We start from the raw sequence: 288358 nt of genomic DNA, 5'->3' as shown, positions 1-288358 counted from the left end.
AAAATCTACTTTATGAGAATATCCTTCCAAAACCAAAAGATGACACTACCCTTTTGAAATAAAGAGTTTATTTACTTACACTATCATATCATACTAATAATGCAAAACTAAGAAATGTAATTCTTACATTACTCTATATTGTAGAAATCCTAGTATAATTTTTCATTTTAAAGAATCTTCATATAAAAGTTTAACTTTTTAATAACTTTAATAAATAAAAATCATTTAAATCCATGGATAAACTATATATGTGTGTGCATGTGTGTACGTATGTACATACCTATGTACGCACATATGTATGTATATATATAAGGTCCATGGATTAGATTAATTTACCATGAGAGTCCTCTAAAATCTCCAAGACTTAATAACGGTGTTGCTAAACACCTTTTAGAGTTTTGAAACTCTAAAATCTCCAAGAGTTGATAACGGTGCCAATAAACACCATTCAGAGTTTCAAAAAGCAAAAATGGTATAATCTTAAATAACTTTATAATGGTGCCAATAAACACCTTGCAATAGTTACAAAGATTTTTTAAGCAAACACCTTCAAATGACATATCTTGATGGAGGGAGAAAGAGAGGGAAATTTTTTTAATTAAAATTAAAATTTTTATTTTATTTTGTTTTGTTTTGTTTTGTTTTGTTTTATTTTAGTTTATTTTGTTTTGTTTTGTTTTATTTTATTTTTATCATCGCCTCTGCGCTACCGATCTCTTGGACAAGGGAGGGAGGAAGGAGAGGAGAAGGGAAGAGAGAGAGAGAGAAGGCATGAGAATGGGAAGAGAGAGGGAGAGAAGGGAGGAGAAAGGGAAGAAAGAGGGAGATGGGGAATGGAGCGCAACGCGAGGAAGACGGAGAAGGAGAGGGAGGAAGGGAGGGGACCACGATGGGAGGAGAGTAAAAGGAAGAGGGAGAGAGGAAGGGAACAGTAGAGGAGGGAGAAATACATTTTTAAAAATAAATTTAATTAGATAGATGGGTGATGAGGAGGAAGGGAAGAGAATGGAGAGGGAAAGAGAGGAAAGAAGAGGGGGAAGGAATGAAGTAAGGGAAGAATGAGGGAAGGAGAGAGAGAGAGAGAGAGAGAGAGAGAGAGAGAGAGAGAGAGAGTCGCACTGCCATGGCACACAAAAAAATATGGTTTGCATGCAGCCATAGCTTTATGATGTCTTTGGAGTGATGTATGTTGCATTATACCAATACACATTCTTCTTTTGCAAGAAGGCCAACTTCTCCCCTGCATGCATTTTCTTACCTAAATCCTCATGATACGCACAGTGAACTTGCCTATGAATGACTCAACTTGTTCCTACTCCTCGAAGTCCGAAGGGAAAACATCTGCCATGAATAAGAGCTCTTAGAAACCAAACACAAAATTTCCAAATGGACTCATTACACTTACAAGTGAAAAAGGTACATAGATAGAAAGGCTCATAGTGTGATGGTATCTTAGATTGATTGAATGATGGAGGAAGCTGCATATCTTTATCCTTGTAGACATGTTGCACACTTGGGGGGTGCACTACTAGAAAATCTAGGTATCACATGCGTTCAAGGGATATTAAAAAACCCCTCAACTAAAATTTCCCCTCCAATAAAACCTCCCCTCTTTACTTATAAACTAACGATTTTTTTTCTAAAGTTGAATTAAAAAACCTCTCCTATTATTGTAATCCTGTTAAATTTTCCCTAAAAGTGGGATTAAAATACCCCTTCTTTTGAATGCACATGGTACACAAAATTTTATGAGGTGAATCCCCCAAGGTTGCACTTTTCAAGCCATCCTTTCTTCCCAAGCTTGAAATTCAAGATGCGCCCCTTCCAGTCATGCAAGATATCACCTCTCTTGCCCTTGGGAAGCTTATATGGACCTTTGGCTGATCCTTTCATCACTATCCAGTCATTCAAGCTACAGGTGCAAGGGATCCACTCATCCAATGCATTTCTAGTGTTGTGGAAGACTCAAGAGGTTACAATGTTGCATGGTCTAGTAGCCTTGCTCCTCACCATGCTTCCAGAGTTTGCAACAACAAGAATGGGACTCCTACATATGGCAATGCAGCTCCAACCAAGGCATAAAAGAGGGAGAAGGAGAGGGACAGAGCAGCACCAATAGTGGCATAGGAGAGAGAGAGGGGGGAGAGGGGGAGAGAGAGAGAGAGAAAGGGAGAGAGGGGAGGCACAGGGAGGTACACAGTAGATGGGAGAGAGAGAGAGAGAGATAGAGAGAGAGAGAGAGAGAGAGGGAGAGCGAGATAGAGAGAGAGAGAGAGATGAGTTGTAGCAAGTAGGTGAGACCAAGAGGGAGTAGAGAAAGAGGGGGAAGAAGGCAAATGCAAGGGAGGCTAGCCTCACATTTCAAAAATGGAGGGAATGGCAAGCTGGACCAGAACAGTGGGGGGCAAAGGCCCTAGAAAGAGGGATGGGGGAAGAACAAATCAACACAAGGGGCTTACCATGTCATTGAAGGTGGATTTGGGCTCATGTGGGAGAGTTGCACCTGGGAGGAGGGTCAAACATGGGTAAAGGGGGGGGATGTTTTGGGTGGTCCCTACTGTAAGAAGGGAAACAACCAATAGGGGCTCTCTGTAGACCCTCCCACCCTCCACCTCAACATACCATTGCCCCACACCTTCTAGCACTCTCATTGGTACACCTAAATTATAAATGTTGTCTTATGTGAGGACTCTACTCTAGGGTAATATCCCTCACCACCCTTCTTGAAACACATCATGTAATAATACACTTACATATGGATTTTCCCAAGATTGGTAGTCACAAAAGAAAGGCCAAGAAGCATATCCAAAGCACACCAAGAGATGGGTACAAAGAAGCATCCACATGACAAAGAAGGGTTTGTTTACTAGCACTCATCACCCATCGATAGGCTCCAAACCATATGCAATAGTAAGGCACCCCCAAGTTGGAGACCAAGAACCTTGCAAATCCACTGAAATATTGCACCCTCAAGGCATGCCTATCTCATTTCATTTATCCCTATTCCTCAATATTATCACTAGTATGGATAACCATAAGCTACATTTCTTGGAAGGCTTCTCTCGTTGAGATATTGAACTTAACTAGTGTGGACATTGATCACCGGCTTGGATGATAGCTAGCATGGTTGGTGAGATTATGATTGATATGCTGCAGTTGGTGGATGATAATCTCTCTAGCACCCACATTTGGATAGGTAGATTCTGTCATAGTTATTATGCAAGCTCATATAGTCGACTTCACACTATGGATTAACATTATATATTTTAATAGGAGAGCCCTTTTCCTTATAGTATGTTTTCTTATCTTTTATGTAGTCAATTGTAAGAAACAAATAGAAGAAAATTCAACCATCCAACTCTCTCTTATGTCTTGCTATCTCTTTATATGGTTCTGTGAAAAGAAGACTTACAAATATCATACTCTCCTACTAATTTTCTTTATAGTATTAGAGTGGTTTGTGTAAGAGCTTAGGAGGAAAGGAAGTAATACACTGATAAGGATAATTCCTAAACTCACAATAAACGTAATCATAATGAACAACAATGTGTTTGCTTTTACTATGTTGCACACAATCATTTTGCAAGATTGATAGCACTACTTCAATGAGAAACTCCACCTTGTCTGCTCTCCTCTCCATCACTTTCTCTCCACTCCTGGGTGGGCTGAAATCCATGGCCCATCCCAGGGGGTTAGACCTCAGCTTGGAGTTCTTTGCAAAGTGACCTCACTCAGTTTGATCTCTAGGCGGCTCTACTTTGGTTGTCGTTCTGCTCTAGATCAAAGTTTTTGCTCCTACAGACTGGTTTCTACACAGTCAAAGAATTGACCATAACTTTTTGAGGTTTGCTTAGATCACTTCAAAGTTAAAAGAAAGTTTATGCTTTGAAAGATAAGCTATATTTTTTCCTTCTGGGACAAAGATAGAATCTCTACTATTTGGCCATGATGAAAGTTGCAAGTAGAGGGGGTACTGGCAAACTATTTTTTCTTTTATCGCGGATGAAAAACAAGAGAAGTAGCCTTCGTATGCTGCAACAATAGCTTCACCCTTGCCTAACACTAGGCAAAATTAGGTAAATATTCTTCTATAATAGCAAGTTATCCTTCTCAAAAAGGAGAACAATGAGATGAAGCAAAAGTTCCAGGAGTTAGAAGAGAGAGTAAAAGTGGCTAAGAGCAAACTTGAAAAGGCAAGCCCCATTATAGCTCATGATGAAGCTGTCTTTAGTCAAATGGAAGAGATGCATGAGAAGCTAAAGGAAGAGATCCAAGAGAATCTCAAAGGATAAGTAAAGAGTTCCTTAGATACACAAATGTCTACTCGACTACAAAAGGAAGTTAAAGAGCAAGCCAACAGACTGTGCAACTCAAGAATGCTCAAGATTGGAGGTGTACTAGACAGTTGGTTCATAGCGGAAGACTCTTATGAAGAGACTCGTGAGAAAATTAGCAAATCTTGAGCACAAAATCTGTCTCCCAAAGTACGCTTAAGCAAAATCTGTCTCCAAAAGAGACATTCTCCAAAAATGCCAAAATAGTGGATGAGGTCTACTACTCTGCATTACTATCTAAGGTACTTTCCTCCTCGGAGCCACTAAGCAGGTGACTTGGGACCTCATCTTCCACTTCTTTGAATATGAGGTGATACTCTTCAAGGATTACGTACTAACTCTCCATGAAGGCCTCTACACCACCCATTATGTCCTTTATAGATTCATCTTTGGTGCTCTGGAGGTCGTGGCGGTCTCTCCAAAACCTACGAGGATCCCGTAGGTTGTGTTGTGCATTCCTCAATCGTCCCTTCTCCATGCGTCTTTGATGAGGACCCCACCCAAGCGTATGCACTTGGATGTTGTACTTCACCCAGTCTAAGTCATGCATAATCTTCTTTGCTAAATATAATAGCAAAGAAGAGATGTCCCAAATCACTCCAGCATGGGTACTTAGGTTGGGGTTTTGGGAGGACAACCGTGGGTGAGGGCGTGGTTGTTCCATTTAGAATCTATTTGGGAAAAAAAAAAGAACCAAATATGGCTAAGGAGCAAAAGAAAAAATAGGACAAGGTTCTTGAGAAAAGAGAGGAAAAGACACGGGAAAAGACAGGGGGAAAAAGAAGAAAAGAGAGAGGGGAAAAGAAAGAAGGAAGAGGGGAAAGCAAAGACAAAAGAGAGGGGAAAAGAGAGGGAAAAAGAAGAGAAGGAAGAGGGGAAAAGAGAAGGAAAAGAAAGAGGGGAAACTAAAAAAATGAAAAAAGAGAGGAAAAGAGCATAAGCATATAAATATAAGCATATGAGCATATGCTTATGAGCTCATGCATAAGAATAAGCATGAGCATAAGCATATGCTTATGAGGACAAAAAAAGTGAGAAAAGAGGATGAAAAGAGAGGGGAAAAAGAGAAGAAGGAAGAGGGGAAGAGAGAAGGAAGAGGCGAAGAGAGAGAAAAAAAGAGAGGGGAAAAGAAGAAAAGAGAGGAGAAAAGAGAGAAGAGGAGATGAAAGAGTAGAAGGAAAAGAGAGGAGAAAAGAGAAGGAAGAGATTGAAAGAGAGGGGGAAAAGAGAAGAAGAGAGAAAGCATATGCTTATGCTTATGCATGAGCATATGAGCATATGCTCATGCATAAGCATAAGCATCTACTTTAGCATATGCTTATGAAAAGAGAGAAAAGAGGGTGAAAGAGAGGGGAAAAGAGAGGGAAAAAGAAGAGAAGGAAGAGGGGAAAAGAGAAGGAAAAGAGAGAGGGGAAAAGAAAAAAAGAGAGGAAAAGAGAGAGGGGAAAAGAAGAGAAGGAAGAGGGGAAAAGAGAACGAAAAGAGAGCCTTTAAAGAAGAAAAGAGAGGAAAAGAGCATAAGCAAAAAGAAGAGACAAAAGAGATTGAAAGAGGGGAAAAAGAGAAGAAGAGAGAAAGCGTATGCTTATGCTTATGCATGAGCATAGGCTAATGCATAAGCATAAGCATAAGCATAAGCATCTACTTCAGCATATGCTTATGAAAAGAGAGAAAAGAGGATGAAAGAGAGGATGAAAGAGCATAAGCATAAGCATATGAGCATATGCTTATGAGCTCATGCATAAGCATGAGCGTATGACCATATGCTCATGCATAAGCATAAGCGGGTGCGTCAATTTTACGAGCAAAAACCTATGAGCAAGTTTATCCGAGCATGTTTTCCAAGAGATTTAAAAAATTGTATTTCCTTAGGAAACATGGTTTTTATGTTGGGGTAAGTATGATCAAGGGCTTGCTCTATGGTGCATGTGTGCATCTAGGGGAGTCACATGTGTGTTTGTGTGTGTTGTAAAGGCACATCAAGTGCTATGATGTGTCTAGTGTGTGACCTGAGTGATGATGTAAGACAAAGGCAATCCCACTGATGTAGGGATTGATTCCCACTGATGTAGGGGCTGATTGCCACTTATGTAGGGAAGGTATTACCTTCTCCCCCTTTTTATAAGACAGAGTCCTCTCTCTCACAATCATAATAAAGATCTACCATCTTTCTTTCATTGTGCTCTCACACCTCTTGCAAGATGTATCTATTCTATCCTACAGGATCCTACAAATGGTATCAGAGCTTTAGGTTCTAGATCTAGCCTAGCCTAGCATTAGATGCTATCTCTAGCATAAACTACTAGTTTCTCATCTTCTCCATTTTCCTCCTTCTTCCCCAAATATTTGAGAGCTGAGTTCACCACCCACAAGTAACCATTCCTAGAGTCCTTGTGGCTGGAGAGACCCTTCATATGGGCAAACTTCCACGTCAGAGGAATTAGAGAATGCTGCCCACGAAACTGCACAACAGTCGTTTTTATCCTGACGCCTTTTCTTGCAATGCGACTTGTTGGAGCAGCCATTCCAAAAATCCTCTAAGCCAAGCTTGTACAACAGTATGAGCTAGCTCCTATTCAGATTTGAAGGGAAATGGTGCACCAGGGAGGGAGAAACAACAAAAAAACCAATTGACTTTCAAGCTGCTGGCTATGGCGACGTGACGTGGCATTTCGCCTCTCCTCCTCAGTGGCTCTTCTCTAGTATACCAACTTTGTTTCTACCTAGAAATCCCTCTTTTCTTTGCTTTGAAGAGCGAGATACAAGCCCTCCAAGTTTAGGCCTCTGTTTTGGATAGTTTTGACAAGGTTGAGTTTGATGCTACATTAGATGCTAATTTAGCATTTCTGATGTTTTAAAGTGTTGACTAGCTTCAGTACAACTATGGCTACAGCTTTGCTTTAAGTTGCTACCTAGATTTGCTTGGAATACTTTCATTTAGCCACCTCTATGAAGCATGCAAGTGGAAGCATCATTTCCATTATGTTTTGTAGTATGGAGTTTGGTTACAAGTCTTTGCTACTCTAAATGCTTGTATTTTGAAGCTCTTCAACTCTTTCTAGCCTTGTAAGAGAATAGACACTGCCCATTTTTTGTTAGACCCTCTCATGGCTACCATCTTGAATATGGATAAGTTCAATGGTAAAGGCTTTCACACATGGCAGATGAAGATTAAGTTTGCATTGATGAGGGAAAACCTCTGGGAGCTTGTCAAACCTGCTTCAACTTCTTCTTCAACAGCCTCTGATGCTGGAGAATCCTCAGCTCCGACACTCCCGGCAAGAGATCTTGCTAGAGAGGAGAAAGCCTATGGCATCATTGCTCTTGGCTTAGGAGATGATTATATCCATCATATCTCTGACTTAGAATCTCCTTCTGAAGCTTGGCAGACATTATTTTTGGTGCTAGCTCTCACATCTCAAAATTGTCACTTAAAATTGCTTTCTTTGAACTAAAGATGGCTAGTGGCACTCCCTTGGCTGCCCATGTTAATTACATGCGGAGTCTCATGACTCAACTTGCTTCTATCAACTCTCCAATCACTACAGATGATGCAATGGTAGTATTGCTCAAAAGTATGCCTAAAGATTGTGAAGATAGTGGGAGAGAGGGAAGGAGTCTCACTTGTGGCTTTCTCACATACACAATGGGGGAATACACACACAAGTGGAGGCTGAAAATAGTTTTCGTCTTCTTAGTTTTGAAAGCCAAAAGAACTCTAGTACAAAGAAACAGAAGAACCCTATATGTGGGTCTCAAACCAAACTCAACTAACTAAGGTGGCATACTAACTGAGCCACAAACTAGAGTAGATAAGGATAGCTGTCATCTAGCTATTATTCGTGGGCGGTGTACCAACCCCATCTACAGCTAACAAGTCGGTGCAACAAGTCGGTGACATAAATGCACAATGATCACCCTGGCATATCACGAGTGGAGCTCGATATCTCAACAAAGATTATGATCATGTTGTTATCACTTTGAAAAATCTTCCTAATCCTACTCTTGAAGGTCTTATTACTACTTTTCAAGAAGAAGTAAGGCACATGGAACTCCGAAGAGGCAATGACACAGCCTACTAGAGAGGCAATGACACAGCCTATGCCATAAAAATTCAGAAGGGCAAGTTTTCACCTTGCAAACATTGTGGGAAGACTAATCACTGCTCAAAAGATTGCTTTAAGATCATACCATGCAAAGATTGTGGCAAAAACAATCACCATGAAAAGTATTGTAAAGCCAAAAAGGAAGAAACTACAAAGTCAAAAACTGCCAATCTACTTTCATTTGATGAGTCTCCACATGATGAAGACTATGCTTTTTAGGCACTTTGTCTTTTTTGTTTATCATCACTTGGTCAAATTTTGAGGTTCTCTGCCTGGAGTAGTACTCCAAAAAGAATATGTTATGTAAATCACCTCTGGTCACCATATGATGTAGGCCATGTGATATGTGTTTTGACTATCCCATTTCTGTGAACCTCACATGCTTGGGAACCCTTGCTAGCATGAGATCCTAGCCATAGATTAATCCTTGACCACCATGAGATGGCATGAGAAACTATGAGACTAGATGTATCCTTGACACTGCAAGAGGCAATCCCTTGAAGGGGGGTTTGTTGGGGTAAGTATGATCAAGGGCTTGCTCTATGATGCATGTGTGCATCTAGGGGAGTCACCTGTGTGTTGTAAAGGCACATCAAGTGCTATGATGTGTCTAGTGTGTGACCTAAGTGATGATGTAAGACAAAGGCAATCCCACTGATGTAGGGATTGATTTTAACTGATGTAGGGGCTAATTGCCACTTATGTAGGGAAGGTATTACCTTCTCCCCCTTTCTATGAGAGAGAGTCCTCTCTCTCACAATCATAATAGAGATCTACCATCTTTCTTTCATTGTGCTCTCACACCTCTTGCAAGATGCATCTATTCTATCCTACGGGATCCTACATTTTACACTTTTATTTTCACTAGAACTAGATCCCTTTATCGTAAAAATATACAGAATTGTCACTCATTCAATTTTACATAACATAAATTTTCTTCTTCATAGACATCCTTTGTACCCCTGTTATTACCTTTAAAAAGTGTTGAAAAATAATTCCTTTAAGAAACATCCCTCATAATCACTCTCAATGTAATAATATTATACATATATAATCACTTATTAAACACATTTATATCAATATGATAAGAGCTTTCTAGTGTTTTAATAGCATAAATAACAAGATATTTATGGATATGTTTCTAAAGAAGTTTAAATTACTATAAATAAGTATTAACTTGGGCTTATATATCACTCTTATAAAATATATTTAATATTTAATACTATATATGCAATATTTTCCAAAATATAACCCCATAGATGTTCTCAAATGGGGTTTTTTTATCAATTTGAGTGGCTGAATGACTATATTTGTGCATTCGATGTGAAAGTTATGCCACTTTTAAAAGTGATGTCCATGGTAGTCTCACCAGCAAAACTACCTTGGAAGACCTACTTTAAAGGGGTTTCGCTGGCGAAACTACCTTGATGGCTTCCTTCAATGAGGTTTTTTTGGATAAACCCTTTCATAAGAGGGTTTTCAATGTCACCCCCTATTAAGTAAAAGTTGTAAGAAGGATCATAAGGGAATTTTCATAAAGAAGTCTACTCTACATGTGGGTTTCTTCAAAAGTCATCCCATTATGTTACTCAACGTTCCCAAAGATTCATGTAAAGATTTTTGTATAAAATGGGCATTGCTATAATACTTTGCATATTTCTAAGGGAAACTATGTTTTGTTTGGATCTATTTTTGCCATATTTTTATATAGTTGGAAGCTTTTTTTTTCCTTCACTCGGACGCTCGAAAGATTTTGCTCGAAAAATGCTCGTCCCCAAGCATAAGCATATGAGCATATGCTTATGAGTTCATTAGCATACACAAAAGAGAGGAAAAGAGAGGGGAGGACAAAGAGGAAATAAGAGAGGGAGGGAAAGAGGGGGGAAAGAGGGAGGAAAATAGGGAAAGAGGAGAAGAAGAAGAAATAAGAGAAGATAGGGGAAGAGAGGGTTCCTACGCCCATCACTGCAACTAGCGCTTCTGCAGGCCAATGCAAATCACAAAAATAAAATTAGGAAAAGAGAGGAAGCAGTTTCTTACTTGGAAAAATCTCGCTCGGTGTTTTGTGGACTGGCCCTACAAAAGAGAGGAAACATACCATTTTTCAAAAAGCTAATTAGTGAAAGGAGGAGTTTGGAGAAGTAAATTTCCAAAGGGATTGGATTGAGGGGACAAGCATAAGCCTATAAACAAGGAGAAATCACAAAAGGAAGGGGGAGAGGAGGAAGAGAAATACCAAAAAAAGAAGAGGTGAGTCTTCTTTCTTTCATCAAATTTCAATGAAAATGGGCTTAGCAATGCAAGGAGAAACATGCTTCAACACTCACAAAACAAAATCTCACAAAAAATGAGCCTACATTGCTTAAAGAGACACACCTTCTTGAAAAAAGCCCTTTCACACAAGCAGAGAGGGAGAAGGGTGGAGAGGGAGCACAAGTGTTGGGAGAGGGCTGGGTAGGGGTGAGGAGTGTGGAGAAGTGGTTGGAGGAAAGTGACGTCGGCAAATATAAGGTTGTAGGAGAGATTTTTGCTTTGCCCATAATAGAGTTGTGAAAGACAGCATCGTGCTGGGTTTCAGGTTTTAGCCCCCAGCATTGCTATATAGCAACACTAGTCACTCACTATATAGCAACTTTTATATCCTAAAGCATTGCTATATATAGCGATGGAATGGGGCATAACGTCACACAAAACAAGACATAACGTTGCTATATAGTGACGATTCAGGGCACTAAATTTAAGAGAGAAGGAAAGAGCTCATGGGTGGCTATTTTTTGAGTATTAATGGATTTCCTTGCATTTTGTGTTGTGATTTTGGAGGTGTGTAGATAAAAGGGATGAGTGGAAGCTCGTTAGATGATGCGCCAATGCCTGGGAGTGCAGAGTGGCTTACGGAGAGGTTGTATTGTTATTACACTCATTGCAAGTGAGAAGTATGACATCAACGCCATATTATCATGTGCCACTTGCGGATATATGGGGAGGAGCCTGCACCAGTACCCACCGAGGATCCTGCACTAGTACCCACCATTGGTGGTGCATGTGGTGATGGATCATTGGTAAGTCAATGCTTTTTAATTTTATAATTAATATTATATGTGTACACGACACGAAACCTTGAGACAAGATCTTATATTTACACAAAACCTTGAGACAGGATGAGGAGGGTGGTGAGGGTGTGCATATACCTTCACACTTTGAGCAAGAGGATAGTCTCTCGGATGAGCCAGATGATGACGAGGGTATGGTGGACATGATGGATTCTATTTTTAGGGGCACTACATCACATGTATGCGTGATGTCCGATTCTGAGGCCAATATGTGAGAGTTGCAATCAACATAGTTGTACGAGGGTGCTAGGGTGTCAAAACTATGGGCTTGTCTCTCAATCTTGAATCTAAAAGCAAAGTATGGGTAGTCAGATACAAGTGTCTCGGCCTTAATGAGGTTAGCTCATGCATTAATTTATCCCATTATTTGGATATTGTTTGTTTTGAGAATCATCATAGTTTCTCATTATTCGAAGCCTCTGTATGTTTGAATTGCGATAGGTTACTCGAGAACATGTTGCCTGCACCAAATACCATGCCCGCATCAAGAGATAAAGCGAAGAGGATGCTAACAAAACAGTGGGTATGGATTATGATACCATCCATGCTTGCCGTAATGATTGTATTCTCTTTCATCATAAGCATGGAGATTTGGATAGTTGTCCAGAGTGTGGCGAACAATGATATAGAGATGACTTGCAGGGTGAGCAAATCTCAGTAAAGGTCTTGAGACACTTAAGTTTCCCATCATTGCTAGAATATAGCACATGTTTCGATGCAAATACATAGCAGAGTTGATGACTTGGCATTCTACACATTGTACCATTGATGACACATTGAGGATTTCCGCACATTGTGCAGTTTGAAGCACATAGACAATCAGTGGATAGACTTTGCGAGGGAGACACGCAACTTACATCTTGGGCTCACCACCATGGACGGCGTGAACCCTTTCAGATTATGCTCGACATCTTGGTCGACATGGCCCATAATCTTGGTGAATTACAATATCCCACCATGGCTAATAATAAAGAAGGGACACCTCATGCTTGCAATGCTTGTGCTAGGCAAGTACAAGGCCAAAAATATGGATGTGTACATGGCACCTTTAATAGAGGAGTTATAGATCTTATGGAGAGGAGTGTGGGCCTTTGATATTTCCAGAGCTCCTAGACATACCAATGACATTTTGGTCAAGGGAATCTTGATGTGGACCATGCATGACTACCCAGGATACATGGTTGTGTCTTTACATGTATAATATATTATACTTTTATGACTCTCTTTCTAGCGCGTGTCTTATACTAACACATTCATGCACGCATGCAGGAGTTGCAACAAGTGGGTACCATGCTTGTCCTATTTATGGGCCGGGTTTGAAACCGCTTGCACGATGCTCCAAACATATGAGGAAAAATATTTATGGTCATGCTCAATACCTTGTGCTCGACCATCTCGTGCGTCAAGGCCAACTTGATCCACCACCACCATATTTTAAGGCAAGTGATTGGATTCAGGCTTGGAGGGTGAATGGAGGGGAGCCTCCTCTTGGTATGGAGAGGCTATCCATCTTTCACGAGCTTCCTTATTGGGGTCACTTACAAATCAATCATCTCTTGGATCCCATGCATACCTTCAAGAATGTGTGGGCTACTATTTGGGCACACTTGGTTGGTGCCAAAGACTCAAGAGGAGTGCAAGAAGACTTGCGCGCTATGAATAGGATGCCTCGTTTGTGGCCCCAAGTGCGTGCTTGTAAAGTTGTCCTCCCAAAAGCAACATGGATCCTCTCCAACGTAATTAATTAATTATTTGTGGCAATATATGATATAAAATAGATGCATCATCATTGTTTTAATGATGATCTTTTGTAGTACAAAAAGTACAGTGCATTATGGTTATATGGATGACATTTTTGGGTGGAACGCATCGATTGAAAGAGAGTCATGTATGATTGTGGAGTCATGGCTAACTTCACACAAGATAGCTAGGCAAGTGCTTCAGATACCAATCTTCTCTCCTCTCAGTTGGATTATTGTGGGACCATACGCGAAATCTATGAAATTGATTCCAGACCAATTAGTATTTTCATTCTTGATGTGAAATTATTTAGAACGATTTACAATGGTCCCCATGTGACAGTGAGGAAAGACAGTAGTGGTTTCTTTGCCATAGACTCCACCAAAACTTTGGACCGATGAAAGTGATACTTTTTAGCATTGTGAGCAGGTGCATACTAATGATTTAATTAATCAAAGCTTTCATCTTTAAAGATCAATTGGTACGTGTACTTAAGCATAATTTCATATAATTGATGGCATTTGGCACCCATCTTCGATTAGGTAGTTTTTCATCCGGATCATTCTGATCCAAGATGGTGGTACATGATCCAAGTTGCACCACGAAGTAAAAAAATTTTTGAAGATAGAGATGTGGACATGGAGATGACACTACCAATGCCGGATCCAATTGATCCAAACCGATCTAGCAAAGAAGATGAAGATCACAATATGAGCCAAGAGGAAGATGCGCATAATGACATCGTATTGGAGGAAGATGGAGATAATAATATTGATGAAGAAGATGATGATCATCAAGAATCACCCGACTTTATTGAAGAAGATGATCAAGTCTTAGGTGAACATACGATGCCAGAGTACAATGATGATATAGGAGATCAACTTAGTATAGAGCTGGACTTGAAGCCGTTGGTGTAAATGCTCTTTATTTATTTTTTTCATCTCAAACTTGGACATGAATATATAAGCTTCAAACTTGATGTACATGCTCTTATCCTTTTATTCTTTCAAAGGATCAAACATGTATGAAAAGAAACTTTTTTTGTCATTGGGAAAAACTATCTTTAAAGGTCAGTATGGGAAAAAACACTCTCCGTAAAATGTCGCTATAGAAAAGTGTCTCAAAGTCACTATATAATGACCTTTTACAAATCTGGCAAATGTCGCTATATACTAACGTTTTATAAACGTCGCCATATAATGACTTTTATAAAACGTTGCTATATAGCGACACATTTTAAACCCGCTTTGCTTACCAATGATTAGCACCTTGCACGCGCTAAATGTCAGTGCTTAATCATCAAAATAAGGCTCGCGTGTAGTAGTGTGAAAATTTCCTAGATAAGGGACTTTTGAATTAGTCCTTGAACTCACGTGATATAGAGGATATAAATCTAGTGAACCCCTCAAGCTCTTGAGAAGGATTTGTGTGATAAGGAGATTATTGGCAAATTCCTAAACATGGTTGAGGGCTCAAAGGGTACATTTGAATCAAAAGAAATACAAGAAACAATGATGATAGACATTTCAGATTGCAAAATACAAATGTATTGAGTTCAATCAGTGGTGGGTGAACAAAAAGAGGAGGACAATGTTCCAAAAGAATCACTCATTGAAGTGGTTTCACAAATAGAAATTTCAGATTTGAAGGATTATATTATCCACACACAAATTTGATGCTTTGACTAAGTTTGAAGATGAATATTTTGATGAAAATGATGATGCTATGCAATCAAATCCCAGTTTTGGCAAAGTTCCAGTTGTTTGGGAGGACTTGAGCGCAAAAGCACAAACTAGAAAGTCACAGACAAATACAACAAAAAAAAATGCAAACAAGATGTTTATGCTAATGTTTATGCAATGCAATGAATGAAAGATGAGGGTAAATGGAGGAGCATAATACTGAGCCTGTAGAGCCCAAAAAGGAGTTGGAAGAGCCCAAATGACTTTCCTAATCACCTCTACTTCATACCACAAATGTTTTGACACTTGGTAAGTGATCAAGGTCAAATTACACAGTAAATGAAATCTTGAGAGAAGGAAAAACTTAAAATTTCAGCAAGTAATCCAGAACTAATCTGACAATTCTGAGCAATTTGATAGAAGTCGAAAGCACTCTGGCAATTTTGAGCAGTTTGATAGAAGTCAGATTTAGGCCAAAGGTCAAATATGTTGGGATAAGTGTGATCAAGGGCTTGCTCTATGGTGCATGTGTGCATCTAGGGGAGTCACATGTGTGTTTGTGTGTGTTGTAAAGGCACATCAAGTGCTATGATGTGTCTAGTGTGTGACCTAAGTGATGATGTAAGCCAAAGGCCCCCACATGGGATGTTCCTTTGATTTAGGCCAGTCCCACTAATGTAGGGGCTGATTCCCACTAATGTAGGGGCTCACTGCCACTTATGTAGGGAAGGTGCTACCTTCTCCCCTTTCTATAAGAGAGAGTCCTCTCTCTCACAATCCATAATAGAGAACTACATTTTGGTTTCATTGTGCGCTCACTCCTCTTCCAAGATGCATCTATTCTATCCTACAGGATTCTACACTTGGTATCAGAGCTTTAGGTTCTAGATCTAGCTTAGCCTAGCATTAGATGCTCTCTCTAGCATAAACTACTAGTTTTTCAAAGCTTCTTCATCATCTCCATTTTCCTCTTTCTTCCCCAAATTTTGTGAGAGCCTGTTCTCTACCCACAAGCAACTATTCTCCAAGTCCTCTGAGCTGTAGACTCCTCGTGTATGGGCAACCTTCCAGCTACAAGCAATTAGAGAAATATTACCTGTACGCGCAATGCCAACACGAAGATTGTCTGCTGATGAATTGTAAAATTTTGCCTTTGTGGTTACCTATCTGCAAATCCCTCTGAGCTCAAGCTGGACGACATTACAAGCAAGCTGCTGATGAAATCCGAGCCCATTTGGTCAAGAATTGGAGGAGAAAAAGTGAAAAAACCAGTCGACTTTGTCTATGGCAACCTGGCGCAACATTTCGCTCTTCCTTGGTGGAGGACCTTCTCTGGTATAAGGCCTTTCTTCTTGCATAAAAATCCCCTTAATTAGAGCTATGAACTATGATAATTGCACCCTCCAATCTACTCTAGTCTCTGTTGATAGAATTCTGCATATTTTGGTCAAAAGGTGTTGAGCAATCACCATAAGTGTGGGGCTTTCATTATTTACTACAGACTTTCATTGCTTTGATTGTACTTGAGTAGTAGAACTCAGTCATGGAGCTCATAAGTGTCCTTATACTTTGCATTTAGAATGATGACTATGTGATTCTCTCTTGATGAGTACTTTTATAAAGATGACTAAGCCCAAGCAAATAGAGAAGTTTGTTGGAACTAGTTTCCATACTTGGCAAACAAAAGCTGAGTGCTCATGAAAAAGAAGATATGGTATGTTGTGAATGGAAAGAAAAAGAAGTCTACAAAAGAAGAAGCTAATTGGTTGATCAAAGACAAGAAGGCTCTTGCTATCATTGCTTTGGGATTAAGTGACTCATACATTCACCACATTGATGGCTTTGAAACCTCACACGAAGCTCGGGATCATCTTCACACACAGTATTTGGTGCACAAGGGAAATGCTTCAAATATATCTTGCTCCTTTGGCTACAATTGAAAAAGGGAATGTGTTATTCCATGAAGAACTTCAAAGAGAATCAAGCACTTCTTGTGAAGAAGGACTACTTCAACAACAAAGCAAATCTGGCTAAAGGAAGAACTCCATCAGCAAATGAAGAATCAAACTTTGAAAATAAAGACTATGCTTTTTAAGCACTTTGTCTTTTGAATTTTTGTTTATCATCACTTGGTCAAATTTTAAGGTTCTCTTCCTGGAGTAGTACTCCAAAAAGAATATCATATATTTTGTCTTTTGTAAATCACCTTTGGTCACCATATGATGTAGACCATGTGATATGTGTTTTGTCTATCCCATTTCTGTGAACCTCACACCCTTGGGAACCCTTGCTAGCATGAGATCCTAGCCATGGATTTATCCTTGACCACCATGAGATGGCATGAGAACCTATGAGACTAGATGTATCCTTGACACTGCAAGAGGCAACCCCTTGAGGGAGGGTATGTTGGGATAAGTGTGATCAAGGGCTTGCTCTATGGTGCATGTGTGCATCTAGGGGAGTCACATGTGTGTTTGTGTGTGTTGTAAAGGCACATCAAGTGCTATGATGTGTCTAGTGTGTGACCTAAGTGATGATGTAAGCCAAAGGCCCCCACATGGGAGGTTCCTTTGATTTAGGCCAATCCCACTGATGTAGGGGCTGATTCCCACTGATGTAGGGGCTGATTGCCACTTATGTAGGGAAGGTGCTACCTTCTCCTCTTTCTATAAGAGAGAATCCTCTCTCTCACAATCCATAATAGAGAACTACATTTTGGTTTCATTGTGCTCTCACTCCTCTTCCAAGATGCATCTATTCTATCCTACGGGATTCTACAAAATAGATTCCAAAAGTTGGATTGTTAGTATAATCTTTGTACAAGAAAGTTTTAAATGTGTGACAATATTTGTTGTGATCTTTAATTCAGCATTTGGTGATTAGATAGTTGGCATCATGTGGACAAACGATTCGACAGTCCAACTATGATTCAATGATAGTCCGACTATCTATTCTACTATTTTTCATTTTTCAAAATTCAACGGGACATAATATTTATGAATATTATTAGCTTTCTCACTGTGTTTCCAAACTCTATTATTGGAAATATTTTGACAATCAGATTGGAGTCTGACAATAGTTCGATCTTGATCTTACTGTGGCAAGTTCTAGACAGAAATCAGATTTCAACCAAGGGATTAAAGCTTATTCATAATTCAGTATTCCAATGGTTTGATCAAAGGAAAATGTAGATGGTTCAAAGACAAATGAAGGATTTCTTTGAGAACTCAACACCAACATTATGTTGTAGATGTTAGAGCTTCATTGACATATTCCTATTTGCTTGATTGGAGCAATGTTTCCATTCCGTGCCAGTGGAATGTCAACATGTTGATTCATGTATGGTTCTACTTTTTTATTTTGTATGAACTAGCATGGATGATTCCACCTTGAACACCTAGTAAATAGATCAAAGAGGGGTGCCATGTGGCACTATCCTCTGAGTGCCACATGTCACACTCCTAGCTCCCCCTCCACCTACCACATGGAAACTCTTGTAGCCTTGTATTCCATGCATCAGATTGTTCCACTTGTAGCTCATCTAACCCCAACCCCCTCTCTACTCCACCTCCTCCTGTCATGTGTTTTCTCCCATCTCCCTCTCCACTCCACATCATCTTGCCATGTGGTTTTCTCCTAGCCTTCCCTCCATGCCACCTCCTCTTTCCACATGATAAATCTTCCTTAAGAAGTATAATAGGTAAGATATAATAGATATAACGGCTTAACTAGATGTACCAAAGGGAGAGAGTACTTGTTTATAATTTGTTTAATTCAAAATAGATCTAACTTTTGCAATCAAAGAGGGACACGTGAGAAAAACAGGTACCTCTATTGCATAATCAATTACTCCCATCCCTAATGCACAAAAAAACAAAGACCTCATACCTATTGCTCCCTCCCCATAAACAAAAACACCCAAGGCATGCTTTCGAGTCAATTCTTACAATCTTGCTATTGGAGAGAGAGAGAGAGAGAGAGAGAGAGAGTTTCATTCCTAAAATTGGGGGTAATAGTTTATTCTGTCAAGGAGAGATGCAAAACACTTTTTGATGGCACCTTTTGAACCATCAAATTTGTCATAACTGAGAAGACTTCGTTGGAGGCATGTGGAGACAATTTTGGAGTGTGGAGGCAAATAGGGTGCATACAAAGATAATGGTTGAGTACTTTGAGAATGCACAATATGTAAGATTTTTGCTTGATATAGTTGATGAGGCTACATCAAGCATTATACATGCGGACCTTGAGCTCATTTGGCATATATATGATGAAATACGTCATCTGGCTTATGGTGAGATAGACACAAGTCCCACCAAGTTATCAAGAACCTAAGATTGGGAGAGTTTGGATGGATTTAGCTACAACTAGCAGAGGGATGGGTTTTTTAGTGGAGGAGCCATCTCAAAGGAGGAAGATGAACCTAGATTTCATTTTATATTTATTTCTTTGTTGTTATAGTTTTTGTTAGACATTAATGTTTTGGCACCATTCTAAAGAGCTAAGAGGGAGGAATCCATACATTAATGGTAGGAAATAGGTGGTTGGACTACATCAACATGGAAACATCCATACCACATCTAGCTATATATAGACATTTATTGACTTTGAATAAGGGGGACAACGCCAAGTATACAAACATGCATTGCAGTTGAAGGAAACTTGAATTTTACATTGAAAATACATTGAATAAATATTATAGTCATGAGTTTTGAAACATAGGTAGATCCATATCTATAGAAGGTAGCCCCATGATAAAATCCATATCTAGGTGTTAGAAATGAATGTGTCACTCTCATATAATGATGTGACAGTTGCTTGGATCTACTTATAAGATGCCCTTCATGAGAAAAACATGTTGAGTAGCATGATTTCCTAGTGACTCTTGGTTATATTCTTTAGACACCGATTGGAGGTGAGTGTGGCTCAATGGCTATAGATAGCTTAGTAGATAGTTGGCACTCTACTAGCTGGGCTACATGCAAGTGTGAGAAGGTATGCCATATCTTACCACACTAAGGACTAAGGGATCATTTCAAAAAGCAAGCCTAATCTTTGGTCACATGGATAATTTGAGGGCCCATATGATACCAAATGTCTCTAAAATTAAAAGCAATCATACGTCAACTTTTTTGAACTATTCTCTCTAGTTGTGGGCTACTTGTGACTAGTTTTGTCATTTACCTCCAATAGGTTGATTTGTATCGACTAGGTTGGGCACAAACTAACTCCCATTTCGAAGTTGCTATATAAGGAAATTTATGAGTTCTATATCACCCTTACTTACATGCAACATTCATCCTCCATATTCCCAATAGGCCATGAGAGCTTCTCCACTAGGGTACACGACTGGGAAGCATCTCTCATATTATATCGAGAATTGCAATAATAAAGTTTTTATTCTCCATGATTTCTATCTTTATCTCTTGTTTACAAAAATCCTCTTATTTCCATTACAAAAAATTTGTAGTATTTATTACATTGTATCAAGTCTAAATAAGAAGTGTTGGTAGTTCATGTGTATTTATGAGTAGATTTGACACTAGAGTGTAGCCCCCAAATTTTGGCATTGAAGTTGGATGACACTAACTACACACTCTCTAAAAGTTTAAGATGAAGGCAATCTTGATCTTGGATGAGCTTGAGAGATGTATATCGAAGTGCACATGATGTCAGGATGATTGTACCCATGGATGCTGAGATCCTGGCACAGAAAAGAAGGGATGCAAATACTATGTGTTCTATTGTTACTAGTGTTAGCAATTTGAGAGATGGCTATTGGAGTGCACATGATGTCAGTTAGAAGACTTGATATTGTTGGTGCAACAAGGGTGATTATGCCCTTGTGTTCCATTGCTACATGTGTTGTGTTAGAAATTTGGTCATGACGCTTATTCAACATGTGGACATCATAGTGAAAAGACCAAATGCCTACTATGATTAAAATCATAGTCACAAGTGAAAGATCATGCATGCAACTTCATTTGTATTTCTCTCCCAAACTATAACAATCTTGTCATGATATTGATTACACAACCAAGAGTACCTCTGCTCACTTTTGAGGAGGTCAGCACTATGCATTTGGAGAAGGAGTTGTGTCATAAGATGAGGCAAAGAGAGGATTTAACCTTCTGCACCATATGATATAAGAAAGGCAAAAGTAAGGAATCTAGTAACGTGTCTTCGTAAAAGGATAGAAAGAAGAAGATGATGAAATGCTTCTATTGCAACAACAAGGCTGGCCACATTCAAAATGAGTGAAGGATCTAGAATTTGGAGAATCTACTTGCATGGAGGACCTAGGTGTAAGCACATTAACATGCACTAAAAATGTGGTCCACGATACTGTTAGATGTAAGTGAAACCATTCAACACTCTTCTTTTTTAAATTCAAATTCCTGCCAAGAGAATCATATGAAACCATAATAAAAAATGTGTGCAACTCTCTATGCAATACAGACATCCTAGAGGCCAGATGTCAACAATAGCTTTTGTCTGTAAAGCGATCATTCAAATAAAATGTAACAAACATGTTTCTTTCTCACACGATATTATAACACTCATCACACATCATCTCATCTTTGGCGTTTGTTTAATTATACTCTCAACTCCCGACAATATTAAATAAAGTTTAAGATGAAGGAAATCTTGATCTTGGATGAGCTCGAGAGATGTTTATTGGAGTGCACATGATGTCAGTTATAATACTTGATCTTGTTGGTGCAAGAAGAATGATTGTGCCCATGGATGTTGAGATCTTGGCATGGAAAAGAAGGGATGCAAATTCTATGTGTTCCATTGTTACTAGTGTTAGCAATTTGGGAGATGGCTATTGGAGTGCACATGATGTCAGTTAGAAGACTTAATATTGTTGGTGCAGCAAGGATAATTATGCCCTTGTGTTCCATTGCTACATGTGTTGCGTTAGCAATTTGCTCATGATGCTTATTCAACATGTCACCACAGCTGCAGAGGCATGGACAACCCTTAAGAATAAGTATGAGACCATGCATAAGACAAGGATCTAGGTCCAAGCATGGTTAGGTGACATGATTTTTGTGCTTTATGAAAGCACATAGCACATTACAAGTGGTTGCAAGCTAAGGGTGTCCACCTTTTGGCCACTGCCCGAACTTTTCAGGGGTGAAAAACAGGCCATTTTGCATAGTAAATGGGTAATCTCACCTAGTTCCCTAAGGATTCACTCTTTCAAGTCTTCTAACACAACATCACACATGTATTTGTGCACACAATGATATAGTCTGATCAAAAATTGAAGATATATAGCTCTGCTTTTACAGTGGTGTCATTGTAGGGCATAGGGTTGGTCACACTTTTTAGCAAATATACAGTGTGACATTAAACCATTAATACCTTACTCATTCTACATGAAATGGTGCTACAAATTGATAGGAAGACACATCACATATTTTAGATCTTAACTTGATTTTTTGAGATTTTTTTGAAAGCTTTATCTAATTAAAATAGATTTTTTATGTTTAATAATTAAGGGATCATGTATTTTTTGGTGCACCATAGCTTGTTTGGCCAAGTTTGAATTTTTTTTGACATTTAATTTGATAGGGGGTTAATGGACACATAAGGGTATGTGTAGCAAGTGTTAAATCTAAAATCCAACAGTTAGATTTTATGGGATCTACATTTGAAATTTATTTCAACTTGTTAGAGGATTGGTAAAGGAAATTAGAAAAAAATATAGTAATTTGTAGAAGTTTTTAATACACCCAAAATAACACATATATTATTCTTTGACTTGATAAAGCTATTAAAAAAATTTTGGTGAAGTTTGCATAAGGGAAGGGTCAATTTTGCCTTCCCCAAGTGAAAACCCCTTCATGTATGTAAAAGGGGTCACACTAGCCAAATACCAAGGCTAGACAGGATTGGTGTTAGGCATGGAAGTGTAGGTTTGGGGAGTTACCAAGCCCAGTGGCAACATTTTTGGTGGGGTATCTTGTCCATGTGGAAGGTTGGCACATCATCATCCTCAAGAGTGGTCTTGCCACCTCAACATGCCACATGGGCATTGAGAACACATTAGCAGGTCACTTAGTGCCACTTGGGGCTCACATGCCACATCATCATACCACATTAGCCCCTACATTCCACCTCATTATGCCACCTCATTCTGCCACCTCATAATTGCCACCTCATACTACCACCTCATACTTGCCACCTCATACTTGCCACCTTTTTCTACCACCTCATACTTGCCACCTCATACTGCCACCTCATACAAGAATCACACATCATCATCTTGGTAGGTTCCACGTCATGAGCATGTATGATGCCAGGTCATTTGTGATTTGCCACATCAACATTTCCCTCCATGCATGTACAAAACATCCTGCCACATCATCATGCGCTCTCATGCATGCAGCAAGGCATGGAAGGTGGATGGTGTAATGCATGATGTAGTGTACATGCACGCATGTGGGATGCACATGGCATGCATGCATGCATGATGTTGTAACATGAAAAATGATGTATTATATTGTCACGTATTAAAATCTTATGCCCACTTAATTTACATTAGAATAGTCATATAGTCAAATCCTCTTCTCCCGTGGTAAGCCAGTTTAATTAAATTAAAATCAAATAATTAAACTTATATTTAATCATATATTGTATAGTTGTATGTATAGAATAAAATCGCCCCAAATTATAAGGAGCAATCACATTAGCATTTTTTCCATCATATACTCAATTGATTCAAATTATCAAAAATTAAGGGAACCACCCAATCCATTCAAATTACTAGATTATGTCAAATTAGGACAACCACTTATTTCATTGATATTACAAGAATAAATCAAATATATCTGATCAAATCAAATGTAATCCAATCAAATCTAAGTAGGGGTGTCTAACTTTCCTATAAGAGGGCATATTGTTTAGGCTCATTTCATTCATTCTTAGTTTGTAGCCTTGCCCTTACTACCTAAGCTTGACACCTCCTTCTACCTTCTTAGTTTGAAGCCTTGCTCTTATTTTCTCTCCATAATCTTCACACCTCCTTCTACTTTGAAGGCTTTCCCTTATTGCCTTCCCCTACCGATTCCTAGCTTCATTGAGAATGGTTTCTCAAAGCCGTAGAGCTAATAGAGCCAATAGGATAAGGAAACCCCATGCTGTTGCTGTTGATGTTGTGGAGAAAGAACGATAGAGGAAGGCTCATGAGCGAAAGAGAGCATCGAGAGCTAGAATCTATGCTGCCAATGAGCCAACCCCCCTCCTCTTGCCCCCCTTCTCTTGCCCCCCCTCCTCCCCCCCTCCTCTCACCCCCCCTCTTCCCTCATCTCCTCCTCCTCCACCACCACTCATGCCATCTAATCCCCTTCCCCCACCTCACACTAGTGATGCATTGAGAGCACACGTCTTACCAATGACAACCATTTGTAATCGTGTCAATAGGATCATAGAGTCTTTCTTTGTTAATCTTACTCCTGCTTCTCAGTCTACTCTTCTCACTTGCTTGATTGATCATCCTAAGTTGGTAGAGTGTAGAAAGCTTTCTAGGATTGGTGCATGTAGAGACAGGATAGCATGTAGTGAGGTCCTTAGTAGTGTTCATCATTCTTATGCATCTATCAAGAAAAGGAACACTACAGATGCCTTGGTAGCATGTTGTGCTATTGTAGCTACTATGGGGTACAAAGTTTGAATCCAATCTAACACATGGACATGCAAATTCTAATGATCCATTTCATATGTTGCCCCTTCACATATGAAACTAGGTGCACATGGTGAAAATGGGCCATCTCACCTCCGAGTGCCCACCGTTCGGTGTCGGATGAAATTAAAAATTTTCAAGAACATGGATAACATCTAGGAAAAGACCCGTACAAAGTTTTCCGACACTCGCACATATCCAAATATTTCACAATTTGACAATTTTCCTTTAAATTTGGCCCACATGGCATGTGAAATTGGGCATTTCCCCTTCCTGTGTGCACAATCTACCTCTGATACATCTAAAAATTTGTAGGAACATGGAAAACACCTATGATAAGACCTATGCAAATTTTTGTACCCATCCGACACTCACACGTCCAAATCTTTCACGATTTGACAATTTTCCTTCACATTTGGCCCACATGGCATGTGAAATTGGACATTTCCCCTTCCCGTGTGCACATTACACCTCTGATTCATATATAACTTTATAGAAACATGCAAACCAACTAGGATAATACCCCTAAAAAGTTTGGTACCCATCCGACACTCGCACATATCCAAATCTTTCAAAATTTGATAATTTTCCTTCACATTTGGGTCACATGGCATGTGAAATTGGGCCTTTCCCCTCCTATGTGCACATTCCACGTCTGATACATATGAAACTTTTTAGTAACATGGGAACCACCTAGGATAAGATCCGCGCAAAGTTTGGTATGCCAAAATTTGATATTTTTTATCTGGCATTGGTATTGTTTTTCTCTATGTTTGATAAGAGTTTGAGTATCAAGTGATAGCCTAGCGGCTCACTTATTTCTATTTTCTAAGATATTGTATGGGATTGAAAGGATGAGTGGAATGGATCATTGTAAATACCATGTGTATGAATAATAAATACCTGGAATAAGGAGGATGTGGACATATGGAAAAGAGAGGGTCCCTATGGGCTCCATGTGGGGAGACTCTTGACTTTCTCAATATTTTAAGAGCCTTGAGCATCTTTTGATGGGACACATGGCAAGAGTAGCCAAAAAGGACATGGATGGTGACATACAGGCTTATGTGATTGATGGGGAAAAGAATCTACAGGCAACAATTGTAAATGGGTGAAGGAGGGTGACAAAATATTTATAAAAGGAGCCCTCCTCTCCCTTGTTCAACATCTCTTCCACCATTAGGCCTCATGTTGTTGTAGCTCTAGTCTCCTCAAGCCTCTTTCATGAGCCTTCTCTCCCTCTTGTAGATATTCTCTTATGTAGACTCTTGAGTCCATCTCTCTCTAGTTTATTCTCTCTCTATGAGTAGTCTTGGAGCTTCCGCTCCCTCTTGTACATATGAAACCTCTTCTTCTCCCTTGTGTTTATAGTATTTTGAGTTGCATTAGAGTAGAGTCTCATTCTATTGGTAATGAAGGTTACTTCAGGTTCTCTCTCTTAAGTGTCTCTTCCCTTTTTTCATTGCTTTCTCTTCCAAAGTGCTCAAAAGTGTTTTCTATTCGGCCATTCATTGCACATACATGGTTTATCTATTTCCCAAGCCACAAAGGGGGATCTTTCTTCCCTCCTAGGCGACCTCTATGGGACTTGGATCGTTGTTGGAGTTTAAGCATGGAGGTAGTATTGTCCCAAGTCGGCACCAGTAGAAGGAGTAGGTGTTTTTCATGATAGTTTGACCCCCTGTTAGTATTTTGCTCATAACTTTTCAGTCGGTGGTCCGATTTGGAAGAAACTTATATCAATGTGAAGCTCTCTTCAAGAAGCATCATCTTATGTCTTCAATTATTGTATTAGATATCAAATCAAAAATCTATGACTCTCTGTGTGTGACTAATTTGTTTTAAGATAGTTTTTACCCCCGTCCTAGTAAACTGCCCATATCTTTCCGACCACTTCTGTGTTTCTTACGAAACTTATATCAAAGTGCAGCCCATTTCAAGATGCATCTCAATATGTGTTTGAATATTTGATATTTTTGTCTTTGCTAAAACTTATGGGTCTTTGTGTCTTATGATATTTTGGAGAGTGTTTTAAGCTAATTGTAAAGGTATCTATGAAGGAGGTGCAATGTTTCCCCGAAACCTACCCATCTAACCCAATCAACTCCTTCAAACTCCTCAATATATATCAGTTCATGTCATGTTAAGCCACAAGATCTTCTTTCAACAACGTATCACTCTTCTCTTTGGCACATACTGACTTGCTGAGATTATGGCCTCTGCAGATCTTTTCCTTCTCCCTATGCTTAAGTACAACATCACTTGGGATGTTACCATCTTCATTCTCATCTAAGGGAGGAAAGTATGGTGTGGTATCTTGGCATAAAAGCTTCTTTTGAATGTTCATTTCCCAGTGATAAATATCTTTGTCACTCAGTTTGAAAGCAGTAGGAAGTGAAGAGGTGCGTGAAGTTTATTACCCCCAACTCCATGTCACATCTTTTGGTGGAGACACTGGGTACGTTTGGTATTGGATTCATCCCACCTTACTAAATGGTCTCGGTTGTATGTTATGCCTAGTATAAGCATGTGTTTTCTAATGTGATAAAGAAGATGCTTGGAAGAACTCCATTAGAAGAGATTGCAGCCCATTTAAGAGAACTAGAAGATTGTGAAGGTGATGCTTAAGCTATTCGCACGGTCATCATGATCATATCCTTTATGTTTGCACTCTTGAATATGTTGGTGAATCAACAATGCCACTGCATAGGCACAATAATAGATTGGGGATTGTTTCATGCACTGGCAGCTTAATGTGAAGAAGAATTGAGTCTTTGGGTAGTTTTTGACTATAACAGTGGAGTGGTGATTCTCAATGCTTTCAACTTCTTTTGCTATGCAAATGATGAAGAGTACAATATCTTAAAGCTGTTATCTACACTTCCAATTGTGACAAGGGTGATTCTTGAATGCATGTATACACAATGTTTTCATGGTGCTAGTTGGTCAATTATTTTTGAAGATTTTGTTGAGGATCACATTGTGGAGGGTTTTCAACAAGTGGTTATGCATAATAAGTTGGTCTTGGTATACTAAAGCTCTGTGGGATCTTGTTTGGATCTTATTTGGGATATTATTCGGATCTTGGTGTTTTCTTTTTGTGTTTCATCATGGTGAAGATTCCACTGTTTCAAAAGACCTAAGGGGAAGACCCAGAGTCTTGTCTTTGGGACTTTGTTCGAGGATGCTAGCTTTTTGGATGGTTCATGAAGGATCGGGTGGAGATTTTGCCTTATTTTCTTGAAGGTGTAGCCTTGAGTTGGCATGAGGCCTTACCGAACTCTACCAAGGAGGACTAGGACCAAGTGGTGGCTGCAATGAAGCAGAGATTTGGGGTAGTGGAGTTGCCAAATGTTTTGATGTTGCAGTTGAACCGGTTCTATCAAGGAGAGGGTGAGATGGTCTCTGCGTTGGTAATCTGATATGAAACTTTATGGAGAAAGTATGAAAGGGCAGCTTTGCAAGTTGTGGCATCTACATCATCGGCCCCTCAAAGTCTCGTAGGGATGGATCACTTAAAGATGAGCAAATTTGTTATGTCTTTGGAGCCTCATCTTTGCTCAAAAGTAATGAGTAAAGATCCAACAACATACATGGAGGCACTTCACATTGCGACCAAGAAAGAAGCTTCTCTAAAGATTGAATCCTCTTTTGTGTCTTCAATAGCTTCAACTTCTAACGTGGAGGTAATGGGCACTCCTCAGGTACCAAAATCCTTTGAGTTAGATCATAATATCTCCCAATTGATGGCAGAGTTTGTTGATTTGAAATTGCATTTGGTTAATGCATGACAACCTAGAGCACCAAAGAGTGAAGATAGGCCTCAAGATAAGAATGGGGTCACTTGCTATGAATGTAATGAAAAAGGTCACTATCACCCTAAGTGTCCTAGATTGAGAAAGAAAGAAGAAAAACAAGTATCCTTGTTAGAAGCTTCTTCAGGTGATGAGGAAAGAGAGGTAATGATGGCTAAACGGGGGCACGGTAAGGCAAAAGAAGAAGAGGAAAGCAAGGAAGAAGTAGATGAGGAACATCAGGAAGAGGAACACCGTATTAAGAAAAAGAGGGCATCTAGAAGGAGAATTAGCCAGTCATACTTTCCTTTAGGACAAGGCATTGGAAGCTATCACTTGTCGTCTGACCTTAAAGAAAAGGAAGCTCATATCACCTTTGGTCAATTACTTGCTTTGTCTCCAAAACTACAGAAATAATGGGGAAAGCTAGCAAACACAAGAGTGTCAAAGAAGGAAAAGAAGAAAAGTGCCATTCCTATTGTTCAAAAGGTAGATATAGATGTTGATGATGATGTACCTATGGTTGATGTGATCATTGATGGTCAAGTGATTTCTAATGTTTACATTGATGAAGGTGCATCGATTAATGTCATGAGTGAGAAGACCATGATAGATGCTGATTTAAAATACTTTAGTACTACCTCTCCTTATCACATCAAATTGGCTGACAACACTAGGGTAAAAACCTTGAGAGTTGTGAAGAAGAAGTGGATGTATGTGGAAATTCTGTGCCGACGACTACTTTTCAAGTGATCCCTACCAAGCCAGATGGACATGCCTATCCATTGATTTTCGAAAGGCCTTGGCTATGCAAGGTGAAGGCTGTTCAAAGGCTGTTAAAAAGTGGGATACTGGAGAATTGATTTTGCAGGGAAATGATAAGAAGGTGTGCTACAACATCAGAAGCCGCAAAAAGGAAGTTTTCAAGGAGGAGTCTTCTACATCAGAGAGTTCCAGCTCTGACTTTTAACTGATGAAGAAGAAGAGACAGGGTGTAGCACTGAGGAGACCAACTCAGAGGGTGAGGTGGAAGGAGTGGCCTTTGGTCTTTGTCTTGGTGTTGATCGGGATGGGAACAAGGTGGTGGTATAAGAAGATCCTATAGAGACACTTCATGTGGAGGATGTGGAGCACACTAAACAATGCCAATGCACTGAAGAGCTTCTTCGTGATTCTCTATCAAGGTAGTGAGAAGCTCCAGTACTTGGATATGTTAGATGATTTTCCATATCTCTTTGCAACAAGCTATTCACAGGTTCTACCAGTCTCTCTTGTGGAGCACAAGATTGAGTTGAAGCCAGAAAGCAAGCCAGTTGTGCAATGCTTAAGGTGATTGGGGGTGATCCAAACTGAGGCACTAAAGAAAGAGGTAACACAACTACTTGACGCGGGATTCATCTTTCCTATTGATGATTCAGAATGGATATCTTTTGTAGTTGTCACACCAAAGAAAGGAAATAAGTGGCTGGTTTGTGTGGACTTTCGTCCTTTGAATGCATGCACTAAGAGGCATCATTTTCCTTTGCCATTCCAAGATGATATACTAGACCAAGTAGCAGGGCATGAAATGTATTATGTATGTGATGGGTATTCTAGGTACTTTCAAATTTGTATTTGGGAGGAAGATCAAAAGAAAACATCATTTGTCACACCTTGGGGAGTTTTTGCTTATAGAGTCATGCCTTTCAGTTGACCAATGCACCAGCTATCTTTCAAAGGTTCATGAGTCAAGTGCTCGAGCCTTACTTGGGAAAGTTCATAAGGGTGTTTTTGGATGATTTTTGCATTTATTCTCGTGCATGGATCACATGGAGAAGTTAAAGATGGCCTTAGCTAGGATTGATGAAGCAAAAGGGTGTCTGAATCCTGGCAAGTGTCATTTCACTCAAACAAAAGTAGTCTTGTTGGGGCATATTGTGTTTGAAGAAGGCCTGCAAACAGATCCTGACAAAGTTCATGCAATTATGGCATTGCCAAGTCCTGAGAGTGTCACTCGTGTTCATAGAATTCTAGGAAAAAGTAAGTATTATCAACACTTTTGTGATGATTTCACAGAGATAGTGCATCCCATGAACTTGTTGACAAGAAAAGGAGTTTCTTTCCAATGGGGTGTGGAGCAACAAGAGTCTTTTCAGCAACTTAAGGAGGCCATCATGGATTTTTTTTTCCTATTAGTTTTGTTAAGAAGCAAAACTTTTATATTGGTGTTGAAAGTTTGTATGCCTTGATAAAAATAAAGGCTTGTTCCTATACTATTGTTGATGACATTATTTATAAATTGGGAAAAGATAAGGTGCTCTATTCGGTGGTCCATCCCATGGAGACTAGGAGAATCCTAGAAATGTGTCATAAATGCTCTGGTCATTTTGCTTCAGCAAGCACAACTAGGAGAATTCTGAATGCAGGTTACTTTTGGCCACGCCTCCATAAGGATGTATATGAATGGTGTCGAAGTTATAAAGTATGCCAAAAGTTTGGAAGGAGACAGTTGATTCCTGGGCCCTTGAAGCCTATTCCAGCATATGCACCATTTGAGAGGTGGGGGTTGGACTTTGTGGGACCACTCCCTCGCTCATCTTAGGGCAAACATTATTTATTGGTGGCGATAGATTATGCAACTCAGTGGGCAGAGGCCAAGGCCACAATCCATAGCAAGGCAGGCATAGTTGCAAAATTTCTCTTTGATCAAATTTGTTCACGCTTTGGTTGTCCTTTGGAAATTCTGACTAATGGAGGAACCTCTTTTAGAAATGAACTAATTGAAGATGTGGTGCATAAGCTAAAGAATGTCCATGCCATACTATCCCCAATGTAATGGCTTGGCTATGAAAACAAATGGATTGTTGCACAATTCAATGGATGGGAAACCTTGTAGACACCAAGAAAAGTCATTGGGATAGGCACTTGGAAGAAGTTTTATGGGCTTACAGAACCACACATAGGCTAGCTATTGGGTTTACACCATCCCAACTAGTGTATAAAATAGAAGCCATCTTGCCATTGAATTGGAGATAGATAGTCTTCGCACTACTATTACAAGCATAGAAGGATAGGAGGATGCCTATGCTCAACACTTGGTACAGCTAGAAGCCTTGGATGAATGTAGATTATAGGCCTTACAAAACTTGGAAGCTTCTCAAAAAGGCGCAAGGCCCGTTTTGACACCAAATTACGCAAGAAGAAAGATATTGCAGAAGGAGATTTGGTCTCATGAGATTTGATAGCCGTTTGGACAAGTGGCTAGACAAAAAGTTTATTGGCTGATGGGAGGGACCATATCGAGTCAAGAAGAAGTTTACCAATGGAACCTATCAGCTTGAGGATGTTGATGGCATGGTGATACCCAGACGCACCAATGAGTATCGCCTTAAATTCTTCTATGATCGACCACCTTGAGGGCCAGCAGACCCTCTTTGTCACTAGAGAGGATCTGCTGGGGGGGAAAGATGTGACGCCCAAATTTGATATTTTTTATTTGGCATTGGTATTGTTTTGTTCTATGTTTGATAAGAGTTTGAGTATCAAGTGATAGCCTAGCGGCTCTCACTTATTTCTATTTTTTAAGATATTGTATGGGATTGAGAGGATGACTGGAATGGATCATTGTAAATACCATGTGTATGAATGATAAATACCTTGGTATGGGGTGAGAGTTATTTGTGTATGGGATACTATGGGGTTTTTAGAAAATAGGAAGAGTGAGTCATATAAAGAGGTGGGCTCATGTCCATGTGTTCCAATAATATAACAGAGGCCACATGCCAAGCGTGTGGAAGGCATGTGGAGGAGTCTGGAGTCAAGAGGAATCCTTCTAGAATTCCTATGTGGAATAAGGAGAATGCGGACATATGGAAAAGAGAGGGTCCCTATGGGCTCCATGTGGGGAGACTCTTGACTTTCTCCATATTTTAAGAGTCTTGAGCATCTTTCGATGGGATACATGCAAGAGTAGCCAAAAAGGACATGGATGGTGACATATGGGCTTATGTGATTGATGGGGAAAAGAATCTATAGGCAGCAATTGTAAATGGGTGAAGGAGGGTGACAAAATCTCTATAAAAGGAGCTCTCCTCTCCCTTGTTCAACATCTCTTCCACCATTGGGCCTCATGTTGCTGTAGCTCTAGTCTCCTCAAGCCTCTTCCATGAGCCTTCTCTCCCTCTTGTAGATATTCTCTTATGTAGCCTCTTGAGTCCATCTCTCTCTAGTTCATTCTCTCTCTATGAGTAGTCTTGGAGCTTCCACTCCCTCTTGTATGTATGAAACCTCTTCTTCTCCCTTGTGTTTATAGTATTTTGAGTTGCATTAGAGTGGAGTCTCACTCTATTGGTAATGAAGGTGCTTTTTGTGTCACCTTCCCATGCTAAGACCCATCTAGAATTTGAGAATAATCTTGCATCAGAGCACCTGTCTAAGTCTAAAGCAATGGAGATTATAGTGAAAGATCAAATGCCTGTTGTGATCAAAATCATAGTCACAAGTGAAAGATCATGCATGCAACTACATTTGTATTTCTTTCCCAAACTACAACAATCTTGTCATGACATTGATTACACAAGAAAGAGTACCTCTGCTCACTTTTGATGAGGTTAGCACTATCCTTTTGGAGAAGAAGATGTGTCATAAGAGGAGACAAACAGAGGATTTAACCTTGAATCTCCACCATAGGATATAAGAAAGGCAAAGGTAAGGAATCTAGTAACCTATCTTCTTCTAAGGATTGAAAGAAGAAGAAGATGAAATGCTTCTCTTGCAACAAGGCTGGCAACATTCAAAATGAGTGAAGGATCTAGAATTTAGAGAGCCAGCTTGGATGGAGGACCTAGGTGTAAGCACATTAACATGCACTAAAAATGTGGTCCACAATACTGTTAGATGTAAGTTAAATCATTCAACACTCTACATTTTGAAATTCAAATGTATTTGCTCCCTCCTTTCAAATTTTAAAATATTGTCTTTTAGTTACGTAAAAAAGTCGACACATATGATGATCTCTCTCTCTCTCTCTCTCTCTCTCTCTCTCTCTCTCTCTCTCTCTCTCTCTCTCTCTCTCTCTCTCTCTCTCTCTCTCTCTCTCTCTGCCCCCCCCAAGATACAACTTACTCCTCTCGTACCATATCCGTCCCACTACGAGGACAAATGAAACAAGAGAACTTTCAGGAACAAGAGTCCTCCGCCCAGCAATCTACCATGCAAACCCTCTAGAAGCAAAGAATTTAGGACACGCAGAAGTACACAACCTCTTGGAACATGGAGTATAGGTGACAAGGTTTTCACCAATGGGACAAGAGTGGCTATGGCAGCTAACTAGGAATAGTCTTGCACTCACAGTTCTAGTACAATGTCAAGGATTACAAGTTATATTACCACAATGCAACAACATGCATGGCCCTCAAAAACCCTGAAGGGGTGGCACACATCAGTGCAGTCGGTGGCAACGAAGTTCCCCTACCACCTCAATCTCCGATAGGATGTGGAGTTCATAGCCAACTACAAAACCTCCCCAACTTCCTACTACGCTTTATATAGGGAGCCTGCCAAATGGGTGAAATTCTTTTATCGAGATGCCAATGCCCTAGCATTAATCATAGGGACTACATCAGACTCTGTGCTTCCTCACATCTAGATGGCTGAGACGTCAGTAGAGGTGTGGGTCACTCTGAAGGATCTATACAAGACAGACAACACATCTCGGATCTTGCTTCTTCAGCATCAGCTCTACATTCTTGATATGGATGAGGGAGATTCGGTACATAGCCACTTGATGAAGGTCAAGGTGGTGAGGGATCCACTAGCATCAGTTGGTCAGAAGGTGAACTCCTTCCATTTGACCTTGGCCTTCATTCCAATTATTGACCACCTCTCATGATTCACCCCCCCTTTTTCTTTATCTTTGTTCCCCTTTGTAGTGATTCACTTGTGTAAGCTCCCCACCCTCAGTCATCAAACATCATCCACCTAGGGTGGTAGCTATTTGTAAGTTGGATACCAATAGGTCCTCTAGAAGCTTTGTTCCTCCCTCCAATAAGAGCCTTCTATGTATTTCTTATTGAGGTGCAAGGAGAGTGAACATCACATCTACGTATGATAGCATGGATGAACCCTCGTCTTCACTAGAGATGCCTTGGTGCAACAACCTAGAGTGACCCGCTCGATTGACACATGTCAAAGAAATTCTAGGAAGGCAGTTAACAAGCCTAGCCTCCCTCAATTGAGATCTTGATTCATTGCTTTCTCTAATATGAGATTGGTCTCAAGGTCCTAACCCCATAAAGCTACTAGGAGGAAGTTTGAGTCAAAGGAGGACCTAATCAAAATCCCCACCCATTAGAAATAGATATAATAAGAATAGGTAGTCAAAGACGACCTTCTTCAATGACAACTTTCATATGAGCATTGGAGGAATTCCATAGATGAGGAGATGGATGCTCTTGCTTCTAGTCACAGACTTGAGATTTGGTAGAGTTACCTGAAGATAAGTGGGTTTTCAAAGCAAAATGCAAGTCTGATGGGTCTATGCAAAGGTATAAATCAAGGCTAGGTTTGCTAAAGGCTACACACAATAGTATAGTCTGGATTATGAAGAGATTTTTAGTCTTATTGCTAATATGAAACTATGAGTACTATTATTGCATTGGTTGCAGCAAATGGATGTTAAAAATGCCATCCTAAATGGTGACTTGTTGGAGGAGGTTTACATGGTACAACCTGAAGGGTATGTAATGCCATGGCTATCCCAACTATATTTGCAAGTTGAAGAAAGCTCTTTATGGACTGAAGCAAGCACCTAGATCCTAGAATGAGAGGATAAGTAGATACCCATAGGAGCTTGTCTTAACACGGGAGATGGAAACAGATGTGGGACATTGGGACATTGATACTATCCACAAACTCTCATGGATTACAATGTCACTCTCTATGAGAATGGCACTGGTGCCAATCTCCCACATCTCTTTCCTTGGACCCCAGGAGCCAGCCTAGTCCATGAGAGTTTGTGGAGATTGGCACTGGTGCAATTCTCCACAATCTCAATTAGTTTGCCACTCTCATTCTCATTTGTTCCAGTCACAAAGAGAATCAGATCAGTTCCCATTGCGGTATGATTGTAGAGAATTCTCCATGTGAGTTTGTACAGAATGGCACTTGTGCCAATCTCATGCAATTCATTTGCCTCCTTCTTATTTTGTCACTAGTCCAATCATTCTAATGGCACTCTCCATCACAATGGCACTCTATCAGGATGGCAATCTCCATCAGAATGACCTTGAGCTTTGGTAATGGGATGCATAGGAATCATTTTACCTTGGACCTTGGGAGCCATCCTAATCCATGAGAGTTTGTGGAGAATGGCAATGGTGCCAATATCCACAATCTCAATTAGTTTGCCAATCTGATTCTATGCCTATGTCAGTGTCAAGTAGATTGGCAGATAGCAATGCCATGCTAACAGGGAAGATGGAAACAGATGTGGGAACATTTATGCATTAATTGTATGAGACATTGGCACTCCTTCCAAGGATAGCACTCTCTGTCAGGATGGCACTGTGACATTCTCTATTAGAATGACCTTGAGCTTTGGTAATGAACCCTGGGAGCCATCCTACTCCATGAGAGTTTGTGGAGAATGGAACTAGTGCCAATCTCCACAATCTTATGGGTTAGAATGTCACTCTATATCAGAATGGCACTGGTGCCAATCTCATTTGTGCCATTCACAAAGAGAATCAGGGAAGATTTATTGTGGGAACATATATGCATTAAAATGTTTGAGACATCTACACTCCCTACCAATATAGCATTCTCCATCAAGATGGCACTCTCCATTAAAATGATCTTGAACTTTCGTAATGGGATGCATAGGAATTATTTTACCTTGGACCCTGGGAGCCATCTTAATCCATGAGAGTTTGTGGAGAATGGCACTGATGCCAATCTCCACAATCTCATGGGTTAAGATGTCACTGTCTATCAGAATGGCATTGATGCCAATCTCATTTGTGCCGGTCACAAAGAGAATCAGATCACTGCCACTAAAGTATGATTGTAAAGAATTGTCTTGGTGAGTTTGTACAGAATGGCACTTGTTCCAATCTCATGCAATTCATGTGCCTCCTTCTTATTTTTTCACTAGTCCATTCATTCTAATGGCACTCTCCATCAGAATGGCACTCTATCAGGATGGCACTCTCCATCAGAATGACCGCTTTGGTAATGGGATGTGTACGAATCATTTTACCTTGGACCCTGGGAGCCATCCTAATCCATGTTAGTCATTTGTTTTAGGATTTACAACATAACTACTAGACCTTAAGCTTTGGTAATGGGAAGCAGTGCCATGTCTATGTCAGTGTCTATGTCAGTGTTGAGTAGATTGCTAGTAGTGCCATGCTGTTAGGGAAGATGGAAACAAATGTGTGACATTTATGCATAACATTTTTGAGACATTGGCATAGTGCCACTATCCACAAACTCTCATGGATTAGAATGGCACTGTCTCTTAGAATGGCACTCTCCATCAGGAATGCACCCTATAAGGATGGGACTCTCCCTTAGAATGGTGCCAATCCCCAGAATCTCATGGGTTAGAATGTCACTCTCTATCAGAATGCCACTGGTGCCAATCTCATTTGTTCCAACCACAAAGAGAATCATATCAGTTCCTATTGAGGTATGATTGTAGAGAATTCTCCAAGTGAGTTTGTACAAAATGGCACTTGTGCCAATCTCATGCAATTCATGTGCCTCCTTATTTTGTCACTAGTCCAATCATTCTGATGGCACTCTCCATCACAATGGCACACTATCAGGATGGCAATCTCCATCAGAATGACCTTGAGCTTTGGTAATAGGATGCATAGGAATCATTTTACCTTGGACCCTGGGAGCCATCCTAATCCATGATAGTTTGTGGAGAATGGGAATGGTGCCAATCTCCACAATCTCAATTAGTTTGCCAATCAGATTCTATGCATATGTCAATGTCAAGTACATTGGCAATAGTGCCATGCTAACAGCGAAGATGGAAACAGATGTGGGAACATTTATGCATTAATTGTATGAGACATTGGCACTCCTTCCAAGGATAGCACTCTCTGTCAGGATGGCACTATGCCATTCTCTATCAGAATGACTTTGAGCTTTGGTAATGGGATGCATAGGAATTATTTTACCTTGGACCTTGGGAGCCATCCTAATCCATGAGACTTTGTGGAGAATGGCACTATGCCATTTTGAACAATTCAATTAGTTTGCCACTCTCATTCTATGTATATGTCAGTGTCAAGTAGATTGGCAGCAATGCCATGCTAACAGGGGAGATGGAAATAGATAAGGGACATTGGCACAATGCTACTATCCACAAACTCTCATGGATTACAATGTCACTCTCTATGAGAATGGCACTAGTGCCAATCTCCCACATCTATTTCCTTGGACCCTGGGAGCCACCCTAGTCCATGAGAGTTTGTGGAGATTGGCACTGGTGCCATTCTCCACAATCTCAATTAGTTTCCTACTCTCATTCTATGTCTATGTTAGTGTCAAGTAGATTGGCAGTAGTGCCATGCTAACAAGGAACATGGAAACAAATGTGGGAACATTTATGCATTAATTGTTTGAGACATTGGCACTCCCTACCAAGATAGCACTCTCCATCAGGATGGCACCCTATAAGGATGGCACTCTCCCTCAGATGACATTGAACTTTGGTAATGGGATGCATAGGAATCATTTTACCGTGGACCTTGGGAGCCATCCTAATCCATGAGAGTTTGTGGAGAATGGCATTGGTGCCAATCTCCACAATCTCATGGGTTAGAATGTTAGTCTCTATCAGAATGGCACTGGTAGCTTTGGAAATCGGATGCATAGGAATTATTTTACCTTGAACCCTGGGAGCCATCCTAATCCATGAGAGTTTGTGGAGAATGGCACTGGTGCCAATCTCCAACATCTGTTTCCTTGGACCCTAGGAGCCTTGGCAGCAGTGCCATGCTAACAGTTCAATTAGTTTGCCACTCTCATTCTATGTATATTTCAGTTTCAAGTAGATTGGCAGTAGTGCCATGCTAACAGGGAGATGGAAACATATGTGGGACATTGGCATAGTGTTACTATCAACAAACTCTCATGGATTACAATGTCACTCTCTATCAGAATGGCACATGTGTTAGTCTCCCACATCTATTTCCTTGGACCCTAGGAGCCACCCTAATCCATGAGAGTTTGTGGAGATTGGCATTGGTGCCATTTTTCACAATCTCAATTAGTATGCCGCTCTCATTCTGTCTATGTAAGTGTCAAGTAGATTGGCAGAGCAGTACAATGTCACTCTCTATCAGAATAGCAATGATGCCAATCTCTCACATCTGTTTCCTTGGACACACACACACACACAGGGGGAGAGAGAGGGAGAGAGAGAGAGAGAGAGAGAGAGAGAGAGTGAGTGAGAGTGAGAGAGAGAGAGAGAGAGAGAGAGAGAGAGAGAGAGAGAGAGAGAGAGAGAGAGAGAGAGAGGGAGAGAGGGTCATTTCTAGTAAAAAGTAGAAAGCTCAATTTGAGGATCATCAAATATTATTGTTTTAGGGTTTCATGGAATAAATTGATTTTGCATCTCTGTCTCTGTTTATCTGTCTCTCTCTTTGTAAGTTCTCTATATGTTCTGTCACTTCTCTATCAGTTCTCTCTCTGCTCTCTCTAGAAATCTTCCTTGAAAAGGGTTTATATACACATTCAAAACTTGGTTTCATCAAATAAAATGATTTGCATCATCCATGTGCAAGTTTGAATAAAATGTTTTGCATATCTTTCTATCTCTTCCCCTCTGTCTCTCTGTGTTTGTCTCTCATATCTTTCCCTCTCTCTCTCTGTATGTGTGTGTGTCAGTTCTCTGTCAATTCTTTCTCTCTCTCTCTCCCTATCTCTATCTATCAGTTCTCTGTTTGTCCCTCTAGCTGTCTGTCCCTCACTTCTCTGGTTGTCAGTTCTCCCTCTTTCATTTCTCTGTCTTTCTGTGACAAAGAGAGAGGGGGGGATCTAGCTAGATCGAGGGAGACAAAGACAGAGGGAGACGGATAGAAAGTGAGGGAGAGGGCGAGGGACAGAGGGGGATCTAGCTGGAGAGGGAGATTGAGAGAGGTAGAGGAAGCGAGAGGGGGGATCTAGCTAGAGGGGGAGATAGAGAGAGAGGGGGGGAGGATCTAGCTACTGAGAAAGATAGAGAGAGGGGGGGACATAGAGAGAGAGGGGGGAAGATCTAGCTACTCAGGAAGATAGAGAGATGGGGGGAGACAGAGAGAGCGAGACAGACAGAGAGGGGGGGGTCTAGCTTTAGAGGGAGACAGAGAGAGAGAAAGGGGGGGAGGTGGAGCTAGAGAAGGAGAGAGAGGGGGGATCTAGCTGCTATAAGTGCACACAGAGAGAGAGAGAGAGAGAGAGAGAGAAAGAGAGAGAGAGAGAGAGAGAGAGAGAGAGAGAGAGGGAAGGAGGGGGGGTGGTGGGGAAAAGAGCTAGAGTGAGAGATGGAGATAGGGGGTGGAGTTTGAGAGAGGAGAGAGTGTACAAAAGAAAGCAATATGGAGGTTAGGAAGTTCCCAACTCTCCTAATCGCTTTTTTTTATACACACTCTGTGTGCACACACATACACACACACACACACACACACACACACACACATATAGAGAGAGAGAGAGAGAGAGAGAGTCCTTGTAAGAGAGAGTGAAGTATATTTTGACCCCTTCTCTATTACGTTAGAGAACTAAAAAGTCTTTGTGGAACTGTAGTTCCATTTCTTCTCTATTACAACTTTAGAAAACACATAAGTCTCTGTGGAATTAAATTTCCATCACTTGACTATTACACCATTAGAGAGAGCATATGTCCTCGAAAGTGCCTACTATGGCATTGGCTTCATGAAAACAAGTGGACTTTAAATTCACAGGCCATGCATAGCCAAGGCTGGCATCGCAAATCTCCTCACAAACTTTCCTCACAACCTATTTCAAATCTTCCACCGACTTGTAAGCATTCAACAACTCCTGTTTTTGCTCCTGGCTTTCCTCATCTTTATTGTTTTGTTCAATACAGCTTCTAGCCGCCACCATATCCTGTATGAAAATTAGCTCGTTAGCATAAGAAGTACGTGATTAAAAGAAGCAAAAAAGAATGCTAGAGATATTCACCTCTTCTGTTGAGTTCAAATCAAGTAGCCATGTGCGTAACATATCCTCCTCAAATGATTTTCCGCTCATGGGTCCATACAAAAGGGATCTAAGATAGAATTTGAGTTCAGTAAATGAAGTGACGTAGTAATTGGCCATTGTCTTGGAGGGAAAGTGAGAGAAGGAAAGTGAGGGAGCGATAGTGAGGGATGCACAATGAGCCACCCCTCCTTCAAGAGTGATAGAAAGTGAGTGAACAGACAATGACGTAAAGTGAAAGAAGCACCCTTTTTGAGGTAGTCTTATCCTCGGACCACTTTTGGTCAATTATTTATTTCACCTTTTGTATACTTTATGTTGTAGATTACTTTCCTTCACCTCTATCACTCGTTTTTCCCAAGATATACCTCCCAATTTGTTATGTAGAGAAATCGAGAGAGAGGAAGAAAGAGAGAGAGAGAGAGAGAGAGAGAGAGAGAGAGAGAGAGAGAGAGAGTGTGTGTGTGTGTGTGTGTGTGTGTGAGAGAGAGAGAGAGAGAGAGAGGATAAGTGTAGGAATCCGGTTCATGAAGTAGAGAGAAAGACATAGAGTGAGAGCCAGAGAGAGGGAGAGAGAGAGGAAGAAGAGGAATCCAGTTCATCTAATCCAATCCATCTCGCTCGCGTGTGATCAAGTTTGGCCTATTGTAGAAGGTTCTCAAGGTGGTGGGAGGCCAAGACAGAGGGAGGGGATCTTGCTGGAGAGCCTAAGAGAGAGAGAGAGAGAGAGAGAGAGAGAGAGAGAGAGAGAGAGAGAGAGAGAGAGAGAGAGAGAGAGAGATGGCACTCTCTATCAGAATGGCACTCTCTATCAGAATGGCATTGGTGCCATTCTCTATTAGAATGGCACTGGTGCCACTCTCATTCTATGTCTATGTATGTAGTACCATGCTAATAGGGAAGATGAGAACATATGTGAAACATTGGCACTCTCTTTCAGGATGTGACTCTCTATCAGAATGGCACTGGTGCCACTCTCATTCTATGTCTATGTCAGTGTCAAGTAGATTGGCAGTAGTGCCATGCTGATAGGGAAGATGGAAACAGATGTGGAACATTGGCACTCTCTATCAGGATGGCACTCTCTATCAGAATGGCACTGGTGCCACTCTCTATCAAAATGGCACTGGTGCCACTCTCTATCGGAATGGCACGGGTGACACTCTCATTCTATGTCTATGTCAGTGTCAAGTAGATTGGCAGCATTGCCATGCTAATAGAGAACATGGAAACATATGTGGGAACATTTATGCATAACATTTTTGAGACATTGTCATTCTCTATCAGGATGGCACTCTCTATCAGAATTGCATTGGTGCCAACTCTCATTTGGGCCAATCACACACAAAATCAGATCAGTGCCCACTGAAGTTAGATTGTAGAGAATTCTCCATGTGAGTTTGTACAGAATGGCACTTGTGCCAATCTCATGCAATTCATGTACCTCCTTATTTTGTCACTAGTCTAGTCCTTTGTTTTAGGATTAATAACATAACTACTAGACCTTGAGCTTTAATAATGTGATGCATAGGAATTATTTGACCTTGGACCATAGGAGCCACCCTAATTCATGAGAGTTTGTGGAGAATGGCACTAGTGCCAATCTCCACAATCTCAATCAATTTGCCATTCTCATTCTATGTCTATGTCAATGCCAAGTAGATTGGCAGTAGTGCCATGCTAGCAGGAAAGGTGAAAACAGAAGTCCCAAGAAACAGATTGTCTTGAGGTTCATCCCGATGGTTCTATAGTGTATCCTTTGGATCCCACTTGCTAGGATGATATCCAATATGGATGACTCGATGGAATCCAAGGGATGGACCATTGACCGTGAGAATTTAAACAACACTCAAATCTTGGACGCATTTTCTGGAGTGTTAAAGACTTTAAAGGAAGATAATTCCATGACTAATAAGAGATCAAAGAAACTCAAGAGAATTGAATAAAAAAGCAAAGAGAAGGCTAAGGAGAAAGAGTCAAGTCCACTATCTAGCACTAGAACGACTAAAGAGAAGGTGTTCAACAAAGATATGACTGGGGATACAAGCACTCTTGGGGACAAAGCCAAATGTATCTGGAATAGAAGACAGAATAGTGCCACATGAGAAAGCAATGAAAAATATTGATTATAAAGCAATCCAAAAGAAAATTCAAAATTTTGAGAAGAAGGATACTAGCTTGTCAGGATTTATGGATTATGTAAAGTATTTCCCCTTTGGGCTTGAGTACGAGGTGTCGATTTTGGTTGTGAATTGCCATAAAGCACCAAGTTAATATGTGTATAGAACCTTGCCTCTTTCCTATGTCAATGAATTGGTACACACATTTGCTACTATGTCAAAACACCCGGCAACATGCACATATCTCATGCCGTTCCACATGCACTCAAACACTCCAATACGTAAGGATGAGGTACAAAAGAAATATTGCGGGAATATAATTATTGGATTCTTGCAGGACAGCACTCAATACTTGCAGCAAAAAATTTCGTGGAAAGTGCACCACAAGCAGAAGTGGTTGCTACAAGGAAGAGCTTCTATACAAGGAGGAAGTCACGCATTGTTGTCAATGCTCCGGTCGGTGTGAGCTACAAGATATCATCAATGGCTAACATGGAGGCTCAAATAGTTCTAAAGAACCAGCCATACATTGACATCTTGCAGCATTTAAGGTCCCAATGGGCTGCGTTTGGACGACCAAATAAGCCCAGCCCCAGGACTTGTGAAAGGTCATGTAGATTGCCAAAATTGGGATGTAAGTATTCCTCTCTTTTATTGCTATATTTGTTCATGAAAATTTAAGTATATTTTTCAATTCAAGTTACAAGTTATTTTGGAGATCGGATCTAGTTATTTCACAAAAGAGAGAGTTGTACTGGTGCCATTTTTCATAGAGAGAATCATGAGAATGGCACTAGTGCCACTCTCTCTTAAGTGAGAATAATCAGATTGTCATCAATTTTGAAAGAATGCTATGGATGTCTGACTCGATCTCATCTATTGTATGTACTTTTTATGATTTTCTTTTCAAAATTTTGTGTCAATTGCAAATGTTGCATGGGTGCCAACTTCGCCACCAAAGACACCCATATGGTGACCACTATGAGGACGACATACATGAAAAATGGATACAATTTTTGAGATCAGTGTAGGAGAGAGGTCGTCAACCGACCATAACAAATATGAGGCACTTGTTGGGATTGGATGATGACAGTGTGAGAAAGATCCAAGAGGAGATAGAGTCGAGCGACATTGTACTCATCAAGTCCAAGCAAGACAACAAGGAAGTTACCAACATGGCTCAAAGGGCATTGGTAATGAAGCAAGACAAAGCACTTAGAGAGGAGCTTGTAGGCATTTATCCTGCATATTTGGATACATCTAAAAATTATCATGCCCATCAGATATGCTTTGGATGGTCGATGTTGCCACAAACCCCATTTTTCACCAAGTAATATGCACAACTGCCAAAAGAAACTATCTGAGGTGTGTCATAAGAATGCGCTCATACTTGATGGGCATGATATTTTACACATGTGAATCCAACCTATGTTGAGGCATGTGCAAATTATCATGCTCATCGTGGTCAAACTCACCACAAACGCCGTTTTTCACCAAGTGTTATGAGAATGGATGTGATGCTAGGAGGACAATACTTATTGATGACTCTCCAGCTTGTATCAATCCTCCATCAAATTGCATATTTTCTCTTACGTTTAATGTGCAAGACAATGAAGATAACATTCTACTAGGTGAGTTGATGCCTTACTTGCTATAACTTGAAGCGGCCAATGATGTGTGCATCGTGATTGAGAGTAATCGGTATGGGCAATTACCGGTGGTGGAGGGCCATAAAGTTTCAACCTCATCTAGGAAGTTCTTGAAGAATGGAGTGATCAAAATCATCAATGGTCAATAACAAAATATAATATAGGAAAGCTTCCTCCTACAGACCGCGAGGGTAAGAGAGAAGGGCGCATTCCATATGCCGTCATGGTGGTGGTGAATACTTTCCTCAACTTAACATGTCACAAATAAATATGCTATGGACTGCTCCACCCATCAATAGTATGAGTGCTTTGCAAGCTTCTCATATGGCTATAGAGCTAGTGTACAAAGGTCGCTATATCAAGAAGCACATTGCTAAGGCCTTTCTAAAGAGACTTCTAAATGCATATTTTCCATGAAGGTACATATGCCAAATTTTCAATTGATTTTGTCTCAAGTTACTGTAATGTTTTTTGGGCTAATTGGGTTATCGTTTACCATGCAGATAGATATACTTTAAAATCTTGCCTAAGTATGTACGTACCAAGACATGATCCACCAAAGTTTCCTATCCCCATTAAGGAAGTCTTTCAAATTAAAAATGTGGATTTTGAGGTGCATCAGTCAACTATTATAGGCGCTGGCCACACCTCATTTGTGCATGATTTCATTAAGAGAGGGAGTACAATTCTCCATTACGGAGGTGACAAATATGTGTATCAAGATTGGAAAGAATTGTGTGAGGTTAGACCAAGGCTAGAGAAGTACTCTATCCAAGAGGACCCTTATGTTTCTATGGAGGATATGGTGTACATTGTTGGCGATGTTCGGCATGGCAATGTGGCTGGGTATATCAACAGCTGTAGAAATACAAATTCAAAGCCAAATGTTTGTTATGTATTTTTGCCTTATTTACCACCTTGGTCCATCTCGAGGAGGAGAGCACATGTTGCAGAATATGGATACATTTGTGTTGAAACCATAGACGATATATGTGCAGGAGAGGAGCTACCTGCGATCTATGATTTTTGATACATCAGATGTACTCATTTGAACATTCAAATACTAGCCAATTCATTTTTTTCTTTAAGTTACAAGTTGTGGACTTTGGGACTTAACTTTTCTGTATGATTTTTGTTAGCACTGCCCCATTAGGGGCAGATCTCTAGCTACTACAAACTTTCTATTTTGAAAGTGGAGCAACTGCAGTTATACTCAGCCTCTTGGGGGCAGTGCTCTAGGCACATGTGCCTCTTGTTTACATAGTGTGTCAACATAGTTAAGGCAATGATACATAGTTCATATTAGCACTATGTGAATATTAAACGCTTTGTCATTGCCTCATATCATTACATCAACTATAATCTTGCATACCTCCACTTAGTCCACGACTTCTTGGGATATGGACACCATTGAAGGTGATGACATGACGGAAGGTTCACATGAATAGGTGTGGTTAAGGTAAGAGATACTAAGGTGTTTATGAACGCCACCAAGGTTCATGAGATGATTCTAACTCCTTAAATTCTATTCATTTGGCTTGTGTTTGCAGCGTTTTTAGTTTGAAGATTGCAAGCCAGTATCCACACCATTAGAGCTTGGTTTTCATTTCTCTTTTGAGGATGGCAGCAGTGCATGTGATGTCACTCTCTATCAGCAGGTAGTTGGTTGTTTGATTTATTTATGCCATACACCAAGGATTCCTTTTAGGAAGATCTTTCACATCAGAAGGCTCTGCTTGCGCGAGCATTCTATAGAGGACAGCCACATGCAATCGAACTTTGGAGGTTCTAAAGCTGAAATCAAGGGCACACCTCCAAGCGATCGAATTTTGATGGAGCTTGGCCTGGACACATGTTTGTGTCCTCACTGCTCGGAAACTTTGAGCATGACACATTGATTGAGGAGTCAAACTCTGATACTGGAGAGGATGAGACCTGTGAAAAATGGCAAGCGTTACCATCTTTATTTAGCCTTGGGTGGAGTCCAAGGCAAATCTTGCAATATTGCACCTCCATTATCAGCTCTGCATCTCGAATATTGGCTGCATGCGTTCTTCTACATGTAATCACAACACGAACCGCCAAATTGCCATTTTCACTCCATTTCGTGGTGCATGTGGCCGCACTCTTAGGCAAGCTCCACCTACTACTCTCATTTTTTGCTTTCGTGTTTCCTGCCTGCCTTTTCTATTAGTGTTCTACCATTGTTTTAACATTTGCAATTTTCCAAAACATAGTTCTCCGGTTGTGGTTTTTGATGAGAGTTGTGGTGCCATGAGCACATGTAGAGCAAAGGTATGAGTAAAGGGCAAGCTGCCACATGGCATGGAGGAGATACCCCACATGTGAGCAAGCAAATGGATGTAAGTACCCTCACCTATAAAAGGGAGGTTCATTTGAAGTAATATCAATCAAGCACTTTGCACTATCTCAAGATTCTCTTTATGAGTCCAAGCTAATCTATCTTGGAACCTAATTGACTTGAGGTACAAGTCATGAGCACTCTCTTCATCATGTTTGCACTTAGGTTGCATCCTCCTTAGATTAGTATTGTATTAGGATGTTGTCTCATGACTAGGAGAGCTCGAACCCCCGATTTCACATGGTATCAGAGCTTAGGTCCTAGCTCTCCTAGATTAGATGTAGATTTTTGATTGAGAGTTCTCTTCTACCTCAAAAAATTTCTGTCATGCATTAGAAATTTCCGTTAGTCTCATTTCCGTCTACCTTCAAGCCAACAGCAATGGAGCTAGCAGCCGCCTCTACATGCAGCTCATCCACATCATCAACTATAGTAGGCAGCTACTCAATCACGCCTCCAAACGACTGCTAATTAGAAGCTTCACACAACGGCTTCACAACGACCCACGCTCCGTGCCTTCAATTCCTTGCAATAGCTTGTCGACCACCGAAGCCTTCAGCGACTTCTACTACAAGTTTCTACGAGCCTCACAACCTTCACAACCACTAAGAGCTCTATCTCCTTGCAACAGAAACTCCGAACTCCAGCCAACAACTATGGACCGCCGACAACCTATAGCGCGAACGCCAGATGGCTCCTTCAAACGATGAATCTCCAACAACAACACGCATCAATGATCTCCAACACACAGGCTGATCTTCCATGGAACTATGAGCAGCTTCTAGCATCTTCAGGAGCTTCAGATCTGCAACAGCATGCCTCTTTCTAAAGCAGCTCCCACGACCTGTAACACAGGCTCTAACTCACATTAGACTTGCAACTACACCTCCTGGTGACTAAGTCATAGATTCTACATCTATGTAGATCTCCACGGTAGCTTCAAAGTCAACCAAACAAACGGGTAGAGCCACGAAACCGCACAGAGGCGGGGGGTGTAAAAAAAGGGCAAATGAAAAATGTAGGCTCTTCATCAACGGGCAGCTGCTACACAATGAAGACTCTCCATGACCCGACTTCATCTACAGCGACCTCTCCACCGCGTCGTCACTTCAGATCTTCCCGGCTCTCCATTGCATCGTCGCTTCAGAGAAGCTACATATCTATTTCCTCTTTCTTCTCTAAGGTTCAACCTTAGGACACGTGGCAACTCTATGGAAGAGCCACGTGGCATGACCAAACCATGGTTAATTCTAGGTTTAGTTTAATGATGTTTGGTCAAAGTTTTGCCACGTGGTAGATAAGACTTAATCATGGTCTGGTTAACTTAACCCACCATGGTTAGAGTTAGGGTTGGTTAACTGCCACACATAAGCATACACAGTCAGCAGTGCCACCTAAGCATATTGCCCCTGCCAAGCACAGTTTGGAATTCAGCATATGAATCCCTGTGCCACATCATCAAGGCCCCCTCTTCTTCACAAAAACTTTGACAAGCCATAACTTCCAATCCAGGAAGAATTTGGACACACTCCAAAAAGGAAAAGGATCGCCTTTTCGAGCTCTATGCGCCTGTCAAATCAAGATCAATGTTAGCAATTAGACACTACCAATATTAAAAGAAATCAATTGGTAAGACCTTTGCAACAAATGGAAAACTGACACATGAACGTAAAAAGCAAGCCGAAAGCACAAGTGCATGAGATGACCATAGCACAAAGCATGGCATCCACACATAAAGCATCAAGGCACATGGAAGAACAAAGCACCTTTGCAAGAAGCTGGGACACAAGGATTGATTTTGTAAATCAAACCTGACCACCTGAGAGTAGCCATGTAAGCACCCAGGGGAGGATTTGATCTTGTAACTCACATCTGACCACCTTGCAGTAGCCAAAGTATCATGGCACCAAGGGGAGGTCTTGAGAGTTGTGGTGCCATGAGCACATGTAGAGCAAAGGTATGAGTAAAGGGCAAGCTGCCACATGGCATGGAGAAGATATCCCACATGTAAGCAAGCATATGGATGTAAGTACCCTCACCTATAAAAGGGAGGTTCATTTGAAGTAATATCAATCAAGCACTTTGCACTATCTTAAGATTCTCTTTATGAGTCCAAGCTAATCTATCTTGGAACCTAATTGACTTGAGGTACATGTCATGAGCACTCTCTTCATCATGTTTGCACTTAGGTTGCATCCTCCTTAGATTAGTGTTGTATTAGGATGTTGTCTCGTACTAGGAGACTTCGATCCCCCGATTTCACAGTTTTGGCTTGCCAAAGGCAAAGCCATAGCTTTTGTTTTGGATTCTCTTATTATGGCAATTGTGCAAGGGCCTTAAATTAATTCTATGATGGTGTAGGGAATCCACCCGAGGAGGTGTTAAAGAGGAGGAAATCGGTAATTCGATCAACTGGCCTTTAGGCCAAGAGGTGGTTTCACCGATTTTTAACCCTTGGAACACCGATCACTGCTGATTCGCGGTCTAGACAGCAGGGGGAGGTGGTTTTGCCATGTGTCATCGCTTTGACGGTGTGTGGAAATCAAGAAGTTTGCATCGAACGACTGTAGTAGATCGCTATTTTGTAGCTACATAGTTCGAACATTTAACCTAACGGCGCATGAGAAGCATTGTTTCTTGGCCGTTTGATCTTGCAATCAATCTAAGGTGAGAGAGTAGTAGTCTTCGATGGCTATTAGATCTAGATTAGATCTAACGGTGGAGGTTGTCGTGGCCATTGGGTCATCATGAACTGGTCAAATATGACAGGATGGCCATTTTCTTGGATAGTTGCCGATAGCAAGCATTACGGTTAAGAAAGACACCCTTGATCTATAGCCAAGATTGAATCTCCGCCAACCCTTGCCATCGATGGAACGATAACGTGAGAGGGGATTTAAGGGTTCTCATGAGCTAAGGGTGAGGTTGTCACATCTTCTTTGAAATGCCTAGTGAAATTTTGAGCTTTTTACTCTTGTTTTTATTCATGCTGCTACACTCCTGCTTCTTCTAGAGCCAAAAACACGAAACAAACACATTAGCATTCCCCAATGAGTAACATGATATGGGACCACTCAACACTTGGTTTGCACTGACACATGTTAGAGTTTGGAATGGCCTTGCATCGCCATCACAACCTAATCTATGTGCCTCATGTGCCATGTCATTTGCTCCACATCATCCTTACATGCACCCTATGTATGTTTGAATTGCAATAGGTTGCTCGAGAAGATGTTGCGTGCACCAGATACCATGCCCGCATTAAGAGATGAAGCGAAGAAGATGCTGACAACCGTGGGTATGGAATATGATACCATCCATGCTTGCCATAATGATTGTATTCTCTTTCATCATGAGCATGGAGATTTGGCTAGTTTCCCAGAATGTGGGGAACAACGATATAGAGAAGGGTGAGCAGATCCCAATAAAGGTCTTGAGACACTTTCCCATCATTGCTAGAATACAACACATGTTTCGATGCAAATCCATAGCGGAGTTAATGATTTGGCATGCTATACATCGGTCCACTGATGACACATTGAGGATTCCTGCAGATTGTGCAGCTGTTGGCTCTTTCCTACGGTTTCCGTAGGAAGAGCAGGGTATTCTCAGTAATATGCAGAGTTTCGAGGTTTTTTGTCACCTACAAATATATAGGGGTTGTCATTTGTAGTATACGCATAGCTTAGGACCTCGAGTTGTATTCCAATGAGAGATGTAGGCTTAAGTATGGTGAGCAAACATAGTGCATGCATGTGTAAAAGGAACGTGTATCATCATGGTTGAGGTAATGAAGGCTTTCGCCTTCATTGGGGGTTACAGGGTTTAGGAGGAGTTTAAGGGTTAGAAGGAGGTTCCAAGGTTTAGAAGAGGTTCCAAGGTTAGAAGGAGGTCCAAGGTTTAGAAGGAGGTTCCAAGGTTTAGAGAGAGGTTCCAGAGTTTAGAAAGAGGTTCCAGAGTTTAGAAGAGGTTCCAAGGTTTAGAAGAGATATGGAGCTAGAGTCGTATGCATGCGGTTGATGAAGTCGATGGCTCCTCTTTCTCGGCCTGTTTGCTCCAACTCAATGACCAACACACTGGATGCACTGCCTCGTACGTAGTCTTGGCTGAGTATTTGCTGTAGATGATTAGTTAGCCCTCAACTAAGGAGTCAGAAGAGTTGGAGAGCCTGCTTGTGGTCGTGGGAGCTCTAGAGCAAGCTGGGCTGGAGCTAGACACTCTCTTTCAAACCTGAAATCTCTCAAAAATCTCTACTGGACAAACTCTCAATGAAATGAAACTCTCTCTCTCGCAGCAAGAAGATCTCTCTCTCTCTAGTGGAATAAGCTGAAAAACTCTCTCTTTCTCTCCCTAAGAAGAAGAGATGAACGAAAATCTCTCATGAAAGTGTAGACGAAAATTCTCTCACGGAAGCGATCACTCGGGAACTCTCAATCTCTCGATTACTCTCTCACACTCTCACAAAGATGGCGCCTCAGCGGAAGGAACAACCATGCTCTGATACCATGACAAAATATGAAGAGGGGAGAGGAGAAGAGTGGAGATGAGGAGAGAGAGCACACCACAAATGACTATCTGTACATTAGATTTAGCTGAAAATGTAGAACATACACAAACCCATTTAGGGTTAGGGTTAGGGCATCTAACCCTTTCCTTTATAGCACTCTATTGGTTGAAAATGTAGAACATATACAAACCCATTTAGGGTTAAGATTAGGGCATCTACCCCTTTCCTTTATAGCACTCTATTGGGTTAGTTCTATGCACATATGATCACATGATGTTGAGCGTGATCTCTCAACAAAAGCTTGATTGAGCTTGATATGTGTACAGGAGAGGAAGCAAGGGAGTTGTTTGTTGTTCTGTGGGGATTGCGAGCAAGAGGGGTGGAGGAACCGAGCATGAACCAGCCAAAAACTGAGCGGATGTGACCAGGGGGCCTCCTTAGGCGAAGAGGCATAAGGAGTAGAACATAAAATGAAAGGATTCGCAGTGTTGCAGCTCTCGAATTGGCATCAGTAACCTCCGAACATGGTGTTATGCTTTGCTATAATTTAAATCTGTGAAATGACCTCTACCGCCTTCATTATATTTATTTAGTTCTACCCTGCTCGTGGCTTGATCTATCCTTAGCGTCTACGAACGGCAAAGGATGTAATGTGAAGGGTAACCACTCCACTTTTGCCAGTCACTGTTGCAGACAGGTTCTGATCCATGCTTTGTTTAGTAGTTTACAACTCCGGCACGAAGAGGGTCTCGAAGGCCAGAAAGAAAAAGCATCATAGAGTTCTCTTGATGCCAAGTTCTCTTGAAAACTATTTGCGAAGAACTTTGCGAACCAGCCGCCCATCAAGCGTACCAACCACAGGCTCATGGAACCCGAATTGATCGCTTGCAAAGACATCATGGTGGGTGATCTGCTCTTCGTGCAAATTGGGCGAGGTAATGTGTCGTTGGGGCTGCATGGAAGTTTGGTGTCGCTATGGACCAGAGCAGTCTGACTCTTAAGGCAATTAGTCCTAGTTATGGTCCTTCAAGTGAGCTGGGAACGTTCCCAGCTTGCGGATACCTAACCAACTTGCACTACAGACTCAGTGCAGAGAGTGGCTTGAACTCCGTAGTACTTGCAAGCAATGACAAAATGGTTGTCCTTGCTCTTAACAAACCAGTGTTTGGAACTTAATGGTTCAAACCTATCTCGAATACAACGAAGGTCTGGGCTTCACCACCTTGCTCTTCTTTGTGAAGATATCATCGCGGATCAGAAAGCTAACATATGTGGCTTTATGCTCAAGGCTTGAAAAGGGCAAACCGCAAACTAACATACGGTCCAATAGATCTAGTTGTCGCTCCTTGAGAACCTAAGCCAAAAGCTAAAAGCTACCTCAAATTTGGAACATGAAAGCAAGAATTTACCAAAACCAATTTGGAAGTGTGTTTGTAGCCCTTGAGTTTATCCAGGATCAAAGGTCTACAATCAAACACTTGGCTCAAGGTCAAGGAACCCGAAATTTGCCCTAGGCTGCCTGCCATAAATATATCATCAGCGAGATTTCTAAGAACGGGAAAGCCGTCAGAGCAAATACTGCATGAAATGGCTCCTGCGACTGCATTTGGACCAGCCGTGGGCAGGCCTCGCCAGGTTCTGGTTAGGCCAGAATTCTCCTAATGGAATCAGAGAACCATGGCAAGACCTAGTTTTGGGTGAGCTCCTGTTAAAATCAAGCAATCAGAAACCTTATCGAAGATGGTGCAGATTTGGAATAAGAGAACAAAAAGGACGCAGCAGGTTTATCTTCTGAGACGGCGTCGCTTGCCATGTTTTAGTAGCTCTCATTAGCCACGTTGCAGGCTGATCGTGTCTTATCCTGAAATCTCGAGCCGAGCATCTATGCATTGGAATCCTAGAGGGCGTCGTGAAGCCTCTAAATCATCTGTAGACTCGAGAATTGGGCTGGTTGGCCACGGAGTGCTGATGCTCTCCAATAGGGTTCTTGCCACTCTTCTTTCTCTGATCGAAAGGTTGAGCCTTTCTGCGATTACTTCCTCCTGCATTCAAGCACGCTTTATGTGCATATCCCTTGTGGGGTTTCGGTGCTGCTTGTTGAAAGAAGCTGGAAAGGGGGTTTTGGATTTTCTTTTGGGATAGAGGTGATGGAGGTCTGTTGAAAGAAGCTGGAAAGGGGGTTTCGGATTTTCCTTTGGGACAGAGGTGGAGGTCAGGAATTCCATGTTATCCCCTAGAGTGCAATTGTGGCGCCAAAATCAGAGGGGGGATAGCATTCCAGATATCTAAAATCAGTGGTCCGGGGTATCTAGTGGATCCTCAAGATGTTCTCAGAAGAGGATCCTTAGATAAGAGTCTATGAAGCAGGCGGTTGGGGTTGAGGTTACAAGGTGAAAGGGTCTGATCTGACCCCGAGTTCTGATAAGGGTTTTTTTGGGAAGCTTTCGTAGAAGGGAAGGGTGGTGTAACAGGGGATGATATCCTAGAAGATTCTATATGGTGGTCTAATGGGATAAAGGCGGAAGGTGAGCCTCGACGTCTACCAGAATTTACGTTCAGGCGTGAGTATTACATAATCAGGGGCTTGCCAAATGGAAATATTTGTGGATTGTTTCAGAGGCAAGGTGGGCACCTTTTGAGGAGATATTTCGACTTAAGCTTTCTGATAGTGTGCTTTTAAACTCAATGTTGCTTAATGCAATCAGTTGGGTCGACTTTCACTGGTTAATTAGGTAATGCAGGCAGGCTCAAAACTTCAACAGCTAAAAGCTGCTCGGGTCTATCAAGGTCTATACCCAAGAAAATAGGCTCAGTACGGTTGGAGAGCGAGGATAGCAAGGATGTAGAGGCCAGTTAATCTGGCCAAATTTCAGCTTTTAGTCACGCTTTCGTCTCTGAGGGAAGCTCTCAAAATTCCGTAATCATTGTATCTTCTGTAGTTGTTGCTTGGAAACCTTTTCTCACATATTTTTGTCTGTTCAGTGGTAAGGAAGATCTGGCTCAAGATGTAGGCCGCCATCAAGAGTGCAAGACCGTGGCATCAATTTTGTCTGCAGTGTCGATTTCACCATTGTCTGCTAGGATACGTAGTTGGGTTTCCCTCATCATTCAAGTTGTCCTCCATTTGCTCTTGTTGCTCTTGTTGAAACTAAATCATTTTTCTGTGCTGCATGAGGGTTTTCTCTCTCTCTCTCTCTCTCGTGACTGTGCCGTCTCTTTGTAGGTGAGGCCTCCCGAAGACGTAGCAACAAGTAACGGTCCTCCCCATCGTGACTGTGCCATCTCCACGGGGCTTCTTGGCTGCGCCATCTCTCTGTAGGTGAGGCCTCCCGAAGACGTAGCAACGGGCAATGATCAACCAAAAGAGCAACTCAGGCAGGTCGGACGGTGGTCGTTGAACCAGTGTGCCAACTGATGCGTACCCCCTACTCTCTCAAGCTCACGCTCACGCTCGTCTCCACGCTCCATCGTTCCACGCTCCATCGCTGGCTCCACGAAGTTGGGGCACATGGAGGGCATTCCTCGTTGCTGCTGACGGCGCTCAAGGCACACGGGCCCTCTCGCAGCTTCCTACTAGCACACGGGGCTTCTTGGCTGCGCCATCTCCACGGGGCTTCTTGGCTGCTGTGACCAAAGAACACGGAGGGGCACAAGGGCTCACCTTTGCAGGTGCCAACGACACCCAGCCCTCTCGCAGCTCCCTGCTCCCACACGGACTTCTTGGCTGCGCCAACGGGGCTCTCCATAACCAGAAGCAGGGTCACGTGCTGCTTACGATGCCCCCGTGGGCTATGCCCTCAGGCCCCCCTTTGACAACGCTTGCCTGCAGAGCCCTACCTTGTTGGTTAGGTTTAGTTACCTTTGGGTCAAGTTAGTTAGTTGGGGCTAGGTTAGGTTAGGTCAACCTAACTAGAGATAGGCTGTGTCATGGTTTGTTTGGTTAGACTTACTACCTGTCCTAACTGTCCTAAAGGTCTTTAGGTCAATGGACTAACTGTCTTAGGTGACTTAGGGACCCCCCACCTGCAAAAAAAAAAAGCAAGAACAATTAGTTCTCTATCCGATGGGAATAGGAGGAAGGGGAAAAGATACTGAGAAGGAAAAGGACAAACAGGTGCAATCGAAGCTTGAGGATGTCAACAGATGCCTCAACCAGAATGGACTTGGAGTGGACAGTGAATCAATTCATAAAGGGTCATCATCATCATCATCATCAGCCACAGTCACATCTGCTTCCACAGGAGTTACCTCACTTACATCTACACAGGACCTACTTCAAGAGGGCTTGCTTCAGGCCTACCACTGAAGTCTACTTCAACTACGCCACGACTTTAGCCACCCCTCCCGTGATAGGCGGCATTTTGTTGTCGTCCTCTTCCTCATTTTGTTGGAGTCCTCTTCCTCCACTGCTTTGGAGACCCCATCCATTCCACCACCCAGGTCACCCCCACAGGAGGTGATGCACGCAGGGCCATTGTTCTTGACCTTCCCATCCCCTCTCCCTCTCAGTCAGCCACTGCTCCCTCATACCACTAGGATTACTTCGCCACTAACTCAATCTTCCATCTCCTATCCGATTGGGACCATTGAGACACCCATATCTGTACATCAGGCATCCGCTCTCATTACTCAACTTGCACGACCACCGTCTACTATCCTACCACACCTTACCACTTTTGTACCTCAGCCCTTTCAGTTTCAGCTCGGACAGGGTCTTTTCGATCCACCGAACAGATGGAAGACTTTACTCGTGGAAGACTTTACTCGTGGAGGTACATAGTATACGAGCTAGGGAAGTGGAGCTGATTCGCCACATACAGGAGCAGGCCAGGTTCACTCAGGACTTGGCTCAGATGGCTCAGGAGTAGGCTCGTCGTATTCAGGAGCGGGCTAGTATCATCCAGGTGCTGAGGCAGGACATGGTTCAGCTCAGGGAGGAGCTCTCCTCTACTTGTACAATTACAGGAGCACACCGGTAGTAGAGGCCCAGATTGCGAGCGTGCAATCGGTGATTGAGGAGATGTCTAGATGGGTCGACGTGGCAAGACGGGAACCCACAAGGGCAACCATTTCGACTACCCTCATGGAGCAGCAGTAGAGAACCAGTAAGGCTCCCAACATCAGAGTTCGTGGGATCCCACGCACTGAGGCTACGCCGATGACAGATGCGATGGCTTTCGTGGCCACTACTCTGGGTGTAGCTCAGCTTAGGATCGGGAGGGCATGGATGGTGGGGAGAGACCTCAACCAAGACCAGCCCCTGGTCATACAGTTCTATGACGCTCAGGCACGACTTTCGACCTTACGATGCATCCTACAAGATCAGCCAGCGATCTCCATGGATGAGGACCTCACCCCACTACAGGTTGAGGAGAGGCGCTCCTTGTTGCAGTAGCGTGATCAGCCCCGTAAGGAGGGGAATTGGGCAGGAGTCTGGGATGGACGACTTCTTACAGGCCCCCGTCGGGTATCATCCCCCCCCCTCCCGCATAGGGAGGTGGGGTCTATGAGACTCAAATCTCCGAGACCCTATCTTGCACCATTTGGAACTGTAATGGTACCTTATGGTCAGAATCAGGGAACTTCTCGGAATCCTATACATACAGGTCGCAACATAGTCTTTTACACAAAGACACCTCAAAGTCCAAAGCACCCACTACCAATAGTTAGCGGCGAGTACACGTGGGGAGATGAGACCAAGGACACAGGGGGGAGTACGTGGATCAAGAGTAGCAGCAGCTCTCTACAGGTCCACCCTTTTGGGGACCATTTCAATAGAGCAGAGATACACATTTCAGGTTTCTTTGGATCTAGATCCCGGCACGAGGACAGCCGGGATCTGTTTGTTGCGGTATGCTACTTCCCTCTGGAGACCTCCCACTTTGTGAGAGATATTCGAGATGAGGCTGAGACATCTACATTTGCAGCACTATATCAGTCCATTGTTGATTTCTCGTGCTGCGGAGAAGTCCTCCTAGTTGGAGACTTCAACGCGAGGACAAGTGCCCGTCAGGTACCACTCCTTGACTTCAGGGATGATTCTCTACTGCTAGACGTTGACCTTGAGGATGCAAGTATGACCGGCTAACAGACGAGGGCCAATCACATCTTATGGGCAGGTCCTATTAGACCTTGGCAAGATGCATGATATCATTATCTATAATGGTCTCGACAGATGGCTTGCCTCAGATGGTTTCACATGCTTCCCACTCGGGGAGGTTCTAGCGTTGTTGATTACATCATGGGATCCCTTGCCTTCACATCACATCACCAATTTCACTGTAGCACCTCTTCCTCCCGGGGCTGATCACACTTACCTTTTCTTTAGCATTTCCACTCCCTGCCGTTGCACAGCACCTCCACCCCACTGAGTTCTTACTCCACCTATCATGATATACGCTTCGACCGTGACCACTCTGTTGGAATATGAAGCCAAAGTGAGTCCAAAAATGAGTCTCCTAAGTGTCTAGGGGATGTTTTATAGTCTAGTGAGTCCTAGACATGCCACGTGTCATATTGGGAGTTATCCCATATACACTATGGCTTTCTAGAGTCTAGTGTCATACTATATAGTGTTGTACTTGTCTTGAGTCATATACATCAGTCAACATCAAGCCTTATATCATGTGAGTATTTTGGTTATCATTGCCTAGCACTCGTTCTTTCATTTGCTTTCCATTTTGCCTTTCCATTATGCTTTCCATATTTCCTTTCTCTAAACCTATCAAAGCCAATACATGGCTCCCACAGTACATCCCCTCCTGGGTCCAACATGTGGTATCAGCACAAATTGGGACAGGAAAGTGGCACGCTTTTGGGGCAGATATGCAGCAAGAAATGGGACAGGAAAGTAGCGCACTTTTGGAGAGAAGAATGGCGCAGCTCTTGGGTAAGTTATGGCGGGCTGAAAATGAAGACGATGGATAAGGTAGCGACAAGGTAGATCAGCTCCAATGCCGGTCGTGAGGCTTGGGAAGAAGAGGGAGTGCTCAAGGAAGGATAGGAAGAGAGGCTAGCCCTCCAAGTGGAAGAGAGGACCTTCCAATGAGGAGGGAAGACAGCTTCATGGCTACTCTCTTACCTCAACCTCTTAGAGGTGGCTGTGATACCAAATGAAGAGACATGGAGGTAAGAGAATGCCAAGCTAACTAGGCGTAGAGCTATGACCAGGAGGCGTCACAGGACCGCACCCTGAAGTGGTCAACAGCACTGTATCACTGACTTCATGCTTCCAGTGCCTCATCCACCCCTGATGTTTTGATGATGATGATGATGTGACTGATATGTAGTCGACCACCGACATGACTGTTGTACTCAGTACTTAGTACTACCATTTTGCATTGGTGTGGATGCTCGTTTAGTAGCTCCACCCTCACAGCCCGCTTGTATCAGGATTTTCAGTCTCATAGACCCATCGGTCTTCCAAAGACTTAAATAAACTTTCTTTCAGCATAGAAAGAGGTGATTTTGTCAATGATTAGATAGGTTTATGGAGCTGTACACTGGCAGTGGTAGGAAAATTCAAAAAGTACGTTTCTGATTATTGAGGCTTTGGAATAAGGTCTGGAATTCTCACTTTGACAGCACCCCCTATTTTCTTTACACACACACACACAAATAGTTAGTCATAGTATTTTTGCTTTTTTAAGGAACCTTTTTACGCCAACCTATGAAAGAATGACACATGGCACAATGAGAGGCCAAGGATCCCTTTGATTCCTCGAGGCTACGTGATTATACTCAGCACATACTTCAATCGATCCAGAGCAAGGTGAAATTTCCATCGCTTCAAGGCATCTAGATTGCCAAATGAGATCATTATCAATTCCAAATTGTGCTACCAATCCTATGCCCAAGCCGGCTTGTTGTAATTAATCCAATGTCTCAACAAGAATCCAATGTCCAAAAAAAAAGAATGAATAAAATTGGCGAGTACATGGACACCAAGATAAGCATCTTCATAGAGAACATCATTAATGGTCAAGATAGACAATGTGGGGCATCTGTACCTGACACCTCTCTCCACGAGGATTGTTTCAGAGATGATATCCCCAACCTCTACCAGCACTTGGGTGTTCACTCACATAGACCCTCTTCGGAAGGCCATGGCCCTCCCATCTACTGCCATTGCACTTACGAAACAAGGCTTTGTGGGGACTAGATAATATCCACAAACAAGGGTTTTGCAATATTCCCACTTTTACCTTCATTGTGCATATGGACCACGAATTTTTGATGGATGACAACATTCCCCAAGCATTCACCCTTACTCCTAAATTCAGCTTAACTTGAAGACATGAACATGGTTTGCATCCCAAAAAGTGCTGCTCTTCCCACATTATGCATCTTTGTTTGCATCACCAGATTAGTTTCATATCCAAGCTCGGGTTCCCCGCATGATTCGGACTCGGGTTATAACGTGAACTGGGGTAAAACGCTCGCCATGACAGACAATGCACACCTGGGACATATGCTTCCTCGCCTCTTGGCTTCATGAAGCCTAACGCTCCTTGGATGGGTCAGCTTCATGGTGCCATAAGGTCCTTAACCTGGGAGAACAGTTTTCTGGCTTTCTAGGTATATCTTTGCTTTGGGAATATCCTGTATCCCCCACCATGATGGAATGCACAATCCCATAAACTTCAGTCCAAACTCTGTTCTGGCTTCTTCTGCAGCCACTCGTTGCTTTGTCTCATCCTCCAGCATGGATGTTAGACATCAAGACATAAGCTGCAGAATCCTTTTCATCCAATCGCACAGCATGTTCAAAGGCCTGTCTTGCAAGCTCTACATTGCCCCACTTTCCATAAGCACCCAGCAACGTATTCCACACCGCAACATCATGTTTGAAGGTCATCTTCTCCACCATTGCTGCTGCCTCATCTAATTGGCCTGCACGCCCAAGGAGGTCAATCATGCAAGTGTGGTGCGCACTAGTTGGAGTGATACCATAGTCTTTGCTCATGGCTTCAAAGTAATTCTGGCCCTTATTCACTAGACCCATGTGACTGCATACATTAAGAACACTAAGAAAAGTGACCCCATTTGGCTTTACATCATCTCCTCTCATCCTCTCAAGCATGTGGAAGACAACTTTGCTCTCTCCTAGCTGTGCATATCCTGCAATTAGTGCATTCCACGAGATTACATTTGGCGAGACATCCTCCAGGTGCATCTGTTGGAAACAGTTGAGAGCTTCCTCAGCAAGCCCGTTTTGGGCATACCCTGCAATTAGTGCATTCCACAAGACTACATCTCGAACTGGAAGCTTGTCAAACACTTCCTGTGCTTTCACAAGCCAACCCCATCTCGCATACATATTGACCAGAGTGCTGCCAACAAAAGGATCTCTTTCCAACCCATTTCTGCCAATCTCCAGGTGTATTTCTTCACCCTTGTCTATGGCTCCTACATCACCACAAGCTTTCACAATGCTTACAAATGTGACAGCATTCGCAGGCATACCTTCCATTTGCATCTGTTCAAAACATATCAGCGCTTCCACACAAAGCCCATGTTCAGTGTATCCTGCAATTAGTGCAGTCCATGAGACTACATCTCGTACTGGAAGCTTATCAAACACTTCCCGTGCTTTTGGAAGTGACCCACATTTGGCATACATATCAACCAAGGTATTGCCAACACGAGGATCTGTTTCCAACCCTATTCTGCCAATCTCATCGTGTATTTCTTGGCCTTTGTCTATGGCTCCTATGTTGCCACAAGCTTTCAAGATGCAAACAAACGTGGCAGCATCTGGAGACAAACCCTCCAACTGCATCTGTTGGAAACAATTCAGCGCTTCCTCACCAGACCCGTGTTGAGCATACCCTGCAATTAGTATATTCCACGAGACTACATCTCTAACTGGAAGGTTGTTGAAGGCTTCTCTCGCTTTCTCAAGGGAGCCACATTTAGCATACATACTGACCAGGGTGCTGCCAATGAAAGGGTGTCTGTCCAACCGCTTTTTGGCAATCTCAGCGTGCAATTGTCGGCCCTTGTCTATGGCTCCTATGTTGCCACAAGCTTTCAAGATGCAAACAAACGTGACAGCATCTGGAGAGACACCCAAGAATTGCATCCGTTGGAAACAGTTCAGTGCTTCGTCACCAAGTCCATGTTCGGTATAGCCTGCCATTAATGTATTCCAAGGGATAGCATCTCGTACTGGAAGCTTGTCAAACACATCTCGTGCTTTTGCCAGCGAGCCACATTTCGCATACATATCAACCAAGGTGTTCCCCACATAAGTGTCTCTTTCCCAGCCCTTTTTAGCAATCTCAAAGTGTAATTCTCGGCCTCTATCAACATCTTTCAGCCTAGCACAAGCCTTTAGTAGGGCCACAAATGTATACTTGCTAGGATGTGCACTACCTTCTTGCATTTTCTGGTAAAGGTTGAAGGCGTGCTGTAACTCGCCACAGTCAACATAACCCGTGATGAGGGAAGTCCAAGAGTACTCGTTCGCATCAGGCAAGTTCTTGAAAACCTGCAGAGCTTCGCACATGCTTCCACAATCCACCAACGTTGGGACAAGGTAGTTCCCGAGAGATCTATGAACGTCCAGCCCACGTTTGGACATGTAAGCGTGCAAGCGCTTAGCATAAACTACATTCTTCTCTTTCCGGCACTTCTGCACAATCCAAACAAGGTCCTCAATCGAAGGCAGCTGTGACATCCGTTCTAACGACGTGAGTGCCTCCCCTAAGCTCAGCGTCCCCGAGCCATTGGTCTCTCGCAGCGTTCGTGCTGTAGATGCGTTCACCTGCATTTCAGACCTGAAGCTGGCGTGCAATCCCTTTCTTCCAGACTCCTTTATCTGAAGCATATCGTCAATCCATCCGGGGACGTACCAGCCGTCGACCCATAACGACTTCTTGGTAGATTTATGATTGAAATCTGGAGCCATTGGATTTGCCTGTGAGAACTCACAACAAGCTCCGTCAAGACTAACCAATTAAACCCAGGACCTCCTTGCAAATCATTTTGTGGCAACTTACTATGCACAGGTTTGATGATAGTAAAACCATCACCATGGCACACGATCGCTGCAGTGCCTCCAAGCAACAAAACTGCTCTGGCAGAAATGACTGTTTGCCTTATCCCAAACTTGCCGGGGTACTCTTGGACTAGGAGAGAAACTTGAAGGGGGACTATTTGACTCCAAGAGAAGGAAATTGTACGTCCACCCGAGATAGAATCCCCGAGATAGAATCCACATGCATGTAAGAGGAAGATCAAGGTAGTTAGACTAGCTTCACACGTGTTGCCTCCCAGGCCAGGAAGGATCCAAGAGAGCCATTTAAGTGATTGACACATGGCAGATAGCTTGGAAGAACGCCCGCCTCCGTAATCACAAAATGCGGATGAACACCCACCTCTGTATTCAGCATCACCGATCTAGAAAACCTCGTGCTTGGGGGCCTTAAGGATCCCAGGTTGAGTTGGCGTCCCCCTCGACTATTTGTGTAGCTCTTAGGCTACTTCTTACTACATGGCAGCCGCGCTCATGCTTCTCCTCAGCTACGAGAGGGCGTGAACATCACAGACGAGCTGCGATTCCCAGCGTTGGTTCCTAGTCCCTTGGAAGAATGTGGTCCACCCTCTCCGCGTTATGGAGCTCGAGCCAATCCTCGCAGTGAGAGAGGAGGAGGAAGAGGAGCAGCTGTGCGTCCCTCTTATGCGCATGCAGCTCAGAAGCCACGGGGGGGCTTCTTCAGTCTTCCCCCAGGAGCGTGTCTTACTCTTAGCACTTCCAATGTAGATGGGCCCCTAGCCTCCAGAGAGCTACACAAAGTCTACTCAACTCTGTCTCCCCGGCGTAGAGGTGGGAGTGGAAGCAACGGTGAAAGTCGAGCTTCTACAGGAGCCTCCAGTAGTCCTACCACCACGCATGCAAACACTTCAAGTGGTGAAGGAGGAGGCAATCGAACTGACAAAAGTAGAGCCAATGGAAGTGGAGCAGATGCGTCCAGAGTCGAACTGTCCTCAACTAGTGGCATGCAAAGACAAGCGAGGAGATAGTCACAATCCTAGGCAAAGACTCCGGGAGAGTCAAGGTTCCCCACATCCAGCAAGGAGGAAGCTGAAGGTCTCCCACCACTATCAATCCCAGAACCCAAGCATGCTACACAACAAGATGCTGGTGGAGCACAACAGTCTGATGGAGAGAATCAAGCTGCTAGAACAGGTAAAATAGTAATGGTCTTCCTGGATGACACATTGTTGCATGACTCTGTAGTTTGGTTGAGAACTCATGCATCAGAGGGTTTTTTGCATGGGGTCAGACCTCCTCTTACCTTTATTGAGTCTTGGATCAGAATGATCTATGGACTATTAGGAACCAACCCCTGAATTTGGAATGGTGGTCCAAGGATTTTTCCCCCGATGCCCCTAGGTCTACCAAGATCCATGTTTGGGTGGAACTCCCTGATCTACCTCTGTATCTGTGTAACCAATTTCCCTTTTTATGTTGTGGGCTGGGAGAAGTACTGGGTGTAGAGCAAGAGAATTTTATTAATCCTAGAGGCAACCCTCAGATCTGCATTAAGATGGATATAGATGAGGAGGTGCCCAAGACACTCACTATTCTCAACAGAAATGGTAGTGTGTTTAGAGAACAGCCTCTGACTTATAAAAATCTTTCCCACTCTTGCTTTTTGTGTGGGCTGTCCACCCATGTGGTTAACAACTGCCCTTTGAAGAGAGGCAAAGTCAAAGAAACAGAACCCTCTGCTGCTAAATAGGCTACTCCTGCTGAAAGGTGGGTTCCCAAAGCTCAAAATCCTCCTGTTAACAACCAAACCAATGTTCAAAATGTCACTAGAGTTAATGATAAAGACAAGGATCTCGGTCTGCTAGAAACAGTACAAAAACTCCTTTGAACCTCTCAGGGATCAAGAAGAGAGCCTGGAGAACAGTCACACGATCGGTCAAGAAGATAACATGGTTGTAGAGGCTAGATGGTCCAAAGAGTTTCAAGAAGATGTTAACAGAGAGGATGCCATGGAAGAGGTAGAAGGGAGTGAGGAAGAATCAGAGGAAGAGCAAGGGAAGGGTACTCCAGTCACTTCAACAACTCAAGAGGACATTAGTCAAGGTAAGGCCTTCACTGTAGTTCAACACAAAAGGAGGCAATCTAAGGATGCTACAGTCCAAGTGAACAGCCCCAACCCCAGGGCTAAAAGGGGCAAAAGAAGAATGTTATATAAAGTATTTACTTTCTTGACTCTCAATGTTAGAGGGTTGATGGACCCTGGTAGGAGTGAGAAGCTAGCTTTCTGGTTGAGAGCTAACTCTTTATCACCTCTTTTTCTAGCATTGCAAGAAATCAAGGCTTGTAGGGATACTCTAGAAAATAGACTTTAAGTGATAGATGGAAGAAGAACTTGGTACCATACTTCACATGAGGAGGGTAAAGGGGACACAGCTATTGGAATTTTATCTCATTTTACAAGGATAGCATCTCATAAGTCATAGTAGATGACCACAATAGATGGGTAATGCTGAAATGTTGTATGAAGGAGATTAATTTCTAGTTCTCTCTCTGTATGCCCCTAACTCAGCTTTGGAGAGGAAGGAATTATGGGAATCCTTACAGTGTGCAGATGGTAACTGCATTGCAATGGGGGATTTTAATATGGTGGAGAGCAAGGCAGACAGATGGATGGGAAAGGGAATATGCATCAGAGGTTCTGAATTGCTTTCTTGGGAAGAGTGCAAGGATCACTGGCAGTTGGTGGATGTGCGAACATGTAGGGATTTTATTTGTGCAACAGTCAACTTGGGGACAATAGAAGGGATGCTAGATTGGACAGGTTCTATGTCTCTCAAGGTTTACTAAATAGTCATCTTTCTTTGAGAATAGAAACATTCTCCTCTTTAAGTTTGTCAAATCATAAACCTGTCTCTTTTAGATGTGATTTTGGCTCTGGTGAGAGAAGCTCTTCTTGGTTCAAACATGGCCCTAAACTCTTCCATTTAAAGAGTGTGCAAACTCTAATTGGCAAGGCTTGGCATAATGCTTTCTCTAAGCACACCACAGCTTCAAAAGAATAGCTAGAAAGAAAAGAGCTCAAAGAATGGATAGGATTCAAAATAGCATCTGTACCTTAGAACAAAAAGCTAGAACTGGAGATGTGGAGGCCCAAGGTAGGTGCTATAAAAGATCTCAGGAAACAAGAAGTGATTCCAAAATATATTTCAGGGATTGGTGGGAGGCAAGATTGATAGGCCCACCAAAGAAACATTCAGAATAATCAGAAGAAAAAGATTGCAAGAGGAGATCCCCCTTCTTAAAAGAACAAATGGCTCCCACTCTATAAACACAGAGAAAATGTTGAATTCATCCAGCAACATTTTCAAAGATTACTGTCCAGTACAAGTCCTCTTAATGAGGATACTCAGAGAGCTAGATAGTTGTGTCAAATCATAAGGGAGCAGGCTATCAAACGTTTTGATCTACCCTACTTGGAGAGACCTTTCAGTTTGGAAGAGTTGAAGGAAGCTGTGTCAGTCATGGCAGATGGTAAGACACCTAGTGAAGATGGGTTCTATAAGTCTTTCTGGGAACTAGTTGGCCCATATTTACTATTGCTATGGCAAGAAAGTTTAATGAAAGGTGCTCTCCCCCTTCACATTAATGGGGGCATTATCAAATTGATCCCTAAAGAGGGCCCCAAAGAACTTGAGACCCTTGACAATGTTAAACTGCAATTACGAAATTTTTGCAAAAGCTTTAGCTCTTAGGATACAAGGCAAAATGAAAGAGTGGATTCTCTCATAGCAAAAGGGGTTTATCAAGGGACGTCACCTTCTTGAAGCCATTATTGATATATGGGAAGGATGTGAGTATGCTAAAGAAACTAAACAGGATATAAGCTTTCTTAAAGTTGACTTTGATAAGGCTTATGGCAGGCTGGAATGGGATTTTATAATTCAATCCTTACAAGATATGGGTATGGGTCCTTCTTTTGTGTCAAGTGTCAAACTTCTTCTCACTAATGCTACAGCCAAGGTTAACATCAATGGGAAGATGAGTGACCCCTTTTTTCTGAAGAGATCAATCAAACAAGAGTGTCTATTAGCTCTTCTTTTGTTTGCTATAGTAGCAGATTCCCTTGGGTGGCTTCTTAGAAGTCAAATCCAAGAGGGAAGCCTTAAAGGCATTGAATTGATTAATGGTAAACAAATGGTCTGTCAGCAGTTTGTTGATGACATCATTTTGACCCATAGAAACATTGATTAGGATGTTAGGTGTGTGATGGATTGTCTTGAAGTTTTTTGTCAAGTCTCAGGATCCTCTATCAACCACTCTAAAACAAGGTATGACACTCTCAGTGGTGGCAAGGATCAAGGGATTCTCCAACAACTAGGATGCCTCAAAATACAAAAAGGGACAATTTTCAGACTTTTGGGCATTCCAATGGGATTTGAGGTTACAATGAAGCAAAGGTGGGACTGGGTACTGGATAGATTTTAGAAGAAGCTAAAAAAATGGAGAAGCTTCCAAGCAAATCTGGCTGGAAGAAAACTGGTTCTTAACCACTGCCTTTACCCCATTGGTATTTTTTATCTTTCCTATTGGTCTCCTTCCAAAACAGGTCTTGACAGATTCATCAAATTGTGTAGATTATTCTTATGGGGAGGGAACAATAAAATATCTAAAGTAAGGTGGGACTACCATATCAAGCCCAAAGAAGAAGGGGGACTAGGGGTGATAGACATCTCTTCTGCTGCCAAAATTCTTTCTACCACGGATTATCAAAGCGTCATTGCAGGGTCACTGCATCCAGAGGAGGATTGGGCTAAACTACTAATGAGACACATTAGACCCTGTAAGGCTCCAAAGTGGAAAAATACCCTTTTATCTCTGCTCTCTTTAACCCATAACCCTGTAAGTCCAAGGGGAGTCCTCTGTGGAAGTCTATCTGGGATGCATTTGAAGAAAAGCTTTCCTTAAATTCTCTGGTAAAGGAGCATTTATGGCCATTGACTCAGTTTGGGTGTCCTCAATATTCAGAACCTATACTTCAATTTACAGTGGTAGCCATCTTATTCAAGAAGGGTATCCAATCAGCTGTGGAATAAAGAACTTTTTAGAAGGAAATATTGGCATGAAATCAGAAGGGAATTTTCCCTAACTAACCAACACCAGAGATTGGTCATGGGAAGATTGGACCTATGGAAGGGAGAGGTGAGTTGGAAGGGAGGTTTAGTCCTTTGCATACACAAAGAGTTCAGCTAGGTAGGGTGCTCCTCACCCCCACATCAGCCTCTACTGAAGCTGCCCATGTTCAGTGCCCACCGAGATGTTGTTGGCCCTTCTCTCTATTCTCCTATGGTTAGCCTCTCCAACAACCAATCCCCCTCTATGAATGTGGACACTTCAGATCAACTACCTTTTGCTTCTCCTGGATCCTACACCCAAATTCCTGGTGTTGGTTTCTCTACTCAATTACGCTCTGCCCTTTCCCATCAGATTTAGGGACTTGCTATGGTTTTACCTATTTCAAGGTAGGATTTGTGCTGCTACTCCTAGTCATTCTACTGATACTACTGCTATTGTTGCTTCAGATTCCCTTTACAGTGACTCCAAAGAGGAAACCTCTAGCTTCTCCTTCCACCTATGAGAAGGTCCTCTTAGTCTTTTTTGAGGATGTTACTTTCTATGTTTTTGTTTCTATGATTCCAAGATGTAAGTGCTTATGTGATCATCACTGCTAGTTTAGTTGAACCCTTATGATGTGCAAAATGTTATAAAGTAATAAAGTCACTCTCTTTTTCTGCCCAAAAAAAAAAAAAGAGATCAAACATTGCCGTATAAAGCAGAGGTAGGTAGCCTTACTCCTACGTGGCGATAGGTTTGACACCAGATCCTTAGCACTGGATCACCATCTATGGTAGGGGAGTTTTTATCCTACAGTTGCACTCATCGGAGACCACCTTGACCCTCATGGAGGAAAGCCCGATCTTCCTTGGCCTATACTTGGTGTACCTTTTCCCTTCGTACTGTGGATTCACCGTGGAGGACATGGACACAACACACCGTGTAGCCCCCTTTTCGATGATGCTCTGCTTCTTGGCTCCCTGAGAGAGTATAGGGCTAGTCTTTCGTCCATAGGTCACGCATTTGGCACTGCACTAGAGTCCCCACTGATGGACATAGCAGCTTCGACTGCAGCGGATGACAGGGTCCCTAGACTACGACTAGTGGTGGAGTGCCCGGAGTCTCTTCTAGAGGATATCTACCTTGAAACACTAGACAAAGGGGAGCACTAGAGGGTGGAGATCTCAAGGCTACCCGACCAGTGCCTCTAGTGTACATGGCACGGGATTGCCCTAGAGGTTAGTGACAACAAGCCCCTCCCCCTCCCCCACTGGTGCATCTGCTACAGCGGAGTGTGCCACAAGTAGAGAGACCCCAATATATGCACACAAACATCAGCATCAACAACAGAAGTAGCATCACAGCAGCAGCACCAGTATTAGCGGCAGCAGCAGCAGGAGTCCCAAACCCGTTGGGTGGAACCATCTGAAGGAATAGAGTTGGAAAGAAAAAGAAAAAAGGAAGAAAGCAAGGTTAGAGGAAGGAGAAGCGACATTCAGAGAGCAAGGTGCTCAGGGAGTGCCCCCTCTGCATGCACACAAATGCCAGAGAACGAGGCCTTCTTTGACCTTTTAAGGAATCCACAGGTGACGGGAGTAAAGGGAATGGACCCACTGTCCCATCAGCAAGATGTGGGGTCCCTCAAAGCTGCAGTGTTAGCTACCCCACCTACCATACCTCCTCGGCCCCCGAGGTAAGGGCCTAAGGATTGTACCCACCGGTGCAGCATAGGAGCACAGGAGGTGTAGTGGACCCAAAGATATGTTCTTCTTCGGCTCGTCCTCCCCCCCACCAATCCATCGCCCCCCTCCCCCGCCCTTCCATCTTTTACACCCTCCCTCCCCCTGCCTCCCTCGCCTGTGATATAGCCACCATCACCACCCGCACCCCCCTTCCCCACCCCATCCTCTCTTGTTCCCCCCCCCCCCCCCCCCGCTACATCATGTCCTTCCCCCTCATCTGCTTCCTCCTCCCCTAGTTCCTCATCCAGGCCAAAGACAGCCCCTACGCCCATGGGCAAGAGGGAAGTAGAAGTCTCTCCCCCACTCCTCCTTCCTAGGCTGAGGCCGCTATGCTTAGCAACAACAAACTAGCTCTCTGCATGACATAGCCTCCTTGACCACATTTGGGGCAGGCGATCGGTTTGTTTAGCTACTGCATCCTAGGCAATCCTGGAGGCTAGGACCCTGGAACTATCTCAAGGTCCCTGATGAGTATCCTTTGACTATGGAGATGACCATCTTGATTTTACAGCCCCTCAAATGGGGCACCATCAGCATGTTTGGCTCCCATACGTACCCTTTCTTGGGACTTCACTTTGCTTCGACCACGCAGAGCAGCAACAGAGCTCATCCTTGTTGGATTACATGTTGAGGGAGTAGATGGATCACATGATGGAGCAGTGGATGGGGGCTCGTAGGGGATTGAGTTGTGGCTTAACCATGCTTGGCTTTTTAGTAGCATGGCTGGGAGAGGGCTTTGTTGGAGCATGATGGAGACACAAGATGATGGAAAAGAGAGTTGTTTATCCAAGAGTAGAAGGCCTAATATATAGGCATCAAGATACATCCAAGTGATCTCATAGATGATGTCAACTAGAACCCACCTAGCTCCTTGATTCTCTTAATCAGATCCTAGAATCTCTCAATCACACCTACTAGACCTAATCTAGTCACACAAACCACACACACACACAATGTGGTCACACACTAACTCACATGATCACACTCTACCATAGCTATCCTTGACTTTGTAAACCATACAATGATAAATGGCATGGAACATATGTTGTCCTAATAGTCCCCCCTACAAACAAATTTCTAATGCCTAGAGAATGATACATCCCAGACTCTTAGATGCTCACACTATGGATACATATCTAAATACAATAGGGATTCAAATCTCCTTCGTCCTAATACAAATCTGATTGGAAGATGCCTTTCAAATGTTGGGCTAAGAGGTCCTGGATGCAATAGTAGCCTAGAAATCAATGTCTAGAAAACAAAGTTAGCCTCAAGTGAGGCATCTACTTGGTCTTGGATGCAATAGCAGCCTAGAAATCAATGTCTAGAGAAGAAAGTTAGTCTCAAGTGAGGCATCTGCTTCTTCTTTAACTTCTTCAAGATTGTCTTCAACTTGTCTTTTTCCTCAAGTAACAATCCTCTTCCTTATGATTCTTCTTGCCACAAAATCTGCATCCAATAGTGCCTTTGAAGTTCTTGTTGGTGAAGCCCTCCTTGTTCTTCATGAAATATGCTTCCTCTTCTTTGTAAATGGTGTTGGATTTCCTTTGCTTGATCTTCCTCTCCTCTTCCAAAAGAGAAGCTCCAATATCCACCAATTTGGATGTTGGTAGATTGGTAAGAGTGGTAACAATGTTGCCTTACTCTTCATCTGGAAGACTCTTAAGTAAGACTACAATAGTAATGTCTTCATACATATTAAACTTGATAATTGCTAATTGTGTTAGCATGCTTTTCATGGTAATCAAATGTGAAGAGAGCGATTCTCCCTTTTTCAATTTTAGCCCAAAAAACGTAATCAGCAAACTATACTTAGAACGACCCTTGTGCACCAAACACAGTATCAAGGTGTACCCAAGCTTCATGTGAAGTCTCAAATCCATCAATGTGATGAATGTAGGAATCACTTAATCCCAAAGCAATGATAGCAAGGGCCTTCTTATCTTTGACCAACCAAGCAGCTTATCCTTCTCGAGTTCTTGGCTTCTTTTCCTTACCATTAGCAACATCCCATATGCCCTTCTTCATAAGCATGAATTTCACTTTGGTTTGCCAAGTGTGAAAGCCTTTGCCTTCAAAGTTGTTATCAATATTTGGAGTTGCCATGAGAGGTTCTTACCCACAAGTAGGGCAAGGTCTACTCTCTTACAAGGGCTAAATCAGATAGAAAACTATGCAAAGAAACTGAAAAAGTGAAAATTGCCGAGGTGACCATTCAAGCATGACGAACAAAAGACTGTCAAAAGTAGCTTATAGAGACAAGAGCAACTTGGAGGACTGAATTTGCATAGCTGGAAGATCAATTGAAGGGGCTCTTTATGAAACAATGAAGTACATATACTAGAGAGTATCCTCAGCCAAGGATGGGCAAAATTGTGTGTTAGGTCATTGATACAAACTGCTTCAATCTCGACTAGTTTTTTTATGATTTCTCCTCATACCTAAAATGGCTAGCACAAATTTGAACAACAAGCATCTCATACCTTTTCCCAATAGCACCTAAAATGGCTTGGCAGAATTGTGTTAGAGTGGGCTGTATGAATCAAATTTTCACCGTACAGTAATTCGTGGTGCTAGCACAAGCAAATAGAGGGGAGATCTCTCTAATTTCTTTGAGGTGAAATTGCACCTACACGAGGGAAATATGCCCAAGTTTGGTGGGCAATGGCTAAAAGATAGGGAGAACTAGCACTCATAACTTTGGGGAAGAAAGGATGAAAAATGGAGAAGAAGGGGAAAGTGGAGAAGAAGATGAAGATGTGGCATAATGGAGGTTTAGAGGTTCAAGGAGGGTGAAGAGGCTCAAGGAGGGGAAGTGGAGAAGAAGATGAAGACATGGCATAATGGTGGTCTAGAGGCTCAAGGAGGGTGAAGAGGCTCAAGGATGGTGAAGAGGCTTAATGGAGGGTGAAGAGGCTCAAGGAGGGTGAAGAGGCTCAATGGATGTGGCATAATGGAGGTCTAGAGGCTCAAGGAGGGTGAAGAGGCTCTGATACCAAATGTTGGAGCATGATGGAGACACAAGATGACGAAAAAAGAGTTGTTTATGTAAGAGTACAAGGCCCAATATATAGGCATCAAGATACATCCAAGTGATCTCGTAGATGATGTCAACTAGAAGCCACCTAGCTCCTTGATTCTCTCAATCAGATCCTAGAATCTCTCAATTGCACCTACTAGAACCTTCTACCACCCACACACACACACAATGTGGTCACACACTAACTCACATGTTCACACACTACCATAGCTATCCTTGACTCTGTAACCCATATAATGATAAATGGCATGGAACATATGTTGCCCCAACAATTGGAAGTGGCCATGATCCGTCTACCCCCAGAGGTGGAGATCATGCATCCAACTTACCGGTCGATTCAATAGTGTGTTGACATGTTTGGGGTGGATGTGTCTATGATGCAGTGGGAACGAAAGGTTGTCATTGAGCTGGTCATTCCCCTGGTGTGCAAGCATACAGATACAGACTATGCCCCATCCAAACCTCCCCCCTAGAAATCACAGAAGTCCGAGCTGTGGCATAGAATCCCACACTTACACCAGCCTTGTTCACTCTCTCCTCGTCCCCATGACCTGGACTTTGGTGAGGTGGGACATGCATGGACTCCACAACCATGCACGCATTCAACCACAACCCTTGCTTCTTCAGTAGGAGTTGTAGAGGGTAGTGGTAGGATGAGTACTGGACTTCCTCTTGGTTCAGGAGTCACAACCCTTGCTTCTTTAGTAGTAGTAGTAGTGGTAGGATGAGTAGTGGACTTCCTCTTGGTTTAGGAGCAGGGTGACATAAGAGTGGTCAACTTAAGGCCAACCTCCATCGGGGTAGGAAGAGGATAGGTATTTGCCATATAGAATATCCAAGATGTATTGTTGTTGGTAAATTATGATGGCACCAATAGCTAGGTCTCTTTGAATTTGAATGCCAAGTATATATTCAGTCGGACTCATATTTGTCATTTCAAATTCTAGGGATGACTACACCTTAAAGAGATGAGTAGTCATTGTTGCATGCAAGCAAAATATCATCCACATACAAACCAATGATACAATAGGTGTCTTTATTTTTCTTAATATAAACATTGTTGTCACTCAAGATGCAAAGAAATCTAATGCTTTGAAGAAAATCATATAGACAATCACAAGGAGGAGGCACATCTTGTATATGTCACTAGGGACCTCCTAGCTGGGAAACTATGACATTTTTTTGGTAAAACACCATTAAGGGAAGCACCTTTGACATCCATTTGATGACAATGAAGGCCTTGGGGGGAAGCAAGAGCAATAATTACATGGAGACTCTGCATCTTCATGATGGGAGCTTAAAATTCCATGTAATCGATGCCATAGATTTGTTCAAACCCTCAAGCAACAAGATAGCAATGTAGCGAGCCAAGGTACCATCTCCATTCTTGAGTTTTCACTTGGAGTTGATGACATGCCACTTTTGATGGTTGGGCATGAGTATCCAAACTCGACTCTTTTGAAGGGAATCTTATTAAGCATCCATGGCGACACGAGCTTTGGGACCAGCCATTGTGATTTTAAGAGGCATGTTGATTGGGAGTATTTAGTTTAGTCAAATCTAGCATTTTTGTCGCGCAACTGATGCATGTGTGCTCACTGTTCCATAGTAATGCACGTGTGCTCCTACATGGCTAGATATACTGTTGCGGGCTATATGAGTGTGTAGCACCACTTACGCGATGATGGTATGTGTAGCATGTGTGCACCATCCATACAATTTTATTCATGTGTAGCATCAGGTGCACCATGAGATGATATGTGTCACATGTATGCACCATTCATCTGTGATTTATTGATTTCGTGTTGCTATAATACTGAAAGGTTGATTGATTGTGGTGATTAATTCCAAGGTTATCGTATGCTTGAAATATTTCATTACTATTAATTGTGTGAATCCAAGAAAAGAGTAATTGATCGGGCGAAGGCATCTGGCAAGCATGATCCGCTATATTTTGGGCGTGTAGGTGCAGCTCCAGTGATGCAGGGATGAATAAGGCTTATGCTTAATTTTTGATATTACAAAAGCTTATGTACATATTTGAATTTTGGAATATTAGTGGCTTGGCTAAGTAAATAAACGAAAGTTAGAAAAAGCTTTATTTTTAGAAAAAACCAACTATTCTAGAAGGTGGATGGGCCTTTTGTAAACGGGTGCATGGAGGAAAGCGCAGAGGCTTTTGTATGATTTTTGCTCGGAAGCTTTTAGAGAAATATACATAAATACATAGGAGGTGGAAGGAGAGCACCACTCCTATGGGGGGAGATTGTACCCAGAATGCTTGTTTTGTCTCTTCCGTTTGTGAGTTTTGAGAGTTTGTGCATATTTTTGAAGAGTGTTGCTATGTTTTTCAAGGACTTACAAGTTCTATGAGCGTTTCCCGTTGCAGTGGTATCAGAGCCAAGGTTTTGTCATCCATAGCATAGGAAGCACACGCACCCCACGTCCTCGAACAAGAAACTGCAGCATGCATCAAATTACGGACACCGCGTACAAGAGTGCAATGAAGTTCAAAGCAGCAGAAGCGAACAGTGCAGAACGGGAGCAGAGGCAGGAAAATGTGCGGCGAAGAAAAAAAAATCGTAGCAAAAGGAGTCGACCGTATGGAGACAGGTCGAAGCTTTTAGAGAAATATACATAAATACATATGAGGTGGAAGGAGCGCACCACTTCTATGGGGGGAGATTGCACCCAGCACGCTTGTTCTGTCTCTTCCGTTTGTGAGTTTTGAGAGTTTGTGCATATTTTTGAAGAGTATTGTTGTGTTTTTCAAGGACTTGCACGTTCCGCGAGCGTTTCCCATCGCAGTGGTATCGGAGCCAAGGTTTTGTCATCCATAGCACCAAAAGCACACGCACCTCGCGTCCTTGAACAAGAAGTCGGCCATGCGCAAGGTCGAAGCTTTTAGAGAAATATACATAAATACATAGGAGGTGGAAGGAGAGCACCACTCCTATGGGGGAAGATTGTACCCAGCACGCTTGTTCTGTCTCTTCCATTTGTGAGTTTTGAGAGTTTGTGCATATTTTCAAAGAGTGTTGCTATGTTTTTCAAGGACTTGCAGGTTCCGCGAGCGTTTCCCATCGTAGTGGAATCAAGGTTTTGTCATCCATAGCACGGGAAGCACACACACCCCGCATCCTCGAACAAGAAATCTTAGCATGCATTAGATTGCGGACACCGCGTACAAGAGCGCAACGAAGCTCAAAGCAGAACACACCCCATGTCCATAGCATGGAAAGCACACGCACCCTGCATCCTCAAACAAGAAGTCAGCCGTATGCAGATAGGACGAAGCTTTTAGGGAAATATACATAAATACATAGGAGGTGGAAGGAGAGCACCACTCCTATGGGGGAGATTATACCTAGCACGCTTGTTTTTGTCTCTTCCATTTGTGAGTTTTGAGAGTTTGTGCATATTTTTGAAGAGTGTTGCTATGTTTTTCAAGTACTTGCAGGTTTCATGAGCGTTTCCCGTCGTAGTGGTATCAGAGCTAAGGTCTTGTCATCCATAGCACGAGAAGCACACGCACCCCGTGTCCTTGAATAAGAAACTGCAGCATGCATCAAATGTGTACAAGAGCACAACGAAGTTTGAAGCAGCAAAAGCGAACAGCGCAGAATAGATCAGAGGCAGAAAAACATGCAGCGAAGAAAAAAATTGCAGCAAAAGAAGTCGATCGTACACACGCAGACAAGTCGAAGCTTTAGAGAAATATACATAAATACATAGGAGGTGGAAGGAGAGCACCACTCCTATGGGGGAAGATTGTACCCAGCACGCCTGTTCTGTCTCTTCCATTTGTGAGTTTTGAGAGTTTATGAATAGTTTCGAAGAGTGTTGATGTGTTTTTCAAGGACTTGCAGGTTCCGTGAGCGTTTCCTGTCGCAGTGGTATCAGAGCCAAGGTTTTATCGTCCATAGCAGGGGAAGCACACGCACCCCGTGTCCTCGAACAAGAAACCATAGCACGCATCAGATTGCACACACTGCATACAAGAGCGCAACGAAGTTCGGGGGGAGATTGTACCCAGCATGCTTGTTCTCTCTTCCATTTGTGAGTTTTGAGAGTTTGTGCATATTTTCGAAGAGTGTTGCTGTGTTTTTCAAGGACTTGCAAGTTTTGTGAGCATTTCTCATTGCATTGGTATCAGAGCCAAGGTTTTATCATCCATAGCATGGGAAGCACACGCACCTCGCATCCTCGAACAGAAATTGCAGCACGCATCAGATTGCGGACACTGCGTACAAGAGCGCAACAAAGTTCGAAGTAGCAAAAGCGAATAGGGCAGAACGGATCAGAGGCAGGAAAACATGCGGTGAAGAGCCAAGGTTTTGTCATCCATAGCACGGGAAGCACACGCACCCCGCGTCCTCGAACAAGAAACTGCAACACGCATCAGATTGCGAACACCACGTACAAGAGCGCAACGAAGTTCGAAGGAGAGCACCACTCCTATGGGGGGAGATTGTACCTAGCACGCTTGTTCTGTCTCTTCCGTTTGTGAGTTTTGAGAGTTTGTGCATATTTTCGAAGAGTGTTGTTGTGTTTTTCAAGGACTTGCAGGTTTCGTGAGCGTTTCCCATTGCAGTGGTATCAGAGCCAAGGTTTTGTCATCCATAGCATGAGAAGCACACGCACCCCATGTCCTCAAACAAGAAACCGCAGCACGCATCAAATTGCGGACACCGCGTACAAGAGCACAATGAAGTTCGAAGCAGCAAAAGTGAACAGCGCAGAACAGATCAGAGGCAGAAAAACGTGCAACGAAAAAAAAAAATCGCAGCAAAAGAGCACCACTCCTATGGGGGGAGATTGCACCCAGCACACTTGTTCTGTCTCTTCCGTTTGTGAGTTTTGAGAGTTTGTGCATATTTTTGAAGAGTGTTGCTGTGTTTTTTAAGGACTTGCACGTTCCGTGAGGATCCTGCCATTGCCCGAGCTCAAGCAGAATGGGAGAAGAAAGACAAGTATGCCTATCACCTGATCAAGGAGAATGTGCAAGATGTCATGCTAGGAGAGCTCAACACAGTCAAGACATCAAAAGAAGCATGGGATATGTTCACAGCTCTCTACGAGTCCAAGAATACATCTAGGATTCTCACCCTGAGAAACCAGATAAACCAGAGTTTCCACAACAGCAGTGAAACCGGTCATGCTTATGTACTCTGCATAAAAGACTACAACAAACAACTTGCAGCAGGAGGAGAGACTATGAACCCCGTAGAAATGGTTCAAGTCATTCTGAATGGACTAGGAGAGGGATACGAAAATCTAGTCCAGAGTATTGCCATCCAACGGTAAATTTCGACACTGGAAGAACTTCAGTCAGTCCTACTTGGTGAAGAACTCAGGACTCAGGCCATTCAAGCACGTAAAGGTCATTCTAATGATCAGGCATTCACAGCTTCATACAGAAGCAGAGACAGAGGTAGAGACAGAGGCAAAGGCAGATGTAGATCATATCAAAAAAGTGGTCATCATCAACAACAAAATCAAAGTCAGCATCATCCTCAGCAACATCAGAATTAGCAAAGAGGAAATCATTCCAACCGAGGAAGATTCCAAGGACGAGGGAATGCATCCACCAATGTGTCAAACATTCAGTGCAACTACTATCACAAGTTTGGACACTATGAAAGAGATTGCCACAAGAAGCAGTACGACCAAGGCGGTCAATCTAGCAGTAATCGAGGGAATTCTCGAGGCAGAGGAAATCATCGTGGTGGACATTCTAGTCACAGTCATTTTGCAAATGAACATGGAAATATGTTTCTTGCAAGTGAGGAGATGCATCAGACTGATACAGTGTACTTAGACAACACTGATTTCAATCCCAAAGAGGATTACAACTATCAAGTCGACCAAGTGGAACAGGATCCTTGGTACATCGACAGCGGTGCATCATCTCACATGACAAATCATCAAGAATGGTTCACAGAGATGAAACCATTAGAAGGTTAAAAAAATTTCATCTACACAGCAGACAATACACCGAATCCAGTTCAAGGGACAGGCGTTATCCCTATGAAGAATTTCACTGGTATAAAAGGATTAGTGAAAGATGTGCTCTATGTTCCAAAGCTCAACAAAAACCTTTTGTCAGTAGGTCAAATGACGGAACACAATTACAAAGTCATCTTCGACGGTGATGAATGCACTATCAGAGATAAACCCAAAAGATGTCAGCTAGTAGCAAAAGGTGTTCAGGAAGGACGCTTATACAGAATGCTAGCTACAGTACGAGATAAGCATGCCATGTCAGCTCAACTGCAATAGATGCCACTATCTGCAAAATGGCACAAGAGATATGGTCATGTCAACTTCAAGTACTTGTTAGATCTCAGGAATTAGAATATGGCAATTGGGATTCCGAAGCTACAGTTCCTTGGAAAAGTTTGCGAAGCATGCTGCTTCGGCAAACAAAAGCGAACCAACTTTGTTAGAAGTACCTCTCGTGCATGAGGTATTCTTGATTTGATTCATACAGATGTATGGGGTTATACCCAGACCCGCAGCATCAATGGTTCACTTTACTACTTGACTTTCATCGACGACTACAGCAGATATTGTTGGGTCTACTTTCTGAAAGAGAAATCTGAAGTGTTTTCCAGATTTCAAGAATTCAAAGCCATGGTAGAAAACCAGACAGGCAAAAAGATCAAAGTCATGAGATCAAATAGAGGAGGTGAATACATGTCTTCATCATTCATGAACTTTTGCAAAAATCAGGGCATTCGAAGACAATTCACATAAGACAATTCACATGTGCAGATACTCCTCATCAAAATGCAAGAGCTGAAAGGAAGAATGGGACTTTAGCAGACAGTGCTAGAGCAATGCTTAGTGAAAAGCATCTTCCAAATCAGTATTGGGCAAAAGCAATAGCTACAGCAAACTACTTGCTTAATTCGCTTCCTACCGAACCGATACAGGGTATGACTCCTTATGAAGCATTCACTGGACACAAGCCACACATTGGGCATCTCCGCATATTTGGTTGCATAGCATATGCTCACATACCTGATGATCATCGCAGGAAATTGGATGCAAAGTCATGCAAATGCATCATGGTTGGCTACAGTGAAGAAAGCAAAGCATACAAATTGTATGATCCCATCAACCGCAAAGTCATTATCTCCAGAGATGTAATCTTTGATGAGGAGTCAGAATGGAAAACCTCACCTAAACAGGAGATAGAAGCATCGACTTCACAGTCATCTACAGAACAGGTTGATGAAGAAGAGCAAGAATTGCCAGCAACACCCCAAGCAGAGCCTCAGCAGCTCAGACGGTCTACTAGGGAAAGCAAACCTCCAGCCAGATTGACATATGCTCAGAAAGGCAAAGCAATTCAAGTTGAAACCACCAATTATGCTCTTATGACTACCATCATGGCTACAGAAGAGCCAGTGTACTTCGAAGATGTAGTAGACAAGCCAAAATGGCAAACTGCTATGAATGAAGAAATGGATGCTTTGTATAAGACTAATACTTGGAAATTATGTGACCTTCTGCCAGGAAAGAAGGCCATAGCAAACAAATGGGTATACAAAGTGAAGTACAATCCAAATGGCAGTATTTAGAGATACAAAGCCAGACTAGTTGCAAAAGGATTTGCACAACAATAGGGTCAGGACTATGATGAGACTTATGCTCCAGTAGCAAAGATGGATTCCATATGATTCTTGATATCACTAGCGACACTTAGCAAATGGAATGTGTATCAGCTCGATGTCAAGAATGCATTTCTGAATGGTTATCTAGACGAGGAAGTCTACATGCAACAACCAACAGGTTATGTTGAACCAGGAAAAGAGAATAAGGTTTGCCATCTCAAGAAAAGTCTCTACGGCTTAAAAGAAGCACCCAGAAGTTGGTACAGTAGAATCGACAAGTATTTTGCTGATTTAGGATACATGAAGTCCAATGCAGATCATACTCTCTACTACAAAGTTCAAGGGGAAGACATTACTATTACACTTTTGTACGTAGATGATCTGATTGTGACAGGATGCAAGGATAGCTTCATCAGAAAACTGAAACAAGACTTATCTACAGAGTTTAACATGAAAGATCTTGGACTTATGCACTATTGTCTTGGAATTGAATTCTGGAGAGATTCACATAGCACATTCATGAGTCAGCTCAAGTATGTTGACAGTCTCCTGAAGAAGTTTCATATGGTAGATTGTAAGATTGCAGCCACTCCCATGGAACAAAGTTTGAAACTTAATAAAGATTCAAAAAAGCCTACAATCAATGACAGATACTACAGGCAGCTCATCGGATCTCTTATATATCTGACAATCACATGGCCAGATATTTGTTATGTAGTAAGCTCACTAGCACAGTTTATGGCAAAGTCTCACTGGAATGCAGCCAAAAGAGTCTTGAGATACATAAGAGGTACAAGACAGTTTGGGATAGAATAGAGAGGAAGTCATCCACGGTTGCATGGATACTGTGATAGTGACTATGCCAGAGATCATGAGACCAGGAGATCGACACAGGGATATGCATTTTTCCTTGGTCAAGGTGCTATATCATGGTTGTCAAACAAACAACCAGCTATTTCTTTGTCTTCGACTGAAGCAAAATATAGAGCACTACATGTGCACGTGAGGCTATATGGCTTAGAAGACTATTGTCAGAAACATATTACTTTGATGAGTCTAAGCCAACAACAATATACTGTGATAATCAATCGGCTCAAGCATTGGCCAAAAATCTAGTATATCACTCCAGGACAAAGCACATTGATGTCAAAGAGCACTTCATTAGAGAAAGAGTGTTACTTGGTGACATCACACTGCAACATTGTGATAGCAAAGAAAATGTTGCATACATCTTTGCCAAACCACTCGATAAAGAGCTATTCGAGAAACACCGACTAGCTCTTGGTTTGACGCAGAGGAAGGACATTCCCATTAAAGGGGTGTGATGGAATGTAATGCTCAGTCCTTCTTCGATTCCCCAGAATCATCATCTTGAGGGAAGGCCTACTTCATGATGTTGATCTTGAGGGAAGGTGTTGAGAGTTCACGCTCAACATCATGTGATCATGTGTGCATAGCACCATCACATGATCATATGTGCAGAGCACTAACCTTGTAGAGTGCTATAAAGGAAAGGGTTAGATCCCCTAACCCTAACCCTAAATGGGTTTGTATATATTCTATTTTTTCAACTAAATCTAGTGTACAGTTAGTCCATTTGTGATGTGCTCTCTAGCTATGCCCTCTCTCCTCATCTCCACTCTTCTCCTCTCCCCTCTTCATATTTTGTCACACCTTTGCCTGTGGCTGCTTGATCTGCCATATCTGATCAGGAGAGCCAAAGAGAATAGAGGGGTGCTTCGCAACTCTGATGCTAATCGCAATCGCATCAGGAAAGACCTCCTGTCTCGCTTGTTAAGACGGTTCGGTGGTTGGAGACATTGAAGCATGGAGAGGATCAAAGGTCATTGCTAAGGGCTAAAGGTCGCAGTCACGTAGGGCAGGCTCTTCTACTTGCTATAGATAGATCCCTTACAGCTCAGCCTCGAGGTATTCTGCAAGCTCTCATGCTTGCCTCTATTCAAGCTCTTCTTGAGCCTTGTGCACTAGTTAGAAACTCCTTGGCTATAGCTTTGTGGTTGAGTCAGGATCCACCTCTCTCGCTCTTGTTCTCAAAAGAATGGGTTTCTCCTCAAAGAAATAAACAAGAAATCTCTCATAACGGAATGAAGTCTCAAGAAATGAATGGATGGAAATTCAAATAGAATTGATGGAAGTCTATCTATGGAAGTGAACTTGCAAAGAGGATGCTTAAGAGAACTCACAATCACTCGATCCAATCTCTCTCACACAAGGATCTCGATGCCTCAACGGAAGGCAAGGGGGCTCTGATACCATGTAAAAATGAGAGATCAAGGAGGATCAAAGCACCACAAGAGAGACATAGGGTAGCAAACACTCAATACATTGCAATATGTATTCAAGAATACATTATAGGCTTCTTATATAGAGAGAGCCTTTAGAATAGTCAACACTTGTGGGATCCTCTGATCCATATCTCTCCTTCTGGTGGATGTCCTTGATCTAGTCATTGATCTACATCCTCACATCATGTAGTCCACATCCTAGGGTGGCTACTTTAAAACATTCCTATACCATACCTTAGCCTCTAATTATGTGCTCATGGCACCATATCTCAACACACTGCCCAATTCATGTTTGAGTTGTCGATCGTGTTATCCAAGGATTACATATTCATGTAGTCACATAACTTTTGGTATGATTTTCATTTGTGAACACCCTTTTCATGAATTCATGCAGGCAATAATTAAAAAGCCCTATCGGTTAAGAAAAATGAAAAACTGGCTATTTATTGTAGGTACTTTAACATCTACCAATAATACTAGCAAATGATACCACCCGTACAAGGTCAGTAAATAGAATAGAACTAGTTACAAAAGTAATAACTACTGCCATCAAAATTAAGCTTGGATTCCATCAATTGTACTTGTACGTATACTTATGGTACAATATGTTGGTCCGTTGGTAGTGTGACGACTACTACCAGTAGGAGATCTACTACTGGTAGTACAAGCCTATGTACTGGTAGTACTAGTATGGCCTTAGTTATATAAGGATATAGTGAGTTCATTTTGCAATGCTTTTGATTAAAGAGGTATTCTCCTCTCTTATATTAATTCCCATGCCAAGGCTATGGCCTACGAAGTAGTCCCTAGCCCCTGCCTTAAGGTCTAAGCTCTAGCACGTGAGATTTACATTTATGTATATGGCAAGGAGCCTCACTATAGGGATGTCCCGTTATACTTCGCAACAAGGATGTTATATTGGCACTTTGTGCAAGGATGTTGTACAGGCACTTTGTGCAAGGAGGTTATACTTCACAAAGATGTTATATTTGCACTTTGTGCAAGGATGTTGTATTGGCACTTTGTGAAAGGAATCCTTGTTGACTTCTTGTCCTCTAGTGACAAATGTGTGAAGCCTCAAACAAATGTTGCCATTAAACAAGAGATGCTCTCTGATCCATTAGTGGGAGCACAAAATACTATGGAAGAGCAGCTCCAAAGACTTCATTAAAAAAAAAAGGATCTCATTTTGAGAAAAACCAGTGCTTGAAAAGTGAAATGGTAGATGAAGTGGCCCACGATGCTGTGATGGCTCTCTAGGCACAATTGGCAAGCTTAATGTAATTGAACACTTGTTTGCAACAAGAGTGCATGGAGCATAGAGCGGCTTTGCAGTCACATGAAACTAAGATAACAATATATTTCCATCCTTTGAACTGACCATGTGCAACAGAGCCCCTAACTGAAGGCAGTGAAGATGCATTACTATGTCCTATTTGTCATACAATTTTTGATGCATCTACTAGGTTCTATGTTACAAAATGCAACCATAGGTTTCATACTATTTGCTTGTTATAGCCATGCAAGCATATAGGTTGTGTCCACTTTGTTAGACAGAGTTTTTAGCATCTTTGTATATGATTTTTGGGATTGGTGATTTGTGGCTCATGAGTCTTTAGCCTTGTTATTAGCATCTATTTGAATATATGACAACTTCATATTTCAAAATATACTTGAGTTCATTATATTGAAATGTTCTTAATAGTTTGATATAACATATTTTAAGTTGAATAATGGTTGTGAGTACCTGACTCTTTAAAATACTATTTTTAAGTTAAATATGTAATGGTGCATCAAGTGACCCCATTGAAGCAGCCCATTGTAATAGAAGCAAACCCATTAAAGTATGCATGCAAAAAATCATTAACACATACATGCTCACATTAAACCGATTCTAACAAATATGCTAGCAACTCATCAACACATACTGACTAAAAAATCCGTCTATGAATAAGAACTCCTTGCTCTGCATGAAATTCTTGTTAATAAATAAATTTCTTAATAAATACTATTCTTAATAGTTTAATGTAACATATTTCAAGTTGAATATATGTTGTGAGTACTCGACTCTTTAAAATACTATTTTCAAGTTACATATGTAATGGTTCATCAAGCGAACCGATTGAAGCAACCCATTGTAATTGAAACAAACCCATCAAAACACCCCATTAAAGTAAGCATGCAAACAATAATTAACACGTATGTGCTATCATATTAAACCAATGCTAACAAATATGCTAGCAAATAAACATTACCATATATGAACTAACAAATTTATCAGTAAATGACAAAGAAATTATAATCAAACAAATGTGAACTTAACTACGGATAACACTTAAAATAAAAATTTGTTAAAAGTTATTTAAACAAATATGAACTTCATTGTAAATGTTAAGTCTTAACACAAATTATATAAATTCTTAGAATGAATGTGGTGTCATTGATGTGGAATACATGGTGATTCCTGGATTTTAGGTGAAAAATTCATTGGTAAGAGGCAAAATTGATCTTAGCGATGTGTCTGCTAACAACAACTTGTAGTCAAAAGATGTAGTGGCAAGATAGACTCTGCTTCTCACCACTAAATACATTGCCAAAAGTCTAGCATGTATTCTGCACTAGTGACACCATCTTCCTTTCTATGGATCTATCTTCTTTATTAACACTTTAACTTGGCATGATAACCTCTTCAAAATATCTATACCTCCAACTATCTCCTTCGCATCCATCGGCTTGCATTGTGGTTGACCCTTACCCAATATACTAGATATCGAAGCAATTGACAACTTTTGTAAACATAACAAACACTCTCTCTCTTACTCTCTTTCTCTCACAACTCAATTGTGGTTCACCTTACCCCATCATGCTAAGTCCAAGAGCTATGGACTACAATCTTGTCGAATGATGAGTGCTCACATCTCTCATAAAAGTTTGTTATAGGGAAAAAATGGGATGGATAGTCAAAAGTATCACTAGTACATGGAGTGATACCGTCTTATTATACCGACATTATTTATCAATGTACTAGCAATATTGTTAATGAACCCATCGGTATTTGGCCTTTTGCTAATGATTTGTGGTTTACTACTGCTAGCATTATATGTAGTATCCTTTGTATATTTGTTTGGCTCATCGGTGAATGTTTTTAGGTTGCCAATGTATTCACATTATGCTCACATAATTTTGGACCAAAAAAGATGATCATGAATGATGGGTTAATGAAAACATGAAAATGTCAATAAAGTCCCTATCGCTGCCCCATTGAGTTGAGGTGACCACGGAGACCCTTTATTAGAGAGTCTAATGTGATGCATAGGCCATCAACCACTTATTACTCAAGTGTAGTGGTTAGGCCTAGTCTACAAATAACATCTAGCAAGTGAACTATTCTAATAGTTGTTATGCATTGTAGTTTGTCTTATAGCTACTACTATAATGCATCAAAAGCAAAATAATAAGCAAACATAAAGAAAGCCGCTTAGTGCACACTCATAGATTTCTCTCTTACATTCACTACTCTTTGTGCAAATCAAATAACTAGTTACTCTTCCCACTCAAATAATTAGCTACCTACAAGCAAATTATAAATTTGTAGATCGTTATACCTTAAGCAAGTCATTGAGTCATTGATGGTCCATTCTCATGTGCTAATAGCTTGGGTTGTGTAGTTACACTTCGCTGCTGCTGCTGCCATTAACTCACTTGGTACCATTAGTACTTACCTCAATGACTCTTTGTCCCATCCCATCTTAAGAGCGATTTCTTTGGTCCAAGATGAGATTTACAAATCATGACCAACATTAAGTATTTTGTATAATATGTCAATTGTTTCCTACTTTCCTACTCCTCCTTTGAATCACACCATGGAAACCATGCATGCAATGTAACCAGTTAAAGACGCTAGTGTAATGCACATCATGCTAATCATGATTGTACTTGACTTCTCCTCTTAGGCTTGGCACAATAAACTCAAATGGAACCATGACCTCAAATCCAAAAGCAAGTCAAAAGTGTACAATTTTCAATTGTATACAAGTTGAATTTTGAATCAGTGCAATTAGCATTCTCCAACTTTGGTAAAGCCTCTTTATGATTCTTGTACTCGTTAAGTACTACATTCCACTCATGCATAGTTCACAAACAATTGAGAGATGAGCTTATTTGTGGGCAAGTACATTTTCTCACTTTCTCCCAAGGAAAATTGAGCCATGTGGAGAGCGAGGTTGTGATGTTTGGAGCCAAGAGCGTGTTGGAACTCCATGGGGAGAAGAACCCTCAAAAAAGACAAATAAAGGAAAAAATGATGAGAGGAATTATCCAATTAGTGACGTGGGAATCTCCTTTATTGATGCTAATAGCTGATCTTTTATGTCTACCTACAGGTTCACGACTTCATACCTCCTCCCTTTATTAGCCATAAAGGCTTCGTTTTTTATACATGTGTTATTGATTGTTTGTTGTTTGTCGGCAAATGGTTGACTTAGATGTAGTCGATCTAATGTTGTGGATGACTTTATGAGGCCTATACATGCATCCATGGAAGAGACACCCAGCTATTTGCCCGTTATTAGGTAGTATTCAAATACTAAAAGTTGTCTATGTTGTGATCATCACTCACTTTTCACTATAGTTTCTTGATTGCCTCTGATTGTTATTGATTTGTTGTAGCACTTGTTGCAAGTGCCCTATATGAGCTATACTATGTAGACTAAAGGGAGCAACACTTATCCACTCATGTAAATATAGTTTATTTTAATTTGTGATGTAGTGTACAATTAGCTATTCTTTTGTAAACTCCTCTCCTCTCTCCCCATCTCATTTCAACATGGTATTGGTTATGGGTTGGTCTCCCAGAGAGGGTCGAGTCTTTGATTGATGTAGCACTTTGACATGTGTTGAGGATTGACTTGTTCAAATCTTGAGAAGAATACCACTTTCCTTTCTATAAATGTTCCATTGGGAATTCTAGGAGAGATGTGGCTACAAGGTTGATGGGCTCTGACTTTGTAGCTCCCCCCACAACATAAATATAGGTCGAGATGAGAGAATTGCCTTAGTTTATACCAAGTATCCATTTTGATTAAGGAGCCGAATAATATGACCCTTCCTTGTATACCATATCCTAAGTGATCTCACTCTTTAGCTCCCCCCACAACACAAATATAGGTTAAGGTGAGAGAATTACCTTGGTTTGGATCAGGTATCCATTTTGATTGAGGAGCCTAATAACATAAACCTTCCTTGTATATCCTATCTTTAGTGATTGCCTCATGGGATATGATTGCGATTTGAACCAAAGTAGCATAAAAAATAGGGAGCTTAAAAATGGGATATACCCCTCTTGTTGCGATTATTGTAGTGTTTATCATACACTCATATTGATAAATTATTTTTTTGGGCTAGATAAGGGCATATAAATTATTGGTAACTTGTTTATGGAGGCAGGTCCCACGTTCCTCGTACAAGGGCTCTTATAAAGACAAACAAGTAAATCTAGAATCAAAATCTAGAATGTGATTAGGGATCCCACATTCCTTGTACACGGGCTCTTATAAAAACCACGAAGTATCTCTAGAATAAAAAACCAAGGCATGGCTGGTGATGGCGGAGCTTGCCCTTGAGTGGATAAAGCCCTTGACATTGCCCCTTGCCTTGTACATAACTTCTTGGCATAAAGAGGAATGGGCCGAGGATCGGGCCGGGGATCACGGGCCGGGGATCATTATTGAGGATGTTCTCGTCTTCAAACCACATACTCTTGCTCAAGTGTAGGTGAAAGAGATAGCTTAAAATTTAATGCAAAAGGGGGATTTGAACTTGAAACCTTGAGGTTACTTCCAAGGTCTCACCACTAAGCGACATGAAGATAATAAGAAATAAAGTATAAGGGTTATAATTTCACCCTCATAAATAAGAGGGGGAGGGGGGACCCCACTCGTCGAGAGATAGAGCCTCATTACTCTCCCCTTGCCTTTCTGCCTATCCCTTCCTACCTTTTCCATTAATTAGTACATTGTTGAATATATTTCACTTTGGGGGAACCTAACCCCCCTAAGTGGAGTAATTTAGAGCCGCATTACTCTCCCCTTGCCTTTCTACCTATCCCTTCCTACCTTTTCCATTAATTAATACATTGTTGAATACTTTTCAATTTGGGGGAACCTATTTGGAATTTCAACCCCCCTAAGTGGAGTAATTTCTGTAGACACTAGGGAGTAATTTATGGGGACACTTGGAGACAAAATGCGAGCCTTTGAGGAGACTGATGCTCTGAGGGAGGAACATGAGACGGGCAAAACGATCGTTGGAAGTTGTCCTGGGTCCGTGAAAGCAAGCCAGAATTGAATTGGAGGGAAGAGGGTAAAGTGGGATCCTTTTAGTGTACATTAGGAGACTTATGATGTAAGGGAGGAACAAGAGAGACGGGCAAAACGACAGTTGGGAGTTGTCCTGGGTCTGTGAAAGCAAGCAGAAAAGAAAGCAATTGAATTGGAGGGAAGAGAGTAAAATGGGAGCCTGTGAGTCTACAGTAGGAGACTTATGATGGAAGGCAGGACCAAGAGAGACACGAGAGAGACAGGCAAAACGATAGTTGGAACTTGTCCCGGGTCTGTGAAAGCAAGCAGAGAAGCAAGCAGAAAAGCAAGCAATTGAATTGGAGGGAAGAGAGTAAAATATGAGCTTTTGGGAGCCTCTGAGTTTACATTAGGAGACTTATGATGGAAGGGAGGAACAAGAGAGACAGGCAAAATGATCGTTGGAAGTTATCCCGGGTCTGTGAAAGCCAGCAGAAAAGCAAGCAATAGATAGATATAGATAGGCATCGCCACAGCCCAAATGCCTCACCTCCTCCATCCTTACTCCCTCTTTCCTTGCTCCTTCCCCAAGATGTCCATCGATCCCAAGCAAAAGCTCGATGACCTCCCTGCCATCCCTTCCCCCTCCAATCCCCTCCCCCCTCCTCCTCCAGCTTGCTTTTCTTTCAGCTTCCTTGCCAAAGTTCGTATCCTCCATCGCCTCCTTGCAATCTCCCATCTTGGGTTGTTCGCTGCTTCCATTTGGGCCGCCGCATCTGCTTTACGCGACTGCCTTGGCCAGCCCGTCGTAGCATCTCTTATCACTGCTGCAGCTTCAGCTATCCGCATTTTGTGGATGGTGGGCAGTGCTGTAACTCAGGCGGCTGTGGCTTCGACAATGATCTCTGGAGAATTCGATTCCTCTGCTTCTTCCTTAACCATTGCAGGCAAGCGGACATCATCAACAAGAAGAGATCGTCGAGTAAGTTATCGAACACCGCACGAATCAATTGAGTTTTTCTTTGAAATGCAGAACTCCGACTTTCACTTTCACTTGGTTGTATAGCCCTCCACACTACCTGCACCTGAGTCATGGCCAGGATTCTCCTTCAGCGCTCCACTGACAGCTGACTCTTTATATGTTTTTCAAAGCGTTTAATAGATGGTACTTTCTTGCGTACCACTTATCATGCAAAGTTTTACATAGTTTGCAAGAAGTTGCAACCTTCAAATGAGACTTTTTAATCCAGAGGCTATAAGAGTATTCACCAAGAGCACCGCATAAGGAATGTTTGGCAAGCACATAGTCACAAACAAGATCATTGTCAACTCCCATTTTTACAATCTAATCTTCGCTCTTTAGATGAAGGTTCTACGTACGCCAAGTACAGATCCTAGACATGCCACCGCTTGTTACAAGTATTGCCTCTTCTTCAGGCTGACCTTTCCTCCACCGTTCTAGTGATCTTGTTCTTAGAGTTTCTATGTTGTGCTATCTCAGATGTACCCTCACTTGCGGACTGGTCAGTTGTAGTAGGGGTAAGAGATGCCTTTCACATATTTAGGTGACAAGCATTTAGGCTCTGCCTTGCCGTTTTCCTATACTGTAATAACTACATAATAATCTATGCGCAAATGTAGCACATTGCTATTTCAAAGGCATGCCTATATTGACCCAAATGTAATTTCACCATCAAAGCTGTTGGGTAGAAGCGTCTTGGTGGCTTTGTGTTCGCTCTTTGACAGGACTTACCTATGGCCAAAGGTTGAGTCTTGTGGGTACTTCTTGATTGTCCATGCAACAAAGCTTGCTGTCATTGGCGGTTTAATGCGGAATCACGGGGCACTTCTTGATTGGACCATGAACTGACAGCCAGTGCATGACTTGCACTGGGCATTGCATGGCAAGGCGGCAATTACAGTTCATGGATTCGTGGCTTCTACACAGCTGCTGGGCTATGTCGAATTCTTTCCTTTGTCCTGCTGTGAGCCAATTGTGGTTTGATGAGGGTCGGTTGAAGCTGTGAGGTCTTATAGATGTAGAGAAGCTGCTCATAGATTAGAGTCGTCCTTAGTTTTGTCAGAAAACTTATGTAAGTGGCAATAAGGCTGGTCTGCCTGAGCTGCTAGGTATTCAAGTCTGCCAATGAAAGTGTTGTTTGCTTCATTCTCTGCATCATCTTCAATAGTGTCGCCTTTTCTTTTCGGGGTTTAGTTCTAAGTTTTGAAGCAATCTACTTCTTGTGATCAGAGTGGCTGCAGCAGTCCATACTGCGTGTGTGTGGAATCCTTACGTCGTGGGTTACTGAAGCGATTCGCCTTAAAGGAATTCTGTCATTTTATGCAGTGTGTTCATTTGACCGTGATCTCTTCTCAAATTTGCTGTGTTTATGAGTGACTTGTGTATACAATTAAGGTTCAAAATCCTACAAAAGCTTTCCAGAAGTGCCTAGAAATTTAGCTTGCTGTTGTCCAAGTTCTCAACATGAGGTTATAGCCATTTTCTTTTTTTGGGTCATAGGCATATTACTCATTTGTGTATACAATTAAGGTTCAAAATCCTACAAAAGCTTTCCAGAAGTGCCTAGAAATTTAGCTTGCTGTTGTCCAAGTTCTCAACATGAGGTTATAGCCATTTTCTTTTTTTGGGTCATAGGCATATTACTCATTCCTAGTGTGATTTTGGAGGCTTAATTAGGGATGTGTAAGTATATTCAATAACCCCTTGTCTGTCTCTTTAAAAAAATAATGGAAACCTTCGTCCGTTGTCAAAATAGAGGTGCTACCTATAACTCATGCCTTGCATGCTCTTAAATATCCCAAAGGTAGTCCCTTTTTTATTGCTCTGTGTGTCTTTCTCATGATTCTTTTTTGGTATCCCTTGTGTACTATCCATGCTGAAGGTGTCAGCAATATAGAATCTTTTCAATTCCTGACATGATTGTGGATTGTCTAGTCTCATCTTCCCTGCTCAATTAATGTTATGTAAGGACCCATCAGGATCAAGAGACACATAACAATCCAACTACACCTTAAAGTTGCAAGGATAAGTGGGAGTGGAGATGGAGATGCAGTGGAGATGGCACAAGAGCAGGCACATGGTACACAAATTCAAGGGAAGACACTTGTACACTGAATGAGCTGGAATAAAATTTTCGCTTCTATCCCAAACAAGATGAGGACCACATCATATTATCTGATATACATTTGTAGGACTATGCCCATACGTGGCAGTGCCACATGTGAGACTCCCCCCATACCCCCACCACATGGGAGCAATTTAAGGGGTTATGGTCACCACTCTTGTGTCCTCACTCATCTTGAAGAAATATCTGTCTGATTTTTATGAGTCCAAGAGTATTTACAGCAGTTCTGGAGGCTCTCTCTCTTCGTGCATAACATATGCGAGAAGGGAAAGCTGTTGTTCATTCAAGGAGTTCACCCTTCCCTGGCTTCCGATGTGAAGGCCCATGAGCCCTAGACCATCGAGCAAGCTGCCAATCTTGCGGAGGTATTGAAGCCAAGATACAAGTAGACTGTGGGCAGAGTGGCATGACATAAAGGCTGTAGCAGCCCCATTTGCAGGTACCCAACAGTAACTAGAAGCAAAATGCCTTAAGCGAGGCTTTACCGGCACCGAGATGTGAAATGGAAGGAAAGTCTAATGCTACAGCAGAAACTAGAGCCATCATGGACAGCAGGAAGTGTGGGGGAAGAGGGAGCACTCAGGAAGGGATAAGGAGACACCAAAAGTGGTGGAGCAAAAGCTACTCCAGCTTATTCCTCTATCATATATATATATGAGTATACATGGGCATTGTACAAGTGGGTGGGCACACTGCCCTTTACCCCAACAACCTCCCACTTAAAGGCAGTGTGCCTTTAAGGGAGTATAGTACACATAATACAATCAGCCATAGGCTGAAAAACAAGATAACCAGACCGTCATCCTATGCCCATCGGCACTTTACAATGTGCAAAGTGCATAGAGGATAAGCTGCTAGCAGACGTCAGGTTTGCAGGATAGAAAATGACAAGCTGTAGATGCCTGTCAACCAAGATCTCATGCCAAATCTCACTGGGAGAGTGAACTCTCACCACCACGTGCTCCTGTGCTAAGTCCATAGCACCCGAACTATCACTGTGCAGAGAAAATGTCTCTGTACCACCTGTGACCATAAGCACATAACCTATAATAGACCTTTGCTGGTCTACCCAACCTGCATCACCTACATGCTGCTCCTGGAAGCATAAGGACCTGATGTCCACAACCGCTTCCCTATTGCGAAAATCTACCATAATCATGCTACCAACTCCCACTGCAACGGAAGCAAGAATCGGAAGTGTAGCCCCAATGGCAAACATGTGAGAACCAAGTCTCAACACAGTCATGGATGCATGAAGTACTATGGCTGCCATATCAACCATAACTTGCTGCTCAACTGATCTGTGATCGTCAAACCTGCTGTGTTTCAAGTATGGAGCCAATACAGGCAATGGAGTACTCAGTAACTTCCCCCTCTCCATACTGAAACAACCAAGTATCTGACAAACATCATCAAGATCATGCAGCTCCCACTGCAAAGCATCCCTGTCCATAAGGAACCATATGGCAAGTAACCTCAGAAGGATAGCAACCTCCTGAATACTGAGACCATAACCTGTCTCACTGCGCATCACATCCTAAGCTCTCATAACGGTATCAAACCTATGAAACCAAGCTCGAGGGGATTGCTTCTGGCCATGAAGGCACTTACGAAGCAAACATATCAATGATTCCTGCCCATGCGCAATATGACCCGAGTCAATAACTGCAGAAACCACATCTGTCCTGGCATAACCAGCCAATGGATCATACCGGGCATCATTAGCCAAGGTATCCTCCTCACCATGCATAGCCTCATCCTCATCTGCAAGAGGCACTCCGCATTCTGGGAGTAAACTGTAATTGTGCTCCACCTCGAGTGTATATAGACGCTCCGTCTAGATCCCTTCCACCTTGCTGTCTGCAAACCAGCCTAGGTGTGCTGCCAATGAGTGAGCTAAGTCTGCAGGTCTCCAGCCAAGTTCACCTCTAGGATGAGGCCCAACTGTTGCTGCTGGTGCTGCTCCTTTCTGCACCTCAAAGGCTGCTCCAAGAAGATGTGTTATGAGGGCACAGAGGCCCTCCTTTAGGCCCCCAAGGGGCTGCCAAAATACCGACCCAGTCCGCCCTAATGGGCCGACTGGCTTGCTACTTGCTGGCTGACTTGGTTGGCTGGCCCAACCAACTTGGTTGGCTCAGGCCAACCAGCCCTATATAAGGGCAAGGGGCCCGCCCCCCTTTGCTCTTTTCTTGTGCTGCTGCCAGGGCCTTTTTGCAGCCCTTCTTACAGGTCGTATCCCTGCCCATGGATCCCGTGATGCTGCCGTACTGCAGTCATACCTGCTCGCCTTTGTCCGCCTTTGTCTGGAGCTCCAAACAGCCGTGAACTAGCACCTAGTGCTACTCTAACCAGGCGCCTCTGATCTCGCCCTTTGCTGCACCTATTCGTGTCTCTCCAAGGCCCTACGGACCTTCCAAGAGAGCCGTACAGGCTGCTGCTTATGGAGGATCTGTTCCGTGCTGTTCTAGGTTCCTAGAAGGCTCTTTTCTTTCTCTGATCCTTGCCCACATGGCAACTATGATGCTGCCTTCCATCATTTCCCAGGTCCACCCCCCGGATGTTCTCCTCATATGGGGGCTTACGGATGGGGAGGTGACCTTTCCAACACCCCCTCTCACCGACACATCTCGGCCCAATGCCAACACGTCGATGACGATGCTCGAGTACCTTCCTGGTCGTAGTCCTTTGGAACATTTTGATGTCGAAATCTTTTCCTAGCTTTTCATCCAGTGGCTCCTGCTCCACTAGGTCCGCTTCTGCTTCTGCTTCCGCACACCATCTTGGTACACAGGTCCATCTCGGGTAGCACCTCTTGGCACCACCACCTTCAATTACATTCCCGCCTTCGAACTTAAGCAATCCAAACACAACAATCTTCCAGTTGTCCCGCTCATAATGAGTGAACAACCTAGAGTCTTCCAGGCACCATGCTCTAAGGGTCTGTTTCAACCCGTCCTTCCTTTGGTAAGGTCCGTAATAAAAGAACCATCTCGAGAAATGAAATCCCAAGAATATATCCAGATAAGTACACCTTGTGAATCACCTTCCAGCAATTTGTGTCTGAGATTTGAAGAAGCACCCATAGTTCCCCTTCTGCCTTTGAAGAAGGCTCATTCCGTCCAATCTTACATTACCTGAGACATATGAAGAGAAGATTCTCTCCAAAGCATGCTATAAAGGCTCAAATTAAGAACATCAAGTACATACTAGATCGTCGTACTGCCTATGTGTAGCAAACCATGCACCTCATCGAGGCATGTACCAATAACCTGTGCAATCCTGTACTATCCCCTTCTGAATTACAGCAACCATCTAAACATGAAACCCTAGAACAATCCATGGAATCCACCCTCGTGTCAGTATCAACAGCCATGCACTTGGAAGATTCCAAGCACTCCATGCTGTCCTTCACCTTCACAAAGGTTTCTGACTCCCCATCGGCCCACATCTCAATGTCAGGCATCTTCACTATGGTTTCTAGGTCGGCATATCTGACCTCAATAACACACGGAGATGTCACTAGAAACAGTTCTTCGATTACCACATTAGCTTTCGATTTTGTTTCACCATCTGTATTTGAGTCATACTTTTTCTTCTTGTTTTTATGATCCATTTTCTTCTTTCTGCAATCCTTCGCAAAATGGCTTGGTGTGTCACAATAGAAGCACTTCTTCTTCTGCTTCCTTTTCTTGGAAGTGTCCTCGTCATCAGAGTCATCCTTCTTGGACTTGCTACCATTAGGCTTGCCCTTCCCTTTGCCAGTGTAATCCTTTGCTAGCAACGCCTTGTCATTATTGTCGTTGTTGTATAGCTTCTCCCTAGCTTCTTCTTGGAGCAGTAATGGACCCAACTCCTCAAAAGTCAGAGGTTTGGTTCTCTGTCCTGCTGTCACAGTCGTGACGAAGCTTTGAAACTCTGAGGTAGCCTCCTCAATACCATCAAGGCTAAATGGTACGAGTCCACCTTCTGACCAACCGATGCTAGTTGATCCCTCACCACCTTGACCTTCGTCAAGTAGTCATGTACCGAATCTCCCTCATGCACATCCAAGTTATAGAGCTGATGCTGAAGAAGCAAGATCCGGGATGTGTTATCTGTCTCGTACAGATCCTTCAGAATGGCCCACGTCTCTACTGATGTGTCGGTCATTTGGATGTGAGGAAGCACAGAGTCCGCCATAGTCCCTATGATCAATGCCAGGGCGTGGGCATCTCTGTCTTCTCAAGCTTCGAGCTCCTCTCCATCTACTAGTATGAGTATCTTCACCTTGTTGTCCACCATATCCTCCGGCTTTGCCTCGGCTCTTGCCGTTGTCAGTTTCCATAGCTTTCGAGCCACTAAATGACTCCGGATCTTCACCTTCCAGATAGGGTAATTTGTCCCATCCAGTTTCCCAGACTCTCCAAAGTTAGGGATGGTGAAAGAAAGAAATCTGGGAGAGGAGGAAGGGAGAGAATGGCCTGAAGAGGCTTCTGAAATCGACACCTCTGTTGCTAAACCACACAGCAAAGTCGAACAAACTCAAGCTTTTGTAGACCAAAACTCTGAGCACACCTGATTGAACCTGAGTCACCCTCCTTCTCGCAAGGGCACTGTCCTCCAGTCATGAAAGTCGATTTCCTAGAGCTTCTGAATCAGGGTCGTCCTTCAACAAGATCCCTGGCTTCAGGCTCCCACACTTGTGAACGAGGTAGTCAATAGAGCGAGCGAGAAAAAGCGAGCGACAATTAGTTGAGGTGATTGGAAAATCAAGCAAGCAAAGAAAGAATCTAAGTTTTTAATAGAATAATTGCTTGAAGTATAAAGTATTCAAAAGAGTGGTTATGTGTCACATTTCTTGAAATTGAGTAGTCTAAAGTTAAGGACTATTGTAACATGACCCCATTTGGGTTTGGCAATTATCATGGGGGGTCACTCATAAACATGTAACATACCACTTTTGTGCATTGAGGGGTATTTTTTAGTGGGGGGACTTACATGTTTGTGTGCATGAGGGGATTTATAAAATAGCAACTTAATGTAATTTATATATGTAGATATTTTAAAATGTAAACACATACATGGGTTCAACCATTTACATGACATAATGTAAATTGCAAGAATAGGGGTAATTTTTAATACATGCTTGCTTGCACATGCTTTATGGGTTTATGAAGTGATCCCCAGAGTGCAATTAAAAGGTAGAGGATGTTAAATTTTGGTTTTTTTTTGGGCCAAAATAGACAGTGTCTTCTCGCTCCCCATTATGGGAAACCTTGCTTTAAACTTGGTGCAAAAAATTGGACAGAATCTCACAAAATTCATATTTTGATGCACACAATTTTTTTAGATGGTGCAAAAAGACATGATATTGATCTAAATCATGCCTTGTCATTTGATTTGATATGTAACATTATGCCATTTATATTTGACCTGACAATAAAAAGATGTAGGGATGTTAAAAACTCATCTTTTGGGCCAAAAAAATCATATGTTGACATCTTGCAAAAGTACAGGGATGTGAAAATGTCCTCTTTTGGGCCAAAACAGGGAGCGCGTTAAACAATAAAAAGATGTAGGGATGTTAAAAACTCATCTTTTGGGCCAAAAAAATCATATGTTGACATCTTGCAAAAATACAGGGATGTGAAAATGTCCTCTTTTGGGCCAAAACAGGGAGCGCGGGACATCTTGCAAAAATACAGGGATGTGAAAATGTCCTCTTTTGGGCCAAAACAGGGAGCGCGCTCCCTGTTTTGGCCCAAAAGAGGACATTTTCACATCCTTGTATCTTTTGATTTACAAGTCCAAACAGGGTCATGTTACATATTAAATCAAATGGCAAGGCGTAGTTTAGATGATTATCATGTCTTTGTGTACCATCTAGTAAAATTTAATGCACCAAAATATGAATTTGTGGTTAATTTGTTGCATTGGTTAGATTAGTGGGAGCTAAGAATAAATCATTAGGGAAGGATATTTTTCCAATAACAAAGAAACATGGGTTTCATTTCAAGAGTGAACAGAGTTAAAAAAGCTAAGCATTTACATATGCATGGAATCTAGACTAATCCATGCAAGGAGTCCTTGGAAACACCTCACCTGTGTGGAAGGTTGCATTGATGATCTCAATTACTCTAGTGGAAAGAGAGAACTTGATTGCAGTTACTGTAGGGTTTGTCTTTAATACAAACAATGAATTGAAAATTGAACATATAAACTATCTCATGGATGATGTGAAATTAGTGTTAGTGGCTCAGAAAGTTATATGCATATTTAACCTTCTAGCATTGAGGAAACATATGGACTTTTGAATAAGTTATTATTTTTTGCTACTAAAATGGGGGATTTATAAATCTTTTATTGTTTTTTATTGCTCGCTTTTTTTGGCTCGCTCGCTTTTTGTCGCTCGCCTTTTGGTAATCCTCTTTGTGAACCTCCTACTTGGGCTCTGATACCATGTTATAAATCAACCAAGAGAGGGTACGCACAGAAGACTGATAGAATAGCCCAGAAGCTCACACTACTTAATGTGAATCACTTAGATGTGCAGACTCATCAATAGACAATGATCCAGCTAGATATAGAAGCTACCAAAAGAATATATATTTCCGTCCAAAACTATGGACACAACAAAAGAGAGAGAGATCCAAAGTTCCACCAGAGCGTGCTCCTTTGATCTTACCACAAGGTACTTCTACTATCTGCCGGATATCTCTAGACTTGAGCCCACGTGCTCCACCTCGAGCGTATGTAGACTCTCTGTCTAGATCCCTTCCACCTTGCTGTCTGCAAACGAGCCTAGGTGTGCTGCCAATGAGTGAGCTAAGTCTGCAGGTCTCCAGCCAAGTTCACCTTCAGGATGAGGCCCAACTGTTGCTGCTGGTGCTGCTCCTTTCTGCACCTCAAAAGCTGCTCCAAGAAGATGTGTTATGAGGGCACAAAGGCCCTCCTTCTATAGGCCCCCAAGGGGCTGCCAAAATACCGACCCAGTCAGCCCTAATGGGCCGACTGGCTCGCTGCTTGCTGGCCGACTTGGTTGGCTCAGGCCAACCAGCCCTATATAAGGACAAGGGGCCCTCCCCCCTTCACTCTTTTCTTGTGCTGCTGTCAGGGCGTTTTTGCAGCCCTTCTTTAGGACCTTCTTGCAGGTCTTATCCCTGCCCATGGATCCCGTCATTCTGCCGTACTGCAGTTGTACCTGCTCGCCCCTGTCCGCCTTTGTCTGGAGCTCCAAACAGCCCCGAACTAGCACCTAGTGCTACTGTAACCAGGTGCCTCTGATCTCGCCCTTTGCTGCACTGTTCTTGTCTCTCCAAGGCCCTATAGACCTTCCAAAAGAGCCGTACAGGCTGCTGCTCATGGCGGATCTGTTCCGTACTGTTCCAGGTTCCCAAAAGGCTTTTTTTTTCTCTGATCCTTGCCCACATGGCAACCATGATGCTGCCCATGTGGCCTTCCATTAGTTCCCATGTCCACCCCCCCCATGCTTTCCTCATATGGGGGCTTACAGATGGGGAGGTGACCTTTCCAACAGATCCTCCAATATGTTTCATCCCTTCCAAGCCATTTCATCCCTATTTTGTGCTCCACTCTCTCACCCTGATCCTCCAACACATTTCATCCCTACCAAGACATGATATTAAGCATCTCAGGTCCCCTGGCAATTCTTTGAAGCATCATGGATTTCCTCAGGAGGTTGTTAGGTAAGTGTATGCCAAGTTTTATCGGTCACTTTTGGCAAGAATTGTTAGCATTGAGCAACATACTCACTCCTAGCACAACATACCATCCTGAGTCCGACAGCCAGTGTGAGAGGGTGAACGAATGGATGGAGGAATACTTGAAGCATTTCTACCATGACAATTAGAGGTCTTGGGATAAATGGCTTGGACTTGCTAAACTTTGCTACAATAATACCAAACATTTATCTATTGGGATAAGGATGTTTGAAGCAATATATGGACGCAAAAGTAAGGAAACAATTTTAGACATGGCTATGCAAAATCAGCAAGCACGAGATGATGGAGGTCCTTTTGCAATTAGAGGTCTTGGGATAAATGGCTTGGACTTGCTGAACTTTGCTACAATAATACCAAACATTTATCTATTGGGATAAGGATGTTTGAAGCAATATATGGACGCAAAGTAAGGAAACAATTTTAGACATGGCTAGGCAAAATCAGCAAGCACGAGATGATTTGGAAAGGATGGAGGTTCTTTCGCAATTGGCTAAACAGAACACACAAAAGGACCAAGCCAAGCATAAGAAATGTGCGGATGAACTTAGGAGGTACCTAGTTTTCAAAGAAGGCGATTTTGTGCATCTACGTCTCCACAAAAATCGATATGCCCCTCTAAGGGGTAACACCGATAATAAGGTTGCTCATTGATACTATGGCCCATCTGCAGTGTTGTGGAAGTAGTGTGACAATTGGAGTGACCACCCTCCTCCAGCATGCACAATGTGTTGCACGTATCATTGCTGATATCACATGTGGACCGGAATAAGCATGTCCTCACAGAGTTGCTAGCTATGGATGAGGACGGCCTTATCCTCTTCATGCTGAAGTGCATTGTGGGTTTCAGAGATACAATACTGTGTAACAAGGTATAAATGGAGTACCTCATCAAGTGGAAGGAATTATCGGAAAATGACCAATCATGAAAAGCATTGTGCAGGAGCACCTCCATCTTTTGCTAGGCTTTTTAACAACACACTGCCATTTCGGCACCCTTGTATGACAGCCACATCATAAAATTTTATGGGTGAAATTGTATGGCAAGTGGTGGCTGTAATGATGGGAGAAAAAGAGGCCTAGTTGGGGTTGAGAGGGCTAAAAGAGAGATTTTTTGCGGGGGGTGGACTATATAAGTCGTATTTTCCTCATTGTCTGGTGCATTTTGATGTGGTACTCCTTAATCTCATCTACGACCTCCTTTTACTTCATGCTGCTCTCTTCTCTCAAAGGGTTCAGTACTCAGCAAAGGATCTTAGTGAGCCCTTTGACTTGGCCCATAGCAGCTTGTATGAGCATGTGTCAGTGTGATATTTACTTTTCATAGGCTTGTGAAGCCTCCTGAAGACGTTAATACATTTCTCTGTCTCTCTCTCTGTGGACTGTAAGTAAACATTGCCAAAACAAAAGTCATGCTGAATCAAGACACGAAACAAGCAGATCGCCTTCATGTTTGATGGGGAACCGTTTTGGCACCCCCTATATGACAGCCACATCATAAAATTTTGTGGGCGAAATTGTATGGGAAGGGATGGCTGTAATGAAGGGAGAAAAAGAGGCCTGGTTGGGAATTGAGAGGGCTAAAAAAGAAATATTGGGGGGCGGGGGGAGTATATAAGTCGTATTGCTCTCCTTATCTAATCTACGACCTTTTATTTCTTGTGAAGCTGCGTTTCTACAGAGGTTACTGTCTTCGTATTTCAGAGGAGGGATTCATCACACCACCGGGGTACACTGAGCTTCATATGCCTCACTCACTACGGATCTCCATCGGACAGTTTTGGGTATCATCACACTGCCTCCGCATAGAGAGTGGCAGAGCAGAGGGGATTCCTAGGGAGCATCGCTTATGCATATTGTGTGACTGTCAGGAGGTTGAGTCGGAGGAGCATTTTATTTTCAGGTCCCCAGTGTACTACGAGATCCGAGGTCGCTACCACTGCCTCTTTAGAGACGGCTCCGGACTCCTTTCCAGATTCCTCGCCTACCCAGATCAGAGATGCCTCGCGGCCTTCATTCACGAGGGGGTCCAACATAGAGAGTACTTACTCAGGCGATGGGGCTTGGCCACATCATCAGACACCTGTCAGAGCAGGATCACAGAGTTCTTCCCATCGAGTGACATTGATCGTCCAGTCTCTAGCCGCAAACACGACAGAGACCCCGATCCGACGACCACAGCACGACACACGAGACATCGAGGGGACACACAGATCACTCTGGGGGACCTTCCATCATTGTTTAGATCCGGGATACATCCCACGGGAGTCACGGTGGCTCTGGTCGAGCCTCGTCTCGGAGACCGAGACGCATGGCACCCCTTGACAGGCACCATCATCCCATCACCGGCTATGCACCAGCCAAGGCGACATGACATACGGAGGATTCAGCTCCGCTCCAGTCTTTTTCTTTTCATTGTTACACCCAAATGTATTTGATTATGTATGATCAGACTTAGGATTCAGCACGGGTGATGATGCTTGTTTCAGTAGCTCCACCCTTACTGTGATTTGTATCAGGTTTTCTTCCAGTCTCATAGACCCATCGGTTTTCTGAAGACACTAATAAAATTTCTTTCTTTCTCGCTTTCTCTCTCTCTCTCTCTCTCTCTTTGTGTCACGGGCCACAGACCGTGGCCATGCTGTGATTGCCACACAGACAGCATAGGAGTACACAACCAAACCAGGAGCTGCCACGTGGCAATGCTGATGTTAGCACGTGCAGCAGGCGGCTCAGCAGCAGCAACAGGTCAGTGAGGGAGCAGCCTGGTCGGTGGGGGCAAGCAGCCTACTGGTTGGTCCCTTGGCCTTCACCTCTCGTCCCCACCGCAGGCCTTCCAAGCCTTCAGTGCAGCAGTAGACAGGCTCCCCCACAGCAGACTAGCAGGGTGCCTCAGCCTCTACAGGCATCTAGTGAGAATTCATCTCTAGGTAGTCTAGTTTCTTTCCAGTTTTGCAATTATGGGTTTCAGCCCCTCCATACAGTTGTATTCAGCCCTTTGGGCATTCATACATTTCAGTTATATTCTCTCCCTCAGATTCTCTCACTTGAAAACAAAACTGTTAACCTTCTACACACAGCCCCGAACACGGCCGAACGGAGATGAAAGAAATCTACATAAGCTTCCTACAACCATCTCAGGTACTCCTCATCCCTACGGGGCTTGTTGGCGGACCAAAAGTTTAGTATAGACAAAACACAAAGTAGTGACAACCATCACCAGTTTCAGAGAGAGATTGGCAACAAGCCATGCTGCAGGAGCCTGCAACTATATGAAGAATCGTCACCCTGCATCAAAAGATATATTTACCTGTGCCTTGCGGCGAGAACTACGGCATAGAATAATAGGAGCAATCTTGGGCGAGCATCTCGGAAATGATAGAGACGATGAAAGATGAGACAACCTCCGTTATGCCACCCGCCATGCAATAATGCCACGTGTCTTCTAGTCGCATATGAGAATCACTCGCCATGCAAACCATGCAAGGGCTGATTTCTCAAACATCACTCACATCCATAGCATCACTTTGTGTATTGAGTGCATCATCTTGCAGTTTGCAGTTAGTGAGTAGGAGAGAGAGTGAGCATAGTCTATCTCATGATTTGGAGGTCAACCTTGGCAAGACCAAGGTCATGATCTTTAACACCTCTCGAGAAAACATGCAACGGAAACAGTTCACTTTTGGTGGGTCACCAGTTGAGATCGTATCCTCATGCACTTACTTGGGGGTCATCTTCTTCGGCCCGACCTTCACGATGAGACTAGCGATGCAGGCCAGATCGAGTAGGGGATACGTCTCACTGGCTCGGCTAGAGAGACAATGCTTCCACTCCCACTTCCAGGACCCTCGGACCAAGGCTCTTCTCTTCGACTCCTTGGTCCGACCAGGCGGTATGTATGGCAGCTCTTGTTGGGGGCTTGACATGTCAGAGATAGAGTGGACACGGGTGGAGCGCTTGTAGATCCTCATGCTCTCACGGATGATTCGGGGGAAACCGTTTGTACCACATCACATCATTCAGGTCGAGTTTGGTGCTTCTCCACTCCAGCTAGATGCAGCCTTTTAGACCATCACATATCTACACCGGGTTAGATGCACATCAGGGAGACAGAGGTTGCCATGGTTGGCTCTCGATTCCTCCATGAGGTTGGCAGCAGAGGGAGATGAGCGATGCTGGTATGCACGGACTCACAGATGGTTTGTGAGACTAGGGTTTCACATCAATAGGATACCTCCTTTTTAGTACAGTTTAGATGCCCCTCCAATACTCCCATCCACCATCCCGATCGGGCCACACACCAACCAGGTCATTTGAGGGGATCTCCTGTAGCTACACACCTTTAGGACCTGGTTGGAGCCGAGGGAGCTTCCAGTGAAGCTGAGTTTCTACAGAGATTACTGTCTTTGTATTTCGGAGGAGAGATTTATCACACCACCAGGGTACACTGAGCTTCATATGCCTCACTCACTACGGATCTCCATCGGACAGTTTTGGGTATCATCACACCGCCTCCGCATAGAGAGCGGCAGAGCAGAGGGGATTCCCAGGAAGCATCGCTTATGCATATTGTGCGACTGTCAGGAGGTTCAGTCGGAGGAGCATTTTATTTTCAGGTGCCTATTGTACTACGAGATCCGAGGTCACTACCACTGCCTCTTCAGAGACGGCTCCGGGGTCCTTTCCAGATTCCTCGCCTACCCAAATTAGAGATGCCTCGTGGCCTTCATTCACGAGGGGGTTCGACACAAAGAGTACTTACTCGGGCGACGGGGCTTGGCCACATCATTAGACACCTCTCAGAGCAGGATCACAGAGTTCTTCCCATCAAGTGACATTGATCGTCCAGTCTCTAGCCATAGACGTGACCGAGACCCTGACTCGACCCTGACCCGAAGATCGGAGCACGACACACGAGACATCGAGGGGACACACAGATCACTCTGGGGGACCTCCCATCATTGTTTAGACTCGGGATACGTCCCACGGGAGTCACGGTGGCTTTGGTCTTGCGTTGAGCCTCATCCAGGAGACCGAGACGCACGGCACCCCTTGACGGGTGCCAGCGTCCCATCTTCGGCTATGCACCAGCCAGGGCGACATGACATATGGAGGATTCCACTCCGCTCTAGTCCTTTTCTTTTCATTGTTACATCCAGATGTATTTGATTATGTATGATCAGACTTAGGATTCAGCACGGGTGATGATGCTCGTTTCAGTAGCTCCACCCTTACTGTGATTTGTATCAGGTTTTCTTTCAGTCTCATAGACCCATCGGTCTTCCGAAGACTCTAATATAATTTCTGTCTTTCTTTTTTTCTCTCTCTCCTTCTCTATGGAATGCAAGTTAACATTGCCAAAACAAAAGTCATGGCAAATCAGGACACGAAACATGCGATTGCCTTCATGTTTGATGGGGAACCTTTGGAAGCAATGGCCTCATACAAATATTGAAATTGAGGTGCTTATGCTTTTTCCACCTCACATCATAAGCTTTGCTTGACTCGATAGTTTCTTTTTGGTATGCTGCTGAATATCCACCGTTGGAAGTTTGATGAATCAAAGTTCTCTTCCACATCCACAATTTGATCTTAATAAGATCCTACAAAATAGTCTAAGGATCCATGTTGGTTTGTGTAGGATCGATAGGCAAAGAGAGAGAGAGCAAGGTACAATGAGTCGATAGAGTCTGCCGTCACGTCAAAACTAGGATAATTAAAAAAAAAGGAGTACAAGATACAAGTACCTAGACCTTGGACTAAGTGTCCTAGGTGTCACATAGGACTAAGTGTCCTATGCGGCCTAGAAGGCACTAACACTACAAGTGCCTATATTTATGCCTACAAGGCACATACCATGGCCTATAGGGCATCACTAGAACCACCAGGAGATGGCCTACAAACCCCCTCCATGGGATGGGCTGAAGTATTCCGGAAACGTCTCAGAATACTTGGTATTTTCTGGTCATGGTGGGACATGTTCATCCAAAAGGATATAGCCACCTATGAATGTACAAGGGATGTCAGATCATGTAACAAAGGGAACCAAGTGTAAAGCATGTCAGAAGACTTTGAACTTAGGACGAGGAAGTTCCTTTGTAAACATATCTGCTATGTTGTCCTCTGTGGGAAGATAGGACAACTCTATGTCTCTTGCTGACAACCGCTCCCGAATCATAATGAAAGTGAACTTCAATATGCTTGGTACGCGCATGAAACACTGGGTTACGCGCAATGGCCAAAGCACTCTGGCTGTTAGGCCAGGGTCTACTGGAGTAGAGATTGGCTTGCAATTCTCGAACTGAAAACGATCAAGGAGCTGTCCAATATACTTGGACTGAAACATCATGATACCCCCCTCAACATGAGCAAACTGAATGCCCAAATAATAATGGAGCTGTCCCATGTCTGACATGTCAAAAATCTGCTGCAAATCAGCCTTGAAAGCTGCAATTTGCTGAGTATTTGGGCACGTGATGAGCATATCATCCACATATAAAATCAGCACTAAAAAATCAGATCCACTCCCGCGGACATAAAGAGTGGGTTCTGTAGGGCTATTTTGAAAACCAAGGGATAGTAAGTGTGATCCCCATGAAGAAAAGCAGTCTTGATGTCAAGTTGGTGCACTTGCCAATGATGATGGGCTGCAGTGGCAATGACACATCTAATGGTAGTAATCCTGGATGTGGGAGCAAATGTCTCCTCAAAGTCAATGCCTTGTTTTTGGGCATACCCTTTTGCAACAAGACGGGCTTTGTATCGATCTATGCTGCCATCAGATTTCCTTTTTAATTTGTAGACCCACCGGGTTTCAATGGCATGCTTGCGGGGAGGGAGATCTACTAATTCCCATGTGTCATTTTTAGCAATGGAATGTAACTCAGCCCTCATTGCATCCATCCACTCTTTGCTGTCAAAAGCATCTTTATGGCACAAAGGCTCTTCATTGCAAGCTGTGGCAAGGAGTGCAAACTCAAGAAAGTGACCATGCTGTCTATTCCCTGATCTTGTCCGGGCAGCAAAAGGCTGATCTTGTTTGCTGTCCCTCAATGTATCAAGAAGCCATCTGGGAACTTGCCTTTGCTGTCTATTGACAGCTCTTTCTTCAATGACTGCATCATGAATAGTGGGATCATTTTGTGCCGGAAGAGAAACCTGCAAATCAGCATGAGGTAGTGGCTGATTATTGCTTGGTGGAGGGCCTGCAGGAGGCTCATGTTGCTGGTCAAAGTCCTCTTCTAAGGATGGCAGAGGTAACCAAGATTCAAAGGCATCAAACATGTCAACATCTAGCTTAGCTTTGCAGTCCACAAGAGGAGAAGCTGAATGTTCAGCAAAGATTACATCTCTACTGACAATAATCTTCCCAGTATTTGGTTGGTATAACCGATACCCTCTGCTCTCCTGGTTGTAACCAATAAATATGCATTTGATTGCCTTGTCATCAAGCTTATGTCTCAGCTGAGATGGTACATGAACATATGCAAGAGACCCAAAAACTCTCATGTGTGAAAGTGAAGGCTTCCTGCCTTTCCATGCTTCATAAAGTGTAATAGTCTGCAATGCCCATGTAGGTGATCTATTCAGCACATAGTTGGCACACATCACTGCATCAAGCCAAAATTTATTGGGCAAAGACTTGGCCTTAAGCATGCATCTGGCCATCTCCATTGTGGACCTGGTTTTCCTTTCAAAAATAGGATTCTGCTGAGGAGTGTAAGGAGTAGTACATGAGTGAATAATGCCCCGTGAAGATAGAAATGCATCAAACTCCTTTGACATATACTCTCCCCCCCTATCTGTGTTGAGGGTGACAAGCTTGCATCGTGATTCATTCTCAACCATATTCAGCCATCTCTGAAAGCATAAGAAAACTTCAGATTTGGCTTTTAAAGGATATATCCAGCAATATCTTGTGAAATCATCAATGAGAGTCATGAAATACTTGTATCCCCCAATGGCATTTGTTTTCATTGGGCCACAGACATCACTGTGCACTAGCTGCAATTTCCTTTGTGAGAGTTTTGGACAATTCTTTTGAAAAGGAAATCGATGCATCTTACCTAAAAGACAACCCTCACACACATGTTTGGAAACTGTGCGAGTTTAAGGTACATCATTTGCCATCTGCTGTGAATGTAGCTTTGCAAGAGCTCTATAATTGAGATGGCCCATTGTCTCATGCCAAAGATGAGTTTCAACAAGCTGTGAATCTGAAATAGCCAATGCTTCAATAGAAAGTGCAGCTGAGTGATGATCAAGGTGATAAAGCCCTTTTTGCAAAGTGCCAGTGAGAACTATGGCATTGTCATCACAAAGATCATAAACTAGGCATCTGTAGCCATCAAAAATAACTCTGAAACCTGAGGTGGCAATTGCTGAAATTGAAATCAAGTTGACTTCAATTCCAGGCACAAAAAGAACATTTGTCAGAGTGACAGGATGGCTTGAAATGGATGTGGGCTGCACATCTCCAATTCCTTTTACAGCATATGAAGCATTCTTAGCACATGTGACAGTCCCCCCTCGAGGTGCATCAGCTAAAGAATGAAACAACTGTCTGTAAGATGTGACATGCTTGGAAGCACCACTATCAAAGTACCAGGACTGAGCATCATTAGTAGTAAAGGATGCATCAGCTTTGGAGGGATCAAATGAGCAATGGACAGCCCATGCCCAATCATCCTAAAGAGCATGTGCATGTGAAGCATCTTCTGGCTCATGGGATTCAATAGCATGAGAGGCATTAACTGTCAATCCTGCTTTCTTTTTCTCCAAAGCAATGCGCTGCCTGCATTCTGAAATGTCATGTCCAGGCTTGCGACAATAGTTGCATCTTTTCTTCTTTGACTTATCTGCTGAATTTTTAGATGCATGGGAGGAATTACAGCTGCTATGCGCAGATTTTGGCTTGCCCATAGGTGTGGAAGCCTTGCCTCTTCCTGTCTGCTGTGAAGCAAATGCATGATCAGGAAGAATGGCTTGTCTATTAGCTCTACTTTGCTCTTTCTACAAAAACAAAGTAACTAGCTGATCAAAAGAATAGTGGTCTAGATTACCCATGGCCACTAATCGAAGGGTTGTAGCAAACCCTTGATATGTATCTGGTAGTCCATTCAGTGTGGTACTGACAAGCTGTGAATTTAGCACCACCTCATTAATGTTGGCAAGTTGTTTCATAAGGTCCTTGACCTTTGTCAGGTATGCATCCATAGAGTCACCTTCATTCATACTGACTTAGCCAATTTGTCCCAAGCATCCTTTGCTATCCTGCAAGACCGGATGTGTGGAATATGATTCTCTTGCATGATAAAGCAATACATGAATGTGCATTTGCATCTCTTGCATCCCATCTTGTCTGTTCCCGAGTTGGAAGAGTAGTAGCAAGAGTGCTAGAAGATGAGGTATCAGGTGGAGTACCCCTTGCAGAGGGACCAGCAGTAGAGGCAACCACTGTAGCATTGGCTGGCCTCAGATCAACCTGAGAAACAATATTCCACAAATGCTTTGCAACAAGAATATGTTTCATGAGATAAGACCACATCGGATAGTTGGTGCCATCCAACTTTCATCTTCACGAAGAACGCCAAATAGATCTTGATTGTTCCCAGCCATAGCAAATGTGATACCCTGAAAGAGACCTGAAAACCCAAAAGCCTCAAGGCTATCACTGCAAAAGCTGGCTGTCCAAAAATGACAGCAAATATCTACAAATTTCCAACCCAAATCAAAGGGAAAATGCAAATCTGACCCAAATGTGACTGTGGCAGGCAATGTTCACTGCAAAAACAGCAAATCTGGCAAAAGCCCCAAATTTAATAAGGGCAAATAGGCCAAAAAGAGGGCAAATGCAGAAAAGCCCCAAAATTTGCTGAAATTTTTGCAAATGTGACCCAATGTATGATAATCTAACTCAATGTCCTGCAAAAGTGACTCAATGTATTGCAATCGAAAAGAAATTGCAGACCAAAGCCCAAATCTCTAGTGTTCTTGCAAGAAGTTGCAACTAGAAGAGATGAAAGGTACTGAAAGCCCCAAAATTTTGCAAATGTTCTGCAAAAACCCCAACGCAAGTTCACAACCAATGCCTAAACAAGTACGAAACCTGATGATAGCTTTGCACGTGTAAAACTGTACAAAACTCCCGGGAAAAGTATGATCTGTATGGAATGATGCTGTGTACGGGCAGTACAAGTGTCCAATGTACGGTGTACGTACAACGTACGGAAGCTGTACTGAATGCAAGTACAATTGTACGGAGCACAATATACGAAATCCAAAGCACGGTAGAAGTACAACATACGAAAGCTGTGCGAAGCAAGTACAACTGTACGCAGGTACAAAACATAGTACGGTATGCAGTATAGAGCAGTTACGTGTGCTGTACGGAAGCGTGTACAGGGCAAGTACGGAGCACATCTTATGGTGTACGGTAAGTGTACGATAGCAGTACGGATGCAGGTATGTGGAAAGTACGATATACAGATGCAGGTACAGTGTACGTGGCAAATACAACGCATGTACGTACGGAAGCAAATACAATGTGTGGAACGTAGGTACGTTGTACAGAATGCAGGTACAAAGTACGATGACGTAGGTACGGAATATAGTACTGAGCAGTGCGACGGTGCAGGCATAATGAGTGACCCGGAGCAGGCTGTGCATACGGGCGTCCGTACAGTCGTACGGACTGTACGGATGAAGGAGCAAGTAGGCTGAAGGGAGCTGGTGCAAGTCTAGGAGCAGGAAGCAAGTATTAACGTGGCTCTGATACCACTGTAGGATCGATAGGCAAAGAGAGAGAGAGCAAGGTACAAAGAGTCGATAGAGTTTGCCGTCACGTCAAAACTAGGATAATGAAAAAAAAAGGAGTACAAGGTACGAGTACCTAGACCTAGGACTAAGTGTCCTAGGTGTCACATAGGACTAAGTGTCCTATGTGGCCTAAAAGGCACTAACACTACAAGTGCCTGTATTTATGCCTACAAGGCACATACCATGGCCTATAGGGCATCACTAGAACCACCAGGAGATGGCCTACAGTTTGCAACTATTTAATTAGTCTTGTTGTACTTGTTTTCTTTACTGTTGATAAGTTTGAAATATCGTCGTCATGTTTTTGTTGCGTAAGCTATTTACATGTCCTCATGCTCATAGTATTTCCATTGTGGCGATGTCTATTGGTTTAATTATGTTCAGCTAATAATTTAGATCTTTGCTATGGTTTGGGACCAGATGCGGTATGTTCGTTGGTTATGGTGGGGAAGGTTCGGTCTTGTTGTCACCTTGCTGCAGCTGATAGGGGCAGCATATTGGACTTTTGTTATTTGGAAAAGTATTTCTTCTGATTCAAAGGGCTGCAATTCAGGTTGCTCCATCTTGATCCTTCTGTTTAAAGAAAGCTCTTATAATTTTCCTCTTGTTTTATTGCAAAGGGGACAAATAATTTTTGCCAATTAGTTTCGCTTTAGGTGCTGGGCAGCGGGCTTGGGAAGAAAATGTGTCATTTTTGGGAAGGTTTTAGTGACATGTTCTGCTTGATCAAAGATGCTTGGGTCTTGTTATTTTGGAGATGAGGAAAGCCCACCTATCAAGAGCCCACAATATAGACATTCAAATACTACGCAGGCGCTCATCACCTCATTTTATCAAGAGGATGCAAAGGGAGGAGGGCTATGATGCTTAGGGGGGGTTGACCATCGAGCTGATTTGATGGATCTGTAGCCCCTATGATCAACAAGCATGCATGTACTACTTCATCTACAAGCACACGTACCACCTAAGCAATCATACAAATGTTTCTAAGAATCGTCAATTCACATGCCATCTGACTAGATGGGTCCTAGATGGATGCATCTATAAGCATAGTTACGGGAAACGAAAACGGAAACGGAAACAGCAAGGGGGGAAACGGAAACGTTTCAGGATTTTTTGAAAGGGCTGAAACGGGGAAACGCCACGTCAGCAAGGGGCTTTTACGAGAGGGAAAAGGAGCCACCATTTAGTACTCACATTTGAGAATACATGAAGAAAGACAACATTAAAGTTCAACCAATGATCAATCATCAATGCCAAATTCCAATACATTATAAACTATAGTATATACACCACATGTGTCATGCATTTACAATTTGCATAATGACTCAAGAGTAACAAAATGGCATTGCAAAATTCCAAGTTCCATCTCAGCCTCCAGGACAAAAATGAAAGAGTACATACTACAAAGGTAAAAAGCCCAAAAAGTGTAGGCCCTAAGCCTTGGCCCATAAGACCTATACATCAACATTTGGCGGATCTATGGGATCCTCCTCTTCAACCTCAACCTCCTCCTCTGGCATGGAATCATCATCATCATCATCAGTACCATTGGTCCCATCTGGTCTATGAAAACCAATATACTTGTCATGTGTATACTCCTGTCTCATCTTGTTAAGAAAACGCAAGTTTGCATTAACAAAGACAAGATCATTAGCCCTGTGTACTTGCGAGACGGTTCCTCTTCTTTGTGTGGATGTGGGCAAAGCTACTCCACAAGCGCTCACAAGAAGAGGAGCTACAACCCTGGCTAAGAATCCGAATGGCAAGCCGTTGTAGCTTAGGGGAATCGGCTCCATAATCCTCCCACCGCTGAAGGCTGAGGGCACTTGAGGCTTGAGCCTTGGGCATTCGGGAGGACACGGCTTGAGGCTTGAGGCTTGAGCCTTGGGCACTGGGGAGGACACAAAACGGGCAGTAGTAAGCAAGGAAGGAGCGGCGAACAGGCGGCGACAAAAGTGATGGGCTGCGCAGGAATTTTTTTGTTTTGTCAGGGTTTGCAAGCAGAAACGGTGCATTTCCCAAGGGGAAATGTTTCCCACAGAAACGCTGTTTCTGTTCCAGATCAACCCGGAAACATCGTTTTGCCTATTTTTTTTTCTGAAACGCATGTTTCCCATAACTATGCCTATAAGACTGCTCGCAGCCAAATGCCCCTGAGCTTTCTCTAGATAAAGGGTCACCGGTCAATAGCAACAAATCATGAACATAGCCCGGAGATCAAAAGAGGCCACACCTGCCTCATTTGTCCAGTAGCTATATATTCCTCGTAGATCAGCTAGAGACACATTAACGAGGAAACACCTGAAACTACATGAGTGACAGTGCATCACACATTTGAAGAATTGTACTTTGCACTCTATATAGTGTATTTTATTCAGTGAGTGGGAGAAGTGCGCATGCTTTTCCTTGGGTAACGAGTGGGCCATTTGGACTTTTGAAGATGTGAAATCTCTCCCTCAGTTGTTCATCAGATAGTACAGGTGGAGTTCACCATGACACCCCTCCAGGTTGATGCCATCTTTTAGATAGTGACATTCCTCCATAGAATTTGGGCCCTACCCCACTAGAGATTACCGAGGCTGGCACTAGAGTCATCTAGGTGATTATTAGAGAGTAGGGTTGATATAATATGGTATGCACGCATATCCACTTCGTTTGCCAGACACCGTATCTAGATGGACCGTCTTTCCCCCTTCCAATACAACATGGATGCACCGCTTGAGTCAACCCACGAGATGAGATTAACCGTATTATATGGTTAGATTTCCTCCAACTCCATATGTCTTAGACTTCGGGGGGGGGGGGGGGGGACCAGGAGTTCCCCACTAGGATCCAATTCTATCGCGACCACTTTTCGAGAGTATTGGAGGATGGACTCATCATCAGATCCTAGTACCTTGAGGACATAGGAGTCTCACATGCAATGAGGACCACCATAGGGTAGATGCTAGTTTCATCACACCGGCTGAGGATTGAGGTAGGTAGAGCAGCAGGGATACCCAGAGAGCACCAGATGTGCAGGCTATGCACGTTGGAGGAGGTCGAGATAAAGGAGTAGTTTCTATGCACGTGCTCAGTTTGCTGAGATCGAGATAAAGGAGTAGGTTCTATGCGCCTGCCCAGTTTGCTATGAGATGCGCAAGCGATACCACTGCCTCTTCTAGGAGGGTACGGCTTTTGGTCCACTCTCATGCACTTCCATGACCACGTCTGCATTGGACTCTATCTGATTGAGATGCAACGACATAGAGAGACACTACGATAGATCAGAGAGCAGCGTGAGGTGATGGCACCACAGGTTACTGAGGCGGATCGAGCATAGAGGCATGTCACATATTTCTATGTTTTTGAGTCAGCTTTACAGCACATAGTGGGGTGGAGGATGAGGGTTACCTGATATGAGGGCAGTATAGATCAGTAAAGCAAGCCGACACGATACTGTCGAGCGAGGGATGCAGAGACCAAGAGTAGCTAGAGCACACATGATAAAGGCCAAGTTTTTTGCTCTCCTTAGAGGGGACCGCTAGAGACGAGGCATCACTCTTGATATAGCCCATTGGATCTAGAGATTGAGGAGACCACATCCCCCACCACAACACGAGACAGCTCGATAGATGCAGGTCAAGGATATCCTCGCAGCCCACCAGAGAGCTACTATAGTGCCAGGTTTTGGCTTCCGAGTCTCAGCTTTCAGCTTTAGTTTGTTTTTGAGTTTTGAGCTCTGTTTGAGTTCTTTAGCCTAGCATATACTCAGCAAGGGCCATATTGCGCCCTTTACTTCAGCCCTTTGAGGCTTCTCTCTCTCTCTCTCTCTCTCTCTCTCTCTCTCTCTCGGAGGGACATACATTCTCAATTTCTCTAGACCCAGATTCGACGTACGGCCAATGAGGACTTGTTTGTTGCAATATGCTACTTTCCACCAGAGACATCTCACTTTGCTTGGGATGTTCATGATGAAGCCGACCCGTTGCCATATGCAGCCCAGAGTTGCAGAGAAGGCTTCCTAGTTGGTGACTTCAACGTGAGGACAGGGGTTGGCCACGTATCATTCCTTGAGTTTTGAGATGGTGCCATCCTATTGCCAGATATGGACCTAGATGATGCAGGTTTGTTAGGAGTCTCACTGCTGATAGGTGGGCCCTGGTCACATCACATGGGCATGCTCCAGCGTAGTTAACTACATCATGGGATCCCCTACCTTCACATGCTGTATCACTGACTTTTTTGTTGCACCATGTCCTCTAGGGGCAAACCACACCTACCTCTTCTTTAGCATCTCCACTCTTTGTCTAGCTATACCACCCACACCACTGATTGCTCACACTACCTACCACGGCATACACTTTGACCACAATCTTCACCTTAATATTCAGCCCGCCTGTATATACTGCTTACATACAACGATCACATAGCACTTTTAGAGGACTGTGCCACTCTCACAGCTCCATATCTCTCAGCATTCACTCAGTTCTCTCAGCTCCATATTTCTCAGTTTCTGTCCTCAGTTCACTTCCGTTCACCTCTCTCCCTCACACAGTCCCAGGTTCAAGGTGTCAGCTCCGAGTTGCATTCTGTCTTTCATGAGGAGTGCTTATTTTTTTTGAAATTCTCCAAGTTTAAAGTAAATACTTCCCTATATTGGGGAAGGGGGCCCTCAGTGGTACAGGGACCCAATCGGTTGTCGTCTCGATTTCTCTAACTCTCTCTCTCTCTTCCTCTCTGTGGTGCATAGGCATACACCTTGCATTTAGGTTTAAAGGAGGTCTCGCTACTATTACAGATTATTAACTGTTGCCTGTTACATTGATCTCCTTTTTTCTTCTCAAAGTAGAAGAAGTCATGTTGTACATTGCCTTTGTTCTTTCTATTTCTTTTGAGAACTTTTGGTAGGTGCATGTTAGAATTCCTTTATCTTTATGCCAGGATCTTATAATATTATCATAGAATTCAGCAAAACTCAAGGTATCTTCTAGTGTATTGAACATGTTTTTGTGGACTTCATTCTAGCAATCTTGTGGGAGAGCACTTTAGAAAAGCACACAAAATACTTGCTGATAAAAAATGGAAGATTTTGCTGTAAAGTCTTGAAAGTCTTGAACATAGGAATCAAAACCTTTGGTGCCCCCATCTGCAAACTGTTGAGTTTGCCAAATTGTTTGTATTCATCCATCTTCTAGGTGAATATTTAAGAAAAGCTTTCTGAATATCTTCCCAAGTAGTAAGAAGTGAGGGCTTGGTCTTCAGGTCTTGCCACCAAGCATCTGCCTTGCTCCAAAGATACATCCCCACTGCTGTAATTCAAGAGGGAGCAAGATAGTTTGTCAGAGTGAAACAAGCATTCTAATATTTAGCCATGAGCAAACGCTGTTATTGGTTCCTCCTTTTCTCCTGAATAAATTTCAGGGTTCAATGGAGGGTGTCCCACGGGCTTGGTGCTGTTGTAGAAGCTTTATTTGCTCATGGAGCAGCAGCAGAGAGCCAGTAAGGCTCTCAACATCAGAGTACGTGGGATCCCACGCACTGAGGCTACACCGATGGTAGATGCGACTGCGTTCGTGACCGCTACCCTGGGTGTGGCTGAGCACAGGATAGAGAGGGCATGGCGGGTGGGGAGAGATCCCAACCGAGAGCAACCCCTGATCATACGATTTCATGACACTCAGGCGCGACTTTCAGCTCTACGACGCAGGTCAGTCCTTCGAGATCAGCCAGCGATCTCTATGGATGAGGATCTCACACCTCTACAGGTTGAGGAGAGGCGCTCTTTGCTGCAGCAGCGGGATCAGGCCCGAAAGGAGGGGAAGTGGGCAGTGGTACGAGAGGGACGACTTCTTACAAGCCCCCCCGTAGGACACCTGCCCCCTCCCCTACATAGGGAAGCGGGGCCTATGAGACTCAGATATCTGAGACCCTGTCCTGCACCATTTGGAACTGTAATGGTACCTTATGGTCAGAACCAGGGAACTTCTTGGAATCCTATACAGGCCACGACATAGTCTTCTATACAGAGACACATCAGAGTCTAGAGTGCCCTCTCCCAATAGTTAGGGGATATACATGGGAGTCTGCCTACAGAGATGAGACGAGGGGTACAGGAGGAGTTCGAGGTTCAGGTGGAGTTGTAGTCCTTTTCAGATCCACACTTCGGGGGATCATTTCAGTAGAGCAGAGAGATACACATTCCAGATTTCTTTGGATCCGGATACGACACATGGATAGCCAGGATCTGTTCGTCGCAGTTTGCTACTTCCCCCCGGAGACCTCCCACTGTGCCAGAGATATTCGAGGTGATGATGAGACATCCCCATTTGCTGCCCTTTATCAGTCCATTGTTGACTTTTCTAGCTACAGAGAAGTCCTTCTAGTGGGGGACTTCAACGCGAGGACAAGGACCCGTCAGGTACCACTTCTTGATTTCAAAGATGATTCCACTCTACTGGCAGATGTTGACCTTGAGGAGGTAGGTATGCTACGGGTTTCGGCTGACAGGCGAGGTCCACTTTCATCCTATGGGCAGGCCCTATTAGACCTGGGCAGAATACATGATCTCATTATCTATAATGGTCTTGACAGATGGCCCGCTTCAGGTGGTTTCACATGCTTTCCACATGGGGGGGCTCTAGTGTTGTTGATTACATCATGGGATCCCCTGTCTTCACATCTTGCATTACTGACTTCACTATAGCACCTCTCCCCCCAGGGGCTGATCACACATACCTTTTCTTTCGCATCTCCACCTCCCTTCGCACAGCACCTTCCACCCCACTCAGGGCTTACTCCACCTACCACGATATACACTTTGATCGGGATCACTCACCTGCTTACTCTAGCCGTCTGTACATACTTCTTGCTTATAATGCCATAGAAGAGGATAAAGCTATCCATGGTAGCCTGCTACGTCCCGAGGTATAATCCCCATATTCCCTAACTCGGTACAGATATGTGATGACCTGAAATGTAGCATCTAGCTGTAAAGGGGGTGACCCAAACTCAGCCTAAATGATCTGGTGAGGAACGGATGACTTACCACGAATCATCCGTGATAGCATGAGAACCTGTAGCCGCTCCACACGGGCCCACTCTGTATCCGACAAGTCTGGTCCCCAACAAGGACTGCCGTACATCCCCGCTGGGCGAGCCAAGGAGTCAAAAAGTAACCCCTTGGTGCGTGGATCCTGAAAGTGTGAGCAGAAGCACTACCTCTCTAGCCTGGCCAATGAGGCATATCCTCTACTCAAGCGTGCCTGCATCACGGGTCTCATAGTGAAGCTCGGTCCGGAGAAGATAACCCCAAGATAAGTGTATGATGAAACTATCTCAACAGATGACCCCGCAAATGTGAACTGCTCCTGACGCATGATGGCTCGAGATGTATTGAAGATCATGACCTTGGTTTTACCCAGGTTGACCTTCAAATCATGAGACTCACAAAAGCTTGCAGAGCAGGAGGAGATCAGAGGTGCTGGTATGCATGTACAGAGAGATGGTTTGAGCGACTGGGGCTCCACATGGATAGACTACCTCCCTTCCCGTATAGCATGGATGCTCCGTTCTCTCCCCTCTTATCACACGAGGTCAACCAGGTCATCCGTGAGGATCTACTATAGCTACACACTTTTCGAACCTGGTTGGAACCGAGTGAACTCCCAGTGAAGCTTAGCTTCTACAGAGATCACTTCTTACATATCACAGCAGAGGGTTTCATTGACCCACCAGGATACACACAGATTCACCTACCTCACTTGATGAGGATCTCTCTTGGGAAGTTCCGGGTCTCTTCACACAGACTTCGCATCGAGAGCGGCAGAGCAGAGCGACTACCCAGGGAGCGGCGCATATGCACACTATGTGACATACAGGAGGTTGAGACAGAGGAGCATTTCATCTTTAGGTGTCCTGTGTACTATGAGATCCGAGGACGTTTCCACTGCCTCTTCAGAGATAGTTATGGGATTTTAGCCCATTTCCTCTCCCACCCAGACCAACGGTGTTTGGCAGGTTTCATTCATGAGGCACTTAGACACCGCGAGAGGATACTCAAGCACGGAGACAGGAGCAGACTTCTTCCTCGGTTGATCCCTCTCAGAGCTCTATCACGGAGTTCTTTCAGCTAGATCACATGGATCCCAATGAGATGAGGCCTCGACATGACCGTGACCCGAAACCCGTGACCCGACAGCTCAGACAGAGGGTCGACACACAGATCACACTTGGAGACATCCCCTCCTTGTTTAGAGTTGGAGCCCCCGACCGACGGGGGTCACAGTAGCCCTGGTTAGACGTAGAGCTACGACCAAGAGACGTGCCAGGACCGCACCTCTGAGTGGCCGACAACACTCTATTGCCGACTTCATGCCTCCACTGCCTCATCCATCCTGATATCTTGCTGTTGCTGGGGATGATGATGATATTGATGATGATGCTGAGATTGATATATAGTCGACCACCGACATCACTATGTTGTACTTAGGACTTAGTACTGCCATTCTGCATTTTTGGCATTTTGCATTTTGCATTGGTATGGACGCTCGTTTAGTAGCTCCACTACCACAGCTCGTTGTATCAGGATTTTCACAGTCTCATAGACCCATCGGTCTTCCGAAGACTTTAATAAACTTTCTTTCTTTCTTTCTTTCTTTCTCTGTTGTGCTACTTCATCTTTTCTTTTCCCCTTTGGCTCATTCTTCTTTTCTTTCCCCTTTTGCTCATTGTTGATTTCATGACTGCTCTCACGGTTACTTATGAGGAGTTCTTCAAAAGACCTGATGTAGGAAAGATTGGTAAAGAGAGACTACTTGGAAGGCATTTTCCAATAGAGAGATTCGGGCATAAGCTTGAGGAAAGAAGCTTCGTGAGGAATTAGAGATAAAATGGCTGAGTAATGGGTGCCTCATTATAGTTGAAAGAAGCTGCATGTGCTAGGGTGGAAGGCATGAGAGCTTGTACGGCATGAGAGAGCTTGTGGACAAGGGAGGAGGAAGGGTGAGGGCTGCATGATACTTATAGGTGGCCCTCCCCTTAGAGGTGTGGAGTAGAACTACTCCATTTGGACTGCATGTGAATAAATGCCATACATGTGGCTTGAAAGTGCAGCCAGCCTGGTGGCTGTAAGTAGGAGTTCTAACTGCCATTTGTGCTATGGGTAGTGGGGGTGAACGCACACATGTGTGTCAGATGGCTGAGGGTAGGTGGGTCGTTGATCACTTGGCAAAATCTGCTCTCCCCTACCATGCCACGTGTCCTTGGTAGCTAGATTTCACTCCCATATGGCACAAGCCCCTGCCACTTGGCTGTTTCAAGCCCACAAATATGTTACAATTACATAAGACCAGCATGTGAAGTCTACCGACATGGCAACTCAATTTGTTGCAAATAAACGATGGAAATCTAGCCTCTTGTGTATTGTGAAAGCAAGAAATCTAGTTGCAAGGCATATTCGATGTGCAGTCATCTAGCTCCTTCACCCAATGGCTGTCCCAGAAGGTCTATCCTGTCTTTTCACACCTACGTAACATCCAACGTATCCACAAGCAATAAAGTAACAATTTGCCTGGGAATCTTTCAACAAGACAATTTGTCATAGACAATGACGATCTATTTCTTTCTCGTGCCATTGTGCCCATCTGTTCTGCTGCGCTACCCAATTAATGGGCTGTCTTGAGAACCCAACGTGCATCAAGCATCAATTCGACACACAAGTATATGAATAATAGCTAAAGTGATTGTATGTGTTGATGTTTTGCTTAGACAATCGACAGTGGCAAACGACCGCTTACACCACAGCCAACACTGAACTCTAAAGTTGCACAATCCATGTCAGCAAATAAGCTTGCTTATGCAGCCAATCAGTACTACACATCAAGAGTCCCTGCACACTCTTCTATTTTCCTTTGGTGAGCAAGAGAAGCAATTAGACCCTTCCTTTTAGTATTTCATGCAACTGCATTAACTTTGTCTTGCAAGCCCTTCTAGTGTTTTGTCTTCTGTAGACTGTGCTTAGCCTCAGCTTGCTTAGTTGCAGTTGACAGTGTACACATCAAAATTGTAATGGTCTCTTAACCCATATTGTACCGTTGCTGCTATCTCCACCAAGAATGCATATATTTTGTCTCCATACGTTCCACATGTGTTTTACTCCTGGCATGACATCTATCAATGCAAAAATGTTGTATTGACCAAAGCTGCTGCACTAAGAGTGCTGCTATATACATGGCCACCCATGCAATGACCTATGCTAGCTGTAATTCTTGGTCCATTTTCTAAACCCTCCATAGTAGGAGTTGTACATAAGAAGTTAGGACTACTTGAGCTCTTAGGTCAACTAAAGTTGCTCAATACATGGCTGACTGAATCAGGCTGTTGGATTGCTGGTTTGATGAGTCAGGTCAGGCTGACCACTTTTGGTGAAGCAGACTGAGGCATCAACTTCTTCCCATAGGATTTATGGACTGCATATCAAAGTAAGTTCGATCAAGAGCCTAACATTTGATTCTGTTCAATATGCAGCAGTAGGACGTAGTCCCCCTGTATCTAGTCCTCAACCTCTATATTCTAGCTTGGTGAATGGAAGGAGTCCTTCATTTCTGGGCAGACAATTGTCTATCCTGCAGAGGAACACACTGGAATTGTATTGCCTTTCTTTCTTCTTCTATAGGTATTTGTCTGTTCAGGGCTCTTCTCCTCTTAGCAAGTTTTGTGTTCATTAACTCTTCCCCTGTGCTTTGAGTGCACCCTTCCTCTAGTTCGATGAGCCACAGTCAACTTATTCTGAGATAAGTCAACTTATTGTCTCTCAGTATTGTATAGCATTTTTTTGGGCATGAATGTGGCACATGAATGATTCAGATTATGCCTGCAGATGATGTATACTAATTCCTTTCTCCTTGTCTGACATCCTAACCAATTGGGCCTCAAGGCTTGTTTAGCGCTATGTAGCTATCCCTAGTCTCACTAGGGATGCAAAAAACTTTAAATGTGAAATGCTAAGTTACTTCTGACAAAAGAAGTCTTGAGTGTCATGGGTGTAAGAGTGTTGGACGTTTGGGAGTTTCTAATTTTGACATTACCTTTGTAATATCTCATTGTTGGCGGAATGACTATGAAAATCATAGTACATGATGATGGGTTCCGATCCTGTCTTGTTGTGAAGACAGGGAGTGGAGACAGTTAACTGTCCATGGTATGTGGGGCAGGCAGAGGGCTGGAGACATGGAATCCTTTCACTAGCTTCTCCTGTTGTCTGAACCTTGGGTACTAAATTACAATGATGTATTGTCCCGTATTGTCAGCATGTTGTAGATCTCTAGTTGACATGTAAACAAGGTCTTCCTTGCTATCTATGAGCTATTTTAGACATGTGGCAAACATATACCCTTTTTATCTTATGCCTTTTTTTTTCAATAGATTTGTCCGGGCTGTCACAAAAATAGAAGTAAGCTGGAGTGTTCTGACATGCTGTTTTGCTGTTCTATTGCAGCTTCTGGCTTGAGCCAAAAGACTCCACTTTTGTTTCTTGTTTTGGCACTCGCAGCATGGGTGCTGACTATCATGCAATGCTGCATTGGATCAGACATTTTGGCATGGAGCTCTTTATATGCTAGGCACAGTGAAGCGTGGAGAGCATACTACCACGAAATGTTTGACTATGGGATTCGAGAAGCCCTGTGTTGCCTTGGAAGGGCTCAATATATGTGAGCTGCCTATGTTAACGTATTTGGTGCTTCAAGGATGCAATGCTGTGGTATCTTATGTGATCTCTTTTTTACTTTGCAGAAGTGCAGGCGATGAGGATGAAGTAGATTCTGTTGCAGCAGTGTTAGGTGATCTTGTTTCATATCGGGCTACTGGTGCGAGCCACTTGGAGTTTCTTGCAGGTAGCTCTAGTACCTTGTGACATGGTGATGTGTCTGATACCCTTTCACTCAAAATTGTGGGCAGCCCCCTAATGCAAGACTGCTGTGTTCAATGTGGTACATCTTGGCAAGTATTGAAAGACCCCAGCATTCAAGCCCCTCATTTTGTGAGACTTGCGAATGATTTTTTGTTTCTTCTAGAACAGAGGCTGTTATGCCAAACACAAACACACTTTTTTTCTCCTAGTGAAATCCATTTGTCATTATATTACATAGAGCAGTCCTATGAAAAGGGACAGCCAGTTACAAAGCATTAGAAGATATCATTATACAACAAGAAGGCAGGATAATCTAGATCCTGCGCTCGTAGACAATCATAAAAAGAGCCATCTACTAAAAGCTTCAAAAAAATACAAATTCAGCAATGTGTGAGGTGCTGAAAAGAAGTGCTGACTGTTCTGCAGTGCACGTCTCAGGGTCTCAGCTCATTGCCTATAGTACCACAGAAGCGGGCACCAGCAGCTGGGGGGAGAGAGCCAGCAGGCTTGGTCGGCCAGTATTGGGGCTGGTAGGGCTGGTCAGAGCCAGCCTACCAAGCCTAGAAGATGGCAGGGCCAAGGGGGGCTGAACCCTATATAATATGGAGGGCTTTATGCCCTGGAACAAAGGCCTGGAAGGGCAAGTGAAAGCCCTTAAATAGGGCCCTGGTTGGGCTGGTAGGGGCAGCCAACCAGGTCAGTTTGTTGGGCAGACAAAGTCGGCCATTTAAGCCTGGAAAAATTGGCCATTTCAGAGGGCTCTTGGAGCCTATAAAAGGAGAGGCCCTGGGCCTCATTTTGCATCCAGTTCGTCAGCAAGAGTGGGCAGACAGGAGCAGCCAGCAAGCCTCTCCCTTGGGCCTCAACACTGGAGGTGAAGGTGAGCCAGAGGTGTGCTGCAGACTGAGTTCACAGCAGGGCTGTCTATCAGGGCAGCAAGAAGCTGAGATTTGGACGGAGAGTCTACATACACTCGAGGTGGAGCATGTGGGCTTAGTTTTCTAGAGATATCCGGTAGATAGATAGAAGTACCTTGTGGTAAGATCAAAGGACCACACTTTGGTGGGACTTTGGATCTCTGTCTTTTGTATTCTGTCCATAGCTTTGGACGGAAATATCTTCTTTTGGTGGTTTCTATATCTAGTTGGATCATTGTCTATTTACTAGTCTGCACATCTATTTGATGCACATAAGTTGAAGAAGTTTGTGATTCCACACCCCACACACATTGTGTGAGCTCCTGGGCTATTCTATCAGTCTTCCTCTATGCGTACCCTTTGTTGGTCGATTTCTAACAATCCTACGGCTGGCTAGAGCAGTAGTAATGATGATGATATGGACTATATTAGGAATTTGAAAACTTTCGAATACTTTAGGAATATAAAAACAATCTCATTAATTTTGGGAATCTGGTTACTATGGAACTAGCAGAAATAGTGTATTTGCTAGAATTACAAATGCTATCATGTCTTTTCCCATTTTTCGGGTGGGGTGTGAGGGGTTAGGCCACATGGTCAAATCTCATGACATTGGTATATATAAAACTAGGAATATTTATCCACATGGTATAACATTGATGATATTCATATTGGTGATGTTTATAAAACACCGTTGTAAGGCTTGCATAATCTTGTTACATCACAAAGGTGGCTTTCTCCTTTCCAAAGGACGATCGTAAATTGGCCTTTGTTACATGTCTTGGTGGGATTTTTATATTTTTAGGGAGCTTAGCACTCGTATGCATCTATTTTAAATACAATATTATCGCTCAGGATCCTTTGTGTTGCACATCCAAAGCTTATCTCAATACCCTGAATACATCCTTTATCTGTAGCATTTTGATAAATGCAATTCAATGTTGTAGAAGTATCTTATTGTGGTTATCTGATGTCCTATTTACATGTATATCACTTTGTGCAATTCCAAGCCATATTGGTAAATTGCGTTTAACAATAGAAGAAGCATAAAATCACCATTCTTTACATCTACTATTGGCTTAAATGCATCTTTAGGTCGTTTGCGTGAAGGTATAGTGATCATTTAGCTCCTTCAACTCTTCGATGTCATTCATGTCATCTATTGCAATAGCTAAGCCTGCACCATGTGCCAAATATCTTTGAACGGTTCTTTTTCGTGCATATTGGAGTTTCTAGAGCATCCATTATTTTTTTTTACTACTCAATTATAGAAGCTATGTATAGTGGAACTTAACATCAGGACCTTTCACTATTGATCATCTTTCCTAATACATGAGATAACCTTTGATGCAACTTATCATCTCTCGGTGGTTCCTTATATACTCAAACATGGGGACCAACATTAGGGACCCTGTTGGAAATATGGGCTTCTCAAAATTCTCTCTCTTTCACAATTCAAAGGCTAGCTTTCTTGGGTAGCCACTCAACCAACTTGGGATGCCACTTCTACTACATGTTTGCCATATCCGCTTTCATATAAGACGTAAATTGTAATGTTTTTGAATATCCTGCTAATGCATCGCGATCATCGTACAAAAAGCCATTGATGTTACTCTTAAAATGGGGAAGATGGTTATTAGGAATGGAGTAGGTCTTAAAGTTTGAGACAATTGAAAATGATGCATTAGGTGTGGCCTGTGGGAGAATAAAAGTTATGGTTGTCTTGAGCTTATTAGAGAGTTTGGTAAACATGGCATCGATGTCTTTATGTGTATGATCCACCATGAGGAATCCTAGTTGGATTATCTTGAAGGTTTCTCGTGCTACCAAGAGTGAAAAAAATGCAGATAAGTAGCGATTTTTATTTTTTGATGCACAATCGTGTAGTTGTAGTTGCAAGTCTTTAGGTAATCGTATGAACTCTATTTGACCATCTGATACAACCAACTTATCCACACACATGGTTTGATTTAGTATTGATGCAATGTCTTTCTTGAACTTGGTGCATGTAGCAGTCTATTGCTTACTTTGCTAAATCATAATATTCATGTCTTTCCAACCTCTCTAAGTTTTGTAAACACATTGATAATGATGCAATAATGAAGTTTAATTGATGCGACCATAATCTCAAAGCAAAGTGATCATATTGTCTTTTCTCATATCCATGTATAATCGCACCTGATTCAATGAGTAGATTTGTGTGTCCCTTATCGCACCTAATCTTGTTATTATTGTCTTTTGTTAATTCATCTTATCAAGTATAATGCTTATATTTTTTTCCCGAATTTAATTGTGATACTAAAAGTCATGTACAATAGAGGCTTTTACAGCTTTGTTGCTATAGAGTGTGATATCTGTGTCGCTTTAAGAGTATCACGTTCTTGTATGCATAGCGCTGCTTAAACTCACTTTCTTTTCAAGACTGGCATGCTTAAACTTTGTGATTGAATGTGAGCGTAGACATCTGCTTATATCCTAGCTCTTTCAATGTCGTATTAACTCCATGAATATGTGTGCTTGCTTATATATATTTGGAATTACCAATTGTGTTTCTCTTCACTAATCTTATCATGTTTCGCTTTTGTGTGGCACATTGGCATATGCTCTGCATTCTTCTCTACAAAGTCTCTCATAATTAATTTTGCTATTTGAGTGTGATCCCAAGCTTTTCTTAAAATCCCTTTGTTTCCATGGAGGACTCTTCGCACACTTTGCTCGTATTGTCGTCTGCACCTGTAAAACAAGTTCTTTGGGATCCTGTATATCTTATACCATGTCAATGCACACACATGCTTTCCATTAAACATAAAATTATATCTTCTTGTATCCACACTATCGATGTGATTTGATGAGTTAAAATTATCATAGATATAATTAGTATATGCTTCTAAGTTTAAGCTCCAAAAGTAGTTGCAAAGCGCAAGTATTTCTTCTTGACTAGTGAGCTGACAATATTCTTTACTAAAACAATCAGTTGTTACTTGGAAAACATCATCCATAGATGAGCTCAATTTTAGAAGTGTTTTGTGCAAAAATCCAGGTCTTCCTATTCACCATACAATAAGTTTTATTTTTCACATATTTTAAATTCTTGTCGCAAATGAGATCCTCACAAGAACCATTCATATGTCCCTCCTTTAGCAATGGTTTTTCATCCTTAAATCTCTTGATATGCCATCTTACCGAATTGACACAATTATGTTTCTGGTGATGTGGCCTATCAAGAGGCTTAGCTTTAATGATGGAAGAGGCACATGAATTGTTTCACGTGTGAAGTATTCATAATGGATGGAACACGAGTTTAGTGAGGATTTCATTGCGAGCGAGAATTCAATTTAAACTAGTGAGCTGATAATATTTTTTACAAAAACAATCAGTTGTTGTTGCTTGCAAAACATCATCCATTGATGAGCTTAATTTATAAGTTTTTTGTGAAAAAATCCAGGCCTTCCTACTCACCATACAATAAGTTCTCTTTTTGACATAGATTGTTGCCCCAGATGAGATAAGTCACAAGAACCATTCATATGTCCCTTCTTTAGCAATGGTCTTTCATCCTCAAAAATCTCTCTCTCTTTTTGGGCAAAGAAAAGAACCTTCTATTAATGCTTGAAAAACTTCGTAGCCCCAAAGGTGCTGAGTAGAAGAAAAAACTCCTGCAGGCCAAGCCTTGCAGAAATGTGCACGTCTTGCGACAGTCATCCTAGAGCCCGAGATCCCACGCTCCCAGGTGGAGCGCAGGGTGTAGATGATATCTTGCCAGATGGAGATCAAGGTAGCCGAGGGTGGAACCGGATGCTCATCTATCACCAGACTATAGTGAGCAACCCAAATATTCCACATATTCCGGTAAGTTGGAGAGACCTCATCAATCTAGAACGCTGCATGCGAGACCTCCCTCAATCAACCAGGCCACTATCACCCTTCGAAGGCATTGCATGTGTGTCATAATCCCGAGGGCTCCCATCCAGATCCTCTCTAGGCTGCGATAGCTCCAAAGATACTGAGGATCGTCTCCAAAACACTAGCAGAGCAAAAATGACACTGGCCCTCCACCCACATTTGCTCTAACCACGGCCCATGGACAAGCCTCCGTGGGCGGCCAACCAAAAAAAGTAGGAGATCTCCTTGGCCGCAAAATGGACCATAGGCGCGTCCAAAATCTAGAACAAACCTCCCGGGGCTACCCAATGTCTCTCCCTCGAAGGGGTCCATGTTGAAGAGTCCATCTGAATCCTCCTGTCAATCCGAGTGGTATAGGAAACAAAGGGTATCTCGTCCACCTGCTCGGTGAGGTCGATCTTGGAAGGCCAAAACCACTCTCCCGAATTCCACTGAACCTCCCTCAGGGGCCTACCTTCCCAAAGCCAGAGTTGCCATCTAGGGGCATCTTGCTCTGGGATGCTAGGAGGATCAATGTGCCACTTCTTCTCCAATCGGCTCACAACTCTGATCATCTGCTAATGAATCCCATCCAAACTCCCGTCCATCTTTGGGTCTCTCTCAGTGAATGCTTGATCTAGGCCTCTAGACCTTGCACGGAAGAAATCAGGCTGCTTGTTGCCTCGCTGAGTCGTCATGCTTAAAAGGATCCCTGTCTGAGAAACTGGCCCATACAATTGTTGTCCATCCACATGCAGAGTGCTTCCATCTAGGTCAATCTCCCTCATCCGTTGCCTTGTCACTCGCATATGCGCTATGGCTCCAAGCCTCGCCTCTACCTCCATGGGTAATATGCTCCATCTGCCAAAGGAGCAGGCTGGGCCATTGCCCCACTGTGCCCATCCAATGCGAGCTTGTTGTCCGAGCATATGTCCATCCCGATCCCTGATCTCCGGGTGCTGAATGAGAAGCTTACGCTTGAACTCCTCTCTGCAATGGGGCTGAGCACGCATGAGGCCTTTGCTAATCTCCTCATCATGGGGGAACCCTTCCCCGTAAGGGGGGCTTTGAGAAGATCCATTTTTGTGAATGCCTCACAATAAATAGCCAAGGCTCCCCGGGCTCTCTCCAAGCTCACTGTGATGCCCTCTACATACAAGACTATGCCATTTGCAAACTCGGAATCTAACAACTGCCCTTCCTGTCTGATTGGGAGCCTCAACCCTGTGAGGCCCACCATCTGCGATCTCAAGAAGTAGCCCAATGCCTCCTAAATAAAAAGAAAAAGAAAGGGAGCTAGAGGGCAGTCTTGGCGAACCAAGCAAGAGAGAGAAAAGACCTCACCCGTGTGTCCACCGATAAGCATCTGACTAGAGCTCCCCGCATATAGCGTAGAGACTCCTCTAATCAGTCTGTATGAGAAACCCAACCTCTCCATTGTGCCCTCCAGGAAAGGCCACTCCACCCTGTCGTAAGCCTTCTCAAAGTCCAAGAGAAAAATGTCGAAAGGCCGTGACTCCTCCCTAGTCCAATCCACTGTCTCCCAAAATGTGAAAATATTGTCCAAGATGCTATGCTCTTGTACAAAGCAAGTCTGTGTATCATGGATGATGTCGGTGAGATGAGGCCGTAAACGCAAACTCAATACCTTAGCTAGGATCTTGTATGCGGTGTCCAGTAGGGCGATTGGTCTCCACGGTCGGATGTCTGACCCATCCCTCCCTTTCGGAATCAAACAAATCCACCCCTTGCTCAGGGACTGGGGAAGAGAACCCTTGTGGAAAATCTCCTAGCAGGCTGAGCGGAAAGGGTCGGCAGTGATCTCCCAGAAGTTACAAAAGAATGCCGGAGTCAAATCATCTTCACCAGGATACTTTCGGGTTGGAAGGGCCTTGAGGGCTTCCCAAAGCTCCTCATCCGTGAAAGACTTCTCCAGTCTCTTGCACAACTTTCTCGAGACTACTGTCGGAACATGGTCCCAAACTAACTCATGGGCCACAAGGCAAGCTAGAGTCTTCCTCTCCGCGTGAAAGAGCTGGCTACAGAAATCTGTGGTTAACAATAAAATTCAGTGTGCAAGATACCCTACAGATCCCGTAATCGCTGTAGCTGTGTGCCTGTCGATCGAGGCCCAGTGGTATGAAAAAAATGCTTCGCCATCCTATACCCCTGCTTAACCCAGCGGGCTCGGGTGAATTGGTAGAAAAACTCAGCCCGTCGAACCTCTGTGTCCTGGAGCTCAAGGCTCGCACTCTCAAATCTATCACTAAGCCACTGGGAGCCTGGGTCTTGTTCCCTGAGCCTCTCTATGGAGGCGAGGTCCCGTCTCGCAATGCATGCTCGTGCTCATGAAGAGTCCTCCTCTGTCTAAGGGTGTGAGATGGCAGCTCCTCGTTGCTCCTCTAAATCGCATCTGTCACCCACGAAGGCCAGCCCTCGTAGGGGACTGACTCTGGTTGTTACCAAATCTTTGCAATAACCAGCCGAACCTCCTCATCCTGTAGTAGGTTCTCTGGAATGCGGATCCCCTTTTGGAGAAGACCACGTCGAAGCTGCTCTAGGTGTAATACTGTTGGAGAGTGGTCTGACATTGTGGTGCTTGCTAGAATCCCTATCGAGCCACCTCTGTGGAGTGCCCAGTCCCCAACGTAGAAGCTATCCAACCTCTCAAGCAATCCATCATGTTGCCTTTGGCCGAATGAGAAGAGAAGACTACTGGGGATCCTGCTAAACTCGCGCTCTCCACGTGTCTTTGCCATTGATCGTGAAGATGAATTGCTTCCACGTGCTCCGCTCTGCTGCTGGCATCTCGGAAAAGGAGGCATCCCTTGATTGTCCTCCCCAAACTCCAGATTGTTGAAGTCTCCTCCAACGATCCAGGAGTCTACATCTGGCAGACACTCTGTCAGCCTCCGAAAGGCTGGATGGTGCTGTCTACACGCCGGCACATACACATTCAGGATCCCATTCTTGGACTCTCCCATCCTGACTCCCATCCAAACTGCCCACCCTAGGATAAGCTCACCCTAATCGTAGACCTCTGGGGGCCACCGCCTGGGAGACCGAGATGCAGACCCCGCCTCTCCGTCTTATGACAAGAGACTACCTCCGGATCTCTCTTGGGAAGAATGTGATGACGCCGTCGGATGTTTGATATTGAGAACATGTGCTCCTGTATCCAAATGAAGTTCACTGCTCGCCCTACCACTGCCCTTTGCAACTCCTGTGAAGGATCAGATATTGCGGTTGACTACGTGCACGGTCGTGGAGCCCGTGCACGTTCCAACTCACATAGTCCAACTCATGAGGACGGGAAAGTAGGAAATAAAGCTCGCCTGTGCGTGGGTGCCTGTAAAATTGCCATTTGTGACTTTGAGGGGATTTTGGAAGACGAGTAGTCCGTGTCCGCGTGACGGCGTACCAGTGTGGACACTTGATCTATGCCAATCTTCCGTGCCCATTGCAACATAAAGGATACATCCACTCTGAATATCTCAGCACACTTCTAGAGTGGCCAGTAGTGTGCCCGATCAATCCTTACTTTAGGTGGCAATCCGATAACCCATAGTGTCAAACCAAAAATTGGCTTCTCCCGCATGAAGCTCAACTACAAGTTCACTTCAACACCATGGGCATGCCATAGATCTAGTCTTAGTGGACCCATTCAATCGTCCATCATGTGTGAGATCTGATCCCCCATGATAGCATCAAATACCCTTAGGGTCCACTTCTCCAACCCTATGGAGGTGAACTGGAATTTTAAATTGGATGTGTCTGGGATCCCACTATGCTGATCGAACCCCCTTTTCAAGGCTAGATGACCATGAACGTCACCTCTAGTGGTAGAGGGTAAGAGTCCGAGATCTCCAAGTAATTCCAAGGGCCCAATCTCTAAACGGGAGAGGGCGCCCAAGCTGAAATTTGGGAGCTGCTGATCGGAAGGACTGGTCTCTTCCCTCTAAATCCCCTTTGGAATGGGAGGGCTGAGAAGGGATGGGGACATGCTGTTGAGACGAGGGAGCGGAGGGAGGTGTGGTCGTGCCCTTACCTACCGGCAAGGGAGCTAGGGCAGGTCTGATAGGGGAGTGGGAGGGGGGGGGGGGGGAGCTGAAGAAGCTGCTATGGAGAGGGAGGTTGGGGTGAAGGGAGGCGGGGAGGCAGAGAGAGGGGGGGAGGCGGAGGGAGGGAGGCGGGTGGTGAGGATGACCATTGCAGGAGTGGCGAGGGAAGAAAGAGGGGAAAGGGGGAGCTTGGGAGGAGGGGGAGGGCGTGGAGAGGGAGAGGGGTTCGGAGGGGGAGGGAGGCGAGAGGGAATAGGGGAAGTCACAAGACCGTTCTGCTGATCAGGCGCACGTGGGCTTTGAATCCCCTTCTCATCAACCGCTGCCAGGCTACCCTCTGTAGCAGCTTCTGCCATCGCAACGTTAGGAGCTTCTTAGGCACACTGTTGACGCAAGGGTGACTGTGGTTGCTGAACCTCTACTAATGGAGGATCACCTGGCTAAACCGTGGTCCGTACTGTTGGGGGGGAAGGGTCTCCAACCAAGGCTCCTACGGCTCCTCCTCCATGGGTGCCTCTCGACGTGCTCTCTCTCTCTCCCTTCCTCTCTCTCCTTACATCTAGCCCGTTGCCTCTCTCTCTCTCTCTCTCTCTCTCTCTCTCTCTCTCTATCCGTCTAGCCCATTGCCTGCGGCACTTTTAAGCCAAATTTTCTTTTTTCCCACCTGGGTCCACTCTCCCTCTGAAGGTGTCACCTAGGCTGTCTGGGACTCTTGCTACTCCTGTCTTAAGGGATGCTGGGCTTTGGGATCTTGACTTTGCCTGTCTTGCGGGGGTGGGAGGGAGGAGTTCGTCCCTGACTATGAGGGCAGTTGTGGGCTAGATGGCCCATCTGCATGCAACGAAGATGTTGGCTTGGTAAATTGGAGATCTTCACTCTCTGATGAAGTGTACTTGCCTCGAGGGTCTCAAGGAGGATCAACTCTGGGAGGGACTTTGGGCTCTCAACCACCAATCTGATCTTGGGGACTCCGTTGTCTGCTACCACTAAAGCTATTGAATATGGCAGGAACTCCAGTACTGTGCCAAACGCTCTGCTAATGGAGGGAAGGATGGGTTTTCCTTTGGAAGACCCAAAAAGCGGAGCATCACTAGAAATCGGGGAACATGGTGTGTCGTGTGCATGTTCTTTACCGTGAAGCCATAATATCAAGAGAAAAGGTTCACCAGATGCAGGCCAAGGAGGATGGGGCTCTGCTCCACAAGTGTCAAGGCAGTAGCAGGAGAGTTAGCTGGATGAGAAAAACGCCTCTTCCGTAGATGATGACCTCCTGGATGTGGTCTCCTTCTAGTGCTAGACTCGTCTGAGTCTAGTCTCTCACCTATCTCCTCGTGGGTGTGAGGCCAACTATTTTGCCCACTACTGCCTTGTCCTGAAGTGACGGAAGTGCATGCTTCACCTGTTTCTTGTCGGCTGGGGAAAGAAGAATCTTAACAGTTATTCGAGGGTGCTGCCATAGAGTCCCTCTGGCTAGAGCAAGGGTCACTACCAAGAAATTCTTTCTCCAAGACAAACAAATTGACCACCATTGCCTGGAGGAAAGGAAGGAAAACCCAAGGGCTAGGTGCAGGGGAGCATGAAAACTACTACACATCCCTACAATTGGCTGCGAATGGAGAGGAGAGCCCTCATAGAAGAGCAAGGCGAAGAGGGGGCGGTCGAGAACCGGGGTGGAGGCGGAGAGGAGGCGAGGTGGAGGTGGAGGGTCTGAGGAGGGGAGGGGGTGGAGACAGAGAAAAGACGAGATGGAGGCTAGGTGAAGGCGGAGGAGAGAGACGTGGATGGCGGCGGGGTGAAGGAGACTGTAGGTGGTCGGGTGTCGGGATGGAGGCGGAATGAGGCGCAGGGCGGCAGTTTTGGGAGGTGAGAAAAAGGCGGGATGAAAGTGGGAGGAGGCGGGGGGGGTGGAGGAAGGAGGCGTGGTGGAGGCATATGAAGGCAGGGTGGGCAGAAGGCGGAAGGAGAAGGACGGAGGTGAGGCGAGGCAGAGAAAAGGCGAGAGGGTGTAGGCGGAGGCGTAAAAAGATGGGAGGGAGATGAGGTGGGAGGGGGTTGAGGCAGAATGAGGCTGGAGAAGGCTGAGGCGGGAGCTCAGGAGTAGCCCGTGTTTTTGGTCACCAGTGGAGGTAAGCTAACACAAGAGCAGGTTTAAGAGTGACATGGATCCAAAAACTCAAGATCCTTAAATCTCTTGATATGCCATCTCACCAAATCGACACAATTAGAGCTATTAGTGACGTGGCCTATCAAGAGACTTAGCTTGAAGGACAGAAGAGGCACATGAATTGTTCACATGCAAAGTATTCAGAATGGATGGAATGAGAGTTTTAGTGAGGATTTCATTTCGAGCAAGAATTCAATTTATGTTAAAAAGAGAACTTATTGTATGGCAAATAAGAAAGCCAAGATTTTCATGCAAAAAGCTTCTAAATTGAGGTAATCTATATGTGATATTTTATAAGTAGCAACAACTGATTGTTGTGATAAAAAATATTGTAAGCTTATTAGTCGAGAATAAACCTTGAAGCTTCAACTTGAAAGCATGCACTATGTCTATGATATTTTTGATTCATCAAATCATGTTTATAGCATGGGTACAAGAATATATAATTTTGCCAGTCTTCTAAAGACTAATGAGTTCTCCAAGTGCAGCATTCGTTTAGAGATTAAAGAACAGTTTGGGATAATAATACGTATACTCTTGAGGTGAATTCGATGTTACGTGCTACAACAATAAAGCTGTAGAAATCTCTATTATGCATGGTGTTTCGCATCAAAATTAAATTCTAAAAAAAAACTTGTGCAATAATTGATAAGATGGTTCAGCAAAAGATATCAATACCAAGATTAAGGATGCGATAAAAAGAGAAAAAAGTGATCGGTTTTACTAACATGCTTAATTACATATGGATAAGAGAAAATACATTATGGTTATTTTGCTTTGGAGTTATGACCTCATCACTCAAACTTCATTATTGCATCATTATCAATGCATTTATGAAGTTTTGAGAGGTTGAAAAGACATGAAAAAGGTTCATTTGGGAGAGGATGGCATACTGAGATCAATAGTATACTGCTAAATGCAATAAATTCAAGAAAGACATTGGATCAATAGTCAGCAAGATGAATTTAATCAAACCATATGTTGATAAGTTAATGTTACTGGATGGTTGAATAGAGTTCAGATGATTACTGAAAACCTGCAACTACAATTGGACAATTGTGCATCACAGAACAACAATCGCTACTTGTTTGCATTTTATTGCTACTAATGTCGCTCTTGGTGGCACGAGTGGTCTTCAACATGATCAAACTATGATTTCTCATGATGGATCATGCACATGATGACATCGATGCCATGTTGACCAAACTCTCTGAGAAGCTCAATACAAGCATGACTTTCACGTTTTCATTTCTCATTTATCATTTTTAATTGTGTCAAACTTCAAGACCCGCATCGTTCCTAATAACCCATGTCCTTGATTTCAAGGGTTACATTGATGGCTTCTTATGCAATGGCCAAGATGCATTGGCAAGAAGAAGAAAATGATTACAAGCTAGGTTTTATAGGAAGAGGGCATGCACAAATGCAGTACAAGATGCATCCAAAGTTGATTAAGTGACTACTTGGGAAAGATGGAAGATAGAGTTTTTGAAACCCCATTCTTCCAATAGGGTCCCCAATGGTGGTCTCCATGTATATTAAGGATCACTCAAAGTTGCATCAAAGGTAACCTAAGGTATGAGAAAAGATGATTAATAGTGCAGGTTCCTCATGCAGTATATAGCACTTGCAATTGAGTATTAGAAAAATTGGTGGATGCTCTAGGATCTACGAATTGGTGGATGCTCTAGAAAAATTGGTGGATGCTCTAGGATCACTCAAAGGTGCATCAAAGGTAACCTAAGGTATGAGAAAAGATGATTAATAGTGCAGGTTCCTCATGCAGTATATAGCACTTGCAATTGAGTATTAGAAAAATTGGTGGATGCTCTAGGATCTACAAATATGCAAGAAGAATTGTTCAAAGATTTTTTGCCATGGATACACAGTGTAGTCTTATCTAATGCAGTAAATGACATGAATGACTTCGAAGAGTTGGGAGAAATAAATGATTCAAAGATGCATTTAAGCCAATGATAGATGTGAAAGATAGTGACTTTGTGCTTGTTCAGCTGTCAAACGTATCTATTTAATATGGCTTGGAGTTGCACCAAGTGATATAGATGTAAATAGGAAATCACGGAACTACGAGAACGTACGTATACATTACTAGACACTTGTTTGCATCCGTTGAAATGCTACATATAAAGAAAGGTATTCAAAATGTTTGGATAAATTTTGAACGTGCAACACAAAGGATCGTAAGCGATGGAAAATCATAGATAGAGTATTCACATGGATGCATATGAGTAGTAAACTCTCCGAAAAAGTAAAAATCCCATCATGACATGCGGCAAAGGTCCAAGAAAATCTACGATTATCTTGTGAGGAGACATCTTTGTAATGTACCAAGGTTATGCAAGCCTTACAAATAATATTTTTTAAACACGACCATATGGTATTATCAACCTTATACCATGTGGATGAATATTCCTAGTTTTATAACACCACCATTTGTGAGATTTGACAATGTAGCCTAACCCCTCACACACCACGCGCGAAAAATGGGGGACTGAGATAATAGCATTCGTAATTACAACAAAATATAAAATTTTGACTAGTTTCATAATAACCAAATTTAATGGGATTGTTTTTGGAGAATTCTCAATATGGTGCTAAAAATACTTTAAGGGATGATCTACCTTATCAGAGGATGACTGGGCTACATTGAAATCCTAAAAAAAGCACTTAAGAAAAAACCAGCTAACCTTAGATAGAAATCTTAGGAGGGATTGCAGTGAACTAGTAGAGGTCCGTGTTTGTGGTAGATTCTACTTGTATTCATTGTGTTTCTTGTTGAGGAGACTCTTCGGCATTGCTTATGGGATTGCAAAAAGGCGATGATCAAGTGGTAGAGGATTCCTGATTTATTGAGTGCCTTAATGCCTTATCCATTTTTCATGACCTGCTAGGTAGCGTGGCTTTCTCTTTTGGAGCCTCAGGGGTTTCATGAGAGACATGACTCTTCTTGTTTGAATCGACGACATTTAGTTTGAGTCATGCTCTTTGGAATGACATTCTTGGCGCTCCTTATAAAATGACACATGTCTCTGTGGATATTCTAACGATATTAGCACTTTGGAGAACCATATGTGTAGATGCTTGATTTAGTATTTAGGTCCACCTTGCATCTGCATACACATATTAGCCAGAAGAGGGAGCGAAGAGATGGAGACGTCAAAGAGGACGGGGAATTCTTTATTCAAAGTGAGAGGGAATGAGAGATCAAAGTACAAGAGTGAGGGTGTCGCATCAAGGAATAGCTCCTCCTTTTATAACAAAAAGGAAGGGGCTCTCCTAACACATGTCTCTGTGGATATTCTAACGATATTAGCACTTTGTAGAACCGGATGTGCAGAGGCTTGATTTAGTATTTAGGTCCACCTTGCATCTGCATACACATATTAACCAAAAGAGGGAGTGAAGAGATGGAGACATCAAAGAGGACGGGGGATTCTTTATTCAAAGTGAGAGAGAATGAGAGATCAAAGTACAAGAGTGAGGGTGTCGCATCAAAGAATAGCCCCTTCTTTTATAACAAAAAGGAAGGGGCTATCCTAATAAATGTATCCTCCCACATGCATGATGTGTGTGTAGGCATCTTCCATGTGAGCTAGGTGGGTATGCATTCTCAATAGCATACAACAATTCTTTTCCTAAAAAATCAAACCTTCTTATCCTAAGTCTAAGATGCCCCATGGCTCCTTAATTTTATAATAATTAGAAGGACAAGTGGAGGGCTGGCAGAAAGATTCTTGCCACCTCATCCTACTCTTCTCCTTATTGAAATATCATCTCTTGGACTATACATAATCACTCTACATGGGACCAACCCACATGGAGGAGTTGGTTGAAGACTCTTTGCCACCTTCATCTATTTTATATTATATATCCCATTGACCTTGGCCATATCTCACTTAATGCTTTGCATGGGACTGCCTAGGTGGAGGGGTGGCACAAGGGGTACCCTGCCACCTCGTCATACTATATTATTCTAACACACACCTATGAGTCCTCTTACATGGAAGGGTGGCACATGGGCTTACCCTGCCACCTCAACCTTGGACACTTAGCACAATATATTTTATTTTACTAGTGCCACATACATACACACACATTTATTTATACCATTTTCCTTGGTAAAATTTTTTGCCTATAACAATTTCCTCCCCCCAAGCATGGGATGCGTAGCATCCCCACAACGTGGCTTCTACTTGTTCATCTTCGGTCATCTTCTGCTCCTGTGCCAATCTTAAAGCAGGGATCTCTATCTCCATAGGTAAAACTGCCTCGGTTCCATACACTAATTGGACGCCTGGTGAATGATGTTGTATGCCCAAACCGTTTCAATAACCTTCTGGTCCCACTGACTACGATGTCCGGCTGCCATCTTACCCATGGACTTGCACAGGAGACCATTGGTTTACTTTACTTGTCTCATGGATGCTGGATAATAGATGGTAAAGTGCGGTGGTTGATACCCATACGATCCATGAGCAACTCCACAGCTTTATTTAGGAACGGGCTCTCATGATCTGGCACTATCTCTATGGGTGTTCCAAACCGTGTGCATATGCGCTCAAATATGAAATCAGAGACTACCTTACCATTTGCTGTTGAGAGAGCCACGGCTTTGGTCCACTTGGTGACATACTGCACGGCCACCAAAAGATACTTCTTCTTGTGGGCTATCATTTGCAGAGGTGCTAAAAAGTCAATCCCTCACTTCTGAAATGGATTGATGGACATCACAGGGTGGTGTTGCCCAGGCTGCAAATCCTTTCTAGCAAAAACCTGGCAAGGCTTACATTGACCGTGGTGGTCAATCCAGTGTGGTTAATAATTTCCCAGATCAGTGAGAATCTCATTAAAGAACAAATGTTCTTTATGATTATTTGACATTGATAGTAAAGCCGATCACTTTACTAGAGCCAATGAAGTTCGGATAAGAACTTCAGCTGCTTGATACTGTGTAGTGTCATGGATTGCCGGTCGGCAAGAAGTCTTTAACAAGACATACCTAATGGATTTCAGGGCCCAGGCACATATACACGATGGTTTTGGGTAGTGTGATGAGTAACTTACTAAATAATCATGGCATTTGGTAAGGTTGCCACTATTAACTTTCTCATACTAACTCCATAAGGCTGATTTTGTGGAGGCAGGTCTTGCACTTTTACAGCTTCAGGGGTCCCGCCAGTCCTCTGCAGATCAGTTTCCTCCTGCTCCGGAAGCCCTCATCCGAGAGGCAACGATTCTTCATCCTTATGCTGTGGCTGCATATACGGTATGGTTTGAACTTACCAGTATTTTGACAGTCTTCATAAACTGTTGATGTATCTGTCAATCACATGAAACACTGTTCAGTTTTTGCCCTTTTTGTGTTATAGATCTGCAGATCTCATGAAGCCCTTTGGTAATATTTCAGGGACCTTTGCTAGATGTGGGCAGGAATCCATTGCTTTTCCCATGTGCATGGATGTATCGCCAAGGAGTTTTCACTCCCTGGAATCGGAACAGGTTGATTGACTTCTGACACGTTTTATTTCATTTCGCCATGTTGATATTTAATTGTCCAATGATGATGCTTTTTACATGTATCTTTATTCGTACACATGTGAATAGGGATGGCAGCCTGCAGTCTATGCTACATGAATGTGTGTTAAATTTTGAAGTGTCTGGACATCAATTTACACCATTACAACTGTGCATGTTTGGCATTGAGCTTAGGAGTCAGATGAACCCTGTGAAAATGATGATGTTGCAGGTGGCCACTGTTGGAGGGTGATAATTGGTGGAGGGGTCATGCTGCTGCATTTCTAAGACATCTAAAGCTGCCCCCAGAAGCCCTTCGTAGAGGACGTGTTCATCAGGTATATACATGAGGATACAAGGTCCTTCCATATGATAACGCTTGCTTCTAACTTTTGGACAAGGATCATGAGAATTTGCAACGTCTGCTGCATGTCTCTATTGATTGCGTTCATATAGAATATTGAACATGTCATTCATTAAAACCTATGGAAGCCTTTGGTGCTAGTAGGTTGAAGTCTTGGTTTAACACTGTCACAGTTGCATTAGAGAATAGTATGCCAGAAAAGCATTTATTATATCATAGAGTAAACATATGCAATTCTTTCTATGGGTAAATCAATGCCTTCAACGTTCTCAGAGGGCATGTTCAATGAAACTTCCATGTTTTCCCCAACAGTCCCATGCATCTCTTACGTGTCCTACATGATGGTGCTGGGTTGGGGAGACTGCAGGCCAAACGTGAATCTGCCTATTTTGTAACTGTGGTCCATCAAATTCAATGTGTGGTAGTTGCAGTTCGTGGTACTGAGACTCCTGAAGACCTCTTGACTGATGGGCTTAGTAGAGAATGTATGCTTACAAAGTCAGACTTGCATGGACTGCTAAAGTAAGTGTTGTGGCATTCAAAGAAGAGTTTGGTTATCTCTTTAATATTCTTATTTCAAGATTATTTTTTGAATAATATCTTCAATCTTTCATTTGTGATTATTTATAGGCAGTGACTAGTTACCTGTGGCCTGTAACTAACATACTGCATTTTTTCAGGAGTGAAAACATTCCTGAAAGTGTGAAGCAGCATCTTCTTTCCACAATGCCACACTTTGCACATGAAGGTATAATTGAGGCAGCTAGGGAGCTTGCTTTGCAGCTTGACAACATCTGTGATAAAGAAAATGAGGGCAGCTCATTTCAAGACAGTATCGATGGCCTTAGTACATCCATGAGTATGCACCTTTTCTTTTCTCACTTCTTTTTCCTAAAACGTCCAGAGTTTATGCTTCCTTGTGTAAGCAACATATACTTCAACTCTAAATGCAGTTCACTTTTAGGAGAATTTTAATCATATGAAATAAATATACAGATATTTAAAAAACCAATGCTGTAAATAGCCACAAGAAGACCTAGACCTGGGTTAGGAAAAGAGAACCGTAGCTGAGCAGAGAGGTGAATATGTGATTTGATGGCTTTGAAGAGGTGCAAAGATTCTGAATCTATATGCTAAAGTATTCTTGCTGGAAACTCAATTTGAACCCCAGCTCCGAGTCTCCCTCACTGGTTTTTCTCACCCACTGCTCAGCCCGCAGCGCCCCTCCCCACCACCTCCTCTTACCCAGTTTTGCCATCCACTCGCGCTCCATTTCCGTATCTCCTCCTCCCTCTGCCTTCCTCCTCCCCCCACTTGACTGCTCTTTGCTTCCACTCCCCTCCACAGGTTGTTCTTGCCCAAAGTGGGGATACCCCTCCCCTCTTACAGGGTTTATGCTCTCGCCGGGCCTCCTCCCCCACCATTCTGCGGGCTTCACTTCCTCCCAGTGATGCCACCACCACCCCCTGCACTTCTTTGTCGTGCAAAACCTCCACCTGGTTGGAATGCTTGCTGCCTCCACCTTCTTTCAGCTCCAAGCCCCCCCACTTGTTTTTGTCACCCCACTGCTCAGTCCTCAGTGCACCTTCTCTTACCCAGTCTTGCCATCCACTCTGCTCCATTGCCACATCTCCTCCTCCCCTCTGCCTTCATCATCCCCCCGTTTGACTGCTCTTCCCTTTTGCTCCCCTCCACGGGCTTTACTTTCCCACAGTGGGGGATTCTCCTCCCCTCATATAGGGCCTATGCTCTCGCTGGGGCTTCTCCGCTACCATCTAGGGGCTCTGCTTCCTCCTGTGATTCCACTGCCACCCCCCACACTTCTTTTTTGTGTAAACCTCCGCCTGGTTGGAATGCTGGATCCCTCCAGCTTCTTGCTCCTTTATAAGCCCTTCTTCTTCCCCAAACCCCTCCCTTTGCGGCTACTTCCTCCCCCTGTTCTGCTTCGGTCTCAGCTCCCCTGTAGGCTGTTGCAGAGCCTGCCCCTCCCAAGCTGTGCGACCCTGGTTCTCCTCTCTGCACCAGGTGCCCCGCCCCCCCCCCCCCCCTTTCTTGCGCTGCTTGGGTACTTCCTTGCCCAGGCTGTGCAGAGCCATCTCTGGGCTGTATTGAATATATATATCTTCATAAGACTGGAATATATCCAATATTTCAATTATTTTTGTAATAAAACAAGCGAAATAACAGAGGAAAGAAGGGAGTTTGCAAGCAACTTTAAACAAAACTATCAGCAAATAAGAAAAATCTCTCTCCATTCCTGTTCATTTCCGCTGCACTTCTCACATCTTAATATGTCTTTGCCTTCAAAACTAGTTCCAATCCAGCCACAAAATTAGTCATCTATAAGTGCTCGAATCCCCTCCCATTGGCTCCTTGCCATCCCTAAGAGCAGCCAAAAGGATCAGCCAAACAAGCCCCTATAGTGTTAATCCATGCTAGACACCAATTATCGGCCCTACTGCTTAAACACTTTCGATTGCTGCAATAGATCCTCTGCTGCATTCCGCACACCAAAAGCTTGAACACTTCCATTTGCTACAATAGATCCTCTGTTGCCATCCCACACGTCAAAAGCTTATACCAACACACTTAACAGTTGGGTCCAATCATTCTTCATGTCCTCTGCAAGGGCTGATACAAAGTAAGATCTGGTCTTTCCAAAAAAACTGGCAAGAGATAACACCTTTGATCCAATTGTTATTTGTTCCCTTGCTTACAGTAAAAGACTGGTACTGCCATCAAGAAGACTAAGCTTAAATAATCTTCCTTCAATGAAGCCTATGAGTGGCTTTTCAAGTGACTTCACCGACCTTTGAAGCTAAAATCTCATATACCTTCCTTGAGATTTCACAAATTCCAAAGATATATTCCAATGTAGCTAGCACATCTCAGAGGTTCTCTTCAAGTATGTATCCAAAGATCAAGCATGTAGCTTTCAGAAATTCCAAAGATATATTCCAACGTAGCTAGCACACCTAAGAGGTTCTCTTCACTTACGTATCCAGAGCATATAGCTTTAGCACCTACCCAGTGCAAATGAGAGCATAAGCGCCTATATTTAGTATGATAGAAGAGATCAAGTGCATGTCTTCAACAGATGAGCACTCAAACGCAAATGTCTAGCAGAGGTTTTACAACCGTTGTGTGAAGATTTTTGAAAACCCCAAACTCAACTTGTACATGTACATGAGTGATGTTCCGTATTGTGGTAAAGTCATGGGAGCACTCATTGACTTAGTGTGGGCGTCATGGATGTGTGGATATATGTGGCAATCAAGCTTTAGGCTTTGATGGAAGTGTATGTGCAAGGGAAATGATGAGCCCAAGGTGTGGGAGCACCCGGCTAATCCAGAGCATGGTATCCAAAGGGTGATGGTGTTTTGTTGAGGGATGACATGTACTCTTCATGGTTGTCCTATGCCATATGTGCATAAAAGCATGAGTTTTTTTGTTGAGAATGCCTTGCTTCCAGTGTGTCAGGATTGGCTTCATGGTTGTGTGATAGTCTGCGGGGAACTGAGCATTAAATGCTGGTTAGGAGGTTATGTGCATTGGTATGCCTAAGGTTGGAATATAGGCACTAACAGCCATGGTATAAAGTTTGAAGGAGAGAGTGGGAGAGTGGTAAAAAAGCAAAGGTGACGTGGCTAATTTTAGGAAAAGCATGCATGTGGCTATGTAGAGAAAAAAAGGCAAGTCGACGAGCTGGATGGAGATGGAGATGACAGTTTGCAGGAGAATTCGGAAGACTCCAGTGTGCTGTTTACCATGTGAACAGTTTACTAATTTTTCCTTGCATGTTATCAGGGTTGAGGATAAGGGTTCCTGTATGTCTGTTTGTCATGATTTTAATGTGGAAGAGGCTGCTGGTCATACTGTTAAACAGGCTGAAACTGATTATGAGCATGTTGATTGTACTTCTGACTCTTGGCAGAGAAATTCAGATATGTTGTTTAGAAAGATTATTGATGATGCTGTAGATTGTGAAAGTGATGTTAATGTTGAGGAACCTGATGTGTTTGAATATGGATATGACTTGGATGATCTTTTTGATTCAGAAATGAGAAATGACTTGCATGTGCCTGTACTTCAGCCAGTCAAGGTAGAATGTGATGATCAAAATGTTACTAATGAAGATACTATGGATGAAGTACATATTGACGATCCGGGTGATGAGTTGGATATTGCAGCTTGTGAGAATTTGGATGATGAGCTGAACTGTATTCTTGATAGTGCATTGGATGATCTGTTGGAATAGGCTTCCTTGGAGAAGATAACAAATACTTGCATATCAGTTGTGCAGGAAGGGAGTGATGGTGTGACTGATGATGAGTTAGATGCTATTTTGGATGATGACGTGATAGATTTTGCATGTGTGGTTGCTGATCATAAGGTGTGTGTTTCTTGTCATGCCCAAGAGAATGAGTCAGTTGTTAGTAGTGAGAATGCATGTGAGGTTATTGTTGTTGGTCAGGGGGACCAAGATGCTTTGCCTGGCAGTTTAGGAAGCTTAGACTTGGTAGAGATGCCTTTGCAAGATGTGGAGAATCTTGAAGGATCACCAGTGGTCTTGAAGCTGGAGAAACTACAGGGAAGTGGCAATGATGAGTCTACAGTGCATGAAGTTGCTGTGTTTGATGTTGATGGGCTGAAGGGAAATGAGTTTATGGTGGATACACCTCATGTTGATGCTCAACATATGGATGACTGGTTTGGCTATAGTCTTAGTTTGGCAGTTTGTCCAGAGGAAGAGTTGGAAACCAATGATGTAGGTTGCAAATTGGATGACCATGAGATGGAAGTTGATGATTAGATGTTTGTTAATTCAGTATATGATTATGAGTGGAATTCAAATGTGTCAAAGAAGAGTAGAGGTGAGGAATGGTTGTTTCCATCACAAGATTTTGCGAGCTGGTATGGAGGAGGAAATGCAATAGTATATATTGATGATGCCATATAGAAAGAAACCAGGGGGTTGCTGAAAATGGAAGATCATGACAGAATGTATCAATGGTTATTTGACAGAGGAAAATGCTTGAAGAATTGGAAGGTGTACGCATCGAGATTTATGTTTGATCCAGGAGGATAAATAGTCACTGTTTGTACAGCTGCTGGACATGAATGTCACACATCCTTTCTAGTGGAGGCACTGGGTAGGGCTAGGGAGCTACGCAGGAAGTTATGCCCTTAGTCGCTGGAGGTGTGCATTTCATATGCACTTATGTTTCTGGACTATGTGCTGAAGGCATGTGCTGATGATTCCTGGGGTGCAAATTCGAGGTATGCAGATCATGTCTCGGGATATACGTGGAAGATATACGGTGATGACACGGAAGCGGTATAGCTATATGCGCCTTTATAGCGTGTCACACTCTCACATGCAGAACAAACTCACCCAGAACCAAACACCTAGAGATATCAACAGACTTTATTTCAAGCATGTATACAAAAACTCAGTTTCAGCTTTGACTCTTTACACAAAACTCCACAGGAAAACCCGTCCACAGTGATCCCACACATGAGACTATATTCAACTTACAAATCAGCTCAATTCCAGTCTGATTTCATACACTCTCTGGCATCAAAAGATCACAGATTATCTGCTACAACAAGGCCACATAGTTCCGCTTCAAAACAGTCCACAAAACTTGCATATATTTGACTCCAGACTCCACAAAACTCCTCCTGTTTCACCCCTTCTGCTGTTGTTTTGCTGCAGCCAACTTAGAAATTCAGAAAACACCTCTTTTCCTGTAGCTCTTGGCCCACAACACCTCGAGAACACCTCAAAACAATTACAGCAAACTGTATTTATCAAAATAGAGCTCGAAATCACAAAAAACAGCAACTTTCCTGTCCAAATCTCCTCCTGTGGCTTCTCCCCTGACCCACACAAAATCTGAACTGAAAATTCTTCAAGAACCTGGCAAAACACAGCCCAAAAACAATTGGAAGCAGCTCGTTTTTGGTTAGGGCAGATTTCAGCAGCCTCCTACAGGCTTTTTCTACAGGCCGCCCTCTTTTTCTCCTGTCTTCTCCACTAGGAGCTCTTCCTAACTAAGGCAAATGCAGCTGATTTGCTGCAACCACCTAATCAACTCAGAAAACACATCTTTTTCTTCCTGTTCTACACCACTATTCTTCTGCTCAGCCACGGGATTTTGTTGAGGAGTATAAGGCACCGTGCATCGATGATTAATGCCACAGGAAGCCAAAAAAAACAGCAAACTCCTTCGACATGTATTCACCCCCCCTGTCTGTATTAATGTGAGCAATGTGCAGCCCACTCTCATTCTCAACCAAGGAAATAAAGTGCTTGAAGCATGAAGAAACATTAGACTTGGATTTCAATGCGAAAATCCAAGTGTACCCGGTGAAATCATCAATAAAAGTAAGAAAATAGTAAAACCTCTCAAGAGCTGCAACCCTCATGGGTCCACAAACATCACTATGAACTAGATAAAGCTTACGTGAAGCACCAACTCTCCCATCCTTGGGAAACGCAGCACGGTGCATCTTACCAAGTAAGCATGATTCACAAACATGTTTGGTAGGCATATGCATTTTGGGAAGATCCACAACCATAGCTTCCTTATATAACTTCACCAGGGCTCTAAAATTGAGGTGTTCAGATCTCTCATGCCACAAATGAGTATCTGCCATGGTAGAATCAATAGCAAAGGCATGTGCATCGGCAAGTGCAGCATCATCATCTGAACATATGTCATAAGCATCAAGTCTGTAAAGACGCTAGACAATGTGCCAGTCAAAACCAGGGTAGAAGCATGTGTAACATCATACACTGCACACCTCACACCGTAAAAAATAACTTGAAAGCCACATGTAGCAATGGCTGAAATAGAAATGAGGTTCTTACGAATGCATGGAACATAAAGCACATGCTCTAGAGTGACAATACCACCAGAGACAAAAGTAAGAGCAACTTGCCCAATACCTTTCATCATGGTATATGATGCTCAATGGAAGCACAATGGAGAAAGACGAGATGCTGTAATAGATTGCTGCAAAACTGAAGTGTGGAGCCTCAAGGGAGAGCCAACATAACAAAACCCTAGGGCTAACTGCTCTAATTGGACTAAGTGTCCTAACTGACCTAGATGGTACATAAACTAATTGTACCAATAGTCCTAACTGACTATAACTAGGCCTACAAGGCTCATACCAAGGTATAAGTGGCATCTATGGATAGCCCATGAGATAGCCTACAGTAAGCACGAAGGCTATTCACGAAGCTTTGCAGTGGACAATAGAGGTCCACACCACCACCATCGCAGCAAAGTGCTGGCAATCCAGAGGTGCATAATAGAGAAGTTAGGATTTCTCCTTACACTAAATTGGTGGAAGTTCACCCGCAACATGCGACAGGATCGACCGATGAGTAGGCAGCCGATTAGATTGTGAGCAATGAACTTGAAGACACTGCTCGAGGTGCCAAGTGGAAGGGAAAGGAGGTGGTGATAAATCTTGATGAGTCCAATCAAGTGGCGATGACTCTTGAAAAAGAGGTCATCTGACTCTCGACAGAAGGAATTGAGGAGAGGAGATCAATTTGCCTAGAAGAGAGGTGTCATTTGTGTCCTATCTCATGGCAAGTTAGTCTCAGACAAGGGCACATGATATGGGACACACCTAACAATAGAGAGCAGCCTATATTGGGGAATTCTAGATCCTAGGCTTGCAGGTGGCTCAAAATGACAAGATCTCTCTATGATTGTCTTGGTGATTTATTTTTTGTTTGCAAGTTATATTGCACGTAATATCCCACTTGAAGAATATCAAAGTCTTGGTTAGCTAATGAAGAGGCATGCATGGGTTGCTTCAAGTATATCAAAGCCAACTCAAAGAGGCTGCGAAGCATACACTCTTCACTGCCATCTGGCACCATATACACATGTTTGTGTCACATGGCAGCAGGTTGGTGCATATAAGTGAAGTCCTAGCTGCAATAGTATATTAATTGTATTTATAAAGACAGCGATGCCCCAAGCCATAATGGCCCTATGATTCTAAGATCATCCTCGTCATTTAATTGTTGTCAGTAGATTTTGGTTTGAGGCCCATGTTCTCATCCGTTGATGGGAGGTGCTTTGTGTAACGATATGATAGCTTCTTCTTATACTTTTCATTGTTAGTGCCGGTTTGATAGGAAAATTATGGAGAGCAACTTGAAAACTAGCATTTTGTGAGTCAAAGATGATAAATTTAGAACCCTCATCTTCTTTCCTTAAATTTCTGTTCCCAAGCGTAGGGTTCTTATTATATGACTTGTGACAAGGTTACAACATGAGTACATAACGTTGTCATTTGCAAAATTGGACCTTATCACTCATAATAAACAATGCAGTGCAAAGCTACTATGGCTTTTGGCATGCAAAAGCACTCCTAAGCCTTCGCTATAAAGAGCGCCATCCTTATTAGTTGAATGGAAGCTACATAAGACTTGTTCATGCTACCATAAATCAAAATAATCCTACATGAATGGGAGAATAGTAGACCCAAGAAACTTATTTAGATGCGTTGTGGTATTAACCTCTATTTAAGTGGGCTTATTAGGTCTTAAGTATCCTAGAAGTTGAGTACATTGGGCCTCTATGCGTCATATCGATATTGCAAGGCCTCTTGTAATATGAGGGATGAAGAGGATAACTACATCTTTATGAGGTTTTTGTAGATGGTACTTCAAAATGTAACAACAATGTCCAAGACTTTTCTTTCATCATGGCATCGATCTATTTTCCCGCAGGGCAGGCTTTGGTCCCCTGGCAACATTCCCACTATCGGCCTCCGAATGAGGAGGGAAAAAGTCAACCAGTGTGACGATGGGGGATAAGCTTTCTATGTTTCACGGCCCTTTTTGTCAAATGACTTGGATGAGGCATGCACTATCCTATATATCTTTTAATTGTAGAAAGGCTTTCACCACACCAAGTTACTAACCAATAAAGTTGACTCCTGTGCAAATGTTATGGTAGGATGTTAATGAGCATTTTCATGTTTATATATATAGTAATAGTCCTTTTTTGTATCACAACTGAGCTGAATTCTAATTTTATGGCCAGATTCCAAAATTAGTTTTTCAAAAGAGATGGGTTTGTTGTCTTCTCTTCTTGGACCTGGTGGAGAATGCGAGGGCTATTCTTTGCGATTTGTTGGCCATTCCTTGGGTGGCTCAATTGCTGCCCTAACTGCAATTAGGGTAATGTTGAACTTCTTGCTTTTCTAGCTTTGTGTTGCTGAGCAAAAGTGAATTTGTAAGCCCATAGGTTTGATTCAATTGACCAATGTTAATTGTTAATAGTGTTAGGTTCTTTGAGAAAGGTGTTTTTACATATACAAAAGGGAAGTATTTAATCTCACTAAATAACATGCAGCTTTATGCACGGTACCCACAATTGCACATGTATGGATATGGTGTCTTGCCTTGTGTGGATGCTGCTACTGCAGATGCGTGCGCTAGCTTTGTAACAAGGTATTTTTTTTCTAAACCATAGTTGACGCATGGCCATTTAAAATATACATGCCTATTATGCCCTTCCTAGCAGTTATCTAAAGATTGACAGTATGGTATATGCTAAGAAAATTGTTCCCTTTTCACATTTATTACTTTTTATTTTATAAATGTCTTCATATTTAATCATTCGACATAATTGGAGATAAGAGGTAATAGATCTCTTGATCTTTTTTCTTTATTTCTTTTGTTACATCTACCACAGACTTGGGCTACATAAGTTGTGTAATTTGTAAAACATGCATTGCATGCATTACAAAAAAAAAAAACTCGTTGTTACTAACGTTGGGCTTAAAAAAAGCAAACATTGAATTTCTCGTGGGTGCTTTCTAGGTAAAGCATCTTGTGCCAACTTTTAATGTTGATCGGAGGTTTGTTCCATGTAAGATTTTGATGCTTTATTTATTAAAAAAAAGAATTGATGCTTAGACTGAATATATTGAATGCTACATTTGTATCTCAATCTCCTAGTGTTGATGGGTCAATATTGCGATTACTCAAAAGAAGAAAATCATATTATTTGAAATCATACTTTTCAAATGGACCATTCACAATTGACACAAGTGGGCTACAAATTGACACCTCTATCTGAAGAGGTCCAACATTGTAATTGTGTGTCTCACCTTGTCACTTATGGCTTGCTTTAGTCACCAATGAACAAATGTCTTAATCCCGTACAAGTGGTGGGGAGCTGGGGCTCTATGTAGACCATCCCTCCAAGACTGAGGTATGGCAGCGTCTATCTCTAGCATCCGTGTGCCTATCCCCCTTAGGTGAGATAGGGCTAGCTCACGTGCCTCTGTCTCAATTGGGAGACGACTCCATGCTTTGAAAGATCTCACTGAGCCACCGTCCCAGTGTGCCCATTCAACATGTGTGCGTTGCCCCAACATGAAGCCCTATTGATCCTGAACCTTTCAGTGGCCAGGGAAGGGGCTAGCGCTCAAACTTTTCACAACATCAAGGGCTAGCCTGAATGAGTCCCCCAAACAAATGGTGCCAAACTGCATGTAGGCTCCTTATCAACAATGGGGGACCTCTTAGAAGATCCACTGACTGCTGCCACTAGCCATCTTGGGGGGTGTTCCTGAGGAGCCCTCGTTGAAGCAACAAGTATAGACCATTTGCATGCAAATGGTGGGAGGACACTCATTGGCAAGTTTATTACAAGCATTGTGATGATTAAAAGATTGAAGCTAAGGACCATTTGAACTTTAGATGTCCCATCCATTGCAAGATCAAAGGGTGGTTCCATCATTATAGACACCTAGACAAGAGACACTTTGCCATTTTTCCTTTGAGAGGTTTCTAAGGGGAATTTCTTCATTTATCCAGAAGAAGCTAGGCTTAAAAGAGTTGTACTTAACATTTTCAGTGTCAGCCCTTTGAAGGGAGATCACGTTGATATAGTCTTAGCCTTCAATCTAAGGGAAATTTCTTCTTGTTGCATCAACGGAGAGAGCCTCTCCTTGATTGACATCTATGTGCCCAATGATGACAAAGTGCATTCTTTGTTCTTGAAAGGCAGAAATCAATTGAAAGTGGAGGAATCATTCTCATGGAGGCTGTCACATGACTGAGAATCTCTAGAAGGCCTACCTGAAGGTCAGGAGCTAAGGAGTGGATTAATCTAGTAAAAAATATGGGACTCAAACAGGTCTAGGGGCTTGGGTAAAGAAATTCGGAACAAGAGAAGTAGATAGGTGCTATTCATCTTGGTTCATAGTAGGGTTGTTGTTACTACTGATCTAAGATTCAGCCTCACAAATTACACTTAGTGACGATGGAGGTTGAAGAGAGTCAAGAAAGTCACCTGTTCAAAGAGCAATGCTATCTTCACACTCAATTCTCCGTTCGGAGGGACCCAATTTTGGTGGACTAAGTTTAGCATATCTGGAATGCTTGGGTGAAACTTGGTAGCGGAAAATGGATCATTAAATGGAGGGACGATGACATAGAGGAGGCTAAGAAATTACTTAGATTTGAAGGAATAAAAGAGCTAAGGAAGAAGATATCACATATAAGTTAAGGGCTTTGCTTGTGTACACTCAACTATCTTCTGTAACTCCTTGCCAGTCAGGAGCATTATCATGGTGAAATTCCAAACTGGATAGTTTACGGTGCCATTGAGCTTTTTGGTCTGCCCACGGAGGGGAGGGGAAAGGCTTTGTGTTGATGTTCTCCTTGAAAGGAAATTGCCTCTATTGGTCCACGCAGTTTCGTGTCATGGCTTTGCTATTTAACCTTCCACGACCATTTCGCACTGTTCTCTTGTATACCCCCCAGCAGGCCTACTGAAGCTTCTCTGCTCCAAACCTACAGCAGCCACGAGCACCTATCATCCCCATGCTTCAGGCAGGGAGCTATCTAAGACCGAAGACGCAATGGATTTAATGAGCTCAGTGATCAAGAGTTTGATGATGCTCCCGCTGTGCTTCGCATTGCTCGTTGTGCCTGCCTCTGTAGATTTTACCTCTGTGTGTCATCCGCTGTTGTAGACAGTTGTGGGTGCGCGTCAGGTTGAGCTACTTGTTGAAGTTTGAGTCCAATACCCAGTTCTTTTCGTCAGGCCTCTTGAATGATATATATCATTCACCTTGCTTCTTTGACATGAGGTATGCTGTCCAAGGCCATAACTGCAACGAAATCCTATCCCCCGGCAACTACCACACAAAGAGATGCAAAATGGTGCTTCAGGAAAGGTAAACCCTGATTCAAATCGACAAAATCACCAAGTAGAGACTGATGCAACTGTTTTTTGCCTGGTACTACATGACAACTTGCCAAAAAACAGTAAAATTAGGCTACAAACTCCATGTTTAGCATGCACTCACAATCAAAACTGATGCCCCGAAGCATAAAATGCCCACATTGATAGCCAAAACAGCGAAACCAAGCTGTCTTTTACTATTTTGAATTTTCTGAAATTACCTCATGTGTATGGATGAGCTATTCTCAGATGCTGCAATTGCAAATAGAGCTGAAATAAGGCCACATGAGGTAACTAAAGTGAAAACGACCTATAAGGGACCTGTTTTGCAAGGGTTAATCATACAAATGTAGAGGCCAAAGCAAGTTGGTCCTGATGAGCTGAAGATAAAACGTCCTGATATTTCTATCATTCCACGAAGTCAGGAGAAGGATGATGCCTACAACTTCTTGCTACAAGATATGGTCCGGTTCCCGACACTAGATACCACGAGTACTTGCTGCTGCTGCAGAGGCTAACACATACACCTGCCACGGTGCTGGGATTACTGCAGGCTCCTCTGCCAGTTTGTAGTTATTAGTGTCAAACACAAGGATCACCAACAGGATTGCATGCAGCTGTTCGAGCATCATCCTCACGACATTGAGGCAGAGATGAGACTCACAAGATAGAACTAGAGCAGCCCATAAAGTGAGAGGGTCCACAGAGCAGGCTGACGTGTATGATGGAGGAGGCAGAAATTGCAATCTCGGAAGAGTCAGGTCGTATGTGAGCCAAGGTCTGCTTTGAGGATGATATTTCTCCATCTCTTCAGAGGATACATCATGTGCTGATCACAGTGATGAGGCCCTAGCTCTAGAAGGGTTGGGCCTTGGTGGGGACTCGGGAGCTCTTGGTCCCCCCCCCCCAAGTCCGGGATGTACGAAGCTGGAGGAGGTCTAACCATATGATACGGTTGGATCTCATCTCGTGGGGAGGCACATCCATGCTGTACTGAAAGGGGGAAGCCTGTCCATTTGGATACCGTGCCTTGCAAGCCATGCAGATATGCGTGCATACCATGTGTCTGCCACGCTTGTCATGATGACTTAGGGCCAGCCTCAAAAGTCTCCAGTGAGGTAAGTCCCAGACTCTGTGGATGAATGTCAGTGTCTGAAAGATGGCATCAACCTAGAGAGGGGTCATGGCGAACTCTGCCTGCAGTGTCTCATGTGGGTTGAGGGCTTACACCGAATCATCCTGACCCCATCGTCACCTGTAGCCGCTCGAAAGTCCTCTAGTCTGTCCTCAGGAGATCGCATCCCTAGAAGGGTGCTGCATACATGGCAGTCGGTCGCACCAGTGTGTCGAAAGCTAGCCCTTTGTTTGTGGATCCTGGAAGTGCACCTGGAAGCACTGTCGCTCTAGTCCAGCCAAAGCACTACGCCCTCGTGTGAGCCATGCCTGGGCTGCATGGGTCATCGTGAAAATGGGTCTTGTAAAGACTACTCCCAAATATGTGTACGACCGCACTATCTCCGCTGGCTCGCCACGATAAGTGAAACTAAGTCGGTGAAGCACTGCTCATGAGGTGTTGAAGACCATAACCTTGGTCTTCCCAAGGTTGACCGTTAGGTCTCTCTCTCTGCAGGTCACCTCTAAGGCCTCCAGATCTCTCTGCAGTGCCTCCACTGAAGGAGAGAAAGAAAGAAAGAAAGAAAGAAAGATGTAATAATGTCTTTAGGAGACCTTGCTGGTCTATGAGACAAGGTACAAAATATATGTAGCCCATACAAGCCACTGTGGGCTGAAGCAAAGGGCTCACTAAGGCCCTTCTTGAGTGCTAAGTGCTAAAAATGCAAAAAGCTAAGTACAAAATAGTAGGAAAAGAGCAATCAAGTACCAGAGCTCCAAGTACATGTGCAGGCTCTATATAACCCGACTCCTTGATGGCCCTCTGATGTGATGCATAGCGCTCACATATCTATGTCTACCAGGCTGGCTCCCATGTGGCGGGGGGCGTGCTCTTCTGGATCTCTGTATCCGATGGGCTACATCAAGAGTAATGCCTCGTCTATGGCCGTCCCCTCTAAGGAGGGCTGAGATAGGACGGACGTCAATCATGTGTGCTCTGGTTGCCCCACGTGCCATGTGTGGTCTCCGCGTCTCTCGTCCAGCCACATCCTGGTGACAGGTCTCACTGCTGATCCATAGTGCTCTCGTATCCTCAAGCTCCTCGCCCTCGATCTCATCTGGTGGTGGCTCGGATGCGTAAAAATTAGTGACACATCTCTGCACTCGGTCTAGCTCGGTGTCCTGAGGCATCAACTGTAGCTGATCTCTGGCCTGCCGCACAAGGGAATGTCTGTGTCTCCACATCTCAATCAGGTAGAGCTCAATGCAAACCTGGTCGGGGAAATGTATCAGTCATGTGAGTGGTCCAAAGCCGAGCCCCTCCTAAAAGAGATAGTGGTATCACCCTCGGATCTCATAGTAGCCCGGACAGACACATAGAAAATGCTCCTCCGTCTCGACCTCCCCCATCGTGCATAGTCTACAGACTCACTGCTCTTTAGGTATGCTGGCCACTCTCACTGCCTCAAATCCTCAATTGGTGGGATGAGACTCGTATTTGTTCGATAGCAATCTGCAAGGCGTGTGAGACTCTCCTATCCTCGAGCTATTGGGGCCTGATGATGAGACCATGCTCCGATATCCTCAAAAAGTGGTCATGATAGAACTGACTCTTGGTGGGGAACTCCTGATCTCTCCCCCCCCCCCCCCCCCCAAGCCCGAGATGTGTGGAGTTGGAAAGGTCTAACCATATGATACGATTAATCTCATCATGTGGAATGAGCTCCGGTGGTGCATCCATGCTGTACTGAAAGGGGGGAGCCTATCCATTTGGATACCGTGGTTATCAAACCATGTGAACACCCGCACATACCATGTTGTATCAAAACCTCTCTCTGCTAGTTGTCGGGATGTCTCCAGTGCCAGTCTCGGTAGTCTCCACTAAGGTAGGCCCCAAAGTCTGTGGAGAAAAATCACAGTCTAGAAGAGGGCGTCCACCTGGAGAGGTGTCATGGCAAACTTTGCCTATATGATTTGATGGGGAACTGAAGGCTTACTCCGAATCATCCTAGATCCCATGATCACCTGTAGCCTCTCAAATCCCTTTCAATCAGTAGTTGAAAGATCACTCTCCCAAAAAGGTGTTGCATACATGGCAGTTGGTCTCACGAGAGAGTAAAAAAGCTAGCCCTTCGTTGGTGGGAGAGAGAGAGAGAGAGAGAGAGAGAGAGAATCTAATATCAATGTGTCTGTGTGTACAATGTGTTGCTATGTTTATGTGTGTGTCTACTTGGCATTCTCTCTATGTGTTTGAAAGAGGAAGAGAGAGTCTCTGTGAGTGTGTGTGTATGTGTACATTGTGTGTGATGTGCATGTGGCACGTGTGCGCGTGTGGTGTGTGTGGAGGTGTGGAGGTCGAGAGAGAGGGTCTCTGCTATACAGCCTCGCCAGGATCCGTACAGATTCCCCTCTTGTCCGTACACCTGTACGGTCGCCGTACATTTACCGTACGGCCGTACGAACAGGCCCGCCTCATCCCTGCGCAGCCCCGAGCAATTCCATTCCTGTTTGCATCGCCATCGCCGTACCTTTTCTGAAGCCCCCTCCGCACGTCCGTACACCCCTGTCCTTTTCCGTACAGCCTAGTTTCCCCGTGCCCCGTCAGCATCTCCGCCTAGTTCTTCTTCTTCCGTACAGTCTCTGCGTGCCCTATCAGCATCCCCGTACTGTGCAGTTTCTTCCGTACAGCCTCCTCCGTACAGTCCCGTGCAGTCCGTACAGTCCGACTATTTGCCATGTACTTTTCCGTACTGTTTGCCCTGTACAAACCCTGCCGTACAGTTCTGGTTTTTTCTGCCACCTCATCAATCCTGGTTTTTTTCTGTTGTACAGTTCTGGTTTTTTCTGGTTTTTTCCATGGAGGACCAGCTTAAAAGTTATTCCCGGAAGGATTTGTCCCGGGACTCCAAAAGATAGCAAGTCGATTTCTCTACCGCAGCCTCTGTAGATGCTCACTATGTTTTCGACATGCTCAAGGATGAATTTTACCACAGCCGGAAGGAGTGGGCCAAACCTCCCCCAGTCCTTAAGTATAAGCTGAAGCTGCCCTCATTGGTCGCTCCTCTCCAAAAGTTCTCTCAGCAAGCAGTTATCATTTTCTTCCCAGGGAAGTTACCTTCAGCAAATGATGTAGCTCAATGGGTTCAGGCTTTGTTGGGAGGTTGCTTTGTTAAAGGAGTATACTTTGCTTCTCGAGGTTTTTATGAAGTGCACTTTTTGGATGCCTCATATCGTCAGCAGATATTGGAGATGTCACCTCTATTCTATGGCAGACAAATGGTGCATGTCATGCCATGGTCGCCAAATAAGGATTATCACGGTCTCATTCGACATCACTGCCCTGTATGGGTTGAGGTAATGGATTTTCCGGATTATATGAGGGCTGAGTTACCAAGTCTATCTCCTTGAGACAGAAGAGATGAAGTTTATGGGTTAACTATCCTGGGGAGCTACATAATATACTACAATAATCTGTTGTTGTGTTTTGATTGGTCACATGCAGTTGGGTTTAGTCTGAACCAGTGTTCTTGGCTACACACAAGTACATCAGCAATGGATTCATTAATAGGGACTCAAACTAAGGGCCATGGCTGCCTTATGGTAGCAAGTTTTAAAATGTGCTATGTGGGTAGATCGGACATAGACATTGGCATAGACACGAAGAGGTGACAGTAAATGAATTATTTATGGGCAAGAATGAACTAGACATCAGAAAACAGAGCAATGAATTTCAAATAGGGCTTCAAAATACCAATTTGTTTGGTTTAGCTACTTGTTACATGTAAAAGTTTAGTAGCTTGGATGAACAGATGTAAAAGTAGCATGAGAGCAATCGTCTATTGACTAACAAGGAACTATCACTATCGTGAAGTCTGTGGGTGTAATACTTTTTTGTTGCATAATGTTTTTATCTACATCACCTTGTGGCATTGCATCTTGCCAGTCTAGTAAGAATCCTGGGACACTTCCTCAAGTGGATAATCTAGCAGTATTATCAGAAAAAGGTGCATCAGTTCTGTGTGGAGTAGATGGATAATGGCCCTCATTGATCGGAAGGATAGTTGACTCTGCTTCTTGAGGGGCTGAAACGAAGGTTTTTCAGCATCACATTATCCCTTCGTGAACATTCCCCTTAGCTAACTTTGAGGCCTCCCAAAATGAAAAGCTATTATAAAAAATTCATGGCCATGCACAAAGCCAGTCTATATATTGTGGATTGAATCAAGAAGTAGGGACTGCATCTGCCGGCTTGGCAGCTACTTTGAAGCAAGTTGTATGCCCACCCCGTCCTTCGGGTGATCGAAATCAGTTTTGTGTTCTTTGGGATACAAATCACCCAACCCCTCCTTCCATTGCGGTAGAGGTGGAGGATGTTCCCTTGGGCGAAAAATACTTTGACTTGAAATGCGGAGTATTTGCAGATGCGTGTTTCACATGTCATAAGTTTGGCCACCTAGCCTCACAGTGTCCTGCAGTCCTGCATCAGCTCCCACCTACAGCTATTGCTCCAGAAAATACTTCCCCTCCAACTTATGGTCTGGGGCCTAAGGCTATGCCTAGCAAGTTGGGTGATGTGGCATCTAAATCTGTCCCTCCCAAAGAAAATGTGGTTCAGGTTTCAGCCAAGCAAAAGGATAAGGGAAAGGGCGAAATTTCAGAATCTCATGCCTCTCCCCAGGGTGCCTGGCAGCAACCCAAAAAGGTATTTGCGCTCAAGCCACGACCGTTACAATCTCGCCATTGGGATGCCTTTACTTCCACCCTTGGTCAGGCCTCTACCCCTGCCTCACTTCTCAACTGTGGGTTGACGTGCTCAAGAGGGGCATCCCTGTATGTGACAATGATGAGGATTATAGAGCTAATGATCTAGGAGGCCAGGTGGACGTTGATGTCATGGCTGAGGCCTGACAGCTTATACCTTTACTATGCTTTTTGGTTCGGCTGTACATATCTTCTATGTCTACTTCAATTACTTGCATTACATACAATGTTCAAGGTCTTTGCAATGTCAATAAGTGGAGACTTTTTTGGCACTATGTACATAGAATGCACCCCGATGTAATTTCTTTACAGGAACACAACCAACACTTCTTGGCTGGACAGCAAGGCCACTTTGCTGGTTATGATATCTTTTATGCTGGTACAATGCACTTTTCGGGAGTCTGCATGCTGGTGAAACATGATATGCGGCCCACGGTTGCTTACAATGACCCCCAGGGTCGATGGATGGTGATCAGATGCATTTGTCATGTTGATCTTTATGAAATAGCATCTGTTTATGCCTCTCAAACTTCTGCGACAAGAGCTTGAATGTGGGCCTCCCTCAAACAATATCCATGGCTGTCCAATGTCTTTTTGTGTGGAGACTTTAATAACTCGCCTACCATCCAAGACAACACCACTCATCATTCTCACATGATCCCCACTGAGCTTCGACATTGGGAGGATATGCTTTCTTTCTTGCATGCAGAAGATTTATGGCTGTGAACAAGGGATAGAGATATGGGTTATACATACCGTCACAAAATGCCTTTACTCATTACTGGGCTCGACTTGACAGATGGTATTTGTTGCATGCTCAGCAGTATGCTAGTTTCACATGTGCACTATGGGTTGGTCATTCCCTCTTGCTATTTGATCACTTTCCAGTATGCTTGACATTATCTATAGCACGTTTGACAGATGATATGCCTTTTTTTGGTCGTCACTTACTCCATGTTAATAGTGCTTATTTGCTTCATCAACAATTTCAGAACATGGTGAGAGTGGCTGTCTGCCCCCTCCTCTTACATGTTCAGGAGGACATGGATTTTGCTTGGATCAGTCTTGCCCATCGCTTGCAGGCTGTTATCAAGATTATGGACGGAGTTACATGGAAAACCTCAGGCTTAAGCTGAAATGGGCTCAATCTCACAAGCAACAAATGGATGTAATCAGCTCTTATAGGCAGGTCACCTCCTCTGAACAGGATTCTTGTGCTTATGCGGTTCATATCATCCATCAAAATGATCTTCGCAAATTAAAGAAGTGGCAAATCCGAGCTCACATGAAACCCCTTTTGGATAAGGGCTGCTCCTCCAAAGCCTTCTTTAAAAGCCTACATGCGGATAGGCGAAAGGAGGATATTTGCAGGATCAGGCAAGACGATGGCACCTGGACTACCTCTAAATCACAATTGGAATCGCAATGCTCTAGTCATTTCGAGCATCTCTTTTCTCCTCAGCTTGATCATTCGATGCAAGTGAATGCATCTAGGTCTCAATTTCTTATGCATGTTCAGCCTATATTGTCTCGGGAACAGACTCATGCATTGGAGCAGCCCTTTATGCTTAATGAACTGGATGATGCTTTGAGTCATTTACGTAAAGGCAGCTCTCCTGGTTGGGATGGATTGACTGTTGAATTTTTCCGTGCATTTTGGGGTGATCTCAAGAACACTCTTCTTCTTATGATCAATCATGCTTGGGCAGAACAATCTCTTCCTCCTCCTTGGAAACATGGCCTCGTCAAATTGATCCGCAAAAAAAGGTTGTGTGAGACAATGGCTGATTGGCGGCCCATATCTCTTATGCCAGTCATTTACAAACTCATTGCCAAAATGATTGTCCTCAGGGTTCGATTTATCTTGCAAGCAGGACTTCATCCTAGGCAGTATGGCTTTGTTCCCAGAAGGCAGATTACTGACAATATCTCCAATGCTTTGATTGCAATTGAGTATGCTAAATATTCTAAACAAGATGTTCTCATTCTGCAAGTGGACATTGTGAAAGCATTTGATACTGTCCATTGGGATTTTATTTCTCAGACTATGCATAAATTGGGATTTGGCCCTCGGCTGGTCCATATTATTTACTGGTTCTATTCTCATGCCACTGCGCAGTGTTTGCTTGGTGGTGGGTTGTCAAGAACCTGGACTATGACCCGCTCAAGACAGGGTTGCCCTCTTAGTTCGCTACGGGTTGACTCAGAGATCATACTTGGGGACATCCCCTCCTTGTTTAGGGTCGGAGCCCGACTGACGGGGGTTGCAATGGCCTTGGTTAGACGCAGAGCTACGACCATGAGACGTACCAGGACTGCACCCTTGGGGGGGCGACAGCGCTCTATTGCTGACCTCATGCCTCCACTTCCACAGCCTCATCCATCCTGATGTCCTGCTGCTGCTGCTGATGATGGTTATGATGATGTTGACGATGATGTTGAGATTGATATATATGGTCGAGATATGACTATGTTGTACTTAGCAATTAGTACTGCCATTTTGCATTTTTTTGCATTCTGCATTGGTGTGGATGCTCGTTTAGTAGCTCCACTACCACAGCTCATTGTATCAGGTTTTCCATAGTCTCATAGACCCATCGGTCTTCCGAAGACTTCTCTCTCTCTCTCTCTCTTCTGTTCATTTCCGCTGCACTTCACACATTCAACCACACATGGAAAGTGCAAAAAGCTTATTGCCTTAAGACACGCATGAAAATTTCAAAAACCTTTACTGATGTTTTTGGACATCATCAGAACTCCTCCTGTGGCAGCCCTATAATTGTGAGGGGTACTCCAAAATGAGGAATGTGATGCTTGATCTCCATATCATTCATGCGAAACCGTGATACCAAAGGGCCACAATAATAAATATAATCCAAGTAGACATGCTTTGTTGGAGGAAATGTGCAATCTGAGTGAAGGTAAGCTGAAAGGGGAGAACAAGGATTCTCAATGGGACCATAGTTCAGCTCACATGGAGCTTGGATTATCCATGGATTACACTTGACAGGAATTTGTCCCAACACATGGACTGGATTTTTGTCTCTACTTTAATGACTCTAGAGTCTTAGATTCCCTACCAAGGGTCTTTTGTACTTATGATGTATTTTTTGCTTAGTCTCACAGGCCTCTTTTGCCTTCCATAGATGTTATTAAACCTCTCTCTCTCTCTCTCTCTCCCTCTTTGTTAGATAAATGTGATGGAATTTATATTTCCTCCGTGTAATAGCCTCTTCTCGAAACACAAATTTGATCGGTTTTGATACATAAGAAAGCACAGATACGGTGGAGGCATCCATCAGCAGAGAAAATCACTCCAAGATGGTGATACTATGCTTGCTAGGAGGCAGCTAGTCCACCGCAAAAAGAAATTCTCTAGTACTAAGAATGAAGTTGGATTGGTTCAGCTTTTCTTGAGTACTAGAAGAAGGCATGTGCTAAAGATGGAGGGGGAATAGGGACCACGTGAAGGGGGCTTTAAAGAAGAAGGCACGTACTAAAGGGAGAGGTGGATGAGGGATCATTTATAATATTTTAGTTAGCACCAGGTATGCTCTTCCACTCTATAGTTTAGTGGTAGGGCTCACATGTGGGAAATACAACATTGTGGGTTTGAATCCATCCCTCTTGAATAACGTGCACTCCTCTTAGACAAAAATAAATAAATTAACCAAATAAATGGACAAACATAAGTTAATTAGCCTCCATGGCCCAAAACAAATAGGAATAAAATAAAGTTGAGCGAGTACATACCCATAAGATTGATAAATGTATATATGCCATTCAGTTGTATTGTACCGCTGCCTTTATACCCATAACAGCATTAGGATCGCCTCAAGTTAAAGGATGATGACATTTGCAAAATCTGTGTCATCTCTCAGAGGTCTTGTGAGAAAAGAAAAGAGGTATTGTGAGGCAAGGGCTATCTTGGCTAGTAGCACAAAGGAATCAAGGTGTTGTCTCATCTATAGTTATGTTTGCACAATAAGGATGGCTTTAAGCATTTGTTTGCATTAAGCGTGACTCATATTCATGCTTTTTGGTTTAGCTTACAAAGGTCTCAGTGCAAATTGTGTGGAATAAATGCTTCCTATTACAATGCAATTTCTATGAAAGGAGATTGATTGCTTTGTTTGACCTGTTTTTGTTGCAGTATCGTGTACAATGATGAATTTTCTTCCCGGCTATCAGTGTCTTCTGTTAAGCGCCTCCGTTTGGCTGCCGTAAGGGCCTTGGCTTCAGAGACCAGCTCAGATTCAGGATCCATCACCAGATTAGCAAGGCAGATTTTTGGCTCAGAACAACCTGCTGATTTAATTTCCAGCACTAAAATGAATGATATGCAGTTCACTAAGGAAGTTACTGTCTCTAGTCTAGAGAACAAGCACAAGCATAGGCGCTACAAGTTCAGACTAAAAGGTGGCATCTATGTCTGCTCACATGCTTGGCGTTGCATAGTGTGTATGTCAAGTCATAGTTCTGCAAGACCATTAAATTTTGAGCTGAGGGGCCACACACAGTATAAGTCTCAAACTGATCACTGTCACTTTATTTTGGAAGGAAGTTTTCAACAAGGCATAAATGCCTCATGTGAAATACTTCCATGTGCAGAGGGAGTTCTTATGGCTGCTGATGATCGCAAACAGTGTAATGATGGTCAGGTTGCTGATGGAGAGAGTATTTGTTTGGATGCAGGCAGAGATAGTACTTCTAATCTTGCACCTGAAGAAGCAGTTCTGCTCATGACTGATGAAACAGAAGGGCATGGATGCCTTTCTGACAATTTGCATCTGAGGCCTGAAGTTATCTGTGAGCCACAGCATTTGCTCAACCAAGAAGCATGTGAAATACAGGAAGGTAGACAGCAACAAGGGAGTACCTTCAATACTTTGGATGCAGCAGGTGGTGAGCAAATGAAATCCAGGTCATGTGCAGAATCTGAAGGAGAAAATCACATTGAGATGTTTATGCCAGGATTAATTATACATCTTGTTCCTCTCAACAATGAGAATACTTGGCCTTCGTGGCCAGGATTCAGCAGGAGAAGGGGGCAAAACTGCCAGCACCGAGCTTTCCTTAAGAGCAGAGAAGACTTTCAGGACATAGTTGTTTCTCCATCAATGTTTCTTGATCACATGCCTTGGAGGTTCTCTCTCTCTCTCTCTCTCTCTCTCTCTCTCTCTCGTTGCAAGGCAAACAATGATGCTTTATTGGTAGTGCTTTATAGAATGTTACAATATCAATCATGGCTAGTCAATTCTAATCTTCTACTTTAGAGAAGGAGAGTATAGGTCTGAGATGTCTCCAGCCTCAAAATTAAAAAAACAACTCCTTCTGAGTCTTTGCTAAAGTGGTACTCAAGCATGTCTAGTTAGCTATCATGCTGTCTTGCCATTCATTTTCTTGTTGAGGTGTCCCTGTGGGCTAAATAAAGACACAAGCTGCGACTGGTATATTAGTGAGCCTGCTTTTGATATTCTGGGCTTTCACAATTGTTCATGGTTGCTCCTCGTCCAAAATACCCACCATAGACTCATCGTGAGCTGAAAGGCGAACCCCTCTCTGCACATTAGGGGGGGTTTCTATGCTGCTGCACCTTCCAGCATCCCCCCACACTGGTCTGGTGTACCGCATGGGCTCCTCTCCAGCCCTGCGCCTCTCCTTGACTGTCACGGGATCTCCCTGCAGGCCTACCTGCTGCACTGCTGCAGGCGTGGGGCAGCTCTCAAGCCTCGTATAGGTCCCTAGCCCCTGGAGGCGAAGCTAGGTGCCTGCAAGAAACAGGCCGAGGGGTCTGTTTTCAGCCCCTCCTAGCCCATTGGCCCTCTAGGGCCTGCCACGGGCTGCATCCAGCCTCTACAACACCCCTACATCTGCTCCAGCTCTTGGACCTGCAAGCAACCAGCAAGAAACAACAGAAATCAGGATTCAAATCAAAATGCATTACTGAAAAAACAGGAGAGGAGCACCAATTCAACTGAAGATTATTTGAAGACCACTCCAAGCTGTCAAACCCAGTCAAACTGGAACGGCTTCTCATTGACGACATGCCGTGAATTTGCGCCTACCCTCTAGTGTGGGACTCGTCTGGTAATAGAGCTTCATTACTGTGCTAAAAGCCCTCTGAAAGTCGACCCTATCAGTATGAAATTGAGCCTTCACTTTTCCTCTGTTTTCTGCAAGTTGACAGTTTTGTAATCTTGGTGCTTGAATGGTCAACTCCCATTTGGGGCTTTTAGTGTTGACTGCATCTTTTATCTGTTTTTAGTTGATTACAGCCTTGTAAGAGAGCAGACACTGCCCTGCTTGTGGGTAAGACCCTCTCATTGAAACTCAAGCAAAAATTGTTAAGTTTGAAGGAGAAGGCTCACACTGGGCAAACCAAGGTGAAATTCATTCTTATGAAGAAAGCATATGGAGTGTTGCTAATGGAAAGGAAAGAAGCCTACAACTCAAGAAGGAGAATCTACTTGGTTGGCTAAAGACGAGAAGGCCCTTGCTATCATTGCTTTGGGATTAAGTGACTCATATATTCATCACATTGATGATTTGAGACTTCATATGAAGCTTGGGAATAGCTTCAAACAGTGTTTGGTGCACAAGAGAAGTGCTTCAAATATAGCTTGCTTATTAAGTTCTTTTGGCTACAATTGAAAAAGGGAGTGTGTTATTTCATGAAGAACAAGCAAAAGGGCTACACCTTTACCAAGAAGAAGAGCTACACCAACAACAAGGCAAAGGACAAACAAAAGACTAAGACTTGGATTGTCAAAGATCATCAAGAAGAAGAAACAAAAGATCCAGTGACTTCTCAAGTAGAAGCCAACGTTATTTCAAATCAAGATCGGGCTTTTTAAGCCTAGTGTGTGTGGTCAATAAGAGTTCTCTGCCCTAGGATGTCCCCCTTAAATGATTGTTAGTCTTATGTGTGAGTTTTTCCTTGTCAGACCTTTGGGAACTTCCCATGCATAGTCATTGTTCAGTCTCCCAATTGTAAACCAAGAGACCAAATTCAAAGTGAGATCATGTTGGGTGAGGATGCCCAAATGAGTCTACTGTTGATGTAACTAGAGTTAAGTGCCAGGTTGGGATCATGAGTGTTGTCACTAGAGGTGGGCAAGCCATAAAGTTTCCCATGGACTACTGCCAGGGTTGAGGTCATGAATTTGTGGCGAGGTATATTGGGACAAATTGATGTAGTGCGTCAATACCAAGGTCTATGGTTGTGAGTGTGATCACATGAGTAAGTGTGTGTAGGTGTGCCTGAGTCAAGTGTGGCTGATGATGTGTCAATTAGTAGGTTGTGATTGAGTGAATCTAGGAGTGTGGTGTGATTGAGAAATCAATGGAGAAATTAGTAGAGCTTGGCTATCATGTATGTATCAAGTGCCTATATATTGGCCTTTTCTCATGAATAAAATACAAGCATTGTTTTGGTTGATCCACTCCCATCTTGCTGTGTCCATTGTGCAAGCACACTAAAGAGACATCTGGCACTTATTCTATTTTTCCTTGGCTATTAGGAGGTTGTGGCTTCTGATGGAGGGCGTCATAAGAAAGGTGGGCCTGATGTTCCTGGGTTTCTTGCAAAGGAAACTAGAGAGTAGTATTAATAGGAGACTCCCAAGGGTTTACCTGTACTATTGTGGCTATATTGATGTGCATAAGGACATGCGGGTTTCTTGATTTTTGAGACTGTTAGAAATAAGATGGTTTTTGAGGAGGATGTAGGAAGTGTTTCAACAGTTTTATGGTTTTAAGCCTTGTGAGTGATTGTCATGAGATTGAAACAGCATTGTGTGTTGTGTTTTTTGGAGGATGAGTTTGGGCATGCTCTCGGATTCATCTCTCTCTCTCTCTCCACACACACACACACTTTTTTTTTTGTGAAATCTTATATTTCCTGTGTGGGAAACCTCAAAAAAGAGGTAAACACCCACCAATAAGTACAACGGAAAAATTTACAAGTAAAGCCTCAGAGCAAAAGTCATGAGGCAGCCAAGTAAAAAGTTACATATCAAGTTGTAGGAGGATGAAACACAACATCCTCTAGCTTCAGATTATTGCTTTGTAAAAACTGATGCAGTGTAGAAACCACACCATCAATAAAAACAAGCTGTTTTTTGCCCTTGTGATTCTTCTTAATATAGGCGGGCACCCGAAATTTCTGAATCACAGGGTCAAAAACCTGTTGTAACATGGGATGAAAAGAGTCCAGTGAAAATGGCATATTTGCATCCCAAACAAAAGAAGACTCTGGCACATGCATTAGAGGCAAAGGAGCGAGATCAACATTTGTATCCTCCGACGAAAGAGCTGCATCTGATAAAGCAGGACTTAGCATTTCAGCTTCACTCCGAGGTTCAACCTACGAAGGAGCATGTGCAACATCGTGTATGATCCCCTCTGCAAGGGGCACATCCATATCCTGAGGAGGAGGAGGCTGATGATGCTTAACAGGAGTCGGATCCTGAACTTCTTTAGCAAGAGAAAGATTGGCCTGTGATTTTTCTACCTTCCTCCAGTAATGCTTCGGAGCAGTAAAAGAAGGCTTATCCAGTAAAGCCTTAGTAGAAACCGGAGGAGGAGGAGGAGTAACCTTCACAGTTGAAGAAGGACCAGGAGGAGTGGTCATGGAAGCAGAAGGGCAAGCACGTGTGAAATGACCAACCTGACGACACCGATAACAAGCTGTAGGAAAAGAAGCAAAATGTAGCTTGATGCGCATTGGGATGAGCAAATCCCAGATCAAGATCCAGAGTAGATGGCACGGGCTGCATCATATCCCATATAATACAGAGCCTAACATCACGGGTAGCCTGCAAGAAATCCTGTCTCGAAACATGGAGAGGCTTGCCCAAAAAAGCAGCAAGAGTAGGAAGATGCTGAAGAAGAGGCACAGGCAACGCTTTGAGGGTAATCCAAACCGGAGAGTGGGTTAGAAGAGAGGCAGACTGATCAAATAAGGGATCCCAGGGCATCACATAAGCAAAAAAGCTAGCTCCAGGAACACTAGCACAACTGACAAGGCGCTCTTCCACCTCAGTCGAAGAGCAGTGGGCATAGTAAAATCCAGAAAGACAAAGGAAGAAATACAATCCAGACCCACTACAACATTAGCCCAATGACGAAGCTGAGCTGAAGATAAAACCCTGCCCATAAAATAGAGGCAGATTCCAAATTGTTGAGCCTGTTGAAGACTGGAGACCAAAAGGGCAAAATCTAAGGAACAAACAAGCGGGGAACCCAATGAAGGAACTTCTGTGACAAAGGCAGAGCACAATTGGCGAAGAAGATGCAGTTGGAGGAAACAAGCGGGAAACCCAATGAAGGAACTTTTGTGACAGAGGCAGAGCCAAATTGGCGAAGAAGATGCAGCTGGAGGGAAGAAGAAGAGCCATTGGAAACATCCAACTTTGCCGATTTAATCGAAGTCGAGGCAAACAAATCACCATGCTTCCGTCGAAGAAAAACACGAGTAGGAGGAGCAGAGGCAGGAGGCGCCGAGGCAGAGAAAACAAAAGCAATAGGTGTCGGAGCAGTAGGAAAGGAGGAGGAAGATGAGACTGGAGCAAAATCCACCGCTACAACACAGATACGGAAAGAGGCTGCACAGATGACTGGACAGGTTGTACGGTTGGCTGTACAACCTGTACAGATGGCCGTACGGCAGGCACCGAAGAAAAAAGTGGTGTAGTAGACGGCTGCAGAGAAGGTTATTTGAAAGACTGTACGGGGATGTGCAGGGTGCACGGGAGCTGTACGAAAAACTGTACGAGGAGCTGTACGGGGGGCTGTAGGGTGCACGAAACCTGTACGGAAGGCTGTACAACTGATGACAGTTGTACGGAAGGTAAGGTAGGCAGCAGGGACGTCAAGGGTGACTGCACGAACGAAAACGGGGAGGAAGACGAGGCTGGCAGGGCAGAGGAGGAGGTCTGCATCGCTACCACACACATACACACACACTTTTTTTTTTTGGGTGAAATCTTTGATTGATTATATTATATGAGTAGCAACCTCAAAAAAAAGAAAAAAGAAAAAAAAAAGGTGCTACAATTACATCAAGTGAAAATTTCAGTATATGCCAAAAAGACCTCATGATCTATGCAGCGGGTCTGCAAGCAATCAAAGAAAGATTGCTGCAGAGAACACCTAAAAAAGCTAAACAGAGAGAAAGTAGGATCACCAAAGACTTTATAATTCTTATATGTCCATAAAGTCCATAGTGCCCAGTAGCGAACCCAAACGAAGAAAAGATGAAACTCTGGTTTGGATGGATGAAACCCAAATAGCCAGAAGAACTTCCCAAACGGAACAGATGGGAATCTCGCTCGCAGGTGTTGTCAAAGCAGATAAAAAAACTCACGAGAGCACGGACAATGCCAAAACAAGTGAGGCACAGTCTCCGAAGAAGCAGAACATCTATGGCAAAGTGCAGGAGCAATGTGTCGATGAGCTAATAGCTGTCCAGATGGAAACACTCCCAAAAGAACTCGCCAAAAGAAAACCTGTTGCTGAAGCGGTACTTTATAGGCCCAAAGTTGCTGTGATCTTTTCCTCCACCACTTGGCTGGGCGATGCATTCGCCAAACAGAATCACCTCTCTTTGAAACCCAAGGTTGAGGCAAAAGGATTTTATATAATGCAGGTACAGTAATCTGAGATAGCCTCAAAGGACGAGAAGAGGACCCTGGAGAAGTCAAAGTCCAATCTTCCAGTTGGTCTTGGAGTTCCAAAGGAGGAATCGGAACAAAGGGTGAAAGCATAGAAGTAATTTGTCGCCACAAAGGACGATAATGAGAGTCCAATCCATATGTAGTGGCTGCTAGAAAAAAGGGGAGCATAGTACCGGCATCATCTATAACATTAGCAACCGAGGTGATGCCTTTAAATGAGACAAAGTAGGAACGTCGAGGCTCCTATAAAGCCAAGGGAGGCTGAAAGACTTTCGACCAGTGAATGCTTTCAGCTCTCAAAGAACTACCAAGCAAAGATTGCTGTCCATTCCATTCCAGATGAGAAAGAACATGCTTCCAGTCAAGAAGCAAGCGGGAGACAAAAGGGCATCCAAGCAAAGTGCCATCAGTGCAGCCAAAAAAGAAATCCCAGTGATCGAGTTGCCAATGACCAAACGCAGAAATACTGATATGAGTGACCAGAGTCCTAATCATAAGAGCCCAAGGCTGATCACCTTGCAGAAATTGTAGCAACATTTTCCCCTGTGGGCAAGAATATGCACATGAATATCCGTGATGTTCAATCCACCATGCATCTTGGGAGAACAAATGTGATGCATCGAAAGCAGCCTGAGACTTTTTCTGCCATGTTTGGATCGCCAGAAGAGTTTCATAAAGATAGACATGAAAGATGTAAGATCTGCCTTAGTGAACATGATCAATGGCAAGTAAAATTGAATATATGCCACAAGGATGGACTGCACTATTGGAAGACGAATGTGCAAAGGCCAGGTTGCCAGTTTCCAATACTCAAGCTTTTTCTGAAGCTTAGCCAAAACCCAATCAGTTTGTTGTCGGCGAGTGAGTTCCCACCCCAAAGGGTAACCAAGATGACGAACAAACTGAGTGGGTGGAATGGTATCCCCGGGCCATAATAGACTATGCCATTATTTGGAATGCAAAGGGAGCAGCTTAGACTTCTGAAAATTAACATGAAGACAGCTGCCAAACCATATATAGAGAGGGCCTGCATCAAGGCACCAAGATCATGGGGCGTATTCTTCGGGGTAAAGAAAGAATCATCAGCATAAGCTTGAGCAACCATGGTGCGATTAGCATCCAATTCCAAGCCATGAAGTGATCCTGTAGCCACAAGATGATCAATATATTGCAGCATAGGATGAGTAGCAATGGCATACAGTATAGCACTGAGAGGGCATCCCTGGCGGACCGAACAACGAAGAGTCCACTCATCAGAGATATCCCCAGGGATAATGTAAGCCGCATTGCTATCTCTATAAAGCCAGTAAATAACCTGCTGCATTTTTTGTCCAAATCCCAAAGCTCGCATAGTTTGCAAGATGAAATCCCATTGAACTGTGTCAAAGGCTTTTGCAATATCTACCTGCAAGAGTAGAACATCCTGCTGTGTGTATTTGGCATATTCAATCCCAATATAAGCATTGGCAATGTTATCTGTGATATGGCGACGTGGAACAAAGCCATATTGGGAGGGATGCAACCCATCATGCAAATAACCTTTAATCCGATCAACCACCATTTTGGCAATGATCTTGTAAATGATTGGCATGAGCGTGATTGGCCTCCAATCACCCAGTGAATCACATAGCTGCTTTTTTGGAATCAGCTTGAGAAGACCCTTTTTCCATGACAAAGGCATCTGTTGATTTTGCCATGCTGTATCTACCATTTGCAGCAAGGTGAATTTAAGAAGATCCCAAAATGCAAGAAAAAATTCAACAGTGAGACCATCCCATCCTGGAGATTTTCATCTGCCACAGGATCTCAGTGCATCAGACAATTCCCTTTCAGTGAAGGGATGTTCAAGTTCCAAAGCTTGAGCATCAGATAGAATTGGATGAATATGCTGCAAAAGAAGTTGACGTGCAGACACGACCCGAGGAGAAAGAGTATCCAGATGCCCAAAATGAGTGGAGAAGTGCTGCACACACAAATCAGCAAGCTTTGAACGAGATGCTGACCAAGAACCATCAGGCATGCGGATCCGACAGATATTGGCAGCCTGTCTTTTGTAGTGTAAACTCTTAAAAAATTGCTTGGAAGAGCAGCCTTTATCCATGAATGCCCGTTGTCTGGATCGAGTTTCCCATTTAGCAAGCTTTTTGCGATCATTAGATTGAAGAGAGAAGTGAGCCTGACATAAGAGCACGCTTTCATCTGAAGACAAAGGGCGAAGATGAGCAAGCTCAGTCAAACTCTGACATGTAAATTTGGCATGTGCTACAGTCTCCCTTGTGGCTTGCATATAGGATTTGTCATAATCTCGAATAACTGCTTGCATCCGAGCAACAAAAGCCTGCCAGGCGTAATCCAAATCAATGCGTATCTGATGAGAGAGAGACTGAATAGCATCAGAGACCAAGGCTTTAAAGTCAACATGCTCCAAATAACTATTATTAATCAGCAAAAGCCTTCGGCAAGGCAATCTGTCAGTGGGAAATTCATGTAAGGAAAGCCTCAACCAAAGAGGAGCATGATCCGAATGTATGAAAGCATGATCAGCCCAAATTTGACAAGTAAAGGCATCACAATGCTGTGGATCAATCTGATACCATCTGTCCAAGCGTGCCCGATAAGAAGATTGAGCATTATGCTGAAAGGTATAACCCGGAAGCATGGGCTGTAATTCCTTCCAGAGATCAACCAGGCGCCATTGAAGCAAAAAATCAGACCATGCCTGTGTTTCAGAAGCCAACATATGAGTGTGGCCTGAGGTGTTGTCACCCAATTGAGGGGCATTATTAAAGTCACCACAAATGAAGGCATGTTGTCGCCATGGATAAGTATGCATGGCAGCCCAGATCAAAGCTCTATCACGAGAAGACTGGGGGGCATAAACCGATGCAAATTCAAAAATTTCCCCTTGAACAATAATCCATCTACCATGGCGATCATTGAGAGCCACAACAGGTTGAAGGTCGTGCTTTACCAGAAAAGCCACACCAGAAAAGGAGTGCTCTCCAGCATAGAAGATATCATAACCAGCAAAATGGCCTATTTGACCAACATACATATGCTGATTATGCTCTTGCAAAGCAATTATATCAGGCTGCAATTGCCTAATATACATCCAGACCAGTTTCCATTTGCGATCATCACACATTCCCTGTACATTGAGAGTAACACACTTCAGATGATCAAGCATATTTACAGTTATGGGACAGGTATGTACAGCAACTAACGGGCTGTCTACGTCTGCATTTACACCTCAATGTCCGGGCCTCTGCCGTGGGATGAAGCATCAGCCTGAGGAGAGGACAAAAGTGCAGCAACTTCTTCTTCAGGAAACAAGGTCCGATTTGCAGTCACAGCAGCCCAGGTCAAGCCAACACCAGAGTTTTCAGCAGGTGTTTTCCCATGAGAGGATGCACCACTCCAAGTCCGAGAAGGCAAAGGTCGCTTGGGGGAGATCACTTTGCGAGAAGTTTGCCATCCATCAGTCAAAAAAATTTCCCCCTTCCCCTGAGGTGGAGAGGACAAAGGCACAGGAAAAGAAGCATTACCATGTGAGACAGCCGGGGCTTTGCCTTTGTCTTGAACAGAGAAAAACTGTTTGACCCCTTTGTCTTTTACCACAGAAGAGGCATTTGCAAAACATGGACCAGGGCAGAACATGGACCATCTGCTGGCCATAGAAAAGAGGAGAGTGCTCTAGCAAAACCTGACGGTGCTCCTCATCAGCCATGATGATCTCAAAAAAACCCCTCGCTGCATAATGAACTTTTTTGACATAAGAACCACCCAGGGTTCGAGTCAACCAATTCCCAACATCTGCAGCAGCAGGCATCCGTCCTAGGAAGAAAATTATAATGGCATGCTTTGCATACTCCTTAACTGGATCAAATATATCATCCACTTCCACCATAATGCTAGTGGTGGGAAGTGGATCTTTCCAACCTTTACGGGTGTCTTCAAACCATTCATGCATAACCTCATAAACAAGTTGAGCCTCATCACAATCATGAAGGGAATCATCTAAATCCATCACCTGTTTTTGTTTCTTGTTGGAAACCGACTTGTCTTTGTGAAAGGTTTTCTCATAGGAATAATCCGCCATTCGAGTTAAGGAAAAAACTTGGAAGCAGCAACGCTTTACAAGGAGAAAAGCACAGCAGGTACAAAACTGTACGGTTTTTTCCTGGCTGTACGGACAAAATCGTACGGATTTTTGATAGTACGAAAAAAAAATCTAACATGCAAACTGTACGGACTTCCCCGGCTGTACGGACAAAACTGTACGGACTGTACAGAATTTTCTGACTGTATAAACAAAATCGTACAGATTTTTGACATTTTTTTTTCTGACAGGCAAACTGTACGTACTTCCCCGACTGTACAGACTATACGGATTTTTTTGACTGTACGGACAAAATCGTACAGATTTTTGCCAGTACGAATTTTTTTTTTTTCGGATTTTCTGACAGAGCGTACGAACAGAAAACGGACGTCAAAAGGAACCTCGAGGGTGTCAAACTGAGGGAGAAACAAGCAACTGTAGTGTGGGAGCACGAGGGCTAGCACGGAATCTTACTCTCTCTCTCTCTCTCTCACACCGATAGACCACCACACACACACACACACACACACACTTTTTTTTTGTGTGGTGAAACCAAGATACTTATATTATAAAACATTCATTTACATCTGGGCAGTGCTCAAAAGAGAGCCAAAGCCCTATCCATCAGAAGCAGTGAAAGAAAAGTTGAATATAAGAAACATCCAAATCTTCCTCATGTAAGGCATCATATAAAGACTGCCGCAATGAGGCTCGGAAGAACTCACACACACACACACACCCACTTTTTTTTTTTTGTGAGAAGAAATCTTTATTTCTATAGAATAATTACATTCATAGCTGCTTCAAAAGCGAAGTAGCTACTACTCAAGAAAAGATCTCAGTATAGGCTGTATACACATCCTGATCAATCAAACGAGTCTGAAAACAATCGTAGAATGATTGTTGCAGAGATCGTTTGAAAAAAAGGAAGGATGAAAATAGTGGATCACCAAAGACTCTATGATTTCTATCCATCCATAAAGTCCATAGGGTCCAATATCGCACCCATACGAAAAATAAATCAAAACCCTGTCTCTGGGGATGAAATCCAAACAACCAGAAAAATCTGCCAAAAGTAACAGTAGGAAATCGCTGTCGAAGCCTTTGTCTAATGAGAGCAATGAGATCAGAAGTATTTGGACAGGACCAAAAGATGTGGAGCACTGATTCAGTAGAGTGCGAGCATCTGTGACAAACAGCTGAAGCAATATGTCTGTGTGCGAGTAACTGTCCAGATGGAAAAATGCCAAGGAGAACTTGTCCAATATCAAACCCAAATAAAGAAGAAAACAAACTGATGTCGAGGGGGATGTATCCCAAACAGCCAGAAGTACTTGCCAAACATAAAGCCTGGAAATTTGGCGTATAAAGTTTGACCCAATAATGCCAAGAAATCACATGTATGAGAACAGTGCCAAAAGAGCTGAGACACTGTTTCTCTGGGAGCCAAACATCGGCGACAAAGTGGTGGAGCAACACAGCGTTGTGCCAAAAACTGTCCAGCTGGAAAGACTCTCAATAAAATACGCCACAGAAACACCCGTTGCTGAAGAGGAAATTTTGCTTTCCAAACCCCACTCAATCTTCTTCGTCACCACTTTGCCATACTATTCATATGCCAAATTTTATTTGCCCTTTGTGCAGCCCAAGGCAAAGGCAAAAGAACTTTATAGAGCGCTGAAACTGTAATATTGGACAGCCGCAAAGGACAACATGTCGATTCTGGCAAATGAAGAGTCCAGTCGTGCAGTCTATCCTCCACTTTCAAAGCAGGTACAAGAGTAAAATTCTGAATCAAGGAGATAATCTTATGCCAAACCGGACGATAATGCAATCCAAGATTATATTTTGCAGCCGCCAATCATGAATAATATGTGAAACCAAAAGGATCACCTTTAGACTCAAAAAATAAGACCGTCGAGGCTCTTGCAAGGCCAGCGGAGGGGAAAAGACCGGAGACGAGTGTACACTTTCAGCCCTCAAGGAATTACCCTGTAAAGTATCCCGGCCATCCCATTCCAAATGTGAAAGAACATGTTTCCAATCCATCAACACATTGGAAACTAGAGGGCAACCTTTGATTTTCCTTGAAGAGCACCAAAAAGAAAGTCCTAGGGAGTGGGCTGCCAAAAACCAAAGCAAAAGTAGTAATCCGAGAAAGCAAGTGACGTATCGTTGCAGCCCATGGCTGTGATCCTTGCAGAAATTGCAGCATCATGTTGCCCTTGTGAGCTAGAATATGCACATGAAGGTTTAGAATATTGAGGCCTTCATGCATCTTAGGTGAACACAGATGCTGCATAGAAAGAAAACGCACACTCTTCTTGCCATTTTTGGAGCACCAAAAAGTCTCCATAATAATGGACATGAAAACTGTCAAATCCCCTTTGCTGAACATAATCAAAGGCAGATAAAACTGTATATATGCCATCAAAATAGATTGCATAGTACAAAGCCTGACATGCAAGGGCCAAGTAGCAAGCTTCTAGTATTCCAGCTTCTTTTTTAATTTTTCAAGAACCAAATGAACTTGCTGACGATGCGTGATCATCCAACCAAGAGGGTAACCAAGAGGACGGATCAATTGAGTAGGTTGGATAATATCACCCAGCCATAAAAGAGAAGCAATCTTTAGAGTGTAGAGGCAAGAGCTTGGACTTCTGAAAATTCACATGAAGACCAGCATGTAAACCATAAAGAGAGAGAGCATGCATCAAAGAAGAGAGATCCTGCTGCATATTCCAAGGAGTAAAAAAGGAATCATCAGCATATCCCCGGAATTTCTAATCCATGAAGCATGTCCATGGCAACCAAGTGATCCATATATGGCAACATAGGATGGGTGGCAATGGCATAAAGCAAGACACTAAGTGGATAGCCCTGCCGAACTGAACATCGAAGAGTCCAAGCTTTAGAAAGATCCCCAGACAGTATACAAGCCACTTGACTGTCACTATAAAGCCAATAAATAATATGCTGCAATTTTTGACCAAAACCCAATGCTCGCATAGTCTGAGCAATAAAATCCCATTGGATTGTGTCAAAAGCCTTGGCAATATCAACCTACAGTAATAAAACATCCTGCTCAGTTTATTTGGCATATTCTATGCCAACATATGCATTAGCAATATTATCTGTAATATGCCGGTGAGGAATAAAACCATACTGAGCAGGATGAGGGCCATCATGTAGATATCCTTTAATGCGATCAACCACCATTTTAGTGATGATCTTATAAATAACATGCATAAGAGAGATGGGCCTCCAATCAACCAAGGAGTCACACATTTGCTTTTAGGAAGCAATTTGACAATGCCCTTTTTCCACGAATGTGGCAAATGCTGATTTTCCCAAGCAGAATTGATCATGCATAAGAGGGGCAGCTTAAGAATATCCCAGTATGCAAGAAAGAACTCAATAGTGAGACCATCCCATCTTGGAGTTTTCCATCTACCACAGGATTTCAAAGCATCAAATAGCTCCCGTTCAGTGAAAGGCACTTCCAAATTGATAGCCTGTGTAGGAGAAACAATGGGAGAAACAAAACGAAGGAGCTCAGCTCTTGCGGAGATAACCTCTCGAGAAGGAAGATCTGCCATGTCAAATTGTGTGGAGAAATGAGCAACACATGCTGCAGCAAGTTGTGCCCGAGAGGAAGTCCAAATCCCATCAGGCATCAGAGTACGACAGATATTTGAAGATTGCCTCTTTTTTTTTTTTTTTCCAAAGAAAATTACTTCATTAAGTATGAATGAAAACCGCGAGAGCAAGCTCAAATGTGGGAGTACATCATGCAATGCATGAGGAAAAAACAGCTCAAAGTGAGCTAATTAAGAACCAAGGCAGAGGCTGAAAATGCCATCTCAACCCTGAAGGAAACTCAGAGAAGAAAGGAGATCCCCTCCAAACTCTGAAAAAAGTAACTCTTCTGGCAGTGGCTGCTCTGGAGGATGTCTGCATGCTCGCCCAAATGGCCATTAGAGTGTGTACTGTGTTAGTCCAAATACTGGTCATAGTCTGGGAAGGGTGAACCTGGATACCCTCCATCGCCTCTGTACACCTGGCTCTCCAAATATGCCGAGCTGCTATGCTAGCCAAAATCTCCCAAGATGTGTCTACTGAGGCATGAGCAGCTCTGAAAGGAGTGAGGGGAACATCTTGGAGGGAACAAGACTCCATTGAATGTCGTCATACAATGAAAGCTGGATCTGGATCATGTCCCTCGAAAAATACATGTGGGCCAGTAAGAGATAACCAAGCCACTAAAAAGATGCTGAAAATCCTAACAACACCTTTTTAGATCATCCTCGCCTGTTTGCACTCCCAAAGGCAATGCTGTATTGACTCAACTGCCATGTGACAACGAGGACAAGTAGGGTCAGCCCCAAACCTGGATCTCCACAGGTTCATTGCAATCCCTCCATGAATAGAAAGCCAAAAGAAAAGAGTGATCTTTCTATTCTTGAGGGATTTCCAGAGCCTATGCCAAAAGTTCTTTCTTCCGCACAACTACGAAAATCTGAAAACTATCCCAATGTGGCGCTCTGGAGGGCCTCCAACCTCTACTATTGAGCTGAAACCTCCGGGCATTTCTAACTGTGTAGCGAAAGAAGGGAAAGCTTTTCTCTCGATGCCCCTCATCAATCCATTCCCACTCCCTTGGGTCCCACTGCAAGAACCTAATAGGGAAACCACCATACAGCCAGAGTCTCCAAGACCCCAGCGCAAGGAGATTAGGATCAAGGTCAAGATACCACTGTGAATCCCTGTCCCACTCCATGAATCTTGCAATCCATGCACCATCTGCTATCCAAAGAAGAGAGGAGAATGCTCTAAGAGCATCTGCTTATGCTCCTCTCATCAGTGAGAATTATATCAAAGAAACCTCGTGTTGCATAATGAACTTTGCACACAAAGGAACTCCCTAAAGGGCCTGCCAACCACTTGCCAACATCTACGGCAACATGCATACGTCTAGGAAAGAAAATAATAATAGCATTTTGGGCATAATCTCTGATGGGGTCCACAATATCATCTATCTCATCTATGAGACCAACAGTTGGGGCTGAATCCTTCCAATCTTTACGCGTATCCTCAAAGCCCTCATGCATGACATCATATACCAGCTTGGCTTCTAAGGAGTCATGAACAAGGTCATCCTGACCGTCACTCTGCTTTTGCTTCTTTGCTGTCCAAGACGATCCCTGTGGAAAATCTTTTCAAATGCATATTCAGCCATGGTGAATTAACCAAAGTCTATCACCTGTATAGAACCCAAAAAACCCCAAAGACAAACTCTGGATAGACTCCTTGTAAATGAACGCTGAATGATTCCCAAAAGACCTGTAACCTGTTCAAGAAGAAACCTTGTAGCTTGTACAACAACCCTTTACATAGGCTGTACAAAGGACACCTTGGTAGAGCGTGAAAGAAGAAATTGCAGCACTTATACGGAAGCGGAGACTGTACGGGAAAACAAATAGGACTATACGAAAAACGTGAGGCGAAGGGAAGCAAGGAAAGGCTGTACGAAAACTGTGACACATGTGCTGTTTGGGCTATACAGGAACACACACAGGACTGTACGGAAACAGTACGAAAATTGTACGGGAACACACACAGGAAGGTTGTATGGAAACACACATAGGACCGTACGAAAAAACGTGAAGCGATGGGAAGGCTGTACGGGAACACACACATGACCATATGGAAATAGTACGAAAATTGTGAGCAGAGTGTACGGAAACACTAAGGCGAGAAAACCTGCCATGCATGTAGAACCACGCACACACGTAGAAGCCAGTGATGAAAATCATAGAAGTGAAGCGGAGAGCAAAAATTTGGGCCCAGGAAGGAATCACGATAACAGCAAGTACGTTTGCGCTCAGGTTGTGGCTGCGTTAAGCTAGAAGGACAGGCGCTCCAAGAAGATGTACAAACAGACGACATCTCTCTCTCTATACACACACACACATTTTTTTTTTTTTTGTGAGAAGAAATATTTTATTGCTGTGAAATAATTACATTCATAGTTACTCCAAAAGCGGAGTAACTACTACTCAACTGAAAACTTCAGTGTAAGCCATATATACATCATGATCATCACGCGCGGGTTCAATCCCCGTCGTTCGCCCATCAGGTTGGAGAACTCGTCTTTATCACTCGAAATAAAATAAGTTGATGAGGAGATAGATAAGACACAATCAAATGAGTCTGAAAGCAATCATAAAACGATTGCCGCAGAGATCGTTTGAAAAAAACAAAAGATGGAAAAGTAGGATCACCAAAGACTCTATGATTTCTGTCCATCGATAGTGCCCAGTAGCGCACCCAAACAAAAAATAAATCAAAACCCTATCTAGCGGGATGAAAACCAAATAACCAGAAGAACCTGCCAAAAGTAATAGTAGGAAATCTCGCTCGAAGCCCCTGACGAATGAGAGCGAGGAAATCACAAGTATGTGGACAGTGTCAGAAAATGTGAGGCACAGATTCAACAGAATGTAGACATCTGTGGCAAACAGCTGGGGTAATATGTCTATGTGCGAGTAACCGTCTAGATGGAAAAATGCCAAGTAGGACTCGCCAGAGGAAAAGCTGTTGCCGAAGAGGGACTTTATAATGCCAAAGGAGACGCAGCCGCTTTCTCCACCACTTTGATGGGCGATCCATATGCCAAACAGAATTGGCTCTATCAGAAACCCATGGCAGAGGTAACAACACTTTATACAGAGAAGGCACTGTGATATGTGAGAGCTTCAAAGGACGGGCTGAAGAAGAGGAAGAATGGAGAGTCCAATCCTCAAGCCTATCCTGAAGTTCCAAATGAGGTACCGGTAAGAAAGGTTGAAACATTTCTGAAATTTTGTGCCATAAAGGATGATAATGAGCTCCCAAACCATACTCACTAGTAGCCGCAGAAAAAGATAAAAGAGTGCCATCATCCTGAAGAACATCCGCCATAGAAGAAATACCTTTGAAAGATATAAAATAAGAACGCCTGGGTTCTTGTATAGCCAAAGGAGGGTGGAATACTTTGGACCAATAAATATTCTCAGCCCTCAAGGAATTTCTCGACAAGGAATCCCTACCATTCCATTCCAAGTGAGATAAAATATGCTTCCAATCAAGAAGCAAACGAGAGAGAAAAGGGCAGCCTCTGATCTTGCCTTGAATAGAGCCAAATAGAAAATCCCATTGTGTAGGCTGCAATGCCCAAAAGCAGAAGTATCAATATGCAACAAAAGAGAGCGGATCATGAAAGCCCAAGGCTGATCCCCTTGCATAAACTGCAACATCATTTTCCCCCTGTGAGCAAGTATATGCATTTGAATATTGAGTATGTTCAAACCCCCGTGCATCTTTGGAGAACAGATACGATGCATAGAGAGTAATCTGATACTTTTCTTGCCATTTTTTGAACACCAAAAAATCTCCATGATAGTAGACATAAAGGAAATCAGATTTACCTTAGTAATCATGATGAGGGGCAGATAGAATTGTATGTATGCTATCAAAATGGATTGCGTTATTCGCAAACGAACATGTAATGGCCAAGTTGCAAGTTTCTAATATTCAAGTTTTGCCCTCAACTTTGTGAGCACCCAATCAGTTTGGTGAGAACGAGTGAGCCCCTAACCTAGAGGATAGCCAAGATGTCGAATCAATTGAGAAGTTGGAACAATTTCCCCATGCCACAAAAGACTATGCCAGCAGTCTTTAGCATGCAACGGCAATAGCTTGGGTTTCCAAAAATTCACATGAAGACCAGCAGCTAAGCCATATGTAGAAAGAGCTTGCATAATTAAGGAGAGATCGCTCTGAGTATTTTTCGGGGTAAAGAAAGAATCATCAGCATATGCTTGAGCGATCATGCTACAGTTGCTAGTAATTTCCAATCCGTGCAACATGCCAGTGTCCAAAAGGTGGTCCATAAATTGAAGCATTGGATAAGTGGCTATGGCAAGTAGTAAAGCACTGAGGGGACAGCCTTGCCAAACAAAACAACCAAGAGTCCAGGTTGTAGAAATATCCCCTGAAAGTATGCAGGCAACTTTACTATCTTGATATAGCAAATTGATAACTTGCTGCATTTTTATGCCAAATCCCAAGGCCTGCATTGTTTGTGAAATAAAGTCCCACTGAACAGTATCAAAAGCTTTGGCAATATCAACTTGCAATAGCAAAACATCCTGCTGCATATATTTGGCATATTCTATTCCAACATAGGCATTAGCAATGTTGTCTGTGATATGCCTACGAGGAACAAAACCATATTGCGTAGGATGCAACCCATCATGCAAATAGCCTTTTATCCGATCAACAATCATTTTGGTAGTAAATTTGTAAATGACTGGCATAAGCGTGATAGGTCTCCAATCAGCCAAAGATTCACAGATTTGCTTTTTTGGAAGGAGTTTAACAAGACCTCTCTTCCATGTGTCTTAGCATTTTCTGATTTTGTCAAGCAGAATTCACCATATGCAGCAAAGTATGCTTCAAAAGAGGCCAATATTCTTTAAAAAACTCAACAATAAGACCATCCCATCCTGGAGATTTCCATCTACGACAGGATTTGATTGCATGTGGCAATTCCCTTTGAGTAAAAGGTTCCTCCAATTCCAAAGCTTGAATAGTGGAGATAATAGGAGAAACATGATGTAAAAGTAAATTTCTTGCAGACAAAACCTGCTGTGAGGGAGGATCTGCATAACCAAATTGCTGAGAGAAATGATGTACACATACAGAAGCAAGCTGTGACCGTGATGTAGTCCATGAACCATCAGGCATAAGCACCCTGCAAATGTTTGTTTTTAATATCTTCTGATGCAAGCTTTTAAAAAATTGTTTGGAAGAACAGCCTTTATCTATGAAAGCTCTTTGTCTTGCTCTGGTCTCCCATTTAGCAAGTTTCCTGTGATCATTGATTTGGAGACAATGTTTAGCTTGGCATAGTGTTGTTTGCTCATGCAAGGACAAAGGACGAAAGTGACTGAATTTAGTGAGGTCTTGACAAGTCAATTTAGCCTGAGCAACAGTTTCCCTCAAAGTCTTCATGTAAGACTTGACATAGCCTCTAATTACAACTTGCATTTTGGAAACAAAAGAATCCCATGCATTATCAATATCAAAGTGGCTCTAAGAAGACATAGATTGATATGCTTCAGTAACCATTGCCTTGAAAGCGACATGCTGCAAATAGCTATTGTTCACAATCAGATGTCGCCTTTGAGGCAGTCTATCATCTGGCATATCATGAAAAGATAGCCTCAACCATAACGGTGCATGATCTGAATGCACAAAGGCATAGTCAACCCACATTTTGCATGTAAAATCATCATTTTGTTGCGGAGCTACACTATACCAGCGATCCAGACGTGTCTGATAAGAAGAAAGGGCATTATGTTGAAAAGTGTATCCAGGTGACAAAGGCTACAATTCCTCCCAAAGATCAACCAAATCAAGATGAATCAGTAATTGAGACCATGCATGCCTTTCAGAGGTTAACATATGAGTATTTCCTGATGTATTGTCACCCTGTTGCGGAGCATTATTGAAATCCCCACATATAAAGGCATATGTCTCCATGGATATCGAGAAGATTGAGGTGCATATACAGAAGCAAATTCAAACACCTCGCCTTGAATGATGCATTGAAGAATAATCCATCTGCCTTGATTGTCATTTAAAGCAATAACTGGCTGAAGCTCATGCTTAATCAGAATGACTACACCTGAGAAAGAGTGCTCCCCAGCATAAAAGATATCATAGCCGCAGTAATGACCTGTCTTTCCTGCATAGACATGTTGATTGTGTTCTTGTAATGCCACTATATCAGGCTGAAATCGATTGATATACAGCCACACATATTTCCATTTCCTATTGTTGAACATCCCCTAAACATTTAATGTAAAGCATTTGATATGAGCAAGCATATTTACAGATATTTATAGGAAAAAAACAGTTATGTACAGCAGCAACCTTCAGGATGTCAACCTTGCATTTCTACCTCAGGGTCAGGGCCTCTTCCTTGAGAAGAAACATATGCCTGAGGAGTAGACAGCAATGCAGCAACCTCTTCTTCAGGAAAGAGGGTTCTGCTCGCTGTCTACAACTTCAACCCAGACCGGACATCGATGTCGAATCAGAGCCTGATAATCCCTTGTGGGGGACCATGGCAAAACGTGCACCATTTGCTGCCCAAAAAAGAGTGGCGAATGTTCCAAAAGCATTTGCCTGTGAATCTCATCTACCATGATGACCTCAAAAAGGCCTCTAGCTGCATAGTATACCTTACAAACAAATGAGCCAGCCAGTGTTTGGGTCAACCAGTTGCCTACCTCTGCAGCAGGTGGCATCCGACGTGGGAAAAATAAAATGACTGCATTTTTTGCATATTCTCTAACTGGATCCACAATTTCATCCACTTCAACCATGAGACCAACCGATGGAACAGAGTCTTTCCACTCTTTCCTTGTGTCTGCAAATCCTTCGTGCATTGCATCATAAACCAGTTGTGCTTCAATAGAATCATGCACAGGGTCATGCTGACCCTCAGCCTGCTTTGCTTTTTGCATTGAACCGATCGATCCTTTTGAAAAGTTTTTTCGTAAGAGTATTCAGCCATGTCTTCTAAAGAAGATGGAACCCAAAAAGGGGGTGGGTGCCTGTAAAGTGATAAAAGAGAAAAAAGTCCCGAAAAATAGCCCACAAAAAAGAAGAAAATAGTGTATTTGCAAGGAGAAGAAGGGGAAAGAGATATTTAGGGATTTAGAGAGAAGAAAATACAAGTTCTAGAGAAGGAAAAGAGAGAAAACCAAGAAAAGATCCAAGATGAACTATAAATCAGGGAAAAAAGAGAGGTTCTGGTGATAGAAAGAGTACACAAGACCCAGGAACCAAAAAGGAGAGAAAGGGGGAAGAGAGAACCCTCAGATCCAGCGTGTAGAAGCAGCCCGTAAGCAATCCCAGTACAAACAGCAACCCAGGAGCAGGGAATCAGCCGGCAGCAGCAGCCTGAACAGGGCGGAACAGGCCGTACAGGTCCATACACTTGTACGGAATTGTGCGGAGCTATGGCGGGACTGTACGGCAGGGATTTAAGACCCCAGACAGCTGGTTATGGACGCTGATTTGGAGCAGCAGGTAGCTGAAGCAGACGGGCTCATCTGAAGAGGCTAAGGAGCTGATGGGAGGGCTGGAGCAAGGGCTGCAGGTCCTCTCTCTCTCACACACACCACCTCACACACACACACACTTTTTCTTTTTTGGTGAAACCAAGAAAATTATATTATGTAACATTCATTTACATCAGGGCAGTGCTCGAGAAAAGAGCCAATGCCCTGTCCATCAGAAGCAGTAAAAGAAAAGCTGAATACAAGAAACATCCAAATCGTCCTCATGCAAGGCATCATATAAAGACTGCCGCAATGAGGCTCAGAAGAACTCATAAGGGTGCTGAAGGGGAGAATTCAGATATGCATGATTTCGCTGCAGCCAGAGGGTCCATAAGGCCCAGTATCTGATCCATTGAAAGAAAAGAGAATACTGTGACAAAGGAACTAATAATTGGCCATACATCCAGAAAAACCTGTAGAACTTGTGTGCAAGAAATCTGAGAGATAAGAAATAGGAGATCTTGTCTAGAAGGTCTCTGGAATATGAACAAAACCACAATAAATGCGGAATACTCTCAGGAGTATGATGACATCTTGGACAAAGAGGTGAGGCAATCCTTCTTTGAGCCAATTTCACTCCCACTGGAAGAATACCAACTATGGATCTCCATAGAAAGAGTCTCTGCTTCAATGGCATTTTCAACTTCCATATCAATTGCAATTTTCCTTTCCACCAGGCTGATGACTTATTCAGATGCCATAGAGAGTTAGCATGATGAGCAATTCAAGGAGGAGGTAATATCAATCGATAAGCCTGTATAGAAGTCAATAAATGCAAAGGTTGAGAGGATATTCCTGAACTTGAAGACTGAAGGTGCCAATCTTGAAGCCTGTCTCTTACATTCAATGTTGGAATCGGAACCAAAGGAAGTAAGAGATCAGCAATGACTTTCCAAATATTTCTGTGATGCATCCCAAGATTGTATTGTCGACATGCGACTGGAAAAGAGAGAAAATGTCCTTGCATATCTACCACATCATCAATGAACCGGATGCCCAACTTCATAAGATAGTAAGCTCTGATTGGTTGTTGTACAGCAAGGGGAGAGGAAAACACAGCACTCCAATGAATGCTTTCCATTCTGAGTGAGGAAGCTATAGAAGCAGGATGGGGAGACCATTTGATGTGAGAGAGAACTTGCTTCCAATCGTGAATCAAGGAAGTAGAAAATGGACAACCAGGGATTTTACCTTGAAATTTGCCAAGTACTACTTCCGATGGATCATTCCAGCCAATGTCCATAAGCATTTGTGCGCATCTAACCACACAGAATTGCCAACATGATAGACCAAGGCTGCTCTTGTTGAAAAAAAGTCTTGAGCATAGTGATCTTTCTTGCCAACACATGAAATTTGATGTTTATTATATTCAAACCACCATGCATTCTTGGTGAGCAAAGAAAGTCCATTTTGAGTAACCTTAAAGCCTTTTTATGAAGCTTAGTTTTCCAGAAAATCTCCATGGCTTGAGACATAAAAAAAAGTGAGATCTCGAGATGACCAATGTAATAGAGGAAGGTAGAACTGGACATAAGCTAGAACAATGGACTGAACAATTCGAAGCCGTACATGCAGGGGCCAAGTGGATATCTTCCAATATTCTAATTTGTCCTGAATTTTGTTTAACACCCATGATATTTGTTGCTTATTTCTGATTTTCCAGCCAATGGGATAGCCCAAATGTCTTACTATGTTTTACGGATATGGCCGGGCCATAGCATGCCAGTCACAATGCTTGAGAGGCAAGAGTTTTGATTTCTGAAAATTAATTTTGAGACCAGCTGCCAACCCAAAATCTGAAAGGGTATCCATCGATAGGCGAAGCTCCAAAGGACTGTTCTTTGGCATGAAGAATGAATCATCTGCATAAGCCTGAGCAATGAAAGGTCGTGAACCAGAAATCTGTAGCCCCACTAACTGTCCAGTATCAACCAGATGATCCATATAAAGAAGCAAAGGATGTGAAGCAATGGCATAGAGCAAAGCACTGAGAGGGCATCCCTGTCGAATTGATCGTTCCAGAGTCCAAGACTCAGACAAATGATTCCCTATAAAGCATTGTGCAATGGAATCTGAGTAAAGCCAATATATGACATTAACTAGCTTTGGCCCAAAACCAAGTTTAAACATGATTTGAGAGACATAATCCCACTGTACCGTATCAAATGCCTTTGCCACATCCACCTGCATGACCAAAACATCTTGAGCTGAATATTTTGCATATTCCATTGCAATGAGAGTATTAGAGATATTATCATGGATTTGCCTTCTTGGAACAAAATCATATTCCCTGGGATGAAGTCCATCATGAAGGATATCCTTTATCCGATGTACTAACATTTTAGCAATAAGTTTGTATATAACCGGCATCAAAGTGATGGGCCTCCAGTCATCCATTGTCTCACATAAAGGTTTTTTGGGCACAAGCTTAACCAGACCATGCTTCCAAGCTGAGGGAAGATGTTGATGCTGCCAGGCGACATTAATGAACTTCAAAATTGGACCCTTTAATTCAGTCTAGAAGGCGACAAAACATTCAACCGTCAAACCATCCCAGCTAGGGGATTTATATTTACCCAAATGCTTGAGGGCTTCATCCAATTCAATATCTGAAAAAGATATTTCCAGCATTGAAGCTTGTTGCAAAGAAACAATAGGAGAAACAAGCTCAAGAAATCTGTTCCGAGCCAATACTACCTGAGGTGTAGAAGAAGATGGCTGAGAAAAAAGTAGCTGAAAATGATCCAAACATTGTTTTTCTAGCTGAGATAAAGTCTGGGTCCAAAGACCATCAGATTTCCTGACCCTCATGATAGATTGACTTTGTCTATGTGCATGTAAATTCCGAAAGAAAGATTTCGAGGAACAACCCTTATCCAGCATAGGTTTAACTCTAGCCCTGCTCTGCCATTTGGAAAGCTTGGGTTTATCATTTGCATCAATTATGGAAGAAGCACAAGACAATAAATGCTGCTCAGAAGTAGATAGAGACCTTTGATGGCTAATCTGTATCAAATACTACTTAAATGATTTTGCCCACTGGATATGCTGTCTGGTTTCTGCCATGTGCCATCTTCCATATTCCTTAATGACATTTTGTATATGATGGACAAAAGAGTTCCAAGCAAAGTCCAGATCCTCCTGAGCATGGGATAACAATGGCCTGCAAGCCAATCTGATCATTTGCTAGAATTTTTCATGAGAAAGATATAATTGATTGACCTGTAAATGTCTGACTGAAGAGAGCTGCATGTCATCCAGAGGCATTCCAAATGAAAGGGAGAGCCGAAGTGGAGTATGATCAGATAGTTGCTGAGAATAATCAGTCCACATTTGACATGTATATTCATCATATTGCTGAGCATGAATAAGATAACATCTATCAAGCCTGGCCCAATATCTGTGAAAGCATTATGATGATATGTAAATCCCATAACTAATGGGTGAGTTGCTGTCCATAAATCTGCAAATTGAAGTGATGAAGTCATATGTTCCCATTGCTGGATTTCAGAGGGCAGCATATGGGATTTATGTGTGGTATTGTCCTTCCAGTTAGGAGAATTATTGAAGTCACCACAAAGTAGAGCATTTGAAGACTAAGGATATTGCTTTATGGAGTCCCACATTTGAGCTCTAGAAGCAGAATTTTGAGAGGCATACAAGGAACCTATTTCAAAAATCTCTCCATTGATTATACATTGGATAATCATCCATCGGCCACCAAGATCATTATATGCTATCAAGGGCTGCAGATCATGTTTGGCTAAAATGCACAGCCCAGAGAATTGTTCAGATCCGGCATAAAATATATCATATCCTGAAAAGAACCCATGCTGGCCAGCAAAAGAATGCTGATTATGCTCTTGCAGACACACTACATCTGGATGAGTTTTATTTAGATAATGCCATAGGAGCCTCCATTTATTCTGGTTGCAGAGGCCCTGTATATTATAAGAAATACATTTAAGAGAAGCACGCATGAAAATATGTACGAGAGATAGAAAGGGAGGCATCAAGCCTCTGCCATTGCCACAGGGTCTTGCTGACCCTCAGAATCCAATTCCCTTACTAGATCATCTTCTTCACAAAGTGGAAGACCCTTCTTGACACACACACTTATTTTTTTGGGGAAATTCATGAGAGGTATATTATCAGCAAGATTTACATGAGGGTCTAAAAAAAAACAGAGAGCCTCAACAGGAAATCAAAAGCAAAGAGAAACTATTTCCAGGCATGACTGAAGAAGATCTCCTTGATGGCAAGCATCATAGATAGATTGCCGTAGGGAGAGTCTAAAATATTCATAAGATTGCAAGAATGGATTCCCAAAATATCTCATGTTGTGATCCTGCCATATGGTCCAAAAAGCCCAATATCTGACCCAGTACAAGAATAAAGAGTAATGGACCAAGGTTGTAGGAAGTCTGCCCAAAAGCCAAAAATGTTTCCCAAAAGGAGAGTTAGGGAAACGAAGGCGAAGCAACATGGAAATTTTGCATATGAAGGTCTTAGTGCTGGAGCACATCCAAAACAAATGAGGCACTGTTTCAGAAGGGGCCATGCATCGAAGACAAGAAGCAGATGCAATCCTTCGTTGAGCCAGAGTGACCCCCACGGATAAGGTTCCTGTAAGACAATGCCATAGGAAAAGCTTTTGCTTGAGAGGCAATTTGCTCCTCCATAAATTGCGGAGATTCTTTCGCCACCAAGTAAGTGATTTTGCCATATGCCAAAGAGAATTAGCATGTAAGTGAATCCATGGTGACGGCTGGAGGAAAGAGTATGCCGTCCTAACCGTTAGGTCAGAAAGAGTAACAGGACGAGAATTTGAGCCCACCGGGTGTAACTGCCAATCATGTAATTGGTCCCTGTTAGATGAAGGAGGGATGGGAAGAAAAGGCTGCAGCAATTCAGCAATTTTTCCCCAAATAAACCTGTGATACATGGCTCGTGGATAAGAGGCCATGGCTTGAGGGAAGGAAAGCATTTGACCAGTAGCATCAACAACATCATTTATACACCTGATCCCTAATTTGCTGAGATTATATGCCCGAATCGGCTCTTGGAGGGCCAATGGAGGATCAAAAACAGCACTCCAGTAAATACTTTCTTGACACACACACACACACACACACTCAGAGCTCTACACACACACACACACACACACACACACACACATGATGGAGAGAGAGAGGGGGCACGGGGGTTTCACCAGAGCACACATGATGGAGATCAAGTGTATCTTGGCTCTACTCAGAGGGGACCATCGGAGTCGAGGTGTCATAGTCGCTATGTCCGCCGGATATAGAATCACGATGGCCACGCTCTCCACTGTACCAAGGGATGACCTGATAGAGACAAATACGAGATATCTTCATATCCCACTAGAGGATTGCCATCGCACGACGGTCACAGATGATAGTCGTTCATATCTCCTGCTATCTCAAGATTTTTGAGGTTTGGGTTTTGAGTACTAGCTTTTGGGTTTCTTAGTGTAGCTGAAACACTCAAATTCTAATCTTTGATTTCTTAGCGTCGATTCCCGGGTACAATTACAAGCGATGGCATCCCGAATATCCTCCCAGCCTCTCTTGTAGATTGCATGTACACAAGATACGTAAGTTATTTCCTTCATGCCTATCCACAAGCCCACAATTCCCTAGATGGTTCCCTCATGCCACATGTCATCATTTTAGACCTTTAACTTGATACACCATTTACCCCTCTCTTGGGGCACAATTAAAACATTTGCCCCTTGGCATTCTTAGATATTTAGGTGCACCTAGGCCTGAGCACTCAGAACCACCTAGTCGATGCCAATACACCCTCACCTAGGACCTTGGCAGTTACTTCTCTTGATCATTTAATTTACGCAAATGAAATATTACAGAAGTTGGTCCTCTAAGGGAAAATTCCCACCGATCTTTCCGAGGTCATGCTATCTCGGCTAGGGCATAACATTCCTTCCCTCTTCAAGCATTAGCGTCCTCGATGATGAAATCTGGAAACACTCTCCGTAGCTGGTATACGGATTCCGAGGTAGCTTCTGATAGAGGTAGACCATGCCATGCAACCAACACCGTGGGTATCTCTGATTGCGCACTTGCATCGTTCCTCGGTCCAGAAGTCCTGTTGGTTTGCGTCTTGCATTATCCTCTATCTCCTGAAACAAAACAACACCCTCGATTAGTGAGTCACCAGTATGCAAAAATTTCTTTAAACGAGAAACATGAAACACTGGGTGCACCTTACACCCCTGTGGTAATTCTAATTTATAGGCTACTTTGCCTATTCTTTTTAGAATTAACCATGGCCCACAATATTGAGGTGATAACTTAGCACACTCTCCTGCAATCAAAGACTTAGAGTGCGAAGGAACTCTGAGAAAAACCTTTTCTCCTTCCTTAAATTCTCTAGCGGATCGGTTTTCATCCGCATACGTCTTAGCTCTATCCATAGCTTGGCGGATGTTAGCTCTCGCAACTGCTAGCATCTCCCGCATCTGAACCACAAAGTTCGCGGCACTAGGCACTTTCTGAGGTATTCCAACTATAGTTGGATTCGTTGGCCTATAACCATAGTTCAGCTCAAACGGACTGAACCCTGTAGAGGAATGTTTTCTATCATTGTAGGCAAACTCTAACAATGGCAACCACTTGTCCCATGTATGTTGCCTCAATGACACATATGCTCTAAGCATATCCTCTAAAATTTGGTTGATTCTTTCTGTCTGACCATCCGTTTCTGGATGATCCCCACTACTCATTCCCAACTTAGTCCTTAGTGTCTCAAATACCGCAGTCCAGAAATGACTGGTAACTTTGACATCTCTGTATGACACTAAGGATTTGGGTAATCCATGCAGACGAAATATATGTCTAATAAACAAATCCACCACTTGCAGGGCACTAACAGATTCTCTAGTTGGAATGAAGTGAGCCATCTTGGTAAGACGATCAACCACCACAAGGATAGAATCATATCCACCTTGTGTCTTAGGCAGCCCTACAATAAAGTCCATGGAAATGCTCTCCCACTTACTTAGTGGTATCTCCAAGGGTGTAAAAGTCCGGGTGGCTTCACCCGCTCTGCCTTACTTACCTAACACGAAAAACAACGTGTCACATATTTATGAATATGCTTTTTCATCTTTGGCAAAAAAAAATCTCACTTCACGAGATCATATGTCTTCTCGACTCCTGGATGTCCCGCACATGGGCTATCATGGCATTGTTGAATGACTCTCTGCCTGAGATCATTCTTATTAGGTACTACAACCTTGCCATTTCTTTTGAGCATAACATCCCTTATGGCATATCTTGCATAAGTTTGGTCTTTCCTGGATGCCAGGTCATCCTTTTCCCCTAGTTTGAACATATGAGCCTTAGGCCATAGGCTCTGAACGAACTCGTCCACCTTTTGAGTTCTCTAATCTCGGCCATTAGAGCACTCTCTAACACCGTGAAACTCATGTTATGCATAATGCGTGACAACACATCAGCAACTTTATTATCCTTCCCTCTTCGGTACCGGATCGTTAAATTAAACTCATGCATGAGTTCTGCCCACCTAGCTTGGCGGCCTCTCAAGTCAGGTTGTTTACAAAAATGTTTCAGAGTATCAGGATCAAGATCCACATAAAACTCCGATCCATACAAATAATGTCTCCATGTTTTCAAAGCATGGACAACAACATATAACTCTAATTTATGAGTTGGCCAATTTCATTGAGAGGGAGAAAGCTTCTTGCTTTCAAAGGCTACTGGCCTTCCCTCTTGGAGGAGAACTACTCCTACCGCAATGCCACTTGCATCGGTTTCAAGGAACAACGGTTTCTGGGGATCAACTATTTTTAACACCGGTCCTGTGACCACAGCTTGTATTATAGTGTTAAAACTTTCATGTTGATTCTGTCCCCATATAAAAGGTACTTTATCTGAGGTTAGATGAGTTAATGGCGATACTATTTCGGAATAGCCTTTGATATGCCTTCGATAAAATTGGACAAATTCCAAGAATGATCGCAAAGCGGTCAAACTCTAAGGGATTAGCGAAGTCAGTATCGCAGCCACTTTCTTTGGATCCATTTGAATCCTAAATATTCAAGTCTAACCATACATAGTATAGTTTTCTTCTTATTTACATAAAGATTGGCTTTCCTCAAAGTACTGAACACTATTCTTAAGTGTTCATGATGCTCAGTAATACTTTTACTGAATACCAAAATATCGTCAATAAAATGTACTACAAACTTTCCGATATACGGACATAGTAAATCGTTCATAAGCATGATGAATGTAGCTGGAGCATTGGTAAGTCCAAAGGGCATTACCAAAAACTCATAATGTCCAAACTTGCTTCTAAAAGCAGTTTTATGCACATCCTCGGCTCTAATACGGATCTGATGGTAGCCACACTTAAGATCTATCTTACTGAAAATTATGGCCCCATGTAATGCTTCTAGCAAATCATCAATCCGAGCCATCGGATACCTGTGCTTAATAGTGATATTATTCAATGCTCTGTAATCTATACAGAGACGAAAAGTATCATCTTTCTTCTTCTTTAATATCACTAGCGAAGCAAAAGTTGAAAAACTAGGTTGAATCTGTCCCAGCTTGAGGTATGCTTCCAGTTGTCTTCACACCTCAGCTTCTTCTGTAAAGCTTAATCTATAGGGAGGTCTATTTACAGGTTCTGCCCCCGGGATAAGCTCAATTTTATGCTGAACATTCCGCTTTGGAGGTAACTCATCCCTAAAATAATCAGAGTACTTCTCCGATATTTCTTTAGCCAACTCGGCCATTTCCGCATCTTGGGTAGCCTCAGTGCTAGCCGATGCATCATCAATCGACTCTACCGATGCTATACATAGACACAGAAACTCTTTCGGAGTCTTCCGAATTTCTATGGCTGAAATCAATGGTCCTCGAGGTAAATCCTTTTCACCTCGCAAAACATATTCTACCCCGTTCCTCTTGAACTGGTAAATATGCTTTTTCCAATCAATGGCTGGATTTTTCCAAAAATGCTTAGCCATGCCTAGGGCTATCTCTGCGTGAGCAAGCCTGGTCAACTCAAAGTCCAGCTTCTCAACATAGTCATGTATTCGAAGTTCCAACTGGGTAACCCTCTGGTCCCATACTTCAGTTGAACTTCCGTCCGCCATCCTGACCGTATAAGCATAGTCAGACGGACTCGTTTTCAACTTGAGCCTCTTAATAAGCTTCGAGTTAATTACATTGTGCGTTGACGCTGAGTCAAACAATAATATCACATTATGATTGGCTACTTGCCCTTTCATTTTAATTAACTCGGGCTCATCGAAAACCGTATACCCCGTTGCTGCGGGCTTTGAAAGGATGTTATCAGGTGCACCGCTTACTAACTTAGTAACAGACACACTTAACAACATAGGTACTAACCTCTGAGAAGGTCCCGCCAATTGCATCTGCATATGTTCCGCATTGGGACTCTCCTGCATTTCCGCGTCGCATTCAGATATTATCATATTGGCCGTGCGACGGTCTTTGCTTAGTGGACAATCTTTCCACTGATGTCGCTGAAGGCAGCCGAAGCACAATCCTTCTTTTCTAGCTTTTTCTTTTTGCTCAGGGGTCAACGAGGACTTTGACCAAGCCCAAGCTGCCATTGGAGTTACTTTTCTTTTCACCCCAACGGTGGTACTTGTCTTTGCTTGTCCCTCAACCGGCTTCACCTACTTGGTTTGGCCACTTGGCTGGGAGACACTTGTCTTTGAAGTCCATTTCCTCTGAAATCCCCCTTTTCTCGGGTACTCATGCTGAGTCCTCAAATCCACTAGATCTGCCTTTGGCATCCTTATAGTTCAGGGCTACTGCAATAGATTCATCTAATGTAGTCACATATTTAGCCTCGTCGGCTAGATCATCTAGAAATGAAAAGGGCAAAGCTCTAGCAGAGCCAGAGCCCAGTATACACTCGTCGGAACGTGCGAAGGTCAAGGTACCTAATATTGCTAATTATAGACCGGAAAAGTACGCTGGTCGGATGACGCTGGTCGGATGACCGAGCGCAGTTCTGATGTGATTGAGGTTTGGTTACACAAGTGGGAAGAAGCCTTTGCCATTTGTGAAATCAAATCTGATCTAAAGAAAATCCGTGAGACCACTCACCTGTTTATTGAGGCAGCGGATAGGTGGTGGATAAAGCAACAGAAAGATCAAGTTGCCCCTACCACCTGGGAAGGGTTTAAGGCTGAATTTAAGAAACACTTTCTTCCACTTGACGAAGAGTCCCGAGCTTGGGATGCTTACAGAAACCTTCGCCAAAGGAATTTGTCGGTGGCAGAGTACACTAACAAGTTCAGGGAATGTGTTATGAAAATAACAGACCCTCTCCCTATGTCGGTTCAGTTGAAAGACTATATCTATGGACTGAACGACAAGATTAAAATGGAAAATTTCATTTTGACCAGCGTTCACTTGAAGCTGCTGGTTCATGATCTGTTGTAGTACAAAAATCCTACCCACCAAAGTAGGTGTGGTGTGATGGGACACTTGTTGCGTAGATCGTGCTCTAGATTCACCAGGATTTACCCTGGAATCTCGTCCCTCTGCCTCCATTCTTTCAAAAGGGAAAATAGATTTTATTTTTTTTTCACTTCAAATTCCCCTTTGCTGTACAGGAATAATAGAGTGCAGAAATTTTGTATAGAAGGGAAAAAAAGATGCTCCTTGGAAGCTCCACGTAGCGCAGATATCCTGATTTCTTTTGCGTGATACCAAATTACAAGCCTACGACTGTACGCGATCCTGCTCTCCTTCAACGAATCCATCAATGGCTCAGCCGCTCCATCAACAGAAGCAGCTCTCTGTGCTCACATCCTTGCAACCAGACCTCAAACCGACAGCTTCACCCAGCCTAAAGCAAGCGAACAACGAGCTCCATAGCCTCCACTAGCGCAAACGCCTTCAAGCTTCATCAACGCCACGATTATGCCATCAACACCAAGCGGTCACTCTCCAAACGCAAGCCTGCACGAACAGAGCCACCTAAAACAGCCAAGAGGCTGTCGTCGCCAAGAGCCCGTCAATGCCCATCGCCGCCCATTATCAGCCTACCCCACTGATTTTCGTCGCCGCCCTTCTTTCTTGCACTCACCCAAGCTATTTGCTTCTCTCTCAGACGTAGTCCCTCTCTTTCGGAATCAGCCTGGTCTTCTCTAGCCTGCTCTCTGTTTCAGAATCAGCCTCAGCTCACGGCCTATTTATATGACCACATCCCAGATGTGCAACCTTCCACGCATCTTCGGCGCTGCTCTCTTTTACGCAATCCCCTTGTCCAGCCTGAACACTCTGATACCAAATGAAACGCTCAAATTCTAATCTCTGATTTCTTAGCGTCGGTTCCCGGGTACAATCACAGGCGATGGCATCCCGAATATCCTCCCAGCCTCTCTTGTAGATTGCATGTACACAAGATACGTAATTTATTTCCTTCATGCCTATCCACAAGCCCACAATTCCCTAGATGGTTCCCTCATGCCACATGTCATCATTTTAGACCTTTAACCTGGTACACCATTTACCCATCTCTTGGGGCACAATTAAAACATTTTCCCCTTGGCATTCTTACACATTTAGGTGCACCTAGGCCTGAGCACTCAGAACCACCTAGTCGATGCCAATACACCCTCACCTAGGACCTTGGCAGTTACTTCCCTTGACCATTTAATTTACGCACATGAAATATTACAAAAGTCGGTCCTCAGGGAAAATTCCCACCGATCTTTCCAAGGTCATGCTATCTCGGCTAGAGCATAACAGTAGCACTCAACAAGGGCCCTAGCGAGCACTTTTCCTTAGCTCATAGTAGCTTGTATGAGTTACATTTTTAATTGTACCTTGTCTTATAGGCCCATGAGGCCTCCTGAAGAAATCTCTCTTTCTCTCTCTCTCTCTCTCTCTCTCCCCACTATCCTTTAACAATCCCACACACAAACACACACTTTTTTTTTAGTGAAAGCCATGTTTGTTTATATTACAAGAAAAGCCACCTCAAAGCGAGGAGCTATAAATTACATCAGCTGAAAATGTCTGTATATGCTAAATATACATTATGATCTATGTAGCGAGTCTGCAAGAAATCAAAAAAAGATTGCTGCAAATAACACTTGAAGAAAGCGAACAAAGAAAATTTTGGATCACCAAAGACTTTAAAATTCCTATCTATCCAGAAAGTCCAAAGTGAAACATCCCAACCTACTAACTCCTAGCTTTTCATCACGGGCACAGGCACACGAATTCACCTCCGAGCCGACCTCAGTGGTAGTAAGCTCTCTCAAAAAAATTCATTACGTGAGGGCTCTTGCTTACAAAATTCCACCAAGCCCCAAAATTCCCTAGATGGATCTAGTATGCCACATGTCTTCATTCTAGAGTCCCTCCTTAATGCATCATTTACCCCTCTCTTGGGATATCATTGAAACCATTTGCTCCTTGGCACATTTCATACATTTAGGTCCCTTAGCCTTAGATCCACCTAGTCTAGTGCCATGTCACCCTCAGCAAGGACCTTGACCTTGATTCCTTTTTGATAATTTACATGAAGCCCAAACAAATATAATACAAACATTGATCCTTTAAAGGAAAATGCCGACTGACTCTTCCGAGGTCATGTTACCTCGACTTGAGTGTAACATTCCTTCCCTCTTCAGGCATCAGCGTCCTCGATGATAAAGTCTGGGAACACTCTCCGTAACTGGTATACGGATTCCCAGGTAGCTTCTGATAGAGGTAAACCATGCCATGCAACCAACACCGTGGGTATCTTCCGATTGCGTACTTGCATTGTTCCTTGGTCCAGGATTCTTGTTGGTTTGCGTCTTGCATTATCCTCTATCTCCTGAAACAAAACAACACCCTCGATTAGTGAGTCACCTGTATGCAAAAATTTCTTTAAACGATAAACATGAAACATTGGGTGCACCTTACAACCCTGTGGCAATTCTAATTTATAGGCTACCTTGCCTATTCTTTTTAGAATTAACCATGGCCCACAATATCGAGGTGATAACTTAGCACACTCTCCTGCAGTCAAAGACTTAGTGCGAAGGAACTCTGAGAAAAACTTTTTCTCCTTCCTTAAATTCTCTAGCGATCGGTTTTCATCCGCACACGCCTTAGCTCTATCCATAGCTTGGCGGATGTTAGCTCTCGCAAGTGCTAGCATCTCCTGCATCTGAACCACAAAGCTCGTGGCACTAGGCACTTTTTGAGATACTCCAACTATAGTTAGATTCGCTGGTCTACAACCAGAGTTCAGCTCAAACGGACTGAACCCTGTAGAGGAATGTTTTCTATGATTGTAGGCAAATTCTAACAATGGCAACCACTTGTCCCATGTATGTTGCCTCAATGACACATATGCTCTAAGCATATCCTCTAAAATTTGGTTGATTCTTTCCGTCTGACCATCCGTTTCTAGATGATCCCCACTACTTATTCGCAACTCAGTCCTTAGTGTCTCAAACACTGCAGTTCAAAAATGACCGGTAAATTTGACATCCCTGTCTGACACTATGGATTTGGGTAATCCATGCAAACGAAATATATGTCTAATAAACAAATCCGCCACTTGCGGGGCACTAATAGACTCTCTAGTTGAAATGAAGTGAGCCATCTTGGTAAAACGATCAACCACCACGAGGATAGAATCATATCCACCTTGTGTCGTAGGCCTACAATAAAGTCCATGGAAATGCTCTCCCACCTACCTAGTGGTATCTCCAAGGGCTGTAAATGTCCGGGTGGCTTCACCTGCTCTGCCTTACTTACTTGACACAAAAAACAACGTGTCACATATTCATGAATATGCTTTTTCATCTTTGGCCAAAAGAAATCTCGTCTCACGAGATTATATGTCTTATCGACTCTTGGATATCCCGCACATGGGCTATCATGGCATTGTCGAATGACTCTCTGCTTGAGATCATTTTGATTAGGTACTACTACCTTGCCATTTCTTTTCAACATACCATCCCTTATGGCATATCTTGCATAAGTTTGGCCTTTTCTAGATGCCAGGTCATCCTTTTCCCCGGGTTTGAATACGTGAGCCTTCGGCCAAAGGCTCTGGACGAACTCGTCCACCTTTTGAGTTTCTCTAATCTCGGTCATTAGAGCACTCTCTAATATCGTGAAACTCATATTATGCATAATGCGTGACAACGCATCAGGAACTTTATTATCCTTCCCTCTTCGGTACCGAATCGTTAAGTTAAACTCCTGCATGAGTTCTGCCCACCTAGCTTGGCGGCCTCTCAAGTCAGGTTGTTTACAAAAATGTTTCAAAGTATCATGATCAACATCAACATAAAACTCTAACCCATACAAATAATGTCTCCATGTTTTTAGAGCATGGACAACAGCATACGACTCTAATTTATGAGTTGGCCAATTTCATTGAGAGGGAGAAAGCTCCTTGCTTTCAAAGGCTACTGGCCTTTCCTCTTGGAGGAGAACTGCTCCTACCGCAATGCCACTTGCATCGGTTTCAAGGAAAAACGATTTCTGGGGATCAACTATTTTTAATACCGGTCCTGAGACCATAACTTGTTTTATGGTGTTAAAACTTTCCTATTGATTCTGTCCTCATATAAAAGGTACTTTATCTGAGGTCAGATCAGTCAATGGCGATACTATTTCGGAATATCCTTTGATATGCCTTCGATAAAATTGGACAAATCCCAGGAATGATTGCAAAGCGGTCAAACTCTGAGGGATTGGCCAAGTCAGTATCGCAGCCACTTTCTTTGGATCCATTTCTACCCCCTCAGGAGTAATTATGAATCCTAAATATTCAAGTCTTACCATACACAGTATAGTTTTCTTTTTATTTATATAAAGACTGGCTTTCCTCAAAGTACTGAACACTATTCTTAAGTGTTCATAATGCTCAGCAATACTTTTGCTGAATATAAGAATATCGTCAATAAAGTGTACTACAAACTTTCCGATATACGGACGTAGTAAATCGTTCATAAGCATGACGAATGTAGCTGGAGCTTTGGTAAGTCCAAAGGGCATTACCAAAAACTCATAATGTCCAAACCTGCTTACATCCTCGGCTCTAATACGATCTGATGGTAGCCACATTTAAGATCTATCTTACTGAAAATTACGGCCCCATGTAATGCATCTAGCAAATCGTCGATCTGAGCCATCGGATACGTGTGCTTAATAGTAATATTATTCAATGCTCTGTAATCTACACAGAGGCGAAAAGTATCTTCTTTCTTCTTCTTTAATATCACTGGCGAAGCAAAAGGTGAGAAACTTGGTTGAATCTGCCCCAACTTAAGGTATTCTTCCAGTTGTCTTCGTATCTCCGCCTCTTTAATAAAACTTAACCTATAGGGAGGTCTATTTACAGGTTCTGTCCCCGAGATTAGTTCAATCTTATGCTGAACATTCCGCTCTGGAGGTAACCCATAAGCTAACTCATCCCTTAAACAATCAGAGAACTCCTCTGCTATTTGATTGGCCAGCTTGGCCATCTCTCCATTTTGAGCAACATCAGTACTAGCCAAAGAATCATCAATCAGCTCTACCGATGCTGTACAAAGAAACAAAAACTCTTCTTGAGCTTTTCGAATTTTCATCACGGAAACCAATGGTCCTTGAGGTATATCTTTTTCACCTCGTAAGACATACAGCACATCATTCATCTTGAATTGATAAATGTGCTTTTTTCAATCTATGGCTGAATTCTTCCTAGAATGCCAAGCCTTACCCAGGGCTATGTCTGCATGAGCAAGCTTTATCATTTCAAAATCAAGCTTCTCAGCATAGTCTTGAATTCGAAGCTCCAACTGGGTAACCCTTTGGTTCCATACTTCAGTTGAACTTCCATCATCTGCCATTCTGACTGTATATGCATAGTCAGATGGGCTAGTCATTAGTTTCAGCCTCTTTACAAGCTTGGAGTTAATTACATTGTGCGTTAACGCTGAGTCAAACAACACAATGACATCATGATTAGCTACTTGCCCTTTCATCTTAATTAACTATGTATCATTAAAGGCTGTATAGCCCGTTGCTACGGGCTTTGACAGGATATTATCAGGTGCACTAGTTACTAACTTAGCAACAGACACACATAACAAAACAGGTACTGACCTTTGAGAAGATCCCGCTAGCTGAATCTGCATCTGTTCTCCTCTGGGACTTCCCTCCATTTCCACGTCGCATTCTGAGATCACCATCTCAGGCATCCGACGATCTTTGTTTCGTGGACAATCTTTCCACTGATGAGGCCGAAGGCATCTAAAACACAAGCCTTCTTTTCTCGCTTTTTCGCTTTGCTCTGGGTTCAAAGAAGACTTCGACCAAGCCTGGGCTGCCATTGGTGTTACTTTTCTTTTCATTCCAATGGTGGTACTTGATTTAGGAGTCTCAACTGGTTTCGCCTGCTTGGCTTGACAACTAGGCTGTGAGGCACTCTCTTTGCTAATCCACTTCCTCTTAAACCCAGTTTTCTTCGGGTACTCATACTGAGTCCCAACCTGTACAAACCCACTTGGTATGTTCCCTTTTGCATCCTCATAGTTCAGGGCTATGGCAATTGCTTCATCTAGTGTGTTCGCATACTTAGCCCGAACTTCCATCTTGATCCGATCATTCAATCCAAAGATAAAATCTTTTACTTGGATTGACTGAGGTAGAGGTTCATAAACTTTCATTAGACTTTCTCTGAACTTATCAGTGTATTCTGCCACTGATAAATTTCTCTGACGAAGGTTTCGATACTGAGAGATGCTTTGTTAGGAGGTAAGAAGTGTTTTTTAAATTCCTTTTTAAACCCCTCCCAAGTAGTGGATGCCACTCCATCTTTCTGTTGTTTTATCCACCACCTATCCGCTACCTCATTAAACAATGGGTGGCCTCGTAGATTTTCTTCATGTCATTCCTGATTTCACAAATAGCGAAAGCCTCTTCCCATTTGTGTAACCAAGTTTCGATGATATCGGAACTAGGGTCAGACATCTGACCAAAATACTTTTCTGGCCTATAATTGGCAATATTAGGCACCTTAGCCCTCCTAGGCTCGACCGTATGAACACTAGACTCCGGTTCCATTGGAGATTTACCTTTCTCTTCACGGGATGGTCTAGCAGACATACTATGCACCATTTTCTTGAGCTGAGATTGCCCTACATTTGCTTGTAACTGTTGCGCTAAAATCTGTTGCAAGGCATCCTCTAACATTGCAATTTTGCCGGATAGTGTATGACCTGCTGGGCGCGACACCTGCGGGTTCGGCCAGACTCCCGTCTCTACGGGATCCATCCTAGAAGCTTCTTCTTCTACTTCATTTAGGTCGATGGGTGTTTTTTATTATTATAATAATAATAATAATAATAATAATATAAAAATAAAACACCGCTTGAATCTGTATCTACAATTCGAAAGTCCAACTTCCAAATTTATAGCTGCCTAGGCATATATCACACTTCAACCAAAACCCACTTTCTCTAGGCTAGGGAAAACTCCTGCAATTTGAAATAACTCAAACATAGATTCAAATAAACGAGTACATATTCCAACGAACTTTAGAAGGCATAGAGAGCTCCCTGATCATATTTTTGCTGCACGAAGAAATTAACTTATCCCTGTAAGGTTGTTCCAACACGCATTCATGATGTGCCTTGTGACCACGAACATGATGTATTGTCTATCCCTTTCCCACGAGCTCACGACCAAGCACTTCATGGCACTTCAGCGCATATGCAGATGACACTCTTCAATCGGAGTGCATAAGTAATACAAGGCGAACCTCAAACTAATGCAAGGCATTTGCACTGTAATTACTACGAGAACCCAAATCGTAATAATGTTACGCTCCAGCCTTTGTTGTTAACCAAATCTCTACCAATAAATATTGCAAGCAAGTCTCGTGACCACACAGTAGCTCTCTGTAGATAGTCGTAACTCTAGTAACCTCGCTTTCGAAAAGAGTTACTAGAAAGCCTGGGTTATTGCGGAAGTGGCTCTCGTCGTGCGCTGCTCGTCAACGCGTACCCAAGCTGACGAACTACCCGATGGCCTGAACTAAACGATGCAACCGTTCTCAGCTACACTATTTTCGTCTTCCACATGCAAGTGATACAATACCACAATATTACACAGCTAGTCCCTCCACACGTTGTCACGAAATCTCGAAAGTAACCACCCGTAAACTAGCGTGTGCGTCAGTCTCTATCTTTTTTTTTTCCTCAGATTCCGTAAGACAGGATTCCCCACTTCACTATTGGCTTCCTGGTGGAGTCACAATAAGGCTTGTTGACGAAAAATCAAAGCAACAGTCCGACGCGTCGCCAATCGTTCCCTCACCGTTCACAGATCGCCACATGTTCTGATACCAAATGAAACATCCCAACCTGCTAACTCCTAGCTTTTCATCAAATCACGGGCACAGGCACACGAATTCACCTCCCAGCCGACCTCAGTGGTAGTAAGCTCTCTCAAAAAAATTCGTTACGTGAAGGATCTTGCTTATAAAATTCCACCAAGTCCCAAAATTCCCTAGATGGATCTAGTATGCCACATGTCTTCATTCTAGGGTCCCTCCTTAATGCATCATTTATCCCTCTCTTGGGATATTATTGAAACCATTTGCCCCTTGGCACATTTCATGCATTTAGGTCCCTTAGCCTTAGATCCACCTAGTCTAGTGCCATGTCACCCTCACCAAGGACCTTGACATTGATTCCTTTTTTTATCATTTACATGAAGCCCAAACAAATATAATACAAACATTGATCCTTTAAAGGAAAATGCCGACTGACTCTTCCAAGGTCATGTTACCTCGACTTAAGCGTAACACAAAGTGCCCAATAACAAACACAAACAAAGAAAAGCACACACATGCACTTTTTTTTAATAGTGAAAACTTTGGATTGATTATATTACAAGAGTAGCGACCTCAAAACGAGGCTGTTGAAATTACATCAGCTGAAAATCTTAGTGTATGCTAGATATACATCATGATCTATGCAGCGCGTCTGCAAGCAATCAAAGAAGGATTGCTGCAGAGAACGCTTAAAAAAGCACACACACACACACACATACACACACACACACACACATGTGCATGTGTGCGTGCTCGTATGTATGTGTATGTATTATTAAAGGATTTTGTTTTTAGAGCAGATTTTGTATGTATTTATAGGACATTGAAAACATGCAAGCGGTGGAGGAACGAGAAGCTAACAGCCAAACTATTCACCAAGTGTTTTCAAAACTCTTCCATCTTCCTGTACAATCCTCCCTCCCATTCCTTTTGCATCCTCCCTTTCCACTTCTTCCTCCCTCCCTAAAAAAGTTCCCTCGCCACCTTATCCACTAGATCTTCCTTTTTTCTCTCTATGTGCATTACACCTTAATTTTTTTAAAACCTATCTCTCTAATCCCCCTCCTCTCCTTCCTTCACAATTCCTTTTGCATCCTCCCTTTCCACTTCTTCCTCTCTCTCTAGAAAATCTCCCTCATCACCTTATTGACTAGATCTTTCCTTTTTTTCTTCTATTACATTACATCTCATTTTGAAAAAACCCACCACTCTACTCCCTCCCAATGAGAATGCAACTACATCTAACTCGTTTAATCACATATCTTGGGTCTTGGTGACCCGAATGGCATGGAAAGAGTCGCATCGGAAGCCCCCATGAACCCCTCCTCCCTCTAGACTCCATAGTGGAGGTGGGTTTTCACAAATCTTGGTACAGCCTCCCGCACCAGTGCAGCTAAACCTCGCAAAACCCCCATATGGCCACTAAGTAATTTTTCACATATCATATTCTCCCCCAACTGCTAAGGATGTTTTTTTGCCCAAAACGTTTCTAAGAAACGTGTGAAACATGGATGTTTTTTTGAAATTTTTTATACATTATTTTTATTATTTATATAAAATACACTAATTTGACCACGTTTCTAGGCGTTTCGCCTATCAGAACCTAGAAACGTTTCTTGTGGCACTGCTTTGAACCTCTTCACTAAAGCCTTTGTAAAAAGTCTCCAACTTGATTTAGCTTCAAAGGGACATGCACAAAACCATGTTTGGGCATACTTGTTAAGATTTTGACCCGAATACATCCCTAATTAGCACTCACCATGAATATGTCGTTGCTCTCTTCATACGACCTATAAAATCTTCTACATTTTGAGAACCATCACCATAGTAGTTGTTTTCTTTGTATCCAACAGAAAATGTTTCTCCCACTAAATCATGTAGGAAATATGACACTTTTCTACCTATAATGTCTCGTTACAAGATTCAATTGTCGTCGTATGCGTCCCCATCCTTGTGGCCTCTTCAAAGCATAGCATAGATGCTCATATGACCATTGCCTATCCCATGTTTTTCTAGCTCAATGTGCAACTACTAATACTTGGTTAAAAATGCATTGATTGTAGTGAAACTTGTCAATGAGGCTTTCTATAAAGGCTTTCCCACGTCTTGGGCCATCAACACAATCATCGTGGCTCATAGAGTAGGAGATTCCATGGATGCAGATAACTATTGGACCATCATGATAGGCAACCTAAGTGATAAGGTATATGGACCCATCCTCATCTTTCTTTATGGGGATGGCGTAATGTGCGTAATGCTGATTTTGGACGCTATAGAAGGCTTGGAAAGACATCTAGTAGCCCACGAGTTTTATGGGAGTCATATAAGGTTTAACCTTTACAAAACCAAGTTTATGATCTTTAATTTAACATGATCTGACTTTGTAAAACGAGCCATTTTTTGCAAGAGAGATGAATGAGATTGTTAGATCTTAGCTCTACTTGGGGTGGTTCTCCACTTCACCATGAAATTGTAGCCTAGAAGTGCATGCTTCAATGGGGCATGATTAGAGCATAAATTAATTTTAGCATGACCAAACAGCCCATACCTGATGTACCAACTCCACACTCTTTATCACAGCAAGCTTGAAAGAGGCTATAAAACTTCTACAGAATGGCAAGCTAAGGATCATGAAGGACTATTGTGGTGCATCTCCGCTTCACCATGACATTTTTTTGGGGTATTGCAGTGCCTTCAGGGGCCTAGCTAATGGTCGACCTCACGCACGCTCACACATACTCACCCACCTCAACCACCAAGTTAGAACCCCATTGGCATTAATAGCCTAGCTGACCAAGGGCATACTTCATTAGCATTAATAGCCTAGTTTACTAGAGGGCATGCTTCATCTCCACCCTTCACCATGGCATTAATAGCCTAGTTGACTAGAGGGCATGCTTCATTGGCAAGATTGGAGTGATAATTTTTGCAAGCTTATTTTCAGGATGCCTAACCAGCCCACACGCAATGTAGATCATATTCTTTCCTTCACCAGCTCCACACGCTTCACCACATCAAGCTAGAAAGAGGCTATACTTTTTTTACAGAATGACAAAGCCAAGGATCTTGAAGGCCTTCAAGGAGAACTCCTAACCTATTGTTAGAAAACACATGCTCAAATTGTCGCCAAAGTCTGTAAATAATGAGGCTTTCTGTAAAGAGTTTGCCATGCCTTTGGCCATCGACTCAATCATCCCAATTACAAAGTAGGAGACCCCATGGATGTAAGTAATTATTAGACCATCATGGTAGGCCTCCTAATGGCTAAGGTGTATGATTCTACACTAGAGATGCATATCAAGGAGCATGCAAAGTGAGGAAGTATGTGGATGAAGGGGATCATTCCAGTTTGGATGGCATTTTCACCCCCAGAGCTCTTATCTAGGAAACTTGACATCAAAAACAAAGAGGATGTTGTTAGTGTGGAGATTTTCAGAAGGCTTTCAATCCAAGTGATGGGCTCACTTGATCTCATGACTATAGACTCTTGGCATTGTAAATGATGTTATTTGTTTTATACAAGACAATTATGTGCAATCTACTTTGATGAGTTGGCTTCTTTTTCAGACAATCTAGGGGAGGAGGTTGTCATTGCTATAGACTCATCCCCATCTAGCTTTATGGAGATGATGTAGTATTGATGCAGATAGAACGAAAGGCTTGTAGCAAGAGTTTTCTGATAGCTGAGATAAAAGTCAACCTTTGCAACACAAGGGTGATGTACCTTGATACTAACTAGATCCGACTATAGACTCATCCCCATCTAGCTTTATGGAGATGATGTAGTATTGATGCAGATAGAACGAAAGGCTTGTAGCAAGAGTTTTCTGATAGCTGAGATAAAAGTCAACCTTTGCAACACAAGGGTGATGTACGTTGATACTAACTAGATCCGACTTCACACGAGTCATTCTTGTAAGAGAGCTAAATGAGACTTTTAGATCCTACGTCTACTTGGAGTGCATATACACTGCACAATGAAATTGGTAGCCTAGGAATGGTTGACTAGAGAGCATGCTTCACTTGCGAGGTTGGAGTGACAGTCTTTCCATGCTTATTTCAGCAAATGAATATGAAATCTCGAGATCCCATTTGACTGACTGGTTGAATTAGTAGCATTGTATGTAGGTGCTTTTTTAGTAGACCTGCCTTGGAAGCTTTAGAACTCATGTATGCTTGATCTCAATGTCAGATTCGAGAGGCTACAAGTCATGATGATCTCAAGCATCATCGTGGGAATAAAATGCAGAGATCATATTGATATATTTTTTAGCTACACAGGTTCCTCTTTTCTGTTTATAACATACCTCGACTCGACTCAACGTTGTGGTGGGTAGATAGAGCTTCCTTTGGAGGGGTCTTATTGTCCATTCACCTCCTAATTGAGGGAGAGGAGCATGCATGGGCCACTAGATGGCTTCACTTTGATGTCATGTCTATTGACCATGCCCCCCCCTTGAATGCCCCAGCATTGAATATGACACAGCAGGGTTCATTGGATCATCAAAGATGGCCCATGGGAGTTGCATATTCAGCCGGCGTGGGCCTCCTTGTCATGACTACATGCCACCAAAATGACATTCTACATAGAGAATGTTCTTCACTTGATCGATGATGGCTTCACTAAGGTAATTAAATAGGCATGGGCTTGCTCCTAATATCGTTTCATCTATTTCAGATTGAACCAGGTCACAAGATTGACCTCACATGTTACCTTCCAGATTCGAGACTCTGCACTCTGCCACCGTTGGGCACTGATAACGTTGGTGGGGATGTCATAGTTGGTAATCCCTTTTATGCATGGAGTTTATGTTTTCTAACCTTGTGAGTGACTGTCATGCGATTGAAACTACGCTGTGTGTTGTTTTATAGAGAAAGACTTTGGCCATGTTCATGGATTCAGCTAGATATATGTTTTGCCATATTAGCGGACATGCAAATTCCACCTTGTGAAGTTTTAGTCCATATTGCAGGTTGCTGATATTGCGATAATTTTTTTCTATCTTAAGTGGTGTGTTTTCCCTTGCCCTATCAGCTAGCTTGTACATGCCTTTTTTGCTTAGAAATGCTTGTTTGGGAAAGACTGAAATGCAATCATATAGTCAGTTGTAGCTTGAATGAAGAGAATGTGGACTACTTTTTGATTAACCTTCTTGTTTAGTGCTAGCCTTTGTCATGGCTGAGTCTGCCCTTCACCTTTGTAGTGCTGAAAGGAACTCAATACGAAGACCTTTGTATAAATGGATGCTCAAGTATGTGTGGATTTGTTTGTGTGAGAGCATATTTATATACTATGGCCTACACCCACCTTTGGTGCTAATGATGTTGGTGAGGATGTTATAGTACCTAGTCACTGCAATGCATGATGGGGTTTATGGTTTTCAACCTTGTGATTGATTGTCATGAGATTGAAACTGCACTATGTCTTGCGTTTCTAGAGTAAGAATTTGAGCATGTTTTGGATCCATCTAGATATATGTTTCCGTCGTATTACCAGACATGCAAATTTCACCTTGTGAAGTTTTCGTCCATATGGCTTGCTGATATTGTGGGTAAATTCTTTCTATCTAAGTGGTGCATTGCCTTATTAGCTAGATTGTACAAGCATTTTTTGCTTAGAAATGCTTGTTTGAGAGACTATCATGAGATTGAAATGCACACTGTGTTGTGCTTTTAGAGGATCACTTGGCCATGTCCCTGGATTCATCTAGATATATATGCATTCTATGTCATATGCATGAGGTTCATGGAGATAGAGGAGCATGTGCATCATGATTGGATGCCCCAGGTACTATCAGATCCGATGCCAATACCATTCTTATTTGCATGGGGTTCCTAGACATGAGTTGGATCATTGATTATCCAGACTGCGGCGCATGCCCACATTGTATCAGAGATTACTAGGCATAGATGGTAACTCAGGAGTGCTCGGACGGACATGGAGGTCCGGATCATGGATTTCTTCACAGGTGAACCCACAAAGTGGTGTGATAGACGTTCGTAGTTCCCCTACAAGGGTCTGTTGATCCCATGATGTATTTCTGAATTGGTCTGATAGGCCTCTTTAACCTTTTGCAGACGATTCTCTCTCTCTCTCTCTCTCTCTCGCTCCCCCCCACGTCATTGCTTGTTTGTTCCATCACTGCAGCCCCTCCTCAAGATTCAAAGCATAGGGATAGTGATGGCAATATTATGGTGATAGCATCCTGCTATGCCTATTCTTGCAAGAGTCTCCACAATTGCTTGGAAGATGTAGGACATACAGCAGCCTGATCATACTTATAAGGAAAGATTTGAGTATCAAAATGAATGTATTGGAAATGGCAATTAACCTTGGTCAGATTAGCCCCACCTCTTAGATACACACACTTCTCTCTCTCTCTCTCTCTCTCACACACACACACACACATCCTTGTGCATGTCTATAACAAGCTAGATTTCAGCAAGAATACACAGATACTTGTTTCAGCCTATATTTCTCCTCAGCTCTCTCTCTCTCTCTCTCTCTCTCTCTCTCTCTATCGGGCATTGTGATCTATGTATGCAAAGTAGCATACGAGTCTTTTCAGTTCATACAGGAAATTGCATTCGGACCTGCATGATATTCTTTTAAGCCTTAACAAAGTGATACGAACATGTCGTGTTGCTCAGGTGTCAGGTTGGTTTAAATAATGCACTTGAGCATATCATGGCTGAAACTGCAGCTACAAATGAATGGACAGCTGGAACCGTGTAAGTTTGATGTGGACTAATTGGTAGCATGAGCTGATGCACGTGGTATTGGCTGATGCACGTGGTATTGGGAGGGCGTAAGGACTGCAGAGAGACGATTGTGGGTGTCCTTGCCTGTATTGGGGACACGTGGAGATGAGATGGAGAAGCTAAGATATAGCCCAATGACCTCAATTTGTTTCCATGAGCTATGCTGTAGCAATGGCAACGGCCCTTGAAAGGCTGACTTGCTATCACAGGGAATGTTTAATGTCGTGATCAGAAATATTGGGCTAGCAGTTACATGCTCAATAGTGATGGCATCCATTGTCATCTCTTTCTCAATTTTGGTCGCTTTTGAATAGACCAATTATGTTGCTGTGCAAATGCCAGTTCAGCTTTAGTGAGATCTAGTAGTTACAGTGATGGTGAATTATCACATGATTGTGAGCAAGAGGGGTTCCGACCAAGCATATTGTTTTTTCTTCACAGAATCTCACATGAATCAGAGGCGGTCTGTGGGAGTGTGAAGTATGGCTGATTCATTTCTTAGACGTCATAGGCTGACATGAACCAGTCTCCAATTTTAGATGACCAACAAATGTACACTGTAGTCTGTTCTACGGCACATACTTGGATCTTGTGCTTGCTGATCATGATCCTTATCATGATGTTAAGATGTTTTCAGAGAATGCTGAGGAGTAATCTTTGATGGAGTATTCTCGTCCTACATAAATTGTGTTGGGCTGTGAGCATGGCAGTTCCAATGGAGGTCCAGGATGGCTAGTCTCACTCTTGTAGACCTTGTTGTGTACATTCTGAAAGACACACCACATGTACAGTTTAGTCTGTCCTATAATACAGAGGCTTGGACGTTGGACAGTCAGACTAATTTTCAACCAGCTATCAATGATAAAAATCTTTCTTATGTACCATGACATTACACAACTCCAGCACGTATGGTTAGACAAGGGGATGATCGCTTTGATGGATGGATGTACTTTAGAGTCTTAACTTTGTGGACTCAAATTCCATTAACTGGTCAGATACCTGGTGTGAGCTTCTTCTTGGTTTACAATTTCTCATTTTACTGAGCACAGTCCCATTGAATAGGTCAGCAAGGCAGCTAGTACTGGTGGGAGGAAGAAAGCAAAGTCACATTCAAGGTTCATTCTAGAATAAAGTCAAATTAAGGCATCAGAATGAAATGGCAGTATTTCCCAACGAGTGATGAAATTGAGCATTAGCATACAGCTAGAAACCTGTAGAAATGCAAGTGAACTAATAACCAATGCAAAATGGTTCTCTCACACATCTAATTGTTTCTTCCAAGATTTATTACCAGGAGCTTCACATACCTACAAACCATGTAAAATCTTATTCCATGCCCATGATGTGATTTCAAACCCCTCATTGAATAAGATATCAAATTTGCTATAGCAAATTGAGGTTATTGTAAACAAAACCAAGCATCGTGCAAATTTCTCTCTCTCTCTCTCTCTCTCTCTCTCTCCATCCCATTGTGTTTCTTTATTTTAATCAATTGAGCAGATATTTACATTTCTAAGCATTAAATAAGTTAGAAATATATGGAAACATGCTTTCGTTGTAGTATGATTTGACACTTGAGATGCCTCTAGAAAATGATGTTAGATATCAATGCTCCACTCTCGTGTAACTACGCGGGAACCAGCTAACTCTACTTGTAAGCCCCCCATATGAGGAGAAGGCATTTGAGTAGCTCGATTATCCGGTAGGTCCTGGTTTGGGCACCAAATGGGGGCCATGTGTGGCCTGATGGCTTCAAATAGAGTTGGCACACCGCCAACTAGGCTACATGCAAGTGCGGGAAGGCATCCCTTGACTGACCGCACTGAGGGTAGACTGAGTATTTCCCGGGGCAGCCCACTCTCGGGTTGCGAGGCCTGTTTGGAGCCTCAGATGATCCCGAATGGCTCTGGGCCGAACGATAACCGTAGGTTTCTTGCTCTGTTTTGCGCATCGGTTCTATCGTATGGTCGGTGGCCTATTTCGGGACCGACCCCCAGTCGACCGTTTTGGGCGGACTGGGTCGGTCACCCAATTGAGCCTAATCGGAGCAAGCCCGTGAAGCCCATTTTATCACTGGCTACAGTAACCTTGATTCCTTAGCATCCAGCCTCCGTCTTTTACTGTTTTCAGCACGCCATCGAAGCTTCTTTCACAGGAGCGCACGGTTGGGAGACAGCATCATCTATTGTAGCAGTTCTACAGTAATCAAATTTTTTATTCTCCATACTATCTTGTTTTCTCTCTTGCGTACGAGATCCTGTTATCTGTTGAGCACAGGCGTTGTATTATTTTCTTACAAATGACACTTGAGAAGGGTTCTAGGACATGAGCCCAGTCATTGACTATCTAGTCCAATGTTGCTCTCTTCATGTGAAAGGTTATGAGACGCGAAATTCTATGGCAAGAGAGGAGACCATAGGTTATGTGATCATAAGCTTGCACTTCATATATACAAGAACAACACGAGGATAGCTACAAAGCTAAGTAAGCACAATCTAAGATTTTGACCTCACAATATTATAACACCACAAGTTGCAACACAACTTGACACCCATGGATATGCCCTAGAGAGTGATTAGAGGATGAAAGCGATAGGCCTTAGACTTGTCCTAGAGGCATCAATACTCTTGTTTGACCCCAACTAGGATCATGCACAACTCAAATCTCTAATGACATATCTTGTGCAGGGTCCATCTCCAAAACTGAGCCTTGTCTTCTTGCATGTTTTCTATTGTTACTTTTAGCTTTTTAGCATTACATATTTAAAGTTATGCTAGGCACCTCTAGTCCCCCTACATGGGGTTTTCCAGTCATGATGCATTACATATTTTGCTCTCAATTGTCCTTTTACTCTTTGATAAATCCATGGATTCCCAAGCTCGACAAGAGTGGCATCATGAAAATGGATTCATTTGAACTCCTCATGGTGCACAATCAATGCCGAGACTAAATGGACAGGCTCCAAATGCAACCAATACAAATTGGGAGGGAAAGATAAGTGTAACTAATGTAGTGGTACACAAAGTAGCCCTTGGTAAGTCCAAAGATTATAATATTTCCAAAACTATGCCAAATACCCATAAACTCAACCAAAGAGAATGGCTTAACCAAAATCATCAATAAATCGGTATAAATGTCCCACATAAGCATTGCCATAGTCACTTGTTGGTAGCATCGGTATTTCTAAGTAAATAAGAAAATCTCTCCAACTCTAACTAGAAATCACTATATGAGCGAAATCCAATCATCACATTGCCACAATCAAAGGCCCAATAAGAAAAAAATATTTCTTATTAGCAACAGAAGCACAAGACCACTTTTGCTAGTGCCAAAGGTGTGCACATAACCCAAAACAAGGCTTAGATCATATTGCAATTTTAAGAATTGAACTATAAATTACAATGTGTCCTAAAGCCTTTCTAGATCAAAATGTTAGCTAGTAAGAGTTTGGTATGATTTGAAGTCAAAAGTACTCATTGATGAAAGAACACTAGAGCGAGGTTGAAAAAGGTAAATTTGTAGTAGAAAGGTAGAACGAGTAGGCATGAGAAAAAAATAAATTTGTAGTAGAAAGGTAGTCATAGAAGAACATTAGAGTGAGGTTGAAAAAGGGAAATTTGTAGTAGAAAGGTAGAACGAGTAGGCAGGAGCTTAGACCAAGATGTGGGTGCAAAAAACTATGTCTAGACGCCTTACAAGATCATGTTTGTAAGTGCTAAAGGTGTGCACACAAGACAAAAACAAGGCTTAGATCATATTACAAATTTTAGAAGTGCCCTAAAGTGATTAGAATGTGTCCTAGAGCCTTTTTTGACCAAAATGTTAGCTAGCAAGAGTCTTGGTGTGATTTGAAGCCAAAAGCACTCGTTGATGTATAAACCCTAGAGCGAGGTTTAGAACAATAGAACAAGTAGGTAGGGGCTTAGATCAAGATGTGGATGTAAAAATCTACACCTTGAAGTCTTCTAAGTGGTTTGAAAGTGAATTGTGATTCATTATAATAGGAGGACAATAGTATGAAACTAGAAACATGTTGTGCATTCAAAGAATCACTAGTCAAAGGTGCTCCTGGCTCTTGGAAGCAGTCGCAAATAGAATGAAGAGGATTTTGAGTTGAAAGAAGGCACCTAGAAGCTATAATAGGTGGGGGGATGTAAGTTGGGAGAAGAACAAGTAGAGTTTGCAAAACCTGAATCACAATTCTCTAGCAAGGTGAGTGAATGCAGAGAAACCAAGTTAGAACATGAATATAATGTTTAAAAACTAAAGAAAGCAATGAAAAGCTAAAGATAATGGTGGAAAAGAGTAAAGAAAAAATTAGCTTTTTAATTTTAGTTTTTGAAATAAATAAAATATCCTAACCCAAATAGTGTTAATAAATAAGATATAAAGAGTACGAGTTTAATTAATATTGATCTTTCTTTTGAAATTTTGCCCCATGGCCTCCACCCATGCGCACAATTTTTTAAACATTGGGCCTAGAATAAGCATTGAACTCTAAGGATTCTAGGGCTATAACTCATGCTAGACAACTCTTATCTAAGCCAAAATGAAACCAATGGTTAGGCCTTGATGTGTCTATCTAGACTTCATATGAGTGATTGAGGTAATCTTATAGAATCTAAGAAAAGCATCCAAAACATATGGTAATTCGAAGATTAGATTTTCCTTCCATATAACTTTGTAGAATCTCATTTGGACCTTGTTGACTAAGCATCATTGTCTAACACAATAAGGCTAGCACAAAGGTCTCAAGAACTAACTAACTAAAGGGTTTTTAAAAAGTGTAGTCTGTGCAAACCTTGTAGATGTGTGAAATATCTATTTTTCATATGACATGTTGACAATCTTAGATAACGTGGACAAAAATTTGATAAAAGTGCGTAGTCCTAGCATCCACCATTTTGCAATAGATTATGAAGTTCTATCACCTAGTGTGACTAGTTGCACATTGGAGTCCTCCTAAAGTCGGGAGCAAAGGAAAAACTGAGCAAAACCTGCCAAAATAGGCATGCAATTTGATAGAAAGATGTGACATTATGGGTTCGGCTAGCTCAGATTGGTTTTGATACACTTTACATTAATTAGCAACTACACTTTATCATTGGTTTTGATACACTTTACATTATATAGCAACTACAAACTCATACAATTCAATCAATTATGTGAACATCAAAGCACTTGAGCATATTTTAAAACCATAGAACTCAAATTGGTTTTGATACACTTAAGTTTACATTATATAGCAACTACAAACTCCTACAATTCAATCAGTTCTGTGCACCTCAAAACACTTGAGCATATTTGAAAAAAATAGTACACTCGTGGTAATTTCCATTCCATGTATAGAAGAGAACTCCTTGCATTGTGTTTGCAAAATGTATTATGAATGGACCATTCAGGTCCCAAACTCCACAGGTGTCAGGGCATGCATCCAATCCATATAGAGAGAGAGAGCCCATAGATCAAATGAAACTTTTCTTCATCCTCCCCTACTAATGATATGTGTGCTACACATGAAGTCTACATGCACATCCTCACTCTATATTCATTCCATCTTTCACATGAAGTCTAAATGCATATCCTCACTCTATACTAATTCCATCTTTTGACACATGTCAAGGATCCATGGCCTAATTGTGAGCTTCTAGTTTGAAGATAGGAGGTTTTTGTCTTTGGGCTTGCCTTTGAGTAGCCATTCAATTAGATTTAGTTAATTGTGAACTTACAACTTTATTTGTCTTGTTTGCTATGTATATTTGTCCTTTGTATTTTGGTTGCATCTTGGCAATGGGGGTATTGTGTAGCTGACCAATAACTTCATCGCCCTATTCAACTTGTGTGATTTCATGTCTTGTAAGTTTGGTTCTTGCAAAGGCTATTGGAATTTTCTCCATTGAGTTGTTCTTGCTTTATTGATGTTTGTACTTGTGTCCATAAGCATCATCTTATTTTGTGTCAATTCTTTGATTTTATTGGCTTTGCTGTCTGATCCTTGTCTTACTCAAGCCTAGCTTCATCAAGGCTTTGCAAGAGATTGGTGAGCTTACTTCCATTCTTTGTTTCTCTACTTCACCTATTTGGCATGTTGTCGTTAGCTGTCCTATACACAATGCAGTATGTTGTTATGGCACATTTTGCAAGGTTGGTCCTCTAGGATCATGATTTTCAATGAGTTCAATGATGTTTTGGAGCTGCATTTTTTCTTTTCATGTGGGACTATTTATTACATTTGTAGGACTATCTATTTCACTTCTTCAAATTTGGCTCTTACTTTTTTTATCAAGCAAAACTTGCCAAAATAATAGTGCAATTTGATAGAAAGATGTGATCCATCTAAGCCCTAAACAATAGTCACCCATATATTCCACCTCCAGTGAAGTAGAGTCACACTCATTGTCAATGAAAATGCTTACCTTGGGAGAGACTCCTCGTACCATGGATCATTAACCATAGTCCTTGCCGTTGATTTTGCATACGTTGGCAACACACTTTGCGATGTAGTACTCACATTCAAACTATAATGCATTCAAACAAAGAACATATCAGGCACACTAAAAAATTGAGCCACTTCCATCTTGTGAAGCAACATAGGCACATGCATTGCTTCATAATTGACTACCTTATCATACAAGTCAAAATCTTAAACCAAAGCGAGTACCCAAAAACATCAATTATTGCACATGTCCATAAAGTGAATGAAATACCATTGTGTATTGGGTGAAGGTGCTTTGTAATCATCAAGAATATATTGCCCGCATTCTTGTTAACATCATTATCTCGTACAACTCTAGTGTCTTCCCTACCTTGCTTCATGTACCCAATCAAGGGCTAAACATAGGAAGCAACCAACCTCTCGAGCACAAAAATGTCTTGTACATTAGTAGGCCTTGAGTATGGGGATGTGCCACATCCTAACTCAAGGAAAATATAACTTACATGGAATAGCAACTCCACAAAGTAGGTGAGGAAACTGTGATTCCTCTCCAAGCCTCCTTGCTATACATCTCCTTTTGGGCTGTTTCCAAGAGACACATCAGGCATGTAATGCAACATGACATCGTAAGTGGGCTCCATACAAAGGTCCTAGAAGTGACACACACTATCTAGGGAGGATGTGTGTAGGTGCATCCCATGACAATATGCCATGAACAGATTTGAAGTGGAACACTGTGAGGCCATTGGGTTTGTCACGAACTTGATGTTTGAGAGTGAGTGGATAGCAAAGGAGAGCATCTTTTGAAGGAAAGGCCTTTATTAAAGTATTAACAAAAGTATGGGATTATTCAAATGTATGAAAAATAGGTAAGCATTTACACCATGCACTCTTCTATTTAGGGTAAAGGGGCCAGTCTTGTACACCCCTATCTTTCCCATAGAGGAAGGGATTGCACCTATGGTTTTTTTGATTTTTGTAAAGTGTAAGGGCATCGCATGAATGGCAATAGAGAAAGGCTTTTTTTTTTTTTAATGAGAGAAATAAAGTAACTTGGTGGAAAACCTATGTGTCAAGACAAATAAACAATGTGTTACAGTTGTACTTCTATGTAACATAAGCGAATCATAAATTTGGCCAACTATACATTGGAGAATAGGCCAAAAGTCTCAAGAAGCCCACGACATTGCTTCCAACTCAAAAATATAACAATAGTGCTCCACTCAATAAATTGACTCTCCTGTAAGCACGTTAGAGACAACAAAAATAGCATTATGAACTCTATGAGAAGTTGCACTATGAAATTGAAAGCTCATCATGGAGACTACCACCCATCAAGGCCATAATAAGTAATTGCCCCACATTTGAGAGAGTCAATGTAAAACACACAACTCGATAATGAGCATGGTCTTCTATAAAAACATCCCATTGCAGATGTGTGGGAGATGAATAATGCTCCCTGCCAATAAAGGGAAGGTCTAGGAAGACCACATCAGCTGCCTGGATCTCCCTTTTCTAATGTACTCTCATATTTTTGGTCTAGCAACCAACATATGCACTACATATGCTCATGAATATGTGCATATAATAGATTATTTGAGAGAGTTTCAGGTAGAGTCTGGGTAGGATCTGGGTGGACAGACGAGATCATAAGCACTATCGGGGTCAAACTAGGGTGTCTCTGTTATCACCTACCTTGTTTGGCCTCTAAATTGACGAGCTTGAGATAGTGATGCAAACACAGGGGGGGTAGGTTGCTCTCTTGCGGGCACACTGATCTGGATATTGCTTTACGCAGATAACGTAGCTCTCCTGTCTTTCTCACAGAGGGGCTCCAGAGACACATTGATGCACTACAGTCCTTTTGTGAGTCTCATGATTTGAAGGTCACCTGGGTAAAACCAAGGTTATGATCTTCAATACATCTCGATCCGTCATGCGCCAGGAGTAGTTCGCATTTGATGGGTCACTTGTTGAGGTAGTTCCATCATAAACTTATCTTGGGGTTGTCTTTTTCGGACCCATCTTCACTATGAGACCTGCGATGCAGGCACGCTTGAGTAGAGGATATGATTCATTGGCCAGACTAGAGAGGCAGTGATTCCGCTCTCACTTTCAGGATCCACAGACCAAAGGGTTGCTTTTTCCTTGGTCTGTCCATCGGGGATGTATGGCAGTCCGTGTTGGGGGCCAGACTTGTCGGATGCAAAGTGGGCCAGGGTGAAGCAGCTACAAGTTCTCATGTTATCATGGATGATCCATGGTAAGCCATCGTTCCTCACCAGATCCTTCGGGCAGAGTTTGGGTCACTCCCATTACAGCTGGAGCTGCATTTCAGGTCATCACGTATCTGTATTGAATCAGGGAGTATGGGGATTACACCTCTAGGGGTAGCAGGCTACCATGGTTAGCACTGTCCTCTGCTATGGCACTTGGAGTAGGAGGGGATCAGAGGTGTTGGCATGCATGCACATAGAGATGGTTTGAGGGATTGGGGCTCCACATGGACAGACTACCTCCATTCCAGTACAACATGGATGCTCCATTTTCTCCCCTCCTATCACACGAGGTCAACCAGGTTATTCGTAATGATCTATTACAACTACACACATTACGAACTGGATGGGCCCGAGTGATCTTCCATTGAAAATGGGCTTCTATAGAGATCACTTCTTACATATCACAGCAAAGGGTTTCATTGACCCACCAGGGCGCACACAGATTTCCTTACCCCTCACTGAGGATCTCTCTTGGGTAGTTCCAAGTCTCTTCACATAGACTTCGTATCAAGAGCGGCAAAACAGAATGACTACCCAGGGAGAGGCACATATGCACTTTGTATGACATGCAGGAGCTTGAGATAGAGGAGAACTTCATGTTCAGGTGTCCTGTTTGCTATGAGATCTACGGACATTTCTATTGTCTCTTCAGAGACAGCTATGGTATTTTGGCCCAATTCATCTCCTACCCAGACCAACGATGTTTGGCAGGTTTCATTCATGAGGCACTTAAACACTGCGAGAGGATACTTTGAGCACGAAGACAGGAGGACTTTTTCCTTGGTTGATCCCTCTTAGAGCTCTATCACGAAGTTTTTCCAGCCAGATCACATGGACACCCATGGGACAAGGCCTCGACATGACCATGGCCCGGAGCTTGTGACCCGATAGCTCAGACAGAGGTTGATACATAGATCACACTTGGGGACATACCCTACCTGTTTAGAGTTGGGTCTCGCTCAATGAGGGTAACAATGGCCCTAGTTAGATGCAAAGCTATGACCAGGAGACATGCTAGGGCACCTTTGAGTGGTCAACAACACTCTATGTCCGATTTCATGCCCCCATTGCCTCGTCCACCCAGATGTCTTGATGTTGTTGTTGATCATGACGATGATGATAATGATAAGATAATCAACTTCTGACATAACTATGTTGTACTTAGGATTTAGTACTAACATTCTGCATTTTTTGCATTTGCATTGGTGTGGATGCTCGTTTTAGTAGCTCCACCACCACATCTCATTTGTACCAGGTTTTTCACAGTCTCGTAGTCCCATCGATCTTTCGAAGACTTTAATAAACTTTCTCTCTCTCTCTCTCTCTCTCTCTCTCTCTCTCTCTCTCTCTCTCTCTCTCTCTCTCTTCCTTTCACAAGAGCTACCCTCCCCTCCCTTCTGTCTCCTCTGCCTCTCCCCTTTCCCCACCCCCTGCCTCTCTCTCTCTCTCTCTCTCTCTCTCTCTCTCTCTCTCTCTCTCTCTCTCTCTCTCTCTCTCTCTCTCTCCCTCCCCTCGTTCTTCCCCTTCCCTTCTTTCCTTCCCTGTGGCAATGCAAGGGGCTGCACAAAAAAAAAGATTAAAAAAAAGCTACCCTACCCTCCCTCCCCTCTCTTCTCTCTCCCCTTCCCTCCCCTCCCCTCTCCACCTCCCCCCCTTCTCTCTCTCTCCTCCCCTGGCTCTTCCCTTCCCTTATTTCCTTCTTCCCTAAGGCTTCCCTCTTTCTTTCCGCTTGCATTCCATGTCTCTCCCCCTTCTACTCCCTTTTCCTTGTTTCCCTCTCTTTCACCCTCCATCAAGATGCGCCATTTAAAGACGTCTACTTCACTTAGTGCAAACACATCTTAAAGAACCTTTGTAACTATTGCAAGGTGTTTATAAAGTCCTTTGAGATTATACCGCTATTGCTTTCTGAAACTTTGAAAGGTGTTTATTGGCACCATTATTAAGTCTTGGAGATTTTAGAGTTCCAAAACTCTAAAAGGTGTTTATTAACATTGTTATTAAGTCTTAGAGTTTTTAGAAGACTCTCATTGTAAATTAATCTCATGCATGGACCTTAACTATATAAATATAAATAAATATATATATAAATACATATAATATTTTCATGTTTTTTTTAATATTTCAATTATTAATAAGCTGAGAAAAAGTTAGTTCTTAAAAAGAGGATTGAAATTCTTTAAAATAAATATTTATACTAGGATTTTTGCAATATAGAGTAAGGTACGAATTATGTTTCCTAGTTTTTGCATTATTAGTTCAAAATAATAGTGTGAGTAAATAGAATTTTTATTGAGAAAGGATAGTGTCAAAAAGTAAACTTTTGTTTTGGGAGGGGTAATCAAAACTCACCGAAGAGTGTCCACCTCCTCTTGAATGCCATTTGGGGTTGATGTGGGGAAGGTGCTCATTGGAGAAGGGTTAAGCATGGGTTAAGGGGGGGGAGGATGATTTGGGTGGTCCCTACTATAAGGGGAACACAAGGACTCTTTCCAGGCCTTCCCATCCACCACCTCAGCATACCATCATCCCACACCTTGGAGCACTCTCATTGGTACACCTCAAATCCCTCCCTATATCCTTGAAATTAGGAAACACTAATTGCAGGCCCTTTTGAGACCCCATTTCTCCCCTAATGATTATAGAGAGATATTGAGAAATTTATTATACGGACATGACAGTGCCAGAAAGTAAACTTTTGATTCTCGAATGGCATTTTCATAAAGTAAACTTTCCATTTGGGAAGGATTTTTAGGATTAGTCCAAATGTAGACATATGAGTCCAAAATTAATGAAATAAGTGTTTTATGAGAAAGAGATGGAACATAAGAGGATTGGAGATGATGACATGGCTCCTGAGATAAAGAGGATGCAAATAATGACAAAGAGGATGCATGTAATGATGTAGAGATGATCGTAGATGATGACATGGATGATCTTCATGGCTCACAAGATTACGCAAAGAAACCACAGATGTATATCCCAGTATGACAATTTACTTTTCTTTTACAAGCATTATATTTAACTATAACGTATCAATCTCACAAGCTTTTGTATTTTTCAGAAAGGAATGGAATTACAAAGATGTGAGGTTGTAGACTCACAAAATGATGCACACAATTGTGGGTGGAGAGTGTGCTACAATTCCAAGTTTCTCCTCGATGAAATATTTGATGTGAAGGGATCACAATCCTCAATGTCAACATATTTTGATGTAGAACTATATACATTTGTGGCTCATACCGTTTGATACATAATTGCTCAATCTCCAATTCAAGAAACGAGACACCCAAATCCACATCAAAGTCTCTCAAGGAAGTAGAGACTCAATATACTCCCAATGCATCATAGCCTTTAAAGGAGTCTACTCATGAAGCATCACAATCGAGTCCACAAGAGTGAAAGTAGAGATTCAACATACGCTCGAGGAGTCTACACCCAAAGCATCATAACAAAGTCCACTCGCAGAAGTAGAGAATCAATCTACATCCAAAGCATCACAACAGAGTCCATGAGCGAAACTAGGGATTCATTCTATGCCCCAAGCATCATAGCCCAAGGAGTCTATGCCCAAGGCATCACAACTGAGCCCACACTTGAAAGTAGACATTCAATATATGCCCAGAGAATCACAACCTCCTCCAACGGAGTCTATGCCTAAACATCACAACCGAGTCCACCCTCGAAAGAAGATAGATTCTATGCCCAAAGGAGGAGTCCATATATGCCAAAATCATCAAAGCCTCTAGAGAAGAGTCTACTCCCAAAGCATCATAACAGAGTCCATAGCAAGCATTAGAGTTGACTTCATTTTGTGAAGCATGTAGATGAGTTTATTCTCAAGCAGGCAAAACTTTATTGGCAAGTGATGCATGTACACATGCAAAGTCACCAAAACTTTATATTTGTTGCATGTTTTCATTAGCTCATAATGTTATTTTGGTTTATTTTATTAAATATGTGAATACATAAGGGGCATTTACTCATGGATACATAAGGGACATTTATCATGGATACATATTAAATGTTTGATGATGGAAATAAAAGCATCTTTCAGTCCAATCTATTATACACATCAAATAGTCTCTCATGATAAGAATGTAATAATAATTTCTTTGTTCTCACTTTATTCGAAATCTGTTATCTCACATTATGGTCTTGCACTTGTTACCTCACACTATCGAGTAGAGCATTCTCATCATCAAAAACTCATCCTCTCTCAATTTATTTAATCAATTTTACTTTATTTAAAGTCTAACTTATTATATATAATAAATATCTCATGATAGGAATCTAATAATTGTATCATTCTTTTCTTCATTTAAAGTCCAACTTACTATATATAAAAAATATCTCATGATAGGAATCTTATAATTATATTGTTCTTGTCTTCAGTCACTTTATTTCATAGATTTCAATGTATTTGAAATCTATCCTCTCATATGTCTCACATTATGGTCTTGCATCTGTTACTTCACACAATTGACAACTCATCCTCTCTTAATTATTTAATCGGTTTCACTTTATTCAAAGTCTAATTTATTATATACAATAAATATCTCATGATAAGAATCTAATAATTATATCATTCTTGTCTTTGATCACTTTATTTTATAGATTTCAATGTGTTCAAAATCTATTGTCTCACATGTCTCGCATTACGGTCTTGCATCTATTACTTCACACAATCTAGTAGTCTAGCATTCTCCAACCATCATCATAGCGACATCTCAGCCTCTCCCAATTCTTTATTCTAAATCTTTCATCTCATATTATGAAGCTGCACTTCTGTAAATCCCTCTCTAGTCAATCTTCTATCCTCCTTTTACCTCGCCTCAGAGAGGCCTCAGATTGTTGCTATCATTGCTATTCTTCTATCCTCATCCTTACTCCTTCCATCTCACCTTGGAGTTTACTCCCATTACTATTCTTGCACTCTTCTTTCATCTCACGGCCTTACTCTCGCACTCTTCTTCCATCTCACCTTACTCCCTCACTTTCTCTTGTTCCTCATTCCATCTTCTCTTATCTCAACGCTTCATGGATCATCTTTTCAAAGGCATCTCCTCCATGGAGGAATCTGTTAGCAGCAATAAATATTGGATCACCGAGAACGAGACGAACATAGAGCAAAGAAAGAGACATTGAGCTCCACTAACCCAAGATGAAAAGGAGGAGTTTTCTCTTCAGAAGTGCCTAGAGAGGGAGGAGAGAGAGAACATAATTAGGTCTACTATTAAAATAAATAGTTTAATTTCATATAGGAGCGAACTAGTAGAATTTCTAAGTGAGGTTACTTCTCATAGCACTCGATGAGATTTCCACCACATGAAGTGCAAGCCATACGGAACCAAGAAAGTGATATCGAGGAAAAAAATAATAATTCCTTCCTTCTCTTGTGTAGTTATAATTACATTGATCATGACGAGATGGTCTCAGCATAGGAGTGGGTTGAATCTTGGATATAAATAGCAAATACTAATGCCTCCCAGTGACAATAATCTAGAGGCCCACTACTACACATGGACCTTGTTCCGACGGCTAAGCACTAGCGTTTAGTGCACGAGGTGTGCTAATCGTCAGTACGTATGGTGGGTTTAAAAAGGTTGGTATATACCGACCTTTACCAGACTTGTAAATGGTCGATATATACGACCTTTTACAAAAGTATAAAAGGTCAGTATACAATGACTTTGAGATATTCTCCCATACTGATGTTTTGCAGAGAGTGTTTTTCCCGATACCGACCTTAAAGAGAGTGTTTCCCAATGACAAAACGTTTTTATTTTCATACATGTTTGATCCTTTGAAAGAATAAAATTACAAGAGCATGTTCATCTTCTTCAATAGATCCATCTAGATCAATTGGATCCAGCATTGGTCATGACATCTCCATATCCACATCTCTATCTTTAAAAATTTGTTTACTTCGTGGTGCAACTTGGATCACGTACCATCATCTTCGAACAGCACGATCTAGATGAAAAACCACCTAGATTAAAGATGGGTGCCAAATGCCATCAATTATATGAATTTATGCTTAAGTACATGTACCAATTGATCTTAAAATAGGAAAGCATTCGACTAATATTAGTATGAACCTACTCACAATGCTCAAGAAGAACAAAAGTATCACTTTTAGTGGTCCAGAGTCTGGTGGAGTCTATCGTAAAGAAACCACTACTGTCTTTCCTCACCGTAGCATGGGGACCATTGTAAAAAGTGCTAAACCATTTTACATCAAGAATGAAAATACTAAATCATCTGAAATCAATTTCATACATTTTGCGTATGGTCCCACAATAATCCAACTACGAGGAGAGAAGATTGGTATCCAAAGCACTTGCTTGGCTATCTTATGTGAAGTTAGCCATGACTCCACAATCATATCTTACTCTTTGAATTGCTGCATTCCACGTAAAAGTGTCATCCATATGACCATAATGCACTGTACTTTTTGTACTGCAAAAGAGCATTATTAAAACAATGAGGATGCAATTAATTTATAGCGTATATTTTCACAAATAGCTTAATTATGTCAAGAGGTAAGAAACTTACATGTCTAGATGATAACTCTTGCTCATGCTCGTTTATTGTCTCTTCATCATGTTTGGCTTTATGTAGAGCCAGTTGTAGCCAGTGACATGTGAGTGGAGAGAAGGGTGAGATTCCATGGATATGGTTGTGCTTGCCTATGCATGATTCTGAATCTCATCCTTTCACTTATTCTTTCTGGTTTGACCGATTCATATCTCTCAATCCACTTAAATTAAAGAAAAAGCAATCAATGTGAATTGATAGTAAGCATACCTCACAATACCACTGATCTTGAATATAGCATTTCTAACATCTTCTTGTAAGCACCCTTTCACTATAATTGGGAGGATGAACTATCCAAGCAACAAAGAAGTCATGTCAATAATATAACATATAATCATAATTACACTAACGCATCACGATTATCGGTACACTAATCCTACAGCTTATAATACATGTAAGACCTTGTGCCAATCATGGGACTTGAGCCCACTAAGCTTATTGTCCTTTGAAAATGCTCCTTTCAAGCAATGCATGTACCCTATTAGTGTTCGAAAAGAGGCAATGTCCGCCTTGACCGCAACTGCTGTCTCCTCTCTCTTAGAGAGAATCCGTGTTTCTTTCCGGAGAACAACTTTACAAACACGCACTTGGGGCCACAAATGAGGCATCCTATTCATTGCGTGAAAGTCTTCATGCACTCCTCTCAAGTCTTTGTCACCAACCAAGTGTGCCCAAATAGTAGCCCCTACATTCTCGAAGATATGCATGGGATCCAAGAGATGATTAATTTGTAACTGACCCCAATAAGGAAGCTCGTGAAAGATGGATAGCCTCTTCATACCACGAGGAGGCTCCTCTGCATTCACCCTCCTGAATCTAGTCACTTGCCTTCAAAAATGGTGGTGGTGGATCAAGCTGGCCTCCACGTGCGAGATGTGGTCAAGTGGAATGTATTGAGCATGAACTTCATCAACCATATTCCTCATATGTTTGGAGTGTCTTACAAGCACACTCAAACCCTTGCCACAAATAGGACAAGCATGGTACCCACCTATTGCAAGTCATAAAAGTATCATTATATATGTAAAGACAACCATGTACATGCACACTCTCCACATCCTGGGTAGTCATGCATGGTACACATCAAGATTCCCCTGACCAAAATGTCATTGGTATGTCTAAGAACTTTGGAAATATCAAAGACCCACACTCCTCTCCATAAGATCTGTAACTCGTCTATCAAAGGTGCCACATACACGTCCATATTTTTTGCCTTGTAATTCCCTTAGTGTAAGCATGAGGTGTCCCTTCTTTATTGTTTGCTAGCCATGGTGGGATATTGTAATTCACCAAGACTATAGGCCATGTTGACCAAGATGTCGAGCGTAACCCAAAAGGGTTCACGTCATCCAAGATGTAAGTTGCATGGCTCCCTCACAAAGTCTGTCCACCACTGATTGTCTATGTGCTTCTAAGCAGCACAAGTAGCATAATCTATAGGAATCCTTAATGTGTCATCAGTGGACCGATGTGTAGCATGCCAAGTCATCAACTCTGCTATGGATTTGCATCGGAACATGTGCTGTGTTCTAGCAATGATGGGAAAGTGTCTCAAGACCTTTATTGGGATTTGCTCACCCTACAAGTCATCTCTATATTGTTGTTCCCCACACTCTGGACAACTTGCCAAATCTCCATGCTCACGATGACGCAAGAGAATACAATCATTATGACAAGCATGGATGGTATCATAATCCATACCCACTGTTTGTCAGCATCTTCTTCGCTTCATCTATTGATGTGGGCATGGTATTTGGTGCAGGCAACATCTTCTGGAGCAACCTATTGCAATTCAAACATACATAGGCTTCGAATAATGAGAAACTATGATGATTCTCAAAACAATCAAGATCTAAATTATGAGATAAATTAATGGAGGAGATAACCTCATTAAGGCTTAGACACTTGTATTGGAGCACCCATACTTTGCTTGCAGATTCAAGATTGAGAGAAAAGCCCATAGTTTTGACATCCTAGCACCCTCGTACAACCATGTTGATTGCAATTCTTGCATATTGGCCTCAGACTTGGACATAATGCATGTGATGTAGTGCCCCCAAAAATAGAATCCATCATGTCCACCATACCCTCATCATGATTTGGCACATCCGGGAGACTATCCTCTTGCTCGAAGTGTGAAGGTATACGTGCACCCTCGCCACCCTCCTCATCATGTCTCAAGGTTTTATGTAAAGTACGCATGCAATATTAATCACAAACTCAAATAGCATTGACTTACTGATGATCCATCACCATGCACACCACCAACGGTTGGTACTGGTGCGGTCTCCTTCCCATACATCCACAAGTGGCGCATGACAATATGGCATTGATGTCATACTTCTCACTTGCAATGAGTGCAATGACAATACAACCTCTCTGTAAGCCACTCCGTGCTCCTGGGCATTGGTGCATCATCTGATGAGCTTCCACTCGTCCCTTCCATCTACACACCCTCAAAATCACTACACAAAATGTAAGGGGCTTGCGGTGGCTGCGCGCTCGGTATAAGTCTCCTCCAACTTGTCATCTCACTTTTTAAATTGTTTTATTCTTTAAGTTCAAATCTAATTTTAAATTAATATGGTTTCACTCCTAAGGTGCAAGATCTCGAGCGTGCCATCACCAGAGGTAAGTGGTGATGACTAGGAGGCAAGTCTTGAGGGATTTGTCTTAGATGGCTTTGATGAGGGCCAGGGATCAGACAGAGGTCACGAGGGCCAAGGTGATGATGACGATGACGACGACGACGAGTCAGATGAGCAGTATTAGTAGTAGTTTGTATATACTTCGGCATGTATTTGCTTTTGTCTGTCAGCTCGTTTGAGCAATTTTGTATCACCCTTTTCAAAAGGGAGATTTTGTAACAAACAAGGTTGAATATATATACTTCGGCATGTATATTCTTTTGTTGGTCAACTCATTTGAGAAATTTTGTATCACCCTTTTCATAATTTTTGTACCAAACAAGGTTTGAGAGTTTTATCTCGCCTGTTTGCTTGTAAACATTCTTTTGTAATGCAAAAAAATAAACATTAATGGGGCAAAATGGGACCACAGCAAGCCCCGTTTTGCCCCACTAATTTTTTTTAAAAGCTCTGTTATGGGTCGGTATATACTAACTCTTTACCAGTGTCGGTATATACTAAACTTTACTAGCGTCATTATATACCGATGCTTATATAGCGATGCATGTTTTCCAGTGTTAATAGCGACATAAATAACGACTTTTGCACCTATTTTTTTTAAAAAATTAGTGTAAAAAAGGTCGATTTTTTTGTCAAAAAATGACCTGTACCTTGTAGTGGCTTATTGTAACTTTCTAAAGGTGTTTGTTAACACCATTATAAATATAATGAAAGTTTACAACTGCTTCTTATCTTTTGGAGTAACTTAACTATGTCATGTTAAATTTTATAATTTTGATTTTGTTTCCTTCAAAAAACTCTAAAATTTTGCTTGTTTTTATGTTTTAATCTGTGTTTTGAAGAGTGAGTTTTTTTCTTAAATTTTACCCAAAAACTAGTCCAAAAGCATCTATAAAAAATAAATTTGTACATTGACAAGCCCAAAATTAATGAAATATGTGTTGAATGCCTATTCTCAATCCGCTCAATTTTCCACTTGATACTTTTAACACATCTCTTCCCCAACATGATCATTAGAAGTTGATAGTCTTTTCCCTTGTCTCTCTAGTTGACTAACTACCCCCATGCTCAAGCTCGGGTTGGTGAGTTCACATCTTGCAGAAGGTGTCCTCTAGTATAGAAGATGCTCTCTCTTGCCGTTCTTGGGTTGTGGTGCAAGGCTTCCACTAGAAATGAGGTGTGTGGAAGAAATGCCAATGTAGAATCTAACAGAACAGGGTGACGTGTTGGGTGGACAAACATCAATATGAAGATAGGTGCTTGTACACTTGAACAAAACAGGTATAGAATACCAACTTCATAAATAATCAATGTTTGTATTATTGGAGTTAGAACTGCTTACAATAGGTTATAGTTGCACACACACATAAAAGGCCTCACTCATGCTCACCTTTGCTCGCCTCGATTTAGACTTGAAGCTCTATGAGCTAGCAGCCCTTTCTCTAGGCTCACTAGGACATGATCACTTAGTCATAGCTCACTATTCAACCAAGTTAGTATTAGTTCTCTCTACCTAACATATTTGTTGCTATGTAGGTGAGCTCACCATGAGGACAGTCAAACATGCAAGTTGGATTTCTAAGAGGGATTATTTCTAGCCTTATGCAAGTACAAGTGGAGCTTTGTCGCTACTCTAAACACACATTCTGTTCTACCTAAGTCCATGTTGGCATAGAGACAACAGAATGCTACTAAACTCTATTCCTATCCTTGCTTGCAAAACATTTCCTCGATTGCACCAACACGTAACACGCATGTTGCATCTATATTCTAGGAAAGAAAATGCATGATTTATAAGGCTTTTTTGGACACATGCTCATAGGATTAAAACCATACATCATGACAGTTCACTATAGAATATTCTTTCAATTTTAAAGGGTTAAAGGGATCCTTCTTTCCATCTTCATTATCCATTTTGAAATATGTCGATCTACACCTGTAATCTCAAACATTTATGCAACGACTGTACCTCTAAATTGAGTGTCTCTTCATAAGAGTAATCATTAATGGATTGCTTTGTGTTGTAAGAGAAGCCTCTACTGTATTGTTTTATAGGGTAGGATGCATAGCTACTTTGTTTTGTTCTTTGGTAAGTTGGAACAATTGAACTAGTTGGGTGCCAAGTTGTATTGTGAGACCAACCATGGATATACTAGTTTACTTGAACTTTCATTCACTCCCGATAAGGAGTTAGCATTCAAATTTTTGAGAAACTACATTTACTTATAATTACTAGTGTGCCTTGTTCACATTGGAGAATTCTTTCGTAAGATGAACAATACTAAAGCATTAACAAATATTCTCTTTGTTCTGAAAAGGAAATGGTGGAGTCACTTTCTCCATCTGATTCCTCCATCTATTTTCAGACTTCACTACAATGATAAACCAAAATAAAATAGCAATCAACTAGACCTTCATCAATACAATCAGACACCTCCTTGAAAAAAATCAAAATCATTCATAGTGATAAAAATCACAAGTGCAGTTACTCCAAATAACCTCAAGTAAACACAACAATAGTCCCATCAACATAGCATGAAAATTACAATTGCATTTGCTCCACTCAACTTAAAATAAACATGCCCACGTACCCTTGAAGTATCCTTCGATATGTGTAGTCAACCTCAATAGGACATTGCGTGCCGCCCCCAGCCCTAGACTCCAGCCCTAGACTATATCCCAATGATAAGAGTTGGGATTGGGTTTCTATTAGGCACAAAAATTTGAGAAGTAATGAAAATCCTCTTCCCTGGGAACATTATATTACACTTAAAAAAACACAAACATGAACTGACTAATGTACTAAGAAAATAAATCTTCACTTTTATTTTTAGAACAACAATAATGACATAACACTTATTTGTTGTTGCCTTGCCAGTCCACACAGTAGACCCACCCATGATCGAGGACAATGATGTATGCCCGATGAAACAACTTACAGTAGAAAAACCAATCTTGTGATCTATTGCATAACCTGCAAGCATAATGGAAAAAATACGTTAGCCACATTAGTAACCTTGCGACGCACATTCAAACTAACAAACGTCAGCCGCCACCTAGGATGAGATCAGACGTAGAAGAATGTATACCTTTTGAGGAAAATTTTATAGACATCATAGCAAAAAGAGAGAATGTATCCCACTTCTATGTGCTATCTGAATCTCACCAAAACTCAATTCCAAGACAATAGTGCATAAGTCCAAGATCTTTCATGTCGAACTCTGCAGATAAGTCTTGTTTCAATTTTTTGATGAAGCTATCCTTGCTTCCTACCACAATTAGATCATCTACGTACAAAAGTGCAATAGTAATGTCTTCCCCTTGAACTTTGTAGTAGAGAGTATGATTTGTATTGGACTTCATGTATCCCAGATCAGCAAAATACTTGTCAATTCTGATGTACCAACTTCTGGGTGCTTATTTTAAGCTATAGAGACTTTTCTTGAAATGGTAAACCTTATTCTCCTTTCCTGGTTCAACATAACCTACTGGTTGTTGCATGTAGACTTCCTCATCTAGGTAACCATTGAGAAATGCATTCTTGACATCAAGCTAATACACATTCCATCTACTGAGTGTCGCTAGTGATATCAAGAACCATATGGAATCCATCTTTGCTATAAGTCTCATCATAGTCTTGACCATATTATTGTGCAAATCCTTTTGCAACTAGTCTAGCTTTGTATCTCTAAATACTTCCATCTGGATTGTACTTCACTTTGTATACCCATTTGTTTGCTATGGCCTTCTTTCATGGTGGAAGGTCGCATAATTCCCAAGTATTATTCTTATTACAAAGCATCTATTTCTTCATTCATAGCATTTTGCCATTCTGGCTTGTCTACCACGTCTTCGAAGTACACTGGCTCTTCTCTGTAGCCATGATGGTAGTCATAAGAGCATAGTTGGTGGTTTCACCTAAATTGCTTTGCCTTTCTGAGCATATGTCAATCTGGCTGGAGGTTTGCTTTCCCTAGTAGACCGTCTGAGCTGATGTGGCTCTGCTTGGGGTGTTGCTAACAATTCTTGCTTTTCTTCATCAACCTGTTCTATAGATGACTGTGAAATCGATGCTTCTATCTCATGTGTAGGTGAGGTTTTCCATTCTGATTCCTCATCAAAGATTACATCTCTGGAGATAATGACTTTGTGGTTGATGGGATCATACAATTTGTATGCTTTGCTTTCTTCACTATAGCCAACCATGATGCATTTGCGTGACTTTGCATCTGATTTCTTGCGATGATCATCATGTATGTGGGCATATGCTATGCAACCAAATATGCGGAGATGCCCAATGTGTGGCTTGTGTCCAGTGAATGCTTCACAAGGAGTCATACCCTGTATCGGTTCGGTAGGAAGCCGAGTAAGCAAGTAGTTTGCTGTAGCTATTACTTCTGCCCAATACTGATTTGGAAGATGCTTTTCACTAAGCATTGCTCTAGCACTGTCTGCTAAAGTCTCATTCTTCCTTTCAGCTCCTGCATTCTGCTGAGGAGTATCTGCACATGTGAATTGTCTTCATATGCCGTGACTTTTGCAAAAGTTCATGAATGTTGAAGACATGCATTCACCTCCTCTATCTGATCTGATGATCTTGATCTTTCTGCCTATTTGGTTTTCTACCATGGCTTTGAATTCTTGAAATCTAGAAATACTTCATATTTCTCTTTCAGAAAGTAGACCCAACAATATCTGCTATAGTCATCGATAAAAGTCAAATAGTAAAGTGAGCCATTGATGCTACAGGTCTGGGCATAACCCCATACATGTATATGTATCAAATCAAGAATACCTCATGTATGAGAGGTACTTCTGACAAAGTTGGTTTGCTTTTGTTTGCCGAAGCAACATGCTTCGCAAACTTTTCCAAGAAACTGTAGCTTCAGAATCCCAATTGCCATATTTTGATTCCTGAGATCTAACAAGTACTTGAAGTTGACATGACCATATCTCTTGTGCCATTTTGCAGATAGTGGCATCTGTTGTAGTTGAGCTGACATGGCATGCTTATCTGGTACTGTAGCTAGCATTCTGTATAAGCGTCCTTCCTTGACACCTTTTGCTACTAGCTGACATCTTTTGGATTTATCTCTGATAGTGCATTCATCACCGTCAAAGATGACCTTGTAATTATGTTCCATCATTTGACCTACTGACAAAAGGTTCTTGCTGAGCTTCGAAACATAGAGCACATCTTTCACTAATCCTTTTGTACCAGTGAAATTGTTCATAGGGATAACACATGTCCCTTGAACTGGATTCACTGTATTGTCTGCTGTGTAGATGACATTTTTCTGTCCTTCTAATGGTTTCATCTCTGTGAACCATTCTTGATGATTTGTCATGTCAGATGATGCACCGCTGTCGATGTACCAAGGATCATGTTCCACTTGGTCGACTTGATAGCTGTAATCATCTTTGGGATTGAAATCAGTGTCTGAGTACACTGTCTGAGTACACTGTATCAGTTTGATGCAATTCCCCGCTTGCAAGAAACATATTTCCATGTTCATTTGCAAAATGACTGTGACTAGAATGTCCACGACGATGATTTCCTCTGCCTCAGGAATTCCCTCGATTATTGTTGGATTGATCACCTTGGTCATACTGCTTCTTGCGGCAATCTCTTTCATAGTGTCCAAACTTGTGACAGTAGTTGCACTGGATGTTTGACACATTGGTGGATGCATTCCCTTGTCCTTGAAATCTTCCTCGGTTGGAATGATTTCCTCTTTGCTGATTCTGATGTTGCTGAGGATGATGTTGATGCTTATGTTGATGCTGACTTTGATTTTGTTGCTGATGATGACCACTTTTCTGATATGCTCTACCTCTGCCTTTGCCTTTGCCTCTGCTTCTGTCTGAAGCTGTGAATGCCTGATCATTAGAATGACCTTTACGTGCTTGAATGGCCTGATACCTAAGTTCTTCACCAAGTAGGACTGACTGAAGTTCTTCCAGTGTTGGAATTTGCTGTTGGTGGATGGCAATACTCTGGACTAGATTCTCGTATCCCTCTCCTAGTCCATTCAGGATTACTTGAACCATTTCTATGGGGTTCATAGTCTCTCCTGCTATTGCAAGTTGATTGTTGTAGTCTTTTATGTGGAGTACATAAGCATGACCGGTTTCACTGCTGTTGCAGAAACTCTGATTGATTTGGTTTCTCAAGGTGAGAATCTTGGATGTGTTCTTGGACTCGTAGAGAGCTGCGAACATATCCCATGCTTCTTTTGATGTCTTGAATATGTTGAGCTGTCCTAGCATGACATCTTGCACATTCTGCTTGATCATGTGATAGGCATACTTGTCTTTCTTATCCCATTCTGCCTGAGCTCGGGCAATGGCAAGATCTGCTATTAGTGCGGAAACTATTTGTGTAGCTGTAGATGCCGTTGTAGATCCCATTGCTGGTGCTGTCACAATAGATGGAGTAGAGCTACTTGTAATTCGATTGTCCAATGGTCTAGGTGTAGACCCATCGACAAACTCCCATTTGTCTTGAAGCTCAAGAATGGTCTCCATTCGGTATTCCCATGTACCATAATTGGAGTTCTCTAACTTAGTAGATGCCTCCAAATTGAGGTTGCTAGTTAACATGGTGCAAGAAATGTGCTCAAAAGTGTCGTGAAGATCTCTGTATGAATCAATTACAAATACACTGATTATGCCAAGTGAAATCTTTGTACCGTCGGTGAAGATAGAACTACAGTATATAAAATCTGATCTGTATTACAAGGCTTGTGGCAATGATGAATAGCCAAGAGGCTTTACAAGGTTGAAATAATGTGCACGATGCCGTGAGATAGCCGAATAGGCTTTACAATGGTGGCATGTGTGTGTGAAATCAAATGCTATCTGCCCACTGAAACAATATGCAATGCCTCTGAATTCTGAAGTTTGCTCACTGAACTGATGAACGTAAGGTTTCAGGTAATGTAATGATGTGAAACCGTATGTGAGTGTATGGACTGACTCCGAGTAGGTACTAGTTGGGAATTTCAAGCATGGCTTAGATTGGCAACTTGGGGAAATTCAAAGCATCCCCTCTATGGCGATCTAGTCTACTCCGATCTAGATCTAAACCAACCGTCGATCGATGAAAGAACAACAAATAATTCCTTTTCTTTTGTTCTTTTTAAGTGCTGGGTCAGATGCGTTGATGTAGAGGTGAATGTGCATGAAGGAAGTGCTTTTGTCGGCGAGGCTCAAATGTGAGTGTAACTTGCATCAAAATGTGCCTGTGATGTGATGAGCATGTAGAGCACAAAAAAACGAGCGACTTTCCTTTTTGGAGCGCCCTCAAATTCTTCTTGGATCAAGAGATATGACTTGATTTAGGTGTAGGGGCAAAAGGAGTGCAAATGTGCTCAATGATGATGTGTCACTATGAGTCACATGCAGTGATGATGTGGCGCTGTGCCTAGCAAGAGGTGTGCCAGTGAAGCCCTGTGTTGAGGTGGCAGGAGTGGTCACATGAAGTGAATGTGGAGAGGTAACTGTGCCTACAGGGGTCAGCACTAATTGGACAGTTGAGGTGGCACTGCTAATGATGTCAACAAGTGATGTGGTAATGATGATGTGGCACTAATGACATGTCAGATAAGGTTGATGTGGCACTTGCTGATGTGGCAGTGGATAAGTTGCCACGTGTAAGCACAAGAGACTACTGACGTGGCAAGCTAAGCAGGGCGATGATGTGACAGATAAGTGCGCTTGCTGATGTGTCAGATAATCTGCCACGTGTCAAATCGTTGACCACTCTTGAGTTGAGTGGTTACCCTCAGATAGGGTTGCCACATGTCACAATGTTGCTTGACAGAATCTTTTGAAGATTTTGATGAAATTTATGAAGATTTCGTCCTCGTGTTTGTCGAGGCCGTGAAGACTAGGAGCTGCTGCTACGAGATGTTGATGGCACTGTTTGTAGATGACGTTGCTTTGGATGTGAGCCTGCTGCTGGAGAGTTTTCCTTGCTACTGAGGAGGCCATTTTGGGAGGTCTGTTGGCTGGTCATTATTGCAGAGGAGCGTATGAAGCATAGTTACATATGAAGCAACCCATTGGCAAAGCATGCGCGCTGTCAGCCAGCGCTTATGGAGTTAATTGGAGATGGTTGCTTGTGAGCCGTGGAGTTTGGCTCTTGTAGATAGAGCCTGGAGCTATGGAGCAGAAGCACTGGGCTGGAGCCTACTCGTTGGAGTCTTGCGTCAGAGCCTTAGAGGCTTCAGAGATGGCGGTTGGCAGTCGCACTGCTGGGGAGCCAACGAAAGAGCCGTCGGTGGGCTACCTTAGAGGTGTTGCAAGGCCTTTGTTATCGTTTGTCTTCCATTGAAGGAGAAGGCCCGTGAGTACATGGTGGTAGTGGAGCTCTTTGGGTCCTGTTGATGGCCGTAGAGCTCGTTGGAGTGCTAGCTGGTCGATGGAGCTCCTGCCCATTTATGGAGGGCTCGTTGGAGCAGCCGTTGCTACTGTTCTGTTGGATGTTGGAGCGCCAAGGCTGCGCAAGATTTTTGGAGACGCGTTGCTGGAGTCAGGCCTAGGAGATTGTGCTGGCGAGAGATCTCAATGATGTAAGAGGCTGCTGCTAATGTTGGTGAGGCGCTTGAGGCAGTCGTCCCATGGCTGATCCACCTTAATGTCTGGTGTGAAGCCTTAGGAGCTCGACCGTCAGGCTGTTGCAGAGGTGACTTTGTGGCTCATTGGAGCCGTCTCATGTGCTATCTTTCACTGTAGAGTCCGCTCATAGATCGTTTGGAGAGGCGCCTAGGAGCTACAAGGTCATTGAAGCTTGGGCTTATGGCGGCTATTCGTGGTTGCCCTTTGTTGTTTGGAGAGCATCCAGTGAGGCTTGAGGCTATGAAGCAGAAGGTCGCAACCGATTGGAGATCGTTGGAGGTCGCTGGAGGTCACAGCCAATTAGAGATACTTTTTTTTTTCCACAAAAAGTAGTGCTAGTTATATTGCTTGAAAACGAGAGTACAAGAAGGCCTAAAGGCCAGCGGGTTGTAATCACAAAACAGATACAGCCCATGGTAACAATATAATTACAAGCCTCTCAAGGCATAATCATCTGAGTGTGGACAAACAGCCACGGTGGGGGGGAGTAATGCCACTGAAGACTCTAAGCAGAGTGCTGGAAGAATAGCTCTTAATAGTCCCAGTCGCGAAGGAAGCGCTGTCGCTTCTCCTTCCCTGCCCGGGTCTCCCCCTGAATCTGATCCCACTGACCCTTGAGCGTGTGAATGATCATGCTCTAGATGTCCGCAAGGGTCTGGGTAGCAGAAGAAGCCTGATCTCCTAAGGTATGCGCGCATCTGGAAGTCCAGAGATGCCAGCCTATAATACTCCCTATGATCTCCCAAACTGGGTGCCTAGTCATCGCTCCTACATCTGTCTCTGTCAGATGCCAAGGGAAGCTGTCCATGTATGCCCAGGTGGCCTGTGTGATGAAGAAAACTGGATCCTGCCGAAAGAACTCATAAGCCAAGTGATGTCCCATCTCGGTGCTAAACGGCTCCCCAAGTGATCGGTCCTAGCTCGGGTGCAACCCTCGCTAAGATCCCCATGACTCCCTTCCACACTGTCTGAGCATGCAAGCAGCTCCAAAGGCAGTGCTTCAGGGACTCCTCCTCCTGAAAACACATCTGGCAGTGCCCCTCCTGCCCCAACTGCCTTAGCCATCTCCCAATTGGTAGCCCCTTACGGACCACCATCCAAAGAAAGTAGGAGATCTTCCTTGGCTACCAACTTGCCCAAAGAGTTTTCTAGAATGTACGAAGAAAAACCAGAGATATCCCTTGGGCATACCTGTTGAGATATCAAGCTCTATCCCCGACATATCTCCTGGATGACTATCATTTATGTCACCGTCTATGTTAGTTGTACTCGTGGTGTAGTTAGACTACCACGTATGTTTTGGTTTGGGTTCACATATGAACCACGTATTCTAGGTTTTGACATATAGGGTATTTCCCTCTTCTATTGTATTGTTGTTGTGTGCAAAAGTGAAGAAAGGCTTCACCCTCCAACCTTGTGTCCTCTCTCTTTTGTGTGTTGTGAAGAAAGCTGAACTTGAGTCTCCTATCTCTCTCCCTCTTTCTTTACATGGTATCAGAGCCTTGTTCGTGGTAAGGAGCTCAAGAAAGAAAGCCAAGTTTGTGGTGTCCTGGTAAGAGGACTAGTGTTGCTTTCCTACTTCGAGTTTGGGAGCAAATCTTTGCAGGTAGCACAGCCAGAAGTGCAGGAGTGCACTGCTTCAGATTGAGAGGCCCTTCGCGGTGCGGCGAGAGCGCAGTATATGCTGCGGGTAAGGGCGAAGCCCTCGGTGACTTTATTTTTTTGATTTGAGGCCGTTTCGGGGCCCGTTTTGAGGGCGGAAGTTCTTCGCAGGCACTCAGAAAAAGGCCCTGTTTTTGCTGTGCGACCACTGCGTGCGGCCAGTCGGTGGAAAGGTGCCACAGAAACTGCGTCGTATGCCTGTGTGCAGAGATATTGGGAGTTGCAGATTCATGCCTGTTGCCTGTTGATGCAAAATCGTCACTAGGAAGTGACTGTGTGGTGAAATACCACTTTCGTCAGTGTTGCAGATCTGCCCCTGTGAGGCTTTTCGCAGAAGTTTTGCTATTTGCCCTTGTGAGGCATTTGCTGTGTTTACAGGTTGCTGTTGCAATTCGTGATTTGTAAAATGTCTGAGAATCTGTCTACCATTGTCAGTGAGAAGCTTGACAAGAACAACTTCCAAGCATGGAAGTTCAGGATGACAAACTTCCTTATGGGAAAGGGAGTTTGGGATTACATCAGTGGTGAAACTGCAGAACCAGTTTTGGGTACTGCTCCCACTCCTGCTGAATTGAAGGCCTTTAAGGAATGGCATGAAAAAGCCAGAAAATGCTTGTATTGGCTATCTGTTAGCATTTCAGATTCTATGATTGTGCATATACAGGATCTAGAGACGCCTAAGGAAGCATGGGATACATTGGTGAAGCTGTATAGCACAAATACCAAAGCACGGAAGATGCAGCTAAAGCAGGAGTTGCACAATGTGCAAAGGAAAAATCTGAATATAAATGAGTATTCCTTGAAGGTGAAAGGCCTTGCAGATTCTCTTGCCTCCATTGGAGCACCTGTTGATGATGAGGACTTAGTGTCCGTGACCTTGAATGGTCTTGGGAAAGATTATGCACAATTTCGGACATCCATTGGAGTCCGTGAAACATTTCCTGATTTTCAGGAACTTATTGCTCTCTTGCTGAGTGAAGAGCAAAGGAATGGTGGCTCAGCCACCTCAACTTCTCAAGAGACTGCTTTCTACTCGAATACAGGTAGAGGCAGGGGTAGAGGAAGAGGCCGTTCTGGTGGCCGTGCAGGAAATCAGAACCAACAGCAACAACAGGAAAACCAGTCCTATGGAGGAGGACGTGGTAGTTCTAGAGGCAGGGGGAGCCAAAGAGGCCGTGGTTCATGGCAAAGGAACCAGCAAGTAAATAGCAGCACAGAATGCTATTATTGTGGAAAGCCTGGACACAAGGAGAATACATGCTATAAAAAGCAGAATGACATCAAAAGTGGAAAGTTGCAGCAAAGCAACTATGCATCATCAAGTGGGCATGGTGACGACAGAAATGAGCACCTTTTTGTGATGCAGCATATGGTTAACTCCATGTCAGGAGATGCTGCAGCTTGCAATGATGTTTGGTATGTTGATTCAGGTGCCTCTAACCACATGACCAGTCATGGTGAGTGGTTTCATGATGTCAGAAATTTGGATAAGCCAGGTTATGTTGAAACAGGTGATGATACTGCGCACCCAATTACGCAGGTTGGTAAAGTGCCATTGGCTATGCAGGATGGCAAAACAAAGTACTTGGCAGATGTACTTCATGTTCCAAAAATCACTAAGAACCTGGTTTCAGTTGGCCAGATGGTTGAGCAAGGTCTGCAGGTTAGATTTAATCCTGATGGATGCTTCGTTGAAGACCTGAAAAATAAATGCCGCTTGGTTGCGAAAGGCAACAAAAATGGAAGAATGTTCACCTTGGATGTTGATATGCCTGAGGTGAAAGCTGCTATGTTTGCGCATGGGAGAGGTGTCATTGCAGATATTGAGATATGGCACAAGCGCATTGGGCATGTGAATATACAAAGGCTGAAATCTATGCAAACGAAAAACATTGTTGCAGGTTTGCCTAAATTCAGAGTTGAGGGAATGCAAAAGGTATGTGAAGCATGCCAAATGGGTAAGCAGGCCAGACATGCATTTCCCAAAAATGCTAAGGTGAGCAAAAGACCTTTGGAAGTGATCCATTCAGATGTTTGGACAACCAAAGCTGCTTCTATTGGTGGATGCCATTATTATGTGACGTTTATTGATGACTACACTAGGAAGGTGTGGATTTATTTTATGAAGCACAAAAGTGAAGTGTTCAGCCACTTCAAGGCCTTTAAGGCCATGGTTGAAAAAGAGAAAGGTGTGCATATTAAAGTGCTAAGATCTGATGGAGGGGGAGAGTACTTTTCAGAAGAATTTTGTGAATATCTGAAAGAACAGGGAATTCAAAGGAAGTACTCATGCAGGTCTACCCCTCAGCAGAATGGGGTTGCAGAAAGGAAGAACAGGCATATTGCAGAAGTAGGACGGGCGATCCTAAATGAGAAAAACATGCCTGATTATTTTTGGGCTGAAGCAGTAGCAACTGCTGTTTATATTATGAACAGAACCCCCACTGCAGCTGTCCATGGCATGACGCCTGAAGAAATGTATACAGGCCAAAAACCAGATATTTCTCACTTGAAGGTATTTGGTTGCATAGCTTATGTTCATGTTCCTGATGAGAAGAGAACAAAGCTCGATCCAAAGGCAGAAAAATGCATCTTTATTGGATATGCTCAGCACCAGAAAGGGTATCGCTGTTATAACCCTTCCACCCGCAAAATGCAGGTGAGCAGAGATGTTGTTTTTGATGAAATGAGCAGCTGGTATGCACCAACTGTTATGGTAGGAGATGCAGATGCAGGAAATGGGAATGCTGCAATAAATGCAGAGCAGCAATCTCAAGCCTTGAGTGGACCCAGAGAGTCCTCTACTAGTGGATCTAATGCATGGACAGGGAGATTGAGATCTAGTGAATCGTCACATGGCAGTCCTGATAGTGTTGTGCAGGTATCACATAAGGGAAAAGAAAAAGTGGACCATGCCCCAGTGTTTGATGTGTCTGCTGGTAGCTCTCATGTTGATGGAGAGTCAAGCGGCTCTGAAATGAGCCTTGATGAGGAACTTGGAATTCCTTCTGTTGTTACACCTGGTGCAAGGAAAAGCAGGCATGATTTAAAGACTCCTGCAACTGATCCAGTTGTACGGAGGTCCACTCGTATTAAGTACCCAGTTGACAGGCTGAGATATGATGGGTATACAGCACATCACTATGCTTATATGGTCAAGGTTCTAGAAGAGCCAGAGCCCACATGTTTTGAGGATGCAGCAGGGCATAAAAATTGGGAAGCAGCTATGGATGAAGAGATGGCTGCCTTGGATGCAAACCACACTTGGGATTTGATGCCTTTGCCTCGTGATAAGAAGGCTATTGGCTGCAAGTGGGTTTACAAAGTAAAGCACAATGCTGATGGGTCTGTTAGCAGGTACAAGGCAAGATTGGTTGCCAAAGGTTTTGCACAGACATATGGAATTGACTATGAGGAAACTTTCAGCCCAGTTGCAAGGATGGCAACCGTGAGAGCAGTAATTGCTATGGCTGCTGCAAAGGGATGGTCTTTGCATCAGATGGATGTGAAAAATGCCTTCTTGCATGGTGACTTGCAAGAAGAGGTTTATATGATGCAGCCAGAAGGTTATGAGGATAATGCACACCCCGATTTTGTATGCAGGTTGCGCAAAGCCTTGTATGGCTTAAAACAGGCGCCGAGGGCATGGTCAGACAAGATAGGGCAATATCTTGTCACTATTGGATTTCAGATTTCCAATTCAGATTTTTCACTTTATGTGAAAAGGACAAACAGAGGGATTGTGCTTATAGTCATCTATGTTGATGACTTGATTATTACAGGTGATAGTGATGCAGACATTAATGAAGTGAAGCTGCTGTTGAAGCAAAAATTTGAGATGAAGGATTTGGGAGAGCTGCGTTACTTCTTGGGCATTGAGGTTATTAGATCCCCGAGTGGGATATGGCTGTTGCAAAGGCAATACGGTTTGGACATGCTGTCCAAATATGGGATGACAGGCTGTAAGCCTATTTCTGTTCCATTGGAGCAGAATGTGAAGCTCAATGCAGAAACAGGTGAGCTTCTTGAAGATATTACTATGTACAGGCGCATAGTAGGTAGCTTGATTTACATGACTATAACCAGACCAGATTTGAGCTATGCTGTGGGGCTGGTGAGTCAGTTTATGCAGGCACCGAGGAAGCCACATTTGGATGCGGCTAGGCGCATACTGCGGTATGTGAAGTCCACATTGCATTATGGACTGTTTTATGAAGCTGGCTGTGCATTACAGGTACATGGATACACAGATGCTGACTGGGCTGGTAGTGTCTCAGACAGGAGATCTACTAGTGGTTTTATGTTTTCCCTTGGGAGTGGTGCCATCAGTTGGAGCAGCAAGAAGCAGCCAACAGTTGCCTTGTCGAGCACAGAGGCTGAGTACAGGGGTGCAGCAATGGCTGCATGTGAGGTAGCTTGGTTACGGAAGCTACTTGCAGATATGGGACAGTCAGTTCATGCAGCAGTTGTCATTCATTGTGACAACATTAGCAGCATCATGCTTGCTAATAACCCAGTTTATCATGCTAGAACGAAGCACATTGAGGTGCATTATCACTTTGTGAGAGAGAAGGTTCTAGCTGGTGAGATTGATCTTGTCTATGTCAGCACTGAGGAGCAGGTGGCTGATATCTTTACGAAGGCATTAGGTACCGAGAAGCTTCGCAGATTTAGGAGCTTGCTTGGTGTACGTGAGATGGATTTGAGCTTGAGGGGGAGTGTTGAGATATCAAGCTCTATCCCCGACATATCTCCTGGATGACTATCATTTATGTCACCGTCTATGTTAGTTGTACTCGTGGTGTAGTTAGACTACCACGTATGTTTTGGTTTGGGTTCACATATGAACCACGTATTCTAGGTTTTGACATATAGGGTATTTCCCTCTTCTATTGTATTGTTGTTGTGTGCAAAAGTGAAGAAAGGCTTCACCCTCCAACCTTGTGTCCTCTCTCTTTTGTGTGTTGTGAAGAAAGCTGAACTTGAGTCTCCTATCTCTCTCCCTCTTTCTTTACAATACCAACTATGTGCTTAGGTGGGTAGCCTGCGCTGGAGAGCCCCAAGAGCACACCTACCAGTACGCGCACTATATGAGAAGAAGGGGGTAGGGTTCTCTGAGTTCTCGAGTGGTGGCCAGTGCCACTCCTCTGGGTCCCACTCCACCTCTGTCAAGGAGCGGCCCTCCCAAATCCAGAGTCTCTAGTCTTGGTCTTGAACAATTAGGGGGTCTATATGCCACGTTTTCCTTTGCAGCCCTATGATGCGAAGGCGCTGCCAGGGAAGCTGGGGGTCGATCACAGCCTCTCTACTCTGGAGATGGCTACCATCGGCGATGGAGAAGAAGTGAATCGAGGAGTTTGAGAAAAGGCCTGCAACAACCAAAGGAATGCCGTGAGGTGTGAACTGCCCTAGCCACCTCTCATCTCCTGGGAGGAGCTGTCTGGTGATCATGGGAATCCTCCAACCTGTAGGAATGGCAACATCGATCTCCGCTCATCGAGCCTGGATCCCACGTGCCGTACCTGTTGCTGCTACTAGCTTGCCTGGGCCCAACTGGCTATAGACATCCCTCCAAACCCGGAGCGAGCGCATAGGCCCACGCACCCTGAGCGCCCATGGGATATGGGATCTCTCTCCAAGCTGGCGACCTATATCATCTGTCACCTGGCTGCTCCAGATCAGGGGCTGTTTGTCTATCTCCTCTCAGTAGCTGGGGGGAACCTAAGCGAGGCTGTGCTGCAACTTCCTCCAGACCGAGACGAGGCTGCGGAGGAAGGGGGAACGGGGCTGAAGTGAAAATCCACCAAATAGATGGCTGCCAATCACCCCCTCTCTGGGGGATACACGCATTGAAACCATGTTGAAGCAAGAGCTTCCACGTTTGCTCTCCTGGGGTCAGACCGCAGATGACTAACTTGCCAAGTAATGCATGAATCTGCAGTTCTGGATCTATGATGCCAAGACCGCCCTCTGTCTGGGGGAGAATGACCGTCTGCCAGGCGACCCGGGCTGTGGTGGTGCCGAAACCATCTGAGCCAGACCACAGAAAGTTTCGCACCAGTCTCCTCAGCTGGGCTACACATGATCTTGAGAATCACCAGCAAGATGCCACGTACCAAGTAGTGGCTAGAAGGACCTGATTGACCACAAGGGCCCTACCTGCCAAAGATAGCCTAGCCGTGCTCTAGAAGGCTAGCTTCCATCGTATGGAAACTAGGACCGGTAGGAACTACTGAGCCGGCGTGATATCCAGCCCTACCTGGAATCCTAGGTAATGTGTCATCTGTCCTCTAGGGATCCAGCGAAACCCCAGGAAAATACCCCACTATGAGCTAGCTCCCGGATCCGTAAGAAAACCAACTGACTCACCCCAGCGGCTAGGCAAAAAACCTCTAAAGATAGTCTCACTTGCCCCAATGACTCGATATCATCCTGCACATACAGGGCCATGTCGTCTGCATACTCAGAGTCTAGAAGTTCTGCATTGTCCCGAATAGGGAGGTGCATCCCTTGAAGACCAGTGGTACGGGCTTGTAGGAAGTGCGTCATGGCCTCCGCAAAAAATAGGAAGAGGTAGGGTGCAAGCGGGCAGCCCTGATGTACCGAGCGCTCGAGGGTGAATCTCTCCCCCATCCTGCCACTGATGATAACTCGGCTGAAGGCCGATTTGTAGAGGCTAGCAATACCTTTGATCCACTCGTCTGGGATATCGAACCGAGAAAGTGTGCCCTCCAAGAAGGACTAGTCTACCCTATCGTATGCCTTCTCAAAGTCAAGAAGGAGTATGGCAAGGTGCTGGCCACTAAGCTGGGCCCACTCCGTCGCCTCTGAGAATGTGAAGATGTTGTCCAAAATGCTGCGATCTTGGACAAAATCAATCTGGGTATCATGGATTAGGTCATGTAGCAGGGGTCGGATGCGGTTGCTAATCATCTTGGCGAGGATTTTATAGGCAGTCGAGAGGAGGGTGATAGGGCGCCACTGTCTGATCTCCTGACGGTCCCCCCCTTTGGGGATGAGGCAAATCAAGCCTGTCGCAAGGCTCTCTAGCATCTTTCCACTGGAGAAGATATGCTGGAAGGCTGCGAGCAAGGGCTGGTGGATCTGCTCCCAGAAGGTGGTGAAGAAAGCTCTAGAGAGCCCATCCTCACCTGGGCATTTCTGCCCATCAATAGTGCTCACAACATCATGCATCTCTGCCACGGTGAAAGGGGCGAGAAGGGTTTCACTCATGCTAGGCTACACGAGCGACGGCGTATACCTCCACACCTCCTCCCTGCATCGGCGGGCATGAGGGTTTGGGGGCTCCTCCTGGAGCAAGGATCTGCAGAAATCTGTTGCTAAGTCCCTGACCTCGTCTGGATCTTGTCCTGACACTACCATCCTGCGCTCTAAGAGATCGAAGCTGTTCCCCTGCTGACCTCTGGCCATGAGTCCTGAAGAACTCTCTACACATCCTGTCGCCTTTCCTAGCCCAAAAGGACTTGGAAGCATGAAACAAGAACTTTGAGCGTCACTGGGTGATCTCCTCTAACATGGCTCGTGCTCTAACCTCTTGTCGTCTGAGCTCCTCAGAGCCTGGAGAAGACTGCTACATCCGCTGTATCGAGGCAAGGTCTCGTCTGAGACCCCTCTCCTTTGCCCACCACTGCTGCTTGACCAGAATCACCTCTTGCTGACGTATGAGACTAGACTCGGCAAGAACCTGAGCTACCTGAGCTGCCATATCCCTCATGGGGTCCCAATCCTGCTCCCACAGGTCCACTATCATGCTGTGAACTGTTGCTCTGGAGTAGATGGAGTCTGGGGTCTGGCACGAGTGTGGAGGTAAGGAATGAGAGGCTGAGTCCAAGACTAGGATGACTGGGGCATGGTCAAAGAGGGTCATCCCTGGAATCACCCCTGACTCTCCACCTCTGCCTATCGCCCAATCACTAACATAGAAATGGTCCAACCGCTCCAAAAGTCTGCCTCCCTCCCTCCTGTAACCCTAAGAGAAGTCCAGGCTCCCTGTCCATCTGCAAAAGGAAGGCTCCCTCCAACTGCCCCAACCTCCCACAGCGAACAAGAAGGAGTCCGATTCCGCTTACTCCACCTGAGCTATACCGAGGAACTTTGGGCCCCGTCCCTCCTGATCCTCTAAAGCCTCAAGGTTATTGAAATCCCCTCCAACAATCCAAGAATCCATCTCTGGCAATAAGTCTGTCAAAGAGCTCCAAAAAGCGGCTCTCCATCTAAGGTCGGTCGGGGCATAGATATTGAGGATGCCGATGCGGGATCCCTCAATATTCAAGCCCACCCAAAGCGCTCGTCCTACGATCAAGGTGCCAAAACCAAACACATGCTGAACTAGAGAAGCATCAATGGAGGTACAGACACCCCTGCTCGCCAATCGAAGGTTCTCAGTAGGTGTGGGAGCGTCCTATGAGGACCTTCCCACACTTACTGGTCTGAGAAGCTGAAAGCTTGTGTTCCTGCAATAGGAGCACATCTACCCTTCCCACCAAAGCTGGCTGGAGCTCTTGTCTGAGCACCATCTTCCTGGGGCCGCGGGTTCTTGATGAGTGGAACCCGTTGACGTTCCAAGAGATAATGCATATACTCATGAAGAGGAGAGATGGGCCACAAATAGCTGTCTGCTTGGGTCGATGTCAAGGTGGTCGGAGGATGTCCAGTGTGCAGATGAAGGCGCTTCTATGAAGGTTTTGAAGGAGAGGCCGGATCATCTGACCCATTCTCTAAAACCTTCAGCAGAGGGGAAAGGCCCTTCGTCCCATGGTGGTAAGCTCTCTCTAACCATCTCGAAGCCTCCGCCAGGGAAATACTGTAGAAGCTCGCTACCTCTGAGGTCCTCCAAGGGTGGAGCCCTTCCGCGTAGATCCACTCCAGAGGCGGTCGAATGATGACCAAAAGGCAGAATCGTTTGGCGATGTGGCGCCATCTCAGACGAACGTCACCCTCCTTCCACTGCTGCTGAAGAAGCTCCGCTGCTCTGCTACCAATCCATTCCTGCACCTGCTCCTAGGACTCTCCCAAACATTTTCATTCGTCCATTGCTCATTCCCGTCACTGGTGATAGTGAAGGGATAGCTAGGACCATCATGGGGGGCAAGGACGGACACCTTACCCTCCCCCCCTTTCGAAGGAAGAAGATGCTGATGTCTAGGCATGCAGGGAAGGAGCCAATACCAGCTGCATCCAAGTAATCCCAAGGTCCTGCTCGATAAAACTCCAAAGGTGGAGCTCTAGGAGCTGCCCTTGGGTGTGCGGACGAAGATGAGGAGTCAGAACCAGAAAGAGGGGTGCTAGTTGTCGAAAGAGCTAGAGTGGTGCTGGCCGTTTGCGGGGAAGGGTCTCTTTTCTTCACCGGGCCAGGGGGGATAGGCGCGGAGGAGGTTTGTGCTGGCTTTGGGGCCACAGGCGAATGGGGGGTTCCCGCGGGATCATGCTCGAGGGGGAGGGGGGAGCTGAAACCAAAGGTGCCGGGGGGGATCCCGGAGGGGGGGGAAGGGAAACCGAGGAGGTGGGGGGAGGAGGGGGGGCCAGGGTGAAGGATGAGGGGGACGCTAGCTGACCTTCTCCTTCCCTTTCTCCTTCCCCTTACCGGGCTGCTACTGATTGGTGACCATAGGGGTCTCTTGCTGGAGAGGGGGGGGCTTTTTTGTTGCTGTTGTGTTTCCTTTCCATTTCCTTTTAACCTCAGTCCAGCCTTCCCCTTCGAGAGGGGGTGTCGATGCCTGGCGGAGGGGATCCTGAGTTGCCTAGATGGGGGCCATCTGAGGTTCTGTCCTCGTGAAGCGAGGGCAAGAGCGCGCCTGGTGCCCGAAGCCGTGGCATCTTAGACACTGATCTGGGCGACCAGTGACCATAATGAGCTGCGTCACCACACCTGTGTCCGTCTCAATCTCGAACTCCGAGGGGATACTCTGCAGATCTAGGACTGCCACTTTGACACGTGGCACCCCTTGGGCTGTTGCCGCATCAACGAAGGTGTCCTGCATGAGCCAGCCAAAGTGTGCCCCCAAGTCCTTGATGATTGGGTGAAGCTCTATTGCGAGGCCTGGGAAGATGAGGGTAACTGGATGGCGGGGAATGCGAAAGCGAGCATCGAAGTCTGCTACACTGAAACCCCTATACCAAGGGACCATTAGGATGATCTTCCCACCCACAGAGGTAGGGGACCGTCTGACCATATCACTCACAGCCTGTGCTGAGCAGAGCTTTAGCTAGAAGATACCACGTCCCATAAGTGCGACCTCCTCAATGTGGTTGTCCTCAAGGTAAAGGGTGGCAACCAGTCCCTGATGTCTGCTCGTGAAGGGGTGTAGCCAATGACTCTCCCATAAATGGACGTCTGGGAAAAGTCAGTGGCGGCCTGCTTCACCAAGGAGACCTAATGCTCTGTCAGTGTTATGTGGTAGGCTGAAGGAGGGGGGGGTCCATCTAGGCCACCGGTTCCGGACTTACAGTCACCATACCACACCGACAAACTACGAAAGCTCCAAAAGGCGGGGGAAAGGATGCGGCAAAGGCGAGGGAGGGAGGAGTGGGGCAGAGGCGGGGGCGAAAAGAGGGAGGGATGGAGATGTACGAAGAAGCGGGGGGAGGAGAGGCAGTAGAATGGGGAGAGAATGGCGAAGGAGGGGAGGAAAGGAGGAGGGAGGGGGGTGGCAGCGCATCGCAAGATAGGGAAGGGGAGGGAGGAGAGGTGAGGGGGTGGCAGCACGGCCCGAGGGAGGGCGGGGAAGCAAGGAGGAGAGGAGGGAGGGGAAGGGGGGGGTGGCAGCATGGCGCAAAGGTGGGGAAGGGGGAGAAAAGGGGGCGGGGGGGTGGTAGTGCAACGCGAGGGGGGGAGGCGGGGAAGGATGGAGGGGCGGAGAAGGAAGGAGAGGGGGGGCGGATGGCGGGCGGAGAAGGAGGAGAGGGGGACGGAAAGGGGCGCGGCGGCTGCGAGCAGAAAAGCGACAGAGAGGGAGGAGGGGAGGGGGTAGACAGGAGCAGGGGGGGTGGGAGCATTCGCAGGAGCAACGTTCGAACACATATAAGGTCCTAGAGTAGGATGCATGTCCTTATGGGCCACCCAGAGGTAGTTGCTTTAGGGAACTTGAAGCTCTGTTGGAGAAGGCCGACTGTGTATGTTGTAGGAGTCCTTGAACTCCTCTTTCAACTAAGGTTGAGCTGTAGGGATTTGTAGCCTCTCTTTCCCTATCACTCGAATTACAAGGGAAGAAGAGCACTCTCTCTCACAATAGATCTCTCAAGAAACAATGAATGGAATGGAATGGAAGGAGATTAATGAAAATATCTCAATCACTCATGGACGAAAATTCCTCTCAAATGGACGGAAATTTCTCTATCACTCAACGGAAGTGAAAGAACACTCAATCTCTCTCGATCTCTCGATCTCTCTCCCACTCTCAAGAATCGCAATGCCTCAGCGGAAGGCAAGGGAGCTCTGATACGATGACAAAATATGAAGAGGGGAGAGGAGAAGAGTGGAGATGAGGAGAGAAGGCACAGCTAGACAGCACACCACAAATGACTAACTGTACACTAGATTTAGTTGGAAAAAATAGAATATATACAAACCCATTTAGGGTTAGGGTTAGGGGATCTAACCCTTTCCTTTATAGCACTCTATAAGGTTAGTGCTATGCACATATGATCACGTGATGGTGCTATGCACACATGATCACATGATGTTGAGCGTGAACTCTCAACAGTGGTAGGGAAGAAGAGTGAACCACCATTTGGCGTGTGAATCAATGTTTACAAAAAACCTGCAAACTATATACAATGAACTTGCAACAGTCTCGTTTTCACCTGTAAAAAACATTTTCTCAATTTTGCAATATTTACAAAATTTTAGGCAATTTAGTTATATTTTAGCTTTAAAAGTTGTAAAGTCTCAAGAAAAGACTTTAAATTTTCGAAACCCCAACTTTCCCCAAGTGTTGTGATTTGTTGAGAAAAATATTTTTGGTGAATACTGGCATGAATGCAAAGGCAGAGCCATCCACTGAGGGTGCGCTGAGGGGCACCTGCGTGTGGCATCTTTAACTTATTAACCACGAACACAAGGAAAAAAATGAGGACATGTGGCAGCTTGGAGGAGAAGAGCCATGTTTCACAAAGAAGTAGCTCTTTGATGGAGGCTTGGAGAGGGGAGGAGGTGGAAAGACAAGGGGCAACTGTGGGAAGAAGGAGGAGTTAATGGAATGGAGGAGATGGAAGTTCAGCTTTGGGAGGAAGGAGAAGATGGAAGGTCAATTGAATGAAAGGAGGAGATGGAAGGTCTCAGAGCCATGGCTTAAGACTTAACCAAAATTTCAAAAGCGAATCCAAAAATACAAGGTGAATTGATTATTTAGCAATTTAAGAATCCATCAATGCATGTGCCAAAAGGAGCTTCTCTCTCTTTCTCTCTCTCTCTCTATATATGTGTGTGTGTGTGTGTGTGTGTGTGTGTTTGGGGGAGGACACTTGGTATATTCATATGTATATATGTATGTATAAGCACATATATATACATTTGTGAATCACATGTGTGCACACATTCTCACGTGTATGTATGCTATGAGAGAGAATTGAATATATATATATATATATATATAAATAGATAGATAGATAGATAGATAGATAGATAGAGAGAGAGAGAGAGAGAGAGAGAGAGAGAGAGAGAGAGAGAGAGAGAGAGAGTCCTCATCACAATGATGTCCAAAAGAACACAATGATACAAAAGATATTCGTAAAGCCTCCAAAGCCACATACAAAAAGATCTAATAGATCCACATAGAGCTCCCCTAATAAGTTGAATTGTGTTTGTTGAGTATAGAGCAAAGACAACAAATTCAAAAAGATACAATAGATCTACATAGAGCTCCCCTAATAAATTGAATTACATGTGTCGAGTAAATTAAACTTAAAATTTTGTTTATTGACATTTTAAGATCCCTCCTTGAGACCAAGCGGAGCAAGTCTCGAACCCATCGTAGACGCAAGTGATGCAACCTCTAAGTGGAACTAGAATGCTTGGCCAGCTGCTGCTAACTATATGGGCGATTGTAAGTAGCTAATAATAGGTCACATGATCTAATGGCCTCGAAAGTGTCACATGGCTTCACAGGATTTTAGAGTTTCATAAAATGCTCGAGTGCTGGCCATAGTAGACACGGGTGATGCAACTCGTTCATCTGTAAGGCTAAGTGCACGCAAGGCCAAAAATCATGCACCAGCGATGAATTTTTGAGGTTGGCTCAGAACTCGAGGCATAGGTGGAGCGCCACTAGTGCTCAATATGGCACCTCAATTTTGGAGGGTACAATTTTGAGCACCAGCTGCACATTTCCTCTCTAGCCAATAGGGAGGTGGCACCTGGAGGTGACAGGGGTTGAAGGCACCTTCAATGCTCTCAAATGGATGGGCAAGCCAATAGAAAAAGGCTTGCAGTCATCCACAGAGCTCTATGCCTGAACTAGAAGAGAGCTTCAATAACTGCATTGAAAAGATGTGTCCATTCTGGCATGTGAACAGATGAGTTACTTCGCTCGAGTAGCGCATTTTTACAGAGTGTGCATTGACTCTAAGTGGAAAGAGGTTCTTGGTGTTTCCCCCCTTTGAATTCAAAAAGTTATGCTATAAAAGCTAAGTGAATCGATACATTTTCAAGACATTCGAATCGATTGAAGCTTTTTGGCTATGGCGACACTCCACGATGCAGCTCGGGCGGGTGATGTTCCTGCCTTGATTTCGTTGCTCGCCGCAAACCCTCCATCCCTCGACGCTCGAGATCGCCATTCTCGCACTCCGTATCCTTCACTTCTTGTATGAATTTCAGTTTACCATGCCTTTTGAATCCCTCGGTTTCGTTTTTGTGCGCTCATCCTGCGAGCCTGCTCCCAGGTAAGTACTATTCGTTGCGTCTGAGTTTTATTTTGCCTTTTCCATCTGGTCAGGACCAGGTTTTGTGCAGCTTTGGCTTAGGGTTTACGATTTACAGATCGTTTGCCGATCCTTAACACGCTTGCAGGCTTCATTTAGCCTCATGGGCCGGACAGGTAGAGACTGCGCGTTTTTTGTGTCAAAAAAACGCAGACGTAGGAGCTGCGGCCGGAGACGACATGGCAGCGATCCATTTCGCCAGTCAGAAGGGGCATACCGAGATTGTAGGGGTTCTTTTGGGGGCAGGAGCTTCCGTGAATGCTCGCACACGCAAGGGCATGACAGCTCTTCATTATGCAATCCAAGGCAGCCACTTAGATGTGGCAAAGCTGCTAATAAAAAAAGGTGCCAATCTCGATACGCAGAATAAGGCAGGCAAGAAGCCGATTGACTTAGCAAAAGACCAACAATTTCGAACTGCGGTATTGGCCGCAGAGGCAGATAGGAGGGAAGCCAAGGCGTCACAAGCAATAGACAAGAAGGCAAAGTCCCCAAGCAAGAATTCGGCACCGCTGTCAAAGCAGAATGTAGATGCTACACTGGACAAAGAATCTGACGACACCTCAATTGAATACGGGAACGAAGAAAGCAAGATTTCACCTCCCAGGAAAAAATCTAAAGTGCAACTTTCACATCTTGTAACTGAGCAAGAGTCTGGCTTAGAGAATGAAGAGAACGGCTAAATGTGTTGACCAGCTTGAGTGCATGATAGAGTGATGACTTAATACTGGGTGCAACTGGCCCCCCTCCTCTGGTAAATAAATCAATAGGCTGAATCTATACAATTGTAGATTATGGCTGACTGCTCCTTGTGCATGATGAACTTCGCACGAGCCTTCCTATGAGGGTGGAGTGGAGAGGGCTGACAGCTCCTGCTCTCCTACAGCTATGGGGCTGAAGGGGCTGCTTGCTGCTGATCGAGAGAATGTTGGGGTAGGAAGCTCTTTTGAGGCTACCCCCCACACCCCCCCAAAAAGAAAAGCATCTCAAGGGCAATCTGCCCCAGGTTGGGATAGGCATGACCTGCCTCAAATCTGCTCGCCTAGATCTGGAACAGAATTGGCTGCTTCAGGGCCTAGCTGCTGGTGCCCTTTGCATCCACAGGGAATTGCATCCACAGGGAATTGTCTAATCTCAAAAATTTGACTATTCTTCCCTGCCTTTGGCACCTTCAAAAAATGAGTCGAGGCCTTTTCTTTGCGAGTGGTTTTGATGTTAGCTGTCTGTTGTCTGTGCTATCCAATTGCGATCCTCTCCTGAAAGGATGGTTTCTCATTCTCTGCTTCCTCTACTCCTACCTGCTGCAAATTTGCAAATAATGTTCTCCTCGAATCAGGGGAAATTTTGCAGGCTGAACTTGGCACCTTTGGCAGGTAGATAATCGCCTGATTTTGGACACCTCTCCAAGGTTGAATCTGGATTATTCTTTCTTACAATTTTAAGGACATGCTTGCATGTGCTGTTGCAGTTTTGGCCCAACAAGGATGAAATTGACACATGAACTGCTCATGTAGAGAGAGTTTGTAATGAGCTGATTGGACTAAGTAGGCATCTGAACCCCATGGGGAGAAAGATATTTGCAATGTGGTATCGCTGTGATGGTCCTTTGTATGTTGTATGTATGAGGAACCAATACAGAGGCTCCGGTGGGGATCGATATTGAAGAGGGTGATAGAGTACTGATGTCGATCCATGCAACGAAGGGGGCTGGGCAGATTGGAGAAAGGGGATAGAATTGGCAGAGGGAAGAGAGAGGAAGAGGGAGGAGGAGTGAGAAGTAAGGAAAGGGGAAGAGAGAGAGAGAGAGAGAGAGAGAGAGAGAGAGAGAGGGGAAGAGGGAGATAAAGAGAGATTGGGAGAGAGAGTGAAGGCAGTAGGTAGGAGGAAAGAGGTGGCAGATAGGATTAGATGTCACATCAAAAGTGTACAGTGAGGGGTGGATCGGGACTTATATAGTCCCTCCACATTTCGTACCTAAGAGGCCTCTAAAGGTCCTCTAAATTGGCCCTTTGCCCCCCTTCATTATTGCCATTTGCCCTCAAAATTTTACAGCATGGCTGTCAAAAGTGCAGCAAACAGCAGCTACTAATCAGCCCGGTAGGAGAGAGGGTTGGTCCTGGACATTGCTTTCTGATTGCCATGAATTCTCATCCTCAGGGAGTCCCCGCTACTTGATAAGATACTCTATGTAGACCTTGTTTTGGAGTACATGGTCTCTTAAACCCAAGATGTGCTTTGGAACATAGAGGATGTGGCCCTCCTCATCCATAGGTGGCAACTCAGGAAGACCATGGACATGCTGTCCCACATATGGTTTCAGTTAAGACACATGGAAAACATCATGGGTCTTGGAGCTATTGGGTAGCCCCAACTGAGATGCTACCTCTCCAACCTTGTGGATGATCCTGTAAGGACCGTAATGCCTATGAGCAAACTTTGTGTTGGTATTACCTTTCAACGAGGCATAATGGTGCTTATGGAGATGCAAACACACATAATGTCCTTTGAAAGACAAATCTCTTGCATTTGTCTGCATATTTCTTTTGCTTGGCTTGGGCATCTTGTTAGCCTATTGCAGAAGGGCATCCATCCTCTCCAAGTCATTCCGTGCTTGCTGATTTTTCACAGTATGTCAGCAATTGAAGAAGGCATCCCGACCTTCCATTTGTACATAGCCTTAAATTGGCTCACGCTAGTAGAGAGATGCTTGGTACTATGGTAGCAAAATTCAGCAAGTGCCAACCATTTAGTACTTCGGAGTATCATGACAAAAGTGCCTCAAATATTCCTCCATCCATTTGTTTACCCTTTTCGACTGTCCATTAGTGGTATGCAATGCTAGGTTTGAGTAAAGTACCCACTGCTGAAAATGACTCTTGCCAAAAGTGACCCGTAAAATTTGCATCTCTGCCATTGATAATTTCCTGAGAGAAACCATGATGCTTAAAGACATGCTCAATGAATTGCCAAGCAACCTTTGATGCTGAATGCCGGGTCTTAGTGGGTATGAAATGGGCTTGTTTTGTCATTCTATTCACCACACCATAGATGCAGTCCCATCCCCTCTTTATAGAGGGCAATCTTGTGATGAAATCCATTGCTATGTGCGTCCATTTGCCCTTTGGAATGGGTAATGGTTGCAAGAGACTTGCGGGTAATTTGCTATCCACTTTATTTGTTGGCGAGGCAAGCATTCAGCCACGTATTTAACCACATCTTGCCACATGTCTTCCAAGGTAAATCTCTGCTTGATTCTTTCATATGTTTTAGTAACACCCGCATGTCTAGCCATGGGAGAGGAGTGCACAAAACCAATTGCCTATATTTTAAGTCTGGCACTAAATAAATCCTATCCTAGTATCACAACATACCATTATGCAATTTGAATTACGAATGATCTTGACTAAAAGGCTTCTGCAAATTTGAAAATATGGGAGCTGCTTTAGAATTTTGCATACACTCTTCTTGAATGCCATGAATCTACTCCTAATATATGGTAGAGATAGTAGACAAATTGCAAGCCCACATTTGGACAAGGCATCTACATCTAAAATTTCCTTCCCTTTTGTGTGCTGAATGTCAAAATCATAGGATTGGATTGTAGCTAACCATCTCTTTTTCTTATATGACAATTTGTCTGGGTGAGGAAGAATTTCAGTCTCCTATGATCTGTTTTCACCTTAATTTTGCTCTTGTATAGATAGTGATGCCATTTCTTGAAAGCATGCAAGATAGCCAACATCTCTTGATCATAAACATGGTAATATTGAGTTCTTTAGCATCAAACTTCTTGCTTTCAAAGGCTATTACCTCGTGTTCTTGTCTCAAAGTAGCCTCCAATCCTTTGCCATTGGCATTTGCCTCCATAATGGAAGGATGTGAAAAATCAGGGCATAGCAAGACAGGTGTATGAGTGAGCAAATTCCAAGTCTTCAAAGTTGCGTTGTGCTTCCTTTGACCACAAACAAGCATCTTTCTTCAAGGGGTTAGTAAAATGAGCTGTCCTCTTGGCAAATTTGCAAATAAAGCGCTTGAAAGGGAGCAAGACCTAAAAATCCTCGCAATTGGGTGGGGTTTTGTGGATGTGGCCAATCTTTGATGCATTTCATCTTTGCGGGATTCACCCGAATGCCACGTCTACTCGCAATATGCCCTAGGTACTCAACCTTCTCTGCCATAAAAGTGCATTTGTTGGCTTTTGCATAAAGCTGATGCATCCTCAAAATTTCCAGCACCTACTTCATATGCCTAATGTGCTCTTGCCTATCCAAAAGAAACAAATGCACGCATCTCAAAAGAAATGGATGCAACATCTTGTTCATCAGTGCCTAGAACGTGGTTAGTGCATTAGTCGATCCAAAAGGCATCACTTTGAATTCATACAAACCTCGCTTTGCGTAGAAGGCTCATCTCCTTCTTTCACCTTGATTTGATGGTAACCACATCTCAAATGTATCTTCGTGAAAAATTGAGCACCCTTGAGTTCATCCAACATGTCATCTATCCTGGGTTTGGAAACTTATTCTTAATAGTGGCCTTGTTTAGATCCTTGTGATCAATGCACATGCGGTACGATCCATCTTTCTTCTTTACCAAAAGCATTGGGGAGATAAAAGGAGAAGTGCTACGAGAGATGAAGTCCTTCTCAAGCAATTTCCTCACATGCACTATCACTTCCTCCTGCTCAACCTTACAATGACGGCACGGGTATTTGTTTATGGGCTTACTACTAGGATCTAGAACAATGGCATGATCCACATCCCTCTTGGGAGGCATATCAACAAATACATCAGCTTGCATATCACAATCCTCAACATGGGGAATGCTATCCCCTTGAGATACTGACACATTCAATGCATAGAGGGCATTCTCCTTCTTGAGCTCTCTGGCCAACTGCCTTGTTGAAATGACCTGCAATTTAGGATTGGCAATGCCATGTAATGCTATAGCTCTACTCTTATAGACAAAGCTGAGTGATAGGGCATTTAAATCCATGTTGATTTTACCCAAAGATTTTAACCAATCATAGCCCAAGAGGACATCTATTGGGCCCACCTCTAGTGCCAAGAGATCCCCAACAAATTCATAATCCTCAGAGAGCTTGATCCTTGCATCTTGGCAACAAAATTTGTTGATTTTGCCATCTCTACTCTTAGGCCAATCTCAGTAGCAATCAGTCCCACCTTTAAGGTCTTAGAATTGATGACACTATCAGTGCTACCGCTATCCACAAGCATGTGAATAGTCTTGCCATTAATTTTCCATTTCAATTCGATAGTTTCAACACTTTTGGCACCCATCAAGGCGTGAAAAGAGACAACATAAATTGTTGGGTGCACATCCCAATCATCATTCGATACCTCAATAATCATGTTCAGTTTGGCAATGCCACTATTACGCATTCTGCAAACTTCTCGATGCTTAGGAGTCCACTTCTCACCACACTTAAAGCATACGTTTGCCCGCTTTTTGTTGTCCATAATAGCCTTGGTGTGTTGTTTAAATTTTGTTGCTGCCTGTAATAGTGGGAAACCTCGGAAATGGTGGTGCTGTTGATTTCCTATCATGCCAATCAGCCAATCTAGGCTTCTTCTCACTTTCATAAGGAGCACCATGCATGCTTCCCGTTACATTCTTATATTTGCTGAAATATTTTGGCTCAAATACTGGGCTGCCTCTCAATATTCTGAGGGTTATGTGCCTTCACATCTATAGCTAGGGAAGGACTCAATCCCTTTCTTAGATACGTCTTGTACAAACAAGGAAAGCCTCCAAAAGCGTAGCAAATACTCTTGGATTGTACTAGTTTGCGACAATGAAAAGAATTCAGCCAAGTACCGATCCAAGATGAGTGGGGATATGAAGGTAGTAACCATCATTTCTTTAAAACCGCTCCATGTGGTTGGCCTTAGCGGTGAATCCCTCATATACCGCCACCAAGTATGTGCATATTCACAAAGATTATGCGGTCCTTGTCTTGCTTTGGGTAGAAGTGGAAATAATCTTCTAGGTTTGTAAGCCACTTCTCCATGCACTGTGAGTTTGTCCTTGACATCCTTGGGTGCATAATTCTTGTTTGTGTAACTTGCAGAAGTGCGTGCATCGTCACACTTGATGTTCACATAATCGGAGGAAGACATCTCAAGTTTCATGGCATCAAGTATTGCCTTATATGAACGCAAGGAATCTGACAGCATCTCATCAAAAGTGGCATGCTGCCCACCACTAACCCCCTGCTGTGTAGTAGCTGCAACCATCTGATGCATGGCTCCGTCTAGTTGTATGTGCTCACTGACGGAGTGATAGGTGCATGAACCCTTGGTTGGGTCTCTTTGCCAAATGCATCTCTCTAAAATGATGGCATGCATACTCGTTGGTGCGGTGAAAGGGGCATTAACCGGATGCATACCAACAGGTCGACCCAAAAGAGACGGCTCTGCGTTCATAGATGTAGAAAATTACGAGCCAAAAGATGGCGTGACATCCTGCAAGAAGGTGCTTTGTGGCACAAAGATTGCATCATCCAAGTCCAAATAATCCCCATGCTGGGGTACATGCAACGGTCCAGAAGACTAATGCTCATAGGCACGGTGGGGATCTTCCATAAAACCCTTGCATGGAGCAAAAAAAACTTCTTGATTGTCTAAGTGGTCCCCTTGCTGGGGTGTGGGATGCTTGCCCTTATCTTGCATAGCCTGGTTGATCTGTTGCTCGATCTGCTATCCCATATGCAAGAAGGCATTCTGAAGCATAGATGAGAGAGCATCCACAAATTTCCCTTGGTCCATAGGTGTAGGAGATGCAGGGCAAGTAGTGGCATCTATCCCACCTGTAGGAGCACTCTCAGTAAATGCCATCTGGTCCTGCTGAGCAACCTTAAATGGTGTGTCCCCATCCTATGATGACTCCTCAACACGAGATAGATGCTTGGGAGGCATCGTGATTGTCTCGTGGGGGAGTACAAATGGAGGCAAGAAATGAAGCTAACTCGGAGAAATAGACAGTAAAACTTGATGTAACGAGCACTTGAGAAGCACTTGAGATGCTGATGGAGAAGCTCGAAAGAAGGTGGATGAAAAAGCTACAAAATGTGGCCCAAATAAGCCCAAACGGGGTTGGGAAAGGCCTTGAAATGGCTATGAGAAAGCGGCTCGAAAAAGGATTTTTTTCTTTTCTTTTTTTTTGGGAAACGGGGGGGGGGGGGGGGGGGGGGGTTCCTAAGTTGCCTAGGATAATTAGGACCTGGACCTAAGACTCCTAGAACTGTTAAGGCACTTAGGATGTTGAGTTAGTTGAACCTAACCTAACCACCACTTGGACTATAGTTAGTTTAACTCCACTAACCTAATTGACCCCGACTAACTAAACCTAACCTAACCTAACTAGTCTAACCCAAGTTAAACTAACTTTATTTCTTAGACTAAGGTGTGGGAAAACTAGCCACGATGGCGACATGGGTAGAGTAGGACGCGAATAGTGATGGTGTGGGTGGAGCAGGAGGTAGCACACGTGCTCTTCTAGATGGCTCTTCAAGGTGACATAGGTGACGACACGACTAGGGCTGGGTCGCGTTGATGGCGTACGGACTTGGTATCGACGACAGAGTGATGGAATTGCAGCCCTTGGGATTGGATGGTCTTGGTATCGTTGATGGATGCTCTTCAGCCCTTGGGATTTGAATGGAGCTACGAACTGTAGTCGTTCACCCAGCTCGGATGGTTGTTCGTAGATAGAGCAACAAATTGCAATTGTCGTCCCGGCTCGGATGGCTATTCATTGTTGGGATTCGGATGGATGGCCATTGGTAGTATCCACACAGACCATGGCTGGTTGTAAAGGAAAAGCGTGTTTGACAATGTTGTGGGCTTTTGAGGAGAACCTCACGTAGTTGAGCAATTGTAGGTAGTTCGGGCGACAGGCACAGGGCTAGACGTTAGCTGTGTTGGCGCAGGGTTTGGTGCTTAAGCGATGTTGCGTTGCAGCCACCAATCCCCATGTGATTTTCAATTGACGTTGAAGCTGGTTGTTAGTGTTGTATTGCTCTATCTTGGAGTTGTCCTTGCTTGACGCTAAGACAACTTGCACGGGGTATAATAGAGAGCACTGAGAATGAGAAGAAGTATTAGGAAAGGACACACAGGCCCTAGGAAGGAGCTTTGATACAAATGCAACGAAGGGAGCTGGGCATATTGGAGAAAGGGAATAAAATTGGCAGAGGAAAGAGAGAGGAAGAGGGAGAAGGAGTGAGAAGTAAGGAAAGGGGAAGAGAGAGAGAGAAGTTAGGAAAGGGCAAGAGAGAGAGAGTGTGTGAAGGTAGCATGCTAGTAGGAGGAAGGAGGTGGGAGATAGGATTAGATGTCACATCAAAAGTGTACAATAAGGGGTGGATGGGGACTTATATAGTCCTTCCACATTTCTCACCTAAGAGGTCTCTAAAGGTCCTCTAAATTGGCCCTTTTTCCCCCTTCACTACTCTTCAAAAATTGGAGCTTTTGGTAAAATTGCCTTTTTTAGTTCTCAAATTGACTAGTAGACATTGTCCTCTCAATTTCACACACAGCTTGCAAGAACTTGGGGCTTTTTGTCCCGTTGACTCTCATGCTTTGGGAACATCAATTTCAAGTCTATTGGAGAAAATTTGTGCATACATTGGGGCAAATTTGTGTAGCACTTTGGCAAGGTGACCCTTTGCAAGGGGGTGTTTCCTTGGGCAAATTCTTGCAGCAGATTTTAGGGACAACTTGTGCATTTTGCTCAATGTTGGAGTAGCCACTTTTGGCATTCACAGTTGCAAAGACTGCTGTAATTTTTTACCTAGCCTTTGCAACCAGCAGTTAGATACTTTGAGCAGCTAGCTCTTTGTAGGGATAATGTCGAGGCTTTTACATTTTCAGGGCACTTTTTTTTGTTTTGGGAATTTTCTTTTGCAATGGCACACCCTCAGTCTCTTGGAATGCTTGCCCATGAAGATAAGATGGATGGTACCAACTATCCCATGTGACCATACTTGGTGTGCCACTTGTTGGTATCCCATGATTTTTGTTGTATTGTTAATGGATTAGAGATTAGACCTATCTCTTCACCACAGGCACTACCATTGCAGCCACTACTGCTTCTGGTTCATCTTCCACTACCCCCACAGTATCTTCCCACAGACCCTCCAACACCCTAGCAAATTCATTGGGCTAAGAGAGATGCACATGCACATGAAGTGTTACTATGAATAGCAAGAGCGAGGTTATTTGCGAAAGGCTATGCCTAGCCACATGGCATTGACTTTGAGGATTCACTCCCTCTTCACGCATCATGACCATTCGGTGCGTCATTGGTCTTGCATCCTACAAACATTGAGAGGCCCACTAGCCCTGATCACCATGCATCCTTGCAGAGAAAGTCTGCAGCCAAGTTGTCATGGCATTCTTGTTTGCCTTGATGAACAACCTCATGCAGCGCCGTGTCTCTAACCCTCGCTTGTAAAGATGGATGTGATATCATGAGGGTTGGTCCTTTTAAGATTGTCTATGAGCTATTCTATGCTGAAGATTCTTCCCGTGTAGTATTTCACAATACACCAGTCACACCCTACCCTACCTATGTGTGCTTTGTGGATGTATCTTCACCTGATTTTTAGTTCAAGCTACCTCTTTCCATTGTTTGTCCATAGATAAGCCTCATTTCGTCTCTCTCTTTTCCATTTTCCAAGCATGGCTGACATTCCCATGTTCTGTGGATGGGTTGAAGAAAATCCAAATGAGTATCTTGTGGCCTTCAAGTGTCGTTGTGTTTCTCTCAACTTTCTTACTGAAGATAGATGGCTGTTGGTTCTTCCCACATTTCTAGAGAGTTTGGCTCAAGTGTGGCATGAGAAGCATGCCGACGACGTTCACCAAAGCTGGCCAAGGTTAACAGCAGCGATGATTGAGTATTTTGGCAAAAAAGAGGAGCTGGAGAATGTGTACCTTAGGTGGCAAACTTGAAGTAGTTAGAAGGTGAGACGACACATCGATATGTGGATCGAGCGGCCGTGCTCCTGGACCATTTAATTGCCATGCAAGAGGATCATGCTGAATTTCGAGCTGGAATGACTCAGCATGTGCTGGGCTACCTTGTAGCAGGAGCAAGTGACAAATTCCACCTCAAGCTTAAATGGGAGAATTCAGAAACTATGGTGCTAGCACATGAGATTGCTCAAAAGTTTGATAAAGTTCAGTCTGTTGACCCTGCTTCAAAGAAGACGATTGTCCCTCCGCAACCCCCTCAATTCTTGCAACAACAACCTGGGGGGTCTAACTCAGGGGCATACCCCCACCCCTCATCAGGGATGTATCCACCGCCTCCACCTCAAAGGTATGGTCCTCCCTTAGATGCTTACCCTCAGCAAGGAGTATATCTTCAAACTCCGCCTGGAAGATTTTCCCAGCCTTGCCCATAAGCCCCCCTCCTTCCTACTCCCCCGGCCCCTTCTGCTAAAGAACCCGGAGTTAATGACCTAGCCAAGGCCCTGAATGATCTTTGGCTTGAGATGGTGGGCATCAAAAATCAAGCCAATCGCCCTCCAAGAGAACGTGCCAATGTTGTGTGCTATGAGTGCCACCAGAAGGGTCATTATCGCACGGAATGCCCCAATATTCCAAGGGTGAATCTTCTACATGAATCAGGAGGGTTAGGGGATCGAACCCTTTCCTTTATAGCACTCTATTGGGTTAGTGCTATGCACATATGATCACATGATGGTGCTATGCACACGTGATCACATGATGTTGAGCGTGAACTCTCAACAACCCCTTCTTTTGATCACACGTGCTATCTTACATATTGCTTAGTGGCCCTGCTAAGCATCACATTATGTGATGATATGGCAAGATGATATGTCCTCGACTGATGTGGTTGGCTAACAACATGTTTATGTGAATGGTTCGAGTCTACGAAAGAGAAATCCTCACTATCTAATCAACTTTGTTCCATAATTGTAAAATGTAAAACCAACAACTTTACTGGAACTCATCATTCTATGAAAACTCATCGGTGAATGAGAAACTAATAGCCATCACTCGCCACAGAGTGGTAACACTATATTAGGGAATTTGGGAATTTTCATATAGTTTGGGAATTTTCAATATGGTTAAGATTTGGCAACACGGTCAAATCTTAACCCATTACTTGAAAGTGGAATCCATCCTAAATAGCGTACTAGGGAATCCTCCCAAGTCCCACTTTCAAAATTTTGGCCACATGGTCAAATCTTAGCCTCTTACTTGAAAGTGGGACTTGGGAGATTCCCAACTTTTCCAATATGGTGTTTGGTAGAGATTGATAGGCATTGGACATAGCATAAGCCGACCATTAGATACCCAGGGCAGGCGAATAATAGACTGACAACTACAGAGATTGCTCGTGTGTCGTTGGATTAGCTTTTTGATTGTGCAAACAGAAATAGTCATTGCATCCATGCCTTGAGATTGACTTCAAGAGCTCAATGCACCATGAGATGCATGCGGGTCACCAATAAAATTGGCCCCTGGTTTCACCGGTTTGCTCTCGGTGGTAACAACCTCCTAGGGTTGGCAGAAACGCAATCCCAACTATTCGATCATGCTTTTTTCATTATCAGAAAACTTGCCACACACTTTGACTAGTTAAATTTTGCATTTTTGTATCAGCTCTAGTAACACCTCGATAGCTGGAAGTTGATCAAATAAAGATCAAAGGTTGTAAGGAGCGCCTCGCTACTACAACCCTCAGATTAAGACACTGATCCAAGGGTTCACAATAGCCACATTAAATGTGACGACCATAGCACAAAGACACACATGCATGACTGTCGATTTAACTTTTTGATCTCACGGTGTGTAAATCATTCCTTTGGTAGCCCTTTGACTAGCAGTCACCATTACTCCACTCGCAAACACTCATCCACACCATCAAATTGATTTTGAAGCCATCACATTTGTGCCACGTGTCATGTTGTCTCCCCCATCCGTCAAACAACTAGCAATCGACTTCAACCATTGGACCTACTCGGAAATTGGGTGAGTTGGCGATCGGCCATCAAGTTTGGGGTGGAGAATTGGCTCCCAGAGGGGTTTTCCTACTCCATCAATGGCTGGGGTTAGCGAAGGAGGAGCCATCCCAATTGTTGGATTAACTCCTCACTTAGTAGCTAAGGTGGGCTAGCCACATGCACTACTGATGTGGCACTGACCGCTGATGTGGTAGTGTGAGGTGGTAACCTAATGATGTGGCATTGTTGAGGTGGCCAATGATGATATGTCGTAGTTAACATAGTGTGCCTACATGGTGGTGCTGATGTGGCATGTCCTACATGCAGGGATGTTTTTATCAAAGCTATGCTTATATATTAATATAAAAACTTGGCAAAAGTTTTCAAGTTCATTTTTTTAATTTCACAATATTGGTAGAATGTAGTACTTTTTAATATATTTTCTTTTGAAATTTGAAGGAATAAATGTAAATCCTAGTGGCGAAAAATTAAATTTTTTGGGATAAAAGTTTTGAATCTTGGAGAGTGTTTGAAAATTTTATTTTTATTAGGGCATACAAAATTTTGATGCCAATATAAAAGTTTAGCTTCTTAATGAAACTAACTTGAAAAAATCATCCATGCCTACATGGCTTGATGATGTGGTTGATGTGATGACATGGTAACTACATGTCCTTGCTGGCATGGCACTGTGGTCAGATCTTGATGATGTGGAGGATAAGCTTGCCTGGCAAATATGATTGCCATGTGGTGGGTTACTAACTAAGCTTGAGGCTGTGGTGGTGAGATTACTGAGATAAGGTGCCATGTGTCTTGATAAGCTTCGCAAGAATCTTGGAGATTCTTATGAAATCTCATGTATTTTGTCTGCACTTTTGTGTTAAAATATCTCTTTAGAAATTATTAAGAAGTGTGCTTAACAAAGTGATTTAGCTTATTAGAGGCTTGCTCAATAGGACACATCGCTTTCTTGAGTACATTTCTTTGAATGTGCTCAAGAAATTGATTTGGCATGTTGGAGGCTTGCTCAATAGGCTAAATTGCTTTGTTAAGCACATTTCTTATTAATTTTGTCAAATGTTTTAACATGTTGAGCACATTCTGAAGCATCACTTCAATAAATTGGCTTTTAAAAAAATTCTACTTGCAATAGGTTGGTCCTTGAGACCAAAATCAGAAGTTGTTACCTTAGTCTCCTTCTGGAAGCTCTTACCCTTGTTTGTTCGATCAGATAAAGAAAAAGTATTTCAATGGCATGAATAACCAAAAAGGGACGAGAACTTGACCAAATATTTCCTTGAAAGATAAATTGGCACACTTTAACAGATAGAGCTATTATGAGGGCATTAAATGTATCTAGCTCAAATGCAAACATCTGCTTATGAAAGACCATATTCAAGATGTGTGCCCAAGAAAGCGATTTTGACTATTGGATAGTGCTCCAACAGCCAAAATCTCTTTCTTAAGAACATTTTAACATTTTCTTGCATCCACATTTAATAGAGGCCCCACACTTCTTAAGGACACGACATTGAAAAGCACACATTGAATGATGAGCATACTAGGTCTAGGATGGTCCTTCACCACAACCCTAGCAGTCAACTCCATTTTGTTTTCTTGTTTCCCTTTACCCTTATCCTTTTGATCTAGCAAGAAAACATATTTCAAAAGCATAAACAACCAAATAGAGGGCAAAACCACAACATAAATTGTGCTTCAGTAATTGAGCTCAAGAAAGCAATTTAGCTTATTGGACAAAGACCCAACATGCAAAATCACTTTCTTAAGCACACTTTTGCTTTATATAGTATCTACATTTCTTTACATACATAGTATCTACATTCAGTTTGCCCTAGTCTCCCAGCAAATGGTTTAACCATCTCTGCGGGTGGGTCACTCATCACAAACCTTCCTAGCCTTGTTTACAAATGAGTCTCGTATTCGAGATGCTGTGGAAGGAGTAGGTGATTGAGGGTGTATAGAGCTAGAATTTGGAGCTACAAATGCTCTAAGGTTGGGATTTTCACCCATCTCTCTGTCAAAGCTCATTGAATCTTCGGAGCTAGATAACTTGGGATGGCCCATGCACTGAGTGGGCACTAAGTATTGAGGATCTTGATTGAATAGTTATAAAACTTGGCACGTAGCTAGACATAACATTGTTTGAGGCACTATCTTTGTGCTCAAAAGGCCATGGGATATGCTATACCAAAGGCTCCCTTTCAAAGGCTTGTGAGGGAGATCTGTGATGAGAATCAATTGGGTTATGGATGGCATAGGTTTGCATTTTTTGCCCTCCAAGAGTCAGTTGAAGATTGGATGATAGAATTCTTCCAGGATATCATATTGTTGCTAATCATACTCAAAGGGTCACCTTGATGGTGAAGGATTTTGAGACACTTAAAAGAGTTCATTATAGATACAATAGACTCCTTCATCCTTGCAATTGGGTGGACCTCAAAATGAGGGATATTCTTTTTGTGCCACCAGCAAGGAAACCAAAGGATGAAGGGATAAATATAGTGGAGGTAACACACAGCAAGGATACAAGGGCCAAGGTTGCTTATGAAGAGGCCATGATATAGCAGAGGGATGCTTCCAATAGGCAATTCATCTAAGAGACTACCCTAAGGGACCTTAGAAATAATCAAAGGATAATTGAGTTGGGATCAAATATTATCCTCAAGTTCCAAGATGCCACTTCTGTGAGAGATATAACACTAGCCCAAGACTGTTTGCGAGCTTTGATACAATTCTTTTTTCTATTCTCAAGTAATTGATCTTCATGCTTAGGTGATGAATATGGGTTAATTTTCTTGATTAATTGATGATATGGACTGAGTTTTTATACAATGGACTGATAACAATATTTTTACCAGCATGTACAGAGCAAGGTTAAAAGAGCGGCAACAACTTGAGGTTCATGTACTTGATCCCTGCATGTCTTCCTTATAATAAATCCAAAGGTTCCTACAAGTGATCTTATCAAATGGTTTAAACAGTGTGACTTCACCTTGATCACTCTCATCCTCTTACCTTATCACTCTGAGTACTTGAATAATACATTTTACTTCATTTCTTCTATCATTTGTTGTTGTAATGTTGACTGATGTAGATATCTGTCTTTTTTTTGCAACGACCATTGGATCTAGTATGTATTGATCTTCAATAAAAACAAGCCTATTGTGTAAATTCTCTCTATGGAACACATACGGAGCTTGATCTATATGTTTCCTTTCTTTATTATAGCCCTATATAATAAAGCTCTGAGTTGTTACTTCACCATTGCTAATGATAGGATTTTATCTTGTAGAGGCCTAAAAAGGTTATTGGATTTCTTGGATCATTATCCTCCAAATGTGGACCTGCTAGATAGTGTTCAGATTCTTTACTTAAAGGTAAGGACATTTCTAGATGTTCAATGATGTTTTTGGACTCCTCAATTATACAAACCATATCTTAAGGTTGTTAAGTTTGTGTAGGCACCACGATAGGATGATCCCCATTCATGTGGGTGGAGGACAATGATCCATGCCAAGTATTTGTTAGATAGTTACTTTGTAGATCCGCAACCCACCGACATGGTAAGTATATAAATCTATATATTCATAATGACTCATGTACAAATGCCATTGTGTGAAACAAAATATAATCTACTCTTTCTTTTTATTTTTCTTGATTGTAGGTTTCAGAGGATAACTTTACATCAGTGTATGTGGATGGATATAGCTCCATTGTCATAGAAAAGCTATTAAGTTATGCTCATAAAGTATCTCAAGGGAGACACAGAGTGAGATCTAGAGCTAGTGCTTCCGGAAGCAAGGAGCCTGTTGTTGTTGAAGGGAAGGAGCCTAACGCCACAAGTGGTATGGAGGAGCAAGGGGGTGAGGAAACCATCAGAGCTGAGGACAGGCCCAAAGTGGAAGAGAAGATTTCCAATGAGGCCCATCATCAACATACGGACGATCCACAACAGCTTGATGAGAAGAAGCCTTGGCCTTCATAGTATCTTGATGAGTAGCCTCATCCTTCATAGTAGCCTGATGAGAAGCCTCATCCTTCATAGCGGCCTAATGAGTAGGCTCAGCCTCCTTCACAGCATCCTTATGAGCATCCTTCATAGTAGCCTCCAACTTCATCTGGATAGGAGTAGCTACATATTGTCATGATAGTTGGACTTTAGATTCTGATTGTATTGATACAATACCTATAATATGAATTTTTATATATCTCAACAATCCCCTTTGGGATGTCTCTGCTTATGTATCAACTCAGAGTGCTCAAGTTGTTTCTTTAATATCTCCAGAGGGTTGATCCATGTGGTGCTCCCTCATTGCAATCTTGGGGGTGTGCCTTGCCCAACACATAATGTGATACTTCTCCTTGTAGCCTAGGGCATGCCTTGCCTAAAATGCAATGTAAAATGTTGGATGTCTCAACTTTGAGCCAAAGAGACAAAATGGTTGTGTTGAGGAATTTTTTTAATACTTTTCTTGGAATCTTCATTGTCGGCTTCAACTCACCTACATGGGAACTCTTTTGCAAAACAACTCTCCATTAACACAAAATGCATTAGGGGAATTTTGGACTCAAAAAGGGCCTCTTGGATTGGTCCCTTAAGATTTGTGATTAGCAAACCAGCCAATGGGAAGCCTTGGGCACATTAAAAGAATGGAGGATTCCATATTGGCCTCTCATTAGTAGAGAGTCCTCCTTGGTCCCCACTAGGCTTCCACTTGCCTCTCTCTTGCCCCCACCACCTCTTGAGGCATTTACTCCCCCCTTTCACTTTTGGATGGTCGCCATACCCCTCCTAGGCTCTCTTGGTAGGCCCCCAAATCCGTGACTTTTTTTTCCCTCCAAAAAATTGAAATTTTCCAAAAGTGTCCCTAGCACCCCAAACTCCTCCCAGGAGTCTCCCCAAACTATCCCCATTGACTCCCCACCTTTTCTAAGCCTCTTTCTCCTCTCTACCTCTTCTTAGCCTCCTCCCAACCTCTTCCTCCTCTCAACCTCCTCTCAACCCCCTTCCAACCTCTTCCTCCTCTCAACCTCTTCCTGCTCCCAACCTCTTTATCTTTACTTGCTCCCATTCTTTCTACAATGGTGAAGCACTCCCCTTCCCCTAGGCCAAAGCTATCAATTCAATCTTGTGTGGGTCGCATTTTGAAGGACAACAATGATATTTGGATCCCTCAAGAGTTTAGGTTAATGTCATGGGTCATAATGCAACCATCTACAATAGGTCCATTCAAGGTTTCTAAAAAGGATAGAGCAAAGAAAGAGAAGCATTGGAAGGGTCACATTGTTGGGTTTTGTAATACAAAAAAAGGACTTAAGGTGAAGGTTCAGCACGTGTACTATTAACTAGAAAAGAATTCAATGCATGAGGCTAGACACTAGGCATGGCGACGCTCGAGGGCCATGGAGGAAAAGGGAACGTGAGGGAAGAAGCATTAACAGTTGTTGTTGGGTAAGTCAAAACATCGAGCGACTATGTTCGAGCGAGCCCAAAGTTCGAGTGACACTTATGAGGAACTTTGTCTAAAACTGTAGGAGTAATAAATTTTTAGTAAAAATGGTTGAATCTATATAACACTATTACAGATTGTTTTAAATTATTTTTTGTATGATTCTTGGCAACTTACAAAGATTAAACTTACTATTGGATAACTCATAAATCCATGCAAGTCAGCAATCATTCAAAGGGAAAATTCTTGGCAACATACAAAGAGAAAACCTATTATTCGATAAATAATAAATACATGCAAGTTAGCAATCATTCAATAGATACAAAAGGAAAAATGTTGCAATGTCTACACCTCGAGGCGATCACTCAAAATCATGTAAGGTAGCACGTGAGTTGAACTGGTTTCTTTATTTTATGGAGTTACATACATGGTAACAATAGTCCCACCGATGATATAGAAGCTCCTCCTAGCAAAATCTCTCATAAACAACTATTTGTAGCTCATCGATTTTTATGCTACTGACATGATTTGATCCATTTTGTACACAAAATGATCACATGAATAAAATGTTTAAACTATGGAACTAATAAATTATTGATCACCTTAGACCATGATGATGCTAACTAAATATGGATCACCTTCATATGTCCTTGACCATGTATACACCTCTAGGATGGAGGGAGGAAACCAAGGACCCAGACTCTATATGAGAAAAATCCATGGTCATAATTAAATATAGAGTTTGATAAGGTCCGACTCTCATGAAACAAAGATAAGTATAAGCTTTCTAAAGATCTAGGATTTTGACACTTTAACATGATATATGTATTCATTCATATCATTCCGATCGTTTTGACTACAAACGTGACCATATTTGGAGTCCAATTGACCAAGTTATGGCCCAAATAAAATTGGCAAGAGGAGCCTCCCAAGAGGCCGCGATATCGCGGCCTCTAGGGAGGCTCCTCCTCCCATTATTTTTTTGCCTTGAAAATGGAAATTGCACAAGAAAAACACATACTTTGACCCCTTTCTTCCACCCCTCCTTCGTTGACCCTTGAAAAACATTGCCAAACATTTTCAGAAATTGTTGTTTGTCTATAAGACAATTGATTACTCACAATATCATGGGTAGGCCGACAACTGTAAAAGTAAGCAATGAATGCTACTTTTTGAACATAAAACATCACACTAGAATGTCAAAAGTTATGAAATTCCTCACTCGAACCATCACCTCGCTCGGACACAGTCGCTCAAATTTTGGTAATCTTTGTGTTAACATAGGTGGGGAAAAAAGATTAAGAGGGGTGGGAATGAAGAGGGGGACTATGGCATAAGGAGGAAGGAAGAGGGGGAAGAGGAGCATGTACATGATGGGAGGTGGAATGTAGAGATGGAGACATCAAGGGAAGAGAGTCATGCTTTATTGGAAAGATGGGGGGGGAAATAAAAAAACTAGCTAGGTGGCTTTACAATAATGAGCGTGTTCCATCAAGGAATAGCCCCCTCCTTTTATGGCCAAGAGAGGGGGTCTCTCCCAATAAATGCATCCTCCCACATGCATGGTGTGTGTGGAAGAGTGTCCCATGTGGGCTAGGTGGTTATGCACTCTCAATTGTGTGCAACAACTCTTTGCCTCATTTTTCCACATACATCAACCCCCATATCCCAAGTCTAAGATACTCCCTTGGTCTCTTCCCAATTTTATAATACGTTCAAACATCTAGGAGAACAAGTGGAGGGTTGGCACAAGGAATCTTGCCACCTCATCCTACTTTCCCATTATTTAACTTCCATTCTTAGACTTTCTACACCCCCCCCCCCCCCACATGGGCCTATCCTACATGGAGGGAGTAATTCGATATAATATCCATCTCCACCTATTTTATATTACTTCTCCCATGGTCCTTGGGCCATATCTCACTAAATGCAGGCGTGGGACCCCCTAGGTGGAGGGGTGGTGCATGGAGGACCCATGCCACCTTATCATTTTATATTATTACTACCATGGATTATGTACAACACACCTTATGGGTCCTCTTACATGGAAGGGTGGCACATGGTCATGCCCTGCCACCTCAACCCTAGGCCTTATGCACACCATATTTTATTATACTATTGCCACACATACAAGCACACATATATATTTATGCCTTTTAGTTTGGTCAAATTTATCCATAACAGTTCCCCCCCCCAGGCAGGGAATGCACATCATTTCCATGCCTGGGACCATCATGCACAAAGAAGGGCTTGAGATAATGCTTGTTGATCACCTTCTTGCCATATGGCTCATGCAGCTCCTGAACTTGTACAGACCCATTGCTACATTCCTTGATGACTTTGTATGGACTAGTCCACAGTGGCAGGAACTTCTTATCCATTTGGTGGTCCAATCTATTATCAAAGCATAGCACAACATCCCCCTCAACAAAGTGTCTTTCCCATCCCTTATGAATTTTAGCATCCAAGCAGGCCTTTTGTCGATTCTTTTGGATCTCTGTTTGATGTAGTGCAAGGCGTCGGGTTTCATCTAACTTCTCAAGTTGTACTAACCTAGCCTCTACATGTTCATCTTCTGTCATCCTCTGTTCTCTTGCCAATCTCAAGGTTGGAATCTCTATCTCTAGTGGTAAAATTTCCTCAGTACCATACACCAACTCAAAAGGAGTGTGACCTGTAGACATTTTATGAGCGATGTTGTAAGCCCACACAACTTCAGTGACCTTCTAATCCCACTGGCTCCTGTTCCCTGTGGCCATTCTTCCCATGGATTTACAAAGGAGGCCATTGGTCTGCTCCGTTTGTCCCATGGATGCTAGATGATAGATGCTAGAAGTGCGGTGATCAATACCCATGCGATCCATGAGCGACTCCACTGCTTCATTTAAGAATGGATGGTCAGATACTATTTCCATGGGTGTCCCAAACCTTGTGCAGATACATTCAAATATGAAATTTGAAACTGCATGACCATTTGCAGCGGGGAGGGCGATAGCTTCAGCCCACTTAGTGACATACTGAGTGGCTACCAAAAGATACTTCTTTTTGCGGGCAATCATGGGTAGGGGCCCAGCAAAATCTATTCCCCACTTCTGAAATGGATGGATGGACATCACTGGGTGATGTTGCCCAGGATGCAAATCCTTCCTACCAAAGAATTGGCATGGTTCACAAGTTTTGCAATACATAGTGACATCCTTGAACAAGCTCGGCCAATAGTACCCAGCATGTAAAATCTTCTTAGCTGTATAATCACCAGCATAGTGGCCTCCACAAAATCCATCATGATAATGCTTCAATACCTTAGGTACTTCATTTGCATCAATGGTCCTTCTTAGTACCCCATCTAGGCCTTGACAGTATAACACCCCATCAAAGAGAGTGTAGTGCCTACTATCTCTACGGATTTTCTTTCTCATAGCTAGTACTTTCTGGAGGAAAGGAGAAAGCGGTCAAAAACCTGTAGATTCCACCATACCATGGATACCCAACTTCTATGGCCGCTACAAGGGTTACATCGAGGCACTCCTCTAAATTAATCAAAGCATTCTTCAAGTTGGAACAACCTCCTTTTACAAGTTTGACAGCAAAATCATATTCTTGTAAAAGTGCCAACCGGCCCATGGGATTTGGTGATTGAAGAACCTACATTGCAAGACCATTGCTACAGATTATAATGAAGGACTTTCCAGCAACATAATGCTTAAATTTCTCAATGCAAAACACCAAAGACAAAGCATGCTTGTCAGCCTCAGAGTAGCATCATTCAGTTTCGAGCAATTGTCGAGAAGCAAATCGAACGGGATACATGAACCGATCCTCCCCTTGCTAGAGAAGAATACCCACCAGAGTGTGCTCACCAAACCCAGGATTGATATAGAAAGTTTTTGACCAATCAAGAATGCGTAGAATGGGTTCTGAAGCCAGAGCACTCTTGATTTGTACAAACCTATGATCACAATCCTCATCCCAAGAGAAATCAACTCCATCTTTTAATAGCATAGTCATGGGTCGCATCAAAGTAGCATATTGATCAATGAAGCGGTGATAGTATCCTGCTAGATTGACAAATGAGCGTACCTGACGTTTGGTTGTTGGCGGTAAGAGCTTGAGGATAGCTTCTACCTCCCCTAACCCTAAATGGGTTTGTATATATAACTAAATCTAGTGTACAGTTAGTCATTTGTGGTGTGCTCTCTAGCTGTGCCCTCTCTCCGCACCTCCACTCTTCTCCTCTTCCCTCTTCATATTTTGTCATGGTATCAGAGCCTTGGTTTTGCCTTCCGCTGAGGTGCCATCCTTTTTGTGAGAGTGATTGAGAGATTGAGAGATCGAGAGAGATTGAGTGTTCCATTCTCTTCCATTGAGAGAAAATTCCGTCCGTTGGAAGAAGATTTCCATTCATCTTTTTCAAGAGTTCTGAGAGATTATGTGTGTGAGAGAGTATCTTCTTCTTCACTTCTTGAGTGTTTGTGAGAGATAGGTGAGAGTCCGAGAGATTTGTGAGAGACCTCCTTTGGATCTACTCAGAGGGAGAGAATAGACATCCTATTTTTTGAGAGAAAGAGCCCAAAACTCTACAGTTTTTTTGAGAAAAGCTAAGGGTGACTCAGAGCCACCTCGATTAGTCTTGTAACTCTACAACTCCTTGCTCTTTGCGAAATGACCTCTGCTGTGCATCACGCAGCCACCTACAAGGCAGTTTTGACTACATCTACAAAGCAACTCAAGCGTTGCATGCAAATCTGAAGGTAGTGAACATTCACAATGTAGGCTCCCTTCATATCCACCAAGCAGCTTCCCATCGACACCACTACAACAAAGCCTTAGCCTCTCCAACAAGAGTAGATGGTTGCTCATAGCTCACAGCCTCTGGTAGACTCCATACAAGGCACCATCAGCCCACCTTCAACATTAACATGTGAAGACGGACGAGCGACAAAATCCTCCATCGACGAAAGGAGCATAGCCTCTTCTTCTATCCAAAGTAGAATGTGCTGAATCTCCAGCTGCATGTACCTGTCAAGCCTCTCCAATGATGTGCCATCTAACGCCTACAACGACTAGCCTGTAACTGGACCAACAACCCTGCTTCTGTTCTCCAAGATGGCCAGCACTCCTTCTCCACGACTGCCACCAGCTCCGGCTTAAGCTTCGACCCGAGTGCCAAACAACCCTGTTGCCGACAAGCCAACATGGTAGCACCCTACAAGCTCCCTCCGTCTCAATGACAAGCTACTTAGTAGCTCCTCCACGCCCTCGCAATGGCAATCAACAGCACTACAGAGCTCGACTTGCAGGATACGGAAGCTAGAAGGCCAAACGACCACAAAAAGCACGTAACCGATTAAGAAGGGTGAGTGAGAGTCTGTGAACAGCTGCACCAAAAGCTTCACTGCTAGCCGCTTTGACCTATAAAAATGACCTCAGCCAACGGGCTGCTCTCCGGCAGAGCCATAGCCTTCCCACTACCTTCAACCAAGCACACAGCACAAGCTACACAACACCCTGCAGCAACAGCTCTCCTGTACTCCAACGAGAGACAACGGGATCATCCAAGCAGAATCGGCTCCTCCAACTCACTCCAAGCGTATGGCCAACAACAATCTCTGTTAACAAAATCAATCTCTGTTAACAAAATCATTGAAGATTTCGACGGAATCTCAACAAATTTCATCAAGCCTCAACCGTGGCCACCTTATCTCCAAGGTCACCCAACCTTATCACCAAGGGTTGGTCAAACCTATTAACATGTGGCACAACCAGCTTAAGCCATGTGGCACCCCTATCTACACTGCCACATCATCACCTTATCCACAGTGTCACATTACTTGGACACGTCAGCAAGGTCCACATCATCATTGCCATGTCATCTTTCCACATCACCCCTACCAACTCAACTACCATGTCATCTGCCACATCATCAGTGATACATCACCTACCATGTCACCTCTGCCAACTCAGTTGCCATGTCATCTATTGACATCATCATCAGTGCCACATCATCACTACCATGTGGCACTGACCCCTGTAGGCACAGTCCCTTGCTAGGCACATTGTGCACATAGCTACCACCTTAGCACACTACTTTATAGGCACACCTCTTGCTAGGCATAGTGCCACATCATTAGTGCATGTGACGCACAATGACACATCATCATTGAGCAGCTACACAAACAGTTTTTGCACCAATAGCAGATCCTGCCATTGCCCAAGCTCAAGGCAAAACGAGTAAGAAAGACGAAAGAAAAAGTCGTTTTTTTAGCTTTTCCCTGTTCCATTTGATGACAGAGACTCCGTATTGACTTGTAGAGGCAACTATTGCTTGCTTTTGGTGTCCACATTACTTCAGGAGCTTGGAAACACCTTCATTCTTGAATCTGGAATCATTTCATTGGATTTCTGACTCACTGTGTCAGTTTCTGCATTTTTTGCCCGGGTGTTGGAACTCAAGTTTGGAGTAACCATTTGTAGATCTGTCAGTTCCAGTGGACTCAGGAGGTCCTAAAACTTCTATGTTGCTCATCATTCGCACTCCGGTGGAGTTTACAAACAGCTCTGTTTCCAAAAACGTTTTTCAGTCCGTGTGTTGGACCCAGTGATTGAGACCACGGTTTCTAAAACCGTCTGTCCCATTGCGTTCCGGACGCCCAAAACCCCTACCTATCAGTTCTTGCGCGATTCGGTGGAGGATTTTCAGAGTTATAGATCTCTGTGTATTCGATTTCGTCTCTCTGTTATGCATTTTTCATTCTAAGGTTTTGAAACCTTAGATTTATGCCACATGGCAATGGATAAGTATTGACTCCCATTTCTCACTCATCGGTTGGGATTTTGGAGTTCTGGCAGAAGAGAGATATTTGCAGATTTTCTTGCTGAGTCTGATTATGCAATGGCGCCCATGTTTTGAGGCATCTCAGGTTCTATTTTCAGTAGCGCTCATTACCGTGGGACTATGATTTCTTGAGCATACCTTATGCAGATCACTCTGGTTGCAGTTTGAGCAGTGTGCGCTCATTCGTGGTATGCATTGGGTTGTAGTGGATGATTTGTAGGCCATTTGGATGCATTGCGGTCCTTATTGGATGCGCTGATAGGCCCAAATTGCCTTGTGGGATGCTATTTTTTATGGACGCTTTGCACATGGATGCTATTTTATGCTGAGGGACAGCTTTGACACATTGTTGGTGATGCACTAATAGTGCTATGCTCTCTTGGATGAGATATTATTGATGCATATGCCAGTGGACGGTGTTTATGCTTGAGTCATTTGGCACTTATTGGCATTTTCTTTTGGGCCAGATTTGCTCATATGGATGCATAGTATATGCACATGAGTCAGATGCATCTTTTGATGCTTTGAGCTTTGAGTTTTGGTGACATTTCACTCTATTGTGGTATACACATTTGGGTGCACTTGGTATTTGGTGTGATTCTCTCTTGCAGGCACTAGCATTTGGGATTTTGTTTCATTTGCATCATGGCATCCTCTTCCATGTCTAAAAAGGAGTTTTTCAACATTAAAAAGTTTGATGGGACAAACTTTTCTTTGTGAAAAGAACAAATAAGGGATGTGCTTATTCAAAAGAAGCAGATTAAACCCTTGGCAGGGATTGAAGCTAAGCCTGCAAATATGTCTGAGGATGATTGGAATGAGTTGGATGCATTAGCAAAGTCTACTATTAGACTTCATCTTGCAGAGTCAGTTTATTTCACAGTAGTAAATGAGCAGACTACAGAAGATTTGTGGAAGAAACTGTGTGCCACTTATGAGAAGGAAACTGCCTCCAATAAAGTTTACCTCATGAAGAGGTTGTTTGAGCTGCAGATGAAGGAAGGGGTCTCCATTGCTTCTCACTTGAATGAATTCAATATTATTTTCAGCCAGCTTCAGGCTTAGAAAATGAATTTTGATGCGGAGACTAAGGCAATATTTCTCTTATGTTCATTGCCATCCTCATGGGATACCTTCCGTACAGCTGTCAGTAACTCTGCACCTGGTGGAGTACTAAAATTTGATGATGTTGTGGGTAGCTTGTTGGCCGAGGAGATTAGACAGAAGTCTATGGATGGCAACAAGCAGGATGCAGCCTTAAATGTGCAAAGGGGCAGATCACAGTTCAGGGGGAAGTCCCAAGAAAGAGGGAAGTCTCGTAGCAAATCCAGGGCACAGAACATTGAGTGTTACCATTGTGGCAAGAAGGGCCATATGAAAAAGGATTGCTACAAGCTGAAAAGAGAGCAAAAGTATAAGAAAAAGAATGCAAATTGGGGTGCAAATCAAAAGGAAGAGAGTCCAAGGAAGGACAAAGGAAAAGTGAAGATCGAGGAGATCAATGCAATCACACATGATAGTGACAATGACATTCTCTTCATGTCTAGTTTATCTGCAGAGTTGCTTACCACTTCAGATGATGCATATTCCCAGGATTGGATTTTGGATTCTGGTGCTTCATTCCATGTTACTCCCCATAGGGAATGGTTCTCCACTTATGATAATGGAAAGACAGGTTGTGTGCATCTTGGAAATGACTATGCATGTGACATAGTGGGAGCAGGTGACATAAAGTTTTCTTTTGCAAATGGGTCTGCATTTGTTTTGAAACATGTGAGACATGTGCCTAAGCTGACCAAGAGTCTTATTTCAGTGGGTCAGCTAGATGATGCTGGTTTTCACACCACTTTTGGCTTTCATAGTTGGAAAATTCAGAAGGGCTCTATGCTTTTGGCCAGGGGTGCCAAGTGTGGGACTTTGTATCCCTTACATGTATCAGGGGTATTTGATCATGTTGTTGCAATAACCGAGCAGCCAAGCACTTCTTTGTGGCATTGCAGGTTGGGGCACATGAGCCAGAATGGAATGAAACTCTTATGCCGTTTGGGTTATGTACCGCATTTGAGTTTCTCTGATTTTGAATTTTGTGAGCATTGTCTCTATGGGAAGCAGACTAAATCAGCCCATAAAAGAAGGGGAAAGAAAGAGTTTGAAATGCTTGATTTGGTGCATTCAGACGTATGTGGTCCCATGCCTACACGGTCATTAGGCGGGGCTGAATACTATGTGACATTCATTGATGATGCAACTAGGAAAGTGTGGGCTTATGCTATAGCTCGGAAGAGTGATGTGTTCCAGGTATTTCAGAAATGGCTGGCCTTAGTTGAGAATCAGTCAGGTAGAACGCTTAAATGCCTACAGACTGACAATGGTGGAGAGTATCTCTCTCATGACTTTCAGCATTTCTGTGATACACGTGGGATTAAGAGGGAGCTCACATCCCCTCGTACTCCAGAGCAAAATCCAGTTGCAGAAAAGATGAACCGTACCATTCAAGAAAGGTTGCAATGCATGCTTTCCAATGCAAGTCTTTCTAGTGGTTTTTGGGCTGAGGCAATGAAGACTGCAGTGCATGTGATCAATAGATCACCTAGTAAGAGTTTGGATGGTGGTATTCCTGAAGAGGCATGGAGTGGCAAGAAGCCCTCTTACTCTCATTTGCATATATTTGGGTGTGAGGCATATGCACATGTGCCAAAAGAGCTTCGAAAGAAGCTAGATCCTAAGTCTAGGAAATGCATCTTTTTGGGTTATGGTGAAAGTGGAGAGATGGGCTATCGTCTCTGGGATCCAGAAGCAAAGAAGATCATACGCAGCCATGATGTGGTCTTCAATGAGAAGAAGATGCATAAGGAACCCATGAGGGATGTGGAAATGAGGAGAATCACTTTCCAAGATGTGAATCCACCTGCATATGTTGATAGACAGCAAGCTGTCCACGCACCAAATATGCAAGAAGTGGTACCACCAAGTACTCCCACAGGTATACAATCAAGGGTAGATGATGGATCATCTATTGGTGGAAATGATGAGCCAAATGTGGCTGATATGCAAATGGGACAGCAAGCTGAAATGCCCTTGAGAAGATCATCTAGAGTGTCTAGACCACCTGATAAGTTTGTTCCAGGGGTAGACTATGTGATGCTTACTGATTCCGGGGGCCTTCTTGCTACAGAGAGGCTATGATGCGTGAGGATCAACGCAAGTGGGAGTATGCTATGCAATCAGAGATGAGTTCACTTATGAAGAATAAGACTTGGGACTTGGTTTCTTTGCCACATGGAAAGAAAGCATTGCCATGTAAATGGGTCTACAAAATGAAGGTCACAGGTGATGATGTGCCTAGGTACAAGGCCCGTTTGGTTGCTAAAGGGTTCAAGCAAGAGAAGGGTGTGGACTTTGATGAGATATTCTCTCTGGTTGTGAAGATGACCACACTTAGATGCATGCTTGGACTAGTGGCAACAGAGGATATGGAGCTTATGCAGATGGATGTCAAGACAGCTTTCTTGCATGGGGATTTGCATGAGGAAATTTACATGGTGCAGCCGGAAGGCTTTGAAGAAAAGGGCAAAGAGCATTTAGTTTGCAAGCTGAAGAAGAGCCTCTATGGTCTTAAGCAAGTGCCTAGAGAATGGTATCAGAAGTTTGATGCTTTCATTCGGTCCCAGGGTTTTAGAAGGAGTGAAATTGATCACTGCCTCTACACTAAAATGGCTAAGGATAATAGCCTGATAATCTTGGCACTATATGTGGATGATATGCTATTGGCTAGCAAGAATACTTATGAGCTAGATGCATTAAAGGCCAAGTTGCATGAGGCCTTTGATATGAAGGATTTGGGGTTTGCAAGTCATATTCTTGGTATGCGCATCACGCATGATCGGAGTAGGAAACTCCTTTGGCTTTCACAAAAAGAGTATGTTACAAAAGTATTGCAGCGTTTCAATATGGAGGGGGGGAAGGCAGTGAGTACTCCATTGCCTCCATATGTGAAACTGAGTCATACAGATAGTCCCAAATCAGATGAGGAGAGGGCCATGATGGCCAAGGTTCCTTATGCATCAGCAGTTGGGAGTCTTATGTATGCTATGATAGCTACTAGACCAGACATTGCATTTGCAGTGGGAGTTGTTAGTCGGTATATGGCTAATCCAGGAAAGAGGCATTGGGAGGCAGTTAAGTGCATCATGAGGTACATGAAGGGTACCAAGGAGATGTGCATCTGCTTTGGTAAAGGAGACATGCGTGTACTTGGGTACACAGATTCAGACTATGCAGGGCATGTGGATAGTAGGAGATCCACTTCTGGTTATGTGTTCACCTTTGCAGGTGGTGCAGTTTCGTGGATGTCTCGTGCACAGAAGTGTGTTGCTTTGTCTACCACAGAGGCTGAGTATGTTGCAGCCACAGAGGGTTGCAAGGAGGCTATATGGCTTGATCAGCTAGTGGGAGATTTGGGGATTCATACAGGAGTACCGACATTGCATAGTGATTCCATGAGTGCTATTCAGCTAGCACCGAATCCGGTCTTTCATGCAAAGACCAAACACATTGAGGTCAGGTACCATTTCATCAGGGAGGTACTTGAGGACAAGCGCATAGAGCTTGTCAAGGTTCATACAGATGATAACCCTACAGATATACTGACAAAGAGTCTACCTAGTCAGCGGTTTAAGTATTGTCGTGTATTGATGGGCATTGGATAGTATGCTCACTAGTTGTTCTCCCTTAAAGGCACACTGTCCTTTAAGTGGGAGGTTGTGGGGGTTAAAGGTCACTGTGCCTTAACCCCGGTTATGTACAATACTCAAACACATATATAAATGAATGAAAAAGAAGATTAGGGTGGTTCTGCACCCACCAAAACTTGTGTGGCTCTCTGTCTCTCTCTCTCCTTCTTCCGTTCTTGCTTCCGTTGAGAGCACTCTCAATAATAACTTTTTGTCAGTAGGTCAAATGACAGAACACAACTATCGAGTCATCTTTGACAGAAATGAATGCACTATCAGAGACAATCCAGAAGATGTCAGCTAGTAGCAAAAGGTGTCAAGGAAGGATGCTTGTACAGAATAGTAGCTACAGTACCAGATAAGCATGCCATGTCAGCTCAATCGCAACAGATGCCACTATCTGCAAAATGGCACAAGAGATATGGTCGTGTCAATTTCAAGTACTTGTAAGATCTCAGGAATCATAATATGGCAATTGGGATTCCTAAGTTATAGTTTCTTGGAAAAGTTTGCAAAGCATGCTGCTTCAGTAAACAAAAATGAACCAACTTTGGCAGAAGTACCTCTCGTGCATGAGGTATTCTTGATTTGATTCATACAGATGTATGGGGTTATGCCCAGACCTGCAGAATCAATGGTTCGCTTTACTACTTGACTTTCATCGATGATTACAGCAAATATTGTTGGGTCTACTTTTTGAAAGAGAAATATGAAGTATTTTTTAGATTTCAAGAATTCAAAGCCATGGTAGAAAACCAAAAAGGTAGAAAGATGAAGGTCATGAGATCAAATCGAGGAGGTGAATACATCTTCAGCATTCATGAACTTTAGTAAAAATTGCAAAATTCGAAGACAATTTACATGTGTAGATACTCAGTAGAATGCAAGAGCTGAAAGGAAGAATGGGACTTTAGTAGACAGTGCTAGATCAATGCTTAGTGAGAAGCATCTTTCGAATCAGTATTGGGCAGAAGCAATAGCCAGTGCAAATTATTTGCTTAACCGGCTTCCTACCGAACCGATACAGGGTATGACTCCTTATGAAGCATTCACTGGACACAAGCCACACATTGGGCATCTCCGCATATTTGGTTTCATAGCATATGCCCACATACATGATGATCATCACAGGAAATTGGATGTGAAGTCACACAAATGCATCATGGTTGGCTACAGTGAAGAAAGCAAAGCATACAAGTTGTATGATCCCATCAATCGTAAGGTCATTATCTCTAGAGATGTAATCTTTGATGAGGAATCAAAATGGAAAACCTCAAATACACAAAAGATGGAAGCATCGACTTCACAATCATCTACAGAATAGGTTGATTAAGAAGAGCAAGGATTGCCAGTAACACCCCAAGTAGAGCCACAGTAGCTTAGACGATCTACTAGGGAAAGCAAACCTTTAGCCAAATTGACATATGCTCAGAAAGACAAAGCAATTCAGGTTGAAACGACAAACTATGCTCTTATGACTACCATCATGGCTATAGAAGAGCCAATGTACTTCAAAGATGCAGTAGGCAAGCCATAATGGCAAACTGCTATAAATGAAGAAATGGATGCTTTGTATAAGAATAATACTTGGGAATTATGTGACCTTCCACCAGGAAAGAAGGCCATAGCAAACAAATGGGTATACAAAGTGAAGTATAGTCCAAATGGAAGTATTCAGAGATACAAAACCAGACTAGTTGTGTTGCAAAAAGATTTTCACAGCAATATGGTCAGGACTATGATGAGACTTATGCTCTAGTAGCAAAGATGGATTCCATACGATTCTTGATATCACTAGCGACACTCAGCAAATGGAATGTGTATCAGCTCGATGTCAAGAATGCATTTCTCAATGATTATCTAGACGAATACATGCAACAACCAGCAGGTTATGTTGAACCAAGAAAGGAGAATAACGTTTGCCATCTCAAGAAAAGTCTCTATAGCTTAAAGCCAGCACCCAGAAGTTGGTATAGTAGAATCAACAAGTATTTTGGTGATTTGGGATACAGGAAGTCCAATGCAGATCATGCAGATCATCATAGGAAATTGGATGTGAAGTCACACAAATGCATCATGGTTGGCTACAGTGAAGAAAGCAATCAAATACACAGAAGATGGAAGCATCGACTTCACAATCATCTACAGAATAGGTTGATTAAGAAGAGCAAGGATTGCCAGTAATACCCCAAGTAGAGCCACAGTAGCTTAGACGATCTACTAGGGAAAGCAAACCTCTAGCCAAATTGACATATGCTCAGAAAGACAAAGCAATTCAGGCTGAAACGACAAACTATGCTCTTATGACTACCATCATGGCTATAGAAGAGCCAATGTACTTCGAAGATGCAGTAGGCAAGCCATAATGGCAAACTGCTATAAATGAAGAAATGGATGCTTTGTATAAGAATAATACTTGGGAATTATTTGACCTTCCACCAGGAAAGAAGGCCATAGCAAACAAATGGGTATACAAAGTGAAGTACTGTCCAAATGGAAGTATTCAGAGATACAAAACCAGACTAGTTGTGTTGCAAAAAGATTTTCACAGCAATATGGTCAGGACTATGATGAGACTTATGCTCTAGTAGCAAAGATGGATTCCATACGATTCTTGATATCACTAGCGACACTCAGCAAATGGAATGTGTATCAGCTCGATGTCAAGAATGCATTTCTCAATGATTATCTAGACGAGGAAGTCTACATGCAACAACCAGCAGGTTATGTTGAACCAAGAAAGGAGAATAACGTTTGCCATCTCAAGAAAAGTCTCTATAGCTTAAAGCCAGCACCCAGAAGTTGGTATAGTAGAATCAACAAGTATTTTGGTGATTTGGGATACATGAAGTCCAATGCAGATCATGCAGATCATCACAGGAAATTGGATGTGAAGTCACACAAATGCATCATGGTTGGCTACAGTGAAGAAAGCAAAGCATACAAGTTGTATGATCCCATCAATCGTAAGGTCATTATCTCTAGAGATGTAATCTTTGATGAGGAATCAAAATGGAAAACCTCAAATACACAGAAGATGGAAGCATCGACTTCACAATCATCTACAGAATAGGTTGATTAAGAAGAGCAAGGATTGCCAGTAATATCCCAAGTAGAGCCACAGTAGCTTAGACGATCTACTAGGGAAAGCAAACCTCTAGCCAAATTGACATATGCTCAGAAAGACAAAGCAATTCAGGCTGAAACGACAAACTATGCTCTTATGACTACCATCATGGCTATAGAAGAGCCAATGTACTTCGAAGATGCAGTAGGCAAGCCATAATGGCAAACTGCTATAAATGAAGAAATGGATGCTTTGTATAAGAATAATACTTGGGAATTATGTGACCTTCCACCAGGAAAGAAGGCCATAGCAAACAAATGGGTATACAAAGTGAAGTACAGTCCAAATGGAAGTATTCAGAGATACAAAACCAGACTAGTTGTGTTGCAAAAAGATTTTCACAGCAATATGGTCAGGACTATGATGAGACTTATGCTCTAGTAGCAAAGATGGATTCCATACGATTCTTGATATCACTAGCGACACTCAGCAAATGGAATGTGTATCAGCTCGATGTCAAGAATGCATTTCTCAATGATTATCTAGATGAGGAAGTCTACATGCAACAACCAGCAGGTTATGTTGAACCAAGAAAGGAGAATAACGTTTGCCATCTCAAGAAAAGTCTCTATAGCTTAAAGCCAGCACCCAGAAGTTGGTATAGTAGAATCAACAAGTATTTTGGTGATTTGGGATACATGAAGTCCAATGCAGATCATGCTCTCTACTAAAACTTCAAGGGGAAGAAATTACTATTGCACTTTTGAAGTAGATGGTCTGATTGTGACAGGAAGCAAGGATAGCTTCATGAGAAAACTTAAACAAGATTTATTTGCAGAGTTCGAACATGAAAGATCTTGGACTTATGCATTATTGTCTTCTTGGAATTGAAGTCTGGAGAGATTCAGATAGCACATTCATGAGTCAGCTCAAGTATGCCGACAGTCTCCTGAAGAAGTTTCATATGGTAGATTGCAAGATTGTAGCCACTCCCATGGAACAAAGTTTGAAACTTACTAAAGATTCAAAAAAGCCTACAGTCAATGATAGGTACTACAGGCAGCTCATCGGATCTCTTATATATCTGACTATCACTCGGCCAGATATTTGTTATGGAGTAAGCTCACTAGCACAGTTTATGGCAAATCCAAAACAGTCTCGCTAGAATGCAGCCAAAAGAGTCTTGAGATACATTAGAGGTACAAGACAATTTGGGATAGAATACAGAGGAAGTCATCCACGGTTGCATTGATACTGTGACATTGACTATGCCAGAGATCATGAGACCAAGAGATCGACACATATATCATGGTTGTCAAACAAACAACCAACTGTTTCTTTGTCTTCAACTAAAGCAGAATATAGCACACTCACTACAGGTGCATGTGAGGCTATATGGCTCAAAAGAAGACTATTGTTAGAAACATATCACTTTGATGAGTCAAAGCCAACAATAATATACTGTGATAATCAATCAGCTTAAGCATCGGCCAAGACTCCAATATATCACTCCAAGACAAAGCACATTGCTGTCAGAGAGCACAGTTACTTGTTGACATCACACTGCAGGACAAAGCACAGTTACCTGGTGACATCACACTACATCATTGTGATAGCAAAGAGAATGTTGCAAACATCTTTACCAAACCACTTGGTAAAGAGCTATTCGAGAAACACCGACTAGCTCTTGGTTTGATGCAAAGGAAAGACATTCCCATTAAAGGGGTGTGATGGAATATAATGCTCAGTCCTTCTTCGATTCCCCAGAATCATCATCTTGAGGAAAGGCCTACTTTATGATGTTGATCTTGAGGGAAGTTGTTGAGAGTTCATGCTCAACATCATGTGATAGCTAATCATATGTGCATAGCACTAACCCAATAAAGTGCTATAAAGGAAAGGGTTAGATCCCCTAACCCTAACCCTAAATGGGTTTGTATATATTCTATTTTTTTAACTAAATCTAGTATACAGTTAGTCATTTGTGGTGTGCTCTCTAGTTGTGCCCTCTCTCCTCACCTCCACTCTTCTCCTCTCCGCTCTTCATATTTTGTCAGGGGTTTTATATCTTTGTGGGGTTACATTATATATATATATATATATATATATGGGGTTTTTTATTTGAAAAAGTGTAAATTTTCATACGTAAGGGATACTTTTATCACCTCAAAATTTACATAAGGGGTGTATATAGGTTATAAAAATCCGTAGGTAGGGGTATTTTTTAATACCCCTTGATTGCACGTGTTATATGGGGTTTTTACATAGTGCCCCCCATTGAGGTGCCATGTTAGCATGCCCAATCAACACACAATGCCACACAAGTACAATTGTAACTTGCATGTGACCCATAGTGCCACATTACCTCATTTGCAACATCATGATTTTGTTCTCTCTTTGAATAAAGGTTTGGCCACTCTTCTGGGAGGGATAACTTTTGATCCAAGTGGAATTTGGAGGAGCTATAAAAACAAAAAATGATTGGTAGATCATGCTCTATGTGATGAGCACCTTAGATTTGATTTTATGACTAACCCAAAGGCCAGAATCTGTGGGGGTTAAAGTTCACTGTGCCTTTACCCCGGTTATGTAAAATACTCAAACACATATATAAATGAATGAAAAAGAAGATTAGGGTATTCTACACCCACCAAAAACTTGTGTGTCTCTTTGTTTCTCTCTCTCCCTCTTCCATTCTGCTTCCGTTGAGAGAACTCTCAACTGGTATAGAGCTCGAGTGATCTAGCTGAGTGTGCGTGAATGCCTGGAAGCTCAGTAGCTCTGTGGGAGGAAGGAGAAGCTCTGTGGGAAGCTTTGTGTGTGATTTTACTTGCATCCAAATCTGTTAGTTCTGATGGACTCAGGAGGTCCTAAAACTTCTATGTTGCTCATCATTCGCACTCCGGAGGAGTTTACAAATATTTCTGTTTCCAAAAACGTTTTTCAGTCCATGTGTTGGACCCAGTGATTGAGACCACAGTTTCCAAAACTGTCTATCCCATTGCATTATGGATGTTTAAAAACCCCTACCTATCAGTTCTTGCATGATTCGGTGGAGTATTTTTAGAGTTATAGATCTCTGTGTATTGGATTTTGTCTCTTTGTTATGCATTTTTCATTCTAAGGTTTTGAAACCTTAGATTTATGTCACATGGTAGTGGATAAGTGTTGACTCCCATTTCTCACTCATTGGTTGGAACTTGGGATTTTGAAGCTCCAGCAGAAGAGAGATATTTGCAGATTTTCTTGCTGAGTCCGATTATGCAATGGCACCCATGTTTTGAGGCATCTCAGGTTCTATTTTCAGTAGCAGTCATTGCCGTGGGACCATCAATTCTTGAGCATACCTTATGCAGATCACTTTGGTTGTAGCTTGTGTGCGCACATTCGTGGTGTGCATTGGGTTGCAGTGGATGATTTATAGGTCATTTGGAAGCATTGCAATCCTTATTAGATGCACTGATAGGCCTAGATTGCCTTGTGGGATGCTATTTTTTATGGACGCTTTGCACATGGATGTATTTTATGCTAAGGGACAGCTTTGACACATTGCAGGTGATGCACTGATAGTGTTATGCTCTCTTGGATGAGATATTATTGATGCATACTGCATATGCCCATGGACGGTGTTTACGCTTGAGCCATTTGGCACTTATTGGCATTTTGGATTGCCATTGCAGTTGGCATTTTCTTTTGGGCCAGATTTGCTCATATGGATGCATAGTATATGCACATGAGTCATATGCATCTTTTGATTCTTTGAGCTTTGAGTTTTGGTGATATTTCACTCTATTGTGGCATACACATTTGGGTGCACCTAGTATTTAGTGTGATTCTCTCTTACGGGCACTAGCATTTGGAATTTTGCTTCATTTGCATCATGGCATCCTCTTCCATGTCTAAAAATGAGTTTTTCAGCATTAAAAAGTTTGATGGGACAAACTTTTCTTTGTGGAAAGAACAAATAAGGGATGTGCTTATTCAAAAGAAGCAGATTAATCCCTTGGCAGGGATTGAAGGTAAGCCTACAAATATGTCCGAGGATGATTGGAATGAGTTGGATGCATTAGCAAAGTCTACTATTAGACTTCATCTTGCAGAGTCAGTTTATTTCACAGTAGTAAATGAGCAGACTACAGAAGATTTGTGGAAGAAACTGTGCGCCACTTATGAGAAGGAAACTGCCTCTAATAAAGTTTACCTCATGAAGAGGTTGTTTGAGCTGCAAATGAAGGAAGGGGTCTCCATTGCCTCTCACTTGAATGAATTCAATATTATTTTCAGCCAGCTTCACGGTCAGAAGATGAATTTTGATGTGAAGACTAAGGCAATATTTCTCTTATGTTCATTGCCATCCTCATGGGATACCTTCCGTATAGCTGTCAGTAACTTTGCACCTTATGGGATACCTTATGTTTGATGATGTTGTGGGTAGCTTGTTGGTCAAGGAGATTAGACCATGGCAACAAGCAGGAAGCAGCCTTAAATGTGCAAAGGGGCAGATCACAGTTTAGGGGGAAGTCCCAAGAAAGAGGGAAGTCTCATAGCAAATCCAGGGTATGGAACATTGAGTGTTACCATTGTGGCAAGAAGGGCCATATGAAAAAGGATTGCTACAATCTGAAAAGAGAGCAAAAGGATAAGAAAAAGAATGCAAATTGGGGTGCAAATTAGAAGGAAGAGAGTCCAAAGGAGGACAAAGGAAAAGTGAAGATTGAGGAGATCAATGCAGTCACACATGATAGTGACAATGACATTCTCTTCATGTCTAGTTTATCTGCAGAGTTGCTTACGACTTCAGATGATGCATAATCCTAGGATTGGATTTTGAATTCTAGTGCTTCATTCCATGTTACTCCCCAAAGGGAATGGTTCTCCACTTATGATAGTGGAAAGACAGGTTGTGTGCATCTTGGAAATGTCTATGCATGTGACATAGTGGGAGTAGGTAACATAAAGTTTTCTTTTGCAAATGGGTCTGCATTTGTTTTGAAACATGTGAGACATGTGCCTAAGTTGACCAATAGTCTTATTTCAGTGGGTCAACTAGATGATGCTAGTTTTCACACCACTTTTAGCTTTCAGAGTCGGAAAATTCAGAAGGGCTCTATGCTTTTGGCCAAGGGTGCCAAGTGTGGGACTTTGTATCCCTTACATGTATCAGGGGTGTTTGATCATGTTGTTGCAATAACCAAGCATCCAAGTACTTTGTGGCATTGTAAGTTGGTGTAAAGATAGTGGGAGAGATGGAAGGAGTCTCACTTGCGGCTTTCTCACATACACAATGGGGGAATACACACAAGGGTGGAGGCTGAAAACAATTTTCCTCTTCTTAGTTGTGTAAGCCAAAAGAACTCTAGTACAAAGAAATAGAAGAACCCTATATGTGGGTCTCAAACCAAACTCAGCTAACTAAGGTGGCATACTAACTGAGCCACGAACTAGAGTACATAAGGATAGCTATCATTGAGCTATTATTCGTGGGTGCTGTACCAACCACATCTGCAGCTAACAAGTCAGTGACATAAATGCACAACGGTCACCCTGGGATATCATGAGTGGAGCTCGATATCTCAACACTCCCCCTCAAGCTCAATCCCAATTCCTGCACACCAAGCAAGTCTCTGAACTTGTGCAGATTCTCTGCGCCCAATGCCTTCATGAATATGTCAGCTACCTGATCCTCTGTGCTGACATAAACTAGATCAATAAGACCTAGTAAAACCTTCTCCCGCACATAGTGATAATGCACCTCAATGTGCTTTGTTCTAGCATGATAGACTGGGTTATTTGCCAAGTGTATACTGCTCATGTTGTCACAATAAATGACAACTGGCCCATCTGTAGACTGATGCATATCATAGAGTAGCTTATGCAACCAAGCTACCTCACATGCAGCCATTGCTGCACCCCTGTACTCAGCCTCTGT

General features: G+C 43.0%; 3 protein-coding genes across 4 annotated transcripts; 2 read left to right on the top strand and 1 right to left on the bottom strand.

Moving 5' to 3' along the window:
* Positions 1–59229: 59229 nt before the first annotated feature.
* On the bottom strand, positions 59230–62403 carry LOC147882788 (pentatricopeptide repeat-containing protein At1g06140, mitochondrial-like). Its single transcript, XM_087400711.1, has 2 exons — positions 62300–62403; positions 59230–62217 (listed from the first exon to the last, which is right to left on the bottom strand). Exons 1-2 carry the CDS (start codon positions 62333–62335, stop codon positions 59989–59991), a joined length of 2265 nt encoding a protein of 754 aa, XP_087256837.1. The 5' UTR covers positions 62336–62403; the 3' UTR covers positions 59230–59988.
* Positions 62404–88550: 26147 nt separating this feature from the next.
* Positions 88551–209487, top strand: LOC147882787 (lipase class 3 family protein). 2 transcript variants are annotated; one of them, XM_087400704.1, is made up of 14 exons: positions 88551–89395; positions 110516–110648; positions 121575–121788; positions 121871–121971; positions 138178–138299; positions 138441–138532; positions 138780–138885; positions 139279–139433; positions 139592–139770; positions 147992–148128; positions 148304–148401; positions 161178–161443; positions 161720–162170; positions 208024–209487. In XM_087400704.1, the coding sequence occupies exons 1-14, from the start codon at positions 88955–88957 to the stop codon at positions 208106–208108; spliced, it is 2580 nt and encodes an 859-aa protein (XP_087256830.1). In that variant the 5' UTR covers positions 88551–88954; the 3' UTR covers positions 208109–209487. The 2 variants fall into 2 exon arrangements, with proteins under 2 accessions (XP_087256830.1, XP_087256829.1); XM_087400703.1 differs by having other exon boundaries at positions 161178–162170.
* Positions 209488–249579: 40092 nt separating this feature from the next.
* LOC147882786 (Ankyrin repeat family protein) lies at positions 249580–251015 on the top strand. Its single transcript, XM_087400830.1, has 2 exons — positions 249580–250189; positions 250411–251015. Exons 1-2 carry the CDS (start codon positions 250080–250082, stop codon positions 251003–251005), a joined length of 705 nt encoding a protein of 234 aa, XP_087256956.1. The 5' UTR covers positions 249580–250079; the 3' UTR covers positions 251006–251015.
* Positions 251016–288358: the final 37343 nt, after the last annotated feature.

Source organism: Dipteris shenzhenensis, chromosome 29 (assembly GCF_047967505.1).
Source record: "Dipteris shenzhenensis isolate YYH24624 ecotype China chromosome 29, Dip_SZ_1.0, whole genome shotgun sequence".
Taxonomy (NCBI): Eukaryota; Viridiplantae; Streptophyta; class Polypodiopsida; order Gleicheniales; family Dipteridaceae; genus Dipteris; species Dipteris shenzhenensis.
Note: the sequence above shows the minus strand (reverse complement) of the source record. Positions and strands in the feature narration are given on the sequence as shown.

Excerpts from the sequence above, each read along its gene's own strand:
- LOC147882788 (XM_087400711.1), bottom strand. The coding sequence starts at position 62,335 with ATGGTGATGGTTTTACTATCATCAAACCTGTGCATA. Across the intron at positions 62,218-62,299 it reads TATCATCAAACCTGTGCATA|GCAAATCCAATGGCTCCAGA; the intron begins GTAAGTTGCCAC and ends GAGTTCTCACAG.
- LOC147882787 (XM_087400703.1), top strand. The coding sequence starts at position 88,955 with ATGCCTCACCTCCTCCATCCTTACTCCCTCTTTCCTTGCTCCTTCCCC. Across the intron at positions 121,789-121,870 it reads CTTGGAAGGGCTCAATATAT|AAGTGCAGGCGATGAGGATG; the intron begins GTGAGCTGCCTA and ends TTTACTTTGCAG. Across the intron at positions 139,771-147,991 it reads TGGCCTTAGTACATCCATGA|ATTCCAAAATTAGTTTTTCA; the intron begins GTATGCACCTTT and ends TTTTATGGCCAG.
- LOC147882786 (XM_087400830.1), top strand. The coding sequence starts at position 250,080 with ATGGCGACACTCCACGATGCAGCTCGGGCGGGTGATGTTCCTGCCTTG. Across the intron at positions 250,190-250,410 it reads GATCGCCATTCTCGCACTCC|GCTTCATTTAGCCTCATGGG; the intron begins GTATCCTTCACT and ends ACACGCTTGCAG.